Source organism: Larus michahellis, chromosome 11 (genome assembly GCF_964199755.1).
Source record: "Larus michahellis chromosome 11, bLarMic1.1, whole genome shotgun sequence".
Lineage (NCBI taxonomy): Eukaryota > Metazoa > Chordata > Aves > Charadriiformes > Laridae > Larus > Larus michahellis.
In genome coordinates this window covers 17,830,534-18,066,325 of record NC_133906.1, presented here as the reverse complement: position 1 = coordinate 18,066,325, position 235,792 = coordinate 17,830,534, and the positions used below count along the sequence as shown (strand labels likewise).

Genomic DNA, 235,792 nt, shown 5'->3' with positions numbered 1-235,792 from the left:
AGGGACACTTGTCAAAGCAAGTCCTCCACTGGTCGCCCCCCTGCCCAGTGGGGACGGGACAGGGGGCCCTGTCCTCCCACAGTGCCACGAGGGATGTTCCCCCTTCCCGTGCACCACCGCAGCGGTGTGCCAGGGCTGGGCTCTGCTGCAGCACCTGCTTTTGGGGGTGCCTAATGCCTGTGCTGGGGCAGGAGAAGACTGTGCTCCACTGGAGGGGACAATGACCCATGCGAGACACAGGCAGACGTGCCCCCCTGTGCAGGAGCACCGAGCAGCCCGTGGCTCTGCGGGCATGGAGTGGAGGTGGGCACAGAGGGAAGCCAGTTATTGGGAAGCCATTGTCCTGTGGAGCTTTACCTGGGGGTCAGGTGTGCTTGGAGGAGATGTTGGGGGTTTCTCCTTCCTCTCAGTCCCCAGACCAGTGAGCTCTGCCCCCAGGCTGGACTCAGCCTCCTCTCCCGGCTCCTGCCTCATCCTCTCGCTGCCCCCCAGCCTCAGCTGAAGTAAGAGTGGAGAAGAAAGAGCTGTCGGCTTGGAAATGCTGCTGTGAGCGGGGCTGCCGTCCCCCCTCCGAGGGCTGGGAGCCTCCGCGGGAAGGTGTGCTTGTTTGAGAGGAGCAGAGAGCTGCGGCTGGGGGGGCTGAAACCCATCGCCCCCCACCGGACCTGCCCTGAAACCGCAGGCGGGTAAGGCTGGGCACAGCAGCAGGCAGCCGTCCCCGAAGTGTGAGAGGGAGCGGATCTGCCAGGCAGCGAGCGCAGCCGGGCTTCGGCGGCTGCCATCTCCCGTTGCCCACCGCTGCCGCGTGGGCCGGTGCGACGGCACGGGCTGCGAGCATCTCGCTGCGACGTGTGCCAGTGCCATCGCTGCCACCTCCTACACCTTCCCCTTGCCAAAGGCAGAGCTGGAGAGCAGCGAAACCTGCTTGTCCCAAATCCCTGAGCTGAGCAGGCTCCCAAAGAAGCACGTCCTTCCTCCTTCTCCTCCTGCCTGCGGTGGCTGCGGCGTGCCGCTCCCAGGCAGAGCCACGTTTTGGGGCATTATGTCCTGGTCTGCTGCAGTTTTACTTTCCTGCTGTCGGGGAAGGGCTCTGGCAGGAAGGCTGGGGCAGGCAGAGCCCCTGCCCCGCACACACCACGTACGGCAGCTCCGACGTGCAGGGAAAACACTGCTCTGAGCTGCCATACGTGCAGCGTTAGCCCAGCGAGGAAACACTGCCTGCCGCTAAATGCTGTCTGAAAAATGCATTTCACTGACAAAATGCAGAGTAGAAACCACAGGTACAGCGTGAATGCAGTGACCGACTGGGCCTGGCCCTGGGTTCAGGCAGGAGGGGACTGGGATGGAGGGTGGGGACTCTTCTCTGCTCCAGCATCCGGACTCAGCCCCTGCCAGGGCTGGATCTCGCCACTGTCCCCAGATCCAGGCTGGATTTTCCTGCAGGTTACGTTGTCGTATTGTCCCTGGGTGTCCTCAGAGCCACCCCAGGGTGCCTTTCCCACAGCCGTGCCTGGGGCTGGGTAGTGTCCGGCAGCTCCTGGCCCCCGCTGCGATGTGTTTATCTTTGTCCTGTGCTTTGGGGAAGCCTTTGCTTCCTCGGGTCCCCCCACGTGCTGGAAGGGGGACAAGATTTTAAAATAAGAACCTTTTGTTTCCCAGGGTGGCAACAATGGAAAGGTCCCTTCGGTCCCACAGTCACCCTGTGTTTGTGATGGAAAATTCCCCGTCGTTGCGGGGCGAGCCCTCCCCGGCGTCCCGCCGTTAGATGGCAGCATGGACGGGCTGGTCCTGGCCACCACCGCCTGCACAGCCCCACATTTGGACTGCTAAACCCCTTGGAGGGTGCCAAAATCCCTTGATTTTTGGGGTGCCAGAGAATCCCTAGGTCAGGCCCTTTGCTCTTCTCGCACTCAGCCTCTCCAGGCAGCCCTTGGGCCGTGCGTTTTGTCCAGCATCTCAGCGGTGCGATGTGATTTATCCCTCCGTCACTGTCTGCACCTCACCACCTCGCTGCTCATCTCAGGTGCAAGATCGATGACCCCTGATGCTCACAGTGGTCCCCAGCGTGGGTACGCTGCCGTGGTGGGGAGCCCCATGGCTGCCCCATCTCTGGTCATGGCACCTGGCACTGGAGAGGGGTCTGATCCCGCAATCTCAGCTCTTCTCCCTGCGGCAATGGGCAGCGCTGCACCTCTGTGTGGTCCCCAGCTCGGCCCCATCACCCCATCAACACGGCAAGTTTTAAAAATCTTGCTCCAGAAGGTTCCAGGGGTTGAGCACCCTCCTGGGATGGAGGGACACCATCACTTTCTGTTCCTTTGGGATCCAGGAGGGACATGGTCCAAGATGAGTGTGCTGAAGAGCAATGCAGCTGGCGCTCTCAGGGTTTAAAACTCACTAATTGGGCCAGGGGGAGTTGGGTAAAATAAATTCTGTGGCTTGGAGCCCCTCTGATGGCTCCAGGGGAGGGACAGAGTGATTTCTTCCACGGATTTGGCAAAAAGAGCAGTTGAGCGCACAAGAAGTTTTCATGCCTTTTCGAAGCCATGAGCACATGGTTCTCATTCAGGCTCTTTCTTCGCTGTCTGTAAGCGTGCATAATTAATAACCCTCCAGGGCTGTGGTAATTTCAGCGCTCGTTGGGTGCACAGGCTGTGCCCGCCATGCCGCCGCGCTCCCGAAGCCCTGCCATCGCCTCCATTCCCAGCATGTTCGCAGCTGGTTCGCACCGAGCCGGAGCTGCTGTCGCTGGCAGTGGCAGCGGTGTGGGGGCAGTGCTGCTGGCACGCGTGGAGTGGCACCGTCACCATCCTGCTGCCAACGCCACGGTCGTGTGCATGGGTTTTGTTGAACACCCTCCAGAGAGGGGTGCGTGTGCCACATGTAACGGTGCTGGGGGGCAACACGGCTGCCCCATGCTGCTGGCAGTGTGCATGGATGGTCAGCGTGAGTGGGGGCCCCTAGTGCACCCCCAAAAGGGTAGGGGTGCGACTGTGTGCACACAGCTGCATGAAAGTGCACGTGCATCTTTGTGTGCCCCTGGGGGGGGGGTGCAGGAGGAGTGGGGGCTCGGGGGGGGGGGGTGTGCAGGACAGTGCGCACACAGGTGTGAGGGGTGGGCTTTGGGGGGGGTGCATGCGGGCGTGAAGGTGTGTGTGCAGGCAGATGTGAGATGTGTTTGTTCGCGTGAAGTGTGCGCACACCGGTGTGAGAGGGAATCGTGTCCACACTGTGTCCATTCCCTCTGGTCCGAGAGGCCGGGACGAGCACCCGGGTGCGCACCAGAAGGAGATGTGAGGGCATTTGCACACAGGTGGTGCACCCGCACACGGATGCGGGTGGGATGCACAGGGGTGTTTCCACATATATGCGCACAGCTGTGGGGGTGCTCGTGTGTCCGGGGAGGGGGCGGGCACAGGGGTGATGCACCCCCAGGCACACAGGTGCGGGACACACTTACACCCAGCTGCGGGGGGACGCCCACACCCCCGCACCCACCAGCGGGACACGCACCCGCTCACCCGCGGGACACCCACGCCGGTGCGGGGGGGTGCAGACACCCGGCCGGTGCCCGCAGCCGCAGGTGGAGCCCCCCCCCCCCCCCCCCCCCCCCGCCGACCCCCGCCTCGCACCGCCCGCCCGCCCCGCCCCGGCCCGCCCCGCCGCCCGCCCGGCGCCCCGCGGGCTCGGCGGGCGGCCCGGGCGGGCGGAGGAAAAGGAAGCGGCCCCCGGTGCTCCCCGCCCGCCGCCGCCGCGCGTTGCCGCAGCTGGGGCGCGGCGGGAGCAGAGCTCGGTGCGCGGGGCGCTCCGCACCGCTCCGCATCGCCCCGCACGGACCTGCCCGCAGCCCCGGAGATGAAGAGAGTTTACACGCTGCCCCTCTGGCTCTGGCTCGGCATTGTCTCGGAGGCAGGTGAGAGACGCGGGGCTGCCCGCTCTGCCGCCCGCCCCGCACCTGCGGCAGCGCCGGGGATGGGGGCTGCCCCGGCGGGACGGGACGGGACCCGGCGCTGCCCGCCCGTATGTCCCCCAGACCCCGCAGGGACCCGCACTGCCTGCCGCGGCGTCCTTCATCCCGGACGGGGATGTGCCGTTCCCCGGCGCTGCCCGCCCCGGGAGCCCCCTTCCCCGACGGGGACCGGCGCTGCTCGCCCCAGGGTCCCGCAGCCGCGACACGGCCTTCCCCGGGGTCCCCCTTCCCCGACGGGGACCAACAAAACCCCTCGGGGGGTCTCCCAGCCCCGACACAGCCCACCCCGACGTCTCCAGCCCCGACGAGGACCGACACAGCCCGTCGTGGGGTCCCCATCTCCAAGGCAGCCTGCCCCGGGGTCCCTCATCCCCGACGGGGACCGACACAGGCCGCCCCGCAGTCACCCAGCCCAGACACAACCTGTCCCGGGATCCCCCATCCCTGACGGGGACGTGCCGCGGTACCCGCCCGGTGTCCCCGACGGCTGTGACAGTGTCCCCCGCAGCGGGGGGACGGGACGGGAGGACCCTGCTGCCGTCCCTGCGGGGTCCGGGGCCGTGGGTGAGCCCACGCTGTGCCCGTGCCCCGGGGGGGTCTCGCTGCAAGTGGGGAGAATCCACATCGGACTCTTGCAGGAGGGATTTCTCTGGGCAGGGAAGCGCCCGGCCGGCAGGGCAGCCTGGAGGCCGGCTCCCTGCTCTGTTTATTTATTTTTTCATGCACGGAGTCATTAGTTTGTGAGCGCCGGGCAGCGCGTTGGGGAGGAAGGCACACGGAGGCGGTGGTCAATGCGATGCCGTCCATCCTGCCTCTCCCAGCCGGTGGCTGGCAGCTCTGGTCCACCAGGGAAGTCACCCAAGGTAGATCCTGGTGAAATGTTTTTTCCTTCCCATAGCAATTCTGGGGCCAAAGGCTGTTGGGCAGCGAGCTGAACCCCCTGGTCGTGGCTTGGGTCAGGTGAATGTGGGACCATGGCAGAGATGGGGCTGCAGTGCCCTTCCAGAGAGCAGAGACGGTGGGGCAGAGCAGAACTGGGTGGGCACTGCCAGGGCGGTGGGCACGGGGCACCAGCCCCACCAGCTTCCCACAGGGAAGCTCCTGCTTGCTCGGGTAAAGCATTTACAGCCCGGATCAGAGCGAGACCGACAGAAAGTTAGTAACGCTGGAAGCTTGCAACGTGGGGAGGTGAATTTTGGGAGCATAAATAGAATTTTCTGTAGCCTTAGCTCAGTGACTCACTGTCACCAGCAGCGTTTGCTGCCATCGTTGAAGTGAGCTCACCGGAGGGCTGCAGGTCTGGCCGCAGAGGTGCAGTACGGCCAGGTCACCGCCAGCAGCACCGTCAACCTGCTCTGCCCAAAATGCTGCTGGTGGCTCTGGTGCCGTGGGGCTGAAGGACCCATCCGGCTGCTGGAGCTCAGGGGGAAAGAAGGGGACCTGCTCCTGGTGGCATCGCGGCGGGAGCTGCAGCTGTTCAAAGCTCTCTTGTTAGCAATTTGTAAAGCATCGTGTAGCTGTTCTCAGGTTCTTTCATCTCCCGGAGGTGCGGGGAGCGGTGCCGGGGAGGCTCTGGCCAGTGCGGCGGTGTGATGTGTGGGCCTCATCAGCACAGGGCTGCGCAGAGCTTTGAAGCTCTCCAGCTCTGCCTGATTAGTGCAGCGATGAAGGATGATGCGTAGCTCAAGTCGGGGACCATACCCTGGGGATTTGCTGCCTCTTCTTCCATTCCACCTGAGACCAATTTGTCAGCGTGTAAAGGATCCACAAATTCCTCGTTAACCATAATCCCAGCTGGGTGTGAATATTTGCTCCCCTTGGAAGCAGGGATGGGCGTGTGAGACTGTTCCACCTGGGAAGGGTGAAATATTAATCTCGGGATCATGAAAGGTGTGTTCTGGCTTTGAGTCCTGTGTCCTGCTTGTTCCTGCACCCCAGTACCTGGTTAAACAGGCCAGTGCTAGGAGGGGATGCCGTGTGTAAGAGCATACAGGCTCTCCCTGTGTCCCAGGATGGAGAGGAGTTGGGGAGCTGCCCTTTGCGGGTGGTGGGATGGGGGGAGCAGACAGAGGTTCGGCCCCAGCATCCCAGCGCATCTCGGAGTAACCCTTTAGGATGGTGATGAGAGCATGTGCCCCCTGAGCCACCGTGCTCTGGGCACAGAGCAACGCTGGCCACCCCATAGCCAAATAATTCCGTTGGGGACTCTAGCTTCCCGCTTTCAAGAGCATCTGCCCCTTGCTTGTGTAGGACCTGAGCCCATTACGTTGGCTGCCACTGCCTGCCCTCCTCTAAGATCCCGCAGACCTCCCCCGCCGGGTGCTCGGACAGCCCCGTGCTCACCGTGCCAGCAGCAACTTTCGCCTTCGCAGCTGGGATTTGAAGCAGTTGCTTTATTGCGAGTAATAAACACGGGCCATTTCAGCAACACCCTTTCATGCAAAAGCCCTGCGAGCGCACCACAAGCCCCGCTCTGGCTTAACACAAGCGCTTGTTCGTGATGAAGCAGAGCCAGGGCCTCCAAGGAGGAGGTGGGTGACAGGAGGGATGCAGCCCGTGGTCCCCGGGGGCTGCCAGGGAGGGGGCAGCCACGGCCCCTGTGCCCCCCTCTCTGCTTAGGGACAATGTTGGATCAATGGGCTGTAAATACCGCCCTGGGACTTGGCTTGGGCACGCGAGCCCACGGCTCGCTGCCTGCACAAACAGCCATGAGAGTGTTTGTTGCTGAGCTCAATTTGACGTCTGGTCGAGGGGACACTCCCCCGGCAGCACAATGTCCCCCGGCCAGCGTGGGCCAGGCGGGAGAAGGCTTCTTCTGGCGTGTCCCACCCCTCCCTGCTGCCCCTCTCCCGTGGGCGTGCTCCACGTGGGATCGCTGTCCCCGGGGTGTCTCTTGGCCCTGTGTTGGTGCGGTGTTTTCCAGGGAAGGCGTGGGAAGGGCAGGTGCTCCCAGTCGGCCAGGAGGGAACAGGCTGTTCCCGGCGTCCCTGGGCAGTTCCTGGGGAGGGAAAGGGAGAGCGGGATCCCACGGGAACGGCGGCAGGAGGGGGCCGTGGCCAGGCAGAAGTTTCTCCAATGGTGTGTGGTGCATCTGTGGTGCTCAGGAGGTGGCTTTGCAGAGCGGCTGCTGAGCAGGAGGGGGCTCTTTATGGGTCCCCGGGTCTGTCTGGCTCTCGGCAGCTTTGGGGGGCAACGTGAGCCCTGGAGATAGCACCCACCCCACCCACCTTCTCCGCAGCCACTCAAGCTGGCGCAGCAGAGGTGTTCCCAACTGAACGTGGCATCTTTGCATTCAGCCTGCTGGACTGAAACAGCCCAGGCAATGGGGGCAAGGTGGGGGGCTCCCTCACCCCCAGTTTGGGGGGGCTGTGTATTTAAACCCAGTGGAAGCAGTGGAAGGAGAAAGCTGCAGTAAGCCCGAGGTGATGGGGATCCTGGGCGGGGGTGGGTGAGGAATTCCTGCAGGTGTGGGGAGAAGCAGAGAGCCCTGTGATGGCCGGACCCCACAGGCTGCGCTGCCCATGGAGGGTGGGGAGCCAGACCGGAGGAGCAGCGGCCGTGGTGGTTTCCGTGTGAGGAATGACTAAACTTTGCAGGGATCTTCCGCTGGGAAAGACAGGCTGGGGCATTGCAACCGAGGGCTGCAAAATCACAGCTTGCCTGGAGAAGGCAGTTCCTGCCGGGTTCCCATGCTGGGAGGATGAGGAGCGTGGCAGGGGGCCGGTGGCTTGTTGCATGCCACCATGCAGCAGTGGAGCTCGTCACCATGGGGCCTTGGGAGTGTTACACGTTTGCCTGGACCCAAAAGCAATTGTGCATAGAAAAATATGTGGGCTTGCAAGGAAGAAGTCCACAGGTGGTTAGTTAAAACTGAAGGTCCCCTTTTGCACCCTGGACTGTGAGCCAGGGGTGCCCAGCACCACGTTTCACCTTGACCTGCCCCAGGGAGCTCCTGCAAATCTCCACCTGGGCAAGGGGCAGCGGGGAGCCGGGCACATGGTCCCCAGAGGGTCCCACGCCAGTTGGGTGCCATGGGGGGGACCGTGACCGCCCGATGCACGCCAGTGTCTGCTGGGGAAGCCGGAGCTGAGCCTTGCCCTGGGCCAGAGCTGGAATTGTCTTTTGTCCTTCATTAGGAAAAGAAATACTGCTGCAGCTGCACTGGCATCTAGTGACTGGTTAAATGAATTCCAGGGTTTTTATTGCCTCTGGCTATCCCAGACCTTTGTTTCTTGTTTCACGTTGTTAAAAGAGAGGGTTAGCCGGGTCCCAGGGGGGCTTTTTCTCTCTGGTCAAAATAGTTCTGATGTTTTCGGCACACAGTATTATTGCCCATCTGTGGTGCCTCATTGTTAACGCAAAATAGTGGAAGTGGAGATGGCCTGTGGTCAAGTCGGCGAGGAGGCACGAGCCCTTGAGCCCAGCGTGACCGCTGGTTTTGTTGAGCGGCTGCGGGCAAATCGTTCCATCTCTAGGTGCAAGTTCAGCAGAAGGAGGGTGAAAACCTGTCCCTGCCGCAGCCGGTGGCGAAACTCCCACCGAGTTTTATAATCTGAGGATATTAAACGGGGAGTCTCTCCTGGAGTTGTTTCCCTGCTGAGGTAGCAGAAACAGGTTTCAGCCAGTGACTTGTATTTCACCTTACAACTTCTCCCACGTGTGAACTGTTTTTCTTGCTGCGTTTCTGCCCCCTCCTTCCAGGGTGAGGATCTTCAGCGCAGGCTTTGCGGGCCAAACCTGGAGGTGCCGTGGGACGGACATCATGTGCTGAGGGAGGATCGGTTCAGGGGGTCAGGAAAAGCCTCCAAACTGGGGAAACACAGAGAACAGGGTGGTGGGGAAAGGCAAGAGATACTCCGATTAAGTGCTTTGGTCTCCCCTCCTCTGAGCACGTAATAACCAGGCGGCTGCGGCTCCCCTGCTCTGCTTCTGTGCAGTGAAAGGCAGCAAGGACCCCAGGGCTGTCCCCGGGAAGGACCAGGAGAAAGGGCTGAGTAGGCTGCAGACCCTCCAGGTCTTTATCCCCCATTACTGATGAGCAGAGTGAGCAGAGAGAAAAGAGGAGATAAGATTTTACCTGTTTGCAGCAGCCAGTCCAGAGCTGGTTACAGCTCTCGGCAGAGCCTGGAAAACCCCAGTGCGGTTGTAGAGGGCAAAACGAGGGAAAAAGCCCAACCCTGCTCCGGGTCTCAGTGCATGCAAAGAGGGAAGCCATCAGAGTAGCTCAACGATGCTTTCGGGACCCGTTGCTGCCATGCGAGGTGTGGCCACCCACCCGCATGCAGGCGCGGAGGGGTTAAGCCTTCTCCTGGCTGTGGCTCCCGTTGGCTGGGTGAATGCCAGCCGGTGCGCCGAGTCCGCCCGCCTCGGTCTGCGGTGCTAGCGCCGGTGACGCCGTGTCTGTGTGCCACCCCACAGAGGCCACACTGCACAGCATGGCAAGGCCGCCCGCCCGGGCAGGCTCCAGGGGCCGGGGCATCCCCCTGGGGAAGGGTTAAGCGAAGAGGAGCAGTGCCGATGCCAGGCTGGGTGTCCAGGTTCTCCCTTGGCGGAGGTCAGCGGTGGTTCATGGGAAAGGAAAAATTGGCAGCTGGGCCGGATGTCCCTGCATTTCCCCTCTTCCTGCAGCCGCCTGAACGACGTTCCTTATTTAGCTTTCCTGACGGACAGGAGGAATCTGATGGCGGAAACTGTCACTGCCTGATAACAGCTCAGGGACCCCTTTATGATGGGCGGCACGGCAGGGAACGGGGCAGCTCTGCTCCTCGCCGGGAGGGGAGAGCCGGGCAGCCGGGGCTGCCCTTTGCACCGGCTTTTCGGAGGCGGCTGCGAGTAGGGAGGGAATAGCACCGGCAGCCCTTCCCTTTGTGCTGGTTTGTGTACAAACCCCCTCAGTGCCATTTAAAAGACTCTCAAGGCCAAGAAGCGATGGCATGTGCATATTACGTTGGTGTTTTTTTCCTTCTTTATGGTGAGGCAGCCGGGCTGGTGGAAAGGGCCATGGATGAGGAGAGGGAAGGCATGGAGCAAAGCCGCCCTGCCAAGGTCTGAGACCAGGTGAGGCTTTCCACTTGCTGGCAACGAGGACGTGAAGGGCAGCTGGGACTGGGGCGCATCAGCAGGAGCTACTCCCAGCTCTGGCCCCTGCTGGGAGCTGAGCACCCTCAGGAGTACTGGGACCAGCTTCCATACAAGGATGGTCTGACCGAGCAGATAAATACAGCAAAAGGGATGTTACTTCGTGTTTTATTGTCCCTGGCCTTCTCTCCATAGAAGATGGCATCTTGCTAGTGTCTGAGCCATTCTCATGGACGTGCCCATGGTGACCAGCCCCAAAACCACAAAAGGTCCTGAAATACAGCCCGTATTTCAATATCTCCATTGATTTTTATCTTGCGTCTGTGGAGGCCACCAGGCTGCTCCCATACCAATAAGAGCATTGTTTCCATGGCAATTAATGTATTTAAAAAGGGCAGAATGTACAGCAAGACTGTATTTTTTTAAAGAGCAAGCCCTAAGCAAGGCAGCCCCCACCACTGGACTGGACATTGGACACTTAGTGTCACCCTGTGCAATGCGCTGTGCTTTGTGTTGGGATGCAAAGGCCACGCTACAGCCTCGCAGCCCCGACATCACCAGTCCTCTGCTGCTCGAAGAGTTTCGTGTTCCCTGGGGTGGTTAGAGCTGCCCGCTCCAAGGTGCGTGTCTGACGGCTTCAGCTGAGCAATATTAAAAATCTTCCTGCAAGTCTGGAGACCTCAGCAGGAGCTCACAGGGGCTGTTTCTGTGCTCTCTGAGCAATCCACTATATGCCCAGGTCACCTATCTGAGCATCCTTGAGTTGCAGGACTGAGGTTTAGGTCATCGAGCTCTGCTGGTAGCTCAGGACCAAATGCTTCTCACTTCAGTTAAGTTCAAACTCCTTTTGTGTTTGCTTTCTGTCATCAAGCAGCAGAGGCAGGGAGACTGGTGCACAGGGAATTGCTGTATTTGTGTTTATATATTGCTCTGTCAGTGCCACAGGGGTGTGCAGAGCTGGTGGACGTGGGAAGGAAGCAGGAGCTCCTGCCCCAAACCTCAGTGCACATTTCAGATGACCGTGTTGGGGATGTGGTACCCATGGGGGATTCCAGGGCTTTGCATCCTCGTGGCTATTCTGAGAGAGAAAAAGCAGGAAAACTCACAGCGTAAGTTATTTGTTTAAAATCATGCACGTTTCTTACGGTGTCACTTCCTAGCGTGATGCATAGTCGCCACTGCAGCGAGGTGAGTTAACTTCCTGCTACACCTTCCTGGGCAGGACGCATCTCACCCAGTCCCCTCACGTAAAAGTCTAGTGCACAGCCTAAGGCGCTTGCTCTACAGTCAGCCGGAGAAGTGGGGGAGAAAAGCTTTTTTGGAGGTACTCCATCCCATCCTCAAAGAGATGTTGAAGGAATTGCCTTTGGGAAAGTCCCCAGGCGATGGCTGAGACTGCTCCCAGCCTGCATGGTGTCCGGAGGCATGTGTGTGCCCGGGACTGTCGATGCCCCTCTGCTGGCTTGCATTTCACCCCACAATCCACCTTCTTCCTCACCAGCCACCCCGTCTCCCTCCACTGTGGTAGTTTGCAGCCGCACGAGGGGACAGGCACGGTCTGGCGAAGGGTAAACCGAAAGAGCAGCATCAACCAAAACAACTGATGGCCCCAGTCTCGGGAGACGTGGCCAGGAGGAGGCCGGGAGGTAGTGGGATCACGCGGAGCGAGCAGTAGACAAAGGAAGGAAGTTTTTATTACTGGGCCAAATCCTGAAGTCCTTCGGTTGTATTTAGGCCAATGCCTCAATGACTTCAGTGGAGACTGGTCTGAGTAAAGAGAGAAGAAACGGCTTCAGGATCTGGCCCCTGGGTAATTGTGTCACGTGGGAAGCTTATAAAGAATTTGCAAGCTCATGATGGCTTTCCTGAGCGGCCGGTGCTAGCCAGCGAGCAGCGCCCATGGCAGCCAGGCCCCCTGCCTGGGTCACCGTCCCCTTCCTCTCTGGGGACACAAAGCACCCATCCTGCAGTGGGTTCACCATTTCGGCCACTGGCAGGGCTTAACAGGGCTCGGCAGACCCCACAGGGTCCAACCGAGTTCCCCAAGTTGGGCAGTGGCTCCACAGGTTTGTGAAAGCTCTGTCTGCATGTTCGCGAGACCCACGGAGGGTTTTAGGGTCCTCCATCAGCTTTCTGAGTTATGGAGGCACATGGGCTCTTCATGCGGCAGGGAAGTCTGTAAAAGGTTTACTGGTTTCCCATGTTAACCCCAAAAAGCTACAAAAAGTGCAGGGCTGTGTAATGGAGCCTGGAAAACCCTCCATTGGTTTCCCCACATATGGAAGGTCCTACATTGGCTGGGGGAAGCGTGTCCATGTCTGCGCAGACACACACGCGTGTGCTGACAGTGACAAGCTCCAGGCTTGGCTCTCTGTCTGTGACTTGTTTTCCCCATTTCTGAAATACTGCTGTCTGCTGAGATGGATGTTAGATATAGTGACCTAAAAAAAAAAAAAATACTGACAAAAGTGAGGGGCAAGTCAATAGTTTCCATGGACGACAGTAAATCTTGATATTTACTAAGGAAAGAAGGTTGGGCACGAATTGTGGTTTATACTCAGATTTGGCAACTGCCAGCTCAGAGTGATGGCAGCAAGCAAAATCGCATCCAGCAGAGGTGGCGGCATCCAGTGCCCAGAGAAGAAATCCATCACTCATGCGCTGGCTTGACCCTGCCTGAGCAGAGTCCCCAGTGAGGCATAATTTGGTCTAAGTGGCCATCATCCCTTCGTCATGCTGCAGCGCTCAGCCCTTGGGAAGCAAAGGGCAGAAGTTTAACGGCATGTCCCAAAAGTGTGGGGGCCGGCTGCGGTGCGGGATGCTCCTGCAGTAGATGCATGCATTTGCACTGAGAAACTCTCCATGCGTCTGGGCAGGCAGTGCGTGGTCCTTGTGCTGGAAGGAAACATGGGAGAAGCAACCCCCTTGCCTGCAGTTACCCAGCGATGCCTTTGTAGAGTAATTTAGGTAATGTAGCGTGCATCTGGGCCTGATGCCTCCTCATTTGGTTTGTTGGTTGGTGCCAAACTATCAGATTCAGCATGTCCTGGGCTGCTGGCAGTAAGTGCTGGCTCTGGCAGTCCCGCTGGTGCTGGGATGGGATCGGGGCATACCCTGTTCTTCATCTCCTCCCTGTGCCATCACGTCCCAGTGCGCAAATGAAGGGGAGCCACAGTGTCACAGCATACCCCGTGCTGCCCCGGTCTGGGCAGACAGGCTCAGATGCTGGTATGCGTCCCCTTGGGTGACAGTGTTGTGGTGGCATTTTCCCATTTGGTCAGGTAGGTCTTGCTCACGTGCTACGGGGACTAACAGAGGCAACCAGAAGGCATGGGAGGTAGCTTGATGTCCCCTGTTTGAACACGTGAGGATGGGTTTTAATGTCACCCAAACCTCCTGTGTTGTACAGGGCAGGAACCTTTCCAACATTGGTCACACCAGCGTTGTGCCCAGCCCAAGACGCGATGCCCACCACCGCGGTGCCTGCATCGCCCAGTGTTGCCTCTCCACAACATTTGGCGTTTCACAATATTTATGGCCGTTCCTCACCCTTGGCTGCTTAGACAAATAAAGCCTAATGCAGCCTGCGGCAGTTAATCCCTGGCTCTCCAGCCTCCCAGCAATAACAAGGCCTGGGTGGCATTTCAAAGAATGCACTGGGGGAGAGGGGGAGCGCCGGGATCTCTCTTTTATATGGCGGTGGAAATACAAACCTGCCTTCATTGAAGATAAGCGGTGTTGGCCGGGCTAAGCTCCCGCTCAGAGGTTATAGCAGTGATGGAAGGCAGGAGACTCCGCGCAGCGTTGGCCCCGCAGTAACCTTTGCCAAAAGAAAAACACTTCTTAATACAATAGTAGATTTAAAAAAAAAAAAAAAAAAAGAAGAAGAAAAATAAACAGGGCCCCATGTGAACTTAGGAAACCTGTGCTGGCATGACGAGAGATGCGCTTGGTGAAATGGCCTGAACAGCACCTTGAAGGGCTCTGGCCCCCGAGCCCACATTGCTGGGAATGGGAAAAAGCCCGTGTCTGTCCTTGGCCCCTTGGTCCAGCGTGGTGCCAAAACAGCCCAGCTGGCAAACAGCTTCTCCTGCTTTTGCAGCCTAAGCCAAAGCGTCTTCCCTTCGTTCATGCCTTGGCTTTCCCATGGGGCTGGGGAGGCCATCCCCAGCCTCACCCACGGCTCTAAGCACCAAGTACCTAGTGGTGACCCAATAGGGACAGCCAAGGAAGTGGTGTGTTGTCTTTTTAGCACAATTTCCCCGTCAGTACTTGTGCTCCTTCGGTGGAAGTCATTAGCATGTGTAAACGCTTCCTTCCCATTGCGTCTGCTTGCGTGCTCTCCCCGCTGAGCTGCGTGGCAAGGGAAGCACCTTTGAACGGGAAAACAACAGTCAACTTCTGAGTATTAACAAGAGAGTAACTGGGTGTTTATGAAACTTGGTAACCCTCTTGTAAGCTATTTTTAAAAAGCAGCATAAGGTGTTTTAGCTCACTGGCCTTCGAATAGCACCAGAGTCCGATACTGCCATTTAGGCTGGGTGTTTCATCGTAGGAATTGTGCTATGATATACAAAGTGTGACATTTCCAACTCAGCCTTTCTTGGAAGGGAATTAAATGAGTTTCATAGCTGCGTGAGGGGTGTTATGTGGAGGTGGAGAGAGAAATCTGTGCAGATGTTAAACAGCCAGCTAATCTCAAGTGACGCGAGTGCCCTGATACACTTTGGCTCTTGGAGATGATGATTATCATCTCCTGCTGCAGCGGGTCCTGGCTTGCGGTCACAGCTCTGCGCCAAGACAAACCGAGAGTGCGTGCATTTGTAACTTGCCGTGGATGCCCTGGGCAGCCCCACGGGGCCAGCTTTCCTCCCAGTGCCCCGGGTCTCTCTCCATCTTCAAGTCTCTTTGCCCAGCAGGGAGCAGATGGGATCGCTGACCCGGGGGTGAGGAGCAACCCAGCAAAGCCCTGTGTGGGGAGAAAGCTTTGCTGTGCTCTCTAGAGCCCGTCCCTCTTGGGGATCCTGCAGAGAGCAGCGTAAGATTTTTATTAACCACATCAGGGAAGGCTCTGGGTTTGGCCAGCTCCGGCTGCTTTCAAGGATGGCAGAAAGCCAAGCCGTGCGGTATTTTCCAGGAGGGTTGAAATTTCTTATCTCCTATGTTGCTGTAGATGTGTTTACCCCAGGGAACTGCACCTCTCTTGTCCTGCTCGCGCGGATGCCAGGAGGGCTCTTAGATCTGCAGCAAGCGCTTCCAGCTCTTCCAGCAGCCCTGTCTGCTTGCGCACGTCTGACCTCGTACCTGAGGTTTCCTTCCTCTGCCGCTACCTCTGATGACTAATTCTCTTTTGAAGAGCCTGTGCCTGTGATCTTCCTGCCTCCCCTTGTGCCCACCCCGTCGGAGGCGGCAGAAGGGGCCGTGCAGACGCGCGGGTGCGCACGTGCGGGTGTGCATGCGAGAAGCTGCGCCGTGGAGGAGCGTCCGTGCTCTCCCGCTCCCCAGGCAGCAGCTCTCTCTCATGCCCGTGATCACTCTTCCCTTTGCCTTTTTTTTTTTTTAATTATTATTATTTTTAGATTATACTCGATGCTTGGAAACCCTGCTTTGATGATCAGGAAGTTTAAATTCCTCCTGCACTGTGCTTGTGCTTCCTACTTTCTGGGCCCATCTTCATTTAATGTAGGTTTTTCATGTCACGTTGGCTCTGGGATAAATCTGTTTTCTTTCTTCCTTGTTATCTTTCATTAGAAGGAAAAAGGAGTCCTCCTTTCTTGCTTGCCTATTTTTTTTCCAAGGCAAAGCAGCCCAGTTCCTGCTGCCCTCCCCTCTGTGGCTCAGGCAGGGATGGAGATACAAAGAGGCTGCATGGGCTCGCAGGGAGCCTGGAGCAGATGGGGAATTGAATCCAGGTTTTCCGAGGCCAAGATAATCATCTAATTGCAAAACTGTTTTTTCCTCACTTACCCTGTTCATCAGCTTCTCTGGCACTCAGCAGCTGGAGATCAACTTGAGGGTGGGTTGTACTGCAGCGGAGAACAGGCACTGCCAGCTCCAGGGCAGCTGTTTGGTTTGAGGGCTCTGAGTTGATTTCAATTGCTAAGTAGCAAACATCTGGATGCAAACTCCAGGGACACGAAGATGGAGGAGCAGGTCTTTTCCGCTTGGCACGGTGCCCCTGAGTCCAGCTGCATGGCTTGCAGACCCCTGAAAAAGGCCGGCATGGTCAGGCTGGCCGCAGCAGCCTGGGCGAGAGGCAGGCAGGGTCTGCAGGCTTTGCTTGCATGGGGGAAACCTGCCCTGAGCGGGGCATGGGGGTGTCTTCAGTGTCCTCCTCAGCCTGTCCATAAGCCAACAGTCTTGGGAAGAGCTAAACTTCAAAGGCCAGCAATTAAGCCCACACGCATCAAGGAAAAAGCAAACCTGCGATTTGCTTTTTTTCTTTCCAAATGCCGCTGCCCTTTTCTCTCCGTGCTCAGTGCTGACCCTCGGGCTCTGTCTGACTTCCCAGTCAGCTGCCTCTGCCTCCTCATCTCCCAGTGAGAGCTGGATGCTGAGGCCTCGCTTAGCTTGAACTCCGTCTCCCCCAACAGCACATCAGTGGCTTGCTTTGACGGGAGCTTCACTTGAGCCTCTGGGAACGGCTTATGGTGGAGCTGTAGTTAATGATGTCCAGACTGAGGGTCTCATCTCTGCTGCGTCTCAGGCTTTTCCCTTCATCTGTGTCCGTGCAGCAAAGCCCTGGTGCTGTGTGTGGAAGCCCCAGCACAGACACTGCAGCTGGTCCTGGCTCTGCCCAGGCTGTCACCAGCCTCAGCGTGGGCAGCTGGAGCTCCGGGAAAGGGGACAATGCCCTGGTGTGGGCAGGGGGATCCTGCACTGATTCACTTGCTCTGTTTTGGCAATGGCTGGTTTAGAGACTCCTAGACCTGGATACCTTACCTGGATCACTGTGTGTAAGAGCCAGTGGTGACTTGTCCTCCGGGAGCTTATCCCTCTCTTTGGGAATCTCTCCGTGGGTATCCCACAGTGGCAAAATCCACAGTTTAGCTGTTGCATAAAAAGGTACTTTGTTGCTGCCTCATAACTTCATCAGGTACAGCATGAGAAGCAGTGGATAACTCTCTTCAGTGGTTTACCTTTTGTCACTGTATGGGCTATCATTTCTTCTTCAGTGGCCAAAGATGTCTCTTTAGTGTCCCATGGGTTTGTACCCGCTGCTACCAGAGGTATTTCATCCCAGTAAAGCCCCTGGGGTTACACCTGGATAGACACAGGGTGGAATTAAACTCTGAATCCTGCAATGGCCAGGTGACTCCTGAGCAGTCCCAAACAGATTAACTGGAGGTAGCAGCAGTAGAAGCTTTTCCCAAGCCACTTCCCCAGAGATCCCAGACCCCCAGGGCCCATGGGGGGATGTCCGTGGCCCATCCTGGCCAGCCGCTTGTGCTGGCAATGCCTATCTGCCAGGTACCGGATTTGGAACCAACGCTCATTTCACACGAGCTGTGGACCATTCACCTGTGATTGCGTTCCTTCAGGTTAGAGATGTAATGAATGGTGCTAATTTCTGTTACCCGTCCCCTAAAGCCATCCGATCCCTCTGCTCTTTCTACGCCACGTTAATCACATCCTGCGGGGGCAGAGAATGTGAGCAGGGCAAGGTTTTGAATGAAGTAAATTAAAACAGGAAAAGAGGCGACCTGACAGTCCTTAAGATGTGGGAGGATAATTTTAATTGAGTTTTGCAAGGGTTTAGCCATGCAGTTAATAGGGGCCACTGGAAGAGGGCTGGCTGTGTATGCAAAGCAGGGCGGCTCGCACCGGGCTCCTGCAGAGCCATGCCAATGGGAGCTGCCACAGGCATTTTGGCAGGTCTGAGGATTTCTGCCCCTTGGGAAGTGAATCCTGTGGACAGAATAGGTCCTGTTCCTGTCTGAAGGCACTGGGTTCCCCTCCCTGAGCATCCCGCTGAGCCGGAGCTGCCCTCCGAAATGTCAGGGAGAGGAAGCAATCCTTGGCTTGTTAGTTTCTACAAGGAAATAAAACACACAGATGGCTCGAGCATCCTCTATCTCAAAGGCAGGAAAAGGATTCTCCGGGCAGGAGCAGGCAGCCAACAAACCCAGAGCGATTCAGGGAATGGGGGACCAAACAAAGCGGCGTCTGGCCAGCCCCTGGCCAGCAGCAGCAAGGGTGGGCCGGCAGCCCGCCGAAGGGGAAACGAACTCTCTGATGTGCGGGAGCATCCCTTGCCCGGGCGAGAGCAGCAAACAGCCGGCTCCCCCGGGGCCCGGGGAGGCTGCTGACAGCAGAGATCCTGGAGGAGGTCTGCAGGGTGGCCCCGGCTGACCCACTGCCCCAGGCCGGACATGTGGCTACCTGACAGAGGCTAACTTTGGCTCAGGACGTAGCCTCTTGGGGAGGATGGAGTAGGGAGCGAGCGCGGGGGGGTGTAGGGAGAGGAAAGACGGCAGGAGACAGAAATGCAAACATGGCCTGACAGTGGTGGGGCAGGGGGAGGGGAGGAGGAAAAAGCAGGGTAAACCTGGCAGGATGGAGCAGGAAACCGGGCTGGAGCAAGGCAGGGCGATGGTGAGATAGTGCTTCCTGCGGAGGGAGAAAGGCAGACAGATAAACACTCCCAGACAGACGCTTGTTGACCCCTCTTTGGGATGCTTTGGGATGACGTGGTGGCGGGTCCCAAGGGCATGGGTGGCTGTGCCCGTGCAGACCAGAGTCCCCAGAGCAGGTGGCAGCGCGGTGGGGTGTTGGACGTAGCCGTGCTGTGCTGCCTCAGGGCAGCTGGCTTGCGAAATCCCCCGATTTAAATCCCTGCCTGGAGGCACCAAGGGAACAGGACTGATGGACACAAGGGTCACTTTGCTCCTCAGGACAGCCCAGCTCTCTTGAAAGTGGCTCCTGCTTTCGAGCTCCTCTGCTTCTGTCCCCTGATGAGGTTGCTGGCTTGGAAGTCCAAAAGCTGAAGGAGCCCAGAGGTCTCATGATTTTCTTTGCCTTGTTCCCCATTGGTGTGGGTAGTTATAAGATTTTTGTGCCTTACCAGAAAAGAACCAGTTAATTAAAGTTTATGAGCACTGAGAGGCTAAATGGACCTGTCGGGGTGCATGCATTGAGGCCAGAGCAGCCTTTTGGAGGTTGCGGGGCTGTTTGGCGGGGGTTGCTGGATGTGCGGCCATGCTGCCATGGAGTGCTGGGGGCTGGGGGAGCAGAGCAGAATGCCTGGCCTTGCGGTGCTGCTGGTCCGGCTGTGGCTTCTTCTGCTCGTATCAGGACCACGCTGCTGTTGCAGGATGCACTGCTCGTGTCTCTGCCCACCCCATCCCGCTCGTCTGGCAGGCAGGGAAATGCTTTGGCTGGCGTCTCCTTTGGCCGCTGGTGCTGAGCTGGAGGAGCGCCCTGATTTTTGCATCCCTGCAAATTCCCTGTCCCTTTGGACACACGTCCTTCCTCCTCACGTGGCATCACTGCAGACCTATGCTGCTTGGGGCATCCCTGAGGCTGGTACCAAGAAGAAAGCACTTTCACCAGCCCTGGTGGCCCCTTCCTCACCCCTCATATTGGACCTTGCTCGGGGGGCTCCTGCCTTACCCACAGGTGTCTCGAGGCAAAATTAATGTCTTGTTATACTTTTGGTGTTGGACAGGAGGGATCAGACTCCCAATAATGATGATCACCTCTGTGTTTGTGAGTATTGACTCAGTTCCTATAATTATTAGTCCCTTGTTTCCCCTGAAAGAGGTTGCCTGCCCTGGCTGGAGCAAAGGAACATCTGATGCTTTGGGAATATCCTCACAAAATGGTGAGGGCACAGAACCACCACACTTGGATTTTATGACATTTCAGGGCTTTAAGGTGCGTGGATGAAAATCTACAGACTAGGGGTGTCTCATCATGGGCATTGCTCGCTGTGAGAGGGGGAAAGGTGTTTCCTTGGACCTGAATAAGCTGTCGGGGTGTGGAGGTGCATGGCTGGGACAGCGATGCTGCTGTAGCACAGCACAGGGCACAGGGGGGCTGATCCTGCAGAGAGGAGCACAGTCCCTGCGTTTAACCCTGCTGGGAGAGGTCTGAAGTGATGGGCAACCGCAAAGGAACCCCATAAAAGAAGGGACCTTTGCTTCCTTTGCCCTTTGTGCAAATGCCTGGTTTTGAGGGATTTCCGTCGTTATCATTTTTAATTTATTCATTGCTTCAGCCTGTTTCTATCTTTCCCACAGAGCCCTTTAGCACACCGCCTCTCCATTTTCCCCCCCGGTGCAGGCTGCAGAGCAGAACCTGCTCCATTTTGGTGTAAATTCCTGCCACAGTTTGGGGCTCGCCCTGCCCACTGTCAGGCTGGAGAGAAAACACCTGATGTTTCATCCCCAAGTTGGCGGGAGCCTGCCATTCATTTCTCGGCCTCATGCGATATCTCACCTCTCTGCAAAACAAGCCTTCCTCTGTGCTGGCAAGCACTGGGAGGAGGAAGAGGAGGAGCTGACAGCCCTACGTCCAAATTCCCCCTGCTGCTCTGCCAGCTGCTTGCTCTTTGCGTGACGCGACACTCACGCTTTGCCTCTCCGACCGACAGCTGGATGCTTGCCCTGTGCGTGAGGAGTCTCTGCTCCGTGGGGGAACTTCAGCCCCATAAGTGGGAAGTTGTCCTGGCTCTGCCTCCAGCACGTGGACTTCCTGTATGTCCGCAGGCATCTGCGGATCCCCCAGTGCCAGGCTCTGGGGAAGTCAGTTATACCAGCACGGGGCAGGTGGGGAAGAGGTAACTGGAGCAGAGGGGGAAGATTGCACCTGTGGTGCTGGGGTTAGTTCCTACAGGGCAAGGGGAAATGGTGCCCATGGAGTTTTGCCAGCAAATGCTGCTAATTTGGACAAGCCCAGCTTGGAAAGCAGGAGGAGAGGTCTGCAGAAAGAGCAGAACAAGGTTTCTCCTCCCTCTGCCCCAGTGTCAGCTATTGCTGCTCTTTTGCATCAAAAAAGATTGTTCAGTCCCTGTTTGCCCCATTGCCAGCGAGGTACCAGAAATTTTGTTGGCTCTCCAGGAGCAGGTCTTTGCTTACATAGTAACTATGGTGCATGATTGCATGTCTAAGTGTTTGCCTTGCCCTGTTTGCAAGGGAAAAGCCCCACCACCAGCTTTTCAGCCTGCGGGGCAGCTGAGGGCAGCCAGGGCTTTGGGCTGGGGGTAAAACCCAAAAGAAAGGGGAGACGCTTTGCAAGATGAGCCACATCGGGCTCTGTGGTAGCCCTGGGCTCTGAGCAATCCCAGTGCATTCAGAGCGCTGTGGAGCCCTGGCCAGGGACAGGCCAGAGCAGCTGCCTGAGCCCGGTGAGCTGGGACATGCTCATCCGTGGTGCTTTGCGTTGCAGACTCAGGATATGGGTAAATTCAGGGGCTTCAACCTGGAGCCTCGGGCTGGGGATTCGGTTACCTGGTACAAATCTGCCAGAAATCCCTTTGGTAGAAAGCGTCCAAATCTCAAGTTCCTGCCTCGCTTTGCCAGGATGCTCATTGACTGGGAATTTTTTCCTGAATACAGCAAAGTAGAAATGGGGTGGTAGCAAGGTCAGGGTAGCTTTGCTAGGGGAAGGACACTCTTTTTTTCCCTTCCAGCCTATCTTTTACCCCAGTACAGCGCTGGGGTGGGCAGACTGGGTTGGGCTGGCTATGCGAGGTGTAGGGAGACAAGTGGGAGCGCGCAGCCTCATGTGGACCAGCTTTGCTCTGTGTATGTTACTTTGCAGCTCTGGTCACAAAACCCCAAAGCAGTAAGTTTGGTGGCAGGAGCATGAGCTGTGCTGGTTAGCTGGGGACACTCGGCAGCCGTGGCCAGAGCGATCCAGTCCAGCACCGGGGAAGGAAGTCAGCGAGAAGGACAGAGTGTGAACAAAAATCCCTCCGGAAAGGCGCCCCGTTAATCAGTCAGCGGGGCCGACTCAGCAGAGAGGGAGGGAAGGGGAAGCGGAGAGAGGCTGAGGTGGTGTGCGGGGGCTCGGAGGGAGGATCCGGTGCAGGGCTTCCTGCGAGTGGAAGCAGACGGAGAGGGGGAGCTATGTCGTGCCATACCATGCCGTGCCATACCGTGCCAGCACCTCCACCCACACGCAACCTTTGCTCAGGTTTCCAAAGCCATCGCTCGCTGTGGAGGTGCTGGCTCTGGCGCAGATGTTGCTCTGCAGTGATTTAGCCACCTGCAAGCCATCACAAGGGAAAACCAGGCCCCTGGCAAGGTTTTCCCACAACATGCTCAAAGTCGGGCACCAGGCTGGAGCCTGTGGGCTGCTCGGTCTCTGCGAGACAGCCTGGGGTGGGTAGCAATTTCCAGGGCGAGCGTCGTTTCCCCACCAGGCAGGGAGAGCCCTGGGATGCAGGTCCCCAGCCGGCAGCCCTGCCATGCTGAGAGCAGCAGTGATCTCGGGGTGCAGAAAGAGGTGGAGGGGGCTGAAGAAAATGAAGGAGTTGCCGTCGATAGGGAAAAGGCCCTTGGTGCAGCCTGGCCCCTTTCAGAGCCGTGTGCTGAGAGATCAAGGCTAGGAAAACTGCTGGGAAACACACTTCCCTGAAAATAGACAAGGTGTGAGTGGCTGTGGGATTCTGCTTCCTCTCCCCGCAACCCATCAATCCCCCTCTGTTTATTTTAATATCCCGCTGCCAACTTGCTTGGAAACCATCTTGAAAAAACAAAGCTTGCCGGGGCTGCCGCATACCTTTTTAATTACATTAATGCTCTCCCCGTGCAAGGGCGCGATTTGGTGTGCACAAGAGAGCGGGGTCTGCTCGGAGGGCTGAGGAGATAAAGCATCGCCGGGGTTGGAGGTGGGGAAGGAGGGACTCGGAGGAGAGGAGACGCTCCATGCTCTGGAGACATCTCCCTCGCACCCTGGGATTTGCCAGAGACACAAACCATCTGTATGTCGGTTAGTGGACATTTAATGGCCAAACCCAGCACCAGGTTCAGTGCTGGGGAGAGTGAGACACAGGAGAGACCCATAACAAGGCACATGCTCCCTCAGGGAGGGAAAGGGCAGGGGCAGCAATGGGGTGGATCCAGCTGGCCAACACAGGGAGGGATGGAGAATTTTTCTGGGGAAAGCTGATGGCCTTGAAGATGCTTTTGCAGGCTGGGAATGGCCCTGGGCATCCCTTTGCCTCTCCTGGATGCCACGGAAGGCTGTGGGCACCAGCACCCCGAGGTGCCGACCCTGGAATGGGGCATCAGGGTGAGCAGCGAGTTCCCAGCGTGAATCGGTGCCTGATGCAGAGAGTCCCCAAAGCTCTGGCAGTCTGGAGCCATGGAGGAGGCTGGACGGCCATGAGGGCTGGCCTGGCGCGGGCTGCCAGCAGCAGAAGCGTCCCCGGCCCTGCGCCGCGGTGCTTTCGGAGGGAGCAGTGGTTCCTTTTCCTGTTGTACTCGCGGAGGGCCACGGACAGGATGCATCTGCAGGAATCCCACAGCCTCAACCTGCACAGATCGTACTTTTTCTTTCTTCCCCTCCACCCCGCAGCGTTGTTTGCTAACAGGTCACCAGGAGGCACGTGAAGGGAGGCAGGGGGTTATTTCTGCAGCCATTCTGCTCCCCCCAAGCCCGGCAGTGGGGCAGATGTGGTGCACAGCATCGGCTGAGAGCGTCCTGCCGCCCTGGACCACTTTTTCTAGTGGTCCAAGCAAGGGGGATGGCTCCGATGTGAGACGTGCTTCGGTGCCTGTCGCAGCCAGCCCTGGGGATGACTGTGCCAGGGTTTTGGAGATTAGCTTTCTGCTCGCTGCCTGGGACCCCAGCAGGATGAGAGGGTCTGCTGGCCCCAGCCAGCCCCATGGCGAGCTGTATCTTTCACATTTTGGGCTGAGCACTATGGGGGCGGCAGGCACCCCCGGCTGCTTGCCGGGGCAATGGACTGGCAGGCTTTGGCCATTGGGAGAGCGGTGTTTTCATTGGGATAAGGGTGTCCGGCATTAATAGGAAATGCAGCTTAGCGGTCAGATTCCTCCCCCACCCCTCCCTTTTTTTAATAAACCCCATCACATTTTGAAGGGATTTTACCAAAAATGCACTCATTTATTTTCACAGCCCCAGGGCACATTGTTGAGTGTGACATCTGACGTCCCCTCCCTCAGGGAAGGGGAGGCTGGAGGCACGAGGCAGGGTGTCCTCCATGGGGGCCAAGTGCCGTCCGGTCCCAAGGTCCGCGGTGACGCTGATCCGACCTGCGTGTTGAATGACGAACGATGGCTGCTGTTGTCGTTGGCTCCTCACAGGGGAGCGGGTGGGAGAGGGGTGCTGGTAGGATGGGCCGTGGGGAGCGGGGACCCCCGCAGAGGTGGGACAGGGCGGCCCCTGGGCTGACGCCGCCTCACGCGGGCAAGGGAAGAGGAGGCGGGAGATGGCGGGGCTGGGGGGAAGATGGCCGGCGCCCCGCCGTTGCCATGGGGGCAGCTGGGGGGACGGCCGCCTCAGAGCCGCGCGCAGGCGGGAAGGAAGTGGAGAACAATCGGGAAGAACAAGGCTGGCGGCCCTGGCCTAGCCGTGCTGGTGGTGCTGCTTGGCACGTCACTCCACCGCCACGTCCCCCTCAGCGGCCTCTCATGATGGCGGTGAGCCCTGGGCACCCCGGCTTCCCCCGGGGCCTGGCTTCTCATGCCGCCCCTCAGAGGCCTTGTGTCGGAGGGGCTGGCAGCCATTTCGTTTCCCCTGGGGCAGGTTTCCCCATAGAGAAACATTCATCTCACAGCTCTACCACAGGGCTTCCAAGGCCCACGGTCCTCAGGCCACGGTTTTGGAGGAGAGGTGGCATATGGCGTGCCTACTGCTTGTGAAACTCATGGAAACACCACATCCTTGAGACCTCTCCCTCTCTGCCAGATCTCTCCGAAACTGATAAATGGGTTTGAGTGTTACGAGGGAAGGAGATATGCACAGAACACAGCTGTAAAAACCTCACGTTTTTGTAAAAAATTCAGCTAGGAACATATTTTTGCATTCTTTTCTTCCTTACCGTTTAGCATCTACCTGAGTCACAGCTTCACATTTCACAACTTTTTTTTTTTTTGTGTCTTCTATTTCTGGTTAGTTTACTTGCTTATTTTTTGCAGCCACCAAGACTTTTCTTTTGAATTATCTCACGTCTCCAGAAGCTGGAGTTTTAAGATAAAGATCACGAAGTAATGACAGTCAGCAACACCGTGCTAATGAAAACAACGGGTACCTCTCTGAGGGTAACCGGTACTTCGAGATGTTTTGTCCATGAGGAGCTCGCTTAGGGTGCGTGTCTGGCATGCCGGAGATGCAGACACATGAGAAGTGGGACTCTCCCAGACAAAAGCTGGGAGAAGTGCGTGATAATGTTTAACTGCCCGTCCTTGAGCCTGGATAATGTCACTCCTGGAATGCCTGCCCAGCTGCGGTGCAGGGAAGGGGGCTGCGGTAATCCCCGAAGGTTTGGGCATGTTCAGGTGACTGCCTGTGTCCGAAGTGAGTGCCCGGCAGGGGAAGGGCATTCAGTGAACGCCTGCTGCCTTATGAGAGTATCTCTGCACAAACACAAGAGTTTTGCATTTGTGATATCTGGGCGCCCCTGATTTGTCCCCCTGGCTACAGAAAGCTACATGTGTATAGAACAGACTCCCCCCAGTTATCAGATAACATCATTTCAGAGCAGTAGTCCAGGTGAGCTCAATCTCAGTCACCTGGTGTGGAATGGCCACACCTGGATTCCCTGATTTCTGGTCTTCCATACTTTTTCTGGCCTTCGTCTGTGCTAGTCTGTCTGTCTGAGCCCCGGGGGCTCTCCGGCCTCAGCCCTAGAGCTGTTGCTGAAGGCCAGACTCCTACAAGACGTTTCCTTCAAGAGGCTTTGCCCCTCTCCAGGTTCATGATGCCGAGCTAGCTGCTGCCCACAGCGGTGGGTCCAGACTGGCAGATGTCTGCATCGTCCCCCCTCTCCTTTCTCTCCACAGATCTGGTGAACAGCTATTCTATGACTCCCCCTACCCTTAGCGTCACCGAGGAGGACCACGTCATCAACGCCAAGGATACGCTGACCATCACCTGCAGGTAAGGCGCGTGGCTCTGCCTAGACTCTCTTACCTGGCAAGTCTTGGAGGACCAGGCAGGGAGAGCCCACCAGGGAGATCTTGGCTGCAGTACACCTGCAAATTAGCATGGCTGACTAGAAATCTGCCACATTCACCAAGTGTGAATCCATCTAATTAATTAATTGAAAAAGAAGCTGGAGGCATCTCAGGGGATATGGTGATAACCTCTGCTGTAGTCTTGCAGGCAGAAGGAAGATAGAGAGACATTTCATGATCTGATAGCTTTCTTGTAAGCTCTTCAGGGAAACTGCCTTCCTGATTTTCCTTGTCTTTCTCAGACGTTGCTTATTCTCACCTCACCAGGGGCTGCTAGGGTTGTAGGTCTGGTTTGTAAATCTGGCAAGTCATTTTGGGAGACGCTGAGAAATATCCATGGGAGAAGGCAAGGCTGCACTTAGTGGTGGCTGTGAGAGGCTTCCAGCTTTTCTAGGAAGCTGGGATTTAATGCTCTGCCTTGTACGTGTGGGGTGAAGAGAAGCCCCAGCCAGGCCAGGTGAATAACTGTGAGAGGAGCTGGAGAACCTCTCGTTTTGGAGACACTGGTTCCAAGAAGGTGACATGCTTGAACTGATTTGTCCCATGCTGGGACACTTGGCTGTACATGTTCTCAGCAGTACCCCCTATCTTGGAAAGAAAAAAACCAAAAACAAGTGGGAGAGTCGACCAAGGTCAATTTTCCTGACAAAGCTGGAGTTTCCCTTCAGCAGCTGAAAGCAGATCCATGCTTGGGAGCTGAGTGCGAGGGCCCAATGGGGGTATAAATTCAGCGTGGGCCTCAGATGGGTGTTTCTTGGTGTTATATATAACCATGGAGCAATTACTGCAAACACTTGGCTGGCATTGTGTTCGTGTCTTGTCACAAACATATTTAACTTTTCCTGGAACAGATGGCATTGCTTTTACTTTGTGAATCAGTTCATAGGCAGGGGAGAGGGACAGAGGAGAGGTTGTTGGTGGCTGTACTGAACTGATTTCACTCGGTCTGGGAAGCTAAGCGGTTGTGGGCTTGTTCATATGGTGACCTGAGGTGCCATGGTGTGTGCTAGGTTGTAGGAAACGTGTGAGTTGGAGGACCATGGTCAGCCATATAGCTGCTGTGGGGGGCATAGAGGAAGAGGGAGGAATCTGGGTACTCCAGTGCTCTGCCACGGTAGTTCCCTCCATAGACGGGTGTGGGAGCTAAAAGTTGGAAGAAGGGAGATTCAGTGAGATTATTCCAAATGAGTTTATAATCAGGCCAGACTCTTTCTTAGCAGCAGCCTGGGGAGGGACACAGAAAGTGGTTTCAGGACTGTGTTGCCTGCAGATTGAGCCAAGGCCAAAGGACATGCTGAAGTTAGAGGTGTGGTTAAAGAAAGTGTCTTCTGCAGTCAAGCATGAACATACTTCCTTAGCACCATGAAGCGGAAAGTCTCGGACTGGGAAGGACAAGATTGCCCTTTCCTTGTGCATTTGTTATGTATCAATTAATATGAAGGAAAATCACATGAAGTGGAAAAAAAAAAATCTTATTTCCAGTACAGACTCTGTATGGCCTGCCCTTGCAAGGAGCATCGTACAAGCTACAGAGTCTCTCCAAGCAGCAGCAAGCTCCCCTGTTTCCTGCTGTAGTGCCAAGGCTTGTCTTTCAGGCTCACTAGGCGGCATCCATGCAGCGTGCTGGCATGGACACAGCTGAGATAAGGAACATCCCTACCCCTGGCTCCCAGGTGCTGTGCAGGACTGAACTAGCCAGCCGGCAAACAGCAGGGCCATCTGTAGACAGTACCAAAACCCATGCACCCTCTGCCCATGTTGCTCCCTGGCTGCCCCCCTGCCTCTGCATCCTGCTATCCCAGATGTGCTCCTCGGGGACTGTGCACTGTCCTTCACACCATCCACAGGTAGATAAGTCTCAGCATCTTCTGTGTGGCTCAGAGGTTTTCCTTCTTCCTCTGAGCTCTCAACCCTGTGTTCGTCTAATGTCTTAAGGAGAGGATTTTGACTGTGGGACACTATTACTTCATTTGAGTGAAAAGTAAATCTTTCCTGGTCCCTGGATCTCTAATTACACCCAGCTGCTTCTCCAACCTCTTCTCTGGACCATGGCCCACCCTAGGAAAACCTGGCTTGTGTTAATGGGAGCTGAGGGGAAAAACATGCAGACCACCAAGAGAACAAGCAAAGGAGAGGGTGGTGGGGCAGGGTAGGGCAGAAACAAATATGAAATCAAATCCAGGATCCAGGGATTCCCTGCTAAGCATCGTGTTTGGAGGTGGCTTCAGTTTGACCCTGGTATTCCCTTAAGAAGAATGTCCTCTGGCTGCTCTTCAAGCTGCCCTGGAGCCAGGACTATGGGCCTGCTTGAAGCAGTGCTGCAGCAGAAAGCTGAGCTCAAAACCCCCCACGTGAGACTCCCTGGAGACCTTTCAAGCTTCACCCACCGAGCGTGAGAGTCCCGCAGCTGACTGCGCTCTCAGGCTCCGTCGCAGCAGCCTGGATCTCACACACCCGCAGCTCTGCAGCCCCTCTCCTGCTCCACAGCCCGCCTAGCCTCATCGGTGACAAGAGTCTGTGCCAGGCCATGGAATAAGCGATGCCTCTGAAGCTGGGCATCCTTGACAGAGACCCAAAGACACAGCACACTCGCAAGGAGTCACTGGATGCTGGGTCTTTGCTTTTGCAAATGATGTCACGTACAGGGACATTACCCCTGTCACCCAGTGCAATGAGAGGTCCATACAGAGCAAGGGACCAGTGCAGGAGCATTCCCCAAAATACAGATCGTGCCAAGGCTGGCTGACAGCCCCAGTGATGTTTTGCTCTAAGTATGTGTCAGAGCAGAACAAAGGGGCTGATGCCCACATGGACAGTGCATCTTTTATGAGCTTCCATCCCGAGAAGGAAAAAGAATATTGTCAATCTCCGCATTCATGCTCTCGGCAGCCTGTGCTGGGGGAAAGCAGAGAGCTTGTGCTTTCCGGCTCATGAATATTGGAGCAGAGCCCGCAGGAGCCGGCTGCACAACCGCAGCAACCTCTGGAGGGATCAACTTGGTCCTGGCTGTGCCAGCCCAGCCCCAGCCATCCCATCCCATCCCATCCTGCAGGTGCTGAGCACTCAGGTGGAGAAGGAGCATCACCCAGCCGTGCTATTTAGAAAAAGAAGGGCAAGGTTGTCCTTTGCTGCCCAGTGACTTGTTAATAGAGCTGACTCGCAGATGCTTGCAGATGCACAAGCCCTACTCTGGCAGAGAGGAAGTATTTGACCCCAAAGCCCTCTTGGCTCCTGTGGAGGAAATGAGCGCTGTGGCAAGGCTGAAGGAGCATGAGGATAAGGCAATGCCCCACCATGACTGCTCTGGAGAAGGGGACACACAACACCTGCTGCTCTTTCCTACACGTGCGTGACTGCTGTGGACATCCTCCATGGTGCTGAGGAGGGACCTGTCTTATCCCAGCTAAGCCACAAAGCCACAGCCAGCTTTGCCCATCATACCACACTTGGAAGCTTCAAAGAGGATTGAAGGAAAGTGGTGCCAATTGCAACGTCTCCCTTGAAGAGCATCTGTCCTGAAAAGATTTAGGAAAACAGCTGTGGAGAAGCCTTCAGTGCATCTGTTTCCAGCTGGCATCAGCAGGCTCCATCGCCCAGAGGCACATTATCAGAGAGCTGAAAGAAAACAACTTGGGAACAAATCTTTGAAGGTGACAGATAGGAGGGAGGGAAACACCCAAAACTGCTGCCTGGACCTTTCCCCAAATGCAGAGGGTAGATTCAGAAATAAACCCAAGTGAGCCCGGCATGCCCTCGTCCCTGCTGCCTTCTGGTCCTCTTAACACACCAGCGACACTAACGTGGACTCACACTAATGCCTACACCTTCTGTGTCCCCATTGAATCTGGTCGAGCAGCACATGATGCAAGGAATGCCTTAGTTTAGAGCTGCCCGCAGGCTGGTCAGCAGGTCTGTTTGTACTGGCCCATCCGTGTTTATATAAATACGTGTCACTCAGCTACTGCTAGCCTCGATGGTTAATAAAACAAGTGGATCTGATAATGCGTGAAAATCCCAGTAGGTAAACAAACAGAAAGCGGAAACACTGGAGACTTGTACAATTACCCTGCTCCACATGGAGCGCCAAAAATGCCTGAGCAAAGGCAAAGAGCTTTGGGGCTCCTTTGCGCAGTCGGGGTCTGAAGCTCTCGGCTCCGGGTTGAGAGCGGGGCCAGCCTCCCGGTCTGCGCCCAGTGCAGCAGAGCAATGGGCATGGCAGAGGCCCCTGAGCGTTACTAGTTTGGTGATCACATTTACTATTGTTTTTCCCTGTGCACGCGTAGGATGGGGAAAAACTCAAAATTCAGGAGTCTTATTTTTATTGAAGTGTTTGTGAGACTCTGATCTTTTGGAAAAGCCTGCTGCGATACATGGACACGAGCCACCGGAGCTGTGCTTCCAGTCCTGCCTTAGGGACTGATGGCATTTTTAGTGAATGCAGAAGTTTGAGCTGGGTCAGAGGGGCTGCGTGGCTGTCCCCAAGGGCACATCACTGCCTCCAGAGCCCTTGTGCCGGGTGACAAGGGGAGAGCGCAGCACGTTGTCTCCAAACTCCTCTGCAACGAGCCGGGCAGCGGGAGCTGGAGGAGGGCAAAGTCTGCAGGAAGATAAATCAGCTGCTGAAGAGAAACACAAAGAGGCAGGTCTTTCCCCTACACTTGGACAGAAATCCTGTCTTCGTTGCGTCTGAGCCATTGTGCCCTCCAATGGCACCTTATCTCGCTTCCTCCTCACTGTCCCTTGCTGTCTGGATCCAGCTATCGGTGACGGTCACGGTCTGGCTGCGCTTAAAAGCATCAGCCCACAGAGCTGCCCTGGCGGGACCCTGGCAGAGGAGCTGCGTGTGCCAACATGCCTATTACCAACTTGCATAATGGATGAACCCAGTTTCCCCTAATAGAGCAAACGGTGCTGACAAAAGGCCGCTTTTACCCCCACAGCTGTCTCTTGCGATGTCCTCTTTTTTCCCATTTCTTGGGTTTTTTTTGCACATTCTTAAGTGACTTTCAGCTACACTGGCAAACTTTCAAGTGGGGACTAGGCCTTCCTCTGAAAGGGGCTCTGATTTCACAGAAGGAAACTTCCAACATGGAATAAAAGCTTGTTTTGTTTGTAGTAAACAAGCACAGTTATAGCAAGCTATGGTGGTGTGTGCGTACATGTGCGTAGGCAAGCCTCCCGCTCTGGAGATCCTTGGCTATATATAAATACACACGTGCACGCTCTGCCTGGGGGTTTCTTGCAGTTCCTGGACTTTTCCGTTGTCTTTGGGCTGCTGGGGAACAGGCTGTGCGGTCGTGCCCTCGTAGGGGCATCTGTAGCGCAGTGTCTCTGCAGAGATGGGAAGGGGCAGCAGCCCTGGGCCAGGCAGGGGAGGGGGCTGGGGGGTTGAAGGGGCTGAGGGTGCTGTGCAGAGCAAGGGAGCCCCCTCCCACAGCAGCGGGGAAGGAAACAGAGCTGGCAGCTGGACAGAAGGTGATCAGTTGAGCCTCCCCATGTTTTCTCCTCGCTGTCTTTTATCCCTGACTCCCTCCTGCTTTTCTCTTTCTTGTTTTCTTTCCAGTCTGCTTTCCTTCCCTCATTCTCCTTCCCACTCCATTCATCACACCATGAGCCCCAGCCAGCAGCTCCACTGAGCCAAGGGAACTCATCACATCTGTGTGTTTTCTTAATAGCTCTGGACCCTTTTAATAATGAGAGGGAATAGAGAATAAATGGAGCATTTCCTTCAGGGCCGTTTGTGGCTCCCTGTCTTGGCATACCATACCTCAGTACCAGTAGGACAAATTCATGGGAGGGGGAGGCCTGCTTGCGAGTGGGCTGATATCTTAGAGCCTAGCATGCCCGGAGAGGTGGCCTTGGGAAGGCAACGAGCCTGTGCTTGCCCAGCAATTAGTAAAGCTGTTTGCCATCTCCTCAAGCCTGTTTTTCTCCTTGGAGGATGGCCATTCCTCTATGCCACAGCCCAAGAGTGGTGGCTGGCTGGCTGGGCCACGTGCAGATGTGCACAGAGCCACACAGGGCAGTTGTCCTGGTTTGAGGTAAAACAGAACCAATTTTCTTTCCGGTAAGTTAAACCCCCACTGTGTTCACCCTGCTTAGCCCAAAGCTAACTATCCTCTTTGCCCACGTCTAGAGGCCAGCACCCCTTGGAGTGGTTGTGGCCCGGAGGCAAGGTGGACCCTGCAGGGAAGGAGAAGGAGACCGAGTTGGTGGCCTCAACAGCCCCCATCAGCGGCCGGGCAATCCAAGAAGAAGACTGCGAGGGGACCGGCACGAAGCCATACTGCAAAGTCCTGGTGCTGACGGAGGCCCAGGCGAACGACACGGGTTACTACCGCTGCTATTACAAGTACATTGATGCCAAAATCGAGGGCACCACAGCAGTCAGCACCTACGTGTTTGTGAGAGGTAAGAGCCATCCAGCAATGTGTGCCTTCAGGCTAGGGGAGCTCAGGGGCAACCTATGCACCAGCGTAATATCAGAAAGATTAAAAAGCCCGATGTGTCCCCCGGCCTCCCAGGGCAGAGCGTGGCTGCTGCAGGCTCAGGGAGGGGGCCAACGGCTGGCTCCCTGCACTTCGAGGGAACCAATATCCGTCCACTTCTGGGGGATGGAGTCAGCGCCTGGGATTCAATTACGTCCAGGCCCGGGGGCATCGCTCCAGCCAGGCTGGAATGCAGGAATTTAAGGAGTGAGAGCCAGGCCTCAGAGACGCTCCACTGCTAAAAAAAGCACAAGAGTTAGCTTTTGGGCAGCTGGGGGCTCTCCGAGATGCTAGTGGTTAGGGATGATAATGTTCTGTAAAGCTGAGACCAAGAGAGGGAGAGGAGGAGTGGTACAAATATGCTATGTGCAGCTTCCTCCTGTCCCCCGGCTGGATGGCCCTGGAGCCACTCCACCATGGCAGACCCAGGTGTTCCTTTCCACACTGCGCAGGGGCTGCCCGCACAGGCAGGGTTATAAGACGTATTTTGGAGGAGGAGGGCTGTCCACTATGCTTGAAACTAGAACTTCAGCTCAGCAAGTGGCTGCAGGGCCAATACTCAGCTTCTCCGTACCCCAGGGGCTCCTCCTCCGCTGTCTCCCCCACTGCTCGCAGCGCTCTCCAGCAAGATAAACGAGCACTGTCCCCTGGAAACAGTTGGCTGAGCTATTTCTCTTTCCGCCCCCGTTTATTAGTTGGTGCAGTTGTCATGAGCCAGGCAGGTCATGACACACAAAATGCATTTTTCAGAAGTCCCAGGGCAAAGCCAAATTTGCCTCTGCAACTATGCAGAGAAAAATGCAGGGGCAAATCGGAAAAGCTGGGCAGCTGCTGGAGAGGAACTGGGGTCTGTTTGGGCAATTGCTTCCTCTTCCCACGGGCTCTGCTGCCCATCCTAAAGCACAAGAGAGCTTTGCCAGATCCCAGGCATGTTGGGCAGGGGTGTTCAGACACTCTAGAACGTTGTATTGGGGTGGAGGCAGAGAGCTTCTTACACTTGCTGAAAATAAGTACAACCTAACAGGCTTACATGCAGGGAATGCATTTGCAAGAGCCTGATTTTCTGTGCAATCCAGTAAATGCTACTTCCTTTGCCCCCTTTTCCACCTTCTCTCACCTCCAGCCTCATCTGCAGGTCAATAATGGCTCTCCTGTTTACCGGAGAGCAGCAAGTGTGCACGTGTGGTGTAGCTTAGGGGCAATAAATCCCACATTGTCAGGGCCTGTGGGACTCACAGTGCCTGTGGACAGCGTGTGTGCAACAGATCCAGCCAACACCTCGCAGCGTTGCTGTGCACATGGCTACACAGCACAAGTTCATACTCATTCCAATCAGGCTGTGCCCTGTTATGGCTATCAAACATCCAGGAAACCTCAGAATCCGCCTTTCCAGACAGGACAGGCTTTCAGGCAGGAGAAGAGACATGTCAGAAAAACCCAGGCGTACGGTAACCGCAGCCATTGCAGAACATCCAGATAAAGCCCTGGCTGTTCCTGCTGAACTGGGCTGCAATGTGAAACTGTCCCTCGAGAGCTTGGAAGGGCTGATGTAAGTGTTGGGGATATTTGAAGACAGCGTGATCAGACCACAGATTTATCCATCAACCTCATTTCTCATGTTAAGAGCTTGGTGGAATTGCCAGGAACAAAATATCTCTGCTTGGCTGGAAAAATGGGTTCTTCTGTGTTTTACCTGCAGCTCAGTTCTCAAATGAACTCTCCACGCGTATGTCTCATTTCCCATGTGTCTGGTTAGGTGTGTATTTTATTACAGCTACAGATAGTGCTGTAAACATACAGAATGCCTCATCAGAGTGGAATAGGATACGTACAGTCCCCATCTCATAAGGTTTAGCATATATTAATGAAGAAGATGCTAAATTATTCCCATCCGACCCATTAAGGCAGCCTTACAGACAAATATGTGATGTGGTCAGAGAGGGGAGTTAGTGCATGAATCACAAGCTCATTGGCAGCAGGACCAGCCCAGTAAATCAGTTAGTTCTTGGCTGCCATCTGAGCTTGGAGGGGACCTCATCGTCTCTTACCTCTGGCAGTTGTGCACCTCCTCCCTCTCACGTGCCCACAGCTCAGGGCGGGAATGAGGAACATGTTCACACTCGGAAACGAATCTGTGGTTTCGGAAGACAGCAATACTGTGGCAGCACAAAACCCCAGGAAACAGAGATAAGAATTCTCTGGGCAAACCGTATTTTCATAAGAGCCGACCAACATGTTTCCTGTGCGTGGCTTGTTTCACCTAAACTGTAAAAAAAAAAAAAAAAGCACTTCACCCAGACTAGGTCTTTGCAGCCTGACTATCATCAAAGCAACAGCTTTATAAATCAAAAATTAAAGGAATTTCCTTATGGACTTAACAGTAGGAGTACTGGGTTGGATTGAGTTGGGCCCAATGTGATTTGAACAGCAGGATCCCCAAATGGGGATCATTACCAAATTCACCTTTGACTTGTCATTTTAGATTTAGGGATTGGGTAGCAGAGGGAAAGAGTCTCAGGTTGCACAAACAGACATCTTCATGCAACAGTCCCTTTAAGTCAATGGTTTAGCTGTAATACAAGTGAATAAAGAATGGCCTTTAAGGCCACTGGGATCATTTGCTCTGATTCCAGCATACCAGAATCCATCAGATCTCCCCTAGCAGGTCCCTGGGGCAGCCCCACCGCCTCCTTATGGAGCCCCCTTCACCCAGGGGACAGTTTCCATTGACAAAGCCAATCATGACCACGTGCTGGATGGACATTTCCAGAGACATGACTCTCACAGAGGAAAGACGTTGGCAGCAGCAGGCATCAGAGACGCTAAGGACAAGTCTGTATTCAGACCATCCCATGAGGTATGTGTCCCTGCAGAAACGGGCAGGCAGGGGCTGATATTTCAGAAGTCGTCATCCGTCAGTGAGGCACTGCCAGAGGACACCAAGCAGCCTCGTAATTTGTTGTGTCTTCTTCCAATTTTGTCTTCATTCCATTTAGTCAACCTGGGCAATTCCACCAACTCTACAAAGAGCAGAAAAAACATTCAAACTGAAATATTAGAAAGGCGCTGCCAAGCAGACAGGTGGGCAGGTGCCTCACGCACAGCTGGCATGAGGCACTGCAAGACAAACTTCACCCTTCCTACCCTCTGGTCAGCCATGGCTTGCGATACAAGTGTGTTTTGCATCTTGGTCTCACCAGCTCTTTCAAGTGTATCTGAGAAAGAACGAGAAATGGCGTCCGTGCTGCCCTGTTAGCTTGCCATCTCTTTGGGATCAGGTTGGACTTTGGTCTGGATGGTGCCTGGCACGATGGGTCAGGGCCATGTCGCATCTCCTTTATATGCTGCCATCAACTCCCTTCCACCATGGAGCCCTGCTTGGGCTTGTCTCATTTGACACAGGCAACACACTGAGCAGGACAGGACAGCCCCTTCTTCAGACACTTTGCTTCTTGGTGCTGGCTCCGCGTGGAGTTTAGTGTAACATCCCTGGCCTTGCTAAGTTGTTTCACTGATTAATTTTGGGTGGTTTTGCTCTTCCTGTCAATATTTGTGCTTGCAGCGGTTGGGAGGCAGTGGGGTGGCAGCCCTGGAAAAAGCTCAGCTCATCTGTTTATCTGCCGGCCGGGATGGCTGCAGGATGACATCTGCATACCATTCCGCTGCGGATCACTTCCTCGCCCTGCGAGGTCGCGCTGCTGCTTCTGCACTAGGGCGGCACAGCCCTGCGCTGTCTCCGCCGTGGGGCCATGCACAGTCACCAGCTGGGCAGGCGCTGAGCCCAGGACAAGATCTGCCAGTTTCACAAAGGGTCAAACCCAGGCAGAGACCTTGATGCAGCCAGGAAAGGGGAGGTCATTTCCAGCACTGCCCAAATGTCACATAAGTGCTGCTCTGCCGATATGGTGTTTGGTGCAGAGGAGCCTGCCTCGGTGGCTCCCTTTGCATTCCCGAGCTCCAGGTGTCTCCTCTGACTGTCGCACATTGCAGACAGGCTGCCCAGCTCAACACCACTCCCTCTGGCAACCTCATGCCGTGTTAAAGTTAGAAAGCCTCCTTTTCTTCTGGTTTATCCCTCTTCCCAGTTCTTCCCTTACCTCTGTTTAGTTGTTGTTCTCCTTATATCTCTTCTTCAGATTTTGAACAGCCATTTATCAACAAGCCGGAGACCCTCCTCATCAGCAAGAGAGAGAACACCTGGGTACCATGCCTTGTGTCCATCCCAGATCTTAACGTCACACTGATCTTGGTGAGAACTCGGCCAGTGGGAGACTCTGGACCGACATGTATTGCATTTGTTCTGCATTTGTAATTGCCTGAATGGAAGTGGGACAGGCACTGCCAGGAATGGAAAATGCATGGGATGATACATTTTCCATGGAAAGTACAAGCCACTGGCTTCCTCATTTTATTTGCTGGTTGAAGCTGTGCTGTCCAGTTCCCTTGGGCAGACCCCACGGGTTTCTTGCCAACCTTGCTTCTCTTCCCTGGAGCTCTATGAAACAAAACAAGACTTTGTTTTAATCCCATTTCCCCACAGCATCCCCTCTTTGCTCTGGTCTCTGTGATCTACAAACCCTTTAGGTGGTCGGCATCCCCACAAGGGAGGAGGCTGCAGTTCTGGGGCTGATGACTAAAAACAACTCTGTTATCAGTTTGCTTGTGCCTTTTTTTTTTTTGCTTTTTTTTTGCCTTTTTTTTTTTTTTTTACAATGCAAATACATCCTTCCAGGATGAGTGTTACTATTGTACAAAGGCCTCCAGGGACACTCTGGGGGCCAGGGGCCTTTCCCTTGCCCGGGAAGGACACTACCCAAGGTCAGCACTCATCCCGGTGGGGCTGATGTTTTGGGACATCAGCATCAGTTTCCTTAGCTATCACTAGAAGTTTCCATTCCTGGAAGTCTCTGGCCCACTCTGCAGACGGGGAGGCTTGTGGTGCAGGATATGGCTGCTCGGGGTATCGGGGAGGCTGCGATTCCTAGATGACAAACCCTCGGGGGGAGAGGGCGGGAGGCCAGCACAGCATGATGCGGCATATTTTCTTCCCACAAAAGGGATGTGTTAGCCAGCGTAAAGCCTGGAAGGGGTGGGGTGGGAATTTTGTTACCCTCTTATTTCAGTTGGCAAAATGTTGATTTTTCCAGCAAAATTCCCTTATCCACCCTGACGGGAAAAGCACTTTCTGGGACAACAAGAAGGGGGTGCAGGTACCCACACGCTTGATCAGGGACTCTTTGTTTGTCCAGTGTGAGACTGTCATCGACAAGAAAGTCTTCAAATCCAATTTCTTCATCATCCATATAGCAGGTGAATATTTGGGAAGGTGCAGGGGGGGCAGTGTGGATGGCTCTGAAGTCCATCAGTGTGGCTCATGGGGTTGTTATGGTCCTCTGTAGCTACATAGACTCTGCATGGTGCTTATATCTGCTCTATTGTGTGCCAGACAGAGACAGGCCAAGCAGCAGGAGGTTATACCCAAGCCTCCTGTAACTGCATAGTCTGAGTCAAAGAGTTAATAGATCAGAAATGTCTTTTTGTTGCCTCTTCTGCATCAGGGAGTGAGCTGTATGACATCCAGCTGTATCCCAAGAAAGCCATGGAGCTGCTAGTAGGAGAGAAGCTGGTCTTGAACTGCACAGTGTGCGCCGAATTCAATTCCGGAGTCCGCTTCCAGTGGACTTACCCTGGCAAACAGGTACTAGCAAACAGGGCGGCTCCTCGTGCATTGAGCTACTCCCCGAGTCATCCCCTCTTGCCCCTTCATTGTTCCTCTTCGCATCATTGGCAGAGCTCTGCTTCATGATCCTAACCATGCTGGGCCCTGGACATCTCAGTCAGGGTGCTTTCCCATTTTTCTCTCCTGCAGCAGAAGGCGGACAGAGGGAAGACCCCTTTTCTTTTTTTTACTTGCCAAGGTGTTATTGCTTTGGGGGGCTCCTGGGCTTCACTTCCTCCAGTGCAAATACAGAGCAAACATCCTTGGCTTAAAGGGAGCTATTCTAGCCACACAGCCCTGGTTACCAAGAGCCTGCGAGGAGGTCCCTTCCCCGCTGTGTTTTCCCCCTGTTATAGCCTCTGACTCTTGTAAACAGTGAGACAGGGGCATCCCCTGAGGCCATCATTCTGTTCACATACCTATAGGGCTCCCAGCCTGGTTACTGGGCTTGCAAAACACGTGCTAAACTCTGACCCCAGCTTCAAGTGGTCACTCACACAGGGCTCGTTGCCTTTCCATCCCTGAGGATAGCAGTCAGCGGTGGAAACACATGTCCAGGGAGAGGCAAGCACTGGGCAGCAAGAAGTGCAGACTGGAGGAACCTATCTGCACACCCAATCTGTTTAATGTCTTTTGTCCCCTTCTCTCTGTCATCTCCCACAGACACAGCGGGCAGTGATAGAGCCTGAGCGCCGGTCCCTGCAGACGCACACAGAGCTCTCCAGTATCCTAACCCTCCACAACGTCACCCAGCAGGACCTGGGCAAGTACACGTGCACTGCCACCAACGGCGCCCAGATGCTGGAGGAGAGCACCGACGTCATCGTGCACGGTACGGCACCTTCCACTCCTTCGCAGAGCCACAGCTGGAGCCAAGCTGCAAGCAGAACAATCCCCAGACTGCTTGCCACAAGGCTCAGCAGAAGGGCTCCTGCACCTCCATCCCACTCTGCTTTTGTGACACCCAGCCTTCCTCCAGTTCCTCAGCCCTTCTGCACCCCAGCCCCACACTGGGAGCACAATCACACTCAGCAAGGTGCCAAGATGACGAGAAAGAGAGATGCGAATACCAGATTGGCCCAAATGCCAGTGGGATGGCAGGACACACAGGTCTCACGGCCCTGTGGCAGATGCAGTGCCTCTGTGTCATGGCGAGCCTGGGAGGCACCCAGCTGCAGGTGCACAAGGCACCGTCGGCACTGGGCAGCTGTCACCTGGCAGCAGAAAGTCATGGGGCAGCACGGCCTCCCTGCAGCCCCGACGGCTCCCAACAGCAAGGCGGAGGCATCAGTGCTGTGCTGTCGTGTCTGGCTCTGCCTGGCACCCACTCCCTTCTGCTCCAGGGTGGGGGGGCCTGCTGGGAACAGGAATGTGGAAGAGGGGCTGGGGGTGATATGGGCAGACAGGACAATAGTGGGTTTTGGTTATTTTTACTTCATGGTTTCAGAGAAGTAGTCATTTTCAACTGCACTGCCACAACACCCTGCCTGTCCTTGGTCCTTGCTGTCGGGCCCTGTGGGGAGCAGCAGAGCTTGGTGACAGCCTTTCCCTTTGTGCTCTCCTCTCCTCCATGCTCACCTCTCTTCTTGCAGAAAAGCCCTTCATCAATGTGGAGTGGAGGAAGGGCCCAGTGATAGAAGCCACCGCAGGAGACGAAGCCGTGAAGCTTCCAGTGAAAGTCGTGGCTTACCCCCCACCAGACTTCCAGTGGTAACGCACCTTTTTTAGCCTGAGCCACCTTCTTCTCTCCTCCTTCCCTCTACCAAGTAGAGAAGCCTAGCCTGGCCTCCTTCCTAGGTCCCTCTGTGGCCAAAATTGTCGCAAATACCACTTTTTTTCACCCATGGGGGTCATTTCTCCCACCTGCCCTGGCTCTCAGCTGCACAGCTTGGGATGGGAGGAGGTAAAGTCTAGGGGAGAATGAGCAAAAGTCCTGGGCTGGCTTGGAGCTCTGCACTGTCTGGAGGGGACAAGTGGAGCTCCAATAGGAGCTGCCGCTTTTGTCCCCCTTGCAGCAGGGGGGCCAGGTTGTGCACCGCATTGTGCTGCACTTCCACCAGAGCTGGCTGGGAGCTGGGAGCACCAGCACACTGCTTGGGGCAGAGCTACAACATCCCCAACCCCACACACATCCATACAAGACAATGCACACACCTGTCACTCAGGTCCAGGGAAAGCCCAGGGGTGTTTCTCTGGTCTTCAGCGCTAGCAAGGGGCAGCCTAACTGGTCTATTGGGGACCAGCAAATCCCTGCCCAGCTGCCAGTGGGACACTTCCTCCCCATGGCTGCATTTTCTCTCTGCCTCCCTGCAGGTACAAGGATGGGAAGCTAATTCCCAAGCAATCTCAATCTTCAATGCAGATCAAGGATGTGTCGGAGCAGCACGCTGGGACATACACACTGGTTCTGCGGAACAGGCTGGCGGGGCTGGAGAAGCGCATCAGCCTCCAGTTAATCGTCAACGGTAAGAGAGGGCCGGGGCTGGGGCCAGGGGGAGAGTGCTGAGTCCATGGCCCCAGCCTTTGGGCTGCTCCGAGACCAAGTCCCCATTGCTGTCCTAAAGCAGTTGGTACCTACATCATCTCCTTCTTCCCTGTTGCTGAGGGATGCTCTAGTTACAATGAGGCTGGTTCGTTACAGCCTGGGCAATACAGCAGTTTTGTTCCTGGCTCCATCACTCCGGGCAGGATATGTCCTTGCTCAGGGGCTGTTTTCCAACTGCAGTTGGAGATGCTGCTGAGGGTGACCCTGCCTGATGCAGACTTGAGGGCAGGGCAGCTGCAACACACACGGATCCTGGAGCTGGAGCAGTTCCTCTGGGTGGGAAGCTCCCAGGGAGTTTTTCCCCAGCAGAAACGGGTCCCTGTTGTGCAGGAGCCAGCTGCCAGCAAAAAAAGTGCTGGAAGGGCACTGCTGCTTGGAGATTTGTCTCCACCAGGCTCTGTAGCCCTGTGCTGGGGCTGCCAGACAGTGCGTTGAGCCCTGCAGCATCGAGAGTAACACTCTGCAGAGGAAGGAGAAATGACATCACTTGAATCTGACTAAGTATGACCTGCTCTGCCTGGCAGGCCTGAGCTCCCCAGGAGTTGCCCTGAGAGCCACAGTGCTTTTGTGCCCAGTCTCTCTCTAGACGGACCTGGGGAGGGCTACGCCTGGCCTGGGGGTGCAGCAGCTGAGCCTGCAGCCACTCACAACGTCACTCTGATCCTTGCAGTTCCTCCACGCATCCATGAGAAGGAAGCCTCCTCCCCAAGCATCTACTCCCGGAGGAGCCCCCAGGCCCTCACCTGCACCGTCTATGGCATCCCGGCGCCAGAGGTGATCCAGTGGCAGTGGAGGCCATGGATGCCCTGTCGGATGTTCTCCCGACGCAGCCTGTAAGTGCCATTTCTTCCAACACACGTGTCATAGCAGGCCACCAGCGTGGCATTATGGGCTCCTTGGGCACCATGGCTGTGTCCCAGATCCTGTCTCACTTTTGCTCTCCTTTTTGGTCCTTCATCTTCTTCTGCACGATAGAAGCAAAAGTGCTCATAGGCAGGGAAGAAGAGCTGCTGCCTGTGGAGAAGAGTTTCTTAATCTGGGGGAAGTGCCAGATCTCTGCCAGCTGGCCAGGAGGGTGTTGTGCAGGCAGGTAGGAAGGGTACGTGCCCATTGCCTGTGCCCTGGGAAGCTGGGGCAACACCAGGCAGGGCTGCAGTGGCATTTTTTAGCAGCAGCCTCACAGGAAGAAGGAAAAGGGATGCTATGGAGTTGTAGCCAGAGCGGTCAGGGTGGAGGACATCAGGGTGTGTGGAGGAAGCCAGGTCCAGCAGCCCTGTACAGGCTGTTGCCAAGCCAGGGACACCAGAGAGCTCTCCATCGCATGCAAGTGCACTGTGGCCCTGTCAGGAAGCAGAGGGGCCCATGAATTATGAGCACTGTCTCCCAAGGCCACCGTATTTCTGCCTAGCATAGCTCCAGAGGATGCAGGAGGCTTCTTTCGAGCTTCCTGTTGTTTACACAGCTCGCCGATGTGCTCACCCCGCTGAGCGCCCTGCCCCGCACTGCCAGCACGCACCTTTGCCACTGCTCTTGGTCACTCAGCTCCCCCCTGCTTTCCTGTCACCAAAAGCCCTCTCCCTCTGCACCTCCCACCCTGGATTTTGGGCAGACCCTCCCATCTCCCTGCCCCACCTGTATTTCAGAAGCAGCCTGCAGGCTACAGCATCCCAGGTCCCTGACAGATTTGGGCACTTCTCTCTGCTCACCTGTTCTCAGCCCAAAGAGGTATCACCGTGTCCCTGTGAGACACCTGCAGCACCTCTACTTGGGATGTTTGCCCCCTGGTATTTGTTGACTCAGGGGCAGCTCTCCAGGCCAGCACCCAGCCAGTCCCCTAACTCACACTCCCAGCAGGTGTTCAAGACCTTGTTGCTGAGCAAAATGGCATGAAGAACTGCCCCAGGCACACATGAACCGATTTCACCCCTGCCTTTCTCCACCCTTAGCAGGGAAGGATGAAACCACAGACCCAGGGGTGAAGACACTGCCCGGGACACCAGTATCTGTTCCCTGCCTCAATTTTCACATCTATAAATGTTTGCCTCACTCATTATAGCGGAGTGCCCTTGTAAAGCACATTAGAACTGTATAACCAGAAGACACAGGAAATTTTGCAGTTAGAGAACAGGGGTATCAGTTCGCAGACACAAAGCTATTTTTGCTGCCTTCTTCCCAGCTGACCCTCTCTCCATCTCTCTCCTCTTTCTCCTGCTCCTCCCCGGCTGCTGGATTAGCAACAGCCGCCACCGGGCAGCAAGGCGCCATCAGCGGGACCGGATGCCAGAGTGCAAAGACTGGAAAGATGTGTCACAGCAGGATGCAGTGAACCCCATTGAGAGCATTGACACCTGGGTGGAGTTCGTGGAGGGGCGGAACAAGGTGAGGCCATAGCCCCAAGCCCATCCCAGAACGGGGAGCTGGAGACAGGCACCCTCGGAGGGATCCTTTGCAATCAGCCAGCAAAAGTGGCCTGAAAACAAGCCTGGCAGAGACAGATTTGGGGAGGGCTTCACACCTCTGCTTCTAAAGTAAACCATCAGCGGCTGTTCCCAGCTCTGGGGCTCCGCAGTACCAGGCAGCCCCAGGGCGAGGGAGAGCTGTCATCTTTGAGAAATTACCCTGCGTCCAGAGAGGCTCCTGCTGGGGCTAACGGCGCAGGAGGGTTTACACTGATCGCTGCTGAACACAGGGCACCCAGCAAGGGAGGGCATGGGGGACGTCTGTTGGGGGAGCTCCTGTGGCCATTTCTGAGCATTCCTGCTTCAGCTGTTTTGGGAGAGCCGAACCCCGCAGAGCAGCCTGGGCAACCAGTAAAGGAGAGCAGGAGTCACAGACTGACCAGGAAATCTCTGGCCTTGGGAACACGCATGTGTGTAGCAGGGCATTTCATCCAGCTGTCCCCATCCCAGAGGGGCAAGGGTGGTATGGAGATGCTGGTGTCCATCCGCTGCATGTTTGTGAGTGAGAGCACGTGTGCCCCACAGAGACCGCTTCTCCATCATAGCGTTTCCTCTTTGGAAGGAACATCTCTCCCTCATTGCAGCGTGTGACCTGCGAAGAGCCAGACACTGCTGGCTGCCTGTTTCTTTCTGTCTCTCTGGTAGCCGCGAGTGTCAGGTCTGCGCCATGACGGGGTTCCTGTTCCCGCTGGTGTCGGGCACCAGCCACTCACAGAGGGATGCAGAACAAACAAATGGGCCCCTGTTTCCGAAAGTCACTTCCTGTTTTCCTACACACCTCCAAAGGCACTTCCCGTCCCCTGGCCTGGCCGGGAGTTCGTCACTGCCAGAAGGGTGGCAGGGGCAAATGCTGCTCCTCCCAGAGCAGCTGAAGGGAGAGGCAGGGATTAGTGTCCCCCAGGGAGGTGAGCAGGGGTAGTGGGATGGGAGCTCCTGGGTGAGAAGCTCTTGTGTTTCCCTCCAGATGGGACTCTCCTCTTGGTCCCTTTTGATCTTTCCCTTTGTTCCTTGTTCCTTGTCCCTCTTGTCGTCCTCTTATTCCTCAACTGCATCCTTCTGATTCCATCTCTTTGGTTGTAACTGTCCTGGAGGTCCAGCTTAGGTTGTGCAGCCCAGGGACATACAAGAGCTTTGGGAGAAGAGAGCTCTTCCACTTGCAGTGGGATGCTACATCCTCAAATCTGCTTTCTCTTTCCCTCCTCCTCATTTCTGCCTGTCTTCTCTTACCATCCTCCTCTGTTTTTTATTCTGTCCAGAAAGGCCACAATGAGCCACAGGGTGTGCAGCACACAGTCATGCACTGCAGGCAGCAGCATGATGTCAAATCCAGGAACCCCAACTCAAACGTAACACTGCAGATTAGAAGGAAAATCCCCAAGAAACAGGAAAGGCAGCACACAAAAGTGCCAGCAATAGGATCACTTCAGCTGTATTGAGTAACCCCAAGAAACGGAAGAGGCAGTGCACAAAAGTACTCGTAATAAGGTCACTTCAGTTGTGTTGATTATGTACTGTATGAATGACTGTTCCTTCTGATTAACACAAGCTAATACATTGCCACTTAGAACGGAAATGCTTCCTAAAGTCTATGGGACGAATAGTAAAGGCAAAGTAGTCTCCCTGGAGGAACACAATTTTTTTGCATTTTAAATCCCTCTCATTAGAGGGAATTTTTGCGTGTGATTAACATGTCATTCAAACTGGGAGGGAGGAAAAACCTGTGCTTCAAATCGCAGATCTCCTCTAAGGGGAGTGCTTGTAACACATTTGGCAGCTCGCACGCGTGCAGTGTGAGCCACCGGGAGGAGGAGAGCAGCCTGACTCCCCAGCTGCCTTTCCTGGCTTATTTGGAGGCAGCATCTCCTGGGTCTGTGCTCTCAGGGCAGCAGCCTGGCTGTTTGCCCAATCTCAGTCACAGGGAGGGAGGAGGAAGCTTGTAGGACCATGTCTATGTAGACTTGGAATTTAAAGGGAGAAGACGACAGCTCCTCCTGAAGTGGTGAAAGCTGGAGTGCTTTCCCAGGTTTGATTTCCCCTTATGGATAAAAGGAGCGCTTGCAGGTCTGTGAGTACCTGTAAACTCCACTGAACTCTGGGACACTAAGTAGTCACTTAACTGCAGAGGGCTCAGGGAATCAAAGCCTTGGTGTCCTTTCCCTTTCCCCCCACTGTTATAAAGCTTGTCAGGAGCTTAAGCATTCCCTCAGCCCTGCATTGTGTTCATGTCCCCCTTGCTGGGCACAGGCCTGTCCCCATGGTGACTCGAGGGCCTTAGCAAGAAGTTTGCTCCCATGGAGAGGCATCTGTGCTGGCTGGGCTCTGTAAAAAGGAGCAGAGATCAGGAGTAAAACCATGTTGCTGTTGCTAGAGCCAGCAGATGAGGCTTGAAATGCACAAAGGGCTATTGAATAAGGGGCTATTTTTGCATAACCTTTTCCCAGGTACAGCTGCTGCCTGGGGCCAGGCTTGCTGTGTGCTTTGCTATCTGCCAGAGAGCAGCACCAGTCCTACTTCTCTTCCCGCTTACTTGTCCTAACTCCCCCTTATGCTTTCTTCCCCCATCAGACAGTCAGCAAACTGGCCATCCAGGAGGCCAATGTCTCCGTCATGTACAAGTGTATCGCCTCTAATAAAGTGGGTCGAGACGAGCGGCTGATCTACTTCTATGTGACCAGTGAGTACAGCAGACATCCCTTCCATCCGCATCAGCCAAGGTCCCTGCTTGAAATAGGCAGGTCCCTAGACCTGCCGAGTCCTGTCATTCACAGTTAAACAGTGACTGGGAAACCAGCACGAAAGCAGGGCTACCCCAGAACTCTGCTGGGTGGCAGAAGCCTGGAGCCCTGGCAGCAGATAGCACAGGCAGAGTTTGGCAGGCAGACCTGGGGATGAGCCGGCGCTGCCTGTGCCTAGGTCCTGGAGCAGCCCTGGCAGGTCCTGGGCTGGGGATGTCCCGCTGGCTCAGGCCCAGGCAGCTCCCTGGGCTGGGGACGTGCCTGGTCCAAGAGCATCCTCTAGTGGCACTGCCCGACCTGCTCCCAGGCAGGGTCCTGCTGGCCTGAGCCCCCCGGCAGAGTCCCCACGGGGTTGTGGTGGTGGGAGGAAGCTGAGAGCCCAGCAGTGTGGGCTGGAGTCATGGCTGCATAAGCTTCCTGCCAGCAGCGTTGAAGGGAGTCTGTCCCTGTCCCCTGGGGACAGGGAGCCTGGCAAGGGTACAGCAGAGGCTTATCTTCGTGCCTCTCTGGACAGACCCCAGAAGCCTGGGCTCATGGCCCTCATAGGTAATACCTGTGCTGTTAGAGCCACCAGCTTTTGTGGAGGCAGATGAACATCTGCAATCACTGCTCCAGTAATTCTCTGCGTGTGCAGTGATCCAGCCTGGCTGTATAACTGTCTTGCAAGTGTAAGAGCAGGCATGTGTGCAATCCAAAATGCTGCAGCTGAGCTGAGAGCAGAAACAGCCTAATTCAGACCTTCCAGGCTTGTTTCATTTGTGACTCCATCCTAATTTGACCCTGGGGCTTCAGCATATCCCTTAGCACTCACTGGGTGCAACTTAAGCTGTTGATCACTAGAAGTTTGTGTGTCGCAGTTCTGCTCTAGATTCGTTTCCTTTACCCTGGCTGAGAACAGGGGAGTCTCAGAGAGCTGAGCCCAAGGAGACAATTTCATTGTGTCTGGCAGCTCAGCCATGGAAACTCATTCACGTGTTCATTTCCTTCCTGAAAGCCATTCCAGACGGGTTCGAGATTGAGTCCCAGCCCTCTGAAGAGCCCATAGAGGGGCAGGACCTACAGCTGAGCTGCAATGCGGACAACTACACCTATGAGAACCTGCAGTGGTATCGGCTGAACCTCTCCAAGCTCCACGACGAGGAGGGCAACCCCCTCGTGCTGGACTGCAAGAACGTCCATCACTATGCCACCAAGATGCAGGGGGAGCTGCGCTTCCAGCCTGACTCCAACGATGCCACCTTGCTGCTCACCATCCCCAACATCTCCCTGGGCGAGGAGGGCGATTACGTGTGTGAGGTGCAGAACAGGAAGACCCGGGAGAAGCACTGCCACAAGAAATACATCTCTGTGCAGGGTGAGGGTCCACAGGGCAGGCGGGAGTGACAGAGGAGAGCTGGTGCTCTTGCTGCCATCAGCTTCCCAGTCCATCCCCAGGGGAAGCCACGCAAGCAAGCTAAACTCAAGGTGGCAAAGGCAGGGCACCTGGGTTCTCAAGACACCCTTCAGCAGGGGTGAGAGACCCAAAGCCCCCCGGGAACACAGATATTCTTTGATCAATCAGTTTCCCGTTTTCCCCTCCTCCTCTTTGTGCTGCTCCTCCAGCGCTGGAGATCCCCCGCCTCAAGCAGAACCTGACAGACATTTGGGTGAACGTCAGTGACTCCATAGAGATGCGCTGTAAGGTGGACGGCAACCACGTTCCTGAAATCAGCTGGTACAAAGACGAGAAACTGGTGGAAGAAGTGTCAGGTACAGTGGGCTGGGGGTGAATCAAAGGCAGGGCATCATGTCTGGCAGACGGAGAGCTGAACGCCGCTGGGTTCTGGGAGTTGCTGTGCCCAGGCAAAGGCGCCTGTTCTCTGAATTGGCTGAACTCTGGTTTTAATCATGTTCTATTCCAGTTTGATGCAGTGTCACCTAAGGCAAGTCTATGCCCTAGGGCCTGGCTCAGCACTGTCTGCGCATGTGCACATTCAGCTAGAGAGCAGAGAAAGAGATAAATCATTCATCTTCTTACTCTGAGCCTAGTGCCTGGCATCTCTGCGCACGCAGGGATCAATTCAGATCCCATGAAAGGATCCAGGTACATTGCAAAGGTGAAGGAACAGGTCCTGGAGCTGAAGCAGAGCTTGACACACCAGCTGGACTGCCTGGTCACCATCCCCATCCAGTGTTGTCTGTGTGGGTTTTGTCCCCTCCATACACTGCCTGGGGAAGGCTCTTCCAGGATATTTCTGGGGCCATCAGGCCCCAGAAGAGAGCCTCTACCAGCTGGTGCAATTTCATTCTGCCTCTAAAATGAACCAGCTAAAAAAAAAAAAAATAGCCTTATTTTGAGTCTGAATGAGTCCAGTATACTAATCCCCCCTCCCTGTGAGTGACCGCTACAACCCTCTGTGCCTTACAGGGATCGACCTGGCAGACTTCAACCAGAGGCTGAGCATTCAGAGGGTGAGGGAGGAGGACGCTGGGCTCTACCTGTGCAGTGTCTGCAACGCTAAGGGCTGTGTGAACTCCTCGGCCAGTGTCTCCGTGGAAGGTACCAGTAGCCACGACACCCCTGGGGATGAAGGGGCGGAGCAGGAGCATGGCCGAGGTCCCATGCCTCTTCCTTGTGACACCAGGCAGTGGCAGGCAGCGAAAGCCCCTAGGCCTTGCTGGTGGCATGGTGCTCTCACAGGAGGATCATGTTTTGCTCAGGAAAACACACCTCCCCAGTCTCCCCACAGCCTGAAGCAGGCCACAAGGGACAGCTGAGCTGGGGCACCGAATGGGAATCTCTGAAGCTATGATTTCCCTCCTGTCCCACAGGCTCTGATGACAGGACTAATGTGGAGATTGTCATCCTGATTGGGACTGGGGTTATCGCTGTTTTCTTCTGGATCCTCCTTATCCTCATCTTCTGTAACATCAAAAGGGTACGTGACTGTCTCTGCCCCAGAGCAGGGGAGGTGCCTTAGCGGGGTTTGGGGCAACACCATTGCTGTGATGCGGGGCTGTATGACAGCATCCGCTAAAAGGAGGTCATCGAGTGATGCTTCAAGGGCTCTTACTGCCAAGGACAGGGTGCATAAGGGCTGTGGTAAAGGAGGTGACAGGGAATGGCCTTTGCCAGGGGGAAGCAGGTCAAGGCAGGCAAAGGAACCAAATCCCCCCTGGGAGTCAGCACCCAGTGCAGGGAGGGCATCTCCTCACCCTCTATGTTGGCTGATTCCTGCAGCCTGCCCACGCAGACATCAAGACGGGCTACCTCTCCATCATCATGGACCCTGGTGAGGTGCCCTTGGAAGAGCAGTGCGAGTACCTGCCCTATGATTCCAGCAAGTGGGAGTTCCCACGAGACCGCCTGCGCCTAGGTGAGCCGGACCCCCTCCCTGCCACTGCGCGCTGCAGCCAGGGCTTCCCACCAGCCCTTCAAACTCACCCTCCAGGTTTCTTACACATCTCTGTGTGTTTAATGCCTTCTCTCTGCCTCAGGCTTCCCGTCTTCTTCCCCAGACTGTCCCTAAAGCCCAGCTGTGCCTGGGAAATCTCTTTGGGTCTGACTATGGACAGATCTGAACCAACTGTAAGCCCAGACTCTCCCAATGTACCCTGACAGGCATCACTGAGACCAGGAGACCTCTGGGCATGCTTTAAAACCCATGCCCATATTCTGCAACCAGCAATCTGGACAGAACAGCCCAGTCCACAGTAGGCACCCCAAGTTCAGGACCAGGACTGCACCCACTATTCTCCTCATGATGAGACATCTGCTTGCAGTCTCTTCTGTCTGCCTGGGAGGGTTAAAAGGGCTGCAGACTACCTTTGAGGCACAGAGCAGTGACATTAGCCCTGGCTGCTCTGCTGCAAGGTGTCACGTTTACCTTTCCCACACACTCTGCTTGAGGGCAACAAACAGTCCCTCACTTCTTCAGGGCCATTTCCTTCCTTTGCTTTGTCCATGCCAGCTCTGTCTCAGTTCCTCCCATCATCCTTTCTCTTATTCTTACCGACAGAGCAAGCAGCCACCTGGGAAGGGCACAAGTTCCACTCCTTCCTTTTCCTTTATGACCTTTTTTCTTTCTTCTTCCCATGGTTTCCTGTTGAGTTTTTTGTTTTTTCATTCCATTCTGCATGTGCTGCACCTGCCTTCCCTCACACTGCCTCTTTGCTTGCCCATAGGTAAGGTCCTGGGTCATGGTGCCTTTGGGAAGGTGGTGGAAGCATCAGCGTTTGGGATCAATAAAAGTAACAGCTGTGAGACCGTAGCAGTCAAAATGCTGAAAGGTATGTGGACAGCGAAGCAGACTATGCAGTCTGAGTGGACAGCAAAGGACGAGGCATCTGCCAGGGAATCTCCACCCTGTAAATGCCTGTCTTTTGCATAAGACATGTTAAAGCCCTGGAAAATGTTTTATCTCCCACAAGCACTCCTGGGTGTTTCTGCCTGAGCCAGCCCTGAGTTAGGGAAGAGGAGCTGGAACCAGCCTTTTAATTTATGGCTTTTTGGCCTCAACACATTTGATCCTCTTGGTCTCCCCTCATGGATGCTTTAGCCCCACTCAGCTGCACTGGGAGGCAAGTGGCAGAATAGACAACAGGGACTTGGGGAACTCGGCTGTCAAGGAAATTTAGCTGTCTGCAAAGGCAAAGAATGAGATCTGTCTCAAAGGACGAACAAGAATCCAGAGCCCCTCTTTGGCAGGTCACTGAAGGAAGTGTTGCTCCCAGTTGCCTTCTTCCAAACGTGCCTGTTTATGGGCCATGTTCACAGCTGGGTAAAGAAACAGGTTGCAGCTCTTACCTAGCTCTGGGGGCTGACGTTGCTTTGCACCCAAAGCCTGGTCAATCCAAAGTGAGATTTTAAACTTTTATGGCCATGCTTTCAAACAGGCATCCAGAACTTTATTCTGTAATTTGGTACGCAACAAAATACCGTGGTAGTCTCTGGCCAGCAGTGGCCTGTATGTGGAAACCAAGTCATGGCTCATCTCAGCAGTACTTACACTGCAAGAGTACAGATGATCTGCACAGCAATTGCAGAGGGAAGCCTGGCCATGCAAGGTTGCTTTACAGTCCTTTGAGGCATGGCTGTCACCTGGCCCATCAGCTGCAGCTCAAGAGGATGCTTCTGTCTCTCAGACTATGTTTACAAATTCCCAAGTAAGGCAAAATGCATATGGAGAAAACAGAGAAGTATGAAAAAGGCACACAAAACTAGAGAAAACACCCTGAGGGTAAAACAAAGGATCAAGAGTTCATGTGAATTAGACATTCGGAAAGAAAATGCAGCACAGAGAGCTGGCAGGGGCACAAGACTGTGGTTGCTATTTGAGGGGAATCATAAAAAGATATTCTTGGGTTTGAGACAGTTCCTATCTTCAGTCATGACCAAAAGACTCAGATGCCTTTTGTTTCTAATTTTCCTTCAAATCATTTTATGGCTTGTTATCTCTGTTTGGAGGCTGAAAGGATAGAGATTCAAATGTGTGCATCTGTACGTAAGCCTCAAGTGATCTTTTTCCTTGCACAGCTATCACAAGGAAAAACGTGTCGGGCACAGGTTGTGTTGTCCTTTGCACGTGCAGGGAGCACCTACGCATTACAGCAGTGATCCTGGGATCTCCAGACAAGGCTCTGACATTTCATATGGAAACATGCAATAACAAAATGTACCAAGGCTCTGGGGTTACAGCCTCCTCAGCAAGACTCACAATAACACTCTGATAAGAGAAGGGTGGTGAGGGGGAGTGAAAAGCTGTGAGGAAGCGTCATGACATGGTCTGTGTATTTCCAGAGGGAGCTACCGCAAGCGAGCACAAGGCACTGATGTCAGAGCTGAAGATCCTCATTCACATCGGGAATCACCTCAACGTGGTGAATTTGCTGGGTGCCTGTACCAAACCCAATGGTAAATATCCCAGGGCAACAGGCTGTACCTGCTCCCAGAAGTCAGTGCTCATCCCTTGTGCCCTTTCTGCTGGCCACGTGTGTCACCACAAAGGCTTGTGGGGATGTTACTGCTGTGTCTGTGTGCACTTAGGGCAGGTGCCACAGCTCAGCGGGGCTGCACAAAACATGAGTTGGGGCAAATTCTGACCATCCCAAGCCCTCACCTCTTCCCCTGACCCTTGATGTCTTCTCGCCAGGTCCACTAATGGTTATTGTTGAGTTCTGCAAGTATGGAAACCTCTCCAACTACCTGCGGACCAAACGGGAAGGATTCAGTCCTTACAGGGTAAGTAGCTTCCTTTGCCCCATGGGACCTGTCCCATGTCTAGGGAAGGAAGATGTGTAGCCTGAAACATGATCTGACAACAGAGCAAAGACACCCTTTGTCTAGCAGCAGATCAACTTTACACAGTGATCTTAGTTCATGTGCACATCAGCAAAGTAATTTCTTTCTGCAATGGAAGATAGTTGCTTCCAGGCCAGAATTACAGTCTAAGAACAGGAAAAGACTGTGCAGCTCGTGGGTGCAGGGGTTACACTGTCTGTTGCCTGCTGAGGTTTTCGTTTTGGTCTCCTTGCCAGGAGAAGTCTCCCAGGCTGCGTATTCAGGTCCAGTCCATCGTGGAGGCAGCGAGAGCAGACAGGAGGAGTCGTTCTGGGACAAGCGACAGCGCTATCTTCAGCCGCTTTCTGATGCACAAGAGCCAGACAGCGCAGCCAATCCAGGAAGGTAATACTCCAGCCTCAGCAGTGGCTCCTCACCTGGCCCACCAAAGAAATGCCAGACTTGGCTAACTTGGGGAATGGGTAGGGCATGACAGTGGGGAGCTGGGACCCAGCCTTGCAGCTGATCACTCCACTGTTGCATGGCAATTCCCTGGACAGGACTATTAGAGTCATCTGTTGTCTCTTGTAACAGACTCTGGAAACCCAGAAGGGAGAATTAAATCCTTTTGGATTTTTTTTTAGCCTAAATAAGTGAGAATTGAGAGCGATCTCAGTGGCTCCTCCCTAGGACAGGAGCGATGAGCTAACCTTCAAAGTCCCTTCCAGCCCTGCTCCCCACAACTCTGTCTGACTGACGTGTGCTGGAGGCTGGACTCATTCTCCTCACACTTGAGCAGGTTCCTGCCATGTGCTTTCTGCCACCTAAGCAGAAAATCCTAGAGAGGAGCTGGCTACTCCAGTTAGCAGTAGGGAGTAGCTGTATCTCACCAAGGGGCTGGTTGTATCCCACAGTCCTGGAGAGAGGCAAGTAGGACAAGAGACCGCTCACTGTCTAATCATTTTCTTGTGCTCTTGGACAGTGGATGACTTGTGGCAAAGTCCCTTGACAATGGAAGACCTGATCTGCTACAGCTTCCAGGTAGCACGTGGCATGGAGTTTCTGGCATCCCGAAAGGTGAGCTCACCCTTTTCTTCACTCCTCTATTCCTTTGTGCATGCCTGACCAAAGAAGGCCTGCCTACAGCCACTTTACAGGTGACACACAGAGAGATTCAGTGACCTGCCTCACACTTCTCAGGAAGTCTGAGGTAGTCCTGTGTACCCAAAGATGGGAAATTAGTCCTCTTGCATTTCATCCTCTCCCAAACCATCCCCTTTTGAAATTTTTATTTTTAACTCCTTCCCACTTCTACCACTCCCCCATTACAGCTCAAGTTTGCAAGGGGAGGAGGGTGCTCTGCACTTTCTGATGGTGGTTCCTGTCTCTCTGATTTTGCCCCTTCCGCTTTGTGTGCCCTCAGTGCATTCACAGAGACCTGGCGGCTCGCAATATCCTGCTGTCAGAGAACAACGTGGTAAAGATCTGTGACTTCGGCCTGGCCCGGGATATCTACAAGGACCCTGACTATGTCAGGAAAGGCAGTGTGAGTGCTTTCTTCTCAAACCCTATATAGATTAGGCCACCTTGAGGTGTTCAAAAACTACTCTGGGGCTGGAATAAACTGAGAAAAAGATGAAAAAGGAGGAGTGGAACCACTTGTGTAGCTGGGACCAGGAACTGTTGGCCCAGTGATGTATGTGCTGTCCTCCTCCTCCATCACCAAACCTCTGTCTTATTCCTACTGCCCCTCAGCCTGTCGTTAACTTACTCTTCTTCCTTTATACTCTTTCCTCCCCCTTTCAGTGTCTCCATCCCACCCTCTCGCCTAACCAAACCTCCATTCCTCCATGGAGAGAGGAGCAGGGCTAACAGCTCTAGTTTCCTTTTAACCCATTGCTACAAGAAGGGCTGTCCTGGGACATGTCCCTAACTGAACGCTTATGCCTTGCCTCTCCCTCCTGCAGGCCCGTCTCCCACTGAAGTGGATGGCTCCAGAGAGCATCTTCGACAAGGTCTACACTACCCAGAGTGACGTCTGGTCCTTTGGGGTCCTCCTTTGGGAAATATTCTCGCTAGGTGAGTGCTAATGAGGGTCATACGCTGCTGAGGGAGGCAGGACCTCTCTTCCCACATAGCAGCGTGGTGGGAGAGTCTGAGCAGGAGGCTGTGATGTTCTGAAGCATGTCTAAGGAGTTATGGGAAGAGACGTTGGTATGGGCAAAAGAAATATGGAGGCCATATCCCTCCATGAACAGGGTGATGGGAGATAGGCATGCAGAGGTGGCCTTCTGCTCACCGAGGCAGAAGATCCTGTCTCAGGCAGCACCGAGGACTTGGGCTGCGTATGAGAAGTGACCACATGTCCCAGTGTTTTGGGAGGAAGGGTGGTCTCAAGGAAAGGACCAGTTTCTGATGGCACGTTTCATGTTCCCACCTCTCTTTGAACCTCCTTTAGGGGCATCTCCATACCCTGGAGTCCAGATCAACGAGGAGTTCTGCCAGAGGCTCAAAGACGGTACCAGGATGAGAGCCCCAGAGTATGCCACAGCAGAAATGTGAGTCAGAAACCTCCCAAATCCCAGCACAGGTCAGGGCAGGCCCCTCTGTGGGATGGTGGAAACCTCCCAGATCCCAGCATAGGGCAAGACAGGCCCCTCTGTGGGATGCAAAGACCTTTCAGCCAGGATGGGGGATGAGCCAACACCTCCTTCACACCAGGCAGCTGCCTGGAGGGCAAGCCAGATGGGTTCAAATGCAGGTCAGAGCTATCTAGGAACATCAAATCCCTTGTATACATGCACTGGGATGGGCCTTTCACTCTGGAGGGTATCAAAAGTGTCTGAATTAGCTCCCTGTGCACTCTTACATTCAGTGCATAATGAACCAACCCCCTTCCAGTAGGTCCGCATGGCCAAAGTGCTGGGGGGTGCCGAGCTTTCCTTCACAGTGCAGGTACCATGTAGGTGGGAGCTGCAGAGTGGGGTAGGAGGGGGCTTCTGTTGCATAAAAACAGCATCTCTTCTTGGCAGTTACCGTATAATGCTGAGCTGCTGGCACAGTGATCCCAAGGAAAGACCAACTTTCTCCGACCTGGTGGAGATACTGGGGAACCTTCTTCAGGAAAATGTCCAGCAGGTGAAAACCTCTCTGTGTCCCTGTTCAGCTCCAGACAGCTCTTTCTTCTCCCACCACTAGGTCCCTTCCTGTGCCCTCCTCTGACTCCCTGGCCAATACAGTACCTTTACGTAGGCCAAGGGATAACACAGCGTTTCTTGCATCAGAGAGCTCCATTTCCCGGAGGTACCGGAGAGCTCATTTCTGCTGTAGCCTTCTCACTGAATCCTAATATAGCTCCACTCCTTGCAGGGTGGATACACTCTCAGTCGTCATTCCAATACTTCCATCCTAATCCCCAGATGATTATTTTAAATTTTTCAGCTGAGTCAAGTCCCTGGCAGTCCTGCCTCCCACACGCCCGCATAATGAAAACCAGGACTTCACCAGGGTTTCTGAAACTCTATCCTCAGATGGAAATGTCAGGGCCACGTGAACCAAACAACTGTTCCATTACAGCAGTCATATATACAAATTTCTCTGAAACTATTACTAATCGCTGCCATGCAGTAACTCACCAGGACTTTTAACTGTGATGAGCATGCAGCTCTGATTTAACATTTTCTTGATGTTCCATTTCATAAGGTGATAGCTAAATGCTTAAATATGAGTACTTTCTCATCCTGACGTCCCTGACTTTAACCTTTAGGCACTGGATCCCAGCACAAGCATGACTAAGCCACAATGATGTGCCCCCAGAGCATAGTGCTCTGCTCTGTCCGCATAGAGAACTCTAGGTGCCATAGGACTGGGCTGTTCTCCTGCTCACGCACACCTCCATGCACCTGCAACACTCACAGCTACTTAACGCAGAGGGCACAGAAATCTCCAGACGGATATTTCGTCCCAGAGAAACAAAAGACAAACCAGAACTTTTCCTCCCCGGCTCTGACAGCTTCTGCTTGTAGAGCCCTTTCTTGTGGGAAAGCCCTCCCCTTCTTGCAAGGCCACTCACTGTTCTTCCTACCAGGAAGGGAAGGATTACATCCCACTGAACGACTCTCACAGCTCAGAAGATGATGGTTTCTCCCAGGTGCCTTCCTCTGCCCAGCAAAACTCAGATGAAGAGGACTTTGACGTGAGGATACGCTGCCACAGCCTAGCAGCAAGGTGAATCCCCTCTAAAAAGGGCAGAGAGAGCCCAGCAGGCAGCCAGCAGCCTGAGCTGTAAGGGAGCCTGAGGGATATGGGGAGAACCCAGTAGCAAGATGTTGGAAAAATCCCAGGTGGTCAGGTGTGATCCAAGCATTTGGGCCATAGCATCTTGCTTATAAAAGCAACATCACTCTCCTTTGCTGATAAGAAAGAGACCGTGATATGTAAGCCTATGGCATTCCTTCTCCTGCCTCCAGCTACACTGCCAGAGCATCACATCCCACTAAAGGCATCGTGGCCCATCAGGTAGATGAGGAAAGAAGGTGTCAGCTGGGTCTCTGCACTTCTGCTAATGCAGGAGCTTCATGCTATGTTTCTGACTAATGCAAATAATTAGGCCTAGGCTTCTCATCTCCGGGGAGCTGTGATAGTGGGATGCCTGGGATCTATACGACATTATTCAGGTAATCAGGACCTGATTCCATCAGGAAGTCTGGGTGCTCCCCACTGCAGAAGTAGTATGGGGTTAAAAGGCCTAAGGTGACCCCACTCCCCTCCCAAAATCCACCATTTGTTTCATCCGTCTCCCTGCATACTTTGGTTGCATGAAGAGGAGAGAAGGTTGGGTTCAGGTCCTGTTTATTCAGGACATCGACTCTGTTGGTTTTACTGAATGCAGTATGCTTCTGTCAGCAGATACTACAACTGCGTCTCATTCCCTGGTTGTTTGACGGGAGGAAATCAGATCAGGTGTCCATCCAGGATAAAGACATTTGAAGAGTTTCCCATGACACATACAATGTACAAGGCACACCCGGTGAGTAGCATCTGAGTGGAGTTGAGAAGGGGGCAAAGAAATGTTCAGCTGTTTCCTGACGCCTTTGCTGTTAAGATCGTGGAAGGAAGATCGCTCCTATCTAATGTCCATCTGTCTGTGTCATTCCTGTTCAGTCCGTCGAGTCCTATGCACATTCATTTCTCCACCTGGCACATAGGGGTTTCTCTGCAGCACAGCTTGTACTGCCTGAGTGTGAAATAGGGAGATTAGATCTACAAGCAAGGACTATAAAGGGCCTCAGAGAAGAGCCTGCCCTTCACCCTTCTCAAATCTGTGAATATGGCCTGGTTAAGCATACTGAAATCCAGCCAGGACTAGATAAATCCAGAGTGTTTGTCTGGAACTCCCCTATCCTGACCCACACAGCAGTGTGCAACAGGGACCCTCCTGGCCTCTCCGAACTGGGCTGGTACTTATATCCTCTATAGTGGCAAAGCTTAAGTCATACCCTTAGTCTCAGAGGAAAATCTCATCTCTCTCAGATTTGATGGTAATACATCTTCGAGGCAGGAAGCACTGTTTTTTTTCCCAAAAGTGGCACTCAACTGCGCACACAAATCCTACCTTTTTACATATTCTTTTTAAGAAGGCACCTAAGAAAATCAGTTCCAGCAAGACCATGGAGCATGCTGGTAAAGTGCCCCTACTCCTTTTTTCCCCATCACAGATACACATGATCTCATCTCCTGAATGATTCCTCCTCCCTTCCCACTCTGACCAGTTGACAGGGATGTTACTGATAACTCCTGTTGCTTCCTTCCAGGACAATCAGACAGACAGTGGGATGGTTCTGGCATCTGAGGAATTTGAGAGGATAGAAAACCGACACAGAAAAGAAGGTGGATTCAGGTACTCCTTAAGACTAGCCACTCAGACCTCCCTGCTGCCAAACGCAGACCAGGAGGCAGCTCTTGGTGTTTCCCCATAGGGTACACCTCTTGGGGCTCTCCGCAGCAGCAGGGCTGTGGGCCCTGAGCCAGATAAGTCCATGCACACATTAACAAGAGGCAAAACACATGAAGAACAGACCTGTCTGCTGCTTCCTAGGGTTTAAAAATACAAACTGTGCCCATTCCATGAGAATGTGTCCATTAAGGTAATGAGGCACAGCGGAGTGATGGTGTTAATAGGACTCTTAATGCTTATTGACGTTTTCTGGTGAAATGTGTCAGGGCTTGTTCAAGCAGTGGCAGGTGGGATGGATGGAAACTATGCAGCTGCCACCTCCCACCCCCACCCCTGACCCATGTGCTGCAGGGTGCTGATGTGGCACTGCAGCGATGGTACAGCCTTAGGATTTTCCACATGCCAGTACTGAGCCTGGCAGGTTGAGCTGGCGCTCTTGCGGCTGAGGACGTTGTGGATGGTTATGTCCTTGCCCCAGGCTTGGAGACTGGGCAAAAACCTGTCCAGCTCATCTTTGCTTGGTGACAGAGCAGTCTGGGACCTTGTCTCTGTGACAGTGTGTTGAGTAAGCCATGTCAGCTCATTTGTAGACAAGGCCAGTCCCAAGCCTCTTCCTCACCTCCTCTGCCTTCCAACATCAGACCGGTCATTGTCTTTTCCCTTAGCCGTAGCCCTTTGGCCTCTCTGCTGTTGTATCAGACTGTCTCCTGCTTCTTGTCCTTGTCCTTTTTTCCCTAAGGCACATTCCCATTGTCTCCTACACCTGGTGTCCTGTCTCCTGGAAAACACTGCCCTGAAACCTCTCCTTGAACATGTCCCTGCCCTCGCTCTTGTGACTTCTTGCCAGTCACCTAGTATTGTCAGGTGCTGAGATGAGGTTGCTGATTTCCTCCCACATCTTCATCATCTTCCTTCGTTTCCTTTCCCCCATCCTGGCTGTTGGTTTGTAGCAGCTTCTGTTGCTCCTGCCAGGTCTAGGAACAATTGAGACAATGTCTCTTGTCTCTCCCTGCTCATTGGGGTCCCAACCCTTCCCTGGGGTTCCCAAAGGTATCTAGAAGAGCTGAAATAACTCTGTGGCCAGGTTACATGCAGATTTTTCACAAAACATATGGGCTGTGCTTAGGTTTACAGCAAGGCCTGGTGCTGTGCTGTGAAATGGAGGTATAGGTCCATTCCTGACCCAGCCTCTGCCTCGCGCATTAGCAGACGATGTTTCCTGAAGCTGGGGTCTCTCTAGGCAGAACAGAGGCTTTCCAGGAGTGCTCAGATTGATCTTCTGTGTCTCTCTCCCCACAGCAGTAAAGGGCCCAGCCGAACTGCAGAGCTGCCAAGGGAACAGTCGGACCTGCGGGGCAGATGTCGGCCGTCGTACGGGTCCCAGGTCGGAGGCCAGACTTTTTACAACAGTGAATACGGGGAGCTGTCAGAACACTCTGAGGACGGCAGCTGCACCCCACCTGGAGGGGGGGCCAGTCCCCCCACTCTCCACGCTTCCTTCTTCTCTGAGCAGTACTAACGGCATCAAGCCCAGGAGGCGCCGGCCAAGGCAGCCCCTCTCAGCCTCCAGGCGTGTCATCAGGGTCACTCAGAACTTCTCCTTCAACCTACGCCCAACCCCAGTGGGGAACCTACCCCGAATGTATGGGGAACACCAATATCCTTGGAACCACAGCACAATGGCCCACACAGCACCTCCAGCTGCAGCTTCCCTGCGCCGGCGCTGGAGAAAGCGCCTCGCCGATTCCTCACGTTTCTTTTCTTCCTGTGGCTCAGACAGATGCATTCTGCCAGCAAGTGGGTGCCTGTGTTCAGCACTACAGCACCTTCTGCCTAGCATCCAGCCTCCACTCGGATCAGCTTCCCATTCAGAAAGCCCATTTCAGGTCAGATATAAATAGATCTGTCTTAGTCTCAAGTTTCTTCCTGGTGTGCAGCCTGAATGTTTTTCCTTGGATTGCTTCCTCCTCCTCTCCTCATGATGTCAGCTGCTGAGCTGCTGAGCAGAATCAAAGGGAAGAAATCCCTAGTGGTATTCGCAGCAAGAGCAGGACATTTTGAAGAGGTGTATGGAGAGATCCCAAGGGATTTTTGCAAATGTTCATGCACACTGTTCATTCTGGGTAGCTGCCAGCCTCGCCATCTTCTCTGCAAGCAACACCCACACCCCTCTCATCTCTGCTGCGGAGAAACCTGTCAATCTGCCTTGTCACCAAGATTATTTTAGCTATCCCAACACAGCTAGTGCTGCATAGGTCATCAGCTGATGGCTAGCATCCTCCCAGTCAGATAAATAGCAACTCTTTTTGCAGGCCTTGTGCAAAACAGGGGTTTGTATACTCTGTGCTGGGAGCAAGTTGCTCACGGGTCTGCTGCTCTTGCCTTCCCCTTCTCCCAGAGCAGTGCTGAGATCATTTGTTGCCGGAGTGAGAAATTAAAGCAAAGCTGTGTTAATTTCAGCTGGCTTCTAAACATAGAGCGAAAATTGGTTGTTTGCTGGGAGGAAAAGGATCAAAGTGGTAGGGAGTGAAATGTTTATTTTCAAGTTGCTGCAAGGGTTTTGGAAACAATGGAAGGAACAGAGCTCCAGCAGTGAGGTGCCCTGGGCTGCATCCCCTTGTGTGTTGGCATCACTGAGCACATTGAGGGCAGCACCTGGCCAGGGATCAAGCCCCAGTTCTTCTGGATGGACAATTCTGCACCATGACCTTTCCTGTCACCCTAGCTCGCTGGCTCTAAGGAGGCACTCTCTGCCCAACGGGCTCCTCTTCAGTTTCTGTTGCAGAACCACCAGCACAGTGTACCTGTCTCTGGGGGACTGAGAAACATTTATTTGCTGAGGAAACATCTCATCACTTAGGCCTTTTGTTTCTAAAAGATACCACGTGAATTCAGAGCTCTGAGGAACCTCCGCAACTCCTCTCTACAGATTTCTGTGCTGCTGCCTCACCACTTCCCACCTACTTCTTTCCATCCTGCTCACAATCCGAGAGCTCAGCCACAGAGCATGGTAACGTCACCACCAGAGGAGTCTGAGTGAAGAGGCTCGCCTGAACAGCTTGTCATCTTCTCTTCTCCCACACGCCTGTGGCTGGCAGAGCTCCTTGCACCAGGGCATCTCAGCGGCAGGGAGTTTCTGCTTGTGGGCCACACCTCTGTGCACAGAGCCAAGGGTTTGGGTTGGACTTTTAAAATTGTGTTTCCTATCAGTCATACTGCTTTGCCAAACTGTATTTCTTTTCCAGCAGAGGGTTTTATGCATTTCCTGACGTGAGCCTGTGAGGCTTTACGGGTGACTTTCTCAAGTCTTAATTATAGTTCTCTGCACAAGTGTAACGGGGAGATTTATTTAGCACATGGGAAAAGCATGTCTATCATTCAGATTCTCTAAGCCTGTGCAGAGCGCCCAGTGTTCCCCTCCCTTTCGTGTCAGCAGGATGACATGGCTGTGATTTCCATGGCAAAAAGAGGCACAAAACTGGACCAGCTTGAGCCAAACTGGCTCAGGACGTGGAATTGGAAACTACATGTGACAATGAATTCCCTGACTTCTACTGGTGGCCCCCGAAGTTGCCAGGAATTTAAGCATCTTTAAGTAATTGTTATGACTCAGTAAGAATCCTCTGGCAGGAGATGCTGGAGAGCCGGGCCAAGGAAGTAGGACAGCCAACAGAGTGTAGGCCAGACCAAATTCTCCTGCCCTCATCTTGCCCTGGTTTTTGAACTGGTGGTTCCCTTGACAAAAAGAAGACTGCATGTGCCCCGTGCTGCTGGGCACTGGCATTCGCATGGGTGGAAGGAGACAGACAGCTGAGCTAAATGCAGGCTGCTCGCTCGGTGATGTGCATCCATAAGACCCAGGCTGTCTTGTTTCCAGTGCTTCACAAACAGTTCTCTGCCGGGAAACACAGCCCCACCTGAGAGAGGGCCCAAGAAAGAGGTCTATAAATTAAATAATAGTTGAAAAACAGAATTCCAAAGTAGCTGCAAGTCCTTGTCCATACGTGAGGGACAGAAACGTACTAGCAAAGCCTGACATTGGTGGGATTCCTCAGCAGAAAGGGGACAGAGGTGTCTGAGCGCCCTGGCTGGCTGTCAGCACTCCCAGACAGCCAGGACAGCTGTGCTCTGTCTCTAGGTTCAGCTGTAAATGGCTCACAAGCATCCTTGCAGAGAAGGGTTACTTCATCAAAGCCATTGTTAACGATCCCCTGCTTCACTCTGGGGAAAGCACTGGTGTGACATCTGATTTTTGAGCATCCAAATCATTCGACTGCACAGAAGTTTATTTTCTCTCTTTTGCACCATCTTGATGGGGGAGTGAAACCAGATCCTATTGTATCTGTGTCAGCAGCACGGCATGAACAATGCAGCCACGATACGAGCAAACGCTGGCTCCTCTTCAGCCACTCCTGCTGATGAAGAACAACTGTAGTGTGGGATATTGAAGAGCTGTTGAGACAATTGTACTTTTGCTCTTTTAAAAGTATACTAAAATTAGAGTGGACAAACCTGATACCTTTCCCCACACTTTTGCATTTTTTCTGGCATATCTTTTTTTACAGTGTCCAGATAAGCATGAGCATGAAATGAAGCTGGTCTGGTTGGTTTTAAGGTGTGAGACAAAGGTGTTGTCTGTCTTTCCACAGCGACAAGGGACTATTTCAACTTTTACAGCCCAGGGTTCGATAATTGTGCCTGCTCTGTTGTGTTTTGTTCGGGCTTTTACTGGAACTCAACATTGAAGCTAAGCTATTTATCATCCTCCTCCTTTAAAATGACTGCTCCTGCTCTACGCGCAGTCTCATTTTTCCTTACAAAGTGTTGGCATTGAGAGGACGTTCCTCCCTCGTGAAAACAAAGCGTTGGGTCCCCTACTTGCAAATACACGTGCGTCTCTGAAGAAAAACCTGTGTATCAAGTAACACTTCATTTATATTGCAATATTTTAACCTGGTACCTGTTGTTGCTACAGCAGCATTCAATGTTTCAGTGGGCTGCCTTCGAAGCAAGTAGGTTACAACATGGGTTATGTGCGAGTACAGAAGTGTGGTCTGTGTGTGTGAGTGAGTGTTTTGTGTGTGGGCGTTTGGGTGTTTGCACGTGTGAAGTTTTCCTACCAGTGAGCGTATGTGAGTGTTTATAACTCACGTTGAGTCTTGTCTCTGGAAGTTCACGGTTATATATCAAACCAGTTAGAACACTGCTTTCTTTCCTCTCCCCCTATAGTACTTGTTATCCTTTGTCATTAAGAGTTTTGTTGTAATATCTAAATGTGAAAATGAATAAAGTCATAACTGGCAGCTGCTCTCTGGTTCCTGGAGGCCGCCGCTGCCCGTGGGTGCTGCAGCACTCCCTGCGCCGGGCTGCCCCGCTCCAGCCCAAGCAACCAGAACATTTTGGTTTTATTATTTTTACTTTTGTGTCCCTTCACATTTCCCTGCATCCTCTAGGAAACAGCTGGCCTTTGTGGCATTTCCATCCGGGATGAAACTCAGTCTTTTCTCATGATGCAGCCGGATACGCTTCAGTTAAGCTTGCTGCCAGGAGCCAGCCCGGCCCTTCGCCCCACAGCCATCTCCCACAGACCCGCGACTCTTCCTCACCGCCTCGGCCCCGGGGCTCTGCGACCCCCGGCCCCTCCTGTCCCCGTGACTGGCGCCGGGAGGGACCAAGGGCTGCAGAGGCCCCCGGGACGCCCGCTTCTCCTCAGCCCCGTCCACAGACGCCATGGCAATGCCGGCGGAGGCGCCCCGCAGGTGGCGCCCTCATCTCGGCGGCGGCCGCGGGCCGGAGGGCGGGCGGGAAGATGTCGGCGGGGTTTGGGCAGGTAAAACCTGACAGGAAAACGAAGGGCGGGTGGGAGTCGCGGGCGGGATCTGGGCTGAAGGAAACGTTCTGCTGGAGATGGAACATAAATGAATTTATGATCGTAAATCCATATGTTCGGTTTTGGGCCCCTCACTACAAGACAGACACTGAGGCGCTCGAGCGGGTCCAGAGAAGGGCAACGGAGCTGGTGAGGGGTCTGGAGCACAAGTCTGGTGAGGAGCGGCTGAGGGAGCTGGGGGTGTCCAGCCTGGAGAAAAGGAGGCCGAGGGGAGACCTTCTCGCTCCCTACAGCTCCCTGAAAGGAGGGTGTATCCAAGGGGGGTCGGTCTCTTCTCCCAAGGAACAGGCAACAGGACAAGAGGGAACGGCCTCAAGTTGCGCCAGGGCAAGTTTAGGATGGATAGTAGGAAAAACTTCTTGACCAAAAGGGCTGTCAAGCCTTGGAACAGGCTGCCCAGGGAAGTGGTGGAATGGCCATCCCTGGAGGTATTTAAAGGATGTGCAGACGTGGTGCCGAGGGATGTGGTTTAGTCGTGTTTTTGGCAGTGGTAGGTTGATGGTTGGACTCGATGATCCTAAAGGTCCCTTCCAACCTAGACGATTCTATGATTTCCCAAAAAAAATCACCAGGAGCCAGAGTGAAACCTGAGGCATGGCTTTCTCCCCACCCCTGTGGTGACCTGCGAAGACCTCAATGCCATTGTCTGCCAAAAAAAAAGGTCCCCTGAGGAGCAGCCACTGGCAGAAGAATGGCTGCCCTGTGCAGGGTGAGGAGACCTGGGGACATCCCCTTGGCTCCAGCCTCTCCACCACCATCCCTTCATCCAGCTCCACCACGCATGAAAGCAGATGGAAGGACCTTTAAACGCTCCTCTCCCCATCCAGGGACCTGCCTGTCTTGGGGATGAGGAGATTGAAGCTGCTCTGCTGATGAAATACGCCATTTTTGTGCACTCCTGGGGCTTCTCTCCTCGGGCCACCAGTGCCGGGCCGCTCCTCTCCTGCCTCCCAGCCCGTCCTCCCATAGGAGGAGCAGGAGAGGAGCAGCCTGGCGCTGGTGGCCCCACACGTGGCACAGAGCAAGCTGCTGGCTCTTGCTCCATGAGGAGGGACGGGACCAAGCTGGCAGCCCTCACACACGGAGTCGAGCACGGCACACCATCTATCTCCAGCAGAAACGCAGCAAATGTTTTGTCAAAGGCTTTTCAAAAGTGCTTGGAGATCCTCCTCTGAAGGTCAATGCAGTAACATGAGGGTGATGAGGCACTGGAACAGGCTGCCCAGAAAAGTTGTGGATGGTGGTGTTCAAGGCCAGGTTGGATAGGACTTTAAGCAACCTGGTCTAGTGGGAGATGTCCCTGCCCAGGGACAGGGCAGGGAGGTTGGAGCTAGATGATCTTTAAGGTCCCTTCCAAACTGAACCATTCTATGATTCAGTAAGAAATTCTCCAGGCTCCTAGGACTCCCTGGCCCCTTCTGAGGACATTTCAGCAATAAAGCACACGACTTTGCATCAGAATGATGCAGAGCTCTTCGTGCTGAAAAATCAAACTACTGTCTGCACTGCAAGAACAACGTCTCCAAAACATGTCCTGCCTGGTGCAGTATCCCTGTGTTTGCCACGATTCTCGCTCTCCGGCTGGGGTGGAAGGTTGGGTGAAATGTTGAGAAGCCATTAATGGCATGTGGTTCCTCACCCAGCATTTACCAAGACGGGCAAAATTTAAAATCCGACCAGGTGCATCACAAATGGATAAACTGCAAAACCTGCCAGAGGAGAAACAGTTTAATAAGATGCTTAGGTTAAACACCAGGCTTATCGGAGGGCCTTCCCGAACAGCTAGGGAAGTCACCAAGGAAACCGTATCTTAAAAGAACGGCAGTGCAGCTATTTGTTCAGAAATTTAGAAAATATCCTAACTCACAGCCCTGCGGTACTTGTTTTCTTTGCCATAAGTAATTGCCACACAGTTTGCCTTTCAAAATCCCGGAAGGCCGTTACATTATTTTGTTACTTCTCTGGTCGTGAAGAGGCTGAAATCCTTAAAACTGTGATGTTAGTTAGAGTCATTCATCAAGTCCTGTTTTACAGTATTTCATGGGATTAATATTTATTAGCAACATTTGGGTATTTGTAAGTTTTCCCCTTTCAGCACACCAGAAGCGAGTAACTCCAAATTAACTCCATAACAGCCCTTTTGGTGTTAACTGGGTGGGCTGAACAACCCCCACCTCTTTTTCACACTTTCAGGCCTTTTTCCCCCCAAAATTCAGACAGGCTTTTCAACCACCTCTTGTATCTTTTGGATGGCCAGCGCTCCTGACCTGCATGTGAAAGACACTGAGGAGCATCTTTAATATTAATTATCCTACACCTAATTCCTTGAAGAACTGCGGGTCGCCGGAGCCAAGGGTTCCTCACAGGTGCCGGTGAAACCCCCAACCGCCGCCATGGCCGCCCGCCTCCACCCCGCCACGCCCCGGTGACGTCATCCTATGAAGCTCCACCCCCTCTAACCCCGCCTCCTGATTGGGCGTGGCTTCTCCTGCCCCGCCTCCCGCCCTCGTGGCGCGGGGTGGGGCGGGGCGCGCCTGCGCAGTGTGGGCAGCGGCGGGCTGCAGTCGAGGCGCCGGGCGGGCGCGGAGCCGGTGGCGGAGCGCGGCGCGGCTGTGGGAAAGGTGCGGGGGGGAGGCCCCGCCGCCCTCCGGGACTCAGCCGAGCATGGAGCGGCGGCCACCGGCTGCGGTCGCTGGCCTAGGCAGCGGGATGCGCCGCCCGCCGCACTGAAGGCGGCGGCGAGCCGCGAAGCGAAACGAGCCCCGCGGCCGGGTGTGAGCGCGACTGAGGCGGCGGCGGCTCCTCCCGGCGGCCTCCTCGGTGCCGGCGCGGGGCTGTGCAGTGAGGGTGCCGCGGCGCCGCCCCCGCCTCCTCCCCTTCCCTCGCTCGGTGCGGGCAGAGGCGAGCGGGCGGCATGAGCGCGGCGCCCTGAGGGGCCGGCGGAGCGGGGCTCACCCCGAGTAGCCTCTCCCGGGGGTGCCGCGACCGGCGGATCGGACTCGGCTGGGAGCTGCTGTGACTCCCCTGGCTCCTCCCATGGCATGAGCCCGTGCTCTCCTCCCCTCACGCCGCCTGTTTTCGGTCTTTCTCCGCTGCCGGGCTGTCAGATGGGATAAAATACACCCGAGCGTGCGGGGCTCGGGCGGCGGAGGCAACCGGTGACGGCCGTCGGGAGTCGAAGATGAGCTGGCGGTGGGCTCGCCAGCACCGGAACGGCGGCTCCTCCGTCCTGCTGCTGCTGCTGCCGCTGCTGCTGCTGTGGCACGGCCGGGTCGGCGCCGATAACGCCAGCCAGGCGTACTACACCGCCCTCATCAACGTGACGGTGCTGAGCCCCGAGCGGGGCGGCCCCACGCTGCTGCGCATCGACCGCGGGCGCTATGGGCAGGACTCCCCCAAGGTGGAGGTGAAGGGGCTGCTGGTGGCTCCCGTCCCCATCAACGGAGGTAACGCTTCCCCCCGCCGCCCGCATCGCTCCGCCGTCGGGTACCCGCTGTCGCCTTTGTCTGAGCTCTGCCGGGTTTCCTAGAGAGCTCTGGCAAAAGAGGAGGAAGAACTTGCCCAGAGGAAAATTTAAAAAGGAAAAAAAAAAAAATCCATGAGAGTGCTGGCTTGAGTAACAGCTCTGCGAAGCATAATGTGTTTTCCAGCATGGATCCCAGTAGGCTAGTCAGATTGAGCGATGAAGGTGTTATTTCTAAACTAATTGCAGAGAGTCGGTAGCAATAGTTAACAGTATTTGGTTACAGCATTGCCATGAATCTCAGAGCAGCTGCATAGCTATCTCACTGTGATGGAAGTGCGTCTGAACAGCTTTTGCAGCTGCGTGAAGTCATGATTGTTCAGTGTACATTTCTTAAAAAATCTTGTTTAAGCTGCCCATCAAGACTTGAAAGGACCAAACCCATCAAGCTGTTACTCTTACGGCTGACCCAAAATGCGCTTGTTTGAGATACTGAACACTGGGTAGTGTTTCCAAATGAGTTTTATTTTTATTAAGTCTGTAATAAATAGCCAGATCCCTTAAACAGAAATGGCACTTATTTTATTATAGGGACAAAGTCAATAAAGCAAAAGCACAGTGCTGGGTGCATGACTCAAGTCAGAGGCACACCAGCTAACACTTCAACCGTGTCTTATATACATTCAATATTGCATATGTATTCACTATTTTAGACAGTGTAATTGTTTATAATGATTGATTATTATTAGTCCTTTTCTATTTGTGTGTTTCCTTCTGAATTGTTTCTGAGGATCGATGATCTTCAGTTCCCTTTTCCCATGCATCTGTTTCCTTCTGGTAGGATCAGCTCCCTTTTCCCATGCATGTGTTTCCTTCTGGTAGGATCGATTATCATCAACTCCCTTCTCCTATGCATCTGTTTCCTTCTGTTAATCACTTGTGGAGTCTTTTGGAGAAGTTCTCTTTTGTTTCTCTCGGATGTTTTTCTTCATGATGTTTTTCTTCATAGTTGCTGTTAGTTGTTATCTTTGAGGTTTCTCATGTTTCCTAATTTACTAAAGGTTAGTTATCCTTATAAGTCAAAGATTTATAGCCTTGTTATTATGGCGAAAGCCAACAATACCTTCACTATTTTTCACAAGTCCATTGGCTGTTTTTTGAGGAATGTTGGGTTTTATAGAAAACACTAATTTAAACAAGTGAGAGTATTGTCCTGATTTTTGCCTGAAATGAAACCAATTGCTCCAGACACAATGATGTGGGTTTAGTAGTATCTTATTTTGAAAACGCTTCTTGATGTTATCTAAACTGTCATCTTTAAGAAATGGAGCACTTGATGGATCGCAGTGGTCCCAAACTGTCTCCTGGACAGTAAACCTCTCAATAATGCATTAATTGAAATTATGTAGTCAGTTAAAACTAGACTCTAAGTGGTGAATATTAAGAGGGGTTTTTTTTAAAGAATTGATAACGCAGAACTACTGTATTATTAAAAGCTTTTTGAGAGTTTACCAGATCTTGAGATCAGGAAAATACTTTGGTGCTTCTTCAAAAGAAAATGCATCCTGCTGGGGAGCCTGCTGTAAGCCTCTAGGCTGTATGAAGCGGACTGTACATCAGCAGATGCTTCTCGGTTTCATTAGCTTTACAAAGTACTAAGTAGAATATATTAATAGAGCGTATTTTGGGGTGGAAGGGTGAGGAAGCAGAAATTGTTGAGCTTTAAAATGATTTTCATTTGTACTTCAACTTCTGCCTTCACCATGCTCTGAGTCAGCTATCATCCAATACGCTCGGGCTTTCCTTCTGCTTCCTGGTGTTCCTCGCTTAAACACGCACACCCCAACCGCCATATGAAATCAGGAGGCTGTCCTGGAAGTGTGAGGCACGTAAACACTGTTATTGCAAGTAGAATTTTTAGAGTTTTTAAAACTTCTGGCTTTTAATACAGGCAAGGTGTCAAAATGCATGATTTGTTTAGTAGCTGCATTCTTTGTCAAGAAAAACTTTTGATATTCATTACTTTTTAACTTTTTATGCTTTTTTTCTGATATGTTCTTCACTGAAGTGTGATTAAAACATTGAGGGAGGCTGACAGCTTTTTCACAGGAAGCCAATAATGAGAGAGGAGCTAAATAAAATTCTAAGCAGTCCATAAACAGCACTTTTTTACCTTACTGCTAAGTATTGTATGATGGATGACTGAAGTGAGAAAGCACAGCAGGAATCCTGAAATTTCAGACCTCAATTTCTGCCGTTTTGACATGCTGCAGTCATTAAAACTTTGCCATCAGTTGTTAGGGAGATTCAGTTTTGTCCTTCTGTTCGTCAACAGAAGACTGTTAAAGCAAACACTGCAGGAGTTGTCTTCCTTTAAGACAATTCTTCTGAATTGTTTTATGTAGGTTGTTATATAGTGTACATTCTATCTGAATTTTGCCGAGGCACAGTTCATGCGGCTTAAAAATATTTCATGTTGTAAGAAAGACTGGAATATTTGATGCTTTTAGTTAAGATGTTCTTGAACAATTAAGGATGTTATGTTTATATTCTTCTACATTTTTATATCTAGATTTGACAAAATACGCTTTCAGCAAGACAGTATTAATTGCTCTAATGCTTTTTTATCAGCCTCTTAATATTGCTGTGGAACTTGTTTGCAAAATATTTATTTCTAATAGCTCTCAACATGAGTAGCTGGCACTGGCCTCTGCTGTTGGAGCAGGAAATGCTCTACGCCAGTTCTCATGCATCTCAGCAAGAAAAGGACTCTACAGCTGTTAGCAACAATGTTTTGGAGATACCTTGACTTTGAAACTGCTTCAGTGTCAGGCATTCACCCATTCATGGGGTATCCCTTGAAATTTCCACAAACATGGGTGGTCTGTTAGCGCCTTGATGGTGTAGACTGGGGCATCCATATTCTAGAGCTGAAAGGTCCTTAACATCACAGTTTTGCATGCTGTATTAAGATCCCTTATTCATTGCCTGCAGGGAAATAAGTGAATTTACTAATTCAAGGTTTAGGGCCAATGAGCAGCTGCTGAATTTATACCATTTGTAATAGCACAGACTGTGATTTTTAAGTGTTGTGCTCTGCAGTGTTTTTTGTTAACTTGTGTTCTTGAATATGCCCAGTATTTTTTATACTACTTTTTGAAGTTGCCAGTCCCATGTGATTAACATCCTTTAAATGTCAGTGCAGAATGATATATTCAATCACTTCTCCTGTTTCTTTAGCAGAATGTCTTTAATGGAATTCAACCTTGTCGTGTTAATACATGTATTAAAGCTCTTTCCCTCTTCTTTTTATAGACCCTTGTATGAAATTGATACTGGCTTTCAAAAGCAATATTCCCCTGGAAGTGATATGGCAGTAATTCGCGTGACCGCTTGTGAATGTGACTTGTGAAAGCGTCTCTCTGGTGACCTGTCGGTCACAGTTGGCAGCTGGGTATAAATACAGCACCTGTGTGCACATATCTGTCCAAGTGCATTAAATGCACAGTAGTGGCAGAAATTCTCTATTAATCTCTCTTCTGTTCTTCCACTTCTGGTACCTTTTGTTACTTTCTCAAAGTTGTTAATCTTTTGTCATGACTTCAATAATTTCTTATTAGAAAAGTGTTTTAAACAGCTTCTGGATATGAATGCTGATGGATTATCAAAAAATGCTCTTCTTGCTCTGCATGGAAGGATAACAGTGAAATGCATCTTCACAGCCTGATGCGGCTCTTCTGATAGTTTAGTTCAGGTTTATATCATCTCTTCGGTGGGGTTACTGAGCACTTCTCCTTCAGTCCCTTACTCTGTTGTTTGTGACTTTGTGGAACCAGCCATTTCAGCTCAGACTTCTCGCTGTAGGTACTTGTGGCAGTGTCTGTACATGCAGTGTGTAAGGATTCAGCCCTGTACCACTCCAGTGACCTCTGCTTTTAAGCATCTTTGGTATTAGGCACCTGACACCAGTTGTGGTGCAGACCTTTAGGTGTCAGGTATATTGTTCTTGCTGTGACAAACCAAGCTAGAAGCCATTGAAAACTCACTTCAGTGATTCTTGGTAGAAACTGCGGCGCTTCGTGGCTTACTTCCCTCAAAAAACGTTCTCCCTGGTGAACGGGATTCTGCTGTAACTGTTGGGTCTGGGTGATTGCACATGGTTGTGGGTTTGGATCCAGAGTTGAGGGCTGGAGACCTCTATGTGCACTCAATGGTCCCCTTGCAGATGGTGGGACCTTGGGTGGTGGGGAAGCAGGCAGGGTGACTGGGACCACGGGTGGGACTGGTAGGAAGTGGAGTAGCAGCAGACCCAAAGCCAAACTTGAAAACGTTAAGGCTCACTGAACAAATGGGTCAGGAATGAGGGGGTAAAGGGGAATGGAAAAGGACTGGAGTCTGAAGGGCTTGTGTGGGGGTGATGGTTGTGTGAAAGCTGCATAGGAGAAAGCTCACAGAAAGGCAAGGTTTCTGCTGAAGGGCTAGTAGGGTTGTGGCTGATCAAGGAGACTGAGAATTTGAGGAAAAACATGTTAGAAAGAGGTGGAAAGGGGGAAGAAACAGTATTGGCACAACATTAGGAATGAAGGTGTGTCTTCTGGACAGTACTGTAACTATAGCATTTTGTAGCATCTGACACTTCATAAACATGTTGTGTGAATAAGTTTTAGCTGCAGAAGGCTTAAAATGATGGTTTCCTGGTAACTGCAGAGCCTTAGGTAACATTCAGAATTCTGTGTTCCTTTCTGGCTCAGAATCCAAAACAATAAGCTTTAGGGAAATGCAACAAGGAAATGTACTAATAAATATAGAGTAGTGGAAGAAAAATCTTGTGCATGCCTCCATCCTTTGCCATTGGTTGCGTTATCCAGCTTAATTAGTACTGATTAATTGATAACAAAAGTGGAGGTTATATATTGGAGTTTATAGCCATAATTGTAGTATAGTTACTGAACTAACAAGATTAAATCTTAACTATTACTGGACTCTTCTAAGCTTCAGTGGTTTTCCTTTGTTTAACTTCTTCCCTGAAACAAGATTACCTCTGGTTCAAAGAGTTTATAAAAAGTGGAAATTATAACTGGATTGAATAAGGACTGTATTGATAATAACACAAGTATTAATGCATTGAAAGAAAATATATATATTACATGTATTAAACCCTAATGGGATAAAAAATAACCATTACCCTTCCTTGAAATAAGAAAGAATCAGAGCTGCTGCATTGCTTCTGTAGATTTCCCAGCCAAATTCCTTTTCTGAAAATTTTATTGCAGGATTATAATTAACGTGTTGCACAAGGCTGGCTGTTTTGCCATTCAGGTGTGCAAGGTGGCACCTGCCCGGGCAGTGCCTGCTGCGGGGAGGGAATGCTTTGGGGCACAGGCTGCATGGGACCGCGTCTTCCCATGGGATGTTTTCCTTCCCGAGGAGCCTCCTGAGCTGCTGCCTCTCAGAATATTGTATTACAGTGATTGAAGGTCAGGCTTTAAAATGATTTCTGTATGTGCAGCCGAGACAGACCAGCTCTGGCAACTGGTGCTGGCCTCAGAGAGTAGTGTATTAGCTGAAATACAATCAATATCAAGATACCTGACACTTTTTCTTTTTTTTTCCTTTTTTTTTTTTTTTTAAGGCTGGGGGCAGGGGGAAAGAATATATAAAATAGTTAATGCCCAGGGTGTGGGATCATGGCACTGGCCTTTTTCTGTAAAAAGGTGACAAAGTCTGATGACAATCAATGCAGCAGCCTTAGCTGAAGTGAGATGTCACAGTGATGCTCTAAGCAATGCAAGAGCAACATAAACACACGGTATAGGAGAGAAAGCAAACCCGGTTGCGGTTCGGAAGTAGGAAACAGTCTGCATTCAGGCAGGTGTGTGCTTCTGACAGAGCCTCTGACAGCTGACCTATTAATTTAATTTTTGCTCCCACAAAATGGCTATCCCTTTGATTAGGGGGAAGGCTAAAGGACCTAGTCAAGCAGTTGGAAAAGATGAGGAGGAAAGTAGTGTTGCTGTTCTAATGTAAGCTTGCCCATACTTCTTCAGTAGTTGAGGAAGCCTGGTTGGATCTATTGCATTATTAACTATTTCTTTCTCATGAATCCCTAGAATGCTGCCACAAACATCAGTCCTTCAGTGGGAAGAGCTCTTGAATTTAAAAAAATGCTTAAGGATAAACAGTTGTAGACAAGTAGAGCAGTCCTGTGTGTTCTGCAAGAGGGAACTGAAGCACTCCTGAAGTTGAGAACAAACATACAGACAGTTAAATAGCAGCTGATCCTTCTGTAAAGAGGCTCTTCGGTGGTGTTGGGCCTTGCAGTAGAAAGGGAGATATTTACATCAACATTGTACATAGCTCTGTAACCCATCAGGCTGCCACTTCTAACAGAAAAATTGGTTTTTTTGCCAACTCATTCATGTTACATAGGTAGATGTGGAGAAAGGAAAGGTAACTTACACTTCAAATAAGCCAGAAGAGTAGCACACCTATAAGGAAACATACTTAAATGGCTTTCTGTATGCTAATATCTTCTGAAATTATGAAATTACGTGAGTGACTTCTGATAATACCTTTTTAGGTGCAAGTGATTTGTTTTAGAATAATTTAATGTGAAGCTGCTTTTCATTCTGGCATGGACATCATCCAGGTAATATGTGCAAGCCCTAGCCTTTTAGATCCTGATTGGACTTTGGACGATGGAGCGCAGATGACACAGTAATGGAGAGCTATCGATGGCGATTCTTGCTGACACTGTTCGTTTATCTGTGTCCCTTACAGTGCCAGTTGATGAGCCTGGCACGTTAGCTGTATGGCAGATGTGTTATTTTAGGCAGCTCGTTATGCTACAAAGTGACCATAATTTTAAGGCTTTTACTCTTTTCAGAGTGTATTAAGTCTATTGAAAAGATGAGCAGAAAAACTCTGGCTTTCCGCTGTTGTTCCTCAATTTTATTTAAAAGTGGAAAGATTACTTAACACTTGTGTGGTGTAAATTGGATGCTAATGTAAGGAAAAGTGGGTTGTGACTTTTTATTAAATCTCAGGTGACTTTGCAGTTACTCGGTTCAGGTTTATCTAAAACAACCAGATTTTCCTTAATGATTTTGTATTACTTGGAATGCTAAAATAATATTGTCTGCTGTTAAATTTTCATCAGGACAGATTGAATCCACCTTGTCAGGAATAACGTGCTGTATGCGTTTGAGTGGCATTTGTTGGTCTATATCTGGAAAGCTTTTATCTCTTAATATCTTATTTCCTAATCCTGTTGCTCTTTCCAGTAACATTTTGTAGCTCTGTCCACAGCTGAGAGAGACTTTGATCTCCACAGTGGTAGAAAATTTTGTCCTATTTTTTTCCCCAGAGATGCAGTTTCTGTTACCTCTTACTACTTTCTCCGTTAGTTTTTAAGCTAAAAATTTTAAGCTGTACAAATTTAAAGGTGCCTACATACATTTTTATAAAACTCAGTTACATAGCAGACTTTTGAGAATGCTGCCTCCCTTTTCAAGGTGCCTTTTGCCTTTTATTGCTTTTATGATTTTTCATTCTAATAGCCTGTCACTCTATTTTTGTGGCCATTTTTGTTTTCACTTGGTATTTTAGTTTTGAGGATGATGGTACTGAAGCAAACTGTGCATAATCCATAGGATTACTGCTTTTCATCTGTGTCATATATTTTAAGTAAATTTATGTTGGCTGTAGTGTCTACTTGCAGAGTTAATTTTGGCAGTTTGAGGAGATTCTGCGGCATTGTGGCCATTTCTTGAATGGCATTTTCCAAAGGATGTATCACGCCTGAGATTCTTGAATATGGTTTCACTGGAGAAGGAGGAGGTTTTGGCTTTCAAGCCTTGAGAAACTTCCTATTGCGGTCAGCTGGGGCTTTCCCCCTCCCTCATTTTTAAGTGGAAAAGTTCTGAACACGGGGAAAGTGTGTGTTAAACAGTAAACTGCTGCTATATTAACAGAGGATGTCAAGATTGGTTGTAGGTGTGCTGTGTTATGGTTCTATCTCACTTTCAAAAAGGATTGTAATTCCTTTAAAAAAATGTAGTATTCTCTTAAATTTAAGACCACAAAAGTGCAGTCGATATGCAAGTGCACCATGATCAGTGCTCTTCGATAGCCATCACCAGTGCTCCCAAACATGTGTGGATCAGTGCTAGTTAGCAATTTCCAAAGGGATTCAAGTAATAATGTCAGGGTAATGAAAGAAAATACTCTCTAAAATTCAGCTTCGGCGGTCTGTATTTCAGATTTTCCCTGTATAAAACAAAAGCACAAATACAAAAATACAGCAAATAACCCTCCATGCCTGAAATGGCTAATACAGCCTGGAAAAACAATTGTGGAAAGGATGTGCTTGTCTCTGGCTCCCCACCCTCCTTCCAGGGGAACAGGGAGAGGCACTTCTCATCCAAATTAAGACATGGGACGGCTTCCTGTACGACTGCCACAAGACAGATTCATCTGCATCACTTTTCCTTAGGGCAGCAAAAGATTTTCCTTTCTTGTTTCAGAAAAGATCCTTTAGCTATTTGAATCTCCTTTGTTACAGGTTTTAACCTGAGCTAGGCTAAGCTGAGAATGCTTAAAAAGATCTTTTGTTTTCCAGTTGATATGTTAAACTGGATAATTTTTGTGGTAGACCTTCTGTTGAAATCCTGTAGTCCGTGCTGAAGAACTTGCATCTTTAAAAGGAAAATGTTATGAGACACTTTGTTTGAATTGCTCTTAGGAGCTGTAATGTCTTCAGAGCTATTATGCAAATAAATTGTTTGTTTATGTCATGAAAAATCAGTGTTAATTCCAACCATTTTTAGTAGCCAGAGATTCTTACACTGTTGGCCTTTGAAGGAGTAGATAATATTTGTGTTATAAGTTACCGTTGGCTCTAAATTTCTGAAATCCTTTAATGATACGAGCAGTGTATCAGACTAAACTGCGTGTTTCCAGTTGTGCAAACAGAAATGTCACTCATCAGTTTGAGCTGCTGTACCGGTCCCTGGGCTTATCTTCTGCCTTGCATTTTGTGCCTTTCGTAGGTAGCTCTGTGTGGGTTTGGGCTGTTCCAGAGTCCATTGCAGCATGGGAAAGGGCAAGAGCTTTGCAGACTGTTGCGTTCAGGCATCCGGCACTTGCCATTTCTCTTACTCCTCCTTTATCCCATCAATACCTGTTTAGCTGACAGCTCGAGGGCATCGTGTTTGTGAAACTGCTTGTTTCTTTCTGAATTTGAAAGCACTTCCTTGTAGCGAAAACGTGCATACGTAAAAAGCTGTTGTTGGCTGCTGGGGTTTTACAAGGTCAGCTTTTAATATCGGCCTTTTTTTACAGTAGCGTGCACATGGCAGATAACACCGAAATCTTGTTTTCACAACCTCCTTTGTTTAGTTATACTTCCCACTGCAGTGATATCTGACGGCATTAGAAAGGGGAAAAAAAAAAAGTTATTCTCTCCAGAATGACTGATAAACAGCTGTTTTGTAAATGCCTATAGCGCATGAACCATATTCTAATGTTTTTCAGCCTCTAGGCAGGTATTGATTCAAATGTGAATTCATTGTTCTAGCTGCACTAGAGTTAAAAATAGCTTCTGTTACCAAACCTAATTTTGGGGCTTATAGTCACAGCTTTCAATGTGTGAGATGTTCTGGGGTTTTTTAAAGATTTCTTGTTTATAAGAATGCGGTTAGCTTTAGGCTTTATTAACAAGAGGGTAGTGGTTTCCTAGTGCATAACAGTTAACTAAAACAGCAAAACTTGGAGTTAGGTTTTTTCTTTCTGGCCTGATTGAACAAATTGCCACCTGTGTAAACGTATTTCCCATTTCAGTTGCAGATCGTCTGGGCTGTGACCCTCGAACACGTTTCCAAGTTCCACCGAACACCAAGCAGTGGATCGCTTTGCTGCAGCGAGGAAACTGTACCTTTAGAGAGAAAATACTGCGAGCAGCTTCACATAATGCCACAGCCGTGGTCATTTACAACAATATATCCAGTGAAGAACCTGTCACGATGACTCATCAAGGTAAATACAGCGTAATCTCTTTCACTATAATTCTTTTTTGCCCAAGTACTCTTTTACCATATAAACTATTGCTAAAGAGCTCTTGGCAGTACACAGATGATGCTATTTGAAACAGCCTGTTCTCTAACGATGTTTACGTGTATGCAATATAGTGAAATAGGCCAATAATTCTGGAGAGTTATTTTCCTTTAGCGCACGTTTTATCCAATGAGGAACACTTTCCTCTGCAGTGAGGATATGGGTGCTTTGGAGTGAGGAAGTATCTGTAAGATCTTGGGAGCAATCTGTTTCAAACCTTTCTAAAGAGGAAAAGCTAACATATAACGGAAGGTCTAGAATTTTACAGAGCATCTGTACCTGAAGAATATCTTCAACCGGTTGTTACGGTGGGGACTTTCAAATGTTAACAGTTTTATCAGGATTTGAGCTTGCGTGCTTTTTTTTTTTAATGACAGTTTACAGAGGGTTCTCTTTCTACAATGTGTCTTCGAGTGCCACGCAGGAATCCACAAACTTAGTGACTTGGAGTGCAGTTGCTTCTCTAAGTGGTCTAGAGCTAGGCTACTGCTGGACTAGAATAACACCGAAAATATGGATTTCTTCAGATTTCTACTTTTTGACAACTATGTGTAAAATTTCACTGTTACAGTGAGTTACTTTAGCTGGTGAGAGCCTCATATGTAAATGTTTTCATTGGTTAAAAATTATTTTCATGATTCTGGTAACTACATTTTTCGTTTTTCTGAAAGCTTTTTCAATTTGGAATTATTTATCTTAATCAGAACAGGCATATTTCTGTATTTGATGGCTGTACTGCTAGCTGATTTTTTTTTTCCTAGGATATTTTCAGTCCTTTTTTTCTTTAAGCATAGGGTGTTGCTTGGAAACTGGAACTTCCTAATTATTGCTCTGCATATTGTCACACAATTAGAATTGAGTTCTTTTACTAAAGAAGCACTATGGTTGCTTCTTTCTGCTTCTTTTACAAGGAAAATGTCTTGTGGCTTCTTTGGTTTAGTGGGGTTTGACCTTCCCGATTCTATATACCACAGGAATTTTCCAGGGAGATTTTGACTTCTGTAGCAATTCAAAGCCTGTTGACAATCCATTTTTATCTTAGGTACCTTCCTTAAGACATTTTTGCAAGTAATCTGCAGGCAGAAAGCCCCATATTCTAGTGAAATGCTTTTTACCGCCTTCCTTTTGTGGTTTTTTGCCACTTCTCTCTGCTGATGTAGCACCCGCCTAAACCTTCAGCTCTGGTTTCTCTTTGAAATACCTGTAAGACTGTAAGGTCTGCAGTCTGTTTAGCAAAGATTTGTGACTTCTGTGGCCTGGAATGCCTTATTCTGGCAGAAAAAGACTACCAATAACAGCATGCCTCTAGCATTGTTTGTTCTAATACATGTTAAATTATATAATGGGTTTGATTATCATTTAAGTACCTTCTTTCTTGTAATGCTGTTAGATTTGGCAGGTGCTTTTGTATCAATGGGATGGTGTCTGTCTTTTATTAAGAAATCTTAGTTCACTCAGCGTTTCTGCTCTGAAGACCAGCATGTTGTCTATGAGACTATACCAATAGGTCCAGTGGTTTTGGTGGGTTGAAATAATGCCTGAAGCTATAAGGCATGAGAGCTGCTGTGGGTAAAATGATGTCTTGTAAGCTAGCCAGGCAGCTGTTTGGATACTTGATATTTGGAAAAAAGCTAATACTGTCTTTAGCATGTTGACTTCCAACTATTTACTCTTACTCATGGCAAGCTTTAAAAAAAATGCAATTACTGGAGATGATGCATGTTTTGTCTTTTTAGTATTTTAGATGCTGGTTTTTAGCTGCATGTACTCAGTTGCTGGTATACTGGAATCTCTGTCCCTGCTTTGGGCTGTAGGCACTATCTCAAAATTAGTTTTGGAGTTGAAGTGTTTAAACTATGTGACAGACTAAAAGTAATTATCTAGAGCTAAAGTACCACCTTAGCATCACAGCGTAATGAAGACAAACGTTGCTCCACAGCTCTTGTTTTGGTCATGTAAGGATCTCCTTAGCAATCTGCGCTTTGCGGAGCTTCCTATAAATAACTTCCTGCTTGCTTGATGTAAGAACTGCAAGTGCATGTAACCGAGACACAGACTAGTCCTTTGGTGTTGGCCTCAGCACAGGCCTGGGATCCAGCATTCTCCTCGGTGAGGGTTATTCCAAGTGGGATATGGATTCATGAACCTACGCTTACATGACGAGCCCATTCAAACAAGTGTTATGTGTAAAGCAGCCTTGCAGACATTCAAGGCACTCTCTGGTCTTCCTTTTCCTGCCGTTTCAACCATATCGTTGCTTGTGTGCTTTTTAGGTGGGGAACGCCCACATCATCCGCTAATTAGGCATTTCAGTGTGACACATCTCTTCCCTTTAGTATTTTCTATCCCTAAAGGTCGGGAGAAGTTGACCCTGTGTATTTGATAGCTGTTCTGCTGCTGATTCAGTTAAATGTGTGTTAGATAGAGTTGATATAAAGTGAAAATGAAGGTGAGCCACCAAGTTGGTCTTATTTCTGTATGATGTCTAGTGCTGTGCAGTATTCCTCCATTCTTCTACAAATTTGTTTTTCACAAGGCAATTTTGCCAGCTGTATATTACGGTGGCCAGGTTCATGGCTCTCTGTTTTCTTTCCACAGACAGGTGAAAATAGACCCTGGGTCATTTTATATCACTGCAAAGTAATTTTTATACTGCTGTGTACCAAACCTTAGGAACATTCTGTCTTCCTGGTGAAGCAGAGAGGAAAGTGGCAACTGCTGGTAATGCGCAATGTGAACCGCACACTTTCCCACTCTGGTATTTGCATGAATTCCAATCACCAACTTAGGCAACGTCTGTGCTAAAAATAAGTAAAATATTATATAGACTTAGGGATGTTGCCCGCCTGCAGAGAGGAGATTCCCTATGAAGAGAGCTCAGTAAGCAGTTCTCACCTATGGGATTAATATTTTATCCGAGTTATTTTATGCTTGAACACACATTTGAAAATTTTAATCGTATGGAAATTTGTTCGTACTCAACATATTGCTTAGCAGAATATAAATGTCTTCTGGTGGCTAGATAACAACTGTCACTCTTGAATCAGTCTATCATCACCATGTCAAATGAACAGCTTCTATTGCTAATATCAGAATTTGCTTTTTCTTGTGTGATAGTCCCCTAAGTCTCTACCGCTTCAACTTCAAGTTGAGTTTTAAAGTAGGTATTGACCTTAAGGAGTCGGTGAACTTAACAGAAATATATAAATATTTATTGCTTTTAATGTTATTTGCAACATTATTTTCTTTTCTCTATGTATATCCTCGTAGGTATTGTTGTGTGCATGTAAAATAAATTTATTTTACACATTCTTGTAGATGTCCTCTATCAACCTAAGTGAAGGACACCTTTCCCAGCATAGGTTACGTTAAACTATGATATCACTGGCAGGAAGGCAGTTTTATGAGTGGTTTTGCTTGTGACTTCTGTTAAAGCAGAACAAATATTGTCTAGTGTAAAAAAGAGCCTGTGTGGTAGAGAAAATATGTAGTAGCTGTCTCCTTTATAGTCAATTATGGGAATAGGAAGAAAATGCAGGTAAAATAGCATTTTAATTCTTCTTCTGTTTGTGTGTGCTGGAGACAGTCCTGTCAAGTGCAAAATAGTTAAATTTTATATTGAACTTCTCTATTAAAATCTAGACTTTTATTTGGATTTATAGAAACGGATATAAGGCAAAGAAGCCTCTAGAGTTAAAATTTCATACTGAGAATTTATGGAGCAAATAAAACCAGAAAAAGAGAAACAAATACAGAAGGGAGTGTCAAAGTGAAGTTGCTGGATTCCAATAACTACTGTTGATCAGTGCTGAAGAAATTTCCAGAAGTATTTAAATGACTTCTAATATAATACCTTTCTCGGAGCATTTACCTGATACAGGTAAAACTTTTCAAGTTTTTAGAACAAGCTGCAGGCATCTTCTCTGTGCAGTCTTCGCTGCACTTCTAAGGAAACAATGCATTAATTTTCTGCGAGAAGGTGTTTCTGTTGGGTGAGAGCTGCCCAATACTGGCCCCCGCAACACTTCCCTTCCACAGGGGGGATTTCTGCTGGCCCTCCATTCCCTTAAAAAGCACCCTAGTGCAGGAGGCAAGGTCTGTACTCGCTTTGAACTGTGATAAAAGGGAATGTATTATATGTGGATGATTTTAGGTCACTGGGTCAGAGGCAGGAGGGATGGGGAGTGATTGGAGTTGTTGCCATCTAATGGCTATTCCATGTTCTTGCCCTGATTCGCCGTGGGCAGAATGGACGGCAGAGAACCGGGAGTTGAAATGCCACTCTCTGTTGTGGCACTGGCTGCGTGCAGCACGTCCCTTCCTCCTCTGCTGCTTGTCTTTTTCTCACTAATGTCTCTTTACGTAACGGCAAGCTGAACTGATGCGTGAAAGCGATGGCAGGGTGCACTGCAGATTATTTTGCACAAATGGGTGCTGGCGAACGTTTCAGCTCTATACCAAATCCACTGCAAAAAAACCAACTTTTCCTGGATTACTGAGACCTACTTTTAATCCACAGCTCAAAACTAATTTTGTTGTATATTACAGTATTGTTATTATAATTTATTATTAATAATTTACCCTGGAATATTAATTAAAAGGAGGGAGAGATGAGTCATTAAAGTTGAAGCTTTAAAAAAGGCAAAACAATCAATAGTCTAACCATAGTTTACGTGTCTTTGATCATTTTATAGTGTTTATATTTGCTAATTGAAAATGTGGGAAACAAGCGTCAGCAGCGTTATAGCCAATCCTGTTTCCCACTGCATTTCTTAGAGGTGTATCCATCAGGAAAATCTGTCATGCAGTAGATGGAGGTGTCTGACGCTTTACAAGATGTGGAGAGGAATGTGTTTGAAGCACAGATTCTGGACCATAAGGAAGCATGTATCTCTTCAAGATAAGCCAGGGAAACCCCTTTAAAAAGCTAACGTAGCCTCAGCGCTTTGCAGGGCTTCTTACCAGTGTTTCTGCGTGGTATGTGCCTCGTCCACAACTGAAATAAGAGCAGTTAGGCTCATTTTTCCTTAGCCAGCTGAAAGGGTAATTAGTTCTGTGACTGTGAAAAGGCCCACGGGACTGTTAGTGACTGTAAGTAATTACATTCTCTTTCTTATCCAAAGTCTGAGCTCCAGCAGCAGAGTAAATTCCCAAAATCTATGGATTTGGTGGTATCAAATTTATGATGTTAATCTATGAATATGCTGTTTATGAAGCTCTAAAAATATTTTGTGGTGTCCTTGGGCAAGGCTTTCTTGCCATTTCTCTTTCAGGTTTTGCTAAATGTGTTTGGAATGACTGCCCAGATTGATGAATCGGTATGGAGTTGTTTGTAGAGAGAAGAAAATACGTGAGTGTCACAAGCTACCCTGGTGAGAAATCCCTGGGTTTTTTAGCTCCAACTTCCATTAGTGGGAACATGAACTGCTATCCAAAAATAGCAAAATGGGAGCCACCTACTAGCACCTGGTCACATTACAGAATCCAAGATCACAGAGACTTTTAGTTGTTGAAATCCAAGTGTGCTTTAATAGATGAATGGACCAGTAAGGTCACATACATTGATATTATTGATTAATCAAGAGTGTGACCCTGTAATCAGGAATGGGGTGTTAAATCCAGATTTAAGGTAACAGGTTTTGGACGTTGTTCAGAAGTATACGTGAAGGAAGGTTGTTTTCAAATAAGCAGAAATATCTTCAGAAGATAGGAACACGTATTTCGGAAATACATGAAATTATGACATGAGTAACCTTTTTTCAGTAGTGGGTCGCGAGTTAGGATTACACCATTTCCCTAGTCAAAACTTAATGTGACCCTTCTGCTTTTTATTAATTTGCATTTGCTCGAGGTTTCAGTATAAAATTTGATCTACTTTGTTAGCATACTAATACCTTAACAATAAAAGTACTCATTAAATAGAACGGCAAATGCAGTTTGCTCACCATAATAAGTAGTTAAATGCCTTGTAAAACTATGTGAATAAATAAAATAAAAATCTGTGCACAGATTGTGGAAAGGGGGTGCTAAAGTGATAAATTCTTTTGTACAAAGTTTTTTAGTCTTCCGGCATTATTTAAGCAGAATGTCCATTTCCTTTTCAAAAAAATTGTAGTGTGAGTAGATGTAAAGAAGTATTGCTGAAAGAGAAAAACGTTGTGTGAAATGTCTGTAAAATCATTGCAACATCTATCTGCCTTTCCCTTATCTAGGCTTTGCTTTTCCCTAGTGCAAAGAACCCAAAAGGTCACATGTATTAAAAAATATACATAAATATAATTCCCAGAAGATGAAAGTCATTCTACAGAGAGGGAATATGCGATGTAAGTAGATTGGTCAAGGCAGTCAAAAGTGAGGGGAAAACAACCAAACCAACCCCCAAACCAAGTGTCCCTTCCATTTTAAGTGAACTCTGCTACAGCTCTGGTTCCAGGGATGTATAAGTTCTCCCTTCTGGTGCTCCCCCCTTCTCAGCCCAGCCACAGATCTCTCCTCCTGGTGCCCATCAGAACTGTTGAAGAAGGGTATTTTTGCTTTCAAAAATCAAGATCGGGCAGATTCAGGAACTCGTGGGAGGCTAAAGAAGAGGTGGGTGCATCTTGTAGCTTTAATAAAAGGATCTTAATTCTTCTAACAGTGCTTAGTGTCATATGACTTACGATCGAAGATAAAAAGGAGCTCTCTGGGTGAGGTTGGTGGAGAGGAAATGATCTGCAGTGAAGCCGAAGTCTAATGTCTCTCTTCTACGTGTTAAGGCTGTGTTGTATCTTTGAGACACTTAAGTGTTGGTTTTCCTGAGTGGGGTACGCTGGGTGTAGCAGAGGCAGCTGGACCTTGTCAAGCTTGAGGAAATCCAGGGGCGCAGCTCCACCATCCTCCGTGTGTCGGCATGATTTGGACTTGTGAATGAAGCAGGAGGATTTAGCCGTGACTACCTGTTTTGATCTTATGCAGATTTCTCCTTAAGAAACATCTCTGTGAGTGTCAGAATGGAGCAACTGGGTTATGAAATAAAGTGTCAGCGGTTGTAATCTAAATATGGCCCAACAGTTTCCTCAACTGATTTTGCTATTTAGCCCTCATTTTAGGCACTCTTGGTCATAGTAGGTTGTAAAACTGATATAAGATATGTTGAGAACATTATACTGAAGCATCATTTCTAGTTTAATGAAAGAGGGCGGGCATTGAAATGATCATTCCTACTTAGGAGATTATTATTTATAACCTATGGACTTATTAATTTAATGTGCTACAGGCTAGCACAGCAAAAATCTGATGAGGCTTTAGTATTTGTTTGGAAGTTAATTGTGTCACACCCAGCTTTGGAAAGCTACTCTTGCTGTTTCTGGTCTTCTAATCATATGCCTCAATCATATGCCTGTTTTCCCTTAAAGGAGCAGAACTTTGTGAGCGTCCACCACATGTCTATTAGCAGTACAGCAACGCGTGGTACACTTCAAAATTAACTAAAGTGTACGTAGGCGTATTTAGAGGGTATAGTGCAGTGCCCTTTCGTAGCCTGGCAGAGTAAAATCTGTTGAAGCTCTTTTTGCTGCAATCAAAGGAGAGTTTTGAGAGTTTTTCAGACATAGGTTGACTGTATTTCAGTTACACTTTACAGAAGCCTGGCCCTCACTGAACCTGAATATCTGCTTCCTTGTCCTCTTCAGTAGACAGTCAGAATTGAAGTTTTAGCCTCAGAAGAGATTTTTTTTTTTTTCCTTCACCAGGTTGTTTTGCATAAGGTTGTGTAGCAAAGGGATGTGATTTCTGCAAGTATCTGCTGAATGTTTTGGGATAGCTAGTCATCTGCTGGTTGTGTGTAACTGATGCATCCTGTGGGAGCCAAACTTCTGGGTAACAGTTTCATATACTGCTGTCCTTTACCATTTCCTCAGGCAGTGTTATAACATCTCTTCTCGTGTCTGACACCACATAAAATAGGCATCCTAAAGTAAATGTTTACATACAGACAAGAATTCAACATCTTCAATGTTATAAAGGCAACAGGAAGAAAAATGTTTTAAAATGCTATCCATTCTCATTTTAAAATTTATGTATATTCTTGGCATTAAATTCGTGGCTTGCTTAGAACTAAATAATTGACAAATATTACAGTTTTTTTCTGTTTTCAGAAGTATTTGATTTGGGACATCTCAAACAACATATTTTACTCTTGAGATTGCACTCATGTTGACAGCTTGGATGTGCTCTTGTTTACTTTCTGATTAGATCAAAATAAAAATATGTGCAGCTAGACTGGTTTTAATCACTCTGAAGATATGCCAAGGCTCTTCCTCTTGGTGCCTGCTTTTCCAAAATCCTGTTTTAGAATGTAAGACTTATTCTTCACAAAGAGTTTTTCTGGTTTGTATCAGACTAAAACGTTTAAGGTATCTGAATAATTTGTGTCTTTTTCTCCAATGTTGTTGAGTACTATGGAATTTATATTTAAAATCTGTGCTCCCTGAGCCCGCTTTTTCTAGCAGTGCAGCTCTGCATACAGCTCAGCATGCCTTTTCCCTTTCCCTCACCTTCTGGCTTCCATGGATTATATCCTCTGTACCTAAATAAATCCCTTACTTTTACTTACTTACTTACCCCCTTACTTACCCCCTTAAGGGGTAATTCTTGCTTCTGCTCCCCTGCAGCTCAGATACCTCCTGGTGTTTTCACAGAGCTTGTGACTGGTCTCTCAAAACTTCATAGCACTTCATTTGCACTTTTCTTTGTCGGCGTTTTGTGGGCTCTCGTTCTGTTACGGTGGTTTCACTGTTACTTAATATTGTTTGAAGAAATCTGTCACTCACAGTAATCGGACTGATCCCTTTCCTGGGCACTGAATAGTGTGTGTTGCTGTATTTTTACTTCTGATATAACATGTTCAGAAATGCTTAGCGTACAGTTACAGGATTTCAGAAGAAGAACGGGGAAGTCTGGTTCGTGAAGATGGGCAGTTTTATTTCCAATTACATTATCATAATGATGTTCTGATTGTTGCAGTCAAATAGGCAGTGGCATTTCAATGTCTGAATCATGCCCTGAATCCAGGCTACAAGTGGCTGTCTGTACTGTGCTTTACTTGTATTAAGAAGGTGGGGATTTTGTTTGCTTTTTTAAAGGATATTCTAATATTTGCACCTGCAGAATTATTCAGATAAATGTGCGTTTAGGTTTTTCAGAATGAAGTCAGGAAAGGATTCAGTTACAATTAAACATTATCTGCTATTTAAAGAGAGAACGATATTCTTTCACAAGTGTGAGATGAGTGCAGTCTATCTGCTTTGTGCTGTGTCTGCAGCATTGACCAGCACTATGAAAGACTTAGGAAATTGCAAGGACTTTAGCTGAAAATATCAGCCATTGGAAAAATGCTAACCTTTGTTAGGAGTATCTGATTTAATTCTCAATTCTTTGCAAACCTTGTTACTTCAAAACAAAATAGTTCAGTGCCTCTTGCAGGTGGTCCAGCATTTGCCGGGCTTGAGATGGGATCTCAGGGTTTGTCCTCCCCACCCATGAGAAGGTGGTTGAAGCATTGCAGCAGTAGCAGCAGTTCGGTGCCAGATTGCTCAGATGCCCAGGACGAATTGTCTCACCTGTCCTTCTCACCCAGTACTGACCAAACAGCTTCTTGGGCTGTTCACAAGCCCAGGAGAAAAATAAATAAATCAGCTGTTTGGCAGTTGCATTTTGCCAGGCTGCCATTCCCTGCATCCTCCAAGGGATGGTGGATGGATAGAAGGTGTCCGAAGTCTGCCTTTTGACCCATGCCTGTCTTAAGCTTGGTATCCTGGCCATAGTCATCCGTATTTTGAGCTTCAGACAAACATTTGGTAGACAAGAGTCAACAAAACAGACACTAAGGGAAACAATTATTCACTTGTGATGAGACCAATAATTTTTCTTTGAGATGACTTTCTATTGACTTTCTAAATGTGCTCTTTTAGAATTGCTAGGAGATATGGATAGATTAGTGAGAGACCAAAGCAGTTTCCTTAGCTCTACAGGAAACTTCTGGGTGTTGCTGTTTTTCCCATCTTATTTTTAGTGTCTTATCAGCTTTTAAGACCTCCTCTCTTCTCCTCTCCCAATGTAATAGTACACAGATTTAATGATTAATCGCATCTTCCTCTCTTTTCATGCATAGAGTTGTATAACTCTCCTAATTAAACATGCATATGGTAAAATTGCAAGCTAGAAAGATCTGTCTGGGCTTGGATGATAGCAATTAAATGATTTATATTTACAGGCGTCAATATTTATCTTATGCGTACCGTCTGTCCTAGCTTGTCATCTGTGGTTGAGTGTGTGGTTCATTGGGTTTAGTTTGCACTTCAGCTTCTTTTCTCTGGACGCCGTGTTCCTGGCTGAGGAGAGTACTGCTTTTCATAAGATTATATAGGAAGACCGTATTCTAACTTGTACAAACACTGTTAGTCTCTTCTGTGTTCACCTGAAGATTTTTTCCTGCTTAAGTTTCAGAAATGCAAGGTTTCAAGGTGCTTAAAATAAACGAGTCAGTGTTCTCATCCTGCCCCCAATTGTTCTCAAGCAGGGAGCTCTTGCTAAAATTATTTAGGGTGATGCCCCTGACAAAAATACGGATGAACCAAGTCCCAGTTTCCACTGAGCTTCAGTATGTTAAACAGGCACAATTTATTTTTCTTTTCTGCAGTTCTCCTTGGCTCTCGCAGGGTCAGAAGCAGCAGTAGCACTTTGGCTGTTCCCGGTTGAGTCATTTGGAATGCAAATCACTTTGCAGTGATGCCAGAGGTTCCCTTTGTGCTGGGCTTTATATAAAACGCGTGACAGATTGTCAGCTTTGTCCCATTCCCCGGGCAGCAGGGAATAGGTGGAGGCTTCAGCTTTTGATTCAGACAGAACTGGGCGAGTATCGGAAGATCTTAGTCAGCTTTGCTTTGCAGATAACTGTAAATCATGTCGGAATGCTACGTTGAGAGCTTCTGACTGATATTTTGATACTAGCATAATTCCTCGGTGCAAATAAATACCTACTAGGGAAGTTTAGAAGAACACGTGCTCTGGGGAATACAGTCGCCCCGTACCCTTCCCTGCCTTTCTTCACTATCCGAACTAGGTATGAAGAACAGAAGTTGGGAGAATATCAGGCAGTTTGAATTACCTGCTCTTGATTGATCTTGCAGGTTTTGGGGTTGCAGGAGCACGTGCTGCATCTCCATACGGAATCTTGCAGGAAAGGTGGCTCCCGTCCTGTGATTAAGTGCTGCAAGTCTGGGCAAGGACTCTCTTCCCAGCTGGGCAAATAGGAATCTGAGTAGATTTCCTCTTAAAATAAAGCAAGTGGTAGATTTTTACTCTTGTTTCTGAGCTTTGCTGCCTGTTAAATATTTTGATTGGCTTGTGTGAAACCAAATTCAGTACGTCTTGAATTGAAGCGTCCCTGGACTAAAGTGGACCTTCTGTGAACCTGTGGTATACTAGTGATTAAATAAGTTGTATCCATGAGTTGTGTCGGGTTTTGGTTTCTGTTCAAAGCTTTTGAGTTACTGTGACACTTGTTTCAAAAATACTCGTTCAGAAGGAAACACTGAACATTCTTTTCCTACTTGGACCTACTTAGACAAGGCATGAATGTCTTTAGCATTTCAATTTTGAAGAAAGAAAAGTTGAAATTTCTTGGGGAAAACGATTTTGGGGCTGTGGAATGTTTTTTAAATTATTGTGCAAATCTTAATTTCTGAGATTATCAGCTTTGTTTCTTCTGAGTAGTTCTGTCAGCACAGTCCGCAACGCCAGTGTTAGGGAACTTGCTCTGAAAACTGAGGGTAGTGACTGTAAAAGTTAGTTTGGCATGGTGAACGGAAAGAGTAATGAGAGAACTTTGGAGTTGTGTAACAGTATTAAAGCCCCCATGTTGGTAACTTACGCAGCTGTTTGGTTCTGTCACCCTGGCTTATTGTGCCTTGGGTTTCAAAGACGCTGCTCTCTTGGGTCTTCTATGCCATTTTGTGGATACAGTAACTTCTTAAAAATCAGATTTTGATTAAAAGACTTTGAAGAAATTCCTTGTGTTAAAATAGGACCTCATGTTCTCTCTTCACTGTCACGCTAGCTGCTCTGTAACTTAAATCCACTCTAAATCCAGAATGTCCTCTCTGAGGGAATGTGAATTGGAGCAGGCAGATGGAGCAAACAGATGAGCAGACTTTGCAAGCATTTTGAAAATAGGTCTTGAAAGGGGTTTTAGTATAGGAAGCAAATAGATCTGGATGAATAAGAATGGCACTCATAAGGCTTTTTTTCTTTCTGACTTTGGTTTTCCTGTAAACTGCTTTCTTTGAACTTAGATCAGAATTGCCCTGAGTTTAAAATCCTCTTTTTTATGGGGCCTCTGCTTTTAAAACATAGGTGCTCTCTCTGCTCAGCAGGTGATTTTGTTCCTTTTCAGCAAGTCTTGTGGTTTGTTTCTCTTATTATCCTTGTACCAATAGTTTTCCGTTTGGGACAGGAGGTAGTCTAGAGGCAAGATACTACAAAAAACAGATGGGCTACATGTTCAAAACGGAGCTGATGAAGCTGACAGCCTCTTTGCGATCTTATCAGCCATGTCTTTGTATGGGTGATAAAATCAGCAGTCAAACTTCTGCCGAGTTTTGGTTGGTTTTTTTAATTTCTCTTCTGCTTTGCAGCCAGACTTGTGCGCTTTACTTTCACTTCTGTCTGAAGCGATGTGGGTCAAAGTCTGGCTTTGCTGCTTCTGTGCTAGAATTGTGATTTGCAGGCCCCTGGCAACCTTGGTGGCATGTGAAAGCCACATAACCACGCAGGGGAACTTGTCTCACTCAACTCGTACGCGGCACCGCGTACGCTAAGACCACTAGCAATATCACTGAACTCATCTTCTAAATGTTTTTCTGTGAGTTGCCTGTTGGGGTAATTCACAGCTTCAAACCTGGAACAAATGTGCTTCTGAAAGCCAGTTCAGACTGCACCCAGTAATTACGCTGTGGGTAGTACTGTGTAACCACGGGTAGAGATCTCCTGCTGTGTGTGGAGCTGCAAACAGTTTGCATGCTAATGCCCTAATTTGAAAATCTGGGTTTGAAGGACACGCCGTGAGTCGAGTGCCCAGTAGTGTGTTCCATGTGCCGTAGGTAGCTGAGATTAAAATCTCTTCAGTTGTCAAATGGCTTTGCATTTGGAAAAATCTTGTGAGCAGCACTCCGTGTTAATTTTAAATGTAAAATTACGATTTTTCTCTTTTTATAGGAACTGGAGACATTGTTGCTGTCATGATTACAGAATCAAAGGTTAAGGAGATCCTGAATTACTTGGAAAAGAATATCTCTGTCCTGATGGCAATAGCAGTGGGGTCCCGTGTTCCTCCAAAAAACTTCAGTCGGGGCTCTCTAGTCTTTGTGTCAATATCATTCATTGTTTTGATGATAATTTCTTCAGCATGGTTAATATTTTACTTCATCCAGAAGATCAGGTACACAAGTGCACGTGACAGGAATCAGGTAAGGGAACTTTTTTTTTACTCTCAAGTTCTGGAGGTGATATTTCTGTATGCAGTAGTCAATAGAGAACAAATAATTTCTTAAGGAATGTCCATCAAACTAACGTTCAGAACCTCTTTGTCCTGAGGCACAGCATGTTGCTAGACAAGGATTTTTATATAGCAAAGTGTTTTCATCCTGAGCAGCACCAGTACGAGACCTATTACATGACAGGAAAGAGAACTGAGGCAAAATATTTGGGGTTTGATGAGTCCAACAGAAAGATAGAATCTGTGTTGGCTGAATGTGTATGCTGTATGTACATTGGGGATGGGAAGGAAAGTTAAATCGTGAATGAACTCCTGTAGTGCAGGAGAACACAGAACCAATGTTACGAATTCTATCCCTGTTCTTAAGGATTGCTTCGGCAATAGTTAAGGTAATTCAGAAGTTGTATAAAGCTATTTCCAAACTATAATCTGTCGTGAATGTTAGGGTAAGAAAACTAAGGTATAGAGCTGCTTAGTGATATGTGTTAACTTTTGACTTTATTCAAGATCACACTTGGTATGGAATGTTTAATTCTCCTGGTCATATATTTTAAGTAAAATTTTGTTCAATATGCCTTTCTTACATTTTCTTTCAACTCTTAATTTGTTGAAGAATGGAATTAAGTATGGCCACACTCGGAGATCTTGGCTAAATCAAGTCATCAACTCAAATATGAGTTGATGACTTTAGAAGTAAATGTTTTACTAGTGTGGACTTAATGACCCACCGCCTCCATAGTGTGCCTTGGCTTTTATTGAGAAGGGTCAGTAAACCTCAGGAAATGTGCTGTGCTCTCTTTGCCTTTGTATCTCTCTCAAGGCAGCCTTACAAAGCTGCTGAACTCTAGTCACCGTCCCCCCTTATCCCCCGAATTACAACTCGTACACAGAAGCTCACTGTAAGGCAGTGCTTTGGTGTTTTGTCAAACCTAAAACAAATGTGAACTTATAAAACCTCAGTTGTGACAAAGGATTTCCTTTTTATTTTCTATAAATAGCGTCTGATGCTGCAGGTCCCGTGGGCATCCTGTAGATTTTCCTAAGGATGTCATTCTTAAATGACCACGCTGTAACTGGTACTTAGTGTGGTCCCTTGGGATGGTGAAAGTTTAAATATAACTGTTAGTCAATGAATGTCTGTGGAATACGAAATTGTGTCTCCTGCATCCCCTACGTGGTTCTAGGCTTCTTCCAAATGTCCGTGTTTCAAAACAGTCGCTCCATGGGGAAAGGGCTCTCATGACCCTTTTTCTTTCTTTAGATTTTTACAAAGGTCAGGACAAACTTGATGAAAATTTTATATGGTTTAAAAAGCTGAGCTTATTAAACTTTAATAAGAAGGTGGCGACAGCTACAGCTTATTTTTAAAAAGCTTTGAGAGCTTTCACAGAGAGAAGGCTGTACTGTTAGTGATGAAATAACTTGTTTTAGGCTATGATCTTGTTTTTAAGTTATGTCGAGGCACACTTTTTTTTTTTTAATCAAAAACATGCTGCGTTTTGTAGATAGTGCGAGTAGATACTGGTATTTCACATCACTAGTCTTGCACACTTCCGCCAGAGGTATGAAACTCTTTCGCATGTGGTGGTTGCCTTTTCCATCGAGACAGTCCTGGCTTTTAAAAGCAAGCATATGCTGTATGGCTCTGCCCTAACCTAGCAAAATAGCAAATCCTGAGCATTTCTGGTGTTCACAGAAAAAAAAAAAAGTATTTGTTAAAAGTAGAAAATGGAAGAGATGGATCTCTTAAGTGGAAGAGATGAAAGTTATTGTTTGGCAAATTTATTTACATAAGAGAACGTGTATACATTTTGGAAGAGTTTTGCTGAAATATTATGCTTCCCATAGAAAATAATCTATCTTTACTATTTCTTGTAGCGCATATGCAATCCTATGCAGTACAACTAACTATAATTACTACCCACAATTACTTAGTTGGTAGCGTTGAGCATTTAAGTTAAATGCCTTTTCAGCCTTGTTCCTCTCTTAGTAATCACACTTCTGGTTGTGCAATGATTATCTGCTCCAGTGGTGTATCAGTGTGTTCTGTGTCATTAAGTACTCAGGCCAATATGCTTTTTCCAGGACTTGTAAATTGGATTTGCTTAAATCAACCAATTTCTTACATTTTGAAGTTAGGATGAGATTTATGACTTCAGGAAGCGTGTAATTTTCCCATCCCAGCTCTGTCTGGTGCTGCATTTCCTATGTGGGTATACTTCAGTAGCTGGGACTGAGTATTTGATTATTTTTTTTCAAATCCACGCTCTGAAAAATATAAATAAGAGCTGTTCTTCTATGGAAACCACCAAAAAAAAAAGTGCTTTTGTAAAGCCTGTCCCTTTCAAAGGCAGAGCACTTAGTACAAGATGGAGGTGAAGGATGAAATACACGAACTTCCCTTTTCCAGTCAATGTAAACCAAATCTGATGGCTCAGGTTCCTGAAACAAGAAGACATGCGCTTTGTTCCACTGAGTGCCCCGTCTCTGGGATCCCATGGACCAGCTGGCAAACAGCTGTTCTTCCTTGGCTGGGAACTGGGAACTGCAGTAGGAATTGGCACTTGCGCTGCAGAAATGGCTCCTTCCACCCAATAGTGGTGGTCATAAAAACGGCATAAACAGCAAAAAATAGCTTGGCCTATGCATTGAGGTTGAGGTTCGTCTTCGAACCAGTTTTCATTTCAGCTTTATTTAAGTCTGTATTGGCTTATTTAGATTTCATGACCCATTTTTTTTTTTTTTGTGAGATCCTGGTGGTTTCAAGTAATAGCAAGAGAGAAACTAGGTTACGCTGAGAGGATCTCTTGAATCGCAGAATAAGATCAGCCCGCTTGGGGAGCCGGGGGGAGTAGTAATAATTCACGCTTAAGAAGAGAAGAAGGTGTTGTATCACGGCACACTGAATAAAAAGCAATATGAACAGAACATAACAGAAACCATTGGGAAGGCATGTTGCTTCAGCTTTTATCCTGCAGGCTGGGTTTGGTTAGGTTTTTGTCACACAAACATTGGATCACTTCTGTGGACTTCTACACAGCCCACGAGGTTTATGCCCATGCTTATCGAGTGCATTTGTGGGCTCAACTGTCGGGTTCATTTTTTTTTTTTTCCTGACAAATCTCTAACTGCAGGCTTTGCTGTGTACGTTTTTTGTCTTATGCGTTGGCCTGCTGCCACAGCGTGTATTGCAATGCTAGTATTGAGCCCAAATAAGTCATTATAAAGTAATGAAGCTTGATTATCAGGGTTAATTTGTGTTCTTTTCTTTGTCACTTTATTAGCGTCGTCTTGGAGATGCTGCCAAGAAAGCCATTGGTAAATTGACAACCAGGACAGTAAAGAAGGGTGATAAGGTATAATAATAAGATTTCAACATGGTAAACTAGAGCATGATGTTTAATTTTTGCCGGGGGAAACAATCGCAGTTTTTCCTTTCTGCTTCTGGTTTATGACCTTGCCTTCCTTGTTGGAGGCTTACTTTGTCCTGTGGCACAGTATTTTGTGTAACATTTAGTATTAATGTATGCTGTAAGTTTCAAATAAGTTTTTCTTGCTTAAATACTACTTGCCCTCCATCTGGCAACTGTGACCGAGAGTGGTTTTGTGTGCTAGCTGGCTGGGGGGGGGTTGTTGGTAAGAGTACATAGGGCTGGCATTGTTTATCTGGAATTCAGTAAGCTTAGAATCGTTCCGTATGTAAGTTGTGTAAAGTATAAATAAATTTAAAAGACAGGTCATAAAGGACAATCTCTTATGAACATCCAGTAATCTGAGGGGGAGTATAAGCAGGCATTTCGTTAAAGGTAGTAAATGTTACCCCAAGAATATTTCTTGCCAGTATACAAACTAAAATGTATGGTCTGTTAAGTCCTAAACTTTTTCCACTTTCATGAGCAGTACTGCTTTGTCTTTGATTCTGAAAGGAAAAAATAGTCACTTAATCTTGCTTAACTTTTGCTCTTTAATTTGTAAAAGGCAAGAGAATTCTGGCTGTGATTTGATTTTTAAGACAAGATTATTTCTTTGGGCCTTTTTTGTGTGATTCTTTTTTATCTTTCTGATCAACACTGTCAGCACTGGAAGATTGGGAAGTGATGGAAAAATTTGCTTCCAGAGAAAAGGCAGAAAAAAAATGTCTTTTTACTCTTTCTCCCTCCCTATGTAGCTTTATTTCAAGACAGCCTACTGCACTAAATCTGTCGAGTGGGTATGGGAGTACATACAGATAACAAGAACTCTTCCATATTAAAAGATGCCGTTGTCTTGATGATATAAATTCAAAACTGGCAAGTGACATGGAGGTCGTGGTACAGACAGTTTTGGGCCCCTCACTACAAGACAGACACTGAGGCGCTCTAGCGGGTCCAGAGAAGGGCAACGGAGCTGGTGAGGGGTCTGGAGCACAAGTCTGGTGAGGAGCGGCTGAGGGAGCTGGGGGTGTCCAGCCTGGAGAAAAGGAGGCCGAGGGGAGACCTTCTCGCTCCCTACAGCTCCCTGAAAGGAGGGTGTATCCAAGGGGGGTCGGCCTCTTCTCCCAAGGAACAGGCAACAGGACAAGAGGGAACGGCCTCAAGTTGCGCCAGGGCAGGTTTAGGATGGATAGTAGGAAAAACTTCTTGACCAAAAGGGCTGTCAAGCCTTGGAACAGGCTGCCCAGGGAAGTGGTGGAATGGCCATCCCTGGAGGTATTTAAAGGACGTGCAGACGTGGTGCCGAGGGATGTGGTTTAGTGGTGTTTTTGGCAGTGGTAGGTTGATGGTTGGACGCAATGATCTTAAAGGTCTTTTCTAACCTAAATGATTCTGTGACAGCATGAGATGCACACACAGGTGAACAGAGGGCGGGAGAAAACCTGTCCTTCATCAGAGCAGCCCATCGGGATTCTCCGCATGCAGCACTGACTGGTGCTGGCCGGGGGGTGGCTGTTCTCTTGCTGTGCTCCGTCTCGGTGTCTTGCTAGTAGCTTGCTGGCATCGAAGAGAATAATGAACTTGAACTAAAAGAAGGCAGAGGCTCTTTTGTGTTACAGGCCCAAACGTTTTAAATATATATTGCTGATTCCGTATTTACAGCCAAATGAAGTCAGCCCTTTTTCAGTGGAAATTTGAAATTCTCGTGTTTAAAAATAAATTAAAAAAAAAAATCATAACTTCTGGAATACAGAGGAAGGAGAGGAGCCAGTCAGTGATCCTCATCTTCATGTCTGCGTGAGAAAGATGACAGTTCTGCAAGTAAGCAGACAAAAATATGTGCCTACTCTGAAATAAGTAAAAATGGTTAGTGCTGGCTATATAAAAGGGAATCCCAGGGTTCTTATCCTACCAAAAAACACCCCTGAATAAAACGGAAGTTTTAGCTCAAAGCCGAAGTAAATCCTCTGTATTTTATAGTGATTCATACAAATACTAGAATCATCTTAGGCTTTAGCTTATGTTTCAAGTGGTCAGTTACCAGCTCCAAATGAGGGGAGAGTTTTGTATGTATGAGATGCTTCTCTCAAGTCATGTTGGGATATAACCACCCAGTCATTGGTTTTGTATCTTCGTAGTAACAGCCACTGAGCACAACGCAGTTCATGTACTAGTCACAACTACTTTTACATTTGTCATAGCCTCAACTCTTAACTTGAATTTTCATTCTGTTCATTTTAGGAAACAGACCCAGACTTTGATCATTGTGCTGTCTGCATTGAGAGTTACAAGCAGAATGATGTTGTTCGCATTTTACCATGCAAGTAAGCTAGTAAAGTTCCTTTGTTTGGAAACTATTCTTTCTTTGTGCTCCTTTGCTTCATTTCATGGAATATGTGCATTGTGATTTACAGACACATTTACTAGATGTTTCCAGTCCTAATACCAGCCACTTTATTTTAGGCTATGATACCAGAAGGTGTGAAGGTGGGTGCTGGCACTGTTACAACAGTAGAAATTAAACAAAAAATTCAGATCTCGGGCAGTTTGGGCATATCAGCAGTAAAGCTATTAAGATTGCACGGAGGGGAGGCGGGGGTGCAGATTTAAGGACTGAGCAGCGGGTGAACACCAAAAGCTCGAGTACAGTGATCCAGGTACAGCTGCGGCATTCTGCGCAGCAGATGTTCAACATCGGTGCTGGTTTCTGAAACAGTGTAGGAAATGGGAATGCAGTCTTTCCAACCTTCATACCTCCTCTGACATCAGTCAGCCGCTCTGCTGTCCTCTGTCTTTGGTCTCTCCAGTGCCGTGTCTGTTTGGCTTGTGCCTGAAGAGTCGTACTCGCTGGATAATTCTGCGTTGGTGCTTATAATGCAACAACTTCCTCTTCCTTTTAGGCCATTCTCTTGACATTTACAGGTTTTCGGTTTATTTCCATTTCACTTCCTTTCTTGAGTTGTTTTGGGGTATTTGCTTTTTGAGAGATGCTTTTAAGTGCTTTTTCCACCTGGTGATTGGTTTTGATGAACCGGTAAATTTCGGTAGCCTTAAGCATTACAGAGGACATATTTCCCTTGTATTCTGAAATGCAGAGCTTTCTTGTTATCTCCAGACAAAAAATACATGTAAGTTACATGGTATACATGCAGCTAAGATCCAGTAATTTGACCTGTGCTTGGTATATAAATAGTGTTCTGCATGGTACTCTCAAAGCAACAAAGTCATGGTGCTGGAGTCAAGCTTCAGTCATGCAGCAGCACATAAGAGCTCATTATTGGTCTTCTAAATCGTCCTGCAGGCTGCTCTGAATACCTGGAATATTTTTCTTCTAATGCGTAATGAATTTCTATCATTATAAAAGGAAAATGGTATTATTTTATATCTTATTGATCAAAATACGTGTACATTCTACTTCTAAGGCCAGAAGTTTAATTCAGTTTACTTTTCGTTGTGTTCTTTACCTCTTGGACTGTGGGAAACAGTGAACCGGTTTAGATTCTCAGTGTTGTTGTTTAGTTGATATACGCTACAAATGTTCGTTTAGAAACTTTCATTAAAGTATTAGGGAATAGAACAGCTTGGTCTCAGATCTGTAAAGATTTGAGGGCTTGTGATCAGGTGGATGTGTGTGCATTTCCTCTCTGTAATTCGGTCGTTTTTACTGAAAGATGATGTCCTCTTGCCCATAAAAATGTACTCCCAAGTGTTAAGCAAAGATTCCTGTGATTTATATCCTACATTGTAATCTCCAGTAAAGCTTTCATATGTGAATTAAGCTCTAGTCTTTAATTTGTTATGTAGAAGATTATTTGGAAATTAGAGGAGGAACTCCTGGAAACTGCACACCAGTTTTGAATCACTAAGTTGATTATTATTTTTTTTATGAAATTGCCTCTTAAGAAAGCTTCGCTTGTGTAGTTCAGGGTAGTACTGTGAGGCTCAAGGGTGTGGAACGGAGGGTCACAAGTCCCACTCCACTGTGCCTTTCTGTTTGATACTGAACAGAGGTCAGAGGGAGGTCCTTGCTGATGAAGAGAGAATTAGTCTTCATCTGGTAGGAAAGGATCTTCTACCACCAAGGAGAATGCGAAATTGGGACTAAAAGTCAACTTCCCTAGTTAAACACCTGCCACTATCCAAGCAATGGATGTAATGTTAGTATCAGTAGATGTGATCAGACCATTTAACCAAGATGATCAGTGTTTTTTTGGGGGAGGTTAATTGAAGAAAAAAAAAAAAATTGTTTGCAAGGCCATTTCCTTCAGCCACTGCTTGTGAGCCCTTGTCCTGCGGACAGGGAGCTCCCTGCTCTCAGGGAGCTGGATGAAGGTGCACCCAGCTGCCGCCTCAGCACAGCCTCCCCCACTGTGATCTCCCGTGTAAAGGAGGTATTGAGACTCTTGTGTAGATCCTCTTCTGTTCTTTTTTTCACAAGAATATAAGGTCAGTGAAGGCTCAGATTACATTCCTGCCGAAGGCTGTATGACAACTTTTATGTTCACTTTCTACTTCTCTTCTTTAAATCTCGCGTTTCATCTGCTGCAGTTGAGCTTTGAGTTGAGTGCAAAGCCATCTTGGCTAGACAGAAACATTGAGATGAATACTTTCCACAAGACACTTTTATATTTGTAGATGAAGGGCCAACTACTCCCTGCAGAGGTGACCCCAGTAAACTTCAGATTGCATGTGAGACTTTTCAGTCTTCAGCATCTGAGATGCTTCTCCCCAAATCTTGTTTTGGAGGTTTTATCCCTTTCTACTTCCTGATACTTCAACGTCTCATTTTAGTGCAACATGCAAAGTTAGTTAAAAAAAAAAAAGTCAACACACAAAAAGCCTCACAAGAGAGTGTCTAAGCCAGATGAGAAAATAAATTGCAAGAAAACCATAGAGAAAATGGCTTGACTTAGAGGAAGCAAATGAAAGGCTAGAAGTTTTTCTTACTGTGCCCGTTGAGAAACTATAATCATTAGGCAGTAGGAAACACTGACATATGACATCCTTGCTGTTTTCATCAATTTAAAAGTAGCATTTCCCTTTGGTACCGCAGTTGTTCTCTGCAGTTAAGTAGGGTCTGTCACTCCGTGCCTCAGCAGAGAGGACTCTGGTTTGGGCAGGCACACAGCAGGCAAAGCCTACCAGCAGCTGCACAAGTTGCACCTAAAATTCTGTAATGAAACACCATATTTGTGATGTAAAGTTTTGTGGCAGGTGGGAAACTGTGGCCAATTTAGAAAAACTAAAGTGAAAATGATCACATACAGTGCAGTTGAATTTCTATCATTCATTTTGTGCTTCAGAGAGAGAAATATCTTTGGTACCAGCAGCCTGTGAACATACCTGTAGCTTTTAGTGCACAGAGGAATAAAGCAGTCATCTGTGTTAGGTTTACCAGCCTGAGGAACATCTCTGTCTTCTATGAATATCATTAAGTAAATTAAAAATAAGTATTGTAAGCAAATGTCAGAAGGATTATAGCAAAAGGCAAATCTCTTGTATGGTTTTCTTTGTTCGCATAGTTTTGCTTTACCATCACACTGCTGCGTCAGGGGATGAAGGGGAACTGGGTGAAAAGTGATCAGGAGGGGGTAGTGTGAAGGACTAGTGAGAGATACGGGAAGGGGAGAGCAAAGCGATGGGTTAGAGAAAAGCACAGAGTGACTTTGGAAAGGGCAGAGAGATGGCCTGGGAAGGAAGAAATTTACAAGGTAGGAAGAGAATTAAAGTAGTGAATATGTTAAAATAAATGGCTTTTTGAGTCAAATTCTTAATATTTCCTGTATTGGGCAAAAAGGGGGGAAAGTGACAAAAGCAACTAAGCCAGATTTCCATCAGTTTGATTCTGTGCTGCTGCAAATAGATTCTTTTCTTTCTTTTTTTTTTTAAGAGAAAATTAACACAGTGTCTCGATGCCATCTTTTCCACTTACTGCAATGCCTCTGCACCATCCCCGTTTTCTCTGCTCCCTGCTTGCGAGGACAGTCCCTCTTTTCCCTCGGCAATACGAGGTATTTGTGGAGAGCACCGAGGCTGCTCTCCCCTGGCGTTGTCTGCTGGGAGGGGAGATGCGGCCCCTTCCTCCCTGCCGCAGCAGGCCAGACACCCCTCCTCGGCAGTGCTGCTGTAATGGGCTGCCTGCAGCGGGGCAGGAGGGACCCCTGTGCTGCTTGCTGGCCTGGCTGGGAGGTTGGTAGCCCAGGGTGAGGGGAGCAGCTGCCTCCAGCAAGTAGCCAAAGATCAGGTCCCTTTGGTGGGATGCTGAGGTGAGAGCAGGGAAGTCTAGTGAGCTCTTGGGAAATAGCACTCGTAAACTCGTTCAAACCCTTCTCTTTGTGTGACATGTGAATCCAGAGGCATTACACCACTAAAAGAGATCTCTAATTCACTTTTTTTTTTTCCTGTGAAATGCTGCAAAGAAGATGTATCGTACAACAGAGTTGGCATTAACGGTGTTTATTACAAGCTAGAGGGCAACTGGCTTGGGTGTGCTGACGGAGTGGAAAAATACCTGCAGGTCACCTGTTTGGAGTTATGCCTGCAGGGGAGACTCCTCTGGTGCTGCCGGCCGTGCCGCCTCCGGCCCCTAGGCTGGAGAAGCAGAAAAAGCTGTGTCACACTTGACTCTGCGGCGTGTGGCTCCTGGGGGAGCATCATCAGCCCCCGTGACCTAGAGCAACTTGCTAGGAACTCTTCACGTTCATGCTCTTGGAAAACAAGTGACAGAAGTATGGAGAAGGCTTAGGATAGCAGAAAATGCATGGGCTTCCTTTGTCAGAATGAGTTTTTAAAGTAATAAATGTGTTTGTTATCTTCATTGCTCTATTACTGCTTTTTAACTGTTGCAAGCAGAGAAACCCAGACAGAGCCTGAGCCACGATGATGGTATCGGCAAGCTTTTTAAGGAGTAGATAAACTGCTTAAGTAGTAGGCAGAGCCATGCCAATCAAAATCAATAACTAACTTTTGGAGAACTGCACTTTGTTTTTGAAAGACATTAATAAACATCCTTGAAGGTTTAGGAACTAAAAGCAAGGAATTAAGAGGTCACAAAAATAGTTGAGCTGTTCTGGTGCATTTGAACTATATCAAACTGCTAATGACTCTTTAAAATAAGTCATAATATTTAGCAGATGCATGTTGGCATCCGTATCAGTCGCCTGCTTCACTTGATCTGAGTGCTTCTACAGCACTGATTAGCCGATAACGATATATTAAAGCTGTTTTCATACTTCGGTGGAGTCTTGATGTCTGCCGTTTCCCAAAATATTAGATTTTCAGGTTTGTCCTACTCCAAAAACAACCTTCAGAGACTTAAAAGGAAACATAAGCAACTAAAAGCCATGATTTGCCTAACATAGAAAAATAGCATCTCTGTGTGTTTCAGAAGGTGTCAAACCATTTTCGATCACCCAGGATTTCTAAACGTTGTTTCCTGTAGTTTTGTGAGTAATAAAGGGAAGGCATTAAGACCTAATAACAATAGAAGCAAGTCTGTATTTTGTGCAATTATTTGGACAGTAAGCACTGTACATAGCCTGTGTTTCATGACTGCAGTATTCCTAAAGGACACAGTCCAGCAAAGTGACTAGCTGAGGTTCTGTAAGTTTCTATTCCTGCAATATCTGGGATATAGATATGCAAAGTCCTCCTGCTCCCTGGCCATCTTCTGTTGACAGTATTATACTCTGTAAGTCTGCGCATCTTCAGTGAGTACGGGTGGGACATACACTTGTAGCTGATGGGAACCTGATTATGTTGATATACTGTAGTCCCTCCATCAGTCTTAGTAGGCATAGACAAAACAGAATTATGTACTGTCTCTTTGTATGTTTGTTAACAAATACATGAGGCTTTTTTTTCCCAGTCATTCTCCAGACATTTAAAAGAGAATTATCTGGTAACATGCCTCCTTTGGTCTCTGCTTTTAAAATCCCATGGAATAGGGAGCAAAAAATCCCAGACCCCATGAGGAGCGTACTGAGGCACGGAGCAGCAAGTATAACCTGCAAGAGGAGAGGACGGAGAGTATCTCAACTTCATGCTGCCTTGGGGACATGCATGACCTCTTACAGACCGTGCCGATGCCTCAGATGGCAGGAACTCCTTGTTCTGCCCCTGCCCCTTCGTCTGCTGGTTTCAGAGCACAGCTCCTTGCTGGCTAAGCAGCCCTTCTAATTGCTGATCTTTGCCGTGATCCCCAGTCTGTCCTATTCGGGTGTGCCTGCTCTTACTGGCTTTTTGCTCTGCAGTCAGGGCCACTGGACGTGAAAGATCTGGCTTCTTATCGTAGGCAGTTACTCAGACTAAGTAATTATGAGTATTTGCTAAAGCTGTAGAAAGCCTAGTGATACCCATTTCTGCCATGAATATGCTCCATGAATATGCAACATGAAAAGTTGTTTACCTTCTGAAAAGCCAAGAGTACACTTCCTTTCATTCTTTTAACTTAGGTATGTTGTTTTGGTCTCTGCATAGTCCTTCCTTGTTATATTGGTTTATATTAATCCCAACACTGTTACATTTACATTCGTGTATGTGGCTATGATTTTTATATGCAATGTAGGTGGCAATTCAGACCATTCTCTGTTGCAGAGTTCCCTGCTGTGCAAGTAGAAGCCAATTTGCCTTTTTGTCTTTGAAAGATTCTTTTTTTTTTAATGACCATCATGTGATAATGGACATGTTTTCCTTCCTGATATTGAGAAATACTGATTGTAGGAAAAGGGTTCTTTTTACTTACAAATGATAATTATAAAAGCCCTTTCAAAATCAAACGTAAGTGTCTTTGGGTTGGTTGCACTGACTTTTGAATACAATGGACTGCTGGTGGATCGGTGCTCTTCCTACTCAATTTATGGCCTCTGCATAGAAATTGAGACAATACTTTACACAAGGTTATGGTAGAGACCTTGTAACCCTAGTTATTCTGCCCATATCCACAATAAAGGGGGGAGAAGGGAGGGATAATCTTCCTTTTAACTGTTTCTGCCTGATGGAACTCTTAGTAAAGGGTGGCAACAACAAGCAAGAGGCTTTCTTTTCTTTTTTTTTTTTTTCTTATTGCCATCAGCACAGAATACTGGCAATTAAAAAATTTGGTCTCCTGGCTTAGTTAAGAAACTATCTAAATGTTTGTTAAAGTAGTTCTCATTGTATAAAATAGAATTGTTTGCAAATTATTTATGTGCCTTGTCTCTTCTTCTAGGCATGTTTTCCACAAAGCCTGTGTGGATCCATGGCTTAGTGAGCACTGTACGTGTCCAATGTGTAAACTGAACATTTTGAAGGCACTGGGAATTGTGGTAAGTTGCACTGTTGTGAGCTCTTCTTCCTTCCATGCCTGAGGCCTGGAACAGGAGGAATAACTGTAGGGGAGAAAGGGAGAAGGGTGTTCCAGTACCCTACTCAGAAAGGATTTGGGGTTTTTACCAATTTCTTTGCTGCTGATAAAGCTGATTTGTTGTTGTTGTCCTTTCCCTAGTTGGTCGTTGAGAATATATTGTTATATTTCCATATATAACAATTTCTTATCTACTGGAAGTCTGCTAGGTTCTCCCTAATGTTCCGTTTTCTCAACTTTTTTCACCCCTTCTTTGTTAAATTTACTCTGTAAATCTGTTGTTCCTGTTGTGGTCTCCCACAGACAGTCTTAAATTTGTTTGCACATTAAATGCCATGCCCTAGTAGAGGCCAGCAAGCTTTCCTCAAACAGCTCGTGGCTTATGGGATCCCTGAGAACTGCTTTTGTTGACCAGTTCACAAAAGGATAGAAGTGAAAACCTCAGAAAGGATTTTTCCATCTTTCCCATATGAGGAAAAAATTATAAGGTGGGAGGGATGCCCTTTACAGAAGAAAGAAGTAAGGAAGAAAGGAGAAGAGCATATGAAGATATTGTCTAAAGCAATTTTTGCATCAAGCCAGTGAAAATAATCATGCCTGCATTTTTAGCTGTGTTTGTTGCAAATTTGCACATTTTGTAAGAAATAGTTGCAGATAGACTGTAGGCGACCTACTTTTCCAATTAATAACATACCTGGATTTTTAGAGGAGGTTACTGTAGAATTCGGTGCATGTCATCATTGCTCATGGTAGTAAACCATACAGGCACAGGCTATGATACAGGCGTATTTGAGTCCCTTTCTTGAATCTTAATCCCATTTCCTGCTGCTTTCTCCACCCCTGGAAGGTGCACCGAAGGTGCAACTTCGGATAGAACTTGCTAAGTCGTGTGTTTCTCTCCTGTGAGGACAGTCACAGCGGCTGATAGTGTGTTGTGTGATTTCACTCAATTTACGGGTTTGCTACATGTAGAATATTCACCATTGTAATGTGGAATCGCTTGTTTTTCCAGCCAAATGTGCCATGTACAGATAACGTAGCCTTTGACATGGAAAGGCTCAGCAGAGGCCAGCCAGCCGGCCGGCGGTCAGCACTTGGCGATTTTGCCAATGACAGCTCTCTCAGCCTGGAGCCCCTGCGCACCTCCGGGATGTCACAGCTGCCCCAGGACGGAGAGCTAACGCCAAGGTCAGGAGAGATCAACATTGCTGTGACAAGTAAGTTTTCTTTGGCTTCCAGTACTGTTCTATGGTTTTCCTGGTATGTGGCACTTGCTCGGCTGTCGCTCTGTGCTGCAGGGCTGTGGTGAAGGATCTCCCTGCAGGGACAAAGGTGACCTCGGTGTCTCTTAGGAGGCATATGCTCCATGTTGAAACTGGTAACTCTAGGTACGACAGTGCCAACACTTCGTTATTAATGGTATATCCATTTAGATCTGCATGCAGAGGGCACTGGGTGAACTGAAATGGCAAGAAAATAACCTTCCTGAATTTGGTAGCCAGTCCGAGCAGCTGGATTGCCAAAACCATTATTTACCTTTTCAGAATACCTTACATGCAATAATTTATACAAATGTAAATATTTAGGCTGATTACTATTTCTGCAGACACTTTTTTTTCCACTAAGAACTAGAATTCTGACATCTCTTAGCAGATAGTTTTTCTTACAAAATTTGTGAATTAAAAAGAAGTATTTGATGTGCCCACATTTGAATGTTGTCCAAGTGTTTTGTGACATAAGAAAACAGTTCCTGCACTGCTTGTAAGCTCCTATCTGTAAGAACAGCATGGGAAATTTCCACTCGCTGGATTTTACCTAGGGTTCTTAGTGTGTAGTAGCACTATAATGAATACAACATGTGTGGAATTGCATCATTTTTCCATATGCTGTACAGTCTCAATTTGATGCACGAATGGTTGTTTTTCTGGCTGAATTGCAAAAATAGAATCCATGCTGTACAACAGTCCGATTTTCTCCTTGTATTTTGCTTATGTACATCTGTGATAGATATATTGAGCTTAGTGACACTGTTTGCCACTGATAGATAGATATATATATATATATAAAAAAGAGCTAGTGTAACTGATACAGTCCACTGGAGTGTTTGTTTAGATGCTGTAGCAAAGTAAATGCTTCATTAAAAAAAATATCATCTTATGAAACACATAGTCCATATCCAGGAATGTCCTGATCTGAGAAGGAGAAATCCACATAGAAAATCTTTACAAAGCCAGCAAGTCACTTTGTCATGCAGTGTTCGACATCTGATTCACCTTGTATTCAGACTGTTGAACAGAGAGCAAATCTGTCGGCGTGCTGCTTTCCTTGTCCTGGGTGGGGGAACTCTCTACCCTAACTGAAACTTTTCACTACTTGGTTTTGCAGAAGGTGTTTTTACTGCCTGTTCCCAACTGTGGTACTGCTCTTGCACAGATGGGATGCCAGGGTAAAACAAGAAATAATCAGCAACAGTTCATTCTGACAATGTTTATAAAATAAAGCATTAGAAAAGGCTGTTCAAATGTTTGGATTTTATGGATGACACATGCATTCTTTGATGCATGAGAGTTAAACCAAAAGCCGTATTCAACAAAAGTGTTTGTATTCCGATCTATTACCATGTGCCAAATTGATCTTGAGGAGGGAGAACTTTGAATGCTGAACATTCTTTAATAGCCTTCTTTATACTACATCTTATTTTTTAATGTGTCTGTGTACACTAATGTTGAAATTATTTTTCCATATTGTATTCCTGTCTGTTAAATGGGAAACTCTAGTTATGTTTTACTGTTGAACAAGCTATCCTGTTTTTTGTTGGTTGGTTTGTTGTTGTTTTTTTTTTTAAAGTAACACTATAGCATTTATTCAGGAGGGAGGGGGCGAAGACACGGGTGTGAAAGTATGTTGGGTGTGCTTATGTGAAGAGCTGCATCTCAGCAAACGTAAACCAACCCCGACAGTCGTCTTTCTGACTTGAGGGCGGACAGAGTTTCCATTGCATTTTCCCTTGTTCCTGCATTTCCCTTTACATTGTTAAGTAACCTTTCTTTATCACTAACCCTTGGGCTCAGCCAGGAAATATTGTTGTGCCATGCTTTTTTTCCACACCTCTCTCCACTTCTTCTTTGCTAGCCTTCTCCAGTCAGTAACTCTGTGGCTAATCTCCTTCTGCTTCACCTCCTGGTGCCAGTCATGGCTTAGAAGCCTCTTGCCTTCCGCCAGTGGTGTTTGAGGGAAATATTGGCATCGCTTTGACATAAGCCTTCTCCCACGAGTGATTTCCTCCCTTTCCTTTGTCAACAGAAGAATGGTTTATTATTGCCAGTTTTGGCCTCCTCAGTGCCCTTACACTCTGCTACATGATCATCAAAGCCACAGCTAGCTTGAATGCTAATGAGTAAGTAAATATTCAGATGTTTTTATGTATTTCTGGTGGGTGTGTGTCATGGACAACATTGGGAACAAATACCAAGAGAACAGAGAAGGGGAAAAAAAATGCAGTTTTCAAGGTGTCAAATGCCTTTTCTGCTTTTTTCGAATGTAAGTCTGTAGGTTCCAGGGTAACATCTAAAGTCTCTCTTAATTTATATTTAACTGGATTGTCTGAGGAAAACTCCTTGCCAAGGGGAGACGTGGAAGGGAGAAAAGAGAGACCATTTATATTCGGGTTTTGATCAGCGGTCTGCATAAACATTAGATTTCTGCCATTAAATCCCCATGTTCAAAATTCGCCTGGCAGAGCCAGAAATTACTACCATCAGTTACCTTTGACAGTTTTCACCTCAATTTCTTAGTTGACTTCATATTAAAAAAAAAAAAAAATCTGTATTGCTAGTTGGCATGCTTTCAGCTAAGAAAAAAGGTTTTTAAATAGAAAACTACCTTTTTGCTCATAGGAGAGGGAGAGATGAAAAGGCCAGTCTTGTGACCTCTCGTTTTAGTGTGCTTAAGAATTGCAGTCAAAGGAGTGCTTAAAGACATCCACGCTTCCGTAATTTTTATAGACACCCCCAGTGCCTCCCTTCAGACAGGCTGGACAAGAAATTACTCCAGCACATGACTTCCAATCTGTTTTTAGAGTCCTGTCTGTGAGCAAGTATAAATCCGTGCTGCAGATACACTGGCTAGGTACATCTGGCTATTTTCATTTTAGGTGTAGGGAACATCTGGGCTCGTGATATATGCTTAATCATAGTTTGTTTATTTGGGGAGGGGAAAGCGTCAACATCTTCCTTTGTCTCTGGACATCTTGACCCAGCTGAGTGTCCATTAAATGTGTTGATCTCTTAGCAAAAGTGGGGTGAGATTCAAAGGCTGTCTCCTGCACAGCCTGGAAATACAGCTTTATAAATATGACTTCCTTTTTTTTGTTTTGGGTTTTTTTTTGTTTTGTTTTGAGATAAGAGAAAGAAGCTCTTTTTTGACTTTCAGTGCTCTCTGGAAAATATAGGGTGTCCTCAGTAAGATGGAAACATGTCTAATAGTCTCCAGTGTAAAATTTATACACTTTCAAGCTTATCTTCCTCAGGATGGGATTAAAACAAGTTCCCGGAGGTTTTGGTCACCAATAACCTTTGATTACCATTAATTTGCAAATCTTCATTTCCTCTTCTTTTCAGATGCTAGTTCTAAAAGGGCTTAATGAAGAAACGTTTTGGAACTTCAAATAGCCCTATCAAGTCTCCTGATTATTAGGGTTTTTTTCCCATTTGTCAAAATCTTGAAATTGCAACTGTCAGTCAGCAGCTTGGCAACATCGCTGTGGCTGAACGTAGTTAATCTGCACTGAAAAACAGCTTGGGAAAGCAGGGAGCAAGATGAGTTGTGAAACAGGAATGTCTGCGTTTCTTGGCATTTCCACATCATTAGGAAAAAGACAAAGGAACTGTAGCCCATATGGTATCATCCAGATGTGGGCACTGATAGCAGTTGCATTTCTGCCTTGCCTTGCAACTCTTCTTTTTGTTGTCTTTTGCTCAGTGGGATCTGGGTCTATTTTTACTGAAAGGACAAGCTGCCTCACATTGGCAGACAGTTTGGGCCTCCAGAGAAGTGTTTTCACAGTGATGTTCCCTTAGTACAAACAAAGGGCGTGCTGATGTGAGGAGAGATCCCTTCCCCAGTGGCAGGAATGAAAACGCGAGCATATATAAGCGTATACTTTTAGGCAGACTTATGAAAACTAGCAACCACAGAAACCAGAGCCGTCAAAAATCACCTACTTGGGTAACTGGGGTACCTACTTGTAGCCTTTAACCTCAGCTTTTCGACTGAATCCTTTGGGATCTAAGCAGCCTCCGCGAGTGCTGCTAGGTTCGACTAGTTTTAGACAGTTTAAAATGTGTGTGTGTATGACACTGATTCTTAGATTTATTGTTTCATTGACACCTTATGTTCCCCAGTGCCTGACAGCATTTCTGCTGCTGAGTATCATGCCAATTATGTGGCAGCTCCCTTTCATTGTGATTTCTATTAAATGTCATAACAGCATACCTGCTTTTTATGCTGTTCTCCATATAAAAAGCAGTGCTGGCATACGCTACGCTTGTTATGGTGGTGTTTCAAGAGGAAGCTGAGGGTTTTTTCTTATCAGAAAACAACAGTAGCAAGAATGAGGCCACATAATATGCTGATGCAAGTAAAAGGTGCCAAATATTCTCCGCATGAAAACTCCCTTAAAAACATGTCCTCATGTCCTGATCCTTTTTTTTTTCCCCTATGTCCTTCCCACAGCTTAAATATATTTATTCAGAGCAATAGTTCTGGAGTTGCGTATGTATAAATATCTAACTGTATACATACACGTTCGCGTGTATGTATATATACACACACATACACATTTTTGAATAGCTCCTGATAAAAGTAAACATTGTCTTCAGTGATAAGAAAATAAGGAACCAGCTTCTTTCTCTTGGTCTCATAATATTCCTGCACTATTACTATTAAATTCTTTAGGTTGTGATTGAAAGGAACAAAAGAAGCGTATTTTGCTTTGCTTCTTGGGGAACGGTCAGAAATTACTGTATAATTGTGTTTTCAAGTCCAAAAAGGCCCCATGTTGGCTAGCGCTACTCAGAGGAAGTTTTCAGTAGCAGATGGAGTTTCCTCAGAAGTTTAGAAGCGCTCAGACTTCTGGCTGATCCGTCTGTTTTCCTGGTCCTGTAAGAGTGACTTAAGGAGTGCAGACCCCTTTTAATGCTCTGGCTTTGTACAATTCGTCATTTCTTACTAACTTACGGGGTTTTTTTATTTAGGGGGTTTTTTAAGTATTGGCAGTATTAACTTCAATATAAATATTTTGTTCCCTTTTTTTTTTTTTTTCCTTCCCCACAGAGCAGAATGGTATTGAAGAAATGCTTTCCGGACGATTGCCTCGGAGAGAGACACCTATTTTTGTGCATCATTTATCGATCATGCAGCACAAGCAATTATTTAGTACATTCTATTTTTTCATAAAATTTGCTGATGCCAAAGCTTTGTATTAAGGAAAAAGTGAAGAAATAAAAAAACTTTAATTATGAAATCTTACTCTGTGAGAATTTTATTTTCCTTGGACTTAACTGTGTTAGTCCTTAAGTCTGACAGCCTTTTATAAACTTTACAAGGTGCTTTCTTTCCTTTGAATGATTTCATCTTTGCGGATGTGTATTCCTCTCCTTTCATTTTGGGACACGAGCTGTCAAGTGGAAATCGCACGCGGTGCCGTTCTTAGGATGCCACCCCGCGCTGGAACGACAAGCAAGAGTATTATTGGCAATCGCTCCATGCCAACTGGTTAAGGAAAAAAGCTGGGCCGAGTGTTCTAGTATACAACAGGCTTACCTTGACTCCAGCTGAGAATTAATTTGAAATAAGAACATTTTCTCCAGTTCTCCTCCTGTAACACTCCTGTGTCATGCTGGGAGGACTGGAGTGTGATTTCTGTCTTCAGGTCAGTCATTGCTGAAGGCTTGCAACGCTGTTTTCTGGGCATACAACTCGTAAACATTTTCTGTCTTTTGCTTTCACCCCACCCTTCCTTCTGATAAAAGCGAAGCTGCTCTAAACCACTTCTTCCTCCCCAACACCAAGTGAAAAAGTGGTGTTTTTCCCCCACAGTCGTCTGCGAAGCCTCCTTTCGTATTAGCGACAGGGGTTAGTGTTTCGTTCAAACTCGGCTCGTGGAAGATTGATAATGGCCTGTACTGTAAGGTAAAACCCCACGCAGACGTGTCCCTTCTTGCCGTGGCTGCTTTACTGGTGAGGAGGCAGAGGGAAAACATCTCTCATCGCCGTCCTCGCTCAGGCTCTTTCACACTCCTTTCCTTATGCAAGCGGCACCAGGAGGGATTGCACAACCCTCAGTTAAAACATGCGGCTCTGATTCGCAGCCAAATGCTAATGCTTTGCGTTAATGAGATGGGTAGACGAAGGTAACAAATCGGTAAGGAAAATCTAATTGATAGAAGTTAAAACCTCTTCTGCGCTTGTTTGTTTTTGTTGTTCTTGCATGGAGATGGAGACGTTTGAAACTTAGTGCTTTCTAATTTAATTAAACGAACAGAGAGAACCAATTTTACTGTAAGATTTAATTTTTTTTATGTACTGGGAAATAGAAGATTTAATTTAATTTTATTTTTATGTATAGGCACTTTTAGAATTTAGGAACACGGCCAGAGCCTACATTAAAATAGTTTCTTAATTCTTATCCGTCCAGCAGGCTTCAGCTGAGAAGGCAGCTTTTCTAATAAGAAATGAAGTATGTGATAGCTTTAGTACATCAAATAGAATTGTTTTTCAGTGCGTCCTTGTGAAATTTTGAAAGAAACATGAAAACAATCAATAGAGCAGTTAAGTGCGATTTGAAAGACTGGAAAACCCCATTGGACTTACTCATGAAACGAAAAAACCCTCAGACGTACCGTGTCTGAGGACTGTCTCCTTGTAAAATACAGCGTTTGTCCAGTGAGCGTTGGTGCCAGAAATGGAGGGATGTGGTTAGGGCATCACCTGGGGTATGGGCGATGAAACAAAAGGGTGATGTGAAGGGGGGGGGGGGGTTTCCACCCCTCTCTCAAGAGCAATAGTAAAATGGGTAAGTTTGCGCTTGTCTCCTGAAACAAAAATCCCTAAGTGTTTTTTAATGCCGTGGGGAGGGACAAGCAGGGACGGTGACCCAGACACAAAAGGCGCCACAGGCAGTTCCAGTTCATGTTTCTGCAGCAGAGCAGCAGCAGCAGAAGTTGAGTGATATCGGGAACAAAATGGTTGACAGGGCTTCTAGTGCATTTCCCTCCGTAGAGGATTTAAATAACCCAGGGCCATCTTTTTAATCTTTCTTTTGAGCCTCTAACAGTTGTCTGGACAATGTGTTAATAAAAATACAGACAGTATCTGCTAGGTTAATTACAGGTCAGGCTAGCAATGTAAGTTCATCCTGTTAATGAACTAAATATATTCGAAGGTGGACTCTGCACCATCCCAGAAACTCAATTTTTTGACTCTGGATGGACACAAGAAGGAGATTGAACAGTGACAGAAGAGCCGGTCCCTCTTTCCAGATGTTGGAAGGCCGGCAGAAGGGTGTTTAACAGGGTGTACAGTTCAGTGCCTTGCTGAACAGCTGGCTTCGGGGGAAGGATGCTTTATGAAATAACCCTGCTCTGTTCCTTACCCAGGAGGGTGTCTAAAACAGATTATCCGAGATAGGGAGTGCTGTGATCGGATTTCCGCATTACAAAGCTGCTGTGCCGGAGGAGCTGTGGAGGGACTGCAGCTTGTGGCAGAAGGTGGCCCTGATTAATGACCGAGGGCATTAAAATACTTTCAGGTGGAAAGGGAACACCAAGTGATGCTTCCTCCTGATGCACCTGCAGAGCTACAGCAGTGCCGTGTCTCCCAATTTTTTGGCTGAGGTGTTGTGCCCACTTCTGTAGCATCCAACAGTAGGTATAAAGATGAATTCCAGGGTATTATGTTTATTTTCAGACTCAATACAAGTTATCTGAAAAGTTCTTTTTAAGGATATAATGAAGAACAGTGGCAGAGAGCACTGAAGGATTAATTTTCATGTATTAAAACTGAAAGCAGACTTCCCGTTTGTTCCTATACCTAAAGGATCAATCTTGATCTTTCTTAATAAGTGCAAAATGGGAAGGAGAGATTCATAAGGCGAGTTTGGAACTGTAGATGTTTCTGCTTGTCCTTAAAATACATCTGTTCGGTAAGTTTATCCGCTGGACTGATGCCACAGTTTTAAAGGAGCACTAGCAATTTTCTGCCGTAAGAAGCGCGTAGCTGGGTCGCTGTGCCCTGCTGACTCCGTTTCTGTGTCTGTCAGTTGTGGGTAATGACACAGACGCGGTTATTGGAGCACCTGAAGAGCGAGTGTTTCCCAACGTACCAAGCAGCAGCTGGTTTTTCAGCACGGGGCGGGCTGCTCTGAACAGTGGAGGAGGGAGATATTTAGGAAAAGACTGAACAATGTGTCCCAAAAGCGGTATGAAAGCCAAGGGATTTGGATCTGTATGGAAACGTGCAGCCTCCCTGGAAGTGGGTGGCTTAAATTTTTTTCTATTTTTTTTTTTTTTTGCCAAGAAGCAAGAAAACATCACAGTAAATAATTTTAGAGGCGTTGGGTATATAATGCCTTTTTCCAGATTAATTTTTAAAAAATCTGTTGTCAGATGACCTGTCTGCCTGTTGATTAAATCTCCCCCTTGAGTCTGCCGGAGTGGAAGCCTGGGCGCGCACAGAGGAAATGACTGCCTGGGCTGTCTGCTTCCTACTCCCTTGTTTGATTTTTGTGTAATGAAAACAAAAGCAACACCGAGCTTTCAGAATCCCCTTTTTTTCGTTTCAGCGTTGGCTGTTCGGTGTGTAACGTTTCAGCGGGTGGAGGAAAGGGAGATGAAACGTCCAGTATCCATGGCTTATTTTGACTGCAAGCTGAGGCTCAGGCATCAAAAATCAAATGATCCTGACCCATAACACAAATTGCAGAAGAATCTTGAAATCAGTTTTATCTGGTATAATTTCAGGGTAGTTTCGGGGGTGTTTTTGTTTGATACAGGCTATGATCAGCTGGAAATCATAGGTCCAAATGTGTGTTCCCTCAAAAAATCAACGTTTTTCTAATTTATGGGGGTTTTTTTAAACCTGTAAATTTGGGAGAGGGTTCATCAGGTTCAGAAACCTATACATTGGGGTGTTCATCCTCCTCTACTGACTGCCTCTGCAAAGCATATGCTAACGCTGTAGACTTCTTCCAAGTAGCTGGGTATACGCTCCTGGCAGAATGAGCAATTCGCTCCTACGCAACGTAACTCTGCTTTCGCTCTTGTTTCAGTTAACTACAAGATCAAAAATAAATTAATTTGCCTATGAGAACTTCCCCTTCTCAGTGCGAGTGGTGGAGTGAGCGTGTGTACTGGCTTTTGGTGATAAGTGCAAAATTCATCTTCACTTTTGCTCTTTCAACAATTCTATGCATTTAATTATAACTCTAGCTTTTTATTTTTAAACTAAATAAGGTCAACTTTTTTTTTTTTCTTTCTTTTCTGAATCTCTGTCTTTTGGGTGAGTGGGGAAGGAGAAAAGCTGTTTTGGACGGTAGCAGTTGAATTCTTCCTCCCTCATACCTTTTGTAAGCTCTTTATTTCAGAATGGTGTAGGCTGGACTCAAAATTTGGCAAGGAAAGGAGGATTTAAGCACCTCAATTCTGCCAGGGCTAAAACTGTAGTCCCCTAAGGATCTTGCTCCACTGGTGCCTGGAACTGGGGGCACCTTGGTTTGCCGAGTGCCTTCTTGATGAACTTGGAAGCTTTTCAGTTGCCTCCAGTTTGGCTGGTGTGGCTGCCTGGCGTACTGTAACATGGCAGCACTGCTCCCAGCTAATTCCCCCTGGGATCGAGAAACTGAGTAATGAAACGTTCTGGCCAAGGGCCTGATCTGATAGCTGCTTTCAGAGAGAACCATTTGTACACCAGCGAGGGCTGGGCTCCTCGCAAAACACATCTGTGGGTTCGGGGAACCACGGGAACACCAGGTTTAACTCCTGCCGAGGGAAAAAATGAACATCTGTCAACAGCCACTTGGTGCTTGTTTCGCGTATCACCAGTGTTGGAGAAGAGGGTTGGGTCTCCTTTGGGTCTGTGTAAGGAAGCGCATAGTTTCTAGAAGGCGACTCCGGGTGGATGGAGGTTGCTGAGCTCTGGAGGAGGTCAGGGTCTCAGCAGCATCAGTGGGATGATCCTTGGTGACCTCCTCGCTCATCCTCCTCATTCCTTTCCACCTCGTGCGGGCGTGCTTTGTGCCGGTGCGTGGCATGGGGACCTGGGCACCGACCAAAGGGTTTTGGGCTTCTCGAGGAAGCTCGTGCCTGCTTCCCAAGGCTGTAAATCGACAGCAAGCACCGAGCGCAAAACTCTGGCCTGCCCCAGCCTTGCTCAGACTTGACCTGTTTTACCTGAAAGAACCATTTGAGGTGGGATTGTTCGTGCGTGTGGAAAGCCGTTGCTTTAAACTGGCAGGGGAGCACACAAACTGTTTAGGTGAACTATTTCATATGGCTATTACTGGTTTGCGTTAAAGGGCGGCTATTTTTTCTGGGCATACTGTGTTTGCGGCCAGCAGCTGTGTATGAGGATGCTTAACTCAGTTCTTAACGTTGTTCACGTGTGTTCCTAATGAGGTTTTGTTCTACCTCTTGTAGGCAGTCACTTCTTTCATCGTAACTCTCTGTCCCCTCGAAGCCTGGTCTACGAGAGCGAGTTCTCAGCCATCGAGCCCGCCTTGGACATGTACGACGAGAACAAAACCTGAAAGGAATCCATGCTCCTTCCTGGCCCTCTTTCCGTTTTTTTCATTTCTCATTCCTATTGTTGTGTACTCTTTCCATGGATCTCCTTTGTCTGAAGAAGAGCTGCTTTTTCCAGAACACGAACCCGCCTTCTCGATTGCAAAGACGGAAGACCGGCTGTGGTGGTTTCTGAGGGTGGCATCTTTGAGCTGACGAAGAGTTGCGGGCAAGCAAGGTTGTCTGATGGAAATTGCTGAGTAACAGCATGGGGAGCTGTGTCGGTCCAGCCGCGGCGATGCAGAAGAGGTTTTACGGTGGTCCTAAGAGTTTGTGTTGTAACTGCAAATGCCTCTCTTACACAGGCGTCTGCTGTTTCCAGTTTTTTTAATTGTCCAGATGGTTGGGCAACGTCAGAAAGGGAACTGGTTGTAGAGGAGATGGCCAGTGACTGGTAAAAGCACTCGTATATCTCGGTCAACCCATAACCTTACTGTGAAATAGCCCCTTCTGAAAGGGACCTTTATAAGTGCATTGAGTTTCCTACAACCCGCGTAACCCCGGGCAATAGCGAGCCAGTCTGACGTTAAAGCTGCGGAGAGGACCTGCGTTTGCAGAGAGATTTCAAGGAACTTGATGCTTGGGTTTTTTTCTCCAATGCAATTGAAGCAGGAGAAAAATGGCCTACACAGAATATCCTTTTGGTCCTTCCGTGTGCTCAAGTCGAGTGAGTCTCTTTCTGTAGAGAGGACATTCACAGAACCAGCACTTGATCTACCTGAAAACCATTAGACTTTTTGAAATATGCAGGAATCTAATTAGCTTTCTCACTTAACTTTGGGGGGGGGGGGAGGGGTTAAAAAAAGTCCACTGATTTTTTCACTGAGGTTTTTTAAAAGCCAGCATGTTGGCATTACAGAGAAGAAAAGAGGTAAGCTTCTTATCCCGTTCTCCCATTGGGATCTGCAACAGTTAAATAACAAACACATTCTCTGAGCCGTGCCCTTTCCCACTGACATCAATAACGGGAATGCAGAAAGCAGCAGAAGAAAGGAAAGCAGCAACTGCTTTGACGCTCTGCAGGAAAACTCAGTTTTTAGCGGTGTGTGGCAAAAGCGGCGGGGAAATGAGTATTGCTTGCAAGCTTCTGAAAGAGCAATGCAGAAACGGAGAGCGAGAGAGGAGCCTCTGGAGTTAAGTCGTCCACGACGTTCCTCAAATGAGCAGACGTGGAGGAGCGAGCGCTTCTGCTCCACCTTTTCCTACCGGACAATGCATCGCCGTTTAATGAATGTTCGGCTTTTTTCTCCATTGCAGTCTGAGTTACCGTAGGTGTAGAAACGCATTTGTGTCCTTGTAACGTGAAACAAAGCTTCACCCTCTGTGTAGGAATCTTGAGAAATCAGTTAAGCCAAAAAGAAAGGTAAGACATACCCTGCCACGCTTTAATTCCATCCGCTTTTGCTACAAGCGGGGGAATTTTCCCTCCTTTATTATGTTTTCTAATTGTATAGCAGTCTGCTTACGTATATCCTTACCTGAAGTGTGGTTCAGCTGTCTCTTTAACACAGATGTTTAAGAGAAAAAGAAAAACCCAGCTCTGTAAAATGAGGAAATGATCCTCTTTGCCGGGCGTGCTTTGACTTTTGTTGCTGTGCGTCAGCTTTATTTAATCTGATAATTCAGGAGTGGGTGGTGGGAGGCTTTTCTCATAATACCCACGTTCGTATTTACCGAATGCGCTTTTATTGTCATTCAGCTCGCTCTAGAAATACGCTGAGGCCCCCAACTTTTTAAGAGCACAATTTTAACGCCCCCTTTCTCCTGGTGAAGTGGCTTTCTCCAGAAGTGAAGGTCGCAGAAAATGCCAGCCGGTGGCTGGAGCGACAGCGGGTCGCGGCCGGCATCCTTCCTCTCCTTGCGGATGTGCGAAGCAGGGGCAGCTCCCGGCGAGCCGGGGCACAGCTCCTCAGCCCAGCTCCTACGGGGCCGGTACAGCGCTCGGGGGGGTGGCAGAAGGGCTGATTGAGCAACCCCTGTTTTCGTAATTACATCCGCTGAGATGCCAGCAGGCGGGCACGTGAGAGTGGGGGACTTCTGAAAACAAGCACCCAAGAGAAAAAAAAAAAAATCACCACCTTTCAGGGATGTTATAGGGCTTGTTTTGAGCCGCGGCGGGCAGTCGGGTCGCGATAAACTGACAAACCCCTGGGGGTTGATGGTTAAATACAAACCGCCTGCCCTGGGCCGTGCGCCCCGGCCACTGGCACCGTGGCAAAGGCATGAGCTGGGCAGAGCACGGATGCTCCCACAAATCCCTCATAGGGGCTGCCTCAACCCCATGCAGGGATTCGCCCCAAGGCCACCGGGAACGTCACCGGGGCACAGTTTTGGCACAAAACCAGAACTGATGGTTTTTCAGCTCCAGATGAGATCGTTTGCACCAGCTGTGCACCAGAGTGTACAGGAAAGCTAGAAAAGGCATAGAAATTAGAAACATTAGAAACTACAATGCCCCTAAAGACAAAATAATAAATAACATCATTTGTATTTTGTTAAATCTCCTTATTTCCAACCTAACATCTTGGTTTTAAGCAGGGCGAGGGAAGGTTTGCCTCTGATTGTGGAGATCAGGGTCTGGCACAGTGATATAAAAATGGAATCGTGCTGTAGCATCTTGGATAAGGGAGCTGACGATTATAATTGACATCCTGGATTTGGAAGATCTTGCAACACTGGAAAAATGAAAAGCTAGTTCAAACAATTGATCCCTACGTGCGTGCTGGGACGTGCCGTAGCAGGCATTCCTCTACTTACTCATATTTAGGATGGGCAGGAGGCACCACAGCAACATGGGTGATTTTTCTGGGCTATGCTGGTAAGTTTGAGGTTTTCCTTTTAATATTAATCAGTATATACAAAAAAAAAAAGCTTGATGAGCATCGTTGTTCTTGTTCTGCCGCAGTGGTGCTGTGTGTGGTTGAGTCATTTCATAGAAGTAAAATCTACTGCGATCTACCAGGAACTGTAAGTGCCAGTAACTTGGAAAGTCATTTTTAAGGTTAAAAAAAAAGAGAAATGCTTTTTAACGGAAAACATTAATTTTATGACTTCTACATATAAAAAAAAGCTTTTATCTCCAAGCGTTTCCCTAAACTATTTAAACACTTCACCTTCTCTTTCCCAGTCTCCTGTTCTATGAAAGATTTGCATGTTCCCGTAAGACGTTTGTAAAAATCAAGGTTTGCTTGTGTTCTTAGAGGATAATTGCCAGTAAAAAAAAACAAAACAGACTGTAAGTGTGCTTTTTACCTATAATACTAACATTAAGTATTAAATTTGAAGCATGTTAAAGTTTACTTAACGACACTCACGATTACTCCCTCCAGCGAGCTCATGTGTTGGTATGTTTGCACTGTCCCCTTGCTTCTAGGATGCTTGCCTTGGCACCCGAGGATGCTGTAGGAATAGCCGCATAGCCTACGTAAGCCAAACAACAACCAAAAATACTTAAATAAATGTGCTTAGGACTATGTTATGAGAATTCCGCACATCTTCCGTTTTCTTTAAACATGCTCATGTAAAACAGCGCAAAGGCCTGGGGGAGCCAAGAGCTTTACCAGCCACTGGAGAGCAGAGGGAGGTCTGCAGGAGGCAAGGGTCACGCTGGGGCTCCAGGACTCATTTAGCCCAATTTAGGCTTGAGATAATGCCACAGTTGTGGGTCGTGAGCTGAAGGATGAAGGCACTGGGGTTGAGCTGCAGTTCGGGCAGCTGTGCAGCCTGGTTACTGGGGAGTGACTTGGCTTGGTTGTTGAAAAGTATGTAATTTTTTTGCTTAGCTAATAGTCATCTGGTTTTTGCTGTGAAGAAAGTAGCACGGCACCGCACACGGCGGGGCGAACACGAGAGCCGGGGGGAGAGGAGGGCAGGGGGGCTCGGGGCCGGGACCCCAGGAAACACCTTGAACTTCACGAGCGAAATTTTTGCTCCTTTTTCACCCCGTGTTACACATCCGTACGTGACCTCGTTTCCCAACCCGGGCTGTGCAGAAGAGTGCGTGACGTGCTGTGACAGCTTGCATATGCGTTGTTATATTTAAAGATATCTTTGCTCTTTTCTCCCCTTCCCCGCGAGCCTGGCTGCGCCGCAGGGTACTGCCCCAAGGGCAGCCGCTGCTCCGGCACGCTGGGTGGAAACCGCTGAGCGGGGCAGGGGCTGAGAGAGGAAAGATGCTCCGATTAACCAGACTGAGGGGAAATCGGGAGAAAGGTAGACTGTACTTGTGCGGGTCGGTGCGCGTTTCTGCTTTGTTTCCACTGTCTTTGAAATAACGGAGAGAAAAAGTGGTACCTGCTACCCCTTCCTCCTGGGATGCAGTGACAAGAGTAGGGATGGGGATGGGGTTTGGCTCCCGTTGCAGGGCCGTGGTGCTTCGTAACCCCCGATCGGTGATGTCCTGACCTGTTGGCCAAAACCCTGGCCTCGCAGGGGCCCGTCAGGTTCCCCTGGTGCTTGTGAAGTGCTTTGAGGGGGGAGGAAAGCCACTGGCATTGATCCTTTCATTCACCTACTCTTTTTAAAGGCCTGTAACGTTCCCAAACACTCCTAATTTTCCCCTATTAATCTCTGCCCTTCCACCCCATCAACTATTACTAGTTTCCTTCTCCTCCCGAGAGCCAGGTGAAGATCCCCGTTGTGCCGGCACTGCCATCCACCCAGCCTCCAGCATCTTCCCCGTCACCGTGCCGGCCAGCCCCTCGAAGGGGATTCATCCCTCCAAACCAGCATCCCGGTCCGTGGGAGCACGGAGGTTCCTGGTGGGTCATTCTCGGCCAAAGCAGGCTGTGTGGGACGTGGGATGCTGTGGGATGCGGGCTGCCGTCGTGGGATGCTCAGTCTGTGGATCCCTGCGTGGAGCATCCTTTTGCTCCTCAGCCCGCTGGCCTCGTGGAGAAGCCCAGATGAACTGAGATGGATGAGTAACGTCCGAACGTTTATTCTTTTTATGGGGATACTGTCCCAGGGTCCCTGGACATGAGGGCCCTGCGGTATAAGGTGTTGCCCCAAAATAGCCCCTTCCCTATAGAGTTATTAAGTATTAATATTCCTGCAAAGTAAGAAGTAATAGGGCTTTATTGAAAGTTGAAGCTATTTAGGGTGATTTCGTGGCAAGGCTGAGGCGTAACACGCGCCAGTGTCATACAGCTGGGACTGGGGTTTTGCAGCCCAAAAATCTACTGGACACTGGAGGCTCCCTCGCTCCTTCTGGGCTATTCCCTTCTCTGCTTCCATCCACCTGCAGCTCGCTGTGGCTGAGACCCTCAGGAGCAAGACAGTTTTTAACCTTTGCCCTGAGCTCAGCCGTGTGCATTTGTGGCATCGTTTGCCTCTTTTTTTTTTTTTTTTTTTTTTTTTTTTTTTTCTGCTTCCCACGTCCTCCGGGCCTCGCCTTTGCCTGGCTCTGACTCGGTCTCCAGCTGCCTGAACCCCTCAGGGGGACAAGAGACGCTAATTCCCAACAGAGCAGCTCTGCTGGGTTGTGGTAACAGCATCTGATGGTTAGATTTGCTCTTGATCTACCGTGTCCCAGGTCTGTAACACCCTCTGGCTGTCTCGGGCAGTAAAGGCTGTATCTGCCCGCAGCCTTTGCTCTTACCTGGGCTGCGTTCGGGGGGATCTCACAGAAAACAGCTCAACAGCTCAGCATGGGAAAGGCTGGGCTTGAAAATAAAGCTGATGCCCTTTGCTGCTCTCAAGCCAGGAAAGTTTAACAGGGCGTTTGGGGTTATTAAAGTGAAGCTCCTCTTCCCGCGTCGCAGCCAGCGAGGCAGCGTCCCAGCCCGTCACCCACCTGGGCTCGCTTTGGGCTTGCACTGGAAGGCGCTACACGGGGAAAAAAAAGCCTTCTCGGTTGCCACCGTATCAGCAGGTAGACTTTTTTCCACCCTGTACGTCCAGACTTAACTCCCAGTGCTGGTAAGATCTGTCGCGCTAGTCCTGTAAAGGGGGAATAACCTTTCTGAGCAAACTGAGCGATAGCATCGCTCTTCTGCTTACCCCGTCAGCCCTGCTGCAGTTTGCGAGTTGATGTTAAAGCCTAAAAGCTTCTCTATAGGACCGTGCCTATTCGGGATCACCTACTCGAGGCCACGGCTAACTATGCACAGAATCCACCGAAACGGGATCGTTTCATCCCAGCAGAGAGGGAAGACCCCAGCCTTTGGCCTCGGGAAACTGCAGCAAACAACAACCAACTAAAAAAACCAACAATTTGGGTGCGTGTAAAATGAACAGTCTGTTTCAGCTGGTTTGCTGCAAGGTGGACCGCACCGGTGTCTCCACATCACCTAAAAATGCCAGCAGCTCCCGGGGGTCTGGCCGAGGGACGGGGATGCTGCGGGGACACGGGCGCGATGGGGGGGTGCGGTGCCCTCCCCACAATTGGATCCTCCCAGCCCTTGTGAAATTGTAGCTTGACAGCAGCAGAACTTCTTGACATGTTTCGATGTAAGTATAACACTGTATTGTAGTTACGTGGTATATGCCAATATGTTAACAGTGTATACCGATTAGTTAGGGTTTGCTAATGTACTACATTTCAATAAAAAGCAATTTAAAAATACGGAGTTTGTGAGCTTGGTGTCTCTCAAAATACAGGAGGATGAGAGCATCGCCCAGTGACTCCAGTCCCTCCTGTAGTTCTTATATCTATAGAAGACATTCCAGGCCCGGCTTGATGAGGCTCTGAGCGACCTGATCTAGTTGAAGATGTCCCTGCTACTGCAGGGGGGTTGGACTAGATGGCCTTTAAAGGTCCCTTCCCACCCAACACATTCTATGATTCTATGATATCTTAGAGGACAGTGTAGAACGACATTGTCAAAAGATCCATTTTCAGAGAGGATTTTTCCCACTCTGCAGTAAACATTGTTTTATTTTGCTATACTAGTGCCTAGGAATCCCAGGCCATTAAAGGCCACGTGGTTCAAAGTGGCTTATGAATATACATGAGCCACTAATCCACCTTCCCACAGCGTTTTGCCACCTGAAAGATGGCACCTAGCGAGGAGGAGCAGAGATAGAAACGCAGGGAAGGACCTTTCAGCACCTCCTCGAAGCCTTCCCGCAGCACATCCAGCCTTCAGAACCCGGCGTGCTGCTCCCAAGCACAGCCACGGCATCAGGTTGGAGGCAGAGCCTTAAAAGCTCAGCCAGCTAATAAATATTTACCTCACAGTAGTGTACAAAGGCTCCAGCTGGGATTAGGGCGCTGCACTAACACAGAAGATAGATCATCCCAGGGTTAAGGGATTTACAGCCTAAAGAAAACACGGCATTCCCGCCTTCCTGGGAGCTGGGCAACAAGCGCAGGGATGGTAGATGTCAATATTTTCTGCTGTAGTAACACTTTCAGAGTTTGTGGGGGGACTCTCTAATGGTTGTTAAAACAAGGATAGCGATTCACTAAATCACTGGGAAGCTGCTCCGCGGCCAAGAGCTGAGAAGGAACCGCATCTCCCGCTCTCCTTTGCTGCAAAGACTGCCCTTGGAGTTGATCACAAGCCCCATGTGGGATCCAGAGCTGCAAAACAAGCATGAAAATGGAGCTGGCTGCCAGGAGGGGGATGCCGGGACCCCCATCCCAGCGTGGGCTGGCTGACGCGGCCGAGATGCTGGTGGTACCCAGTGGGGCGTGTGCTTCACTGCAAAAAGGGGAAAGGAATTCCCGTCTGCCCAAAGGGGAGGGGAAAGCATCGCCAGCCTGGGCAGGAGAGCTGGACGTGTCCCCAGTGTGCCGGGGGCCGTACCCCCTGCAAAGCTGCGCTGGGAGCTCGCTGCCAGTAAATCATGGAATCATAAAATGGTTAGAGTTGGAAGGGACCTTAAAAATCATCTAGTTCCAACCGCCTGCCCTGGGCAGGGACACCTCCCACAAATTACTGCATGTAAAATGGGAGGGAGCATTTAAATAATCTGTGTTTCCGTGGGTCCCACAGGCTGGACAGGAAGATTTTTCATTTGCCTGGTGTAAAGAGAACACAAAGCACTGGGAATGGCGGGAGAACAACTTACTGCAGACTCTCTCCATCTTTGATAACGAAGAAGATATCACAAGAAGAAGATACATGCAAGCGACATGTTTCCCGGAAGGACTTCCAGATCCTGGGAGAGAAATGGGGAGCTGGTGGTAAGAACTTTTTACCCTTGGGAGAGAGGGAGGGAGGGAGCGAGCGAGAGCTCTGTTGTAAAACAACTCTCTGCTCCCTTTTCAGACATACACACGTCCGAAATGTGTACAGTATTGTCAGCATCACGTTACAGACGTAACACTGGGCAAATGTATTTGGGGGGGGAAGTTTATGAGCAGTAGATGTCAAGGAACAGCCTGCTTAGGATGCTCCTATTAAGTAAAACATAAAACCTTTAAAGCACATTACTCTTGTCAAATTGGAGCTGCCCTGGCAAGGGTCTTTTCAGTCTCTTCAGAGGGACTCTTCAGAGGCTGAGGGCTCAGCGAATGCCTCTGCAGCCCCCAGACACCCAGAGGCAGAGGAGATGAACCCCAACTGCCCACCGAAGCGGTACAGGGAGGCGGCCCTGTCCGCCCTCCGCGCCGCGGGGCTCGAACTCGTGACCTCGGCACTGCAGAGCCGCGGCCCTCCCTCCCGCGCCACGGCGGTCCCATGGCGCCGCCCCGCTGCCGTGAGGGGGCCGGGGCGCTAGGGGGCGCCGTCTCCGCTGGGCGCCGCCGCCGCCGCGGCCCCGTGACCCGCCGGTGCGGCCCGGCCGCTCGCCCAGCGCCGCCTCCGCGCTCCGGCCGGGCCCGGCGCACCCCCGCCGAGCCGCTCCGAGCCGCCGCGATGTGGCTGGGGCCCGAGGAGGTGCTGCTGGCCGGCGCGCTGTGGGTCACGGAGCGGGCCAACCCCTTCTTCTTGCTCCAGCGCCGGCGGGGACACGGCAAAGGGGGCGGCCTCACGGGTGAGGCGCGGCGGGGCTGAGGGGAGACTCCGGCCGGGCCGCCTCAGGGCCGTGTCCGCCGGGCCCGGCTCGGGTGGGGTGCTGAGGGTCCCGTCAGGGCGGGGCGGGCGCTGCCCCCCTCGGGACGGCGGCGGGGCCGGAGCTGGGGGGGGCCGGGGGGGCGGTGGCGGTGGCGGTCCGGCCTCCCCAGCCGTGCTGCTGCAGGGCGGGGGGGCGAATAACGGCAAGGGGGGCGGTGGGGTGGTCTTCTTCCCTTGTCAGAAATGGCTTCTTTGTCGTACTCGTGTTGCCTTGAATTACTGAGGTGTTTTCTTTGTTGTTGTTTTTTTTTTAATGTGTTTTTTCAAGGTTTAGAGGATGAGAGTAAGACGTAGTTTTTAATTAGTTAATATCTATGTAAATTGGGCTGGGGGTGAGGCGGTGTGGGTGCAGCCCGGTGAGAGCCGCCCCTGGGTGCGTGTGCCCGATGGCCGTGTTGGGTGACAGAACTGTGGCCAAGGCACGGTGTCAACAGCAACACAAAATCCCCTCGCTTTTAAAACACCCCATTTGTGTGCAAAACGCATACACAATTAGGTGATTTATATTAGTGAATTATTGACATCCAGTTTCACATGTTATCCCTGTTAACCAAATATGCTAACTACAGAAATGACGCAGCTGATAAACATACTTAGCATATTTCATCTTTTCACAATATTTTAAACTATTTGTATTACTGTGTTTTATATAACGTAACTTACTTGTGTAGTTTTGCAGGTAGGCATGAAATCATATACTGGAATTTCCCAGGTAAAAATGGGAGAAATGAATACCTGGTGCTGTTCTGGAAACATTTAAACTGATCTGTTCTTAAGTGGTTTTAGCTTTGAGCCAGTTTGCTTCTTGAGCGAGTTTAGCCCAGTGAGAGAGTCTTCTTCAGAGCTCCTACGTGTTAAAAGCCACGTGTCCTCCTTAAGGAGCTGTACAACTGCAAGTTGACATTTTAGAGTTAGAATGTAGGTATTCAGCCGAGCTGGAAATGTGTCGAAGTTGCTGTTGTACTGTAGTTCTTAACCATGTCATGTTACCGGTCCATATGTCAATATTTGACATATTCAGTATTGTTATAGGAAGTATTCAAAATGACTTTTTAATCCATGTTCTGCCTAAAACTGTGCACAAGAAACCTGGAGCCAAACCGAGATCCCACTGTGCTGGATACATATGTATTTGTTTTAAGGATTACCAGATGAGCTTATTATGGATGGCGCTTCTCTTGAAGTGTGCTCAGTGGTATGTTCCTGATCTATTAGTTGCTTTTGGGTAGCCGAGAGAGATAAAGGGAGGAAGTAGTGTGTTTCGTGGTAATGAATAAGATATGGATGAGTTTGCTCAGACTCACCCAAACCATGGGGAGGAGAGCAGGGAATTGAGCCTGGGCCTCCTGAATAGCAAACCAGAGGGGCAATCGTGCTCCTTCTCCAAGTTCTAATGTTAGAAAACTGTTAAGAAAAAATGTTAGAAAATCATGAAGATGTTGCAAAATTAATTTGCGTTAAAGATGCTCATAGTACATTAACTAGAATAGCAGGGCAAAGTACCATCTTAGATATTTATCTAGTAAATAGACTTAATTGAAAAAAAAAATGGATTTGCTTTACAAAGTCTGGTGGCTTGTCAGCTTTTATTCTGGAGGTGCCTGCTTTTTTATTTAACATCATATAAAAATAATTTAACTTCCGCGTTATCACATTTTGATTCTCTGCCTTCTTTGTTTAATCAAAGTGCTTCTAGAAACATCACTGGAGCCTGTGAATACCAGTTTTTCTAGAGCTGTTTGATTCCATCTTGAATGAGTTTTCCAACCTACTGTTTGCATAGGTGATGCTGAAAGACACAGCGTTGAAAACTCTTCTGTGTTTTAATTTAGTAGGCTTAAAAATCAGTATTAGCAACAGAAACCCCACAGAGGAAAATACATTTGACTTTTATTAGAAAACTCTCCTAGGAAGGCAGAGGATTATAATTAGGTTTAGTAGACATTTAATTGCCATCTAAACTTTATCCATTACCAGTGGGATTGGCTGTAGTTGGTTTATAGGTAATTTGCTTGCGGAGACTGGATGTACGCCTTCCATTTTCTCAACCGAGTGGCCTTGCTCTTCCATCACAGCGTACATGACAGGAACATCAGCATTTTTCTGTGATGTTGATCCTGTATTTTTGCTTAACCCAGTTCTTCATTTTACTGTTAAATTGTTTTAATTTCTCTCTCCTTGCCTTCTAGGTCTTCTTGTGGGAACATTAGACGTGGTTTTGGATTCCAGTGCCAGAGTTGCCCCGTACCGTATTCTGCACCAGACTCAGGACTCTCAAGTGTATTGGGCAGTGGCGTGTGGTACGTATTGGTGTGGCTCTTGTCAGAGCCTGGATTTGTGTTACTGTATTGTCTGTTTGGTTCTGATGATCAGTTATCCCGCATAGGAGTATTCTGTGACTGCTCAGGAAACTTTCTAGAGCTTCTGGTGCGGTAGTGGAAGATGCCAGAAATCATAAAACTTCTCAGTGTTGCTTAAACTTAGTTTAGGAACATAAGGCTCTGCAAAAGCTTCTGTTTCTGCAGATGTTACAAATTTTCCTTTGTCCAAAGTGTATCTGTTTGCATGGTCATAGTGCGGTTGTTCAGAGAATCAAACCGTGATGATAAGATTGCTGTTGGATGATGAGTGTTGTGCCAAAACCTGCTTACCAGGAACACAGTACAAGATGGGAACATGCAAGGTCGTTCAAGGTGCCACTCTTTGGGGAATCTCTTTACTGTCTTGATCCGGGTTATTTTTTTCTGCTATTTCTGACTTGTAATAGATGCATAGTTATACTATATTTGTAGAATATATCACAGTAATATTTTTTAAAACATAAGAATCCTTCCCCTCTTTTACCTGAGAAGTCTGACTGCTGTAGTGGAATACCACGGTACAGTGTTCTACTATCTGGTGATGAACTTTGATTGAGGCTTTAGGTCCTACTGGCAGCTAAAGAGAAAATACTCACATGTATTTGCTAGACCGACCTTGTTGTAATAAGAATCTTCACTTCTCTCTTTGTGGTTGAGATGTAAAATCTGACCATGAAGTAATCATTTGCAAAGCCCACAGATGTTGATGTCTTGTTTTCCCTGCTTCCATCGTCTCCCCAGGCAACCAAAACAATATTCTTCCTTGCACAGCTACATAAATTCTGAGAAGAGAGGTTTAGAAACAGAACACAGAAACAGGCACAGAAACTCAGTTACCCTTTTGAGGAAGGAGGATGCAGAGAGAACAATGACAGAAAAAAAAAAATGTCAGGCCAGAAACTGCACAGAAAAAAAGAAGAATATTTACTGGTCCCATATGGTGCAAATCTGAAATTTTATAGTATGTTGACACGCAATGAATGTGTTATATTTGTACAACTTCAGGAGTGCTGTAGTTGATATCGTCTATATCTCAGTTACTTTTAAGTAACGCAGCATGATAGAGTGAGATGGGCTGTATAACCACCGAATGGAGTTTGATAAATGATTATACTGGAGTAAACATATTGTCTTCATCCAAAGTATTTTTTAATCAAAACTGGTTCTCATTTTAGCGTCAAAGTAAAATACTGGTATTCACTTAAAGTTGTAAAATGTATACGACGCTCTCTATTTGAAAAATGCTTATATTTTATTTACAATTTATCATGTGTAAATACGTGGGCAGCATTCTGGTCATTCGTGTAGCCTCAGCCTTTCAGCACTTTGTTCTTACAGCTCTCTGTAGGAATTGCAGGATTTTACTCCTTCACGTATGTAATTCTAACATTGTTCTTAGAAAGATGTCAGTTATTGAGGCCTGGCTTATTTTAGCAATTTGTCTGCTGTTGCTTGGTGAGAGATGCAGCTCATGAAACAAAACAGAACGCAGACTTTATTCCCCTGCCATTGTTGCTGAACCTGTGGGGTTTTCCCACAACCAAATATCCTATAACTGATAACTCTGTGCCCTTAAAATAAACCATTTTGTGTTACTCAAAATCAGTAATTCTTTAAAAACATTGTCCGATGGCTAGGAGAGATGTCAAATAACCTTATACACAGAGGCAAAAGAAAAAATACTTGTTGTCTAATCCATTGGGCGGTACACACGAACTCAAATTCATAGCTCTGCAGTCCTTTGAGACAAGACAGCTTGCTTGCTTCTAGTTCTTGTTTTCAGGACCTGGAGTTATTTTTGCTTATGAAACCACAGATTAGCTGGTGTTGGATTTTGTGGTTAGGTATCCAGCTACAAATACGTGAAGACTGTTTCATTGCCAAAGCTCTCTCTTGAAAAAGAAAAGTCAGGTAGAGCAATAGCTTCAGGGAATTGCTTGTGTGGTCTGATGCTTTCTTCTGTTCCATCATTAATCACACGGAGGGGTCTAATGTACTCGCAGAGAAATCAAGTAGTGTGAGTCACACTGTTAACATGTTTAGATATCCCACTGTTTTTGTATGAAACTTCAGAAGATAAATTTACTGAAATTTGGCAAAGAGAAACTTACAAGTGTCTTTGATGTGCATTTAAACAAATTTCTTTCTGCAATTAAGGATGGTTCTTATCTTGTTTGGATTGCTGGTTTTATTTCTTCTGCATTTTTTTCTGTCTACAAGAGTATATAGTGATAGCTGTTGATAGAGAAGATGAAATCTTCTAGTAAACACAAATCTTTGAAATAATTAATGGCAACTATCTAAGGCAACTTTATCTAGAAAAATTCTTTGCATTGGTTACACAGCGAAGCTTATCCTTTATGAACTCTTGTGGACTGTGTGGTTAAAGACAACTAACTAATACGAGTTTTGCTGAGATGTTTTTATTTAAGAAAGCAAAGAACTTTCTGACACGTGACTATTTTGGTTGCTTTTTGTTTTGAAATTGTATGCTCTTTGCCGACCATTGCCCATGGAAAATGGAACCTCTTTGAAGGTGTAAAGACTTCAGTTGTTCTGAAATTTCAAGGTTCTCTGAAAGTCCATTATTTTTATTCTAGAATACCAGGAATTAAAAGAGTGCTTCTTGTCTGGAACATAAGAGTGCGTTTTGTCTGTGGTAAAAAGCTGTGTTTGGTGTGCGCTGGCAAATAGGATGATCTCTTGGTAGCGTGCTGATTATCCTTGGTGGCAGTGGAGGCGTTTCATTAGAAACATAATGGTGGTGTACATGAAATATCCTTGACGTGTATACAGTTGGTGTGTTTGATTTGTCCTGATCACTGTTGGGTAATTATTAGTTTTCTGCTGTAAAGTTGGAGGAAAAAAAGGCCTTATTCTAATTTCTTTTTTCTCTGCTCTTCCCATCATCTTTTACTCCTTCACTTAGGATCATCTCGTAAAGAGATCACAAAGCACTGGGAATGGCTGGAGAACAACTTACTGCAGACTCTCTCCATCTTTGATAATGAAGAAGATATCACCACCTTTGTCAAGGGCAAGATACATGTAAGCAACGTGTTTCCCTGGAGGTCTTCCAGATCCTGAGAAGGAATGGGAAGGTGTCATTGAGAATTTTTTTACCCTTGGGAGGGAAGGAGCAAGAGCTCCGTTGTAAAACTTCTTTCTGCTCCCTTTTCAGACATACACACGTCCTGAAATGTATACAGTATTGTCGGCATCACATTACAGCCGTAACACTGGGCAAACGTATTTGGGGAGGAAAAAATTTATGAGCAGTAGATGTCAAGGAACAGCCTGCTTAGGATGCTTCTACTAAGTAAAATTTAATACCCCTTAAAAATCCTTGTAAATTATACTTTTGATTCAGAGAGAATGTTAGATGAGGGTTCATCTAGCAACAAATATGGGAGAGAGAATTCTAGTTTGTAAGCAATGTACTTGCCCTGCCACGGTGGTCTAGAAGCCATCTCATCTGGGAAGTAAAACTTCCGCTGACTTCTGAGTCAGGTGTCTCTGCTTGTTGTGCAGTTAAAACACTTCAGATTCCCAGCCCACAAATTCTCCAGAGCAGAACTTATAAACACAGTTTTTTTATCGCACAGCAAGAATTTGAGTCTTTTCCAGTACTCGAGTCAGATTCTTTGTATCTTCTCTGTGTGTGTGCGTGTGTGTTTCTGAGAGAGATTGTGGTCATTTGTTTTTCCTTCTGGCCAGTCAAGATCTGACATACTGCAGAATTCTGCCCTTCCTGGCAGCTGATCTTCTTCCTGTTGAAGAAGCAAGTTTGCAAGGGAAAACAGACTTCAGTTCTCCTACAGGGTCTTCAAACTGTTACCAGGCCAGCCGTGAGAAACTCAGTCACATGTTAAACATGAATGTTTGCTGCATGTGTTCAGGAGTAGATCCCAGATCATGGACTCCCCGATTATCTGAACGCTCTTTCTACATGTCTTTACTGTTTCTCTAACGTGACAGGAGAAATGATAACTGCTGTGTCATATTTCTTCTTTCTGTCTTCCGGATTGCTGCTGTGACCTTTTGCTGTATGTCTGTCAGCAGGCATGTTCCCTTCCATTTCTTCTCTCTCTCCTTCCATGTCCTTTTAGGGTATTATTGCTGAAGAGAACAAGAATGAGCAGCCCCAGAGTGAAGAGGATCCAGGTAAATTCAAAGAGGCTGAGCTGAAGATGCGGAAGCAGTTTGGGATGCCCGAGGTGGAGAAGTTGGTCAATTACTATTCCTGCAGCTATTGGAAGGGGCGTGTGCCCAGGCAGGGTTGGCTGTACCTCACTGTCAATCACCTCTGTTTCTACTCCTTCCTGCTGGGCAAAGAGGGTGAGTTATAAGCCAGTTAGTTGCTTTTCTGCCATTTACCATGGTCTTGATGCAATTGATCTTTTGTGTGAATTTTTTTTAAGATGACAGGGTTTTTCCTTTTAGGAGTCCTTTGAGCTCTAGCTCAACGCACAGATCCGTCCTTGCACTCGTTGGCACTTCAGTGATGTTTAAACTGAGTGCCTGAGTCATTTTTCAAAACATTTCTCAAGTGGTACAAGTACACCTGAAGTTTTACTTTAACTGGATTAGGGAATCAAGCAATGTTTTTACTTTGGTCAGTTTTATTTTGAACCACCGCCAGGACCCAGTATTTACACAGCTTGAACTCCTCAGTCGAAAGCTAATTTGCTGGAAAGAAAGAATGAAAACTTGAGTAATTGTGGTTGAAAGCACTTACTGGATGGGAGATGGTCCTTTTTGGAACTGCATTATTTGTAATCTAGTTAATCCCAAAGATTATTTCCAAGTATTTTTGAAGAACCCAGTAAAGTATGAAGAAAAGAATTGTCCATGAGTAAAAGGGAAAAATGCTGCTACACTGAGAGCTTACTTGCTGCATGAGCTTCATTTCTGATTGTTTGGTTTTTTTGCCTGGAATTGTGATAGTAGTTTTTTTGAACTTTTTTTCACAGTTACACTGGTGATCCAGTGGGTGGATGTAACCCAGCTAGAAAAAAATGCTACACTGCTGTTCCCTGAGTGCATTAAAGTAAGCACAAGGGACAATGAACTTTATTTTTCCATGTTTCTCAACATCAACGAGACATTCAAGCTGATGGAGCAGTTGGCTAATATTGCTATGCGGCAGCTATTGGATAATGAGAGCTTCCTACAGGACAAGTCCCTCCCAAAGCCCAGGAAGCCTCTTAAGAACATCTCTGCATTAAAAAGGTATATGTTTCCAGCAGTGAGAAGAGAGGTCAGATAACAGGGGATTGTAGTAATAAATCTGCATTACTGTGTAGCTCCCAGGTGCCACTGGGGTTTTCTCATGCTAGGGGCTGCGTCACTTATTGTAGTCATTAGCCCTCTGCCTGTTCTTTTTTTTTTTTTCCCGTCCCAAATTCACACGTACAGAATTCACACACACCCTCATGTCTAGGCACTGTCAGAAAGAATTTTCAACTAGAAACTGTTGAAAATCCTGTTCAAAAAAAAATGTGAAAGAAGAAAATTACATCAGCCCCTTTGTCGGAAATTGAATATTTATAAAAAGTAATATACATTTGTATTTTAATAAATCCTCCCACTGGGGACTGTTCTCTGCAGTTTCAGAATCTAATGTAACATTTAAGTTTCGCAGATGCACTAGTATATTTTATCTTGTATTGCAGGACATACCTTTTCAGTGAAGCATGTCTGAAGGCTGAAAGAGAAGTCAGATAAGGGGTGGCATCTCAGTTAGAGAAATGAATACTAAGAATACACAGCACAATCTGAAGGTTGTGATTGGAACGAACACTTAACGCTAGTGTTTCAGTGGGTTTTTCAAGTGAGAAAAAATGTCTGGGAACTACTCTTTACTTTTCCCCAGAGACCTGGATGCTCGAGCCAAAAATGAGTGCTACCGTGCCACTTTCCGGTTGCCCAAGGATGAATGCCTGGATGGACATACAGACTGTACCTTGTGGACACCATTCAACAAGATGCATATTCCTGGCCAGATGTTTGTTTCCAACAATTACATCTGTTTTGCCAGCAAGGCAGAGGAGGCCTGTCATCTCATCATTCCTCTCAGGGAGGTAGGGACTTCTCAGATGAATATTAAGACTACAGGCCTTTCCTGTCTTTTGTGTGCTTCTGGCTTTTGTGCAGTGCTTTATAGATAATGGAAAATCTGCTAGGTCCAAATGCCCCTTATCTTTGTCTTCTAGGTGACAATAGTTGAGAAAGCAGATAGTTCCAGTGTCTTGCCCAGCCCTCTGTCCATCAGCACTAAAAGTAAAATGACTTTCTTCTTTGCCAATCTGAAAGACCGAGATTTCTTGGTACAGAGAATCTCTGACTTCTTGCAGAGAACGCCGTCCAAGAAACCATGCAGCAGCGACAGGGAATGGAAGTGGAATTTGGCTGATCCTGGTTGCGAGGTACTAAGGGAATAGCTGTGAGGAGCGTTTGTCAACTTTCCAGAGTCACGCTCCTTACAGTGTGTTGTGTTTGTTACCAGCAAATGATGTCTCTTTGTTAGACAGTTAGCAGAGGACAGAGGCTGCCTGACCTCAGATGCTTTATCTTCTGTTGTTCAGGAGGTTCCAGAGTTGCCTTCCAGCAGCCCGCTTGCAGTTAGCCCCACGTCTGCTCTCAGCAATCGACCTGTCAGCTTCTGTGCCGGGGAGGTGCCAACAGCCTCCCAGGGACTACTCAAACTCTTCAGAAGAAATTCCGAGGAGCTCTTGGGACCCAAAGGGGTGAATAATATTTTAACTCCAAACAATTAACTCTAAATTGTTTGCAGTAGGCTGTAGATTTCCTGTACGCTCTAAGACTGAAAATGCATTTTATCCCTGGTCAGTCCTGCAGTATCACTGCTGTGTTAGTCACAATGATAGTGCTGCATAGATGTAGCCTGACTGTCAGCTTGCTTTATCAGTACTGAGATACCCGAGATACTCGACTGGAGGCTGAGTAATTAGTGTTTCTGTGCTTCTGGGATGTAAATTTGTGTCTGTGAAGAACTACTTTTCTTCAGATCAAAAAAGCAGAGAACTGGTATCTCTGCTTGCTAGTTAATTGTCTTAGACCATGGTTCTACTTGCACTTATGTAGGGATTTGCAAGGTGTAATGCCATTGCACAGCCCACGTTAGCGTCGTAAAGACTTAACTTTAAGCAAGGTCAGAACTGAATCAAAACAGTGTAGATTAGCACACACCCTTTTATTCAGCAGGAAGAAGAAAGGCTTTAAATGTCACAATGCATTTCTCTTATGAAGTATAGGCCTGAAATTACTTGTCCTACAAACATGAAAATGCATTAATCTCCTAAAACGGCCATATTTGTTCCTGTGAAGGCAAAGGAGAAGATGAAGGAAGAGTCTTGGAACATTCATTTCTTTGAATATGGGCGAGGGATGTGTATGTATCGCACTGCCAAGACTAGGGAGCTCGTGCAAAAGGGAATCCCAGAGAACCTTCGTGGAGAGCTGTGGCTCCTTTTCTCAGGTAGGAGGTTGTGCTGGAGACTTTGACAGCTAGCAGGAATAAGTTTTCTGCACATGTCAAAGGAAAAGCTCATTTCAGAATAAATTAGTCACAAGTTAACTCCACCTGAATGATACTTCATGGTGTTTTTGCCAAAAATGCAGTGATCGCATTCCTGAGATTACTTTCTTTATGAGCCTAGTAGCACTTTGGCCTCCTTTGTCTGCATTTCAGTGTTGGGACTGAAATTAGACTCTAACATGATGATTTTGCAATGAATTTATTATTAAACTTTCATATCTATTTGTAGTTGATGAGTTCATGTAGCACTTCCTGGCTGCCTCTTTTTTGAAACTGTGGGCATAAAATCTGTATTCCAAAGCTCGAGAGGTGAAGCAGTATTTGTTTGTCGTTACAGGGGCTTGGAATGAGATGGTGACTCATCCTGGTTACTATGCAGATCTTGTGGAAAAGTCAATGGGAAAGTACAATCTTGCTACAGAGGAAATTGAGAGAGATCTGCACCGTTCTATGCCAGAACATCCTGCCTTCCAGAATGAGCTGGGAATTGCTGCCCTCCGCAGAGTCTTAACAGCTTATGCATTCAGAAATCCAACAATTGGGTACTGTCAGGTAAGCAAGAAGTCTTGCTAAGACTTGTTAGTCCTACACGGTGACCATGATTGACTTGGACTTTTTCTGCAGTTTTTTGTTCAGTTTCAGACTTTTCCTTCATGCTGTCAGTGTGGTGGTATGAGAGTAGGAAAGAAGTGGTAATGTTGAAGATCTCTTAAGTGTCCTTTGGATACAGCATTTAAATAGAATTTGCACATTTCTCTTAGGTGTAATGACAGTCTTTTACTAGTTTTCCTGCTAGAGCTTCCCCTAGTTCAGCAAAAACATCTGGTTTCGTTAAAAAGAGCAATTGAATCAAGTAAGAGATGGTGCTCATGGGCAGTATATTGAAGACGAAGCCAGTTGCTGGTTTGCAAAACAACTCAGTGGAAAATTCACTTTCGTTTTGTGTATTGCTCTGGTATTAGAGGTTCTCATTATGTTCTCTCATGACCAAATTATTACAAAGCTTTTTATGAAAACTTTGAAAATTATACTTAGTCACATTGAATAACAAAAGTGCTTGACAAAAAGTAGTTATATTATTTGCTGCCTCACAAACAGAGGAACTGAAACAGGAAGGTAAATTGGCTCAAGGTCATCTACTGACTCAGATACCAGTAAAAGCTGGAAATAGATGGGACCCTTAGTGACAGTTTTGCTGTATTTACACTTTTTAAGTTTAGCTGGTCTGTAATGACAGCTTTCATGAACATCTTCATGTTTCTCTTGTATATCTGCATATTTAATTCCGCCGGCTCGTAGGCCATGAACATTGTTACATCAGTACTGTTGCTATACTGCAATGAGGAAGAGGCTTTCTGGCTCCTGGTGGCTTTATGTGAGCGGATGTTGCCAGATTACTACAACACAAGAGTAGTGGGTGAGTCTTTGTCAAATTCATGCTGGAGCCTGAATTTTCAGCTACAGTTGCACCAGCATCTCCCAGGAATATTTTGTTGTTCAGAATGAATTAAATGTGATGTATTTTAAAGATGATGAAGCACAACCCTGTTCCCTTTAAAGTTGCAGGTGTGTGATGGAGACATAGGAAGAGACACTACAGGCTGCCAAGGTAGTAGTGCTACCTTGTAGTGACAAGGAAGATGAAGTCACTAAAAATTGGTAGCAGGAGGGACCGTTAGCAGTAAGGAGACATATCTAGAAGAAAATTATTGGGGTTTTTTTTGCCCATCTGAATGATGTAATAGATCTTTGGAATAGGCTTCCAGGAAAGGTTAGTGAAAGCACCGCTTCATGGGCTTTTAAAGTTGATCTGTATAAAGAGTATAGTTTGATGTAAATACTATAATATCAGTAATCTTCCACCCCTCCTTTCAGGGAAAACGCGTAGATCAATGAGAGATTCTGTTGATGCATGCTCTGCAATATAGGAATAGTCTCTATCTAAATATGTTGCTTTTCTTGAGAACAGGGAACAAATGTAAATAAATGCATTAATTTTAGTTTTGATGTTGAAAGGCTTACATGAAATCAGAGTGAATTCATGCTATTTTGTTTAATAATTTATTAGTTTGACTATGGTACCGTGATACCACCAATTTGAGTTCTACTGTTGTTTTTATTGGTTTTCCCAGGTGCATTGGTGGACCAAGGCATCTTTGAAGAACTTACACGAGAATATCTTCCACAGCTGTCAGAAAAGATGCAGGACCTGGGAGTGATTTCCACCATATCCCTTTCCTGGTTCCTCACTCTCTTTCTCAGTGTCATGCCCTTTGAGAGTGCTGTGGTCATTGTCGACTGTTTTTTCTACGAGGGAATCAAGTTTATCTTGCAGGTGTCATTGGCCATACTTGATGCCAACATGGAGAAGTTGTTACAGTGCTGTGATGAAGGTGAAGCCATGACTATTCTGGGCAGGTACCATTCATTGTTCTTACTTATAACTGAATAGTAACGGTACCCTTTTAGTCATCATCTCTTCTACCTAATTCCATTACATAGCAGGTCACAGATAACACTCTAGGACCCAACTTGTGCTCCAGAGAGGTTTGCTACTGCGTTTAGCAACAGCTGAATTAATTTTTGTCTCAAGTCAGAGAAATCCCATATTTCTGGAATTGTTTGCTTTGCAGCATAATGCACTCCTCCTCCTCAGTTTGATTTTTAACTATGAAGAGTTGTTTATCTGAAATTCACAGAAGAATTCTGATTTGCTATTAAGAATAGACCCTGGCAGGAATCACCTTCTAGAAACACAAAACTTTATCAGCCAGATATCTCCCAAGTCTGGTAAATGTAAGATGTTCTTGTTTGAAATGTGAATCTCTTCTGTGTGCAGCAAGATCTTCAGCTTACTACTAGAAGCCCATTTTAAAAAGAGCAGATACCCGAAAAATAGGTTTTAAATCAACTTTACCTCAGGTACATTGAGGGTAGCATTGCAGGTTAGCTGGGAAAAATTAAATTTTCCTACATGTTTAGATTAATGGTACTAGCAGTTGGGAATTGTATGTTTAGGATATTACTTCTTTTCCTGGACACTAATCCTGGAGTCTTGCATCTGTTCTGTTTTTTCCCAACAGATATTTGGACAATGTAGTTAACAGACAGAGCGTCTCTCCCCCTATTCCCCACTTGCACGCCTTATTGACGAGTGGAGATGACCCGCCACTTGAAATCGACATCTTTGAACTCATCAAAACATCCTATGAGGTAAGGCTCTGGCTTAGTTTTTGCCCAAGAGGTTTTTCCTCTACTAACGTCCAGTTTTATACTTTGTGCAGCCAGAATTCTAACAGTGTTCATAGCTTGAGGTGCTCAAGGAGTGCAGGCCTAAGCCATTAATCCTCCTCTTTGGTATGAATAGAGCCTAACGCTATTGGCTATTGTGGATTACAAAGGCTCCCCCCGACTCTAATGGAGACTAAAACAAAGACCGCAAATAAGTGAAAATTACAGACCAGAGATTTCTTCCTACTTTGCCAAAAAAGTCCCCATTCTTACTTGTATGTGATGATTGTCAGTGATAGGGAGTTGGGGAAGAAAATTCAGGGTAAAAATTGTGACGTATGCTGCAGAAACATGGAAGTATCTCAGTCCATGGACACAGGAAGCCTATTCTGGGATCCATGTTATAGTAATAGGAAAATGACTCAAGAACGGTGCCAGTGCTTTTGAAATACCTCTACACGGGTGGAGGTGTACCTCATTATTCATACTGAGAACAAACTCATAAGAAATTTGTTTCTGAATGATGGAGAGAACGCAGGCAAGAGAGCCGGTGTTTGACGGTTCTGTGCTACACTGTGGTAAATGTGGATTCATTTCCCTTTTTAAGGGAAATGTTCTTCATCCTGTCTTCTTCCAGCTGCTTACGGTCAGGCAGATATCATTTTGCTGGGTATTTTGTTTGTTTCTTCAAATCTGCCGTCTCTGTTCTCGGTTTCTTTTATAAAAGAGTCTCGCCAAATTCATCTTACTTGTCTGACCTAGTCAGGAGAAAAGCCTGTTAACTTTGGTGTTTGTAGCTGAATCTCATATGGGTCCTATTAAAAAACAGGGCTGGAAGGAATGACAACCTGTCTGTTCTCTTACGTCTGCCACAGTACAGGATCTGTCAGTCCTGACAGATGCTTTTTCAGCTGTTCTTTAGAAACCTCTGATGTTGGATTCCTCATGAATTCTGGACGACTTCTTTTTCAGGACAGGGCTGAATGGGCAATAGACCTCAAGTTTTTTCTCATCTTTTTGCTGCTGGTAAAGGGCTTCTAGGGTTTTTTTTCTTTCTTTAGAGATGATGTTGACCTGGTCTGCTTCCTTTCTTGTAGAAATTTAGCAGTTTGAAGGCAGATGACATTGAACAAATGCGTTTTAAACAAAGGCTGAAAGTGATCCAGTCTCTGGAGGATACAGCCAAGAAGAGTGTGGTATGTGACTCCCAGATTGAATGAGCTACCAAATGGCATATTAATGGAAAGTGTTTTGCTGTGAGCATCTGGAAGGTTTGCGCTGTAGCAGACACAGTTTTAAGTGACTTAAAGAATTGCGGTTCATGTGAAAAATGGATTTACTGACCGGAATAACGGATTTTCAGTTTTCTTCTTCACATGGTTCTAGTTAATCTAATAAAATGGATTGAAGTGCTAGGGCATGATTGAATGAGATACGTGGCATGGAGAGAGATAAAAACCACTTGTAGGCCTTGTAGCAGTCTCCACTGCCTAGTGCTGTCTGTTCTACTGCTTGCCTGGAATCTTTGAGAAAAGCTAGCTAGCAGATCATTATTTTCCTGCCATTTAGAGAGTATGCTAGCGCATTAGGGAATTCTACAGAAGGGTTCATGGCCAAAGGGAAGTATCCATATCTATTGCAATTATCTCCTGTGTCATAGGTGGAGAACCTCATCTACATGTTTCTTCCACTGTTGTTTTTCAATGCATCTGAGTCAAACATCTGAAGATAAAAACAAGAGGGAGGGTCAACACAGTCTGCACAGTCAGATCTGCACAAACAGGAAATAAGTGCAGCAATTTTTTCTAGCTGCTCAAAATGTCAGCAGGTTCTGCTTGACCAGAAACTTGTCTTCCTGACCTGTAATCCATAGCAATGGGAAGTATTAGAATGGTTGTGTTTTCCTTCCCATCCTGTGTCATATCTCCTTGCACTTGTTTTCTTCTGTGTTTAACAGATTTTTTCAGTGAGTCTTATTTGATTATTCTAGCTTTGGAATTAATTATTCACTCTCTTTTCTCCCTAACTATAGGTCCGAGCTGTGTCTAGTGACATTGGTTTCTCTATTGAAGAACTAGAAGAGCTGTATGTAGTGTTCAAGGTAAGAAGCTAGAGCGAGGAAGAATATGTTCTGACACTGAGAGAACAAATATCCAAATAAGTTGAAAGGGAAGCAATGACTTTGCTTTGATTCTTAATCCAACCTATCAGAAACAGATGTGGCATTTTGTTATACATGGTTATAGGTGGTGCCAGTGAGACTGGCCCTATTACTATCCTATTGATTTTATTTTTTTTTCAAAGATGGCCAAAACATGTTCACAGTATCTGAATGATATTTATTCAGAAAGAGATTGTGGAATCAATGGACAGGAATGTCATATAGCACTTAGAACAGGGAGCTGGGATTGACTGTACTTCAGTTTTTCTTCTCAAGTTTGCCATTGATATGCTCTGTAATTATGACAAAATTACTTAAGTGCTTTGCCTCCATTTGTCAATGTGTGTGTTTTGAAGAGTGATATTACCCAACTGTATTTACCAAGTGCAGTAAGAACAGAGGCAACAATTCCAGCTGTTTAAACTACTTTGTTAGAGAAAAAGAAAAACAGATTCCAGATCATTTCCTCATGACTGAATTGACCTCTTTGTCACACTGTGATGAAATTACTAAAGCTAGACAATTTTCCTTCCCAGAAATTACCTAATAATAAGGTCCCAGTTTGTATCAGACATTTTTGTTGTTAGCCCCTTAGTCAACAGTTTCACTACTTGCGTTGTTTCATTTAATTTTATTTCTGACACCCATGGTTATAAAGTTCTTTATATGTAGTACCTCAGTCTTCTGTACTGAGAAATATTGACAATGAGTTTTGCAAATCAATATTGACAATCAGTTTTGCAAACTGAGTGCAAACTCGGTTGCACTGTGCTGTAAACTACAAAAGAGAGGCTTAGTTCTAAAACCTGCATGTTCCCTTTGCAGTAAAGCCTGAGTGTCATTTTATTCAAATCTGAAATCATGTTTTTTGTATTTTTCATTTATATTGTTCTTTGTGCTTTTTGTGAAATCCCTGTCTCTTCCTTCATTTCATATTGTTTTGTAGTGAAGTAACGCTAGGAATAACGGGGGAGATAAACAGTGTGTCCTGAAATGTCTCTTCTCTGCTTGCTCAATGCTACCCTTGAGCGATAACAAAGTCTCCATTCCCGTGGGTTGTTGTAGAGTACTATAAGCTGACCTATTAATCTTTTCCCTCCAAAGGCAAAGTATCTGATGAGCTGTTACTGGGGAAACAATCGTGCTGCAGCTGCCCGCCGAGATCAGAGTTTACCTTACCTGGAGCAGTATCGCATAGACATGGAGCAGTTCAAAGAGCTGTTCATCAGTTTGACCCCCTGGTCCTGTGGCGCACATACGCCTGTGCTGGCAGGGCGTTTGTTCCGGCTTCTGGATGAGAACAGGGATTCTCTCATTAACTTCAAGGAGTTTGTGACAGGGATCAGTAAGTGGTGTTTTTGGAAATGATGGAATATTGCAAAAAATGTTTCTGTCCTTTTCAAATCGGAGAACTAAAAGGAGATAGCGATGTTTGCAATATCACAAGGGGCCTTTTTGCTGCTACAAAGTCTCCCGTTTTGGGAAACGAGGTAGCAAACCAACAAGGTACAGCTTTGCTGTAGATTTCTTTACTGCTTCTGCACAGGGCTTTGTGTAGTTAGCGTTTTCTCATTGCATGTGAACTCATACTGTTTTGAGCCTGTGAGCAGGTGATTCTTTATCCTAATTGCTGTTTTCTAACTGTTTGTTTTTTTTTTCTTCAGGTGGAATGTACCATGGTGACCTCACTGAAAAACTCAAAGTACTTTACAAACTGCATCTGCCTCCTGGTGAGTGATTGCTTTCATATATTGCTACTATTGAGTATGGTCTGTTCTAACATGCAATTGAAAAAGGGATGCCTCATGAATTTCACTAATGAAGTGAGTGATACTGCTGTTCAGTTAGCTTAGAGATCTTAACATTTCCTTTTCTGTAAATATAGCTCTGAATCCAGAGGAGGCAGAGTCTGCTTTGGAGGCCACGAGTTATTTCACAGAGGATGTTACAACAGAAGGTAATACAACACTGCTGCCTTTAACCTCTCAGCTTAGGCGGGAGTTCCAGCACAAACACATGTGCTGTGAATAGTGATTTTTTTGCAAGGCATGGTCTCGTGGTGACAGTATGTTAAGATTGCCAGTGTGTTTGAGTTCACTGTCTTTGCTGCATGGTGGGGAAAGAAGTCCAGAGCTTAAACTGCTCAGCGCCCATTTCATGCAGGACCCCTCTGAAGCACAGTTACAGACCGCTGAGGAGGAGCGGTGTGCTTTTACCAGCCCCTGTCTCCCACCATGATTTAGGTTTTTCATGCAAGTCTCATTGTCTCTCTTCTTGTTTTTGTTTCCTTCTCTGTGTCTGTCTATGTCTGGCCTTTTCTTCTGTTTAATCTGGGATATTGTCCCCTCAACCCCTTTTTCTGCTGCTCAAGTATCTCCTTTTGTCTCAGAGCTGGATTTCTGCCTGCACTGTGAGTCTCAAGGTCAGTCCATGGATTATGTGCATGCATTGAGCATGGCTGTAATGCTGATATCATCTGCCAGCACCAGTGTGCGGTTTTAAATACCCTCAAGTTGTTGCTGCTCCTCCTCTCTCATAGCACTTTATTCATAGTGGGAGTGTCACAGGTAGTTAGGTATCTTTTGGTATAGTCTACCTACTGAGTTTCAACCTTGGTCAAAATAGGTTTTGTCTAGCTTCTTGCAGCGGAGTTTATCTCACCCTAGAAGCTGGCAGGGGAAAATATGGTTAGAGTAGAGGGTGGGGGGTACTAGGCTTGCTGGCCTGGGTAGATGATACCTGTGCCTCCTCCATAGCCTTCTAATTTAAGGAATAAGGATGCATGCCATTGAATGGTAAATCTGCTAGTAGGCTAATTTACTGTATTTCTTAAACGATAATTTTAGGGATTGTCAAATAGGAGGTCAAAGTATGTCATTTATGCTAAATGTTTACCAGAACATAATAATGCTCCAAAAAAAAAACCGCGAGTAGGTAGTTGTGCTGTTTGGTGCTAGATGGCTGACTTAACAGTCTGAGTTGAGCCAAGATTCCTTATAAAATGTAGCGACAATATAGGGAACCAGAAGGGAAGTTCATGAAGTCAGATTCTGCAAATTACTCCTGAAGTGTCAGTTCAGTCAGTGAATAATGGTGAGTGTAGATATTAGTCACATAAGTGCTCAGTGGTGGTTTGGGTTTTTTCCATTCATTTTCTTACTTTGGATAACTGACTTCTTTGTCTTTAAGCCGTCGCATTGCTTAGCTGTCTTTCATATCTGTGTTTCGCCCTTTCTTTTAAGAGTTCCACTCTCTACCTCGGCTCTTCAACCCACTTTTTCACTGTGGCTTTTTATCCAGTTCATCCCATTAGCCTCTTGCTTCCATCCTGTTCTGTTCACTCCTCCAAACATGATGTGGGAGTGTGAGATCTAACTTCTATTAAATATCTTCTTGTATGATTTTAATTTGTATATGAGTTGTCTTATGTTCTTCCTGTGTTGTATTGCTGAAAATCAGCTATTAATCATTCTTTTATAATTCCATATATTTTTAGAAACCCAAGAAGATAAAGGAAGGAGAAATGAGAACGGTCCAGAAAAAGGTAATTTTGTCACAAGTAAAGTGGGATGCAAGCCAGGAAATTCTCTTATGCCTTACTGCTCTGACTCTTTTACATACCAAGATCATAACATTTTTAAGTCATGTTTGGTAAGTTGTCAACTCATAGTTTTCATTTATGAGCAGTCAAGCCAATGCAGCAGTGTTAAAATTCTTGTTCTAGTGAGCTGGATCAGATAAACAGCAGAAAACAATGCAGCTTTCCTGGTAGATATTTTCCTGAACTGTCAATACAACATGCTTCCAGCACGATTTTTGCTGGCACAGCATTCACTTTTTAAGTCTGAAACCATTAACCACCTGACAATAGCGGCTTGGTCTTGCGTTACAGAGGAGAAAGGTACCAGTCCACAGGACTACAGATACTACCTAAGAATGTGGGCCAAGGAAAAAGAGGCCAAGAAAGAAACCATTAAAGATCTCCCCAAAATGAGCCAGGTAAGAAGCGAATGTGAAGGTTTCCAGTTAGATGACTGACAGCTCAGTGGGGAATTTGGCAGTACGCGCAGCCATTTTGCCGCATACTGAGTCCGTGCCTGTGGGTTGCCCTGCTGTTCTGGTCTGGTGAGCTTTGGAAGCCTCTAATTCCACATGTTTGTGCTGAATTCCTCAGTGGATGTGGACAAACTACTTTGTGTCCACCAATCAAATATATTTGATTCTCTCTGCCTCCCAGGCCAATTTTTCCGATAAAAACTGCGATCTATGTTTTCCCTCCAGAGCAGTATGTTTCAAATGTGCCACCAGTCATACAAACTCGTTTGGCCTTTTTGGTTTTGCATTGCCTCAAGTTACAGCTGGAGAGTGAAGTATGTGGTTACAGGAAAGAGAGTCTGATGACTGGTGTGATCTTTTCTGTCTCTAATGTCCTTGATGCGTGCTGCTTAAAGCAGTTCAGAAATGCTTAAAAGCTGACCACAAAAGAGTAACAGGACAGAAGTAAAACTTTAGGTTTTCTCAGATGTGAATATGTGAGTACTTTGTTCATCTGTCAGCAAAAACCCTACCACTATTAAATTGCTAGCCGTGTCTGAATTTAACCCCTACAGCAGAGAGAGAAGAGTTTTTTCCTGCACTGGGCTGTTCTGAATCACTACAATAAGTTGCCACTTATTTGGTGGGGAGGCAGATAAACAAGGAGTCAGTCAAGATGGTGCATGTTGCTTCATCTCGAGGAGTGTGTGGATGACACTTAGTCATATGGTTCTGTTTTAGGCAGTCCTGCAAGGAGCAGGGAGTTGGACTCGGTGATCCTTATGGGTCCCTTCCAACTTGAGATATTCTGTGATGCTGTCATCTGCCACTGTCGACTTTTTTCAGCCTGAAGTATGATTTTTTTGGTCTTTGTCGTTTAAAGGAACAATTCATAGAGTTGTGCAAGACCCTTTACAACATGTTTAGCGAGGACCCGGTGGAGCAAGAGCTGTACCATGCAATTGCCACTGTAGCCAGTCTCCTTCTGCGAATTGGGGAGGTTGGGAAAAAATTCTCCAACAGGCCCATGAGGAAGTCTGAGGACTGCAAAGGAAACAACACCCAAGATCCTGTGAGTGAAGAGGAGTCACCAACATCTGAACAGAGTCAGAATTCAGCAGTGGAGCAGCAACCCCAAGCTGACCATGAGGACAAAACCTGCGGAGATGCTCAGCCTGAAAAAACACAGCAGGAGAACCAAACTCTAGGAGAGGGGTCAGGGGAAGGACAAGGCTCTCCTTTACAGCTGCTATCAGATGATGAAACCAAAGATGATATGTCCATGTCTTCCTACTCCATGGTCAGCACAGGCTCCCTGCAGTGTGAAGACATTGCAGATGACACGGTCCTGGTTGGTTGCGAAGGCAGTAGCTCAGCTGCCAGGTACGGCAGTACCATTGATACTGACTGGTCTATCTCCTTTGAGCAGATCTTAGCGTCCATGCTGACGGAAACAGCCCTTGTAAACTACTTTGAGAAAAAAGTCAACATTCTGCAAAAGATCAAAGATCAGAAGAAGGTAGAGAGGCAGTTCAGTTCATCCAGCGACTATGAACTTTCCTCCGTGTCAGGGTGAACTCAAGAAAGCAGGAATTGTCTTTGGGAGATAAAACAGGGAGATAATGCGGCAGATGGCAGGATGGTTTGGTATTTTGTGTTTGGGGTATTTTTGTGTTTAATCAGAGACCAGTAACTACACAATTACAATAGATTCCAATCGATAAGGGGCTTCTGACAGTGACTGTTTTGTGTAGGTGCTGCTTTGGCTACTCTGGCTGACAGAATTAGATTTACATTCTCAAGAGCCATTAGAACCTAATAGCCCCTGACATATAGAATTACCACCATAAATTATGCATGTCTGCCTTTTGCTGTCTTTTATTTTAATGAAGTTTTATTTCAGACAGTAACTGCTCCTTGCCTGCCCTTGTTTGCTGTAGGTTCCTGGGTAACTTGCACAGCAGATGCAGCCTGGCTTGAAACCACGTTCTGCCAGTCCGAGAGCTAATGCAGTGTAGTCAAGTGCTATAGGACTCTGACCTATAAATAGTCTTGTGAGTTCTTCAGTGCTGTTCTGTGACTCAGCAGCTATAACGCAATCGTGCCCCACTGCTCCCCGCACCCTAAGGTCTAAACACAGACATTTCTCAGATTCGCAGGTTTCTTTCAGATGTGATTTGGCATTTCCATAGTGTTATGACCACCTTTTTTTTTCTCCTTCAGCATTCAGGAGTTTTCAGACAAACCTGGTTTTCTAGCATTTGTTTTTCTAATCCTTTGAAAGCCATTGTTTTTCTTTGGTCTGGGAAGCCACGAGCTCCTTGACTTCAGTGCAGAGGTAGCATTAAGTCAATCAGTGGGCTCATGACCGTTATAATGAGGGAATGTGCTCCTAAATTAGAACTCGGTGAATCAGCCTCAGTGTTACAGGACAGTGGCACACTGGTCTGCTGGACTCTCCCTGTTGGTACATAAAATATTCATTGTTTCGTGCTGATTCTCTGTTCTCACTAGCTAGCGATGGGTCCAATTTTCAGGAAGACCCCTAAGAACCCTCGATCAGTCAGCCCCCGCCAACGCTTGGGGCGGGAAGTTGTGCAGGAGTGTTGTGCCACCTGCAGCTGCCCAGTGTGTCCTTTTGGAACATCTTTTGTACAAAGAGTCTAGCCATGGATGTGCTCTTAGAAACTACTGCACATCAAAGGGCATTGATACCTAAAGAGGGAGAACACAAAGCAGTGTGGCCCTCTGCCACCAGCCCGTTACAGGAAACCTCAAATACTAGATCTCTTTCCAGTTAGAGATGAAATAACTGGGAGACTGAGTGACTGCTCTTTTAAATCAATGAAAACCAGAAGAAACTAAGAGTTAGCCTTCTGGTAGTAGGGCCTGCGCTCCGAGGAAGGAAAATTAATGCTGTTCCTACAGATAAATTCATCTCAGTACACAGGCATCTCCGGAGCGAGAGATGCTGCGGCTCGGTGAGAGCAGACCCTGCACTGAAGGCAAAGGTTTGCAACAGCTTTTGGCTGGAATTGGGATTATAAAGGGTGGGAAGGACACATTGGGTTGGATGTTCCCATTTAACACTAATTGGTGTGCTACTCAGTGTTAATTCCTCCTTGTGACATTCTCTGTATGTATTCACAGCTGGTACATATTTCTTATTTCTCTGCCTCCTCTGTCCTGTATCATTGGAGAGCAGCCATTAGTAAAACTGCTTTTACTAATTATTCAGTAATTTATTGTAATTTTTTTAAAGTACAAATAATACATGTGATTTTACACTGTCTGTCTGTCTTATCTGTCATGTACTCAATAAATGAACCAGAATCCTATAGGCTACCTTGACTGCCTTTTTCTTATGGAATATTGCTTGTTCTTTGTCCATGGCAGTTACCTGAAAGAGCAAATGTGGTGTGACTGGAGTCTGACTTTTTTTTTCTTTCCCTTTCTTTCTTTTTCCCTTTCTTTCTTTTTCCCTTTCTTTCTTTTTCCCTTTCTTTCTTTTTCCCTTTCTTTCTTTTTCCCTTTCTTTCTTTTTCCCTTTCTTTCTTTTCCTTTTACCCCCCTATTTTTCCTTTTTTTTCCTTTTCCTTTTTTTTTTCCTTTTCCTTTTTTTTTTCCTTTTCCTTTTTTTTTTCCTTTTCCTTTTTTTTTCCTTTTCCTTTTTTTTTCCTTTTCCTTTTTTTTTTCCTTTTCCTTTTTTTTTTCCTTTTCCTTTTTTTTTTCCTTTTCCTTTTTTTTTTCCTTTTCCTTTTTTTTTTCCTTTTCCTTTTTTTTCCTTTTCCTTTTTTTTTTCAATTACTCTGTACGTTTACTTTGTGTCTATCGCAGACCGACGCAGCTTCATGCAGGTGCAGACGCGGTCATTGAAGCGTTTCCCTCCCGGCAGGCGGGCGCTGCCGTAACCCTTCCCCTTTGGAGGCGACTCAGCCCAGGTAATAGGTTGGTTTATAAGACAGGGTAAGAGGCTGCTGGTGACACAGCCCAGTGCCCAAGCTGGAGCGGCCGGTCCCTATCGACAGTTAACCTGTCGTGACAGCGGCCCCGGGCGCAGAGCGGCGGACTGGCTGGTAGCGGGCCGTCACGTGGCCGGAAGGCGCGCGTTGCCATGGCGAGGGCGGGTGGCGGGATGGCGGCGCCGTTCTGGGCGCTGCGCTGCTGCCGCTGCCGCCTCTTCCAGGTGCAGCAGGTGGGTGCGGGCCGGGCCGGGCCGGGCCGGGCCGGGGAGCGGGCTGCGGGCTGGCACTGACCCCCTCTGCGCCCTCCTAGGCCAAGCGGAGCGGGAAGTGGAGCTGCAGCGTGTGCGGCCAGCGGCAGGCGGTGCAGAAGGTGAGGGGCCGGCCGGGGCGAGGCCCGTGCAGTGGCGGTGCGGAGCCCAGTGTGGCGGTTACCCCTACGCAGGGCATCACACGCTCGGTTAACTTTAGCATTACCTGAAGTGGAGTCTCGCTTTCTGTTGTTTCCATCTGGCTGCTCCCTCAGCCTTGGTTTTTTGTTTGTTTTTTTGTTGTTGTTTTTGCAGGTTTATGGCCAAGGGTCAGGCCCAGACTGTCGGCACCACGTCCAGAAATTAAACTTGCTGCAGGGTGAGGCGGAGGAAGCAATTGGTTGGACATCTCGGTAGAGTGCTTAATCTTTATCTGCTCTTTTCTTTTGATGTGCTACAGCTGATGCACATCTTCACACATGCAGTGCCCATTTCCTAATTTGAGCTCACAGGAGGGTTTCTGTCCTGTTGTAAAGCCATGACATGTGCCAGTTTAGTTGTCCCCTCACAGGAACAAGCTATTTGTTGGGTTTAGTGTCCTGGTATGTTTCTTTTGACAAGAATTTTTTTCAGATAAGTTTAGTTGATCCATGGTGTGTGTTGGTCAGGCCTTTACCCCTTAAAATATATGCAATAGGGTTTGGTTTGTTTGGGTTTTCTTTCAAATTGGTCTGTCTTATTTACTGTTTGATGAACTGACTGTGGAGGTGTCCATCTTACAGACTGACAAGCAGTGCAGAGGTGCATCCTCAGAGAGAAAACCTCCTCCACTCGAAGCTATTGCTACCTAACTGTTGGCATTCAGGGTCTTCACACTGTGAATCTGTTGAGTAGTAGCTGCTGCTATTCATAAAAAGACTTGTTTAGAGCAAATGTTTGGGTGTAATTCCTGCTGGGCTGGAAAATCTGAGTAGCACTTTCCTGTTTATTTCATTCCTGAATCTGTTTACAAATTGCCTAAACATGAACTGGTCTTGAACTGGTCCGGCTTCCTTTTTACTCAAGGTTATTTTCAGAAATCAGTCAAAGCTAGTTAGATAACTTAGTTGCGTATATACAGTGCTTCAGGGTTAAGCTTTGGGAAGAAAACTCATTGTTTGTTCACTTTATCAAAAAGAGTTGCTATTTCTATTCTCAAAACATGGTGAAATTCAAAACATTGTGAAATAACTTCCCTTTTTCTGTGTTTGCTTGAAATATAATTAGTGGGTTTAAGCTGTTGTCCCAAAAGACATGCTGTTATATCCCTACTTATGATCAGTTCGAATTTGTCATTAAATGGTTAGCGACTTTAGATCAAACTTGCTACTCTATTTGTATAGAAAGAAGGAGACTACCCTCTAATTAAATTTTTTCAAGTATTTGGGCAATATATCTTGCAAATCCTTCATTTGACATCTGCTTTTTTATAGATCCTTTTTTTTTCTGACATGCTGGCTTTCCACTGTTCCTATCCATGCTTTCTATCCAGTCCCTTGTGCTATGACTAGGTGACTTGAAAATTATAAATCAATACACAGAAGTGTGTTCTAGAAACTCTAGCTTAAACATCTATTTTAGGTGCGTAGAAGAATCGGTAAATGACAGCAAAAATGTAGCAGCCCAACGTGAAGACAGTTCGCTCCAGCAGGTAAGATACCTACAAAGCTGAGGTAAATACCAACCCGTACTGACCTAGGTGAATCAAAGTGAAAACAGTGATCCTTTTGTATGCATTCAGACGGCTGAAATAATGTATATAATCAGAGAGGCTCCAGCAAAGAGAATGAGATGAATACAGAAACTCTGTGCTCCACCGGGATACTGAACCTGGGAACACGATACAGGAACATGTCTTAAACTGACCTGTGATTTGAGGCATTCAGCATATACATAACAATGCCGAAAATGAAAACCCTGTATTTTGCTGTTTTCAGTAATTCTCTGATCTTGTAGGAGGGAAGGGCAGAAGTCAGCCGCTGGAGTAAATATCTGGACAAGGACAGTGAAGGTCAGGAAGATGGGGAGGATGAGGCAGGTATGGAAAGGCAACAGTTCTGTTCCCGGAGGAAGAACACTGTGGAAGAACAAAGGTACAAAAAGAGCTTTTTTTTTTTTTTTTTTTTGGTAATTCCTGCCCCCGAGTGGTGACATTTGGTTTGGAGGTGTGGGAGGTAGCTCGTCTCTGATAGCTGGACAAAGTACAGGTTGCAATGTGTGACCTGACCTGACCTGAGCTGGGATTTGGTATTTGGGCGCGAAACTTCTCTTAATGCTAGAGCTATGCATTTTATGAACGCTACTGCTGATTTGTGGAAAAAAAACCCAAACAACTCACAGTGGAGCTAATCTGTCCTCTTTGTGAATTATTTTCTTGCACAGGAAACAGCAGAACTTTCTCTCCAGTGATGTTCAAGACTACGCAGAGGAAAATGGAGCTTTCCAGCTTGCCTACCGAGCCAAAAAGGTTAAAACCTTTGAGGTATTTTAGTTGTAGAAGATCCTACCAGTAAAACAAAACCGTGTTCTCCTGACCTCTTTTGTGTCATCATAATTTTGAAGTTTTATGAGTCTTCCTCTGCTCTTCCGTTTGAATGACTGGGGAGGAGAAGAAACGTGTGTTAGGAGTTTCTCTCTGAAAGGTTTTAGTCAGGCAAACACAATGCCAGTTTGCGTAAGCTGAGTGGTTGAGCCGGATTCCTCTATCGGCACAATTAAGAGCTATGCTGCTTTGCCTTACTGAGCAGTGGCACTGTGGTTTCCTGCAGTGCCAGTGAAGTTGGCCTGAGTCTTCACAGCCCAGAGCATCAGCCTCAGAGGCTGGTGAGAATTTGGGTGCATATGAAGGACCTGAGTGCTCTTTGCCTGCTTCTGTGCAGCTTGGCTGTGCTTGCTGGATTTATAACCAAGCTCTCTTCCTTCTTACAGCGCAAGAAATGTGTAGTAGCAGTGGCTGATCAAGATGACGGTGATGCTGTTTCTGGAGACAGTATGGTTCCTGCTGTCTGTGAGTCCGTAGCGCCTGAGGAGAATACACAAACCCCAACTGCTTGTACCAAACCCTCCAAGTGGGAAGAATTTCTCTCATGTTCTGACAGCTGTAGCAAAAATGCTGCCAGGGTCACCTTGTCACCACAGGAGGGCAGTGGAAGGTTGGAGCTACACAGCACCACCGCAGCAGAAGACGGTGTGGCCAGTAGATGCTTAGAACAGGCTGGAAGAGCTCTACCTCCAGGTACAGGTTTTGAATTTAAAAAGCATGTTGCTAACACTGAACGGCTTGCCTTAAAACTGCCTGGCACCAGCAGCAGTTGCTCAGTTGAGGATGACGTGCTGTTTGGAGAACCTCAAAGCCAATTGGTAAGGGCAGGATCTGGTGTCTCAGGGCCCACTGCAGGAAGGTGCTGTTTGGAGAGCATGAGGAGGGCAAACGCCCTTGTTAACTGTAACACCGGGCCAAACCCTAGCAGTGTTTCTTATGAGCACCTCTTCTGCACAGGTGAGGAGTTTGATGATGATCTCTGAGATGCTCAGGCATCTTTGGCATTGCTTTGTTTGTCTCTATAATGTATTTGGTACGTTGAGTACTTGAGGCAAGATTTTGACCTGAAGATGGCTGTACAGAACTGCGCTTATTAAAGAAGTTGTTTACTTGCTCTGTGGCTGGTTTTGAGTAAAAGGGTATGAGGGCAGAAGAGACTGTTGCAGCAGGCAAGTACTAGGATTACACAGTGTTATCTAACAACCACATCAGCTAGAAATAAGAATAGAAATAGGTCAGCTTCAGGGGAGAAAGCTCTAAGGCGTCCTGGTCAGTACAATTAAATTCTGTAATTAATTCCCCATTACAAACTCCAGCTCTTCTCCTGTTCCACCTCTTTGTTTAGATCTCCCCTAGCAACCCTTTCTTCCAGCGCTGCAGAGCAGGCTTTGGAGCCAGCAAAGCATTTAATTCTCTTCAGAAGTGTAGCCCTAAGGGGGAACACCAAGGAGGCAGTACAGGCCTGAGCTGCCTCATAAAATCACATGTTCTTAGTCTAGTCCCTCCGCTCTTAACTCAGACAGCTGTGATACTTAAAACACTCACACAGACTCATCACAGGAACTAGTATTTATTTTTCCTCCATTCTACAAGCACTTTGGAACATGAGACAGAAACCCTTAGCAGGGAGAAAGATGAACCACTGATTAAGTTGTACCACATTGTTTGCTTTCAGTTAGGAAGAAAGTGCTTTTTGTTACACAGACTACTACAAGTGAGGTGGCTGCTTGGAATACTGGATGGCATCTAGTGCTGCCCCAATGTCGCAGTTCTTGGTCTGCAGGAGTCGAGTGAGCCATCCACCCTCATCGGAGAAGCCCATGGAGAGCATCTGGGACAGAGATTCAATGAGGCGAGGGTCTGCTTCTGTTAAGAGAAGAATAGTTTAAAGTTGAAGTATTTCATATAATTGGCAAACCAGCAAAGGCTTTAATACCACACAATAGGTAGGCTGGCACTAATCCTAGGATAGCCGGTTAAATGCTACACAACGTGCTCTCCTTTATCTCCCAGGAGGGCAGACGTTTGAGATAGCAGTTTTCTTAGCTGGTTATGTATCTTCTGAGTCAGACTGGGTTGGCCTTGCTGTAGGACACTGTGCTGTTGATCTCAGTTAAGGAGCCTGGCATACTGTTACTGGCTCCCACCAGAAAAATGCTGTCTTGAAGTCACAGGATGTACTCGTCTGCATCCTGCATTAAAGGGCTCTCTTGAAGAGTACATAGCAAGGACATGATTTAGGATACTATCTTTTTTCCTACAGCTTGAATGGCATATTAGTCTACAGTCAGAAGTCTTGTTAAGACTTAGCTGCCCACATTCAAGAAGAGAACCAGCTCACTGTCCCTAACAGGGTGCAAGAGTTGCCCTACCTGCTAACAAAGTTATGGACAAGTTTAGCTCTAACTTGCATGACCTTGGTTTTTACCACCTCTAAAAGCAAGTTTGCTTATGTCAGGCAAGTTGGCAGTTCCTGAGTGAAAATTACTCCCAGCTATGAAACCTGCGTATGTTCTCATACCTGGTGGGAGATGTGGGTAGAGTGCAGCTTCTCGCAGTCCTGTAGGTCCTGCTTGGGGAGGATCCTGAGATGCATCCAGGGAGCTGGGACCCTCTGTCTCTGGCATTTGCAGAGACTGCAATTCACCTGTGGAAGGATCCACTTCTTTGGAAGATAAGTGGGTCCAGTCCTCATCACCCCCTGATGAACTGCTGGACTCGCTGTGTTCCTGAAATGGAAAGAAAAATGGTCCAGGTGCTGCAGTGCTTTCCAGGTAGGATGCATCCTCCTACTATCTGCCTTTAATACAAAAGTTACATCCAAAACTCATCCCACCACCTTTGCTGTAAACCAGTAAAGCAAAGGTGCTGTGCATCAATCCCCCACTGCATGCTAAATGTTTGTCTTCCTTTCTAGTAAAGCCTTAGCAAGCATTATGCAATTAATGTCTTAGTTCTTGTACCTGTGACTGGAAGCTGCCATCTTCCATTTGTGTGGGCACAGGATCTATCACCATGTCTTGTATCTGCTCCGCAACAACATTTACATCTGTACCAGAATCTGTTTTATTCCAGTCTTGTTTGGTCTGAGCGTCCTGGTTAACCGTACCGCTGCTTGACTCAGCACTCTTCTGCTCTTGATTGGAAGAAGCAGGAGTCACTTTGCTTCTCTGTCCTCCATGTTCCACATCAATATCAACATCAATACCTAGAAATGCATTTGAGATGGACAAAGTCTTACAGAGGTTTTTCCATAGCACAGTCCTAAAACAGCGTGCATCAATCCCGGTCTAAACACTGTAAGGTTTCTGTAATCCTATGGTTTGCCATATAACAGGTACAGATTAAGATGCAAAGCATTCTTTAAGCAACGAATAGCTAAGCACCAAATAGTTGTCTTCCCCTGAAACAAGCCTAGCCTGACCCTCTAAATGCATGAAGTTATTTGTGTCTACATAAGCCAGGCAAAATCCTGAGTCACCACTGACTTAAGATTAGTGTGTTGCAGTGGTGACACGTTAATAAAATCTTTCCTCATTTCCTCCCAAAGGAGGGCTCTGAAAAGGTACCGAGTGGCTGTTCTAAGCCTAGGAATTGTTAGTGCCAGGAGTAAGCTGAGGCTTAGTGGCAGGAGGTAGTGCCAGTATCAGCCACAACAGCTGACGGCTGCTCCTGTTAAAAGGACCTTTAAGCCAGTCTCGGGAAGTGGGATAACAAACTGTAAGTCACTTACCCAGGGGGCTCAGAAAAGCTGCAACACTCTCACCAACATTCTTTAAGAAGGTGACATTGGGGTCCTGAGGCTGGCTGTTAGTAGAAGCTTCTAGAAAAACAATTTCTGTTAGCATACATAGGAGCTCAGAGGGAAAAAGCACCTATCCAGTGTATCCCCATGAGATCTTGGTGCTCATTTGCTGTCACTCACACACTGCACAAAGGCAGTATAGAGACAAAAAAATAACTCTGAGCTACCTCTGGAACAGAAAACCGGTGGCATTAGCGTTGTTAAGGCTCATTAGCCATGCTGAAAGGCAGAACTGGAGTAGTGACATGCTTGACCCAACAGCTCAGCTTTGTCTGGTTCCCAATACTCTCTCTGCATCCCCATCTATTGCATGGGCCCAAGCATGCCTTAAAATAATCCCGCTCTGCACTGAAAGGAAACTGGAGTAGTTCCTGTGTCTATTTTTCCACCCAGATTCCACCCTGTGCTGCAGAACCTCAGCTACTCTGGCTCCACCACCACCTTGTTTACCAGCGCCATCTCCTCTTACCTTCTGCAGTGGGTGGACTGGAGGCTGCAGTGCCGGCCTGGGCTTGTTCGGAGTTTTGGCATGGAGCTGCAGGGCCAGGATATCCCCAGCAGTGCATCCATGGGAAGGGTGGAACACCATGCCGCATTTTACGGAGCCAGCGTCCTCGGGGAAGCCACTGTAAAGGTTAACATTCACGTGACTCTCTTCACACAGCCAGATTCTGAGTAACTGGAACTTGTGACTTAAATTGGAGTAATATCCCCATTCATTAGTTCCCCCTCCATTGATTGTGCTCACCTCAAATGGATTTAGCAGTGGACTTTGAAACATCACCATGTTGTGCTCCTTGTGGATGCCTTTCCCCTCACAGGCGCTGCACAGGTCGTAGTCTGGGCAGACAGTGCACTTGAACCTGGCACCCACCACCGGTCCTTCGCAGCCATCGCAGATGACGTTGGGGTGCACCATGTCGCGGGGGGGCTCCTGGCTGCACTGCGAGCGATGGTCCCGCCGGCATTCCTTTTTCTCTATTAAGGAAAGGAAACTTTGCATCAAAACAAGGTTACTATTTAAAGGCTGGACATCGGGCAGAGGAGAAGGAAGCGCAAACAGCCCTTGTCAGAGCAGTATTGACTTACTGGGTCGGTTTATTTTTACACTGGCTGCCAAACACAAGCCGGGGGCATGTAAGAGAACTTAAACCGAGTGCAACGGGGCTTTGCAAAGGTACCTGCTCCTCAAACTGAGCATGCCTTATCCTTAACAGCCTCTTGGCTTGTTTATTTTAGATTAGTGCTGCACTGCCCCATTTGGCTTCTGGTCCCACCTTCTTAAGAACTGCAAGAACAAAATGTTTCTGGAGAGGGAGCTAGGAAGAAATGCCAGGAGGCATAACAGATGAGAGCAGGGACAACATCGCTGGAGTGACTCATTAGATAGGCCACAGATAAAAGTTTTGTGGATATCTACATGAGCGGAACGGACAAGGGAGCAACTGCGCACTGAGGAATAAGCCAGAATTAAGGCTTTCTAATGCACTGCTGTGAATATTAAAGATACGGGTGCTAATCCAGCGTCTCCAGGGAGCCAGCAGGACAACACTGGCTCACATTGGCCCAGTCAAGATGACAGGGCTAGGAGGAAACTCGTGATGTGTTTACCCCACCTCGGCAGCAAGGATTCACGTTCTGGCATATCACCCAGCCCTTTATTTCACCTCCCCCCGAAGGTTGCAGGTTCCACCAGGCCCCTGAGGACCCGGGGAAGGGCCGGGGCTCGTTTCCCCCGTTTTCAGAGGCCTGCGACCGCCCCGGGAAACTGTGCGGGGTTACCTTTGATGTAAACGCGAAAGACACCGTCCTGCACGTAGGGCATCGCCAGCTCCAGCTCCTCGTCGGTGGAAAACGCGATCAGGTCCCCGTCTTCATCTAGAGAAGGTAAAGCGCAGGGTCAGGCGCCCGGTCGGCTGTCACCGGAGGGGGCGGCGAGGGCACCCCACCCGCCGGGCAGCCCCGAGGCCTTCCCACCCCCAGGACCACGGGGGCCTGACCCGGAGGAGCACCCCCCGCCCCGCCGCTCACCTTTGTAGTGCATGCGGAAGGCGGGCGGCGGCCCGGCCCGCAGCAGCCCCTGGAAGAGCTCGGCGACGCGGTCGTGGATGGCCTGGTAGCGGGCGGGCGGCGGCAGGGAGAAGCGGCGGATCTCGCGGGTCGCCTCCTCCTTGCCCAGCAGGTAGGCTTTCACCGTCAGCGCCGCCATGGCTGTGGCGCAGCAGGAATTGCCGGCAGGGACCGGTGGGGCGGAGCTGCGGTAGCTGCGGCGGGCGGGCGGCGGGGCGACAGCTGGGCCCTGCGCCCCCGCCTTATAGCGCCGCCACAGGCCACGCCCCCGGCGCCAGCCTCACCGCGTCCTCCCAGCTCCAGGCCACGCCCCCCCGCGCCAGCCTCACCGTGTCCTCCCAGCTCCAGGCCACGCCCCCAGTTCAGGCCACGCCCCCCCGCGCCAGCCTCACCGTGTCCTCCCAGCTCCAGGCCACGCCCCCAGTTCAGGCCACGCCCCCCCGCGCCAGCCTCACCGTGTCCTCCCAGCTCCAGGCTCCGCCCCCTGCGGACCAGGCTCCGCCCCCGCGCTGGGCTCCGCTGGGGTCCGGGCTGCGGGCCGGGGTCCCGCAGCCAAACGGGGCAGCGCAGCACTGGTCTAAAATACACGTGCCAAGGGGCTGCTAAGGATAAGGCACGTCAGCTTGAGGAGCAGGTATCTCTGCGAAGCCCCCTCGCACTCGGTTTAAGTTCTCTTACATGCCCCCAGCTTGTGCACGTCAGCCGCTGCCCCCATGTGACATGAGGGGTACAGGCTCGCTGGTGCGTTTCCTGCAGCCGGAACCGTCTGTGGACACTCGCCCGTGTTTGCTCTCTGCCCTGCCCGGCCCCACGAGCAGCACCCATGCTCGCGCTCACATGCCCAGACTGGGGTAGGGGCGGTTTGGGGGCGCAGGGCCCTGCTGATCACAAAAGCGTGGGCAGCAAGGAGCGAGTGTGGCCTCGGTACCTTCTGGGCGGCCACGTGGGCTCCGAGACCCACTGGTGGGGAAATGCAACCTCAGGTCTGCTGTGCACCACGGGGCACCCCAGCTGAGCCTGGCAGCAGCCGCCCGCGTTAGCCAGGGCACGCACCAATGCAGCACTCGGCATGCCGGTCCTGCTCCTCGCCTCCGTCTTCTGCATCGGAGCAAGCAAAGCCAACCCCCAGCAGCATGACGGAGGCAGGAGCCAGGGTGGCAGTGTCCATCGGGGGGGCAGGGTGTGTGCTCAGCATGGCAGGAATAAATAACTCTTCAGCTAACGCTCTTCCCTGAACCCAGCGTTTCGGAAGGGGGGGACTAAAAATAAAGATACTAGTATAAACACAACTGACATTAAGGAGGATGTTCTGGGGGCTTTCCAACTTGGTTGGCAGCAGTATTTTTTTGCAGATCAGATACAGTTGACAGGCCTCTTAATCTGGCCACAGGAAAGTCCAGCTGGCAGAACATACCGACTGTGCCGTCCAAGTGTAATTAAATAAAGATGGATCAATGATTATTAGGTTCCTCGTTGGTGTTAATTTCCTCTCACCCAAGGGCCTGACCACTCTGACTCTTGGTGACATATTTCTTGGTTTAAGATAATAAAAACTTAGGAGAAACTGTCATGATTTATCATCTTCTCCAGTCAAGAGAAGGATAAGTTTTAATTTTGACGTTGTGGAGGTAGTTTATTTCTTGACCTAAAGTATTTATGTTAAAACACTTGTGCGTCTGTGTAGATACATTTTTGGTATGTGTGTGGCAATTTTGAAATCATGAGACTTCTCTGGAGAATAGTATTTACAGTGGAAAGGGGTGGCCCTTTTTAACTTAAAAAGTTTTCTAGGAATTTCAGTATCTAGGTATGACATGGCAAACATTCCACCTTGAAGTGATGAGTTAAAGTATAAACAGAAGTGGATGCGGGTGATGGATGATGCTGTGCAGGGAATGATTCACCGGCTTTTACAGCACGAGATATCGAAAGGTTTGGGCGTGCAGCAAAGGTGTATTGCGCTCACCTTCCCTTTTGCCTCTTTGCTGTGTGTATCCTGATTTCTGAAAATGTCGGTGAAAGCTGCTGGCTTGACATATCTGAATTATTTTTCTCCATAAAATCAGAATTGGGATTGGTGTTAGCAGGGCACGCGGTACAGGACATGCTGCCAGTGCCGTTATCTGCCTTGCCAAGCATCACCTCTCGCATGTCCATCTTCTGCCCTATTTCTGAGGACCCCAATGGCCACTTTTGGTCTTATTTATGGATCCAAAGACTTGGCTTTTGGGGCCCAGCCCTAGCGCATTCATTCTTTTGGCACCGAATTGCTGCCGACCCAGACAGGGACAATTCCTCATTCCCCTCTCCATCACTGCCTGGGGGTCTGTGGCACAGGGGGTTGACCTCAAGTTGCTGGGCCTTTTCAAGCCAGTCGTGTCTCCAGATTAATTGATGCATTTATAATTATCAGGCGATGCACCAAATTAAAACCAGAAATCTAAGTTTTCCTCTGTGTGAACTTTAATCCAGTTGGCAAATATGGAAGGGGCCAAAAGCCAGAGGGAATTTCCCTTCTCCTGGTGGGGAGTGCTGAGTCACGCTCAGCTTTCTGGTGGTGACATCATGCACTTTTACAAAACATAAGGAAAACAAGGCTTTCACCAGCCTGCTCTTAGCTTAGCTCACCCATCACGGGACAGGGGTGACTCAGTGAGTCCCCTCCTCCTCCTCCTCCTCCTCCTCCTCGAGGTTGGGGATTTCCTCCCAGCGAGCCCTTCTCCGGAGCAGACCTCGGAGCAGACCTCAGCCCTCACTATCCCAGCATTTCCTATCGCCCCCAGCCCTGGGATGCGCCTCCAGGCGGATTCTCAGCCCCCTGGAGAGGCCGTGTGAGAAGCTGTGCTGTATTCCCACATAGATTGAGATGTTTTTCCCTGGGTTTGCTGGAGGATCCGGGTTTTGGCGCTCCCAGCATGAAGCGCTGGCTGCGTGGATGTTTTCTTACGGTTCTTTAGGAATCCCACAGTGTCACAGCAACCACTGCCCAAAAAGTGGTTTGTCAGCCTGCAACGCAGATGGATGTAGCAAAGGGAACAGCAAAGGGGATGGGGGAAAAAAAAAGCTGTTCAAGTTTAAAATTTCAAGGTTACAGAGGAAAGGCTCAAAAAGGAGCAATTAGCATCCCTGCAGTGCTCTGCTTTCTCTCTACACCCACTTGCTGCTGGGAAGTGTTTAAAAATATTTGCTGAGATTCTTCCTCCATGGGCATGATCACCGGAAAGACTCCCTAAGTCCAAACTTTTTGTGTTCGCAGTAAAGCCCTGGCGGGATGCTGGGGGGAGGGGGATCCAGTCTTTTCTTTCCTTGCCAACCACAACAAAGGCTGACAATGATTTTCCAGAGGGAATTCTTCCCCAAATCGTCGCTCCCTCAGGCCCCCATCACTGCCCTGGCACTTTGGGTGAGATTTGGCCCCCCTGCAGCCCCCGGCTCTGGTGTGTGGTGATGGAGGGATGGCGCAGAGCTGGACCGGGTGCCACGGTCCACACGCTGCCGTGGTGCCACTCGTTCCTTCCAGAGGCTTCTGGAGAGGCGCAGGATCTTCCGGATGCCTCGGGTCAGACGTGGGTGACTCAGCCTGGTCCCATGACAGCTTCCCTCCTCCGCCAGCCCAGCGAAAACACCGTTCATTGCCTCCGAAGCAGAAACCCTCCTTCCGCAGCAGCGCAGGAAGAAGGGGAAGCCGAGTGGGGGTTGTTGTTCTTTTTTTGCTGTCTCATTTTTGAGGTTGAGCTCTCCAGAAGGTCGGCTCTGCCACGTCAGGTGTTGACACAGGCTCAGCACTGGTGCTCGTCGGTGACATGAAACTTTTAAGGGCAGAGAAAACTCTGGCACAGTTATTTTTCATTGAGGCAGAGGAAGCGGACGAGGAAAACGGGTGGAGAGCAGGCACAAAGTACAAACACGCTACGGGTGTTGTGCAAATACATAAGGATTTCGCGTTCCCGAAGGTGAGAAGGGACTTTTTGCAACCTACCCGAATTCCTGGGGCTGAGTGTCGCTTTGAGAACCTGACTCGTAGCTTTTGCCCTGAATTAAGGCATCAACATGTCAACACACGGAAGGTAAGCACCCTGCTGTGATCTTCAGCTCTCCTGGCTAAGGAGAACTTGGTAACATTTGCACTGCAGTGAAAACAAGCCCCGGTGATGTTTGAACCCAGTAGAACACAGAAAAAATGAAGTTCAATTGTTTTAGGAGAGAAACAGCAAGTGCTCTTTGCTTAAAGCAGCCCGGGAAGGACCGAGCCTGACCTGCTCCCGGCTGGGCCAAACCCCAGAGCCAAGCTCTTTAGAGAGCTAAATAAAATCAGCTATAAATCTGAATTACATTTTATATCTAGACCTAATAAACATGTTCTCTTTCTAATTTCTGTAATGGCCTCAGGGCCGGTGGATTGCTATGGGAGTGGAAGGCCCTCGTTTCTGCAGCGTGCTCGGTATCGCCAGCATCAGCTGCTCGAAGGTCGTGAGATCTCCTTAAAAAACCGTCTTCGCTCTGTTTATTTGCTGCTGGAGATTTGAGTCGCTGCAGTTTGTACTTTAAACTTTGCTCTGAGAAAGGACTGAGGCTCAAAACTTGCTTTTTAAAAGCAGAATAAAAGCCAAAATTGGGGTAGGAGGGAGGGACTTCAAGAATAACAGTGAACTTTGCAGGTCTGATATAAAAATCGCGAGTGCTGACAATTTTGCTTCATCCCTCATTTTTTTCCAAGAGAGCCCAAGGTTTTTGTCATACGAGGGTGGTATAAAGCTCATTCATTTATTCAGACTTTTATGAAGACAAAGTATATCAGCAAAAACTAGATTAAGCTTTATCCTTGGGAAAGAGTCTAATTAATTGTCTTGGAGAGATTATTAATGTTATTCCGTTCTCTCCCGCTGCAGACACACCACGTATCCCGAGCGGTGGGAGCGTTTGGCACGTCTGGAAATAAAACACCCAACATCTAATGCACTAAAACGCGTCGTGTTATTTCTCCAAACGCTTTAGGGGCGGTAGGGTTTCACACGCCTGTCCCACCGGCAGCCCTGAACTTGTCTGACACCTTTGGGGGGGGGGTTGCCATTAATTCCTGCGAACCCTCTGTGGGCTCCTGGGTTTAACGCGTAGGTGTAAGGCGAGGAATTGAGCAGGCCGGGCGGGACGGAGCTGCGGGGGCTTGTTTTCTTTGCTCTAATGGTGAAAAAATGCTCTCACTGGTGTGGTGGTGGCTTTCCCTGCAGCCGAGGAGCGAGCTGTGGGGGCTGTGCTGGGCTGGGGGTCCGAGCCGGGGACGCGGCTGCTCTCCCCGGCTGCGCCCATCAAGCGCCCCAGGGACGGGCTGCTCCGAGGCAGGGGACATGCTGCCGGCTCTCCTGCGGCAGGCGACGTGGCTGGGGCCATGCCTTGCGAAATCCAGGTGAGGAAGCACAGATCCGGCTTCCCTCTTTGTTTTGTTTTGTTTTTTTTTTTTTTCAGTATTCCCGAGAATGACGTTCAGTGCATTTCCCTACTCAGGGTGTGAGCAACGGTCTGCGCTGGGCCCCCCCCCAGCTCCTCGCTGGCTTCTGGCAGCGGAGGCAGAAACTTCGGGTGCCATCCGAAGGGCCCCCTGCCCATTTCCTTCCCAAGTTTCCTAATCCGCTGGGAGAGGCCATGTCAAGATTTGAAAAATGCGATGTGTTTTATAAACTAGAGAAGAGCCTAAGGACGCAGGAAGGGACAGGACCACCTCCTGCAGAAATGGGCGACCTGAGGACCCGTTTCCTGGATTTCCCGGTTCCAGGAGGATTCCCACGTCAGTTGGAGTGGTGCCCGCAGGAGACGTGCCCGCGGAGCCCGGCTGGCTCCCAGCGCATCCCTGCCTGGGCCGGTCCGAGCGCCTCCATCACCGCTCCTGCCTCTGGCACGGGCACGCGCTTCGCTTTCCACCGCTCCCTAATCGATCCAAACATTTCTAACGGCAGACTTTGGTCACTGGAAGCCAGTGCTGCAATATTTACACATCTGAGAAATATTTACTTACTAAAAGAGGCCTGGGGAATGAAAGATGACAACTTTATAGCCAGAGGAATTCTGTACTCGTGTCGGGGGCACACGAGCTGCCGCCTCCTGTTTGACCTCACAGACAAGCACAGAAGGAAGCCTAGGGATGGAGGCACGGGAAGATGGCATTTCATACCCGACCTCCCCGTGCAGCTCCTCCTGGTCTATAACGAAATAAAGCCGGATCCATTAAGAGAAGAAAACACAAGCAAAATAATTTTAAAATCTGATTTCTTCTGTCCGACATCCAGGCAAGCAGCTCGAGGCCACAACCCCCAGACGCCAGGTCCTTTGGCAGCGCGCCGACGTCCTGCCAGGCGGCAGCTCCCGTTGGCGATACCCATCGGGCACCGATCTTCCCTCAATAACCATCAGACGCTGTTTCCGTCAGCAGGATGAAGCTCCCGCGGAACTGGCAGCGAACACGCACCGTGTCCTGCACCCCCCGCCGTGCACAGCCCTGTACGTGTGGCCACAGGGACTCCCCGCGCACGGGGGCTGCGCACACACCACCGGCCACCGGCACCCGTGAGCACCTCGGGGGCTGGGGGAGGCGTCCACACACATCCACACATGTCCACGCACGTCCACACATGTCCACACACGTCCACACATGTCCACGCACGTCCACACATGTCCACACACGTCCACACTCCCGCTGCACAGAGGGGCAGACACGTGGGTCCATGCGCAAAGGGACGCACGCTCCACCATGCGTGGGGACAGCTGCTGAAACCAGGACACATGGGCAGGGACACGCACAGACGTACTGACCCTGGTGTGCGCACACAGACAGACATACGGACCCTGGTGTGCACACACAGACACACAGAGACATATGGACTCGGGTGTGCACACACACACACACACACAGAGACATATGGCCCCCCCCGGCGCACAGGCACGTGGGGACACACACACACATACAGACTCAGGCACGTGTGCCCGGACACACACACACACACGCACAGACCCAGGCAGACACCTATAGAGATATATGTATCTTTGTATGGACATACACGTGCACAAGCACGCATGTACACATCCACATGAATGAGCCAAGTACACAGGTGTGCACATTTATGTGTGTAACCCATGAACGTGCACCTGTGCACACATGTACACACACGTGTACACAGATACGTACACACCTGCACACACCCCCCCACAATCATCCATGGACACACATGGACACACACAGACACGCGATGGAACACACACCATACACACACTCACACGGACGTATACATGTGCGTGCATGAACCCACACACATAAACACATATGCATAACTACACACACATGCATGGCCCTACATACACATGCGCACACATGTACACACACATGTACACGTACACACACACATACACACACATGTACACACACGTACACACACACATATACACACATGTATATACACACACGTGTACACACACATGTACACACACGTACACATACACACACGTATATACACACACGTACACACACGTACACACACACGTACACGTACACACACACACACAGAGACGCACACACTCCCTCACTCCCCCCCGCCCCGCTCCCCGCAGCAGCCCCGCAGTCCCCCGCACGGGGGCGCCCTTCGCCCGCTGCCGCCCCGCCCCTCGGCCCCGCCCCTCGGCCCCGCCCCTCGGCCCCGCCCCTCGGCCCCGCCCGCCCGCCCGGCGCGGCCCGGCCCGGCCCCGCGGCGGGCGCTGCATGCGGGCGGGCGGGCTGCGCGCCCCGCTCCGCTCCGCTGCGCTCGCCGGGGCCCCCGGGGCCGCCGAGGCCGCGCCGCGCCCGGGACATGCGGCCGCCCCCGCCGGCGAGGAGGCGATGAGGCTCCGCAGCGGCACGGCGCTCACCCTGCTGCTCGGCTGCCTCTGCGCCCTGCTCTCGCTCTCCTGGTACGGCGCCTTCGGCGGGCACAAAGGTAAGGGGGGCTCGGCCGCCTCCGCCGGGGGAGATCGGGGCCCGGCCGCGGCCCCGCCGCCGGGGCTGGAGGCTGGGAAGGCTCCGGGAGCCGGGCCCGGCTGGCCACCGGGGGTGCGGGGGGGATCCGGACCTTCTGCGGGATGCTGTACCCGCCGGCCCCCGCGGGACCGCCACCCGTGGGACCCCCGGTGCGGGCGTGCCCGTGGCCGGCAGAGCGGGAGGTGCCGGGGCCGGGGGTCGCCGCTCGTCCCGGGGGCGCCCCCGGGGGGATGGGGGGGGGGAGCTGCCGGCCGGGTCGGGGCGCGTTGGGCTTCGCTTCGGTGATGCGCTCCTTCGCACCCCCGCGTTTATGGCGAGAATCTTCGGGTGCGGTGGGAACCACGCGGGTTAAATCCTTCTGGGGACGTGGTGATGCCATCGTTTGGGGGGAGCCCTCGGATGCTGGGGGGTCCCTGGGCAAAGTGGAGGTGAGGGGGGATCTGAGCAGCCCTGCCCTCCCCACGCCGCACACAGCTCTTGGGGCTGGATGCCGAGTCCCATAACTTCAGCGCGTGTGGGACGGGTGCGAGGGCTGCCGGCTTCGGCGCTGGAACATTGGGGCTGGATTTGTACCGCGGAGGCGGCTGCAAAGCAGGGGTGCAGGGCCCCGTCCCGGCGAGGCGGCGGGGGAACCCCTCAGAGGTGTCGCGGAGATGCTCGCCGCTGGCGTTTCCTGACAACATAATAGTTGCTTTTCCCCTATCCTGTCGCTCACTAAAGCGGCACACCGGATTTATCCTGGCCTGGAAGCCAATTCTGGTAGTTGCTTCTGAATTGTGTATGTGTCTCGTGTATGGCTGTGCAGCCTCTCACGCCCGTGCTAGTCGCACAGCTCTTCCAGTTCCTACAATTTTAGGGGTTGATAAAGGCGCGTGGTTCAGCCATCCAGCCCTTGACCTTCTCTTCCCACTCTCTATATAAGCATCTCTCCCTGCTACAGGTGAGAAGCAGCTTTTGCTGAGCGTAAGACATGACTTGATGGTTTTCCAGTCCTGCGGCACACCATGCACCATCACAAGATGCAGCTTGGTGCAAGGCTGGGGCAGCACTGGGGGAAGGTTTTTTGGCTCTGATGGGCAGGATGACACGAGCCCACGTAGGTGCCCATCTAGGCCAGCCCCTTCCCTGGCAGCAGGGCAGGAGCGCCTGGGATGTGCCATCTTCTCCTGGTGGCTGCGGGTGTCTGACGGGCGGCTGCTTGGACTCCGCTGCCTCGTTCATCAGCTGAAGGGCTCTCCTGCCCTGTGCTAATGTGGCTTAAATCCCACCAGAGCTGCCCGGTGGGTCTGGGTGCTGGGCGTTTGTGGTGCAGGGGTACCGCCGGTGGGTCAGTTAGCTTCTGCTGGTGAGATTTTTAACTGGACAAAATGTTTGCACGACCAGGTGGTGTTGTATGCGCTGCCAGCCAGACCTGCCAGAGCGTGGTAGGTTGTGCAGGGGCAGAGGAGCGCTCTGAGAGCTGCTTTCGTGTGGTTACCGCTGAGCAGTTGCTGTGCTCGTAGCTGCTCCCAGAAATGAAGTGAAACCAGCGTGTGGAGCCACGCAGGCTCCGAGCATCGCTCCTGGTTTCTGAAACAGCATGGCCAACCCCACTAGGCGCTCTGTGCCGCCCGGACTGTGTCGTCCTTTGACTCACTTTTGGTTTTTAACAAGTAGCTTTTCCCCATTGCTCACTGAAGTGACAAGATGATAACCTCGGGTACCACTGTCCCTGTCCTCCTTGGTAGGACTCTCCCTGGGATGCCTCTGACAGCAACAGATTGTCTCTTGCAAACAGCGATCGCTGCAACAGGTCACAAAAAACACGGGTCGGGCTGTGTCAGCACAGCAGGTTTCCGGCTATTATGGTCATTTGCGTATCAGGCTGTTATTCCGTACAGAGCTGGAGAAGACCTTGAGAGGTCATTCAGTCCATCTCCTGCCCCTACACAGGATCGGTGATAACTAACCCCTTGCTGACAGATGTTTATCTTATTCATTCTTAAAAACCTCCGATGACAGAGATGCCTAAGCTCTCCGGATGATCTGTTTGACATTTAGCAGCCCTGCCACTGGATTTTTCTTAGGATCTGAACAGAAATGTCTTTTCCTTCAGTTTGGTTTCATGATTGCTCTCCTTTTTTCCATTTATTGGGCACAGGCAGAAGAGTTCGTTCCTCCTTTGCAGGAGCCTGTTAGATATTTGGAAGTCGCTACCGTGTCTCCCCTTCGTCCCTGCTCATATAGATTAGGCCACGCTGCTTCCTTTCATCATTGTTTTTAGGTCATGTATTCTTGGTCTGCAGTTGTTCTTGTTACTCTCTTCTGGACCATTATCCTTCCTGAAGTGATGCTCAACCTGCGATACAGGACTGAAGTCGCTGCCTCAGTTTTGCTCAGAAGAAACAGGGATTGCTTCAGGTCTTTAACATACGACGATCCTGTTTGTACATCCCAGTGTGTTTGCTTTCTACTCTTGCCGCAGATGACTCGTATTGAATTTTTTTAATCCCATCGGCCCTTCAGCCATTCTTCTCCAGAACTTTTTCTGCTTTTCGTTCCTCATCTTGTATTTGCCCGGTTAATTATTCTTACCAAATCACATTACCTCACGCTTGTCCTTGTTGAACTGCGTCTTTTTTTTTTTTTTTTTTTTTTTCTCCAGGCTCCTTCTAAAGTGTCAGGGTTGTTTTGGATTCTGATCCTGCCCTCCTGCGTGCTCTCAGTCCCTCTCAGCTTGGTGTCGCCTGCGAAGGCAATCGGCATGTTTTCGAGCATCGGCCGAGTTGTGCATGAAAACACCGAGCGGTATCAGATACAGGATGGGTTCTCCTCGATACCGCTTCGGTAGGGTCCTCCCAGTCTGTGCTCAAAGCACAACTACCAGGTCACCGGTGGTTGTCTCAGCAGCAGTGCACCCATCTCCAGGTGGCTCAGTCCAGCCCCTGTGTCCCTTGCTGTGTTAAGGGGATGTCGCATGAGGCACTATCAGAGGCCTCCCTGAAATCTTTGTTTCTTCTCTCCTTCCTACAAGTCCTGGCACCCGGTCGCAGAAAGAAAGATGATAGATTCGATGTGATTTGTTCTTGATAAACAGAGGTTAGCTCTTGCTCAAGTTCTCATCATCTTCTAAGCATTTCAACTGAAGTTAAGCTGATTATTCTATAATTTCCTGCATCCTCCTTATCCCCATCCCCTTGTTTTTCAAAGGCAGGCTTTGTGTTTGCCAGTGCTCTGTAACATCGGCTGTCCCCCATGAGTGGCTGGAGACAATTCCCAGTGATCCTGAGCTCCTCGTGTCATTGCATTCTGGGGAAGGCTGGCAAGGTGTCTGTGTTGCCTCCAGTGGGTAATAAAATGATATTAAAACACATGTAAAGCATCACAGAGCCTGCTTGTCTTCCCGCTCTGTGTTGAGAGGACAAAACAATTAGTCGAAAGAAAATAAACCAGGTCAAACCAGCTCTAGAGCTGCTATTCTGCGACCGATGCAGGGTTTGTTTACCCACTAATGGTGTTTTGCCATGCTGTGGTTATTAGTGAAGTTTTGACCTCACGGTCTGCAAAAACAGATGCTGCCTCTTTCCAATTATAAATGAGGTTTGAAATAGTCTGCCGGAGAAGGAAGAGAAGGGCAGCCTCAAATAGCACAACCAGTCACCCAGGCGGCTGATGTCCAGCATCACGGGGTGGTTCGGAGGTGGACCACGTGCTGTGCATCATGGTGGTGGGTGTCTTGGCCAACGTTTAATATTCTCTCCTTGCTGATTTTAGGTTTAAGTATGGTTTAACTTTCCAAAGCCAACAGCTGCCTTGGAAGAAGCTCTTCTGTAACCTGCTGTCATCAGGTTGACCTGCAGGGTTTAACTATGGAGGGCGACCTGCAGTCGGAGGCTCAAGCCTTTGGAGAGGCACGGGCAGGCGCGGGCATTAGAGTGCCCAACGTGGGGATTACAGGGGGTGTTTTACTGAGGAAAACCAAGAAGCTTTCATGACTTTAGATAAGTAACAAGTGCAGATGGGACGAGGGTGAACAAGTTTAACCTACAAGTTGGTGGGTTTTTTTCCTTTCCAATGATGAAAACTGTTTGGTGCTCATCTATAATGAGCATCTGGAGGTTGGGCTTGCACCTCCAGGGTGCAGCTGCGTAGCTGGGGGTGGGCTCTGTACCTACGCTGCCTGTGCGGGCTTCCCCCGGCAGGCTTTTTCCCCCTCAAATTTGAATGATTTCTAGTTACCCAGTGGTAGCCGGCTCCAGTTTCCATTGTAAAACCACAGCTGTGGGCACCTCCGTACCCGTGGATTTGCCTGTGAAGCGGGGTTGCTCCTCGCACAGTGGCTTCATGCCCCTAACATCAGTTTTGATCACGCGCTACTTTGGATGCTCATCCCATGGGAACAGTTCTTCCCGTGGGCGTTGTGAAAGCGCTTCGGAATAGACATGCGCGGCTCCTTGAAGGACTCGCCGCTGGCATGCCGGGTGGGTATCCGGGGACAGGTCTGAGCACGGGGTCTCTCCCTCGACTTGCGAACGCGGTGGGGTGTGGGGATGCCGGGGCGTTGGTGACGGCGGGGCGGCGGCTGCAGCCTGGACGTTGCTCCGGTGCCCGTTGCAGCAGGGCAGGCTCAGGCGGCATCTCCGTAAGGAAATATACTGCTCGTTTGGTGCCTCGTGCGGCGGGACGCTCTGCTCGCTCGGGGTGTCCTTTGTGGGAAGCAGACTTTGTCCCGGAGGGACGTTCCTCTGAGCGTGTTTACAAAGTCTTTTTATATAATGAGTAAAAGCTGTGAAGGCTAATCCGCTCGAGAAGCAGCAGAGTCAAAGCCTGCGATACTGCTAAATAGGAGCCGTGTCTTGCAGCACGCGGGGGTTCCCGCTGCTTTTTCATTTCTGGTCCCCGCACCAGCTCGACTTCAGGTTTTCTCAGTTTCTTTGGGGTCTCGGGCACCGGCTGCAGCCCGACGGGTGCGAGCGATCGTTTTCACCGCGATCCTCGGAAGCATTTACCAGGAGGAGAGACGTCGGCAGGAGACCCAGCATGTGCGTCTGATGGCTGAGGAGGTGCAGGCGGGGAACCGTAGAGTTTCGAAGTCTATCATTAAAATGCATGGCAAATAAAATATGGGCAGGGGCATTTCTGAGAGCCTTTACTTGGCCCGTGTGGTGCTCAGCAGACGTGGGGTGTGATTGGTGGCCGGAATGCAGCAGCATTTGTAAAATTATCCTGCATACGATTTGACCAAATTCATCCCAAGAGCGAGGGACACCATGCAACCTGTCGATAGGCATTTATCAAAAAAAATCTTTCATTGTCTGGAGTCACTGGCATTTCCATTTTTATTTCTTTGCCGTTTTTGTTAGGTCTTTAAGCTGGGCTCTTGACCTGTTCTACCCGTGCACTTGTCCATGTCCCGTTGCTGCTCCGATGACAAGAGCTGCAGTTGTGTGATGGAGCTGAAGTTACGGAAGAGGGCTTTCTCCTAACCCAGACAGTGTACCCCAGCACAGGAGGCTTGGATTTGGGGCCCTGCTGTGCCGTATCCCTCCCAGTCTCGGGAAAGTCAGCCGGCTGGTTTCATGCCTCAGTTCCCATCTGCTCTCTGGGGACAGAGGCATCTCTTGTCACGGGGGTTTGGAGGACACAGCCGCGCTTCTGCGACAGCGGGGACTGTGTCAGCGCGTAGGAGAGGAGCAGGCAGGGCAGGTTAACGCACACCCCCCCCCAGCTGCATCAACTGCTTCTCTTGGTTTACTTCTGTGACAGAACAAAACCCTTCCTCATTTGTGATTCCCTTTGATTCATCTAAAACAAATCATTGATTTGTGCTTATATCCTGAATGTTCATTGATTATTCACTTAGTGTTTAATGTAAGCCACATCTATACTGGCTAGTTTAAGGGAAGCTGCCAGTCATCTCCAGGAAGCTTTGAAGCCTGCTAAGTGGTGGAGAAATTGCTTTAGCAATAGATGGGGCAAGGCTGCTGGCAGGCGACTGCAGGCAGGCTTGGGTTATCCGCGGCTCTCCCTGTTGACAAAACCCAAACCAGTCCCCCAGAACTGATTTCTCACTTCACGGTGTAAAGAAGCACGGGACAAATACCCATCCTGGGGCGGCTGGTTCAGCATGGGGATCCACAGCCACCGGGCACGTGCCTGTCGGGAAGGTGCTGGTTGGGAGCACCACGGATGCGGGACGATGGGGCGCACGGGGTGAGGGCGGAGAAGAAAACCTTCTGCTGGGGTGCACTCAGGCTTTCCAGCGTGAGGTGGGACGGGACATCTCCCCACTGATTTTCACCAGTGGAAAAAAGTGAAGTGACATTCAAGGTTGGAGCCATAGCGTGAGGCTGCGTTGCAGGAAACCTTTGCAGAAGTGGGGCTGTGCCGCCTGCCTGAAAGGATTTGGAGATGAAGCTTTACGTTTCTCGTGAAGATTTTCCGTATCATTATTGTGCCGGTCCTAACGTAGGCGTTTTATTTTTCATGAGCCAAAGCCCAAGAGGGCTTGGTGGGTGCAGAGGGCTGCCGTGGCGGCAGAAGTCACCGGTCAAATTGCAGGATTATGGAAACTATTAAAATAAACAAAGGGCTTCAGCGGGGGCTGGCGGGTTAACGCTGTTAGGGGGAGAGGCCTTTCGGGGATTGCTGATCGAGTATCTGCTTAACAGCTTCCTGGTTCGGGGAGAGCATTGTTGCCTTTGATGAAGGTAAATGCATTTTTCCTGCCTTGTTTTATAGGAATTAAAGTGTAGGGGGTGTTTTATTCAGCGATGCCCTTCTTGGGTTTGTTTTTGAGCTCACGTCGGGCTTCTCTTACGAAGCAAGAAAAGGCAGGAAGGGCGGATTTCTGTTTTAAATCATCTCTTTCTGCATTAATTGTGGCACCAGCCGCTTCCCCTTCTGCTTTTGTCCTGGTGTCAGGTCACATTGGAGTCTCCAGGATCCGTGCATTAGCATGGACGTGTCTCTGATGCGCAGAGACGGCTCCGGAACTCCATCTTCCCTCCTGCCTGCCCCTGCCGTGCAGCGGCTCCCCTAATATTTAAATATTCCTGCCCTCTTCTGCTCCACACAGGATGAATACTTACCTAAAGGTTAATCTGTATTTTGAAGTGACCAGACACGTTTGTGCAAGATGTTTTCATTTCTGCTTCTATTGAAGTGGACAGCAGCAGCATTAACATGTAAATTGTTAGGCTTTAAAGAAGTGTCTGTGCAAAAATTAGTCTCCACCTGTCTTTTACTTTCATTATGAGTTTTGTGGAGTTGCAGTGACCATTTACTTGTCACTATCATTGTCACACTGGTGGGTTAGGACTTGTTGGTAGTGGGATGGATGCTGAACTGGGGGAAGAGCTCGGTGTTGGCTTGTGTCAGTGCCGCTGCCTGGCCCGCACCTATTCGTCAAGGAGTTTTTAGACCACCCTGATCATATTTTCAAGACTGCCCGGAGAGCACGGAGGTTTTGGTTTTTTTTTTCTTCTCTCTCTGTGATGGCAAAGAGCTTTCTGGAAATAAGGTTTAACCTGGAGACCCTTTTTTTGTCACCTGCTACTTGTACGTACGCTGCAATAAACCCTCTATGTATTGTCACTGCTCTGAGGAATTTCATGGCTCAGATAAGAGGGCTACGGTACCAAAACAGTTGTGTAGCCCTCGAAAGCCCTTGTACGTCATCAAAGAAACGCTTCCAATACTGAGCTATGAGCTGCTTAAGATACGTGTAACAGCACTGCACGTTTGTATAGCCTGGTCTAGTAGCAATGCTAACCCTGCCAGTACCAAGAACTGCAGACAGAAGAAGCTGGAGAAGTCTTCCAAATGAGGACTAAATCGCTGTATTCCCCCCCAAAAGACAGGCGCTCAGGGGAGCGGTGCTGCTGTGTGGTGTCCCCATGGCGTGTCCCCATGGCATGTCCCCATGCTGGATGTGAGGAGCGAGAACAGCATTTGACCGTACGCGTTGCCTGGTGGATGGATGGACCTGGACGGTGTTGGGCTCTCTCAGACTCAACCACTGCCACTGACAAGTACCTGCCAAATGAATTCTTCAACTAATGCTGGCGAAAGTGGTGTGGTGGTCTCCCCTCCCTCCTCTCTGTGCCCAGACTGTGATCTTTTGCTTTTATTTGATCCTGCCTTTTGTGTTTTAACTATTCCTTTTTCATGCCGTCGCTCATTGCCCTCTCTCTGGAGCTGGCTTTGATATCTTTTCTCTTTGTCTTCCATTTCCCTCGGTTTCCTCCCTTCCTTCTTCCTTTGATGTTGCAGAAAATGACCAGGATGGATGTCTTCCCACACATCTCTCCCTCTCTTAATCTTGTCCGGTTCAAGTTATCCACTGTTTGAGGAACTTTACCAGATGTTGACCTTAACAGTGTGGCTTCGTTAGCTCCAAGCAGTGATTTTGGGTAGAAGCTGGTAAAAGTTGGGCTGCCCGGGGAGGGGGTGGTGCTGGTCCTTGCACCGGGTGTCAGGGGTTGCTGCGGGTCCCTCCGGGTCCCAGGAGTGAGGAGGAGCCCCTCTGGGTCCCAGGGTGGGGACATCCATGGGGATGCTCGCACGGGCATCGCACGTAGGTGGCTGGTGCTGCCGGCGGTGAGAGCTCATCCCGCACCTCGCGGCCCGAGCTGAAACTGCACTGCGAAGCGAGAGTCGTCTTTAAAAGCAGATGAACTTGCTGACTTTGAGGAGCGAGGGGTATCTAGGGGGAAAAAAAAAAAAATTTAAAAAAATTTAAAAAATTTAAAAAATTAAAATTAAAAAAATTTTAAAAATTTAAAAAAAATTGGAAATGCAGATTCTCGCTGAGCGCAAACTTCGTCGTCTGATGGCTGAAATTCGCTGCTTTGTCGGCCCCGCGAAACGTGTATTTTCCTGGAGCTAAAGAGCTGACCTGGGTGGGGGAGGTGAGTACCCGGAGTGCTGGATGAGCATAACTGGGACATGGATTGTGGGTTGGCTCCGTATAGATCAGTTTGTGTTTCGTTAATGTCTGGTTCCACCCTGTCTGTCTGTTTTATTAGATTAATTTATTACTTTCTGAAAGTGCCTCTCCAGTGAGCTAAAATATCTATTTACTGGAAGTATTTGGTTACCATGAAAAAGTGTATTTGGCTTGAGTTTGGCAAATATTAACTACTTTCTTCTGTTTCTTTTGCAGTTTAATTGTCTATTTATCTTGGGTATTGATTGCTGAAGGCCTTGGTAATTATTTGCTGATTTTGGAAATAATGATTTTAAAGGCTCGGATTACTTTTGTAATATTAATCATTACCTTGGTGTGCTCGCCTCAAAGGATGGGATCTCTCTGACGGCTCCAGTTGCAGTGTGGACATTTACTGTCTGAAACTATGCCGCCGTCTTAAAATAACAAAATCATTACTGGCGTTTTGTTCCTGAAACTAAGCAGATATTTGCAGAGACGCAAACCTGGCAGTCGCAATTAGCTCACAAATTTGCTTGTTCCTGTTGGCGGGAGGAGTGGCCAGATCCTGGAGTCAACTAAAAAGATCATTTCATTTACTTTCTGCTGTTTCACTCTTTTTTTTTTCCAAATTAATTTCACGCCGTATTGGTCTCGACTCCGGTGCGGGGACGGTGGGGAAATGGGCGGCCCCTCTCCGGGGGCGGCACGGCGGCAGCGCAGCTTTGCTTCGGGGGAGAGGAGCGATACTCCGAAAGGGTGTTACACTCGCAGGGAGATGCGCTGCCGTGCAGCGGCACATCTTGCTTTGGGGGAAGGTGAGAAACTGGAAAGTCTCTGCTGGGAGCTGAGTAATTGGCACCTGCTATTATTGTGTCCCTCCTCCCCCTTTTAATAACTTGTTTATAGCGACAACTCTCCTACAGATCTCGTTACGCAGCCGTAAAGCACGCTTTTTTTAAAAATACATGCATTCCTATTCGTGTCAGGTCTGAATACCTACATCCGTATGATTCCATAAGGAGGAGGGATGGTTTTTGCGTCGCCCGGGGATCTTTCCTCACCGCAGGGCGGACTCGCGGATGCCCGTGGGGAGACGAGCCGCGTCCTCGCCATACCTGGAAGGAGATGTAATCCTTCCATTAATACAAAACCTGGCAGGCGGTTGGAGTGGCTGGGAGGGGAATTCTGTCGTCTTGTTGTTTTAGGCCTTGAAGCAAGGGGTTGTGTTGGCTGTTTGAATGATGTTGGCTTTATCTCCATCGGAGCTTGCACAGCGACATATATTACTAGAGAGCACGAAACGACGTTTAGCAGGCGCCCCTGGGATCTCTAGTGCAGCGAATCCCACTTCTTTCTCTTGCATCAACTGATTTGTTTAATTGGTTTTAACAGTTTCATCCTTGTTCCTTTTATTAGTGGATCGTGGCGCAAAAGGAAGCTGGGAGCGTTTTTTGGATCCTGTCCTGGGTAATTTGATGACTAAGTCTCGTTGAGCTTCATCTCTGTGCAGGTGCAGCCGTGCATCTCCTGCAGGGGATGCGGGGGGAAGAGCATCTCCTCCTCCTCCCGAACGCACGTGCGGGGGAAGGAAGAGGAGGAGAGGGCAAAATCACACCCGTGACAATTGTTTTCTGATTCTTTTCATCACCTTGCTGAACAAAAACGATAAAAGGAGCCTCAGAAAAGAGGGCATTGCAGCAAGCCCTGGCTGGGATGTAATCTCTTTTCTTCGTACCGAGGTATAAAGATAATTCCAATCGGGATTGGAACAGCGGATGGCAAATAATTCTTGAGCAATCCGCTTATGGTGTTCCAGGATGCGAATGAAAACCACTAATGGGATAAAGAAGGATCTAGATAATTATCTTGGCTGCATTAAATCCTGTCCTTTCAGGAGAGTACTCTTATGTGGACACTAATTTCATGTGTATGAAATGCTGAAGCTGACTAGACATTTCCAGAAGTTAGTTGCTTCCAAAATAGCCATCGTTGCTTGGTGATCGTCTATCTTTTATCTACCTGGTTGGTCTTAATAAATCTGATTTCTGGTCTCTGCTATCCTGTTTCCTTTTTTCCCCCCTCCCTACAGCAGGTTAAAGCTGCGACACACATTCTCTCCGGGGCGGATTTGAAGCCGCCTTCATCCTTTTCTTTTTTCATTTGGTCTGCTGTTTTGGGAGACTTCCTGGGGTTTTTTCCCTTTTACGTCTGGTAATGCTGTTGTTTTAAGTCTGACAGAAGAGCTGCTTGCAATGTTAAGGTATGCAAGATATTTTTTAATTTCATCCATTTTTTTCCCCCAGCAAGAGCTCTGCCTCACAGCGCGGGGGACGGCACCGCGCTCCAAAACAAATCCCGTTACAGTCAGTTAATGAGGCTCTTGTTGTAGGCTCTTTGCTGCCTTTGTGTTTGAGCCTAATGGGTGCCCCATGGATGAAGTGGAAAGGAACAGTTTTGTATTGACAGCAACTGTGACATTTGGATGAGGTCGGATCAGTTAACAGCGCTGAAAGATCCGTGTTACGGGATCTCTGTTCTCTACGACCCCGTGGTCAGAGGAAATCTGCTGTTCGGAGGTATGGGCGACAGAAATGCACTTCTAAGAAGCGGCAGGTTCTTCGTTGCCCCCCCGTCAGCTGCAGGCAGCTGCTTTTGCCAGCTGCCAGAGAGTCATTTCTCTCCAGCCACACACCAAGCGAAGCCAGGCATGCCTGAGCCGGCTGCAGCATCCTTCGGTGAGCCGGGCTGGGCATCCGACAGCGGGAGCCAGGTCTGGGGACTTCAGCTGAGACGGCTGCCCATGAGCCGTCCTCCAGCTGGAAGGGAGGATGGGCAGCCAGCATCATCCCTTTGCACACTGGACAGATGCTGTGCACGGCTGTCTTGCCGGGGAAGGACTCCATCATTCACCACGTGGAGAGTGCCCAAATGTAGTTTCTCAGCAGTAGACCCTCTCGAACCACAAGGTTCCCATCTTTTCTTGCTGGCATGGCAGTACAGTTAAGGTTCAGGTTTTTGGAAGTACAAAAGGTCTTCCTTGCTTTTGGTGAGAAGTCAAACAAGAAATGCTGTCCTGTCCACGGTGGACTCGGGTTTCCAGTCTCCTTCGTGTGGCACAGAGAGGGTACAAGGGCCAGTCTTGTGTTGAAATCTAAGGAGTTGGTGTGTCGGGTTTTGCTGTGGGCTGGAAGTTGCTCCTGACACCAGATTTGCCGTTCACATAACCACGAGCTGTGATCTGCCTGTCCCAACCGGAGGATGTCCTTCGAGGCACATGACGCTCAGCCCTGCCGTACCAGGCGTGGATTTGGGACAGGTAGGCTGCAAGAGGGTCTAACATGCAATAAAGCACACCTCTATAAGGCAGCTGCCTAGCAGGGCTGTGTGTAGAGAAGAGAGTACGAGGGGGTACTTGCTGCTTCTGGAAGACTCTTAAAGAAATGAATTACATTTAAGAAATGTGGTCACCTTTCATCTTAGTGACATGCTTCTTGAACAGCAGCTCTTAAACTGAATTGCTCACACAGAAGAGTCAGTATCAAGGTTTCTTCACCTCCTGACCACAGTTACTAGCCCTGCGAGTGTAGGAGCAGGGCTGAATTTAACAGTGGTGCCTGACGCAGGCTTTTGCCCTAAAATCGCCGGCATTCTGCAAGAGGAGTCTGGTGAGGTCTGTCAGTTGACCCCTAAAAATCGATGTGTAAGGCCAGATACCCACCTTATCTCATCTCTGGGAACACCAGCCCTCCTATGTGCTCTTGACTTCTGCAGAGATCTTAATGGGGATTTTGACCTGGTTCTTGATATCACTGCATGCCCTTTGAATGAACCACTCGCTAAGAAATCTCATTACTTGCTCCTCGTTAAAGGTGTCTGGTTAGCTGAGTTGCTCGTTGAAGTCTCCTTTCCTCAACCCTGTGCTGTGATGAAGTGGTACCTGGAGCTGTGGTGCCAAGCGTTACCTCCATGGAGCATCATAAACTACCTCCTGCCATCTCCTGCTTGGGTGAGCTGTATCCAGAGGGAAACGGTGTGTTTTTTCTGGATGTCTGCAGAGCTCTCTGTCTGTGCATCCTACAAGTCACTTGAGAAAGGCAGATGCTTCATGTCTCTTTGGAAATCTGTCAAGACAGTGGCAGATCGCGTAGCCCGGGTGCTGTTGTCTAGGCTGTGGTTCATAGCTTCTAAAATGCAGGTCAAGAAGTATTGCTGTAATAGTTAAAGGTTAGGCAAAATGACAACCTTTAGCCCTTTAGAGCAGGAGGTGTTTTACTGCTGGGATTGAAACGTCAAGCACTCATCTGTTGTTCCAGAGCGCTGGTTAATTATTCTTAAAGCTTTCAAACCAGAGGTGGTCATTTCACCCCGATGGTGACCCCGTGGTGCTCAGAAGCCCCAGCCAAGAGCAGGATCCTCTCTGGTGTGCCCAGAACCTGCCGGGTGCAGGGGGAAGCCTTCGGCTGCACTTCACCATGAAAGGCTGGGCGAGGAGATGTGGGTCCGTGTAGGTGGGACATTCATCGATGTCAGATGAATGTCCCGCCTACGATTTAAAATCGAATTCTACTTACTCGTCAGCGTCCTTTGGTGGCCAAGATTGCTGCAGTGCCGGGGACAAGCACGGGGGTCATTTGCATCAGTCTTGTGGATGCGGCAGAGAGGAGGAAAGGGGAAGATGTTGGCAAGAGAGGGCTCGTAGGTGCTTAAAATTCGGATTGCCAAACAGTGCAGAAAAGGTCAGGAACTTCTTTTGTCTGCTGGTGTGTGGCGTAGCGCACAGGTGAAGAGGTGCGGATTTATTTGTACGCGCACTCTTGTTTGGTTTGGCTTCCAGGAGAAGTCCTTATCACTTCTCCTGCTGCCAGCTTCCTCTGAGTTGCCCTCTTTCCCTCTGCTCTGCCTACATTCCTTGCTGTGGTTTCAATTATTTATAGTATTTCTTTTCCCCTTAAACTACTCCGCTGCATGCCCGCTATTGAAGCAGCTGTCGCTTCCCAAGCCCATTCCGCTGATGGGTGAAGAGGCGATGATCCCTGCGCATACAACTCGTTAAGAGCATCTCAGGGCTCTTCAGTGTGGGCAACTCTGCGGATGTAAAATTGCAGTTGGATCTTATCTTACAGAAGGTTTTGATTGCGGCTGGTGAAATAATGATCCGCTTGTTAATGGAGAGTAACAGGAGGAAGCTGCCGAGGATAACGAGGGGAGAGGAAAAAGAGTTTTGCAGAGGAGCGTGCCCCCTTTTTTTGGTGAAACTTAAGCAGCCTAAAACAAGAGGCATATTCTCCTCTCATCAGGTCACATCAGTGTGCACCCGGAAGAGCCTTGTTAAAATAATTTAATTTCTTTTTGCCATAGGCTGGTGTCACAGAGAGGGGAATGTTTGGTGGCAGGGAAGGGCAGGCGTAGCGGGCTGGGCTGAGCGCAGAGCCGGGGCTGGGAGAGGCGGGTTTAGCTGCTCAGTTTAATACTCCCTCATTTTTACCTCTGCAGTATCAAGCTTAGAGAGGAAGCAGAAAATATTTGTTTAAATCCCTTTCTTCATTGCTGCCGTGTTCAAACTGAATTAACTCTCCTCCGACGGAAGCCTGCGCTATAGGAAGCATCTGCCGTTGTCCAAATTGCGTTTGAGGTCGGAATTAAAATGTACGTAACTGTTCAGCGGTGAGCAATGAATACACAAATCCTGCTCTTTGCCAACAGTTGTTTCGCGAGGCATGATTTGTACGCTTCCCTTGTACCTGTGCGGCTACACGGACGTATTATTGGAATACGAACCAGCACAACGTGTCTTGGGAAATAACGATTATAAGGTGAAGCAGCCTGCTAGAATGTCAGATAGTTCCTTATCTCAAGCTTACATTTGTTTGTTTATTTGTTTATTCGTTTTCTACGAAGAGTGTTTCTGGAGCGTCCTAGTAATTGATGTGAGGATGTAATTGTATTCAGGGTGCATCCGTGTCGGGGGCAATATTTATGTGCAGTGACTGCTCCATGAAATATTTGTTCTCTTGGCTCCTCCGTCCGCTGAGCTGACGTAAGCTCTTGGAGAAAGTATGAACAATTTTTAGAGCTGTTCTAGATATAGTCCTTACAGACTTTTTTTTGGTTGTGTAACTGAAAAGAGCTTTTGAAAAGATAGAACAAGTCTCAAGTATAGACTGGCCAGGGAGGGGCTGGTGCTTTGCTGTATTTGATGAGCTTTCAGTCTGATTAAGAAAAACTAAAGCTCCCTTTTATGGAGTATTGTCTGAGGAGCGGGTCTCTTGGGGTGTCATTTGGGTGTGTAGGCTTCCTTCTGGCTTCTTTTGGGCAAAGACCGTTCAAGTTCGGAAGAAATTGTTCCAAGTTCTTTAAATTGTGTCCCGTCTTTCAGCGGGAATTGCAGAGAAAATTGCAAAATAAACCGAGGAGCAAATGACAAAAATGAGTAAGGCAGAAGTTTGGGCAGGACTCGGTGGTGGGTGCGAATGCCGTATTTCTGGTGCACCGTGGCAGACGTTGGTACCACGTGTATTTCAGGGGTTAATGACATGATACTGCCAAATTCCCAATGGATTAAGGGCTGTTTTGGTTCAGACTGACAGGTCCCGAGGCCCCTGGGCAGCACGGCGGGGATGATGACACCGGACTCCTAGAGGTGGAGGTGGATTGATGAAAAGCAAAGCCCTCTACAAAGTTGGCTGGGTGTCATTCAGCCTGTTTCACAGGTGGGAAATCAAGGCACGAGAGGGGTTCCCTACCTGCAAGGTGCATAAATCCCTTTGGATCCTCCCCCTGACCATCCCTGCGGCAGCCGCTCAAACACAGAAGCCATGTCTACAGGAGGATGGGTTTGCATTTCTCTGCTGGCACATTCGCTGGCAGAGAAGTGACGTTTATTGGGTTGCTCTGGGAGGTCTATGCTTGTACTGGGATGGACACTCTGCGGGCTCAGGGCAGGGACCTCGAGCACTGTGGTAGCCACCGGGAGAATGGATGGAGAAAGCATCCAGGTACCTGGGGCTGAGACACCGCAGCATCTCACCCTGCTCAGCTGTATGCTCTTCAGCAAGACTCCTGGTGCTGGACTAAATACTCGTGGGGGGAGGTGGACGGTGCCGAAGCAGCAGTTGGCCATTAATTTGCTCTAAGGATGGATGGATTGATTCTGCTGCTGTGGAAACCCAGGTGGATGAAGGGGCAGGAGGACAGGGGTGGTAGGTCACACCAGCGTCTGCTGTTGGTGCGGAAGAGGGAGATTTTTATGTTCTGTGGCGCCTCTTTTCCTACTTTGCAGAAAGCTTCCTTTTTATGTCCCTGTATAAATGCTTTATAGCCCGAGTGCTGTGACTTTGAGTAGTTCCTCGGAAATTGATGGTGAATTTTGACCACGTACAGCTGGTGTCTTCAAGTTCCTGAGGATTCTGCTCGCAGTTTGTGATGTGGGTTTTTTACTGCATTTAAATGAGTGATTTTATATAACTTCTGAGTATTGGCAGGCTTACAATCAATTTCTCCCCTTTTTTTTCCCCTTCTGTTTAAGCCTGTTGTTATTAAGGGACTGAAGCTGTGTCCTCCTTCCCAAAAGGTTTCAAACTCCGAGTCTCGCTTCAGCCCAATTGGGCCATGGTACAGAAATCCCAGAGGTGATCAAAACTCCTCCAGGTACTTCTGAAGGTGGCCAGGAGGGCAGAAGAGAGAAGGTCTGTAGGTGGCTCTGCTGGAGAATAGTATGAACTCCTCTGTCAGGCGTGGGTGATCCATATCTTCATAAAGTCCCAGCCACAAGAAATGCTTTAATCAAAGCTTTCGGTTGAGAATGGGATGCCCAGATGATGTGTTCTTCCCCGGGGAGGGATGTGGTGGGGTGGCCGGGGCCACCACCGTTCTCTGTGCCTGGTCTACAGCTCAGCTGATCCCTCATGAAGTCCTGCCAAGTGCAGAAAATAAACAAGACCAAGGCTGGTTTTTTCCTTCTCACACCTCTAGCAAGGGTTAGAAGTAACCACAGAAAGAAAATAATCTGTTTTGGGGTTTGGTTTTTTTTTGATAATCGGACCATCCATTTCGGTATTCCTACATGTGGCTAATGCTTCATTCTCTAATTTTTGTTGCTCCGTCTGCTTTGTTTTTCTTTGCTGCAATCAAGATAATGCAGTACAATATTGCACTAAGAATTTCAGCTATTCAATTACCTTTCAGAAGTTGACTTAATTGGCTCTTTGAGTGATAGCTCTCTATTGTGTGCAATCAGCGCGACTCAAGGAGGGAGCAGGAAGAGGGTAAGGACTTCGTTTCTAATCAATAAATAAAGGTCCTTTGAAATAATACTGCTTGCAATTTGTATCGCCGGTTAAATTACGCCAGAGATGACAGTCTGCGCGTTCCTTGCGGAGCACAGCTATAACGGAGTAATGAGCCTTTGCCATCAGCGAGCGTGCGGGCTATTCTACTCTGCGTTTCCAGCAAATCCCATTCTCCCCTTGGATTTCCTCCCCCGCCCCCCCCCAAGCGTTAGAGAAAAAACTAAACCAAAACTGCTGCAAAGCCTGGCACAGGTGGTTTGGGGAAGTCTAATATGTAATGACTAATCATTTCTTTTGTACCTCATAAAGTGTGCAAATGAATGTGATACCTGATGATAAATAATTCAAAATGGAGATGCAAGGCAAGGGGAGATTATAGACGGAATAAATATACAGTAAACCAACTTTAAAAAAAAAAATAATAATAATAAGCAAACCCCAAAGCCTAAGCTATGATCTACAGAAACAGCTGCTTCTTGTTGCAGGTTTGCCTCCAGTGCTTGAATCCGAGGGACTTTGGGCCAGCAGGATTTCTAGAGTTTGCAGTCAGGGTTTGGCCAAAGCGACGAGTGTCAGGAGCTGCCGCCTTTGCAGAGCTCTGGTGCACCTCAGCTCATCGCTGAGCTTATTCCTGCCTTGGTTTAGGCAGCGGGAAAACTTTGCCAAGCAAAGGTTTCTTTTAGAATTATTTTTTTTTTCCTTGTTACAGTGGGGTAAAAGTGATTGGCTGCTTCAAACTTTTTTCTAAAGCTAAAATTACTGTTAATAATTAATGATTTGGCCCTAATTAAAGGTGTTTGTAATCCAGAAAGGTCGTCTTGAGATTGCAAGAGGCACAAGACTGGAAGCCACCCTCAGTCCCCTTACGCGGACGACGCTGCCACCACCTGGGACAATTCCGGCTCCTGTCACCACGGTCCCCTCCCCGAATCCATCCCCCTCCCAGCCGCGGGGGCAGGTGGGAACTGCAGTTGCAGAACCGAGTAGAGCCACAGGTTTTTAATGTTTAAGCATCCAGCAGACTCCTGGGCACGGCGCGTGTCTCCGCACTCCATTTCCAACACCTTCGGCACGTGTAGGGGGTTCGTTTTGTTTGGGGGAGCGACCGAGGGATGTTCTGTGCAAAGACCAGCTCAGACCAAGTTGGGATTTAATTGATTAAAGATGCTTCCTCCTTTTGCTCCCTGCCCCATCCTGGTAAGAGATGGATGATAAGCCTTCGGGGTGATGTTCTTGCTGTGGGAGGGAAGACGGTGGTGATCCAGATTTATAATCTTGCACCCAAGAGCAGCTTTAAGACCGTTTCACGTGTCGGCTTGTACTAGTTGTCACAAAACTGCGGAGGTAAATTGAGCTTGCCCTTCGATCAGCTAGAAACGGTGATGCTACGGTGTCCTGGACCGGCTCAGCGTGTCCTTAAATTGCCAGCGATCTTCTCCTGGCAGCCGTGGGCTGGTGTCGGGCGCCTTCGTGCCCAGACACCCCGACAAGGCCGTGTTTGTTAGCGGGGGGCTGGTACGGTCTGGCCTCGCTGGAGAAGTGGCGCTGAATGGTCATTTTGTGATGACAGTAATTGCAGCATCCGTGTAGTTTCGCCATCCAAGTGTTTTACCGATGATCCCAAGTGCTGGGTTGATTCCGTGTTGACTTTGCGGAGCACCGCGGGGCTGGGGAGGTGTCGCATCTGTTTATAAGATGCAGTAACCGCCGGTTTGCCAGTAATTTTGTACTGGGTTAAGCGATATGGGGGAAGAAGGGCACGAGAAACAACTTTTTTTCTGTAAATTTACTCTGTGTCTTCTTTCGGTCCTGGGAGGGGCTGTTGTGATAAAGTCTGATAGATTTTCACGTCTGCCTATGAAGAATGTAGGATTTATTTTTCAAATGAAATTTGCTTCACCGCGCTGCCAGCAGGGTTGGTTTGGTGGTGGGTTTTTTGTTTTTTTTTGTTTTTCTTTTATTAGCTATTTTTGTGAAATATAACCTGAGGATTTATATTGGCTTAACGCTTAAAATGTAGCCAGGGGAAGATGGAATATTCATCTTTATTGTATTTGTTTCTCCCGTAATGAGACATTACTGTCTGTCGTAAAGGAAGCGCCCCCCAAGCATGCCCCGTTATTTTCTGCTCGTTCCATTAGCTCTTGTGCAGACCTCCCGATTGGGGGGGGGGGTTTGGGTTTGGTTTTGGGTTTTTTTATGTGCATGTGCTTTTCTACTTGTTTAATCCTGCCAGCTGCTCTTCTGGTTGGAAATCCATTTCTGTACTGCTGCGTATTACACAAATTTGCGGAAGCTCTTAATGCAGATACGGTGGGGGTGAGGCCGGTTTGCCCCCGTCGGGCCGTGCCGACTTTCTGCTTGCCGTCAGTCACGCAGAGGGAGCTTCACGCCGCAGCTCACCGAGGGCATGAAGTGCATGCAGTAAAGAAAAACGAAGTTTAAGGAACAACTAGAGCGCTGTAAACATCGCCTGGGTTTTTGATTTACAAAGTCCAAGCGCAGCACAAATTGCATGGCTCGCTGTGTGCCCTGTGGAAATCTCCCTTTGTGTTCCTTTATTTTTTTTTTATTTTTTTTTTTTTGAAAAATTTCCATAACTAGTAATCACGGGATCGTAGCAGAGAGCCCTGCTGTAAACTGCTTTTTTTGGTCACCACTGCTGTTTACTGTTACTCCGTACAGCCCGGCAATCGAAGCTCCTCGTTCGGGGGAATATTGGTCATGAATTGCAGCAGGGATGCGGGCGACGCAGCTTCGCAGCCCCGGATTTCGGGGCTTGGTTGTGTGCGTGATGTTTTGGGGACCAGAGCTGGGGCGGGGGTGGGGGAGAAGAAGCATCTTCTCCCTCCGAGCGTGCGATTCCCAGCGTTTGTGTAGCCCTTTCCAGCAGAACTGAGCACATCCCTGCCTGTTGTACTGTTCTGGTTGTTTTAATCTGTTGAATTTATCCGTGGCGCTTTGCCTGGTGGAGAGCGGTGGGAATGTTGTCGGCCGTGGCAGAGAAGGATGCCAGGCTGCTTTTTTTTTTTATTATTATTATTTGTAGCGAAGCCATACAAAGTCCATCCAGGGCCTCATGGCAAGGGTTTAAGTAGCTCTCAAGCACGCACATGCCCTTTGTTTAAGCAATGGAGTAGGCGACCTGCTGAAAGATTAGCGTGAGTTTATATACTTGCATTAACTTCTGACTTAACCATCCAGCTCTATTAAAAATAAAAGGAACAAAATCCTTCTGGCACGCTTTGGTAGCTACAGCATTTGGAAGCTCTTCAGCTCCTCTCTCTTCTCTTTCCTGATTTCCTCCCAAGAATAGTTGCAACACTTTTCTTTTTTAGGACTTTGCCTTAATAATTACATCTGTGAAGATCCACTGGGATGGGTTATCCCGCAAGCAGGATTATGCCCTTAAATGGAAAATAAGCCGCCGCAACGGCCAAAGTTTGGGAAAAAACCTCATTGTGGGAAAAACTAAGTTGCTGGATGTATTATTCCATGTTGTGGAGCTGCACGGTCAGGAAATGCTCGTTAGTGTGGAGAGGAAATGCTCGTGTCTTCTAAATGCTTGTTGCATTCTTTTTTTAATTGTTGTTAGAATAGGAAAACATACTTCTAATAGAATACCAGCTAGTGCATCCTCCGTAAAAGGGACGGGAGGCGTGAGAAAACATTGGCGGGAGATGGGGAGGCCAGTCTTGCTTTATGAATTCCTTAATTTATTTGCTGGCTCGTGCTCCCTCCCGTTCTCCCCCGGCCGGTGGTGGTGCAGGTCCTCTCCGGGCTGCCCGGCCGGTTCCACGGCCCCGCTGCCTCTTGGCCAACGATTTGGGCTAAATAATCCAATTAAGCTTTGCAGCTTATATAACTCCCTTGGCTTGAGGCAGCAGCCGGACTGACGGGGATACAAAACACATCTGGAAATCGTGTACTAAACATACTACCGCGGCCGGAGCCAAAACGATTTGGACAAATTTGCTCATACGCACAAGATGTCCTTTGAACAGGGAGACGTGCGCGTACCGTCTCCTTGCTGAAGAAGTCAAAGTCAGAAAATGCTCCTACCCGTAAATCGTTGCCCTGGCTGGGAATCTGAACTGGCTTTTCTCCTCTCCCTTCGCCTTTGGAGGATCATCTGGCTCTACTTCTTCAGCTCCAGAGGATCAGCCAGTCCCCATAGTACGCTGATCCTAAATAACACATATATTTATGTATTTCAAAGGTGGGAAGGACCGCCAGCCTCATTTAGACTTGAGTTCTTATCTGGTACCCAGCACAGGAGTTGCTTTTTATTTAAACTGAAATGTAACTTGGTGTATAACTGGAACATTGCTCCGAAGAAACAATCAAGGGGTTTTTTTCTGAGACTTCATTATAACCCTGGTAATTTATGCTGATGGTTAATCATGCTTACTATTAAAATGTGGGCATTTTACATCAGCTTGAGGGTTGGGGAGAAAGAAGAACTCAGCGATTCTGTGTTTCAGGTAGTGTGCCCAGCACAAGCCTAGGAAAAAGAACCAGCGCACGTTTTGGCCCTCTGAGATGTCTGTTCTCCTGTTGATACCCATTACTCTCAGTAGGGAAGTTATGGGCATTAGCAGCAGAATGAATTTCCCTTCACGTGCAGCAATACACTCTTGTAGCTTCATTTTATAGTCTGCTGTCTGATGTTAAAGTAAAGAATTTATTTGTCTTCGCAGGTGTGCGGGGCTGGCTTAGCATCCTGCCCGCTCCTGGGTGCTTGCACAGCCGCCTGCCGGATCTGTGCCGGGGAAGGAGTGTAGAAATGCCACCCCCCGAAATGTGATATGCCACACACGCACGCAGCTGCTGGGCTTGTCCTCGGGAAAACATATTCAGGGAATTAGCTACAGTCAGCGTGCGCTGGCCGGATTGCAGATGAGTGGTGCAGGGACCCAGGGACCCTGGAGGTGGTTTGGCAGAAGTGTGCATTTTCGTCCTGAGAGGGGATGTGGCTGGGGCACAGCGATGCCAAAGCGGGGCTCTTGTAGCATCTTGATCCCAGTCTGGCTTTTGTAGTGGTTTGGTCACTTTTGGGCAGTGCCCAAGGATAGACACCCGGGAGGTGGTGCGGAGCTCCGGGTGGCTCTGCTCGGGGCTGCCCTGCTCCACACCAACGTTGGGCTAATAAACGCTCGACCCACGCTGACAGCATCCAGGATCCCTTTGGTACCTTTGCACTAGCAGAGCTTGCTCTGGTTTGTTATGGACAACTTAAGATATTTCTTCCAGTCTACTGATTTGTAAGGCTGTCAGTGTGCCCCTGCTCTCCCCAGGCTTTGGACATGGCCATGGGAGTCTTCTAGGAGTATCTTTATAGTTCTAAATACCTACATACAAAGTCGTGATCTCACAGTTTATACATTTTGGTTTTTTCCATGGTCATAAAACTGAACACTGAGTTCCCCAAAAGAGGCTGTGTGTCTTGAACCACTCCTCCCAATCCATGGCAGCGTTGGAGCTCACCCATCTGCATTGCTCCTCCTCAGACATGGGTTTGCTGGAGATGATTTAAAAGATGTGTAGACAAAGTGCTGAGGGACGTGGCTTACTGGTGGTTTTGGCAGTGTCAGGTTAATGGTCAGACTCGATGATCTTAAAGGTCCCTTCCACCCCAGACGATTCCATGATGACACAGCTCTGCCTCCACTTCTTCCACATTGCTGCTGGATCTGACAGACTGACTGCCCTCCCTTGATGTTTTATCCCTAAAGAAGAAGAAAATTGGATTAGATTTTGCACAGCAACGCACAGCGGTGATGCTGGGTAACGAAGCTGATCTGTGCACGGGAAGCTTTGGGAAGCTGGGTACGAGGGTGAGTTATTAACAGGGGGCTCACCCGGGGTGATTCGCTTTACGGATGTCTCATAAAGGCACTCCAAAGGATGAACCCATCGCTAAACATTTCTTCGTGTGCCCAGGTGACAGCTTTTAGTACTCAAAGAGGAGCTGAGCAGCCGGTGAGAGACCATTTCCAAAGCGGTGTTCGGATGCATGGCGGGGGGTCCCAAAAGCACCCGAGTACAGAAACGGCCTCCCCGGCAGTCCAACAGCAAACCTCTTTGTACAGAGGGAACAGGGGCTCGAATTGAGCTCGAAATACTCCTGCTGCAAGTTTTCAGGGCAGTTCCCATCGGGGTGAGTCACGCTGCTGGTCTCCCCTGTGCTGTGCCGGACCTCGCTCCCCTGCGGTGGGATTTTCCCTGGGTTTTGACCTCCTGGCACTCCTGGGACAGGCGGACTTGCGTTTCGTCACTCCCCGTGGTGCAGTTTGCTGGGATTTTGTGCACTTTAACTCCTTCAGTACGAGCTGTGGCTCTGCTCGACCGTGCTGGGGGTTCATTTTGTGCAAAGCCCCTCTCCCTCTTCCAGCTTGGCCAAGCTCTGTGCTCTCTTCTCTTCCCCCAGCACCTCCCCAAGCTTGACAGTGTCTGGGCTCTTGGTTTGAGCATCTCAGCAAATCCTCCTCGCTTGGTGTAATGCCGATTGATCCATTGATTTCGTCCCGAGGAGCGCTTTGCTCCCCAGACAGCCCCATCCCATGTCGTCCCACCCATGCTCCTGTGAGGACCTGCGGCTGCGCTGGTGCTTCTGGGCCGCCCAAGATACAACGGTTTTGTTGTGGAAAACTCTCCCCGTGAGCTCTGATGGAGTTGTGGCTTCCTGCGAGGAGACGGGGGCTCTTCTCCTTGCAGCAGGCAGCCCATCCATCTTCCATTCTCCTCGCAGCACCGAAACCTGTCAAACGGAATCTTTCTGTAACAGAGCTTCCCTCTGGGTGGGAAGTCTGGAAAACTGAGCCACAGCAGCCCACATAGCAATTAGCGTTACCTTATATATGCCACCAGTAAAGGTAACGGTGTGTGAAACGCTGACAACCCAAATGCATTTAAATAGACGTGTTTGAAGGAAACGAGAGGCGTGAACTGCGCATCCGCTCGCAGGGAGCATAAAGTGTCCTCTGCCAGGGCTGAAGAGCGCTTTAGGAACAGTCGTGAAATTAAGCATAAATACCATTGTCTTGCGGTCCCGGGCTACAGGAAGCATACCTATTTTGGGCGGTGGTAAGCAGCATACTGTAAGGCTCAGTGCATTGTCCTTAAGCCATTAGGTAAACCTGACATTGCAAGAAAGCAAAACCTCTAAGGATGTGGTTTCACAAGCCGTTTAAACGGCTCTCCGTTCGGGCCGTTGTCCAAAATGGCATCCTAGTTCCCTTGTGCTTCCTTTGCAGCACCGGCTCGGTCAGCTGGATGGTCTGGCGGAAAATGTATCCCGCAACAAGGATGCTTAATTTTCCATCTGGACCAGCTCATGGATACGGTGGGCCACGGGGCTGTGTGGGTGTTGGTGATGTCCGAAGAGGCAGAGCGTGGGGAGCACCCTGCCTTTAGATCACCAAAAGCCACTCGTGACACCCTGCCCGGAGCTTGGCACCGGGGGGGAGCGGGAGATGCCAGTATCACTTCAGAGCTGCAGCTCGCTGGGAAGCTTTCAGGCATCATCAACCAAAGGTCTTAGCAGTAGGACACCCGTGTAGTCAGCATCCTCCTCCTCCTCCTCCCCCAGCTGTTGATTTTTCTACCCTTGAAACGTCCTGCAACCCCCAGCTCGTGCTGTGCCGTCGCCAGCATCTGTGCTGCCTGCCCGCGGAGCCGGTCTGCTGGAATAACGCTGCTGCGGGCACGGGGCTGGCAGGCAGCTCCGCAGCCGAACTGGCGTCCCATCTGTGACCAGGGCCGCCTCCTCTGCGCGTTCGTCCCTGCCTTTTCAAATCGGGGAAAAATTAAATTACCACAGCTTGCTGTTGCTGGCAAGTCGGGAACTTCAGTGTACTTCAGTGATGTGAACTTGTACTTCAGTGACGCATTTTCTGCAAGGGGAAGAAATAAGGGGGTTTTTTTGCACTGGTTCTGTGGGAGGGGGTGTCGGCATTACTTGATAACCCTTTCTCGTGTCTTCTTGGCTGCTGAATGAGAAAAGGGAGAAGTGGGTCTTCCTGCTCTTTCTAGCAGTATGTTTTTCTTCCCAGGAATTATCCTAGCATATAAAATGAAACAAGAGCCCTCAGATAGCATCAACACTTATAGTTGGTCTAAGTGTGCTATTTAATGGCAATGTCTTGTTTTTTCTCTGGAGAGAAGAAAATGTACCCCATTAAGTGCTCATGTTACAAGCCTGCACCCTGGGGGATAAATATTTCAAATACTAATGCTGAGCAATTTTTTTAAAAGGTTCTGGATGCGTTTTATTTTAAGCATTCTGCAAATTATTTAAGACAACTAAAACAAAATGCAATTCACATCCGCCCATCCCGTGACGAGCCTGTGGTGATCTCCTCCTCCCCGCCAGCACGGTCGTGCGCCCGATCGGGCACGGGTACAATAGGGAAATTGTAATCTGTTTGCTGCTGCGGGTCTGTAGGTAGACAAGATGTACAATTTACATAGACAGTGGAGCGAAGGGAACGCTCTAAATACCCTTTCACTCTAATACAGCCGCATGCATTGCAAATGAGTTACTCTTTTGGAAAAAGAAGTCAAACCTGACTTGCATTGAAGTTCTCAGCTATTAACATCAGCGGAGCCAGGGACTCCAGCCAGAACTTCTGTGATTTCCTTGATATCCCTGTGACTTAGTGCATCGCTTTAACTTTTCCATATGTGTTCTCTGATTTATAACACAGCACTACTTTATTTTGCTGTTGTAAAATTATTTCATACGCTCAGCCGTGCCAAAAGCTTCATATGTTATTGATTAAACAAATTCCCCCTGTTCCAGGATTTCGACTGTTCTGAGTCTGGTGGTAACTTCAGCGGAATGACGAGTGCGAGGGTCGATCGTACAAGGAGGTGGGAAATACTGTCCCGACACTCATTGCTGCTAATCAATAAGCTATCCTTCAATTTGCAAAGTGGAAATGTTATTTCCCACCTGCCGCTGCCGCCTCTCTCCCGAGACGGGCTGAGCTCCTCCATCAGCTGCCCAGTGCCGGTGGCTCCTGGCCGTTTGTGGGGGGAGATGGTGATGATGATGATGTTGGATTTTAGTAATGTTGGGAGGAGGATTAACAGGAATTTCATTTTGACTCCTTCACAGGCAATTAGCGACAGCTGCTGCTAGTGAAAGGGCGTGATGATTAACACGGTGACCTTTGCAAAGATCAGCTTCTCTTCTTGGAGGGCTTCCTTCAGCTGGACTTGCGAGCCATTAGTGCTACGGCAGAGAGCGGGATGCGTGGGTGCTCTGGGGCTTGGTGGAACAAGGTCTCTGTTACGCTATTAACATAATTAGGTTGTAATAAAATGGGGTTTCCTGTTAGACTGTGAGGCATTAGCTCTGCTTCAGGATTTTCTGCTCCTTTCAAGCTCCAGAGTTGGGCTTTACCAGCGCCTAGAACGCGGTCCTGCACACTCCAGGCATCAGCAGTTTCTTCCGGGTTGTTTCGGTTCATGGGATTTTACTCCCTAGCTTTGGTGCTCGTTGCGAGAACAAGGCGATAGGGAGAGAAATCCAGTCTGGAGGTTGGCAGGTGGTGAGAGCCAAGCAAAAATCCCACTTGGGATTTTCTTGCGTGTGATGGTTTGCAATCCAGCGTGAAGCTGGTGGCCACAGGTGACAAGTAAAACAACCTGTGGCATGGCCAGCGCCGAGACTTGCGTGCTGGGACCTCAGCGATACCTGGATGAGGCTGCCATGGGTTCCTACAAGGGCATTTCCAATACCAGAGAGCAGCACGCTTTCCCCTGGGAGTCTGTTCCTGCCCTTAAGTGCATCCAAGAGCATTTTCCCTGCCCATGCCATGGAAGGACGGTGCATCAGGCAAACACATCTCCTCTTAAACCACGTGCAGGTTTGCTCGGCTGGGACTGACCACATCTATAAATTCCCAGCCTTTCCCGCTCCTCTTTTTTCCCCTTTCTTTCCACCCCTCACCCAGGTTTGCCTGGGTGATGCCCTCCCTTAAAAACCTTGTAAAGCTGCAATTATTTCTCGGTTTAATGACCCATGATTTCTGTAATGCTTTATTTTGTTCACTTTCAGCATGTTTTTATTCCCCAGTCAAATAAAGAGTATTAAAAAACCCACCAAGAACAAAGCCTTCGCCTTCCATTTGAGAGAAAAATGCTTCGAAAGCTGTATTTGTGCTACGCAGGTAAATAATTAGATTGCTAATGAATTAGCTTCGCTTTGAAGAAGAAAGCTGCAGCGTTCCTAATTGAGTTGTGAGGAGAGGCACAAAAATTTGGGGTCTTTCTCCCACAAAATGGGGGGAAAAGGGACTGCCAGCCCGCAGGAGGCCAGGGACCACCGGCGGGGTGGTGATTTACCCCATCATCTCATGGTGCCTCTGTGCTCGCAGCACCTTCCAGCTCTTCTGCATCGTTTAAATTCGTCATCTCGGTGTTTTTCCGTGGCAGTGAATTCAGAGAAATAATATACTCTTTTTTTGTGCAAGACATTTCCTTTTGTCAGTTTCAAATTAGTATTTGAATTGAATGGTTACTCACTCCTATATTTTGAGACAAGGAGAATGGAAGTCTGTGATATATTTTCATTATATCACTCTATTTTATATGCTTTTCATCATGAGCCCTATTATCATGACCATCCTAAAATGAATAATCTCATATATTTTTTTTCTTTCCTCACAGAGCAGGGTTTTTTTTCAGTCCTTTGATCATTTTCATCACCCTCTTCTAAAGCCCCTTTTAAGTCTGTAGTAATACTCTTTTTCAGATGAGGTGAAAACTATTCTGGGATTAGGCAGCATCATTTTAATAATGTTATAATCTTCATACTATTATTCCCCATCCCGTTCCCTAAGCAGACTAACATCTTGTTTGCCTCCCTCTCCATCCCTCTTTTTTCTTTTTTCCCTGGATTGCTGCTGCCTGCAGAGCAGCATCAAGACGCTCTGATGCTCTGGTTTCCTTCCTAGTTAATGTTGTTCATTAAGAACCAGGTGAAAAATATCTTGATTCCCCCCCCCCCCCCCCCCCCCCCGATAAATTTGCATCTGCCAGCTTTGGCGTTAATTTGCCATTCTGCTGCCTTTTCTCCTGGTCATTTGCTTCTTTTCTGGCTTTGACGAACTTATCTCCGTGTCATCTCCGTATTTGGCCACTTCACAAATTCATCTTCTCCGGATCCTCGCTAAATCTATTAGACAGCAGGTTTAATACCAAACCGTATGGCTTCCTCTGGATAGTTAACCTTTTGCTATGATGAAAATTCGCTATTTAATTTCGTCTTCTTTCTCTTTAGATCAATGGCAGTTATTTGCCCTCTTCCCTTCTCCTCCTTAGCTGTTTTGCAGCAAAAGAAATCACCATCTGAATCGTCCGTCTCCTTAAATCCCCTGAACGGATTGATAAAAACCCAGGAAAAAATCAGGAGGACGAGTTCCTTTTGCAGAAGCTGATGGTGGTTTTACACCTCGGGGGATTTCCTCGCTGCCGCCAGCGCTTTTGTTTGTGGCAGGGTAAAACCCAGGGGATTGGCAGTGATCTGGGAGGTCTTTGTGTGGTTCTGTGTGATTCACCCAGGGAGCTGGGCTGCAGAAAGAGTCCCAAACCCGCTCTGCAGGTGCCCGGGAGCCGTCTGACGGCTTCTACTGCCTCCTTTGCCCTGATCCCAGACGTTTTAGGCACAGGTGATGGGCATCACTGTTTGCTTTCCTAATTTCTGAGTTTCTACATCTTCGCTTTGGAGCCCGCGTCCCTCCTGCAGCTCCCTGGGGAACTTTTCGGGTCTGGGCACAGGCACCCCTGCGGCTTGCTCTCTTCCTTGGAAGGGGAATTGTAGTGCTCACCGTCCGTGTTGTGGTTCACCATCCCCGCAATGGGAAATCTACCCAGCCCAGTCCTGAAAACTTACTACTTGGGACTTTAAAAGCAAAAAAACTCCTTATTTTTTGGAAGGATCTGTGTGAATGTTGTCTGAACTGGTTCTCAAATGCAAACAGTTGCTCCTACTTTGGAATAATAAGGCACAGGGGATATGTATTTTCCTCTCTGTTTCTGAGGACGTATGTGCTGAGACAACATTAAACTCCAGCGAGGAGACGTGCAACAGGAATATGATCAAACCCTACTGCTGCAAAAAGAAGAAATAGTGACTTAAGGGTGCCTGCGTTCCCTGGGTAGAGACCGTCAGTGGAGAGATGCATTGCATTTCTATCTCATTACACGGAGATGCTGAAGGTTGAAATGCTGTTAAATATACCACAGGCTCTTATTAAATGGCTATATTAAAACAAAACAAACACACACACACACACACACACCAGATTGCAGCCGGTGGAAGCACATTCTTTATTTGAGGATCGTTTTTTTTCAGACAGGCTGACTTTTAATAAGCTTCTTGCGCCGGCTGATGTGTTGGCTCAGCATGACGGTGGTGCAGTGGGATGCTCAAACCCAGCAGCCGACCCCGGGGGCAGCGCAGGAGCCTCCTGACTCCCAGCTTTGCTGGCTGCGAAGGGTCACTCCTGCTGCCATCGCTCACCTGGGCAGCCAGTGCCTTTTCCCGGGTGGGGAAGTTGGGTACCAGTTTTTGTAATGTGCCAGAGACCCTGATGCCGCAGAACGGCGCTGCCTGAGCTCAGGATGGTGCTTGAGCACAGGCTCTTAAGTTGGGACATAGCGATGGCACTGGGAGGTTTAGATTGGGTATTAGGAAAAATTTCTTGACGGAAAGGGTTATCAAACACTGGAGCAGGCTGCCCAAGGAAGCGTTGGAATCGCCATCCCTGGAGGTGTTTAAAAGACGGGGTGCTGAGGGACATGGTTTAGTGGTGGGTTTGGCAGTGATAGGCTGATGGTTGGACTCGATGATCTTAAAGGTCTTTTCCAACCTAGACAATTCTGTGATTCTATGTGTTTTGGGGTGGTGGTGGCTTTGAAATACATTATTCGGCCCCGATTCAGGATGGCACATGCTGTAGGCAGTGACTGAACTGAAAGAAAGTGTAAATAAAGGGCAGAGGATGAACATAAGGAACAAAACCATAGCTGCTATTTTTGACGGCTGCTTTGACCTCCCATGCCCATTATACCCCATCCCTGGAGGTGTTCAAGGCCAGGCTGGATGGGGCTTTGAGCACCCTGGTCTAATGGAAGGTGTCAATGGCAAGGGGGTTGGAACGAGATGATCTTTAAGGTCCCTTCCAACCTAAACCATTCTGTGATGACGGTGACTCTGCGGCTTGACCCTCAGCACCAGCACCACCTCACACAGACCCTTTGCTTTGAGCTGGGAAACCCACATGCCGCCTCCTTCCTTCCCTGGTCCTGCCTACGCTCTCCCTGTCTACTGCTGTTTTCCCAATAATAATGCGCTTTCTAGTGGTACAAAAGACTCTGCTTTCCCTGTTACTTTCTGTCTTGCTGGTAACCACAAATTATAAATTAATATAATATAAAAACTTGAAAAAGTTTTGTTTGAAATGTTTTTTTTTTTTGCTTTAAAAACCTTTTTTCTTTAAAAAAAATAGTTTAAAAAAACTTAGAATATAGAAACTTGGGGTATATTTTTATAAGCAGCAGCTAGAACATGTCTGTTTTGACTCAGTATCCGGGTGATTCAGGACACGGTGGAGCTGTAAATGTCGCATAATGTTTACTGAATGAAGCATCGGTGTTTGCTGTGTGGTGATGGCACTGCTGAAATGCTCTTTCTTTCTGTGGGGATGAATCCCCCCAGCCAGGGTAGCTGGAACTTCTGGAGCCTTCTGGGAGGTCCACCCTGCAGATAACGTCCGTTCCCTGAAATCTGGCCTTAACTATGTTTGATTTGTTGCTCGGTGCGTTTTGGTGCTCAGTTCCTTAACGCAGACCACATTCCCGGTGGCTGCATCTATCCTAAGCTGCCAAAATATTTATGATTTTAAAAGACGAGTCTAAGATGGGAAATAATGGTCCTCTGGTTCATGGAAGAGGAGATGATCTATTTCTCATCTTCCTCATCTTACAGGTGCACGGTTAGTGTTTCTTTAGATTTGTAGGAAAAAACCTGCTCAATCTTCATCCTGCCTGGCAAAGCCAGTGACTTTTGGGGGGTTATTTTGGATGCTGAACTATCCTCTCTCTTTCTTTCTGCTACTTAAGAGAATATTTTTGCTGTCACAGCTTGCCTGTAGCTCCACATATCCCAGCGGCGTCGCTTCCCCATGGCTTTCTGAGGGATGCTTTGGGGTTTTGCTTATGGTGAGTCTCTAAAGCTGGTTTCTTCCTTTTACAGACAAATGAGCAAAGGGCAGTATTTTGCTTTTAATGATATGTTTATTGTGGAGCTACTGCCAGTCCCTGTGTACCTGCGTGCAAAGCGTCTAACATCTGTGTGCTCCACTAGCCATCAGATTTCCATGTAAAGCAGGACTATCCTTTTTCGCATCTCAGGAGCTGAATTTAATTCACCGATACGGTGCAGTAACTCCTTATATCCATTTTAATGGTCTGGTGAAATTCTGTTAGCAAAATACCTAATGAATGTTGCGATTCAATCAGGGAAATCTCGAGTGTAATGTGCGGAGCGGTGCCAGCATTATATAAATCATTAAACATCAAAACGTTAAAAAAAAAAATAAATAAAAAATCCCTAATCATCATCATCATAACTCCAAGAGCTCCTGTAAATGGCAGGGGAGGAAGCCAGGGGTGGGCAGCGCGGGCGCCTGGCTGGGACGGGGACGGTGGCGAGCTGGGGGGAGACGGCTCGCCAGCTTGGTTCCCTGCGTTTCTCCGGGTGCTTTTTTGGATAACGCAGATGCTGTAGCACGGGGAGGGGGTGGTTTGTGTGCTCTGGAGTCCCCCCAGACCCTTGCAAGTCCTAGAAAGGGAACAGTTATTAATTAAAGGGGTGCTTTAAATAAAATGAAGGAGAATAGTCATTTTCTGTAGACAGTTTTCTACTTCAGCTCCATTTGCGTTGTGAACTGGGGCCTGGCTGTAATTTATTTTGGCTATTTTGGCCCTGGGAACTCTTGCAGCAAAAAAAGGTTCAGTTGTGCTCTGAAAGCCAAGATTTTATAAAGATAAACGGTCTAGAGGTTTGGGGGTTGTTTTTAGTTTTTAAACAAATCTTTTGAAAGACTTCCTAATGAGAGGCAAATCCAGCTAGCAAAGACTTTGCATTTGCTTTTGAAAAGACTGAATTGGAGGGAAATCTTTGGCTTTGGCCATGGGTCGGCTCTGCTGGGAGAGGTTATCGGCGGAGAACAAAACCAAAAGTAATTGGTCCTGAAATACGGACATGTTTAAAATGCAGCGCGGGCTTGCTGGGCGCTTGGAGTGCGATTTGAAAGACTAACGCAGAATGCAGAATTATAACATTCCTGAGTGTATATAGAGATACACACACATATAAATATATACATATATATACATGTCTATATATATGCATATGTATACATATATGCGTAGATATATATATGGATGACCATGTCAGATTTCAAAGTGGGGTTTTTATCGGCACTGGTTTTGTGCCTGTTTGCTGGTTTAGGATCAGATTGGGTGTTTTGCTTTCACTCAAAAACTGAAGATGGACAAGCAGACTGGACGCAGACGTCCCAGCCCTCACCTCTGCTGGCAAACGTGGTTTGCACTTAATAGTCACTTAAATTTAAGAACAAAGCCACAGAATTCTCCATCATGGAGAAATACTTTTTATTATACGGATGCTGTCTCGGATGGATGGAAACCTTTGGTAAGGCCGCAGGAGATGGGCACTGCAGAGCCCCCGTAAGGCTCCTGGGGAGTGTGTGCCCGTCGGCCGTGGACCACTGCATCCCGGCTGCTGGGAGAGGACCCCGTTCAAGCCCTCCCTGCCTGCAACTCCACCAGTGCTTGGCCTTGCTGCCCAGCAAACCCAGCGCAGGGATCTCAGCTGGAGCCCCCCAGCTAAAAAAAAAAACCCCAAACCTGGCAGCTGCGGCTGGGCGCAGCGGGGGCGAGGGAAGGGAGCAGAGCGGGGAGCCATCGGTGGGCCAGCGATGCTCATCCGGACGCTTCCTACGGCCGCCGTCCCTCCGCCGCAGGCTGCTCCCCCCTCCAGGGATACACCCCCAGATCTGCCGCGGGATGGATGGACAGATGGCGGCCGGCGCTCAGCTGCGCCCGGCGCTGCCTTCTCTGGCCTGCAGAGAGCTGGCTTGTACGAAGCTGCTCCATGCGCGCCCGACGCCTCGCAGCCAGCCTGTTTCTAAAGGCGGCTTGTGAAAGACCGCGGAGTGCAAATATTAGGCATGGCGAGGTGTGAAACGTGCTATTTGCAGGGCACTGGGCATTCACGGCGTCTGCTGCAAGTACTGCACGTCCCCCTTCGAGAGGGTTTTTGGTCTCCCCGGTCTGTCCTGCAGACCATCACCTACCGCCGACTTTATTTCTTTATTAAATCAGTATATTTTAAGCCTGAAGCAGTGTGTTATCTCTCAAGAAAAAGTAAGCTGAGTCTTTTTTTTAATGTAGCTAGGAGTTTTTGTCCTGAAGTGCTTAAGTCTGAGGGTATTTTAGGAGCTCTGCTGTCTTGTGCTGGAAGACAATAAATATGTAGACAGGGAGTGCTGCTGCTCTGAAAGGTAGGTAAAGGGTCTGTACTGAACTGACACTAGCTGAAAAATTTGTTCAGCCTAATTAGCAGCAAATCACTTCTGTGTCCAAGCTTGCTTGTAGAGATGGGAGCCAATTCCCGCCCCCCTTGTCCCTTGCTGCCCTTTGTGGCTTCTCAGTGCCCTCCCTGGCTGAGCCGCTGAGGGTTTCTGCGAGGGCGGCAGATCTGTGTCCCCCGTCATTGCAGACCAGCGAGTGCAAAATGGCGTTACTGGAAATTCATGGGAAACTGTACGCCCATCTTGGGCTTTGTCTCGGACTGTTCAAGCTGTCACCGGAACCGGTCGCGATCGATCGGCTTTTAAATTTCATGAAATTTTAATTAAAGAATGGAAAGCCTACGAAGACATCATAGGACAAGAGCACTGGAAACAAATACAATTTCACTTCCAACCATTAGCCAGAAAAGCAGCAAATGGTTGACTGCACATCACCATTGCAGTCTAATGAAAAGTGCAGCTCTTGGCTTCGGCGGGCAGGTCATTAGTGACTGAATAATCAGTGACATTTCCCTTCTAAATCTGACACAAACGAAGTGCAGTGCTCTGGAAAAAGCCATTAAGAGCAAAGCTTTGCCTTTACTCGGCTCCAGGTATTGCAGAACAAGATCTAATGGCAGCCTTTAGCTGTGATGTGGCTTTGATAGCGTCCACGGGATAGTAACCCCCCGGTACGTCGAGAGCCAAACGCTTCCAGCCCTGCACAAGCACAGTTGCCATCGTGTCATGCAAAAACAGAAAGTGAGACTTGTTCCTTGCCTGGTGTTCGCAGATGCAGCCGGTAAAAGATACGAGTAGGAAAACCTATAATCTAGGGTGCTGGGAAGCCGAAAGGTATATTCTTATGTCTGAGAGGTGCCAGGAGGTAAAGGTTCTAGCTCGTCGTGGAGTCAATTTAAAGCCTGACATCCTCCTGTGAATTCCCGCGGCTGCTCCCAAAGCTGGGTGTTAACCTGTTTTTCTGGAAATTTTTAAATGTTTTCTCGAGGGGAGCAGAAAGCGAGCGGCACCACACAGGAAAAAGGAAGGACCGGTCTTGTTTATGTCTGTCCCTCGACTTTCTCTGAGTAACGTGTTGTCAGATGGACGGAGTAATCAAATGGGTGTAACTTCCTCTGCTCCCTCCCCGTGTGCCCGTGGCTTTGAAAATAATGCTGAAAGGTTAATAGGAGCCAGACTGCCTTGTGGGGGGTCCCTTGTGTTGAAGCACTGAGTCTTTAAGAAGGTTTTTTTCTGGGGGAAAGAGACCCCATGGGGGAAACTTTTCCCAGGCAAAAGCATTACCAGGACCTGGATTGGGAAGCGCTGTTGTCTTGGAAACTCTGTGTTTTGGAGCAGGGCATGTCTGATCTTCAGAATTCCTTTTTCTTTATAGACCCCAAAATAGAAGTTGTCGATGCAGTCGGTGTATCTTTTTTCAATGGCTCTGATTTATATTTAGCCCTGTGTTGGGAAGTTCCGGTGCAGTATTTTTGGTCACCAGCTCTCCTGGTGGCGTTTGGGCTAAGGGTCCACTCATCAGTGGATAAATCTGGTTTGGGTGTAGTCCTGTCAGTTACTGAAAACACGTGAGTGACCACAGATGAAAGCGGGCATAAAATAGTGGGGTAAAAAACATTCCGGGAAAGTTCATTAATGGCTAACTGATTCCACTCCCAGCTATTGTGTAGTTAGTTCCAGCTGAAGGCTCTTGGTAGTTTTATTTCTTAAAAATGGCTTAGTGATATGATGTTGTTTCAAAATAAAAAGCTTTATTACCTTATCAAATATTTTTTATATTTTATATATTACATTTATAGTGCATCCGTAAGCTTCATATCCAAACACTTGGATTTATGTAAGCATCCAGACAGCTATTGCCACGTGATATTCTTTATCCTGCCCTGTTTCAGGAAGGTTAGATTCCCAAAATCCCTTTGTCCGTTAGAATTTGGGACTCTCTTCCGAAGCTGCCTGTGCCTGCCCTCGTCTGATTGCAGAGCAGCATCCCCCTTGCCAGCATCTCGCTTTCCATCACTCGGGGTCATCCAGGAGATGCCCCATGCCATCTGGAGAAAGCCTTCGAGATGCTGTCCAGGGATTCTCCCAAATTACCCACCTGAACGCCCTTCGATGCGTGCTCTTAAAACTCTTTCCTTTGTGTGCCATAAGGAAACCAAAGCGAGGAGCAAGGTGATTAAAAATACTGATATTCCTTTGACAGGCCACCCCCACCAGTGCTTTCAGTTCTTTTTCACTTGACTTCGGTTCCCCGCTGCTCACTCCAGCGGTCGCCATCTCACACACCCAAACTTCTGGATCTAGAGCGAGAGGCAGAATATTGCTCGTAAAATTAATGCCTCTAGCTGACTCCCCTTTTCCGAGTGTATAGTGAAGAAGAACTACCATGCAACGTATCATCTGCGTGCTGTGGTCACAGAGAACCGGGTCGTATTTCTGTATGACCCGGAAACCCAAGCTAAAGAGGAAAACGGGAGCAGCTTTTTAATGGCAGTTCTGCAACTTAATCTGCCCTCTCTCCAGCCCTCTCACCGATGGGTGCGTGCTGAACCACAGCACCCTGAATCCATCTTTTAAGGACTGGCGGCGTATGAGTGATGGGCGTTGCTTTTGTGACTTGAAACCCTTCAGAGCACAGAGGAGGAAGCTTCTCTCTCTTTTCCATCCGCAGGTGACGTTGTGGACATCTACCAGCGGGAGTTCCTCGCCCTCCGGGACCGACTGCACGCAGCCGAGCAGGAGAGCCTGAAGCGCTCAAAGGAGCTCAACCTGGTCCTGGAGGAGATCAAGAGAGCGATCTCGGAGAAGCAGGCCCTGCGGGATATAAACCGGACCTGGAGCAGCTTATCTGGTGAATAAACAGAGAAGTTGAGGATCTCGGGCTGTTTTGAAGCTGTTGCTAATGAGGAGGTAGAGAGGTGTGTGTGCGTGTGCGTGTGTGCTGGGCTGCGGACAGGACGTGCTCTTCTCTCCCCCGGCGCGAGAAAAGTGTGGAGTTCAGAGGGACTTGGGAACTCTTAAACTCCTGTTTAATTACAGGTGCATATGCATCATTAAACACTGAGATTTGCCTCTGCCGAGGATATTTGCCAATTTGCTTGCTTACAAGTCGGAGTTTTTTTTCTTGCAAGTCATACACGCCATTTCCTATGGCTGTATTGAATCCATATGGAAAATGGGTATCCAAAGAGAGGGGGGAGGAAGGAGTTAGGCTGGCTGAGCACCTCTTGCCAATTTATTTGTTTTGTTGGTGTTTTTTTTTAAGTTGCTCTGTTGAAGAAAATTGGATCTCTGCAGAAAGATCCGATTTGACCTTCATTTGATCTTCATTCTTCCCACTCCTTCCCAAATATTTTGAGACTTCTTTAAGGCCCTCATGGCTCCTGCTGAACTTTAATTGGGTTTGTGGTAGCATGTTAAAGGTTGGCCTGATTTTTTATAACCCAGCAGTAGTCTCGGGTGGCCGGGCTGCTCTAAAAAGGCTTTTCGCCTTGCAGTCTCTTCCTACCTGCCATGCCTTGCAATTGATTCCCTTTTCCTTTTTAAGACGAAACCAAGTTAAAACTGTGGAATATCACCAACAAGAATGTGCTGCACCTTCCCACCATCTTCCATCATTTGCCACATTTGCTGTCAAAGGAGAACAGTCTGCAGCCAGCCGTGCATGTGGGACAGGGGCGCACTGGAGGTAAATGGGAATTAGTGCTGCTTCTGGTGCTCTTCCTCACCTTGGTGCCTGTCCCTCCCCTTTCCTCCGGGCCTGGCTGTGGTACGGAGACGAGCAGGACTGGAGGAACGGCTGCATGCATCATGCAAGCTTCTTGGTCTCGTGGCACGTGGGGTGGGTAAGCCATGTCACGTCTGCGAGTCTATGGGGGAGTGCTGTCTGTGCTCTTCATTGGCACTAAAATGTTCTTGATGCTTCTACCAGACGTTTTTTGCTGCTTTCCATCTCCAGAGTGCTCTAAACTTTGCCTGGAAGGTGGTCAGATGAAAGCACAGTTTGCACGGTGCTTCACGGAGACTCAAACCAGTCTTAGGAGACAAATCCTATCTGGTGTAGCACTTTGGGTACTAGATGATTCCCCCCCTCCTCCAAAAGCCCAACCCAAAACCAGAGACCTGACTTCTCCCTCCTAAACAGAGGTGCTTCTGCCCATGGGAGGGGTTTGGAGAACAAAGGTGGTCTTAAGTTGATGTTGACAGGCTGAAAAGGCCCCTAGGGGAAGGAGGGGGTTTGGGTGTTTCCTTAGGCATCAGTCTTTTGGGGAGAAACGAAAGAGTCTATCTGGCTGCCATGGGTACCCTGCCAGCCTGGCGCACTGGGGTGCCGCTGGTCGGTACTGGGCTGGGGGACAAGAGTATGGGAGCCCTAGGTAGCCCAGGAACCCACCAACCTGCTGATCACTGCTGGTTTTTAATCACGGAGCGTGGCACCGAGCAGGTGAACCATGAGACGATCATGGGAGCAGAGTGAAGTGTCTTGTCCCGGTACACCCCCCTCTCTAAAATCTCTCCTTGGCCCTGGGCAGTGTCCGTTGTGATGGGAATCCCCAGCGTGAAGCGGGAGGTGCATTCCTACCTCACCGACACCCTCAACTCCCTCATCTCAGAGCTAACTCAGCAGGAGAAGGAGGACTCCGTCATCGTTGTCCTCATCGCCGAGGTAAGACAGAGCTTTTCCTGTTTATCCCGTTTTCCTGGCCCCGCTGTCTGCCAAACAGTGCCGAACAGGACGGCTGCCCACCTGGAGGCCAGCTCTGCTGTTTGCCGGGACGGATAAGCCCAGCCTTGGGCTGCCATCCGAGCAGGATCATTAGGTGCATCCTGCCCAAAATGAAACATCGATTGGGCCAGAGAGGGTCAGGGTGCGAGCAGGCAAACATTAGTAGCTGCCAGCGCAGCACGTGCGATAATCTTTGTGGCTCTTGCAGGGTGCTTGAGTGGTTGTTCCCAAAATGTGCCAGAGCAGTCCCATGGCCACATCTGGGAGAGCTCTCAGACCTGCTCCTGAAGCAGCTTCATTTCTCCGCATACCTGCAAAGACGGCTCTAATCCCCTCTCCACACCCAAGAGCCTGCTGATTTGGGGCTGAGACTAACATGATGCCTCTTCATACTGGTGCCTGGAGCCCAGAATCAGTTGCTGAATCCAGGGGCTAAAAAGCCTTGATACATTAATCCGCAAGAGCTGCTTTTATCTATGGGTTTAGATGGTTATTTTTCTCCATGGCTTTCCCCTCAGGATTATTTTCTTGAGCTTGAAGTGCATTTGTCTTAATTTCCAGAAATCCGTTGAGAAAGATAAACCTCAGTGGCATGTTACTGGGAGCAGAACAAAGATGAATGTCTGGGTTTGCTGCCTGTTTACCCATAACTTGACATTTTGAGTAGCATTTGGCTTCTGGGTCTCTGGCTGGTATTTCGTACAAGGAGAAGGTGTGCACAGATGGGTGCAGCCCAAAGTGCCCGGGACAAGGTTCGGTCCTGGCTGTTGTTTCCCTTTGAGCCAGGACAGGTTTGGTGGCTGTTTTCTCAGGGAGTGAGTTAAAGCATGAGAGGTTTTAAGTAACTTTATCAAAAATATCTTCTGTTTAGGACTGCAGTAATTTATTTTTTTTTAAGTTGACTTTGAAAATAGGGCGCGCGCTGTGATAACAGCACCTGGCTTTCCATGCGTACCTGTGATGATGGACGTGAACAACAGAGAAATTAATTGTGATACCGTCAAGTGCAGGAGCACACGTGCTGTAGCCCAGTAACAGCAATGGTAGTTGTAGATCACCACCGCCGTCACTGTCCACTCTTGCCAAGCTTGTCTTTGTAGCTGCACAACATCCTTCTCCCACGCGAGTGCCAACCACCGCTGTGCCTGCACTGCCTCTTCCCAAAGTGTTTCCCAACGTACCTGCACTTGGCATTGCTCGTTCGGACCCTTCAGACACGGGATAGAGAGTAAATAGCGAAGAGGTCCTATGAACCAGGAGCGGACACTGGGTCATTTGGAGACTCAGGACAGCTCAGGAGCAACTGAATGGCCTTTTGGGGATGGGGATTTCTCATTTCCGAGTGCTACCGCTAACAACCACGGGTGTCATCCACGGTGGCCGGGCTGCCTGGGAGAGCTGGGGGCTCCTCGGCTGGCAGAGGGGAGTCCTGGGACGAGCTGGCCGTCTGGGCTGTCACCAAGCTGCCATTTCAGTGGCAGCCGGGTGCTTGGAGCAGAGCTCTGCATTTGCTCCCAAAGCCAGGAGCATCTTTCCTGCCTTTGTTTTTCCCGTTGCTGTTTTCTTGGCAGCACCGGGGTAGAATCAGTCCAACGCTGGGAGCCTGAGCCCTTTTTAGGAAAGGGACCATTTTCCTCTTGAGAAAACCCTCCCTTGTCACCTCCCCAGCTTGGAAGCGCTGGCCTCAGCTCGTGACATACATCCCCGGCGTTTCACTTCTCACCTCCGCCCGGCGCCAAGCGCAGCAACAGCCGGTCCCGGCTTCTGCAGTGCTGCGTCTGCAGATCCGCCCGGGACACGCGGTCCCGTGATCCCTACAACCTCCCAAAACAATGCCGCCACCAGGAAACAGGCACAGTTTTTGCTCCTGGGTCTCCTGCCCTTTGTTCTTGGATTTTGTTTTCCTGGTCGCTGTGCAGATGGTTTCTGTCCGGTGCCCGTCCCTGTGTTTGCACTTCTCTCGCCTGCAGAGAGCGAGCGGCGTGCGGCGCTGCTGGCCTTTGCCTCCCAACTGCGCCAGGTTGCCAGGTTGATTCTGGGAGCAAACTGTTGGTTTAGGAAGAAAAGCGTTCACATGAACCTGAAATGAAAAACGCACGCTCATAAATAGACCCCTCTCCTTCACAAAAGGGGTAGAGATCCTTTTCTGCCGAGAGTATTCGCTTGGATGAAAGCCAGCGTGTAGAGAGAAAAAAAAAAAATAAAGAGCCCCCAAGTTAACACTTGGTGCAAACACTTGGTGCTGGCAGGGGCAGAAGTGCCAGGAGAGCACGTGGGGCAGATGCGCAGCATCTTGAGTCCTTTGGGGTGGATTTTGGTGTGTGTGATGCCTTTGGTTAATGCTAGCCATAAAGGAGGGCTCCTAGGAGTCCGTCAGCGCGGGGAGTGTGGTTAAGCTGGGTAAAAGGAGACATGAAGATGGCGCGGAGGTGCTGACAGTACCCCGTGGTGCATTGACGGTGATTTCTGAACCCCGGGGGGCAGAGGCTGAGGCTGAAGGATCTAACACTGCTTATCTTTTGTTTCAGACGGATCCGCAGTACACAGCCGGAGTGGCAGAAAATATCAGAAACTTGTAAGCACCTCCAGATCACTGCGGCGGTACGGTCTATGCCTTTAGCAAGGCCAGGGAGTGGCTTTGTTAAGGAGAAAATACAAGATTTTCTGCTTCCCTTTTGTATTTTTTTTGTTGTTTGGGTTTTTTTCTGTTCTTAAACTCTGGGCTGTCTTTGCTATTGCCGCTTCCACTTTCTGCTTGTTCTAAAATGCATCCCATATGTAGCTTCCATTCGGCTGCTTTGTGCTTGCAGTATTTAACGCAGGCCGTTTCATTTTGCTCTTTCTGTCCTGTGGCATTGCGAGGAGATGGATTATTTAGATTTCCAGTGATCCTGGCAATTGTTTCTGTGTCTAGTGCGGCCCTCTACCTGCTCTGCAGAGTCAGAGCAACTGGGCAGTGTGGTAAGCACACCCAAATGCTCCTGCCTTGTTTTGCTTTAAAATCCGTGATCCGTTTTTCTTCCTGCTCCAGCCTGTTTGTTTTTCCCTTGTTCTAGGCACTAGTTACGTTTGTCTCTCACGCTAGCTGCTATTTATGTCCCGGCATCTTAGTGGCTTTTGCGGCTTCGTTTGTGGCTGTTTAGGCAGAAGCCGGTGACGGATTATTAACCGTGAGCCGGTCCAGGTGTTAACAGCATCAGAGCTCGGAGGCAAAAGAAAAGGGTGGTGAGAGAAGAGGCTGTGACTCGCGTCCAGCTCCTGTGATTGCTTGTTTCCAAAGGATCGCAGTCGCCATAAGAAGGAGCCGCAAAAGGGCAGCACATCCTCCGGGCGCCCCGCGTCCCCGAGCCAATGGTGGGAGAGGGGCTGGGACGCGTGCGGGGAGGCTTGTGTTCCCGGGCACTTGCAGAAGAGCTGAAACAGAGCCCTCCATCTTGCTGTGCAGGAGCTGGCAGAGCTCCCCTCCTTCTGCCGGCTGGCAGGAGGACGCACTTATCGGGAGATAATGGACTGATTGTCCGATGGATCCTGATGAAATTACTGGGCGCTGCTGCAGAGACTGCTTCTGCGTAGAAGGCCCGAAACTTTAATTGACTTAATGATCTGATTTCTCGCCGTCCCCCTCGCCGGTGCCTCCTGCCCCTCCCTGAGTCACTGAAATTATTTTTCTTCCAAACTGAACTGAGGCGGTGTGGGGCCAGGGCAGGCTGGGCTCCTGTCGCAGCAGGGAGAAAGCCATTGCTGCTTCGGTGCAGGTTTTGTCAGCTCAGTGAGAGGCTTCTGTTCCACTGCTGCCCCAGGAAGGGAAGGTTTGAAAATGTTAGCCGAAAATCTTGCCAGTCCCAAGGAGGGAATAAGAAAGGGAAAAATAAGTGAGAAGTTTTTGGCAATCTCGCTGCTTTGTCTCCCTCTGCCCCATCTCCTGTCCTCCGGGCTCCGCACAAAGAAAGGAAATCAGCCTTGCACCAAATGTTCTCAAAAAGGCAGTATAAAAATAACTGGTTTTCCCGCTTATCTCTCACAGTTACAGTAATCTCTGGGTATTGCTTGCAAGGCTGTTGTAGGTACATATTTTTCAAATGGGTGGCATTTTTTTCTGTTTGAGTTTGACTCTTTAAAGGGTTCTGAACCACAATGTAGGAAAAATAGGTGCTGGTTTTATCAGTGTAAGGGAACTAGGTAGAATTCGCACTGACTGTCCTAACTACAGCACAGCAGCGTTTTAAGTAACTTAGCAGAAATGCATAACATAATCTCTGCAAAATGGCTTTTAATTACTGATGCATTTGGAAAATCTTTACATGCCGGTAATGCCAGCAAGTCCTTTCTTTGGTGCACCAGTCTGCGGGTCCGTTTAATCCTGTAGAGGGTACATGGTGCTTGCGGCTGGTCTTTAAAGCTGACCTGTGTGCATGGGAGGGAGGAGGGATGCTGGAGGGGGGGAGAACATGAACGTGGGGCTATTAGAGACTGTGGGAGGGAGACAGTGGCTTTAAAACTCTCTGACAGTCCCCGCTGATGTCCTTTGGTGAGGCTTGGAAGTGCACTAGCTGCTGGGGAGGTTTTATCTTAGAGGCTGTATTTTTTTGTGTGTTCTGCAGCTCAGTGTTTACCCAGCGATTTGGTCTATGAAATGGTGTGTCAGACATGGAAGTATTTGTTTACTGCTGCTTTTCTCCCTCAGATTCCCAAAGGAAATACACTCAGGTCTCCTGGAGGTAATTTCCCCATCTCCGCATTTCTATCCTGATTTCTCTCACCTGCGGGAATCCTTTGGGGACCCCAAGGAAAGAGTCAGGTAAGAATCAATAAGCTTAAAAACAAGCAAGCCCTGAATTAAGGAACTGCAGCATCTCCCCCCCGCCTCCAGCTGGGAAAGCTCTTCTGCAGGACCAGACAAAGCCCTTAAACTCGCTTTATGCAAGAGCTGGAAGGCCATGGGTGGGGGGTGTGTGAACTGGCGCCAGCTTTGCAGGGCTTGCCCTGTGCTGCGGTGTTTCCATCACCAGTCGAGGGGTCATTTTAACCCAGGTGATGTTCATTTCAGAAGTCCATGAGTTTTCCAGTAAATCTTAGCTGACCGGTTAAGAGGCCGTATGCCATCCCTTCCTCCAAGAGCTGTGTCACCTTCCCAGCCTGGCATCCTGGGAGAGACCAGCGCTCCCACCGTGTTTGTCTCTTGCAGGTGGAGGACGAAGCAGAACCTCGACTACTGCTTTTTAATGATGTACGCCCAGTCCAAAGGCATATATTATGTGCAGGTGAGTTTGGTGCTGGGGGCAAGGGGAGCTGGGTGTACCTGCGAGTTCATGGCGGATTGTGTCCGGCTGAGAGCGTGTCCGGTTGTGTGATGTGGCAGAGTGGGAGCGGGTTTTAACCAGATGGGTTCAAAAGCTAGGTTTCTAAGATGCTTTAGACTTGGAGACCTTCCCCTCTAGGGAGGGCAGGAATCCTTGTTTCGTTTACCTGTTAGATTGGGTGAGAAAAATCTGCTTGGAGCGTCTTCCAAAATAAACTAGGTCTGTGCCAAAGCTTTCTCCGGTATATGGCGTGATTGCTGTGCACAGAGGGGCTCTTACTGGAGCCCGGATGGGTCATTGGCACTGAGTGTCCTTTCCTCTTGCAGCTGGAGGATGATATTGTGGCCAAACCAAACTATCTCAGCACGATGAAGAACTTTGCCTTGCAGCAGCCTTCTGAGGAGTGGATGATCCTGGAGTTTTCTCAGCTGGGGTTTATTGGTAACGCTCTCCCCTGCTCACCCCAGTCCCAGCAGACACGGGCACAAGTGTCTGCTGGAAAGCCCTTGGTCCAATTGTCCCCATGAGATAGTAAAATACTTGGACTTGATCCCTCCCTATTTTTGCAGTGACCCTTGTGTTTGCACAGGGGAGAAAAGATCCCTCCCTATTTTTGCAGTGACCCCTGTGTTTGCACAGGGGAGAAAAATCCTCACAGCTGGTACTGCTGATGCTCACTTTTAATAAAAATAAACCTAGTCAGTGGCCCAGCAGACAGCCGAACAGCTTAGATGTGACCAGTAGCTTTTAGGCTGGATGGGATCAGGAGTTGCCTAACAGTGTGCAAAAGGAAGTTTACATCAGCAGAGAACTATTTTGGGAACAGCAGTACGTGGTTGCAGTAGCAGCTTGATCTGTTATTTTGGATACTGGTTTGACTGGCTTAAAACTTGCAGTTTTCGGGGCAGGAAATGGTCTGTCCTGCAGCTGGCTGAATGTTTTTCATCCTTATTTCTCCCTGCTGAATGGAAGAGTTTTAGACCTTTTGATGCTGTCGTGACCTGTGAGGCACTAATGCCTTCTAATTCTGTGATAAATATTAAATCCGGAACTGTATTAGCAATGCCAGCAGTACTGGTACGTAGTACAGAGCTGCATGCTCTTTCCTTTACGTAGAGAGATGGATACATCCAACCTCCCCTGCCCAGTCTCCCACGTTTTTTTCTACCCAGCTCTGGTTATTGACCATTTCATACCGTAGCTGCTCTGTCTCCTCCCTTTCTTTGTGCTGTAGGAAAAATGTTCAAATCTCTGGATCTGAGCTTGATCGTGGAGTTCATCCTGATGTTCTATAAGGACAAACCCATCGACTGGCTGCTGGATCACATCCTTTGGGTGAAAGTCTGCAACCCCGAAAAAGACGCAGTACGTAAATAACGTCCATTGAAGGGGAACGTTTTGTGCGTGGGCAAATGTATGCTCAGTCTGTGTCTCCAGAGGATGTTTTCTGTGAGCTCTGGTGCTAACTGACTTTGCACTGAGCCATGCCGTTCCTGTGGAGCGTGCTGCGGGGCATCCATGCGCATTGTGTAAGCAAAGACCTGGGAGTTCAGGCTTTTGTAGTCTGCAGCTGTCAGAAGCGGCATTATTTCTGCATCTAAGCACTAACAGGGTATTCTTCCTCCAGTCCTTGAGGAGAGTAGCTGTTCCCCATTCTTCTGTGTTGTTTTTCATTACAGCGTGCTTCTCTCCCTGAAGCCGTTCCCTGCTCGCTAACTATAACCCCAGAATAACCCTTTGGCTCTGGTCTCCTGTGCCGTACCCGCCTGGAGCACACATACGGGCTGCCCAGAGAGCTCACCCCAGATGACCCGAGAGCAAGCCTGTCGCACACAGCATGCCAAAATGAAGCCAGAGCACGCAAAGCTCCTGTCGAGGTTTCTAGGAGGGTGCAAAGAGGTGAAATGGGCTCCGTTTTCATGCTGCCATCTCATTTGTGGAGCTATATCTGCACGAGGCCTTGCAGACTGGCAGCACAGAAGCCCCCATTGCCCTGTGGAGGTTGTGTTTGAACTCCCAGCGGCGGCAGCAGCGAGGGGCTAAAGCGAGTGGGAAGGGCAGAGGAGGATTGTGTGTGACAGTACGTGTAAGATGAGCTCACCACCAGATCCTCTCCTGTCTCCTCTCTGAACATATTGTATTTACTCATACACTCGTTCGCTCTCCTCCCCCGGCAGAGAATGAGCAGCGGAGTCCCCCTGCAGCGCTTGAAGCCAGTTGCTTAGGGTGGACCTCATAGCCACAATTATTTTGTAGTGGCAAATGCTAGAGCAAGTGGTCACTCCGGGGATAAATACTGTATTTATGCGTTGGGGGGACAGGACACCCTCAGGGCTCTGCAGAATTAGGGCAGGGATGTGTTTTAATTTGACCTGATCCCTGGCAGAGGCAGCTCCAGCCCCTCGTGTGCAGCAGGACCAGTCTCAGGTGGTGTCCATCATGTCGTGGCACTTCAGACCATCTGCTCAGGCGTGGCAGAGCAGTCCCCAGGGCTGTCTGTCAGTCCCCAAGGTCCTCACTGCCATGGGTGAGGCCAGGATGCAGCGATGGAGCTGGGAACGATGCTGCCGTCTGTGGCCCCCCCATTCAAAATCTTCAGCTTGAGCATTGATTAAGTGCAGATCCTGCTGCGCAGGATCATCTCCTTAGCTCATCTTTGCTCGTCTTCTCCTACCTGGCGGAGCCAAGGTTTTCCCAGGGGAAACTGCAAACCTCTTAAATGTGTTGCCTTTTTAAAAATTAACCTACTTTCTGTGTGGATTTCTGGCTCCTTTCCCCCACTGTTTGCATGATTAACTCTGCACAGCGCCCTTTCAAACATGGCTTTCCCTTGTAAATCCCACTGTGCAGAATCAAATCGGTAGCGGGGAGGATTTGTCTTTTTGATTGAGAGTTTGTTTGACCTGAGCTTTTGGTAAGTGCTTTTTGCCTGCTCTGGGTATATTCTGCTCTTTCTTTTTTAGCTAATTTTAGATTTACCTGGGGTAAAGCTGTGTGAAAGGATGACCTTCTTACCACCAACTGAGCCATTCCCCCTCCTGGCTCGACTGAGACAACGCTGCTTTCAGCAAATGCTTCTTTAGCAGAAGGGGAAAAAGGGAGAGAGAGGGGGAAATCCGGAGATGCCCTCCGTTCCCGTTCCTCCTCCTTTCCCCATCAGGAGTGAGATCAGACCTGATGGGGTTGTGTCTGGGGTTGCTGACAATGAGCAGGGTCTCTCCCATTAGCATGGCTTGTTTTAATTTTCTAATGTAATGTGAGCTGGATTAGGGGATTATCTCCTCTGCAGCTCGCAGGCGTCATGCCTGGAATTTCCCAGCTCCCGGCGCAGTGGCCCATGCGGGTAGCCCATGGCGGGGGCTCGGTGTGGCTGGCTTTCCCCGCTGCGCCCTGCCTGGTGCCAGGCAGCCGCTGACACAGCGGCCGGCAGCGGGATTTCTGCCGGGGTTGCTCTTGGGTGGGAGGTTGCGAGAGCAGATGGTGGTTGGGCTGCGCGTGTGTTTCTTTTCTTGGAAAAAGCAAAATTCGGAAAACAAATATCCTTTCCCTCCGGTTTTTAACCCTGTATTTTCGTCCAGCTCCCCCAAACTGAGAGAAATGAACTATTTTTAAAACGTGAGTTCTCGTCTTCATGCTCTCAGTGTTTTTCCCCTTTGTCCTTTATTCCTTCTCCATTGTCTCTCTCCCTCCACCCCGTGGAAAATCGGAGTTGGATCAGAGTTGCATCTCCAAGTTTATTTATGAGGTGGGACAGGCATGAAACAGCCAGACAGCTCAGACAATGGCACGTGCCGTACATCTGTCCAACAACGCCTGCCAACAAACTGAAAACGCTGCCTGTCTGAATAGATCCTGCACTTGCTACCTGTTCTTTTGGGCTCTGAACCATCCCAGGGCTTGCTGTACCTTCAGACATCCGTGATCCCAAGCTCCGAGTTGTAGGAAAAAGGCTTTACTGATAAGCCAAGGATGAAAGAAACTACATTCTCTGGCTGTCCCTACCTGACAGCACCCAGAGATTAGCTCAGCGTTTGCTAAGCTATGCTTGGCAAGGAGACATTTGGCACTTAAACCGGGGCACTCTGGCTGCCCTGCAGAGCCCGGTGGGTGACCGGACGACAGTCATGGTCAAGGTGCCCCAAAGTGCCGTTAAAAGCCCTCTTACCAACAAAGGCGCAGAGATGGAGGGTGAGGGCTGTTTATCACTCCTCTTTCCCTGGGGTTTGGTCATGCCCTTGTCCGTTCCTCCCGCATGGTTTAACCATGGGGCTCTGTGGGGTTGTCTCATTTCAGAAACACTGCGACAGGCAGAAGGCAAACCTGAGGATCCGCTTCAAGCCCTCGCTCTTCCAGCACGTGGGAACCCACTCCTCCTTGGCTGGGAAGATACAGAAGCTGAAGGTAAGTACCAGCTGCCTCTTCAAGCTGCAGATGCCCTTTCTGCCAGGCCCGGCCTCCAGGCACACGGGAACTGGCTGCTTTTGGGGTGGGGACATCAGTGACAGCAACTGCTGGGATGGTGGCGGCTGGATTTCTGTGCAGTAGTTGTGTTTTATTCTGAATTACAGTGAGCTCCTGTAGCTCTTGCTTGTCAGCATGGCAGTGACATGTACCAAGAGTCGCTGCAAGCTTTTAAGCCTTGGTACTGGTCCAGGCCACCCATCCTGAGTGTCGAACCATGGTCCGGTCAAGTGATTTCAAAGCATCTAGTGAAAAACCCTGGAGAGATGACTCCTGGGTTGCTCTGACTTCCTTCCCACCCCGCTCCTTGTTCCTGGGATTTGCTGTTACGCAAACTTGAGCTTGCTGTGTAAGAGCTTGAATTGTTTGTGTGTGTTTAAACATCAACAAAACCAAGCTTCCCACAGCTATACGTGCAGGTCCTGTAGACACGCATCCCTGGGTTGTCCTCAGTCCTGTGTCTGTCCAGTCCCCAGGTGAAGGATGGTGTAATCCAGTTTGTACCACAGTGCAGTGCCCATCAGGCCATGTAATCCATTTTATGCTATTGTCAGCCTCCCAGCCACCTTCTCCTCGGGTGTGAGGACTGTTTGCAGCGCTCCTGGGGTAGGGACAGGGGTTCGAGGATGCTTGGGCAATGAGGGGCTCTTTGGTGCCAGATCACGGTGCAGAGCAGTGGTGCTTCTTTGTGCTGCCTCTCCTGACGTTGTGTCCTCCTGGGATACACACTCCCCTGGTACCTTCCCCAGATGACTTCCATCGCTCATCCTTCTGCACGGTGCAAATCGAGAGCTTTTAGTTTGGGGTGCCTTGTTGCTGTGACTCTTGTTCCTTATGGGCAAGAGCAGCTCGTGACCCTTTTCTGCCCTTTTGCTTTGCCCCCACCAAGGACAAGGACTTTGGCAAGCAGGCCCTGCGGAAAGAGCATGTCAACCCCCCTGCAGAGGTGAGCACCAGCCTGAAAACCTACCAGCACTTCACCTTGGAGAAGGCTTACCTGCGGGAGGACTTCTTCTGGGCCTTCACTCCCACAGCCGGAGACTTCATCAGATTCAGGTTCTTCAAGCCGCTCCGCATTGAAAGGCAAGTGCCTGGGGGTTTTGGTGACAGGGGACATGAGGACAGCCTGGAACGTGAGGAGACACTTTCCTTTCACTATTCTGCCTCATGTTGAATTTCTTGCACGTCTTCTGCTCCCAAGGAGAGGGAGCAGTGCTCTTCCAAGGGCAGGATAATTTGACCCTTTTTTGGTGGGGCCATGTCTGCTGGAGCCCTTTGCTTTCCCACAGCTGTGAGCAATCTACTGTTTGCTAATCTGGCACAGGTGGTCTTGTTACAAACCATGTGCCTGTGGGCTTTTTGGGAAGGTGCATGTGAGGTTGAGCTGTTTGATAGTTCAGCTGGGGTGAAAGCCGTCATGTCCCCCTTCACTCAATGTGGGTTTCTATGGCTTTGGTCTTTGTCGCAGGTTCTTCTTCCGCAGCGGGAACATTGAGCACCCAGAAGACAAACTCTTCAATACGACTGTGGAGGTTTTGCCGTTTGACGTAAGTGTTTTATTGAGAATTGAGATGGGGGTGGAGTGGGAAGCGAAAGAGGTTTGAGAAAAGGGAGCTGCTTAAAGCCTCAGGAAAAGCTTTACAAGAGGCATTGCCTTTGAGAGGTGGTGGCTGGGAACCAGGGAGTCACGCCTGGTGTGGTACCACCTTGGGAGCAGGGATGCTGTGCTGAGCAGTTGCTATGGGAGCCATCCATGGCTGCAGAGGGGATGCTCAAATGGAGGGGACAGAGCCAGGGTAGTGCAGTGGAAGGAGCAGCATGAGGGCAGCAGATGTCCTCCTGGTTTGGGGCTTGAGGCTCGGGGTGCCAGGCAGGGGGAAAGATGCCAAGGGCTGCTGGCAAGGGTAGCGCTGGGGCTGCTGCTGTTGCCTGGGGCTTTTGGGTGGCTCTTACCACTGGCCTTGTGCAGAGCTCCTCTCCTTCCCACAGAGCCTGCAGTCGGATAAGGAAGCCTTGCAGGAGGGAAGAGGCACAGCCGTCAAATACCGCAGGACGCCAGATGGCTACATACAGATAGGTACAGCAGGGTGCGGGGTCGTAAACTGCCCCTTGCGTTTGATAATACAGCCCATAGCCTCACCCTCAAGTGAATCGAGACCCTTAGTGCTGTTTACTTGGCAACGAGTAATTTCTGCTTGCCAGGAGCCAGGTTGGAATTGGATTTAATTGTCACTGTCTCCTCTCTTCCACTGCCCTCCCTCCCCTCTTAGACTAGGTGTCCTCTTCAGGTAGTTTCCAGTCCTGTGTTTCTGCCTGTCTCTGCTCAGAGCTGGGACCAAATTATTCGGATTATCCATTTGCCTAACCTGGTGGTAAAAACTTCCACCGCGGGCAATTTCGTGATCTCAGCCTGTCTCAGTACTCGCACCACTTGGAGCTTGGACTTTATCTCCTGCCACCTGACTTTGTTTTAGTGCTTTGTCCTGCCCTTGGACAAGAACGAGGGACTGCAGCCTATGGGGACCCAGTGGTGTGTGGTAAAGCCCTGGTGTCCCTGCTAAGACGACTTCTTTGGGGTTTTTTTAAGTAGACAAATAAAAGAAAAATTCCCTGGCATGCATAGCTTTTTGCCTCTTTAGCATTCCTCTGCATGCTGTCTGGTTTCTCCCAGTGGCATTTAAAAAAAAAAAAATTAAAAAAAAAAAAATCACACCTGAAAATGGAACACAGCAACAGGCTGCAACTTTTCCAAAACTATAGATATAAGACTTGCCTCCATGGCGTGGATCCTGAACCGACCCTTATCTCTTACAGGACAGTGCTGCCATCAGTCCGCTCTGCTCCCCTTTCGCACAGCAGTGATATTTAGCCAAATACTCCCCGTTTCGTTCTGCGTAGCTGATGTTTTGTGCCCCTCAGTGTAGCATTTTGCACTGTATTGCCCTCCACGCTGCTGGCTTTCAGCCCATGTCTCTGGTGTCGGGGTGCCGCGCACAGGGGCTGCCATGGCTGCTCCCGGTCCCCTCAGTGGGGGCTGGCTGCCAGGGGACCGTCCCCACGTCACCCTTGTGCTCTCCCCGCCAGGCTCCTTCTCCAAGGGCGTCGCGGAGGGTGAGGTGGACCCATCCTTTGGGCCGCTGGAGGCCATCAGGCTGTCCATCCAGACCGACTCCCCGGTGTGGATCATCCTGAGCGAGGTAAGCCAGGCTTTGTCACCCGAGCCCGGGGCTCCCCGCCGCCACCCCCCCCACGGCTTCTCTCTGATCCCAGCCCTCTCTCCTTGCAGATTTTTATCAAAAAAGCGGAGTGACACGGGCATGAGGAAGGGTGGACACGCGTGGATCCCCGGTCCTGCTCCCTCCCCTCCTGCTCCCTCCTCCCCGCGGCGCCTCGCCCGGGCACAAAGACAGCCATGCCGGCGAGGCACGGGCCCGGCTGCCAGGAGGCGGCACAGGCCGACGGGCCTTGGCAAAGGGGCTGCCAGGACGGCACCACCATCCCCAGCCGGTGCTGCGGGGCCAGGACGGTGTCTTCTCCGGAAGAAAAGCAAAAAGCAAAACCCAGTATGCCATGCGGAGGGCTGGCTTCGCTCCCCGCCCCAGCAAGGCCTGGGCGCTTCCCTCAGCCCCTCACAGCTGCATGGCTGCCGTGCGCGTCCCTGCCTGACACAATGGACAGTTTTGGGATCAGGATGAGCTTTAGCAAGCGTGGGGACTACAAGCACCTTCAGCCCAGGACAGGGCAATCGCTGGCTGTATTTGGAGACAGAGTAGGGGTGAGGGGGGCTTGGTCATGTTGAGTCCTGCCAGGATGGAGACGGCCAGCGACCACGATCTGCCTTGCCTTCACCCAGGCAATGGCCCTGGCCACAGCTGAGGATTAAGCGAGGTGAAGATTGACCCTCCTTCGGTGGAGGAGGAACAAATCCAAAGGGGTTGGAGCTATGAGTATGGCAGGGAAAACAAAAAGAAAAAAACAAAATACGCCACACTGTGCCTGCCAGCATTGAACACAGCCCCTTAACTCACGGTGAAGTCTCCAGTGTCTTCATGCCTTGAGATTGAGTGCAGAAACCATCTTTTTAAATAACTTTTTCAGTTATTGATAGGTGTGAAATTTTTTTTTGGGGGGGAAAAAAAGGAGAACTAGCCCAGTTCAAAAATAGTAGGGATTAGTGTAAATCCCAATGTCTCTTCAGCTATACACTGGAATGCATTATACTACTTTAATGTGCTGTATTTTTTATTATTGGATACATTTGATTTTTCAAGTACATCTCTCTATATAAATATATAAAATAATGTGCACTGTAATAAAAGCTGAATTTAAACCTTTGGTGCGGTGGTGAGAGTCACTGGCAGCGGGGAGGCGCCTGATCGGGCTCTGCCTGCCCATTCCCCTCCCCAGGACCATGCGTGTCCCCGAGGGAGGGCAGGGACCAGCTGGAGCCCCTACACCTGAAACGCAGCCATTCCTCAGCACTCACCAGTACCCGATACTCCCAAAGCATCGCTCGTGCTGGGGAAAGCACTTAGAGCAGCCCAGGGGGGAGGCTGCTATTTTTGCCCCAGCATCACAGAAACCTTTAGCAGTTATTAAAAAAGGAAAGGTTGGTCAGCATTTTCCTTAGCGGGGACCAAGGAAGGCACTTGGGCAACTGTATGCCCAAGGGTGCACTTGTGCAACAGTTGTTTTACAAAATATGTTGCTTTTTTTTTTCTTCCCGCATACAACTTCGCAAGGAGTTGCCTAGGTGATGCCTGCTTTAGTTACCTGCGAATGCTGAGTTTGCAGCGGGGGTTGAAATCTAGAGAGAGGGGGCAAAGTCCTTCCTGTGGGTTGGTGATAAGTGAAATCAGGGCCGAGTCAAGACCATTCAAACCAACGCCAAACACAGAAATTAGCATTTGACTAGAGTCAGGCTTTTTTTCCCAAAGCTTGGATAAGGGTTTTGACAAGTTTACCCACCCTTTCAAGTTAGTTTTAATAACAGCAGCTTTTCCCATGCAACCCATTCCCCTAACCTTCAGATGTTATCACACATGGTTCCTGAGCACCTTTGACAATCACAGGTGATTTCTACTGAGAAAAGGAATTTATTTTTTATATATCCATGATGTGATCCTTCAACATAGATCATCAGAGCAGTAAGGAGTGATGACAGCTTATGGGTTCACCCATGGTCCACGAGGCAGAGCCAAAGGCATTAGAGGTTTTAGAGCAGAAAGTGCTACAAAACCCGGCTGTGAAGCCCACGGGCAGAGGCTGGGCAGTGTTTGCTAGAAGGGACGTTATCTCTGAGGAGCAGAGCTTTGCAAGCAGAGGGGTGCCAGCGTCCACCTCCCTTCAAGGGTAAGCACAGAGCTGGGGAGATATGTCGTCTCTGACCGTGCCACACAACTCCCTCCCCTCCGCCGAGGGCCAGCAGCGGTTTTGGGAGAGCGGTGGTGCCGCTTACCAGGCACCAAGCAGCTGGAGGGGCTGCACCAGCGCTGCCGTCCATGCAGAGGAGCCAGGCAGCAAGAAGTGTGCCAGGAGCCCGGCCACCGCCAGCCCCAGCAGCAGCCAGAGCAGCCGGGCACTGGCATAGAGTGGCCCCAACCTGTGCAGGGAGCAAACATCATCAGACATCACCTGCCAACATGCTGGTGAGGACTTTGGTGCCCCCCATTCTCCTCTGGGACACTGCTGGGGAAGAGCTGGTGGGGCCACGAGCGTGCAGGGGCAGGAGAGGAGGAGAAGGGGGTGATGCAAACCCACCTTCAGCCCCACCCGTGGGAAGGAAACCTGCCCCGGGGGACGCATCCTGCACCCAGCCTCCCTGGGTGGTTTGGGGTGCCCACAGCCCCGGCCGGGTATACTAACCGTCCTTGCGCAGCCGCAGCGTATCCCTGAAAATACTTGAAGCGGGTGTAGAGGTACAGCAGCCCACACACGGCAGCCACACCTGTGGGGGAGAGGGGAGCCAAGTCCTGACGGGTCTGGGGGTCCCTGGATGCTGCCAGAGCTGCAGCCCAGCTCAGTCACCCATGCCCCCCACCGCCACCCCCCACCCCAGCTTGCCCCTGCAGAGGGGGCATGGCCACAACGCTGTGGGAGTTTAAACTGGTTTTCTTCCTTCTCTCTTTGTGAGGGATGAACTTCCCTGCCCCAAAAAGTTGCCCCAGGAGGACTTGGATTTGCAACGCTCCCTTCCATGGTCCTTCCTCACATCTTCCCCATGGCAGCAGCTGAATCCCTGAAACCCACTTGGTACGGGATGGACGGTGGATGACTAATTGTTTGGGTTATGGTTTCTCATTCTGACATAGCGATTTGGGTATCATGTTTAGCTCTGCTTCAGCTTGCTGCCACCCTGGCGCCGCGCGGCAGCCTGACCTTATCTAAGAGATACAGCTCGGGGGACAGCAGGCTCTGGCGAAGGAGCACTGGCTGCTGATGCCACCAAACTTCTCCTCTGGGCAGGAGACCCGCTCGGCTGCTACCAACGGCTTCATGCACACTGGAGTTGGGGCACTCCTTAGTCCATCCAGCCAAAGGGGAACTTCGCTTTCCCCGTGTAACAGCCTCACGGGGACAGATGGGACGTGCCTGAGTCACAATGGGATTTAAATTGGGGTTTCTTTGGTTTGTGCATGTGGTTTGGGCTGGGGTTCCCCCTCCCCCCTTACCTTGATGGAAGAAGATTCCAGCAACCCAGAGGAGCGAGACAAAGATCGGGAAGTACTCTGCGCAATTCACCCTAGTGAGAACCGGAGATGAGAGTTAAAACTGCACCCTTGTACGGCAGAAACCAGTTAACGGAGGCCAGAGGGGTGAGCTGGAAGCACACGTCAGAGCAAAACGAAAGGGCTGATAAGAAACATTGATGTGCTGTGCTGGGGAGAAAGGGCCTTTTCTGTGACCAAGGACACCCAATATCTGTATTTTAGAGAAGAAAAGCACCCAAACAACACACAGCGTTCATCTCACCCACGTTCACATGGACCTCGCAATGACGAGCCGTGGCTGAGATGGAGATTTGTCTTTGCTGGACCCTCAAAGGCTCCATCCTCGGCCCCACACACGGCGCCTTCACAGACATCAAGTGCAGCTACAGCTTAGAAGCTGCAGGGGTAGAGGTTCCTTGACATTATTTAAGGAGCATTCTCTTCCCCTTGGGCGAGCACAGCTCAAATTTAGGTGTCACACAAGTCATGCTGCAAGAAGGAGCCTTCTCCCAGACTTAAATCAGCAGAAGGTGATCAGATCTGCAGCCAGGTTTTCTTTTCTTCCTCCCTTTTTCTTTTACAGACAAAAAGGCAGATTTTCTACAACAAAGGACAGTGGGAACTACGCTAAAGACAATGTTTTGTTTTTTTTCTTGATTTCTCCTACATTTTACCATTCCCTAAGCAATTTAATCTTAAATTTGGCCACAAATTTACCAAGCCTCAGGGAATGGAGCCAGATTGGGAGCTGGAAAAAGTCTGAAGAACCTTACACTGCAAATGCAGTTCGAGCCTCAGCGAGGGGAGGCTGCCAGGCTTCCACGAGTGAGTAATAAGTCAATACCTTTCTCCCCCCCCCCTTTCTTTTTTATTTTTTTAATATATCAAAACAAATTATCCATTTGTATCCTTCTCCACAGGGAGAAGAATAAAGGGATGAAAAAGCACACAATGAAGAAATACCGTCCTCAAACTCAAGTTCCCTGAGGTTGCCGCCTCTGCAGAATATAGCGGAGGGCTTCCCGGCACGCCGGAGCCCACAGCACGACTCTGTTAACACACGGCCCGCTATTTAATTAAAAGCCTCATCAACAGCTACCCAGCTAGCAAAGGCTGATGCCTCCCATGCAGGCTGGCCTTTCACCGCATTGCAAAAGGACCGAAGCGGGTGTTTTTGTCACTCCACAAATGTTTGCTGCACGCTGGCAAGGAAACGCAGCTGCTTTGTTCAGGATTTAGTGCCGCGCTCGAGCTACCCTTCAAACCACCTCCGGCCATTCCTTTGACTCGCTTATGAAACAGCACGACTGAGATGAAAGACGGAATCTGGTCCTTGCTGGAAGCCAAAGGGATCCGTGAACGTTTCCAGTTTAGCTCCAGCATTACTCTCTCCGTAGGAACAGAGCAAAAAGAAACAGCCCCCGGCATGGGCCCGCGAGTGCCGACTCTCACGGTACAATGGCTTAAAAAAGGGAAAAAAAATTAAAACGTCCTCGTAGCTGGTCCTGCCAGCAAGGCCCTTTGCTTCAGTTCAACAGCAAAAACATACAAGCAAACATTAGGTTGCTAATATAGCTTCAGCTACTCTCACAATTTGGAGCCAACATCAATGTAAAATTTAATTACTGTAATGCATTAATGCTCAGCACCTCTTCCATACAGCCACTAATTAGTAATTTGGCTGCCTCTCACGATGCCAGAAGGAGGATTATCATGGATGGACAGAAACACTCCAGCCAGAGCAAAGTGCTCCAAATCCAAACTCAGATCTCTGGATGCAAAGCATTAAAAAAAATAATAATCTAGTATCAGCAGCAGTAAGTGAAGAGGTGACTTGAGGGTGACTTCAGTCTTTCCTGGTAGTGACATTTGACTCAAGTCATCTCTAGACGGAGTCACCTCAGAAAAGCCAAAACCTTACTGGGCTCTGAAGATCCGCTCAAATTCAGGGTGACCTCTTGTCTCAGGAGGGGAGATCTTGTATTTCCGTCGGGCATAGATCACCTGCAGCGCGAAATAGGCTAAAAAAAAAAAAAAAAAAAAAGAACACAGGAACAGTAACAGTCCAGCAGCATTTCATTTGGCCAAGCTTTATCTGGCTTGAAATCAAGCAAGCGGTTAGAGGAAAAGAGCTGATACTGTCTAGGTTCATAGTCCAGGGCTGTCACACACAACCTGGAATAAATGTGCCATTTATTTCACGCCTGTACTGTAAACCCAGATTTGGTTATCCCACAGAGCCGAGGTGCTTGCCGGCGTTTGCATAGTCCCACGCAGCAGCAGAGCCCTGGGTGCTGCTCCCCAGCAGATCAAACACGCCTGGCAAGGCCGGCAACGCACAGTAAATCCTTACTGAGTCCGCACCCCCCCCCAGAATTGTTATTCTTTTTTTAATCTCACGCTCTGGATTCAGAGTGTCGGTACCCCCTCAGCCAGTCTGATGGGAATCTCCCGCTACACCCAGCGGGCACAAAGCTTTTATACAAGGGCAGCACCGTGCCCCAGAGCAGCGTCAAAACTGTGAAGCACTGGGATATCATTAAGTCAGTTAGAGATGCTCTTAGTCGTGGCAGTCGAAGGAAATGGGGAAGGGGATGATTATTTCCTCCACTTCGCTCCTGCAGGGCAGCCCCAAGGCTTGAGCCGTTCAGACTGCTGTCAGCCTGTGCCATTTTGGGCCGAGGCACTAACCTTGTGTCTGCTACATCCCTCCTTTGTACATTTGTAAGGGACACTGAAAGTCACTTCAAAACGACAAGAAGTTGTTAACAGGAAGATTTGGACCGTTCCACTGTTTGATGAAAGTTCTTACTCCCACGGGTGACTGCTGATGTTTCGAGTGTTTCTATTTAGGCGCACTACTGTATTGTTGCCTTTATTGAAAATGAGAATTCTCATACAGGAGAAAACAAAACTATAAAACCCAGTTACTTCGGTGGCTGTGGCATCGTGCTGCTCAGCGCGTCACTTGGATTAGCAAGGTCCTAACGCAGCAGCATTTCCAGAGCATCGAACAGAGAGCCAAGGAGCCAGGCTGCAAGGATGCCTTGTGAACTGTCTAACAAAGAAGATAAAAGCAGAACAGCAGGAGAGAGAAGGAAAGTAGGGACAGATGTTGCAAGATTAAAGACAAGACAGATCCGCGTGTGCCTGCAGAAAAGCATTAGAACATATGTAGAAGAAAAGGGAATTAGAAATGTAAATAATCTGATGCTGCGTGACCTGCGTATTACACAACGTACTATCCATTTAAATACACAGACATTCATTTAAGAGAACACCCACGTGTTCTAGCATCTTCCACACTGAGTGCAGTGACCCAGCCCTAAACGAGAGGTGCTGGGGGAGAAAGGTGGGGAGGGACGAGTTTGCTTCCCCCCCCCCCGATTCATGTGCATCACATTGATTACGGTCAAGGGTGAGGATACAGTCCTGCTCCTGAGACGCGGCCAGGTGAAATACAGCGTCCTCTCCCTGAAACCAGAGCACTTGCTCTACGGTAACACACAGCTGGCCACACAGCGGCAGCTGGCAGAGCTCTGGGGAAAAGACGATGCAAGTGTGATGGCCCACCCCGTTACCTCCTCTTCGCATCAGATAAGCGCATCTCTCCTACGCAACTATTTAGTGCTCTCAGGGTTCATCCCAGCCACCTCTCAAGAAACGGGCTGAGCTGAAGTTACTGCATTGTGCTGGGCGACGGTCTTCATCCCGCTTCATGCCATCTGCACCCTTCCTAACGTCGCATTCTCGCGACTGATGAGCATGGCAAGAATAGCTTCAGACCCAAGCCCTCCATCAACTCAGTGCTTAACATCTTGCTTGTATACAGGGACAAATATCCAGGCAAATCCCGCAACAGATCCCTTATGCTTAGGGAGGGATAATACATAAAACCACCACCCAAGAGGAGGAAGGGCCGTTTGGAGGATGGCTACCTGTCCTCCAAACCTGGCACAGGGGGGGAGCGTTAAGGGTGAAGAATCACCCTCCCAAAGCACTTCTCAGAACGAGGTGTTGGAAAGACCCCCGCTGCACAAGCCTTCTCAGCGTGGACATTTAGGGAAAAAGAGTTCAACCTACTTTGCAGAACCTTTCAAACTGATTTTTTTTTTTTTGTGACCCATGTCCCGAAGTTAAACTCCTGTGTGGAATCCCACACAGCTCACAGAGGCTGAGCCACCCCTGCACTCTGCTCCTCGGGGGAAGCATCAGCCAGACCTTCGCTCTCTATTTGATTATGTCCACAAACTTGTCAAGCCGTATTATAGCCGATACCCACCACATTTGAGTGAACCTGGCAAACAAGCTCTGTGGGGACTGACCCACAGTGACAGCGCATAAGCTTTGTTTTCTTTGAAGCCATGAAAAAAAATAGTGGGGGGGGAAATAACAACTGTGGTAGCATTGTTCTGCTCTCCGGTACAGTGTTCAACACAGGGCAGGGGCATGTTATCTACAGAGCATTAAACTCAGCGCTTCGCTGAACTAAATTAACTAAATTAAAAAGGGGAAAGTTACTTGAAAGAACGCGGAAACCGTGGGCTCCCAGAGAATTCGGAAGAAAATAAAAAGCAACCAACACTGCACTAAGCTTGGCCATGACATTGTGTCTCCTGCATCAGGACGTGATGGAAGTTTTTGTACATAGAGTGAACGTCGGCGTTTCGGTGCTCCGCCTTCTCGGAACGAATCTCAGATCTGTAACTCACCTACAGAACATCCTTTCAAAACACGCAAGAAAAGCTACTGCACAGCTCCGAGTCAAGGTGACACCAGCACACGTATTTCTTACTAGTGAAGAGAAAGAGACACGTAGCACCTTGTAATTGCTCCTCAGCTTCCCATGCAGAGACCATAAAAGGAGGCTACTTTGTCCGATCTACCGTAGATAAGAGGGTACCGATACTTGCTATTTATCTGCTGGTTTTGCACCCATTTCCCCTTTCCATAGCATGAAAGCAACATGCCTAGGGTGCGACTTCTAACAAACTACTTGAAGTTCTGATTAAACAAATCTGTTTGAGACCAAACTGCTATCTAGGGATTTGCTGCTGAGGGTTTCCTAACAGAAAGGGCTTAGCAACCTTTCAGTAGCTCAGTTTCAGGTTTTCTCCATGCCTTCTCTTTGCACAATAAACACTCCCTCCATCCCCGCTTAGTTTAATAACAAAAAAAAAAAAAAAAAAAATCAGAAGTATCTTCCATTTGTAGTTGCTGATATTTCTCTGTAAATGGAGAGGAAATCACTGATAATTCAGAAATCTTGCACTCTATTCTTCATGTAGCATATTTGTGTTTTAAATAACGCTCATATTAAGAGATTTATCATCTGATGGCTAAAATACACCAGGCTGCTCAGAGATTCACATCCATTTGTAAGTAAAGAGGTGTGATAGCTCTACAGTCAATTAATTCAGCAACAAAAAAACCCCACAAACAAACCTTCCCTCATAGAAACGTGCAGATTTTAATAAAATGGCACTCTGTCCCCACCCCGGGCAGGGGCAGCGTCCCCTTTCCTGACCCTCCCGAAGCCCAAGGGGGAGACGCTTTGCCCAAAGGACCCGCACGATTAAACACAAGAAGCAGACAGAGCTTGGCAACGCGGCTGCTTCTTTCTAAACAGCCTAAACCCGACGCATCTATTTAAATTACGAGAAGTCGCTGAGTTTCCCTGAAGACGTCTGCGTCTATTTCTGACCAGAAGGGCTTGCATTAGTTTCCAAATTACTGCATGCTGTCAACTCCTCTTGTCATCTGCTCCGTGCAGCTGAGCTATATGAATTGAACACATAGCAGTATCGGTCACAGAGGAGAAAGACACGTTTACAAGATGCTCTTTTCCACGTACATGCGACATACGTTTGTACACTGGCCTCTTCATCAGCATATTTACTAACCCGCCTCTATTTCTGCTACCTCCAGCCACTCTAAGATACAACTTACCTGCTAAAATTCAGTCACAAAGTATTTTACTTTAAAGACATTCTATTGTTGAAATCGCTCTAACTTTAAAACTTAAATTTCATTTCCTTCTAGGATGCTGGCTTTGAGGTTGGCGGACCATTTTAGTCCCTATTAAATAACGAACATCTCCGGCGTGACGCTGCCCCCATCGATGGCCGAACTTTTGCATGATTTTACCATGTTGACAAACAGCAACGTTCATTCCGCAGAGACTCCAAGCAAAATACAGGAACCGAGTTCCCCAAAGTTTAATACGATTAGCTTAACGCTACCTGGCGTTATATAAGGGACATTTACCTTGCTCCAGGACTCCCAGAACCGTGACAGTGGCCAGCAGGTCTATCTGATTTCTCATGGTGCTGACGGGGGAGAGCAAAACCCCGGCCAGGTGTGACGCGCTGCTCTCCAGCCCTCTCTCCCCCACTACTGCACGCCCCACAATGGAGCCCTCTTAATCTTCTGCACCAACGCGTGTTTCCTCCACCCCATGTTAACTCTCGCCACGCCACACCGCTTTCCCAAGCAGCCAGCCGTCAGAAAACATCTATTCGAGACAAGTGCCTTCTGCTGAACGACGTAACAGCAGAAGTTTTGCGCGCTCAAACCGTGAAATTCTTGCTATTATATTTACAAGATTCTGTACCACGATGGAGTCCTACATTGCCAGCAACTGAAAGATGACTGGAATTTTCCCAGCCTTTCTATCGCTAGTTTTAATCAGCTCTAAAGTATCTAAATTATGCATGAGGTTGTAAATGCTCGTTAATAATTTTTACAAGTTAATGACATGGCCTTTTGCTCTGACTCCAAATAGTGGAGTTGACCATATGAAAGATTTTCTAGACTTCAGCTGGAATAAACTCAACTCTGTTAGTGGACTCTGAATTATTATTTTAAGAGCGCTCAGATATCTTATCCTATTAATACCCTAACTTTGCCAAATAAAAGTTCTGTTCTTTTCTAGTACTCAGCCACTTTTTGTAGTTTTCTGGTGGTTTTAAAATTCTGCAACACAAACCTTTTTCCCTGGCTAACATACAAAACAAAAGTTCTCAGTTGAGCACGGATGGCAGCATAGGACGCAGGAACACTCAAACCCTCAGAAACGTTACACTGACATCAGAATGGTGACTGTGAAATGTAAAGTTTGAGAACCAGCAGTATTTTAGCACTGAATAACTTTTTTTCCCCCAGTCCACAAAAGCAAAATAAATACGCATCAGTTCAAAAAGTTGCTCCGAAGCACAGGATTACGGATAAAAGACTACTGACTTTGGGGATTTTAAAACCAAACAGGAGGAAAAAAGCTAAAGAAATGACCAGACCTACAGTTTCTTGCAAGTGGGACACAGTGAGTTTGTTCTTCTGGTTTGGATCATCATCACCTCAAAACCCCATCGTCACAGATTATCAAATTGAACACTTAATTCAAATAGGTAATTGTGCATTTTTTGTAAAACATGCATGTAGAATAGCAAAACCACTCCCTTTCTCTGCAAAACACTCATATGACACAACTTTTGGCTCTCCAGGCTGCCAGCAGACCCAGACTGAAATAGAAATAATATAATTAACCTTAACAGAATCTATTGGTGAGCCAAGATTTCACCTGGAGTGTCTAATGTGAAAGTCAGAGGGGAAAAGTCACTCGGAGTCTGCTTCTGCTTACACCATTTCAACAAACAATTCAGGCTTTCGAAAACCCTTCCATTACAGAGTTCCATCAGCCTCAGGAAAAACACTAATATCAAGTGGGAAATTAAAAAAAAAAAAGGAAAGATCAGTTTCTGAGCAGAGGTTGATCACAAGCTGCCACTGACTCCTTAAAATCTCTGGAAACACATGCACATGCGCATCACTTCAACGGGGGACAGTTTGGGAAATTTCTGTTTTACTCAACATTAAATACAATGCAGCACTTTTAACGGGACAATAAAGCAAAAGTTAATAAAAGCAGTAACTTCACAGTTCCCCACAGGCTAGAAGCGGCTCATTCCGGTATTGTTACTTATTATTACATTTGGTTCTTCATAAGCTTCTGAAGTTCCGGGTCCCCTCCTCCCCCCAAACACAACGCAAGACTTGCGGAGTAGGAACAGACTCCAAATAGGTACGGCAGGATGAACTCTGCGAGGATATCTGAAGGCTCTGAGCTGGGGCCTTAAACACAACAGGTAATATAATAAGCCACCAACTTCAGTGCTTGGAGGATGATCCTTCAACGTTTGAAGCCAATTAAAATTCTTACTACGTAGGGGGATCCTTGAAATTACGGTAAAATGAGTGCAGCCTTAGCAAGAAACGAACGCATGTGTCACGCTTTGCAAATTCTTCTTTATCATTACTGCTAAATCTGTGGTTGGAGATATTTGAGATGATAGTTTAGAGCTTAAGACTAGATATCATCAGTTAAAAGGTGCACTTGACAAACAGGAAATACTACATCAATTACCCAATTCTTGGGTCTGCTGCAAGTGGTACGTTTCACTGACAGAACTGCTTTGAAATGTTCGATTCAGACTAATTAGTCAAGTAATAGCTTGTTAACGAGAACATACTGACATCCAAACACAGGCCACTAAAGCTCGGTTCCTTTGGGCACTGATGGAGCCGCAGATCGTTGCTCTACTTCTCTTTGAACCACCACAGGTGGAAGTGTCCACCTTCAGAGGCTCAACAATCCAGCGGGATCCAAAACACCTATTTTTACCATTACTTTCCACAGCCTCTTCAACCCCCCCAGCTCTCAGCAGTGGCTTAGGGACCTCACCAGACTTCAGCCAAAATCTTCACCCAACTCGCTGCCAGTATTTTGGTCCTTCTTCAGAAACATTAACTCACACTTGCAGTCCACGTTCCTCCTTTCTCAGGCCGTTATTTTTGCGCAATCTGCCTACGTCAAACACACACAGCCTTTGCCTTTTTACAAGTCTCAAGGAAACCAATTCGAACCTTTAAGGCCTGTTATTTTGAGGGAATCTGAGCATATTTTTTGGAACTCTACAACTCTGCACATGTGAGTAGTTATTAACATCTTTTTCACTAATAACAATAAACCCTGCAGTCGTATTTCCTATCTGAAGGCTTACAGCTGCATTTTAAAAAAAAGTCCAGAAGCAGTGGGTGTAGCACAAAGCCTTGTTTTCAAAAATAAAGCTTTCTACGGTCTCTTTATGCAGTTCTGGCCTGTTTAAATGGACTTTCTGAAACCGTAAGAATTGCTAAGACGCAGCAGAAGGATTTGCCTTAGTAACAGGCTGACCAAACTTGTGCGCTGGGACGAGGGGAACCATCTCGCTAGGAACAACAATGCTGCAACTCTGCTCAGCTCACACAAATGTATAAAGTCACACCACGTATGTTTAATACACTAGCAAAATATTTATTTTATAATGATAAAACAGAAGTGAAGGATTTCTTTTTGGTGTGCACCAGTAATTGTAGTAAAAGAATAAGGGGATTAATGGACTCTTTATACATTTCAATGACAAAAATTCATAAAGGTTAGCATCAAATTCAACTGTTCTCCATTTACAAGCATAAAACTTACCATAATACCCCCCAAACACATATATAAAGAATTATAGTTTTAAAATCTATAAAAAGTAAAAAATATACAGTCAGAAGATCTAACTCTTATTCAAATCTTTAATATAAAATTGTAAACATTTATTTACACAAAGGAAATGTGTATAACAAAATTTTGAGCACCCTTTTCAATTGAATCGTGGTTTTTGGAAGGCAGTGGATGTTGCACAGTGACACTCTCACCTTTCCTACCCAACCAAAACCGCAGTTTATAAATAAAGCCATGGGCGGCTGGCCAGGTACAGTTCAGGAGAGATATATTTTATTGCTCTGAAGCTGCAGCAAATGGAAAGCCCAAGTGCATATACAGACAGCTACATGTTCAAGGGCATAAAGGCAAAGCCCAGCCCTACCCATGCACCTATGTACATCTAAACCGTCTTTTCACTTCCATTGAACTGTGTCAACTTTGTTACAGTGATACCGTATTTCCAACAGCCTGACCGTATTATGTGGACAGGGACCACAACCAGAAGCGAGGGCTGTTTTTTCTACCAGGTTAAATGCTGTTTGGAGCCTGTTCACATACGAAGACCAATGGGCATTGTAACCCAGTTTGCCTAGAATCACGCTTAATTTTACTCCAACAGTACCATGAAAAGGCCCTGTCATCAAATCTAGATACCTTCCTGAACAAACCCTCTGGTCAAGCAGGGCAATATCCACCTTCGCTTCCAGAAACAGCGGAGGAAAGAGGACATCTGCATTTTCCTGGACATTTAGCTGGATTGCCTTTTTGGTAGTAATAATGCAAACGGCAGATGTTCTTTTCCTCCAATTAAGAAATCACAACTGGATGGACTGCATTTTGACTTATTCAGAACAAAGTCTGCGTGCAAAATCTACTGGAAAATGTAGCAGATTTCACCACAACCAAAACAGGGAAGAAAAGCTGAATCCTGCTACCCTGTTATTTCTCTCAAGCGTTTGTAAGGGGGAGAAAAAAAATAGTGACATTAAAGGATGTCACTTGAAATTATGAGGTCCCAAGCACCCCCAACAGGAAGGGAAGGCACACTGGTGCAAAGTTAACCCTTAAAAATAAAAATACAGCAAACACTCCTTCCCCTGCCATTGCTAGTTTATATCTATACTCCTCTAATGACACTTACCTTGGACCAGTTTTTGGTTTAACTTAATAGTAAACCAAACTCACTAGCTCTTTTCTTAGATTGCCAGTATAAGAAAAGTTAGCAACAGTTATTTGCATCTCATCTACTTATTCTAGAAAATACCAAAAGTGTCAACAACCAAAGTCACTAACACCTTCGTCTTCCCGTCCAAAGACAATCTTTATGTTATCTTTTCAAAAGCTCTACGAGGGATTAAGCCTGCTTCAGTGAAGTTTTATCCACTATTCAACGGTGGGATCCACTGATCAATGCACATCTTTCACCAACGGTTCAATGGGATACAATATCAAATCTGTTCAACAGAGCGTAATTCATCCACACTAGGTAAGTGTGCTGGACAGCCATGTTCCATGCATATTTGGAAAGGGTTAAAGTATTAGTGTTAAAAAGCAGTTTTTAAAAGTGCAAATTGTCTCATAAAGGAGCTGCAGATACAGTAAAGTATTTTCCTTCTTTGAAATCAACATTATCCTTCACTTCCCTTCACCCACTCTGGAAAAAACCCTCTCTCACCCATCTCTGCAGTGCAGAAAACTCCCGAAGAAGCCAGTCTGTGTTGAAGGAAATTGCTTTTAGATCACAACGCTGGGTTTGATTAGAAAGTCTAAAGGAGTTTCCCAAAAAAGTGGACTTAAAAGGGAAGAGGTATTTGTGCATTTAAAACAAAAGCTTTCAACTTTATTTTCATTTTAAAATAAAGGTTAAGGCAAGGTGGTTTGTTGGTGGATAGGGGATTTTTTTGGTAGAAAGTAAGGACTTTGGAACACAGACTGTTCCCATTGCGGTTTTTGTCCTTTCTGGGACTGACCCCAACATGCGGATAAGAGGTCTCCTTGGGCTGAGCTGAAGAATCAGCATCTGCTTCAAGGGAAATTAAAGAAGTAAATCCACCAGTCTCTATAGAAAGATTATCAAACTCGTAACCCAGTATTAAAAAATAAAACAAACAAAACACCAAAAGATATTTAAAGGGGGAGACTTCCATATTGGAGCAACCCTGATACAAGTATTCTCCCAGGCTGCCTGTGCTATTATTGGTGATAAGGACTTCCCACCTCTCAGCTAAATTCTTTTTTCCTCATTTTCATCCTGAAGTGACAAAGTCTTGTGCTCACTGTGTCACTGCTAACTCTGGGGAATGAACTGATCTCAAAAGTTAGTTTTACTTTTTACAACAAAGAAAAACTAGATGAGCTGTCATGAAGCAAAGCCTTCATTTAAATACAACTACCTTTGGAAATAAGTTATGAAGAAACAGGTGCAAAGTAAATGGCTTTACAATTCATGTTAAACCTACTAGAGTTCAAAAGTTCTCCCAGAAGAAATTCCCCCTTTAAACACAGCAAGGTATAAGCCAAGAACTGTGCCTCTCTACAACAGAGTGCAAACTGCAGCTTAAAAGACTACAATCTATTAAGACGACTACCTAGACTAACTGGCCAGGTTTTAATACTTTCTTTCATCTATTACCAGCATCTAGAAATAATTACTGTGAAATATCACTTGCTTTTTGAGAGTACAGGCACATGCTTCAGCAATGGGGAAAAGAAACAATTCAAAACATTTTGCAAGCGTACTCAGGTGCATAGAGCCTCTTCTCAAATAAAAAGTCAGAAGTTTGATGGACAATACTATAATAGCATGTCAAGCTACGAACAAATAATGATTGCAAGTAATAGCTGCAGCAGACTAAGCCCTAAACACAATTTGTGCAACTATTTGCTTTCTTTCTGCGCTATTTCTGTGGAATTTTGTTTTGTTTTTAAATAATTAAAAAAAAATTAATTTTAGAACACCACAAGTGAGATTTCTGAAAGGCTGGCTAGGACACGCGCAATATTTTTTGACCTGTTCAAGTGTGCGATTCCTCAGAGACACCAAGATAAAGCGCACTATTCCTGCAGACCTGCTTGGTGCGCCATTCCCATGTATCAACACTCATTGAGAAGCAGCTCCAGTCCCTTTCCCAACCATTTACCTCTAATGCCTGCAAGTCTCCTCAATGCCACAGGTTTTTTGGTCCAAGTGTTGTTTATATTTCATGAAATAATTAAAAAAGTAAGTAGAAACCACACCCCCGGCCCCATTTTAATGAGTTCCTAACAACTCATCCAAATCATTCATCCATTCCTCTGAAGTCCTGTTTTTCAGCAAAGAGTCTATCAGATCTGTGTCGCCAGTTAAGTTCTGAAGTCCATTATTGCCCGACTGGCCGCTGTAGGCAAAAGGCAGCTCTTGACTGGTTGTCCTCACAGGGTACCCTTGACTACAGTGCAGATTACCTCTGTTGGGCATTTGCTGATTTGGATTCTGGTTGAAAGCATTCAGATCTGGAACAGTCTGGTTCATGCCAGGCAAGACTTGCTGTGAGGGTACCTGCTGTTGTGTAGGTGGGTTTGTCCGCTGCTGGGCACCTAAAGATGAGGACAACATCTGCCCAGAGACGGCAGCATTCATAGAGGTCATCGGTCTGCTGGTGCTTAGGCTTACCTGAGGCATTCCTTGGGCAAACTGTTGGTTGGCCATCTTTAGATGAGTTTGTTGCATGTGGAAAGAGGAGCTGGCAGTAAACGGTCCTAGGCCACTGTTTGCTTGTGTCTGGTTGTTAATATTAGGGATACCTTGGTGTTGCCAAGACGGATTTTGAGTGCCCATAGCAGCTGGTACTCTTGCCATCTGCGGCTTAGATAAGGTTGGATTCAGTGCACCTTTACTGTGCTGCTGAGAAATACTTGAGTTTGCTAAGGTGTTCTGCCCATACCCCGCCGGAACGGCAGCGCCCTGGCCCAAGCTGCCTTGTCTCTGCATCGGTGGCTGTCCATTGGCACTTTGCGTTGCGTGCTGGGGAACCATCTGCGTCATACCAGACGCCAAGTTGTACAATCCCCCTCGCTGAATGTTTTGCATATTGGTGTACTGAGTCACCCCCCGATCCTGCTGACTGGAGCCTGACTGGAGTGGAGGAACAGAACTGTGTCCAGGTCCCATTGGAATCATGTTCTGGGTCTGAGGAAACATCCGTGGACTACTGGAGCTGGACTGTCCTAAATTACTGACCCCAGGCATGGCTGAAGATGACCCTGAAATACAGAGAAATATTTTGCACAGTAAGTATCTCGGTTCAACCAGAGCCAAGCAAGGCTTGTAGACGCTATAATCCAGAGCAGAGCTGCAGCTGCATTTGGATAAAGTGACCTTTGCAACCAACACACAGACAGCAGTACTTTAATTAAAGAGTGTCAATTGTTGCTCCAGTTAGCATCTCCACCTTGATCTCAAACACAGATATGGCAAGGTCCTAAAAAAATCTGAATACCACTTCTAAGAGTTCAGCATCATCAATTTTAAAAAAATTAAAGGTAGGACTCTGCCTTTCTCTGTGAACAAAGGTATACACACATACTTTGAAGTGCATGCACAATTTGCCAGGCTGTTAAAAAATACCACTTACTGCACACACACATTGTCAGTTACTCCATGCATACACTGTATATCTCTTATTGTACGACTGCAGGGTTTCCAGTCCTGCATTTTCCCCATTCCAGAAATTTCTTCTATTTTACGTAACTTTCAGAAATGTTTGGTCAAATATCTTTTGGATTTCCACAATGAAATATTTGAATGTTAATGAAACATAGCAAATGAATTATTTGCTATGTTAATATGCAATGCTGACAACCAAGCAAGATGATACAAATGTCTTCTCAGCAAACCCCAAAAAGTCCTTTGTTCTTGTAAATTCTGAGTAAAAAGATTTCTTCCTGTATAAGAAACAGCCCATTACTTAAAGCAAAAAAGAAAAAAGAACAGAAAAGCACAGTGAAGTGTAATGTATATAACCCCACCTCCCACTTCTTACAGTCGACCAAGGGAAACCTACCTACACTAGTACTTTCTCTACTTTCAAACCAAAAAGAAAGCTGCAGATTTATTTTTTTTCATATTTTAAGCTATCTGAGGAATATTGACTCTCTATTATTATTAATTCAGTTTTTATTAAAATATAATTTTATTCAAATATAATTCAAATTATACCGAATTAGTTATCAACAAAACACACCATAAAAACACTGATGTTGTGTGTGGGGGAAACAGTCTTACTGGAACACTACAGTGAAGAGGTAGTACACATAGCAGGATTTCAGACGCAAAAAACAATTACAATTATCATAACATGGAAAACATAGTTTTAACACTGATGTTCATTATAGCAAAACGTACTCTATTTCTAACAGGTGTACCACTGCATTTCTGTAAAAAAGTGGCAGGAGAAAAAAAATGTTTCAGTGCAATATTTGAAGGATGCTACTGATCACTGTGTTAACACACAACCCTTTTGTATTGCTATCAAGTTTTTTCAGTTAAGTAACAAAACCCAGTCATAGCTCTACTAAGACACTGCATAGTCACCAGTGCTGTCAGAATGAGAGTATCACATGGCTATTTGCATCGTTTCCCGTTTCCCTTCAGTATTTATTTCGGTGGGAACACAGAGAGTAAGGAAACAAAATGAAGGGAATAAGCACTTTTTTGTCCTCTAGGTTTATCAAAAAAGCCAAGCGGCTTCTCGATGCCCTGTTAAGTAAGGATTTTTCAGGTAAGGAGGTAAGTTTTTACTGTTTTCTAGTTCTACCACATTCATGAAGCTATTCCAGATAATGGTAACATCATCTTTTATTTATCAGCGTTAATACATTGAACACATAACAAGCTGCTTCTCCTACAAAAAAAAAAAAAAAAAAAAAGCAGGACGCTAACATGTAAGGAATGCAATTTAATTTCTCTTCATTTCTAAAGGTAGCAGGGATAATATTAGAGAAATTTAAACTCATCCTAGTAGATGAGAGAAATAATACATCCCTTATTTTTCTTTAACGAGGGCCTGTGATATATACAAGCAGTAGTGATGTTAGGCTTCAGAAAAAAAACCCCAAATTCTAGTATCACACAAATATATTGAAGTTAAGTAGAATTCACAACCTGTAAAGGGAAATGGTAGTATAAAAAGGCCTTTAGAATAACGAAGGTACTTAAGAATTTTACCCACTTCCAAAGCAATATTAAGAATCAGAAGGTTAAGTTGTCCCAGATACCCGAGACAGTGGA

General features: G+C 48.3%; 8 protein-coding genes across 24 annotated transcripts in view; 5 read left to right on the top strand and 3 right to left on the bottom strand.

The window, feature by feature from the left end:
- The first annotated feature begins 3,744 nt into the window (after nt 1-3,744).
- On the top strand, nt 3,745-63,660 carry FLT4 (fms related receptor tyrosine kinase 4). Of its 3 annotated transcripts, none has more exons than XM_074603969.1 (30): nt 3,745-3,913; nt 26,023-26,119; nt 32,333-32,607; nt 36,821-36,933; nt 37,832-37,994; nt 38,243-38,382; nt 39,067-39,235; nt 39,996-40,113; nt 40,717-40,868; nt 41,619-41,781; nt 43,183-43,327; nt 45,973-46,081; nt 47,137-47,496; nt 47,745-47,891; nt 48,550-48,681; nt 48,954-49,060; nt 49,363-49,498; nt 50,307-50,411; nt 51,922-52,035; nt 52,274-52,362; nt 52,659-52,806; nt 53,384-53,478; nt 53,825-53,947; nt 54,369-54,480; nt 54,860-54,959; nt 55,434-55,539; nt 56,489-56,628; nt 57,310-57,430; nt 58,215-58,300; nt 59,660-63,660. In XM_074603969.1, the coding sequence occupies exons 1-30, from the start codon at nt 3,856-3,858 to the stop codon at nt 59,874-59,876; spliced, it is 4,140 nt and encodes a 1,379-aa protein (XP_074460070.1). In that variant the 5' UTR covers nt 3,745-3,855; the 3' UTR covers nt 59,877-63,660. The 3 variants fall into 3 exon arrangements, with proteins under 3 accessions (XP_074460070.1, XP_074460069.1, XP_074460071.1); XM_074603968.1 differs by having other exon boundaries at nt 59,657-63,660; XM_074603970.1 differs by lacking the exon at nt 3,745-3,913 and adding an exon at nt 25,849-25,933 and having other exon boundaries at nt 59,657-63,660.
- A 3,112-nt stretch (nt 63,661-66,772) lies between these two features.
- Nucleotides 66,773-118,002, top strand: RNF130 (ring finger protein 130). 3 transcript variants are annotated; one of them, XR_012589455.1, is made up of 9 exons: nt 66,791-67,693; nt 77,551-77,745; nt 91,078-91,328; nt 94,642-94,713; nt 97,012-97,094; nt 103,979-104,075; nt 105,126-105,330; nt 107,246-107,510; nt 110,447-110,636. XR_012589455.1 is itself a non-coding variant. In XM_074603602.1 (9 exons), exons 1-9 carry the CDS (start codon nt 67,429-67,431, stop codon nt 110,460-110,462), a joined length of 1,278 nt encoding a protein of 425 aa, XP_074459703.1. In that variant the 5' UTR covers nt 66,791-67,428; the 3' UTR covers nt 110,463-110,636. The 3 variants fall into 3 exon arrangements, 2 of the variants coding, with proteins under 2 accessions (XP_074459704.1, XP_074459703.1); XM_074603602.1 differs by having other exon boundaries at nt 107,417-107,510; XM_074603603.1 differs by lacking the exons at nt 107,246-107,510; nt 110,447-110,636 and adding an exon at nt 115,807-118,002 and having other exon boundaries at nt 66,773-67,693.
- A 6,644-nt stretch (nt 118,003-124,646) lies between these two features.
- TBC1D9B (TBC1 domain family member 9B) lies at nt 124,647-147,638 on the top strand. Of its 2 annotated transcripts, XM_074604542.1 has the most exons (22): nt 124,647-124,872; nt 127,142-127,252; nt 130,242-130,360; nt 131,422-131,650; nt 132,286-132,544; nt 133,188-133,395; nt 133,528-133,740; nt 133,900-134,061; nt 134,663-134,813; nt 135,211-135,425; nt 136,173-136,290; nt 137,006-137,291; nt 137,957-138,086; nt 139,202-139,300; nt 140,137-140,205; nt 141,370-141,610; nt 141,930-141,995; nt 142,151-142,222; nt 142,637-142,687; nt 143,762-143,809; nt 144,158-144,264; nt 145,184-147,638. In XM_074604542.1, the coding sequence occupies exons 1-22, from the start codon at nt 124,755-124,757 to the stop codon at nt 145,874-145,876; spliced, it is 3,765 nt and encodes a 1,254-aa protein (XP_074460643.1). In that variant the 5' UTR covers nt 124,647-124,754; the 3' UTR covers nt 145,877-147,638. The 2 variants fall into 2 exon arrangements, with proteins under 2 accessions (XP_074460643.1, XP_074460644.1); XM_074604543.1 differs by lacking the exon at nt 142,637-142,687.
- MRNIP (MRN complex interacting protein) lies at nt 147,623-152,215 on the top strand. 7 transcript variants are annotated; one of them, XM_074604552.1, is made up of 8 exons: nt 148,290-148,495; nt 148,576-148,635; nt 148,829-148,926; nt 150,134-150,203; nt 150,509-150,645; nt 150,935-151,019; nt 151,481-151,787; nt 151,938-152,215. In XM_074604552.1, the coding sequence occupies exons 1-8, from the start codon at nt 148,415-148,417 to the stop codon at nt 152,075-152,077; spliced, it is 978 nt and encodes a 325-aa protein (XP_074460653.1). In that variant the 5' UTR covers nt 148,290-148,414; the 3' UTR covers nt 152,078-152,215. The 7 variants fall into 7 exon arrangements, with proteins under 7 accessions (XP_074460646.1, XP_074460645.1, XP_074460649.1 ...); XM_074604545.1 differs by lacking the exon at nt 148,290-148,495 and adding an exon at nt 147,623-148,241 and having other exon boundaries at nt 148,829-148,892; nt 151,481-152,215; XM_074604544.1 differs by lacking the exon at nt 148,290-148,495 and adding an exon at nt 147,623-148,241 and having other exon boundaries at nt 148,829-148,892; nt 150,935-151,034; nt 151,481-152,215.
- A 433-nt stretch (nt 152,216-152,648) lies between these two features.
- On the bottom strand, nt 152,649-157,270 carry SQSTM1 (sequestosome 1). 3 transcript variants are annotated; one of them, XM_074604553.1, is made up of 8 exons: nt 156,931-157,270; nt 156,682-156,777; nt 155,648-155,877; nt 155,369-155,525; nt 154,828-154,917; nt 154,058-154,302; nt 153,616-153,823; nt 152,649-152,960 (listed from the first exon to the last, which is right to left on the bottom strand). In XM_074604553.1, exons 1-8 carry the CDS (start codon nt 157,106-157,108, stop codon nt 152,803-152,805), a joined length of 1,362 nt encoding a protein of 453 aa, XP_074460654.1. In that variant the 5' UTR covers nt 157,109-157,270; the 3' UTR covers nt 152,649-152,802. The 3 variants fall into 3 exon arrangements, with proteins under 3 accessions (XP_074460654.1, XP_074460655.1, XP_074460656.1); XM_074604554.1 differs by having other exon boundaries at nt 154,828-154,914; nt 156,931-157,228; XM_074604555.1 differs by lacking the exon at nt 154,828-154,917 and having other exon boundaries at nt 156,931-157,228.
- A 7,417-nt stretch (nt 157,271-164,687) lies between these two features.
- On the top strand, nt 164,688-217,615 carry MGAT4B (alpha-1,3-mannosyl-glycoprotein 4-beta-N-acetylglucosaminyltransferase B). Of its 3 annotated transcripts, XM_074603820.1 has the most exons (15): nt 164,688-164,927; nt 201,470-201,649; nt 202,346-202,486; nt 203,331-203,464; nt 206,053-206,099; nt 208,209-208,322; nt 208,710-208,785; nt 209,151-209,265; nt 210,059-210,189; nt 213,118-213,225; nt 214,175-214,368; nt 214,754-214,832; nt 215,275-215,362; nt 216,370-216,482; nt 216,572-217,615. In XM_074603820.1, the coding sequence occupies exons 1-15, from the start codon at nt 164,714-164,716 to the stop codon at nt 216,593-216,595; spliced, it is 1,758 nt and encodes a 585-aa protein (XP_074459921.1). In that variant the 5' UTR covers nt 164,688-164,713; the 3' UTR covers nt 216,596-217,615. The 3 variants fall into 3 exon arrangements, with proteins under 3 accessions (XP_074459921.1, XP_074459923.1, XP_074459922.1); XM_074603822.1 differs by lacking the exon at nt 202,346-202,486; XM_074603821.1 differs by lacking the exon at nt 215,275-215,362.
- LOC141749762 (leukotriene C4 synthase-like) lies at nt 217,613-226,716 on the bottom strand. Its single transcript, XM_074603823.1, has 5 exons — nt 226,263-226,716; nt 221,917-222,016; nt 219,957-220,027; nt 219,151-219,232; nt 217,613-218,887 (listed from the first exon to the last, which is right to left on the bottom strand). Exons 1-5 carry the CDS (start codon nt 226,318-226,320, stop codon nt 218,740-218,742), a joined length of 459 nt encoding a protein of 152 aa, XP_074459924.1. The 5' UTR covers nt 226,321-226,716; the 3' UTR covers nt 217,613-218,739.
- Nucleotides 226,717-229,322: 2,606 nt separating this feature from the next.
- The window catches only part of MAML1 (mastermind like transcriptional coactivator 1), a 25,357-nt gene continuing 18,887 nt past the window's right edge, over nt 229,323-235,792 (bottom strand). For both annotated transcript variants that reach the window (XM_074603937.1, XM_074603936.1), the window contains exon 5: nt 229,323-233,766. In XM_074603937.1, the coding sequence (XP_074460038.1) occupies nt 232,775-233,766 (992 nt within the window). In that variant the 3' untranslated portion in view covers nt 229,323-232,774. The remainder of the gene's footprint in view (nt 233,767-235,792) is intronic.

What these genes read in the sequence shown, in the direction of transcription:
- LOC141749762 (XM_074603823.1), bottom strand. Translation starts at nt 226,320, where the DNA reads ATGAGAAATCAGATAGACCTGCTGGCCACTGTCACGGTTCTGGGAGTC. An exon ending in TCTGGGAGTCCTGGAGCAAG is followed by an intron (nt 222,017 to 226,262) that starts GTAAATGTCCCT and finishes TTTTTTTTTTAG; the next exon opens with CCTATTTCGCGCTGCAGGTG. An exon ending in GCTGCGGCTGCGCAAGGACG is followed by an intron (nt 218,888 to 219,150) that starts GTTAGTATACCC and finishes CTCCCTGCACAG; the next exon opens with GTTGGGGCCACTCTATGCCA.
- RNF130 (XM_074603603.1), top strand. Translation starts at nt 67,429, where the DNA reads ATGAGCTGGCGGTGGGCTCGCCAGCACCGGAACGGCGGCTCCTCCGTC. An exon ending in TGTCACGATGACTCATCAAG is followed by an intron (nt 77,746 to 91,077) that starts GTAAATACAGCG and finishes CTCTTTTTATAG; the next exon opens with GAACTGGAGACATTGTTGCT. An exon ending in CAGTAAAGAAGGGTGATAAG is followed by an intron (nt 94,714 to 97,011) that starts GTATAATAATAA and finishes TGTTCATTTTAG; the next exon opens with GAAACAGACCCAGACTTTGA.
- FLT4 (XM_074603968.1), top strand. Translation starts at nt 3,856, where the DNA reads ATGAAGAGAGTTTACACGCTGCCCCTCTGGCTCTGGCTCGGCATTGTC. An exon ending in CACCGACGTCATCGTGCACG is followed by an intron (nt 39,236 to 39,995) that starts GTACGGCACCTT and finishes CTCTTCTTGCAG; the next exon opens with AAAAGCCCTTCATCAATGTG. An exon ending in ACTATGTCAGGAAAGGCAGT is followed by an intron (nt 53,948 to 54,368) that starts GTGAGTGCTTTC and finishes TCCCTCCTGCAG; the next exon opens with GCCCGTCTCCCACTGAAGTG.
- MRNIP (XM_074604544.1), top strand. Translation starts at nt 147,623, where the DNA reads ATGAACCAGAATCCTATAGGCTACCTTGACTGCCTTTTTCTTATGGAA. An exon ending in AAGACAGTTCGCTCCAGCAG is followed by an intron (nt 150,204 to 150,508) that starts GTAAGATACCTA and finishes CTGATCTTGTAG; the next exon opens with GAGGGAAGGGCAGAAGTCAG. An exon ending in AACACTGTGGAAGAACAAAG is followed by an intron (nt 150,646 to 150,934) that starts GTACAAAAAGAG and finishes TTTCTTGCACAG; the next exon opens with GAAACAGCAGAACTTTCTCT.
- TBC1D9B (XM_074604542.1), top strand. Translation starts at nt 124,755, where the DNA reads ATGTGGCTGGGGCCCGAGGAGGTGCTGCTGGCCGGCGCGCTGTGGGTC. An exon ending in TCATCATTCCTCTCAGGGAG is followed by an intron (nt 133,396 to 133,527) that starts GTAGGGACTTCT and finishes TTTGTCTTCTAG; the next exon opens with GTGACAATAGTTGAGAAAGC. An exon ending in TCATCAAAACATCCTATGAG is followed by an intron (nt 138,087 to 139,201) that starts GTAAGGCTCTGG and finishes CCTTTCTTGTAG; the next exon opens with AAATTTAGCAGTTTGAAGGC.
- SQSTM1 (XM_074604553.1), bottom strand. Translation starts at nt 157,108, where the DNA reads ATGGCGGCGCTGACGGTGAAAGCCTACCTGCTGGGCAAGGAGGAGGCG. An exon ending in CTTCCGCATGCACTACAAAG is followed by an intron (nt 156,778 to 156,930) that starts GTGAGCGGCGGG and finishes TACCTTCTCTAG; the next exon opens with ATGAAGACGGGGACCTGATC. An exon ending in CACTGCTAAATCCATTTGAG is followed by an intron (nt 155,526 to 155,647) that starts GTGAGCACAATC and finishes TAACCTTTACAG; the next exon opens with TGGCTTCCCCGAGGACGCTG.
- MGAT4B (XM_074603820.1), top strand. Translation starts at nt 164,714, where the DNA reads ATGCGGGCGGGCGGGCTGCGCGCCCCGCTCCGCTCCGCTGCGCTCGCC. An exon ending in GGAAGATACAGAAGCTGAAG is followed by an intron (nt 213,226 to 214,174) that starts GTAAGTACCAGC and finishes GCCCCCACCAAG; the next exon opens with GACAAGGACTTTGGCAAGCA. An exon ending in TGGAGGTTTTGCCGTTTGAC is followed by an intron (nt 214,833 to 215,274) that starts GTAAGTGTTTTA and finishes TCCTTCCCACAG; the next exon opens with AGCCTGCAGTCGGATAAGGA.